Genomic DNA, 288,358 nt, shown 5'->3' with positions numbered 1-288,358 from the left:
TTGTGGTATAAAGAGAGCTATAAAGACAAAGTAAAATGACAGGGAGAAGAGTTAGCAGAATGTTTCTACTCAACAGAATCAGTTCAGGTCTCAACCTGAATCATGATTCCAGTTGGTTCTTATTTATTATGAATCAGTCATATTGCATGTTATACATAAGGGATGTATTTTGTAATCAGGTCCAAAAAAACCAAATACTTAGTTTTTCCCTCCTCTCCCTCAGTGCTAAAATGCTTGGACAGTATACTAGATAGGCATGTGCATGGCTCTGACTCTCTGGGTTTGGACAGAATTCCTTTTTGGTTCCAGGTCACTGCACTGTATTGTGAGATGAATGTTTCTCTGAATACACAAACATCACCACAGTTTGGGAAAAGGGTGTCAAGCTGGCAACTACATTACACATTCCGGGTGGGCCAGTACAACTAGGTTTGGACCTCATCAAGCACCTCAAATTATGTTTCAAATATTTTTGGTTCGGCAAAATTTTGACTGCATTTGGCCCAACATTTTTCCCTAGTTTTTTAAAACCCCTGTGTATTTTGAGGGAAATGTAATCCATATGTTTCTGATTCATTTACACTTAACTCATCAAAATATTGTTTTATGAAAGTTACTTGATGTCCAGGCCTCCTTAGAATCTTCTTAATGAGTCTTTTAAAACCTTTTTCTGAGAAATAGGAAATCATTTTTCCTTCAAAGAACTTAAATTACAAAATATCTGAAATCTGTCTAGAATACCAATCCCATCAGTGAGTGTCTAGGAGATTCTAAATTTGGCAAAACTCCCATGCTTCATATGCAAAGGATTCATAAAATAGATTTGACTATTAGTCAGAAATATCTAAATGCACAACACAATTTTACAAGCTACCAGGTATAAAGTGTTTACAGCAAGCATCTAGTGACAACCTCTCTATACAAAAAAAGAAATAGTAAAGTAGTAGTAGTAATCAAGTGCAATCAAGGTCTTTCTGTTCAAACATAGTAATTGGTAGAACTCAGGCCAGCTGACTTCAGAGCTAGTACTCTCCAGAACTAGTACCATATTTCTCTAAAATGAGGGAAAGAATAAGAAGACTTAATTGTGAGAAATGTATTTTAAAAATCTGAAAAAAACCTATTTTACATATTTAATTCTACAACCACTAAAATGTAATATGCAAGTTTGTATGCTGTTCTTTTCTCCTATTCAAGGGTAGGACAGGACTATGTAATTTAGACTCCAAAGAAATAAGAACTTTAATCCCTGTATCTCTCCAAATCTCCAATTGGACTGAATTTTCCCTCAAATGCCAAAGAGAATTTTGATAGTAATAATACATATCAGTTAGACTCTATACTTCTCACTTTATGGTTTATTAGACACCATCCTCAAAGAAATATCCTGATATAAACAATGCAAGAATTACCCCCATTTTAGAGATGAGAAAACAGATACAGCTGACTTGTTCATCATCACAAGCTGGAAATTCAACAACAATTCAATGCAGAGAACATCTATTATTTACTGTATATAAGACACTTTGCTGGCACTGGAAATAAAGACAAAAATACAATGAATTCTCACCCCAAGCAGCTTATAATTCTTATATGCAGCTTATAAGTGGAGGCAGCAGGTATATACAGGTAGTCATGTCAAAGGCAGAGTTCAAACTTGATTACTAATATGTTCTTCATGCCATACTACTTACCACTAAGCACTAGATATTCACATACTTCTATTTGGAATAAGACCTGGAAAGTATTTCCAAAAGGAGCTGAAAAAATCCTATGAGTTCTACCTACCCTGGATTGTCTAAGAGACATTCTCAATCCTCTTCTAAACTGTTTTGGAACACACAAACTTTCAAAAGGTCACTTGATCACAGTGCAACTTGTATGTAGTTGCAAAGTATAATATAAATTCTTTGAAAAAAGGCTTATTTCATTTTTTTCTTTATGTCTTTGATACCTCAAAAGTTTCTTATAAATAAAGGGTTCTTGATAAATGTTGGTTGTATTATACCCTGTATTCTGTTCTTGTTCATCTTATTCTTGTCCCAACCATATAGGGCATACATGGAAATGCATAGTCCAATTAAGAGTCTCATTTTTTCAATATATCCAGCTGTTCAATGCAAGACTACTCTGAAGGACTTATGATAAAAAAATGCTATCCACAGCCAGAGAAAAAACTAATTATGTCTGAATATATTTTGAAGCATGTTGTTTTAAACTTGATTTTTCTTGAGGGCTTTTTGTGGGGGGAGAGAGATCTATTTTCTTTTGCAATATGATTTTATGGAACTGTTTTGCATAACTTCTCAATCTGCCTTCTCAATGGGAAAGGGGAAGGGAGGAAGGAAGAATATCTAGAACTCAAAGTTTTTTTTTAATGTAAGAAATTGTTTTACATGTGACTGGAGAAAAGAAAAATTTTAAATAAAACAATAGTTTTTCAGCATATATAAATATATATGTTGAATAGTGATAGTATCATTCTTCCATATGCCAGAGAAATTTAGCATCCCTCATCATTGATGGATTATATGACTTGTGTCATATTCATAAATATGTTTTCAATAAGTGTAAGTTCTGATTATTAATTTTATCATTCGTAACAGCTTAAGCATAATTTTATAATAATTTATGTTCATCTATATCCATATGCACACAATCCCAGTTGAATTGGTTGTAGCAGGTAATAGCCAGAATGCCATAGTTCAGGATGACAAGAAGATCCCTATTTAGAACTGAATTGCACTGGCCGAAGTAAGATATGTGAGATATGCCCCTACACCCAGCTCAGTAGAATACTGAAGTTTCTTTTCTTTTTTCTTCAAGGTATATGTATAATGATGTGGAAAAATGAACTTTCTCTCTTTCCACCTGGGGTTAAAGAAGGTAAAAAGAAAACTCATGGCAGTCCACAGAGGTCCTGTGCAGAAGGCTTGAAAAATGAGGAAATATATCTGTTTTGGTACAAGATGCTATCTGTTGGCCTCGAGGGCTCACTTCTGATTTATAAACAGGAATAAAAGAAATTTCATTCTGTTTTCTCTAAGCATATCTTACCTTATTTGGTATTCACTTTTGTTTTGTTTGGGGAAGGGTAGTATTTATTTCTTCTTTTTTTCTCCTCTTCCTCCCCCTCCCTTTCCTCCTCCTCTTCTTTCTTTCCTCCTCCTTCTCCTTCTTTATCTTCATCTTCTTCATCTTTTTCTTCTTCATCTTTCTTTTTACTTTTAGACCACCTAGCATGAAAACCTATCTTAGAGAAAACTGTTCTCTGGTAAAAAGCAAAGCTCAGATATTTGCAAAGCAATAATGCCCTCTAATGGAACTACAAAAGACATCATAGCAGTTTGTAAATTCTACTTATCTGATTTCTTTTCAGAGTTGCTTGTTTTAATCTAATTTATTACAATAGTATATAGGATAGAAGTTTTAGAAACCAGCATCAAAGTTAACATTAATAGCATATTTTGGTATAAAAGACCAATTCATTGAAATCATCATGACTACCTGTGTTGATCTTGTTGAAGTAAGAAGAGTCCCTGATTGAATTCATTCTCAGATCCATTTCAACCTCAGGGTCCATCAGATCTGTCAAAATGAATTAAGAATTCCTTCAGTTTACATTGTATAATACTTTGGGGTAAAGCACTTTCTTGGTAACATCCTTTAATATCATTTCTTATTTTACAGATGAGGAAATTGGCTCAATTAAAAGATGACTTAACATATAACTTTAAAAGTTTACCTTAATTTATAAGAACATGAGGCTGGGAAGTAGCAAAGTGGTGATTTAAGAAATGTTTCCCTACCTCCTACCCCCTACTCTCAATGTCTCAGTTGTGATATTGTTTTTTAAACATCTTTTATTACATCTTTCTTTCTCCCTTCCTTCTCTATGTTTCTACTAGAGCTTCAACTATTTGGTAGTTTTTTAGTTGACTTAATTTCTTCTGAAGGCCCACTTTTAGTTGACTTAATTTCTTCTGAAGGCCCACCATAGCACCTTGTGATGACTGACTATAATGGATATAAATCCAAATGAAGCAGTGTCAAATGGAAAAAAAATCTTTGTGAAGACATACTGATTGAAAGTATTCAGAGAAACCCTCATATACATTCTATTGCAGAAAGATCAGTGATTAGCTTAAATTAAACTTCAAATAAGGCTAAGCTGTTTGAGTATTAAGTTACCTTTTTTCTCTTATTGGTTGATTAGGTAATTAATAGCAATCAATAAAGTGGGTAGTGAAAAGTAATGTTCTTAGAATTCATGCTTATACCCTTTCCTCTCCCCACTTCATCTACTTACCAACTTCTAGAGCATTGTGCAGCAGCTAAACCTTGAGTAGAGTTGGATTTGTTCTGCCTAGTAGAGCAGATAAAATCCCATTTTGAAAAGACACTTGATAAAAGGAATGACTACCAGTTTTCTGTACACTTGTAAAGACTGAACTTCAGGAACTGATGATATTCTGTATGGTAGCAATAGATTGGGAATCCTTTGGAAAATCATTATGATTCTCCAAAGGATTCCCAATGGCTCATATCCAGAGTCATTGATTTTGTAAAACATTTCCATAATTTCCCTAGTACCCCTCTTCTTTTTTCTTTCCTGTCATATTATAAAACCATTTTAAGTAAAAAATCAGAATAATTGATAAATACATTGAAAAAGTCTAAAACACATATAATATTCATTCAAAGATCTTCCACCTCTATAAAGGTATAAAATGGGAAGATTTCTCATATAATTCCTTTCAAGCTTGTACTTTATAATGCTATAGTAGTGTATATTGGTTCTACTTACATCATCTACATAAGTTCATGTAAATAATTCCATACTTCTCTATATTGAACATATTTATTATTTCTTACAGTACAGTAATACTCTACTACATCCATATAGTACAATTTGGTGAGTCATTTCACAAAAGATGGATATCTACTTTGTTTATAATTCTTTGCTGTCACAAAAGTTGCTGCCATATAAAAATTGGGGGGCATATGGTGATTTTTTTCTTATCAATGGACTCCTTACAATTCTTGAAAACTGATGATAAGCTCTCAGATCAATGATATTTATCTGATTTCTTTCCAAGATCATCTAATGTTAGATCTAATTATCATCCCTGCTCAGAATTTTGTTATTCAACTTTGAAGCTTGATTTTTGACTGACTTTCTGAAATGGAACCAAATCTACAGGAGATGGATAAAGTCATTAGATTAAGAGTTTAGAGCTGAAATGAGGTGTAGAAATGTAGATTGGTATTGAAGCTATTTTCTCTTCAGGTCAGGGAAAAATTCAGAATAGCTAAATTTAGTATCTTGAAAATTGAAAAAGATTGTAGTATAAGTTGAGGATGCTGAAACAAAAGAACTAGGCAAGAAGTTTAACTTTGTTGTTTAGTCATTCAGTCATGTTTGATTCTTCATGACTCAATGCACCACGGCATGCCAGGCCTTCCTATCTCCCACTATCTCTCAAAATTTAGTCAAGTTCATGTTCATTATTTTCATAACACTAGATATTTCATCATCTGCTGTCCCTTTTTTTTTGCCTTTAATATTTCCCAACATCATGGTCTTTTCTAATGAATTCCACTTTTCTCTTTATATGCCCAAAGCATTTAATCTTTAGCTTCAATATTGATGTTTAGTGTAGAAGTAGAACAAACAATGACAGTTATTCAGTGGTGATGAAGAGAGGGAAAAAGAGGGGGAGAGACAGAGACAAAGAGACAGAGAGAGACAAGAAGAGAAATAGAGAGAGATAGAAAGAGAAAGGAAAAAGAATCAAAGAGAAAAAGAGAGATGGGGGAGGGAGGAAGGAAGAAGGAGAGAGAGCTGCAGAGAGAGAGAGAGAGAGAGAGAGAGAGAGTACATTTTCCAATATGAATTAGGAAACTAAAATCTTAGTATCATGAGCTTAACTCCACTCATTAGGGGAGAAAAGTGTGATGGGTGTAACCATAATGGACTAACTTGTCTAGAAGTTGTCCCTTCTTGAGATCAGAAAAAAAAAATTAAGATTTAATTATTTTGCCTTCTTTTAAATTTATGATCAGCTGTCATTTCTTACACAAATAATTTATTTAAGCTGCTTCTATACTGGTTAGAAATTACGATTTTGTAACACATAAAAGTAAAATTAGTCATAAAATATCTGTGACTTATGCCATTTTATTGAAGACAGGGAGTGCAATGTAGGAAAAGTAAATATCTGAGACAATACAAAAGTAAATAATACAGTAACATAGCTTTGGTCTGGTTCAAGAATTCTGAGCTGTGATAATAAGAATTCTCATGGTTTTGGTCTTTGTTGTGGTTATTATTTACTTTTATAAACTTCTATATACAGAGCTACGACCCACATGGTTATGGAGTCTTGATTCAAGTCCCTAAATTTCTGAAAGTAGGAGATAGAGGAGTGAATTCTTCAAACTCTGAGTCATAGTGCCATCTTCTGGTTGAAAATATAATATTTAGAGCAGGAAGGAACATTAAAAATCAACTAATTCAATCTCCACTTTCTTTTTACATATTGGAAAACAGTTTTAGGAGCATTAAGTGACTCACCTACTATTATACAGATGATCATATCAAATTGGGACTCCAATCTGGGTCTGGAGCTCTGTTAACATCATGCTGTCTTCTTTAATAGCCAGGACTTCTGTGTTCTTACTTAATATGAATGAGAAGGAAAAGAAATTAGACAATCTTGCTTCCAGAAATTATAAGAACTATGAAAAATGCTTAATTACTTATGTAGAGTGTAAAAAGGTGCCTTTCTTCTGGTCAAAGTACAAGCTAGATTTATTAAAAAGGAAGATAAAGGGTCTCAAAGGATGTTGCCCTATCAACTATATCAATGGTTAACAAATCTTTTTTGATTATACATTCCACAAATAATATATGGGAGCATTAATTTCTAAGATATTTTCATATTTTGTTTATGTATTATTCATAAATTATATTCACATGCTATTATATACATTATAAAACAAAATTTTGAAATATTATAAAGATTAAATAAATATTTTAATTTCTCAATAATAAAAAATAAACTAGCTAAAGCACTTGTTTTCAGGAGACTTTTTAATAAATTTAAGTAAAAGCAATTATATGATTGAATATACTTCATTGCTTTTAAAAATAAAATCTCTATGTATTTCTAGGTATAGGTATCTTGTAAATAATAACTATTGCTATAAATTATTCATTTCATTTGACTGATATGCTTTGTTAAAGCAAGTAATTAGTTTATATATTTTAATTGAAAAATACACAATACAACCTTAAATAGCTTATAGCAGTGGAATTTTAAAAATCACTTTTTAAAGAAGCCATATTTCTCTAAGTGTAAATATTTACTATATACCACTTAAAAACAAGCAAAAATAAATTGGCTGGTTACAACTTAGCAAAAAAAAAGTTTTATATAAATCAATTCTCTTTTTTCACAAAGTTCTAATTAATAAGTGATAGCATACACTAATTTCCTATTCATGGTTATATATTTTAGTTGTATTTTTCAAGAGTATAAAAAATGGCAAACAGGCCAATTTGGCTGGACAATAAAGTGCAGCAAAGAGAGTAATCTATAACAAAACTGAAAGGGTAGCTTTGAACTTAATTGTGAAGGAATTTAGAAACCAAATAAAATAGTTTACAACTGATCATGAGGTCATGTATGATACATGTTATAAAGATAGAAGGGACAGGATTTAGTAATTACTTAGATGGAGGGTTAGGGAGTTTAACTGAAAGTGGAGAGTTGAAAATAATACCCAAGTTGCAAATCTAGGTAACTGAAAGGATAGTGGCACTTTGATAGAATGGAGATGACTTTTCAGTAAAGATAATGTATATTTACCTACTGCATGTATGAAATAATGTAGGTATCAGAGATGGATATGATGTAGAAGGAGCCAGAGAATTTTTCCAAAGGAACAACTACTTCTGTGGATATCCAGGTTGAATTTAGGTTATAACAGTCCTGAAGAATGATTAGGAGGTTAAAAGATATTTCGTTTTCTTTTTTTAATTATTATTTTCTTTTTTTATTTTGTAATTATAACTTTTTTTGACAGTATATATGCATGGGTAATTTTTTACAACATTATCCCTTGCACTCACTTCTGTTCCAATTTTTCCCTTCCTTCCCTCTACCCCTTGCCCTAAATGGCAGGCAGGCTTATAATTGTTAAATATGTTATAGTTTAACCTAGATGCAATATATGTGTGCAGAACCGAATTTCTTATTGTACAGGAAGAATTGGATTCAGAAGGTAAAAATAACCTGGGCAGAAAAACAAAAATGCAGTTTACACTCATTTCCCACTGTTCCTTCTCTGGGTGCAGCTGATTCTGTCCATCATTGATCAATTGAAACTGCATTGAATCTTCTCTTTGTCGAAGATATCCATTTCCATCAGAATACATCCTCATACATTATCATTGTTGAAGTGTATAGTGATCTCCTGGTTCTGCTCATTTCACTCAGCATCAGTTCATATAAGTCTCTCCAAGCCTCTCTGTATTCATCCTGCTGGTTATTTCTTACAGTACAATAATATTCCATAACATTCATATAGCACTATTTAACCAACCATTCTCCAATTGATGGACATCCATTCATTTTCCAGTTTCTAGCCACTATAAAAAAGGCTGCCACAAACATTTTGGAACATATCCTTTATTTAGTATTTCTTTAGGATATAAGCAGTAGCACTGCTGGATCAAAGAGTATGAAGACTTTGATAACTTTTTGAGCATAATTCCAGATTGCTCTCCAGAATGATTGGATTCATTCACTACATACATACATACACCGATTTTCCCACATCCCCTCCAACATTCATCATTATTTTTTCCTGTCCATCTTAGCCAATCTGACAGATGTGTAGTGGTATCTCAGAGTTGTCTTAATTTGCATTTCTCTGATGAATAGTTATTTGGAACACTCTTTCATATGAGTGGAAATAGTTTCCATCTCATCATCCGAAAATCATCTGACCATTTATCAATTGGAGAATGGCTTGATTTCTTATAAATTAGAGTCAGTTCTCTACATATTTTGGAAATGAAGCCTTTATCAGAACCTTTAACTATAAAAATATTTTCCCAGTTTGTTGCTTCCCTTCTAATTTTGTTTGCATTAGTTTTGTTTGTACAAAGGCTTTTTAATTGGATGTAATCAAAATTTTCTATTTTGTGATCAATACTAATTTCTAGTTCTTCTTTGGTCAAAAATTCCTTCCTGCTCAAAAAGTCTGAGAGGTAAACTATCCTATGTTCCTCTAATTTATTTATGATCTCATTCTTTATGCCTAAATCATGGACCCATTTTCATCTTATCTTGGTATATGGTGTTAACTGTGGGTCCATGTCTAAATTCTGCCATACTAATTTCCAGTTTTCCCAGCAGTTTTTCTCAGATAATGAATTCTTATCCCAAAACTTGGGATCTTTGGGTTTGTCAAACACTAGATTGCTATAGTTAATGACTATTTTGTCTTGTGAACCTAACCAATTCCACTGATGAACAAGTATATTTCTTAGCCAATACCAAATGGTTTTGGTAACTGCTGCTTTATGATTTAGTTTTAGATCAGATACAGCGAGGCCACCTTCATTTAATATTTTTCATTAATTCCCTTGAAATTCTTGACCTTTTGTCCTTCCATATGAATTTTGTTGTTATTTTTTTCTAGGTGATTAAAATAGTTTCTTGGGAGTCTGACTGGTATAGCACTAAATAAATAGATTAATTTAGGAAGTATTGTCATCTTTATTATATTCACTTGGCCTATCCAAGAGCACTTAATATTTTTCCAATTATTTAAATCTGACTTTATTTGTGTGGAAGTGTTTTGTAATTTTGCTCATGTAATTGATGACTTTCATTTGGTAGATAGATTCCCAAATATTTTATGCTATCTATAGTTATTGAATGTTATATAGTTATGAATGGAAGTTCTCTTTGTATCACTTTCTGTTGGATTTTGTTGGTGCTGTATAAAAATACTGAGAATTTATGTGGATTTATTTTGTATCCTGTACTTTGCTAAAGTTCTGAATTATTTCTAATAGCTTTTTAATAGAATTTCTGGGGTTCTCTAAGTATATCATCATATCATCTGCAAAGAGTGATAGTTAGGTTTCCTCATTACCTACTCTAATTCCTTTAATCTTTTTCTCAACTCTTATTGCCAAGGCTAGCATTTCTAATACAATATTGTATAGTAATGGTAATAGTGGGCAAGCTTGTTTCACTCCTGATCTTACTAGGAAAAGTTCCAGTTTTTCCCCATTAAATAGATGCTCCTGACTATTTTAAGGAAAAGTCCATTTATTCCCATACTCTCAATTGTTTTTATTAGGAATGGATGTTGGAATTTGTCAAATGCTTTTTCTGAATCTATTGAGATGATCATATGTTTTTTGTTAATTTGGTTATTGATATAGTCAATTATGCTAATAGTTTTTCTAATATTGAACCAGCCCTGCATTCCTGGTATAAATCCTACTTAGTCACACATAGTGTATTATCCTGGAGATGATTTTCTGTAATCTTTTTGCTATTATTTTATTTAAGGTTTTAGCACCCATATTCATTAGGGAGATTGGTCTATAATTTTCTTTCTCTGTTCTCAACCTACCTGGTTTACGTATCAATACCATGTCTGTGTCATAAAAGGAATTTGGTAGGACTCCTTCAATCCCTATTTTTTCAAATAGTTTATATAACATTGAAGTTAATTGCTCTTTAAATGTTTTGTAGAATTCACATGTAAATCCATCTAGTCCTGGGGATTTTTTCTTAGGGAGTTGGCTAATAGCTTATTCTATTTCTTTTTCTAAGATGGGACTGTTTAACCAATTTACTTCTTCCTCTGTTAATCTGGGCAAGCTATATTTTTGAAGTTGTTCTTCCATTTCATTTAAGTTATCAAATTTATTGGCATAAAATTGGGTGAAGTAACTCCTAATTATTGCTCTAATTTCCTCTTCATTAGTGGTGAGTTCTCCCTTTTCATTTTTAAGACTAACAATTTGATTTTCCTCTTTCCTTTTTTTAATCAGATTTACTAAGTGTTTGTCTATTTTGTTTGTTTTTTCATAGAACCAACTCTTAGTTTTATTAATTAATTCAATAGTTTTTTGTTTTTACTTTAATTTTATTGATCTCTCCTTTTATTTTTAGAATTTCAATTTTCTTGTTTTTCTGGGGGGTTTTAATTTCTTCCTTTTCTAGCATTTTTAGTTGTAAGCCCAATTCATTTTTCTATTTTATGCAAGCAGGCCTCTTAAAGATATGAAATTTCCCCTCATTACCGCTTTGGCTGCATCCCACATATTTTGGTATGATGTCTCATTATTGTCATTTTCTTGGGTGAAGTTATTAATTATGTCTATGTTTTGCTGTTTCACCCAATCATTCTTTAGTATGAGATTATTTAGTTTCCAGTTATTTTTTGGTCTATTTTCTCCTGGCTTTTTATTGCATGTAATTTTCATTGCATCATTGTCTGGAAAGGATGCATTTACTATTTCTGCCTTACTGCATTTTAGTTTGAGGTTTTTATGTTCTAATATGTGGTCAATTTTTGTATAGGTTCCATGAACTACTGAGAATAAAGTGTACTCCTTTCGAACTAGAGATCATTATTGATCACAAAATAGAAGATTTTAATTACATCAAAGTAAAAAGCTTTTGCACAAACAAAACTAATGCAAACAAAATTAGAAAGGAAGTAATATTCTGGAGAGCAATCTGGAATTAAGCCCAGAAATTTATCAATGTCTTCATACCCTTTGATTCAGCAGTGCTACTACTGGGCTTATATCCCAAGGAAATACTAAAGGAGGGAAAGGGACCCGTATGTGCCAAAATGTTTGTGGCAGCCCTTTTTATAGTGGCTAGAAATCGGAAAATGAATGGATGCCCATCAATTGGAGAATGGTTGGGTAAATTATGGTATATGAATGTTATGGAATATTATTATTCTGTAAGAAATGACCAGCATGATGAATACAGAAAGGCTTGGAGAGACATCAACTGATGCTGAGTGAAATAAGCAGAGGAGATCATTATACACTTCAACAACAATACTATATGAGGATGTATTCTGATAGAAGTGGATATCTTCAACAAAAAGAAGATCTAGTTCAGTTCCAATTGATCCATGATGGACGGAATCATCTACATCCAGAGAAGGAACACTGGAAAATGAATGTGGACTACTTGCATTTTTGTTTTTCTGCCCAGGTTATTTTTACCTTCTGAATCCAATTCTCTACCACTATTTAATTAGACTATTTTAAAGACTGATAGATCCATCTAGAAAGCCAATGGTAAAAGATTTCTTTCAACCATATGGCAGGTCAATGCAGAATGTTCATACATGCTCTGGTCTTCCAGTCTCCCAGGAGCAGGTCTCTAGTTTTCTATGTATACTGTGATTTCTTAGGTGGCCTAGTCATACCTGAAAATACATTGCACATAGTGGTTGAACTCAGCATTTTCTCTTTATATCAAGAATCCTATCTTCCTGCAATACATAGCTACATACAAAATACCACAGATTTGGGAAAAGACTGGTTTATATACCAAACGCCTGCTCAGAGTGCAAAGAATTTTTGCAAAAATAAAGAATAAACCCTAGCAAAATCCTTCTATGAAACAAATGAGCAGTAACCATTTCTACTAGGGAAGACAGAGAGAAACAGACAGCGACCAAGAGACCAAAAGAAAGAGCAAGACCAAGAGACGAGAAAGAAACCAAGACAAAACAAAGCAAATAGATCAACAGAGAGACAGAGAAACCTTTAAGGATTTTTACAGAATCATCTCAAAACTCCAAGCCCTTAATTCTGAACTAGAACACCCATGGACAAAGAGCAGTGGCTCAGGGTCCCACAGGTGGAGAGAGTAAAGGGAAAGTGTAAAATCATCTATTTATTCAACATTAGGTCAGATATGTGACACAGCAGGTAGAGGACTGGACCTGGAATCAGGAAAACAAATTCAATTTCAGAATTAGATATTTGCTATCTCTGTGACCCTGAGCAAATTGTTTAACCTTCTGTTTTCATTTTCTCATCTGTGGAGATGATGGGAATAATAAAAACAATACCTCTTAGAAATGTTCTGAGGATAAAAGTTATAAAGCAATTTGCAAACTTTTAAAAATCAAAATATAAATGTTAGCTCTTATTATTAAACTTGCAATGTTTACTTTACAATGTTGTTAGGTCAAAAGTACATCATAGATATTAAAGTATTATTTAGTGTTTTTATTATTAATTGTTATTGTTAATTGAATTCAGTGGAATTGATACAGAGATATTAGGACAAAAAGGATTAAGATTCGGGTGGGGGGAAGAGTACCTATCCTTCTCAGTGATGTTTTAGAGAATAATTTTAGAAGAGCAATGAGGAAGGCACATGCAAATACATATGATAAAGAAATGGATGGTGTAAATATATATTATTCTTTCTGGAAGTTTTCCAATAAAAGGGAGCAAAAAGAGAAAAAAGGACAGGAGGATCAAGAGAAGTTTTTTGGTTTGTTTGTTTGTTTTTTGTTTTGTTTTTTAATGATAGAAGAAATCTGGGCAGAGACAGAGTGGAAGGACCCAATAGTGGATAGAGAGAAGTATAGAGACCCCTGGGGCTAATGTTATAGAAGAGATGGAAAAGGATGAAATGAAAGCCACATATAAAGGTATTTTTTTTTATAAAAAATAAGAAATATCTCATCCTGTGAAAATTGAAGGAAGAATAAGTTAGGTATGGTTCAATAGGTGACATCTCTTTATCCATTTTTTTTTTTTTTAGAGAGCTGATTTCTTTTTCCAGCTCTCTAATCCTGTTTTCCTTGGAGTTGTTTACCTTTTCCAGCTCACTAATCTTGTTTCTCAATGATTTGATTTCTATATCCACTTTGAATGCATGGGATGACTTCTCCAGGCTCTCTTGCCAAGCTTCCCTTTCCTTTTCCCATTTCTCTTCCAGCTCTCTTGTGAGAGCCTTTTTGATTTCCTCTATGAGGTTCTTTTGTATTGAGGAGCAGCTTATATCCCTCCCAGGGGATACATCTGGGGACAGTCTGTTCCTAGTCTCCTCAGCATTTGAAGTCTGCTCCCTCTCCACACAGAAGCTGTCAATGGTTAGAGCCCTTTTGAATTTTTTGTTCATTTTGTCAGAGTAGGAATCAAAGAAAACAAACTGACAAGAGAAACAATTGGTCTGTTTTGCGGGGGATGGGGCTGGATGGTATTAATGGGCTTCCTCTACAGATTGGGGGTAGGGCAGCAGAGAGCCACTAACAGAACAGCAATGACTGTACTGAGTCTGCGCTCTGAGGCTCTGAGAACGCACCGAGTCAGTCCAGGTGGGGGTTGGGGGTGGCCGGGCTCTGAGAGACGCTGGCTTTCCGGGGTTTTAATCTTCACCTCCGGTGTTTACACCCTCTCCGCTGCTCCTGGCTTGCTGCCAAGACGGAGCATCCACACTGGGGCAAAAGCCCTTTCACAGAAACGGCAGAGATCACACCCCTCCCCCTCTGGTCTGAGCTGTGTGAGCTGCCTGTCTTGCTCTGGCTGTCTGCCCTCAGTCTGTGCCCAGTCTGATTGACCCTCCCCCGAACAAACACAGACCTTTTCTGGCGACTTTCAAGGATGTCTTCTCTTGGTGATAATTTGTGGATTTCTTTCTGGGTCAAGCATTAAGTCAGAGGCTTGTCATGAAGTAAGTTCTGAGAGAAAACGAGGAGCTCAAGCAGCTGTCTGCCTCCACGCCGCCATCTTCAATAGGTGACATCTCTTGATGAGTGTGAGAGTGACAAGGGAAAAGTTGCACTAATTAACTTGGACTCCTTAAAGATAACTTTTCTATAATTTTTCATGGCAATCATCCAGTTCTAAATTGTCATTTTAAACCTCTCCATTTACAAAACAGATCCACATGACTCAGCCATTTTTGATGCTTCTTTATTGACATTGATTTATTGATTTGGTGAAGATCTGATATGTGCTTATTTCAATAATATTTTAACCTAGTTATTACAAGCTTTAACAGCCCTTTTTGTAGTGGCAAGGAAGTGGAAACTGAGTGGATTCTCATTAATTGGGGAATGGATGAATAAGTTATGATATATGAATGTTATAGAATATTATTGTTCTATAAGAAATGATCAGCAGGATGATTTCAGAAAGGCCTGGAGAGACTTACATGAACTGATGCTAAGTGAAGTGATAGAATCAAGAGAACATTGTACACAGCAACAAGATTATATGATGATCAACTCTGGATCTTTTCAACCTTGAGGTGATTCAGGCCAGTTCCAATAGACTTGTGATGGAGAGAGTCATTCTATATCCAGAATGCATACTGAGGTAAATGAATATGGATCACAATATAGTATTTTCATCTTTTTGTTGTTTCCTTTCCTTTTTTCTTGCCCATTTTTTCATTTTTGATCTGATTTTTATTGTACAGCATGATAAATGTGGAAATATGTATAGAAGAATTGCACATGTTTAACATACATTGGCTTACTTACTGTCTAAGGGATGGAAGGGAGGAGAAAGGAGGGGAAAAAACTGGAAAACAAGGTTTTGCAAGGGTGAATGTTGATAACTATTGGTGAAAGTTGAAAACTATCTTTGCATGTATTTTGAAAACAAAAAACTATTATTATTGTAGGTTATAATAATGTCTATTAATATTCTTCCTTATTTTTGGCAAGAAAATATTAATGTTGATATAATTGCCCTATTGATGAACCTTGCATTTTACTAATATTTTAACAGTTTTCTTATAATATTTTCCATATATGGCATGTTTTTATAGTTATAAAAGAATACATTAAGATTGGTATTGTGTAAATGTTCATTACTTTAGAGATATCCTTCTCTTGTCAATATAGGATGGCTAGTTAGTCAGTAAAAATTCATTTTGGGGAAGGGGACAGAGCCAAAATGGAGGAGAGTAGACATATGTTTATCTGAGCTCTTTATGGTGTCCCTTATATCAACACCAGATCAAGATTCTAAAATGGTTTTGAAGTGACAGAGTATAACAAATTTCCAGTAGAATATATTTTGGAAGAATTTCAGAAACTATCTATTTCAATTGGGCACAGGGGAGGGGGGGAGTGAGGTGTGCAAGCACAGGAGCAGTGCAAGGTTCCAAGATGTCATGGGATCTTCACATTGAAGAATCTACCAGGAGGGTATTAACCAAAATACAGCAGAATTCGCTATTTTCCCGAATTCAGAAGCCAATGGATCAACAGATTAGATGTGAGACATCCAAGGCAAGTACATAAGGCAAATAGCAAGCCTAAAATAACATGGGACTTGGCTACACCCATACAGCATAGGAAAGAAATCAACAACACCAGGCCAGGGCAACTGCTGTCGCCAGTAAAGGAAGGTTGGGACACTCTCTTCTTTGTCCGAAGAGCAGGCCTCTACCTTTTTTTTAAATGAACAAAAAAAGGAAAAAGAATTCTGATCTAAGATAGCCTTTATGGAAGCATAGAATAGACCTAAAACCCTGAGGATACTAAAGGCAAATCATCTCTAGATGCAGCCCCAAATGGTGACATGAGTAAGTTCCCCTCTCACAAGGCTCTCTTGGAAGAATTCAAAAAGGTTTTTAAAAGAGAATTAGAAGAAAAATTGGGAAAGGAAATGAGAATTTTGAAATAGAGTATGGAATAGGAATCATAGAAATTATCTGAAGAAAACTCCTTTAAAAATAAATTTAGTGAAAAGTTATTAGAAATAATTCATAACTTTAGCAAAGTTGCAGGATAAAAAGTAAATCCACAAAAATCCTCAGCATTTTTATACATCACCAACAAAATCCAACAGCAAGAGATACAAAGAGAAATTCCATTCAAAATAACTATCGATAGCATAAATTATTTGAGAATCTATCTACCAAAGGAAAGTCAGGAATTATATAAGCAAAATTACAAAATATTTTCCACACAAATAAAGTCAGATTTAAATAATTGGAAAAATATTAAGTGCTCTTGGATAGGCCAAGCAAATATAATAAAGATGACAATACTCCCTAAACTAATCTATGTATTTAGTGCCATACCAATCAGACTCCCAATAAAAATAAAAAAAAAATAGAAAAAATAAAAAAAATTCATATGGAAGAACAAAAGGTCAAGAAGTTCAAGGGAATTAATGAAAAACAAATCAAATGAAGGTGGCCTAGCTGTACCTGAACTAAAACTATATTATAAAGCAGCAGTTACCAAAACCATTTGGTATTGGCTAAGAAATAGATTAATTGATCAATGGAATAGGTTTCTTCATGATTTTCATCTTCATGATTTTATCTCTCCTGTTGTTTTCCCAAGTAGGTATTTAACATTTTTTTCTTTTATTTTCCTTTTTTTGTTTGTTTTTTATTTTGTTGTTGTTTTTTGTTGTTGTTGCTTGTTTTGCTTGACTAATTCTTTATGTCTCCTCGAGTGATGCATTTCCATTTATTCAGTTCTGATTTTTAAGGGTTATTTTCTTCATTAACTTTTTTATTTCTTTTTGTATTTGTCCAATTGAGTTTTTAAATGAGTTGCTTTGTTTTACGGAGTTGTTTCCATTTCACCAATTTTTCTTTTAAGGAGTTAATTTTCTTTTTCCTATTTGCAAATTATATTTTTAATGAGTTGTTTTCTTTTTCCATCTTATCTTTTAATGAGTTATATGCCTTATCCAGGCTCTCTTGCCAAGTTTTTCTTTCCTTTCCCCAATCTTCTTCTAGCTCTCTTTAACATCTTTTTAAATTTCTTCTATGGGAGCCTTGGATGGTGGGGACCAGATCATATCTGGTTGGGGTTTCATCTAGAGACAATCTGTTTTTAATCTCCTCAGTGTTTTAAATCTGCTCTTTTTCAGTATAGAAACTATCTATACTTAGAGTCTGCTTTGCCTTTTTACTCACTTAAAAAAAAAAGATGCTGCAGTGTGCTTCTGGGGCAATAAGGGCTTTCTAAGCTTCCTCTACAGACAACAGGAAGTGGCAGTGAAGCAGCAGTGAGATAGCACTGGATGTGCTGGGATTAGCTGTGTTGAAATCAGCAGTGGAAAGGCAGTAGCTGCTCTGAGAACAGCACCTGCAACTAAGCTTGGATCACTCTGAGTCACTCCGGGTTTTTGGTGGGTGTGGCCAGGTCTCACAAGACTCTGGGGTTCACTCTTTTTTATATAGGAAGTTTTATAACTTCTCTGCTAATCTACTGACTTGCTGCCAGGGCAGAGATACTGAGGTAGAGTCTTCCCTGCAGGTTTTCCACCTTCGATACCACACCCCACCCTAGTCTGCTCAGTATGAGCTGATCTTCATGCTCTGCCTCCTTGCCTACCTGAGTTTGTGCTTGGCCTGTCCTCCTCCCATGCTTGGGCACAACCAAAACACACCTTTTCTCGCAATCTTTGTAATTATCTTCTGTTGGTAATGTGTTGTACTTCCAATACTTGTGGGTTCTGACAGTCTAGCACTAAATCAGAGTCTGAATTTCATAAATAGTTTGAGTATAGCAGGAGAGCTCAAAATGAAGTGTTTGTCTTCTCTGTCATCTTGAATCTGCACCCATGGGTACTGAACTTCTAAAGACACTCTAAGTGTAATATCAGCTGCCATCATGCCCTAAATATTGTTTGCCTGGGGTCCTGGAGCTTTCCCTTTTCCTTTCCCCTTTCCTCTCCCCTTCCCTTTCCCCTTTCCTTTCCCCTTCCCTTTCCCCTTCCCTTTCCCCTTTCCTTTCCCCTTCCCTTTCCCCTTTCCTTTCCCTTTCTTTTCCCCTTCCCTTTCCCCTTTCTCCTTTCCTTTCCCCTTCCCTTTCCCCTTCCTTTTCCCCTTCCCTTTCCCCTTTCCTTTCTCCTTTGCCCTTTGTTAATGTGTCATAGGGGGTGGGCAGAGCTTCTGTATGGGCGATGGTGATAGTGTCACTGCCCTTCCCACTCCTCCTCTTCCCTCTACCCTTGAAGGCAAAATTTATGGGGGTGAGTCAAGAGCCTGCTTGGATATAGGTAGAGGTGAAACTGAGTGGTGAAAGTGATAAGGCTCAGTTTGGTAAAACTAGTTATGCCCTCCAGCTTTGTTGTCAGTACTTCTTTGTCTTTCTCCTCACACTTCCTTGTCTGACTGTGCTTTTCATAATGTTTCTCAGAATCCAAATTTCCATGCTTTTCAGCTGCTTTTTCCTTATTCTAAAACTTATGTAATTCCTTAAAACCAATTTTATTATATTGTATATATAGAATGTTTCATTGAACATTTTCATTGTAATATTCAATTAGATGCTTTCACACTAATGAGTTATATGTCTTCTTCAGACCCTCTTGTAAGGTTTTCCTTTCTTCTCCCCATTCTTTGTCTAGCTCCCTTTTAATTTCCTCTATGAGAGCCTTGTGTGGTGGGGACCAGGTCATATCACCCTTTGGGCTTTCATTTAGAGACAATCTGTTTTAGTGTCCTTAGAGCTCAAAATCAGCTCTCTTTCATTATAAAATCTATCTATGGTTAGAGCCTGCTTTGCCTTTTTTCCCATTTTAACAAAAAAGAAAGGAAAGGAAAGGAAGGGGAGGAGAGAGGAGAGGAGAGGGGAGGGAGGGGGAGGGAAAGGAAAGGGCAAAGGGAAGGAGGAAGGGAAAGGGGAAAGGGAAGGGGAAAGGGAAGGGAAAAGGGAAGGGAAAGGAAAGGGGAAAGGAAAGAGGAAAGGGAAGAGGAAAGGAAAGGGAAAGGAAAAGGGAAAGGGAAGGGGAAAGGAAAGAAAAGGTGGTGGTCTGCTTTTGGGGCAATGCTTCCAAGCTTCCTCAATAGACAACAGGGAGTGGCAGAAAAGCAGCAGGGGAAAGGCAGCAGCTCTGCTGAGATTAGTGGCTATATTGGGATTAGGCTGAGTTTTGAGTGGGTTTGGCCAGGTCCTGTGAGACTCTGGTATTTGGGATACACACTTTACCCTATGTGCTTGTGTTGGAAATTTTATAACTTCTCTAATGATCTGCTGGCTTGCTGCCAGGGCAAAATAGCCGACACTATGGTAGTGACCTCCCCTATAGATTTTCTGGCCACAGAAACCACACCCTGCCCCTGGTCTGCTCAGTATGAACTGTCCTCCATGCTCTGCCTGCTTCCCTACCTGTACCTGTGCCTGGCCTCCTCCCATGCCCACACCCAATCAAAACAGACCTTTTCTGGTAATTTTTGAGATTATGTTTTGTTGGTAATTTGTTGTATTCCCAATATTCATGGATTCAGAGGCTAAATTTCCTAAGTAGTTTGAGGGTAGTTGAGGACCTCGGAATGAAGCATGTGTTCTCTCTGCCATCTTGGCTCCACCCCCTAACATAGTTATTATGCCACAACTTGTTCAGCATTCCTCAATAGATGGGCATCCAATTCCAGTTTAAAAGAATTTCTAATTCTTTGCTACCCTCAAAAGAGCTGATATAATCATTTTTGTGCATACAAATTATTTTCTTTTCCTTATCTTTTAAATCACTTTGGAATACAAACCCAGTAGTGTTAATTGTTGGATCAAAGAATATGAATAGTTTTATAAACTTTTAGGCATAGTTCCAAATTGCTTCTCAAAATGATTGGATAAGTTCACAATTCCACAATTTTCTACAATGTCCCAATTTTCCTAAGTAATCTCCAACATTTCTCATTTTTCTTTTTTTCTTTTCTATTATGTTATTCAGTCTTTCAGCTATTTCAGAATTATTTCAATTTGCATTTCTTGAATCAATAATGATTTAGGCATTTTTTATTTGATTATAGACAACTTTGATTTTTTTTTTTGTCTGAAAACTGCCTGTTCATATCCTTTGAGAATTTGCCATTTAGGGAATGATTTGTATTCTTATAAATTTGTTCACTTTTCTTTATATTTTGAAAATGTGGTGTTTAATATAGAAAATTATACATTATTATACATTTCATTTTCTTTCTCATCTACATTCTTCATTGGTTTTATTTGTGTAAAATGTTTTACATTAATGTAAACTTCCTTGATATTCTTGAAATTTTGTCCTTCCAGATAAATTTTGTTATTTTGTTTTTTAATTCTATAAAATAATTTTAGTGGTTTTATTGATTTCACATTCAATAAGTAAATTAATTTATGTAGAATTGTCATTTTTATTATATTGACTATATACCCACAAACAATTAATATTATTTCAATTATTTAGATCTGACTTTGTGTGAAAAGTATTTTGCAATTCTGTTCACATAGTTCCTGAGTTTGTCTTGGCTGGTAGATTCCCAAACATTTTATACTGCCTGTGGTTATTTTAAATAAAGTTTCCCTTTCTACCTCTTCCTGCTGGGTTTTGTTGGTAATATATATAGAAATGATGATGATGTGGCTTTAATATGATATTGTGCAAATTTGCTAAAATTTTAAAATATTTCAATTAGTTCTTTAATAGGTTTTCTAAGATTTTCCAAGCATATCATCTGCAAAGAGTGATAGTTTTGTTTTCTCATTGCCTATCTTCAATGTTTTTTCTTGTCTTATTAGCATTTCTAGTACAGTATTGAATAATAGTGGTGATAATGGACATCCTTGATTCTTCCTTACCATATGTGTAATATATACATGATCTTTCAAGGTGAAAAATGAAATGGAGGACTTTCATTAGTGATGAACATTCCTTCAAGGCTTCTAAACATGTCTATTACAGAGAATGTTTGTTGATGGTTTTAGATAGAAAAGTCCATTTATTCCTATATTTTTCTATAGTTTATAATGGGATTTTCTTTAAAGTTTTTCTGCATCTATTGATGTATGATTTTTGTTGTTTTTATTATTGATATGATCAATTATGCTGATAGTTTTCTTAACATTGAACCAATCCTATCAATTTCTGATATAAATCCCATCTGGTCATAGGATATGATTTTTCTGATACATTACTATAAACTCTTTGATAGTATTTTATTTTAAAAAATTGCATCACTGTTTATAAGGGAAATTTGTCTATAGTTTTCTTTCTGTGTTTCTACTCTTCTTCACTTAGGTATCAGCACCATATTTGTGTCATAAGAAGAATTTGGTAGGGCTCCTTTTTTGCCTATTTTTCTAAAATATTTATATAGTATTAGAATTAATTGTTTTTTAAACACTGGAGTAAATTTACTTGTGAATCTTTCTGATCCTGGTGATTTTTTTTTCTAAGGAGTTCATTGAGTTCAGTTTCTTTTTTCTGTTAGATGTTTTAAGTATTCCAGATACTGTTTTATAGGTGAGTTCATCTCATCCACACTCGCAGTTATGATTACTAATTATATATATTTCCTCTATCCTGATTTTTCACATTTATCCTTCTCTTGACTTTGACCCTGTCCCTCCTCAAAAATGTTTTGTTTTTCACTGCTATTTTCATCAATACATCTTCCCTTTTATCCTACTTCCCTGTAAGGTAAGATAGATTCCTATACCCAACTCAAGTATATGTATGTTTGTATGTTTGAGCCAATCCAATGAGAGAAATTGACCATCATTTCTCTCCCGTATATGACTCTATTGTTAAAGCTGTTTTGCACCTCTTTTGTGTGAGATACTTGACCCCATTCTACCTCTCTTTTAAACTTTTTTTAGGTACATCCCTCTTTCTCATCCCTTAATTTTTTGTTTTTTTGTTTTTAATAAAAAATTTTTACAAATTTTTGATGTAATCAAATGACTGATGACTTATTCTGTCTATTGTGTATTTTCTTAACTGCCATAATAATGATAAAGTTCTTCTTAGTATAAGCATCATCATGACATAAAGAAATGTAAACAGTTTGTTTAACCTTATGGGATTCTTTGTTTTTTTTTTTCCTTTTTATTTGTTTATGTTTTATATTTGAAAAACATTTTCCATTCAGCTCTGGTATGTTCATCACTAATGAAAATCATCCATTTCATTTTTCACCTTGAAAAACATGTGTGTATATACACACACATGGTTTAGAATAGGTATCTTTATTCCCAAACAGAAAGTGTAATGTTAATAAAAAGCCACAGAATTATTATATTCCATTGAGTAACTAATATTCAAAGTTCAGCAGACATTTGAAAATAGCTTCTTTTTGAGAGTTCTTTATTAGCTATTTTAAATTTCATTGCTGATAATGACAGCAGAACCAACAACAAAAGAGCATTACTCCATGCCTCTGAGCCTCAGTTTCCTTAAGTGTAGAAGGGGGACAATAATACCTATAATATACACCACTTAAAACTGTTGTGACTCTCAGAGGAAATAATTTTGCTTTCAAAATTCTAAAGCATTGCAAAAACAGCAGATTAAAGAAATGCATAAAGAGTATCTAACATATGCTAGTGCTTACATTGTACATAATTTATGTATATAGACTATTTAATCTAATCCCACCTTTACAGAAGAGGAGAAAACATGGAGATTTAGATCTGACTTTGTGTGAAAAGTATTTTGCAGTTCTGTTCATGTAGTTCCTAAGTTTGTATGGGTTTATATGTTTGGGTAAATAATGAATGTCTTCTAATTTTACAAAGAATTAATTTGAAAGGCCATATATGTGCTCCAGTTTTATTCATATAGAATTTTCCTTCCATCTCTCTCAAAGAAAAAATAGTTGATAATTTTACTATTTTAAATAATATTAAATTGGCAGAAACTAGACATGGACCCACATTTAACACCACATACTAAGATAAGATCAAAATGGGTCCAAGATTTAGGCATAAAGAACGAGATCATAAATAAATTAGAGGATAGTTTACCTCTCAGACTTGTGGAGGAGGAAGGAATTTGTGTCCAAAGGAGAACTACAGATCATTATTGATCACAAAATAGAAAATTTTGATTACATCAAATTAAAAAGGTTTTCCACAAACAAAACTAATGCAAACAAGATTAGAAGGGAAGTGAAAAATTGGGAAAACATTTTTACAGTTAAAGGTTCTGATAAAGTCCTCATCTCCAAAATATACAGAGAATTGACTTTAATTTATAAGAAATCAAGCCATTCTCCAATTGAAAAATGGAAAGGATATGAACAGACAATTTTCAGACGATGAACTTAAATCTATTTCCACTCATATGAAAGAGTGTTCCAAATCACTATTGATCAGAGAAATGCAAATTAAGACAACTCTGAGATACCACTACACACCTGTCAGATTGGCTAAGATGACAGGAACAAATAATGATGAATGTTGGAGGGGCTGTGGGAAAACTGGAACACTGATGCATTGTTGGTGGAGTTGTGAAAGAATCCAACCATTCTGGAGAGCAATCTGGAATTATGCCCAAAAAGTTATCAAACTGTGCATACCCTTTGACCCAGCAGTGCTACTACTGGGCTTATATCCCAAGGAAATACTAAAGAAGGGAAAGGGACCTCTATGTGCCAAAATGTTTGTGGAAGCCCTTTTTGTAGTGGCTAGAAACTAGAAAATGAATGGATGTCCATCAATTGGAGAATGGTTGGGTAAATTATGGTATATGAATGTTAATAGAATATTATTGTTCTGTAAGAAATGACCAGCAGGAGGAATACAGAGAATTTTGGAGAGACTTACTTGAGTGAAGTACTTGCTGAGTGAAATGAGCAGAACCAGAAGATCACTATATACTTCAACAATGATACTGTATGAGGATGTATTCTGATGGAAGTGGATATCTTCAATATAGAGAAGAGCTAATCCAATTCCAATTGATCAATGATGGACAGAATCAGCTACACCCAGAAAAGGAACACTGGGAAAATGAGTTTAAACTGTGAGCATTTTTGTTTGTTTGTTTGTTTTTCTTCCCAGATTATTTTTACCTTCTGAATACAATTCTTCCTTTGCAACAACAACAACAACAAAATTCGGTTCTGCACATATATATTGTACCAAGCATATACTAGATATTTAATATGTATTGGAATGCCTGCCATGTAGGGGAGGGGGTGGAGAGAAGGAGGGGAAAAATTCACAACAGAAGGGAGTACAAGGGATAATGTTGTAAAAAAAATTACCTATGCATATGTACTGTCAAAAAATGTTATAATTATAAAATTTTTTAAAATTTTTTTTAAAATAAAAATATTAAATTATGGGACTGTAAACCATAATATTATTGGTATGTGACATAAAAAGTAACTTAAAATTGAATTCAACAAGCATATATTAAGCATCTCTTATCTTGTGTCAACCACAATCTTAGGAGTTAGGGATAGCAAGCAAAAGCAAATTTCTGCTTGCAAAATGCTTACATCTCTAATTTTGAGCACCAATCTCAAAAGAAATACTGCAATTCTGCTTGTTCTGTGGAGCACAGTACCTTTTCTGATCTTCTCTGATGAGGATAGCCCATGGTAGGTAGTCCTATGCCAGCATCTCCCATGTTATACAAACAATTCTAAAATTCTTAAGAGTGTCCTTGTATTACTTTTTCTGATCACCATGTGAGTGCTTACCCTGTGTGAATTCTTCATAAAATAATCTTTTTGGCAAGTGTGTTCATGGCGTTTGAATAATGTAACCAGCCGAATGGAGTTGCACTCTTTCTAGTAGAGTTTGAATGTTTGATAGTTTAGTGCAAAAAAGTACCTCAATGCCTTATCTTGCCAGGTGATCTTCAGAATCTTCCTAAGCTAATGCAAATAAAAGCTTTTCAATTTCCTGGAATGGCATTGGTATAGTATCCAGGTTTCACAGGCATACAACCATGAGGTTATCATAGTGGATCTTCAGACCTTCAGTTTGGTAATCAATCTAATAATACCTTTTCTCTCCCACACTTTCTTTCCAAACCTTCCAAACACTGAGCTAGCTCTAGCACTGTGTGTGTCAATCTCACTATCAATGTATACAACCTGGAAAGTATATCACTAAAATAGTGAACTTATCTACAGCATTTAAAACTTTTCCATTTGTTTTGACTGATGGTTTTACACATAGACAATGTGGTATTGACTAATGGAGAACTTGCTTTTTCTTTATATTGTTAGCTCAACATTAGCAAAAGCAGCAAGATTCAATTCACATTCTGTTGTATCTTAGCTTCAGAGGCTTCATTGAATGCACAATTACCTGAAATAAAAAATCATTCACCAACATTCCCTCCACTTTAGTTTTGTCTTGTAGCTTTTTTAAATTGGAGAATTTGTCATCTGTGTAGTAGCTGACTTTGATGCCATGTTCATCCTCACTGAAGGCTTAAACAACATGGCTAAAAATATCATGCTAAAAATATCAGTGGCCTTGTTTCACTCTGTTGGTGACTAGGAAAACATGAGAATATAGGCCATTATCCAGAACCCGGGCAAGTATGCCATCATGAAATTGTCGTACAACCAAATTTTGGCATACCTGTCCACAGGCTCTTGCAAAGACTTGTAGAAAATTATGCCCTTGGTCAGATCGACAAACATTGTATACAGACTTCGTTTCTGTTCCTGGAATTTCTCCTAGACTTTTCAGGCAGCAAACACCATACTGAATGTTCCTTGGCCCATTCTGAAGCCACATTGGCTCTCAGGTAGATAACCATTTTCTAAGTGATGGATCAGCTAATAGGAGTACTCTGGCAAGGATCTTGCCAGCAATGGTGAAGAAAGAGATTCCCCCCTTCCCCTTTCCCCTCCTCCACTGTGGTTGTCATGGGACAAACTGCTTTTTTTACCTTTATAGAGATTGAGGCATCCTTGAACTCTGGATAACCACCTCTTGCCATATAGCCCCAAAAATTTCATTCAGTTTTTGTGTAAGCCATGGCCCTCCCCCACACCTCAGAAATCTCATCTGGACTAGAATTAGCACAATTGCCACATGTAAGGAAACTAATGGCATTCAGTAACTCTTCCTCAGTTGAAACTTTAGCTAGGGAAAGATTGACTTCAATCAGAAGTAAATAGTCAATGGCTTTAGCATTTGATGATAGTCTATAAAGAACACTATGGAAATCTTGTTTAGTCCATTTCTCTAGCATCATGTTCTTATCACTAATCAATGTGATTCTATTAGTACTGAGTGGGTGATATTCACCATAGGTCTTTGGCCCATAAACCTTCAAGGAATCATAAAAGCCCTTTGGATTTTTACTATCAGCATAAAAGTGAATTTTATTTGCCTCCATACAGAGCCAAAAATCCTGCATCCTTCCAAGCTCCTCATGCACCTTATTTTTGATGCACTTACATACTCCCTGCTTTACCTGTGGTTTTTTCATTTAGCAGATCCTGAATTTCCCCATTTTTTTCATCAAACTATTCTTGATGTTTGCAGTTGTTCTGATTGAGGTGAACAAATGCAGTGCTGTGCATCAGATCTCTGAAAACTACTCCACTGCTGCCAACTGGTGTTGGCTCAACTTTCCCTCCAAGCTAACAACAAACTGTTCCAGCTCCGAGAAGCACTCCAATCTGCTGACATTAATTCTTTTGGCATTGTTTTTGCCTTAGGACTGGGACTTTAGTTGAATATGAATATTTAGCTTGGAGATGATAAATCTATTATAAGCACAACACTCTGTGCCACACTGACTTTATCATCCTCACATGCTGTCTGTTTCTTCTTTGTACTATCATATACTCTATTAAATGTCAATGTTTGCAGTAAGGATGTGTCTATGAATTTTTATTGAATTTAGGTAAACAGAAGACAATGTTGGTGATGAGAAGATCATGAGATGTACAAGTCTTCATTAGTAAATGACCATTGATGTTGCTGTTTCCAAGTTCATTCCTCCTAAGAACTCCTTATCATATCTAAAAATCTATGTGTACTTTGGCCTAAAAGTCTCCTAGAAATAAAAATGTGTTCTCTTTTGGTGCATTGATTTTGAGTGTCTACAGGTTTTAATAAAAACTTTCTTTCACCTTATCAAGGTTAACTATAGTGGGAGCATAGGCATTGATAATGGTGGTGGTGTATTTTCTTCCAATTGGCAATCATGTTGTCATGAGTCTATCATTCATTCCTTTTGGTAGGCATACAAGATTGTTGACTACATTAGTTTTTATTGCAAAACCTATGCAAGTTTTATAGTGCTCTACTTAACAGCAATCACTTCAGAAAAACATGTATCCAATTCTGACTTTGCTAAGATAGCCTTCATTTGCTAGCCCTGTTTTGCTCAGGGCTTCGATTTGCATGTGGTACCTGCTGAGTTCTCTTGCAGCAAAATTTCTACATCTTTCAGGTCTACTGGATTTTGTGTTGTCTGTAAGTGTGCACACATTTCACATACCAATGATGAGTGGAATAATCTTACCAGAAGTTTTTGTACATTTGTGTGTGTGTGTGTATGTGTGTGTGTATGTGTGTGTGTGTGTGTGTGTGTTTAAATCGTAGGATAGCTCCTGACCTGCAGAGATAATCAGGCCAGGATTTGGTACTCAGACAATTTTAAGGGTAACTTTTCAAGCTTCATCCTCTCAAAGGTGACCAGTATAATCCTTAAAAGGCTGCTCAGTCACCAAAGAGACTGTGAAATTCCACTGTTGCTTTCAATGAGAGAAACCTATAGCCTAGGCTGCCTCTATGCAAAGTTGTGACTACAGCTTCCAGTTTATTTGCACCTGCTTCTTCGTTACTTGCCTTTCACTACTGAAATTTGACATAGGTAAAATGGTCTGAGTGATGTCTTTTAATTTGTGCACAAATAGAATTTAAGAGAAGTAGAGTCGCACAAAGTCATCTGCCTAACTCTCTTCCAGAGTCATTGAAGTCCAGGGGTAAGACAGGATGATTGGTGATAACCCAGGATGCAGGAGATAACCTTGACATCTTCAATGTCTAACCAGGCTCTAAGCACTCCACAGCACCTGCTTCAGCTACTTTCACAACCACTGGGAAAAAATTGTTCTTATCCACCCATTCCACCATGGGAAATCTTCATATGCTTGGTATAGACATCCCCTAACTCACCAATGGGTTTGAAACCCCTTAGTTACTCTCAAATTGGTTTAGTTATCTGCCTAAATACTTAACTGGGATGTGGCTACTGTGCATGTTACTGCTTCTTGGAGCCACAGTTGAGTCAATCCTAAAAAGGACTCAGCAGCTCTCACACTAGGCATAGAAATCTTCCCTGAACACACCTTACACCCTATTCCCATAGCAATTTACGTTTAATATGAGAACAAAATGAGTCACATAGATCATTCAACAATTAACAAAACGTTTTACTTGGCCATAGCTGCAGAAGGATATTCAACAAAGACAGATATTGAGATTGTTGAGTTTGTGAGGGATGTAGAAGGGCCTTACCCAAAATGATTACTCAGAGATCATTCAATAGAAAGCAGAAAAGTTTTTGATTAAAACCTCCGAAGGATAGGCCATCCTATCATGAGATAAGAAAGAGAAAGCTTGTGGTAGGAGGGCTAAAGAAGTAGTAAAGATATATATATATATATATATATATACATATATATATATATATAAAGCTTTTATATAAGAGATTACATCACAGGGAAGCGAGCATTGAGAAGGAGAGGAGGAGGCATCTAATTGGGTGTTGTTATTCAGAGAGATTGGAATGAAAGATTTCTGTTTCCTTGAAATCACCTGATTTCTAGGAAACAGAAGATTAGGCCTTTAGGTTTAATCAAGCAGATAGTGGTCAAGCTAATAGACTAAATATTAATAAATGTCAAATACTGATAAATGTCATCAGCTCAGGTTAAGTAAATGTGTTTATAGCTGGCCAAGGCTCAAGTAAATATGGGCCTGCACATATTATACAGGTAATAGGGGAAACACAAAAATAATGAAAATAAAATACAGAAAAATAATTCACACATTCCTGTAAGTTCTTCACCTTATCTCTCTATTCCATACAAGTTGATTCAGATGAATGAAATTCCCTTGCATGAGAAATACTTGATCTGCCAGCAAAGCATCAGAGAACCCCTGGAACAACTTGTGCCTACTTTATAATCAGGTGACCAGGAAATAATGTCAATGGCTTGAACATTTAGACACCTGAAATATCCAAAGCTTGAGTTTTTTTAGTCTTTAAAAGATAAAAACCTTAAAATTGACCCAATTTCCATTGTAAATTTATCCCATCATAATCATATAAGTTCCTAGTTCATCTAGACTATAAAATATTTAATTTAGTCCCTTAATTTAACTCTTTATGAATCCTTATGTTTCATATGTGTTTCTTATAAACAACATATTTGTGAAATATTAGATTGTTTTCTAATCTATTATGCTCTGTTTTGTCAGTCAGTCAACTAATATTTATCAAGTATTAGGCACATTGCTAAGTTCTGAGAATACAAAGAAAGGCAAAACACAGTCCCTGAAAACATGCAAATATATACACATAAGATGTACACAGCATAAATTGGGAATAATTTTAGAAGAAAGATATGGAAATTAAAAATGACTAGGAAATATTTCTTGTAAAAAGAGAGCTTTAAACCAGAACTTGAAGGAAATCAGGGAAACCAGGAGGTAGAGATGAAAAGGGAAAGCATTCTAGTCATGAAGGACAGTCAAATCAGACATAAAATGCTTAGAATTGTAGTCTCTTGTTTGAGAAGCAGTAAGGAGGTTAATTCATGGGATTATAGATTATGTAAAGAGTTGAAAAGTACATTAAGAAGATGGAAAGGGAAGAGAGATTAGGAAGGACTTTGAAAACCAAATGGAATTTTGTGTTTAATCCTGTAGGTAATAGGAAGCCAACAGAATGGGGAAGAGGGATGTGGTAGTATGGTTTTCTGAATAAATTCATCTCATTCAGTTATTGATTATTAATGGGTTATTTGCCTCCATCTTATTTTCTCTCTCAGTCCCCTTTACAAAGTGTATGAATATTTACTTAGTGCTATAATCTTCATCCATTCCCTTGCCTTTATCATCCTCTTAAAATCCAAATTATAAATCTTACCATTTTCCCCTTTCTTTGAAACTGTTCTTCACAGTCTACACTTTGAGGTTGCAAATTGTTTTGTTTGTGATGCCTCCTTAATTTACTTACCCTTTTCCTACTTTTCCATTCCCACTATTCCCTCTTCTTTCCCTGTTGAATTGAATATATTTCTACATCAGACTCTATAACTTGGTCAGTATGTTTTATCCCTTCATCTTACTAGTTCAGATGAAAAATCTCTTATTTCTCTCTCAATTTAGAATACTTTTATACCTTATTGTTCTCTCTTTAACCCATCCCTAGTGAGAGTTGAATTTCAGAACTACCAATCCTCATCCCCCATTTAATTTCAATGAATTAGTTCTCCCTTTGGCACTTCATTTTAATAAGATAATTACTCTTTTTTTTTTTACTTTTTCCTATATGGTTTTGCTTTTTAGAATCACATCATACTAAATTCTGTTATAATCTTTCTTTTGAACTATTTAGTTACTAATGACAATCTTAGGTTTATGTTTCTATAAAGCACAGTTTGTCCTTATTGAGTCTCTTGTAATTAGTTTTTGATGTTTACCTAATGTTTTCCTTGGATTTTACATGTCAAAATTTCCATTAAGCTAAGGTGTTTTGCAACAAAATCCTGAATATCTGGTAATTCATTGAATGTATGTATGTAAAAAATGGGTATTACTTATAAAATTTGTTCAGGATTATGCTTAACTTTGCTGGCATGATATTTGCAGCCACAACTCAAGTTCTTTTGCTCTTTCATACATAATGTTATGATCTGGGGTCTTTTAATATGGCTGTTGTTAAGTTTTGTGTGATTCTAATTGTGACTGCCATATTTGAATCATTTTTTTGTTGTTGTTGATTGTAATATTTTCTTCTTGACTGGGGGTTTTGAAATTTGGCTATGATATTCCTGTATGTTTTCCTTATAGGGTCTCTTTCAGGTGGTGTTTATTATGTATACCACAGTTCTTTTTTATTGTCCTAACTCAATTTCCCTAATTATCCTAAGCCCAGTCGTGCCTCAGTTTCCCTGGCATTACATTTTGGAGGCTTCCCACCGAGATATTTGAAGATAAGCAAGATTAGAGATAAGAGACTTTTGGGTCTCCCCCTTGGGCCTCAGGGTGCCTGGGAATCTGGGTTCTTTGCGTGGATTTTTTTCCAGAGCCTCCCAGAAAGAGCAGTTTCCAGCCACAATTATGCCTGAAGCCTGATGGTGGTCACTCCATTTTGGCCACAGAAGAGTAAGTCTGTATGTCTTAAGAACTGTTCTGTTCTGTCTGTCTGTGCTAGCATCTGGATTGCCAGAATAATGAAATGCTGAAGGGCATAAATTCTGGGAGTAGGATCCTCTGAACGCAGGGAGCACTACCTAGTGTCTAAGACATATCTTGTTCTGTGTGCCAGTTGGCAAAACTCTGGGAAATCCAGAGTATAAATCTAGGTGTCTTTTATTTAAGACACCATCTGGCCAAAAAAAAAAAAAAAAAAAGCTCCATTTGCATTTTGGGAGAGAAGATTCTGGAGCTGACAACTTCCCTAAGGGCTATTCTAAAATTTCCATATAGTTTCCATATAGCCCCTGGTCTGTGTATTACATGTTTTTGACTGTGTAGTCAGATCCATGTGTTTTGTGTCACTTGTTTGTCTGTGTCACTTGTTTGTGATTTGTTTGGTTCAGAGCTCTGCTAAATTAAGAAATTTGAGAATTGGTTGTGACTTTAAACTTTTTAACCTGTTATACTAATTTGTGAGTAAAAGGAACAAAAAGGCAGGTGGTTTTTCCTTGAAGCAGATTTTCAGAACCTGCTAGAGTAAAGGGTAATAAAACCTGATTAAAACTCAAGCTGGAGAAAACATCTGATTAGAAATTTTAGAATGATTTTAAATTTGTGGGAAATAATTTACTATTGCCTTTGAATGCCAGATTTGTTCTGAGTATTCTTTTGGGCAGTTTTAAATTGTGGGAAATAATTTTACTGTTACCTATGCAGGCTAGATTTAGTTATCTTTGAATGTAAGGTCTTAAGAACTTGTTGGAGTGAACTTCTGTTAACTTACCTGAAAGAAGTCACATGCCTCTAAATAGGTAAAGACAGGTCAGACTTTTCTAAAGGCTCCAACTGTGGCCAAAGTTGGAGCTTAGGAAAAGTACATTGGGAATGTGGCACATGAAATCTTCCCCCACCCCCATACCACTACTTTCTGCTGCTTTAAAGGAGTAGGGATCTTTTGTCTTCAAAGATGAAGATTAAACACACCCCCACTGTTCTTTGCTTCTTCAGCTACAAGCACCTAGTTAGCCTGGGGTGAAGGCCTTCCCTCTCCCCTGCCTCTTTGGAGGTGAAGTGGGGGGAAGAGCAGCCACATGGAATTTATCCCTCTCACCTCACACTAAGTGCGTACTAGCCTCTTTTTGTAGAGGCTTGGCTTTGGCAGAAGATTTCAAGAGATAGGCCCGATTTTAAGTTATTTTATTGATGTATAATTTGATAAGGCTATTTCTAAATATTTTAAGAATATTTCAGATTCTTTTCTATAGAATTGGGTATTCTGTATAAGTTTAATTGATTGTATCCTGAAGTTATGTCCATCATTTAAAGGGCTTCTGAAAATAATTGTTTTTTCCTTGTCCTTTTGAAAATGTTTTTGTTAAAGGGTACATCTATAGCAATCTAATCTTTGACAAACCCAAAGATACCAACATTAGGGACAAAAATTCATTATTTGGAAAAAACTGTTGGGAAAAATGGAAATTAATATGGCAGAAATTAGATATGGATCCACACTTAACACCATATACCAAGATAAGATCAAAATGGATCCATGATTTGGGCATAAAGAATGAGATCATAAATAGATTAGAGGAACAGAGAATAGTCTACCTCTCAGACCTGTGGAGGAGGAAGGAATTTATGACCAGAGGAGAACTAGAGATCATTATTGATCACAAAATAGAAGATTTTGATTACACCAAACTAAAAAGTTTCTGTACAAACAATACTAATGCAAACAAGATTAGAAGGGAAGTAACAAATTGGGAAAATATTTTTACAGTTAAAGGTTTTGATAAAGGCCTCATTTCCAAAATATATAGAGAACTGACCCTAATTTATAAGAAATCAAACCATTCTCCAATTGATAAATGGTCAAAGTATATGAACAGACAATTCTCAGATGATGAAATTGAAACTATTTCCACTCATATGAAAGAGTGTTCCAAATCACTACTGATCAGAGAAATGAAAATTAAGACAACTCTGAGATACCACTACACACCTGTCAGATTGGCTAAGATGACAGGAACAAATAATGATGAATGTTGGAGGAGATGTGGGAAAACTGGGACACTGATACATTGTTGGTGGAGTTGTGAAAGAATCCAGCCATTCTGGAGAGCAATTTGGAACTATGCCCAAAAAGTTATCAAACTGTGCATACCCTTCGACCCAGCATTGCTGCTATTGGGATTATATCCCAAAGAAATACTAAAGAGCGGAAAGGGACCTGTATGTGCCAGAATGTTTGTGGCAGCTCTTTTTGTTGTAGCTAGAATGGATTCCATCAGTTGGAGAATGGTTGGGTAAATTATGGTATATGAAGGTTATGGAATGTTATTGCTCTGTGGAAAATGACCAGCAGGAGGAATACAGAGGGGCTTGGAGAGACTTGCATTAACTGATGCTGAGTGAAATGAACAGAACCAGAAGATCGCTGTACACTTCAATGCTGTATGAAGAGGTATTCTGATGGAAGTGGATATCTTCAACATAAAGAAGATCCAACTCACTTCCAGTTGATCAATGATGGACAGAAATAACTACACCCAGAGAAGGAACACTGGGAAGTGAATGTAAATTGTTAGCACTACTGTCTATCTACCCAGGTTACTTATACCTTCGGAATCTAATACTTAATGTGCAACAAGAAAATGGTATTTACACACATATATTGTATCTAGGTTATATTGTAACACATGTAAAATGTATGGGATTGCCTGTCATCGGGGGGAGGGAGGGGGGATAATTTGGAAAAATGAATACAAGGGATAATATTATAAAAAATTACTCATGCATATATACTGTGGGAAAAATTTCTAAATAAATAAAAAAATAAAAAATAAAATGTTTTTGTTAAATATTAAAGATAACTTGTGAACTTTCTGAAACAAATTTATTACTATTATCAATATGCAGTGATGGTATTTCTAAAAGTTTAATATTTTTAAGAACCTCTTGGATTATTTTGGTAGTAGTAGGATATTCTGTATGGGATATTCTAAGTTTTAATTGATTGTATTGGGTCATCCTAAGGTCATTTAAAGAACCTCTGAAAATAATATTTTTGTTCTTTTGAAAATGTTTCTGTTATGGACAATATGTAATTTGGAATATTTATCTATGTACTGGGTATTTTTAAAAGCAAACTGATTTGTATGTATAATGTTCACTTATGGAAACATCTACTTAGATATGAAAGAAGTGAACATACTGAGACAAATTCTTACTGTTATAAATATAAGGTTATGGTAAAGATCTGCTTAGGATTTGTCTGAAACTTTGGTTAATAGAATATGTTTTTAGAAATAAAATTCTTTGGGCTTATAATTAATGCTATTTGGGAGTTTTAAAGTGCCATAGTTAGTAGGACAATTAACTGGAGTAAAAATGAATTAAAGTTATTTTATCTTGTTTTGCTGAAAGTTAAGTTTTAACTGCTTGTGTTATGGTTTTGTCCCTGCATTTTTTTTCTCCTGTAACTAATTTCTACGATCAGAGCAATGGTCAATAAACTGTTAATGCAATTCAATTATGTCATATCTTGCTATTTCCAATCTGGTTATATGCTATACCTTAATGCTTCTAGCCTGGTTATATGTAATCATTATATCCTAAATACTTGGGCAAATAAGTATTTGGTCTGATCATTTACCTGTTACTAAGTATTTGGTCTGATCATTTACCTGTTACTGAATATTTGTGTCTGTGTATATTCAGGTTTTTAAAGGTTTCCAAATAAGAGAGGACAGTATAGTGAGAAGCTCCAATAGGCAGAGCCAAGATGGTAGAGAATAAAGAGAATAGACAATCTGAGTTGTTCCTAGTACCACTGAATTGATTTGAATTGATTTTGGAGTGACAAAACCCACAAATATTTGGAATTTAACAAATTTCCAACAGAAGATATTTTGGAAGAACTTCAGAAAACATATCTTTCCATTGGGTGGAGAGAGTAGGAAGGGGAAGGTGTCCAAGGGCAGGCACAGCCCAAGGATCCAAGGTTGTGTGACATTTATATACTAAGGAATCTATTGGGAGACTGTTAGACAAAATACAGCAGCATTGTCAACATTCAATGCAAATACAAAGGGAAATAGTGAGGATCTGAACTCTAGAATAAACATCTAATTGGAAAAACAACTGATCTGGAAAACTGATTCAGAAGAAACAATTTAAGAATTATTGGGCAACCCGAAAACCACAATGAAAAAAGAGCCTAGATATCATCTTTCAGGAAATCATCAAGGAAAACTGTCCTGATGATTAAAATAGTTATTGAGGTAAATCTGATCAGAAAAAAGAAAGAGGAAAATCAAATTGTTAGTCCTACAAATGAAAAGGGGGATCTTTCCACCAATGAAGAGGAAATTAGAGAAATAATAAGGAGTTACTTTGCCCAACTTTATGCCAATAAATTTGATAACTTAAGTGAAATGGATGACTTCCTCCAAAAATATAGGCTCCCTAGATTAACAGAGGAGGAAATAAATTGATTAAATAGTCCCATTTCAGAAAAAGAAATACAACAAGCTATTAATCAACTCCCCAGGAAAAAATCCCCAGGACCAGATGGATTCACATGTGAATTCTACCAAACATTTAAAGAACAATTAGCCCCAATGTTATATAAATTATTTGAAAAAATAGGGGATAAAGGAGTCCTACCAAACTCCTTTTATGACACGGACATGGTACTGATACCTAAACCAGGTAGAGCAAAAACTGAGAAAGAAAATTATAGACCAATTTCCTTAATGAATATTGATGCTAAAATCTTAAATAAAATATTAGCAAAAAGACTTCAGAAAATCATCTCCAGGATAATACACTATGATCAAGTAGAATTTATTCCAGGAATGCATGGCTGGTTTAATATTAGGAAAACTATTAATATAATTGACCATATTAATAATCAAATTAATAAGAACCATATGATCATCTCAATAGATGCAGAAAAAGCATTTGACAAAATCCAACATCCATTCCTACTAAAAATTCTTGAGAGTATAGGAATAAATGGACTATTCCTTAGAATAATCAGGAGCAATATTTAAGACCGTCAGTAAGCATAATATGCAATAGAAATAAACTACAACCTTTCCCAGTAAGATCAGGAGTGAAACAAGGTTGCCCACTATCACTATTACTATTCAATATAGTACTAGAAAAGATAGCCTCGGCAATAAGAGCCGAGAAAGAGGTTCAAGGAATTAAAGTAGGAAATGAGGAAATCAAACTATCACTCTTTGCAGATGACATGATGGTATACTTAGAGAACCCCAAAGACTCTGCTAAAAAGCTACTAGAAATAACTCAAAATTTCAGCAAAGTTGCATGATACAAAATAAATCCACATAAATCCTCAGCATTTTTATACATTACCAACACAACCCAACAGCAAGAGATACAAAGAGAAATTCCATTCAAAATAACGGTCGATAGTATAAAATATTTGGGAATATATCTACCAAAGGAAAGTCAGGAATTATATGAGAAAAATTACAAAACACTTGCCACAAAAATAAAGTCAGATTTAAATAATTGGAAAGACATTCAGTGCTCTTGGATAGGCCGAGCGAATATAATAAAGATGACAATACTCCCCAAACTAATCTATTTATTTAGTGCTATACCAATCAGACTCCCAAGAAACTATTTCAATGACCTAGAAAAAATAACAACAAAATTCATATGGAAGAATAAAAGGTCGAGAATTGCAAGGGATCTAATGAAAAAAAACTCAGAGGGAGGTGGTCTAAGTGTACCTGATCTAAAGCTATATTATATAGCAGCAGTCACCAAAACCATTTGGTATTGGCTAAGAAATAGACCGGTAGATCAGTGGAACAGATTAGATACAAAGGACAAAAAAGGGTACATCTATAGCAATCTAATCTTTGACAAACCCAAAGATACCAACATTAGGGATAAAAATTCATTATTTGGAAAAAACTGTTGGGAAAACTGGAAATTAATATGGCAGAAATTAGATATGGATCCACACTTAACACCATATACCAAGATAAGATCAAAATGGGTCCATCATTTAGGCATAAATAATGAGATCATAAATAGATTAGAGGAACAGAGGATAGTCTACTTCTCAGACCTGTGGAAGAGGAAGGAATTTATGACCAGAGGAGAACTAGAGATCATTATTGATCACAAAATAGAAGATTTCGATTACATCAAACTAAAAAGTTTCTGTACAAATAATACTAATGCAAACAAGATTAGAAGGGAAGTAACAAATTGGGAAAATATTTTTACAGTTAAAGGTTTTGATAAAGGCCTCATTTCCAAAATATATAGAGAACTGACCCTAATTTATAAGAAACCAAACCATTCTCCAATTGATAAATGGTCAAAGGATATGAACAGACAATTCTCAGATGAAGAAATTGAAACTATATCCACTCACATGAAAGAGTGTTCCAAATCACTACTGATTAGAGAAATGCAAATTAAGACAACTCTGAGATATCATTACACACCTGTCAGATTGGCTAAGATGACAGGAACAAATAATGATGAATGTTGGAGAGGATGTGGGAAAACTGGGACACTGATACATTGTTGGTGGAGTTGTGAAAGAATCCAGCCATTCTGGAGAGCAATTTGGAACTATGCCCAAAAAGTTATCAAACTGTGCATACCCTTTGACCCAGCAGTGCTACTACTGGGCTTATATCCCAAAGAAATACTAAAGAGCGGAAAGAGACATATATGTGCCAAAATGTTTGTGGCAGCTCTTTTTGTTGTAGCTAGAAACTGGAAGATGAATGGATGTCCATCAATTGGAGAATGGTTGGGTAAATTATGGTATATGAAGGTTATGGAATATTATTGCTCTGTAAGAAATGACCAGCAGGAGGAATACAGAGAGACTTGGAGAGACTTACATCAAATGATGCTGAGTGAAATGAGCAGAACCAGAAGATCACTGTACACTTCAACAACAACACTGTATGAGGATGTATTCTGATGGAAGTGGAAATCTTCAACATAAAGAAGAGCCAACTCACTTCCAGTTGATCAATGATGGACATAGGTAGCTACACCCAGAGAAGAAACACTGGGAAATGAATGTAAATTGTTAGCACTAATATCTGTCTGCCCAGGTTACATGTACCTTCGGAATCTAATGCTTATTGTGCAACAAGAAAATGGTATTTACACACATGTATTGTATCTAGGTTATATTGTAACACAAGTAAAATGTATGGGATTGCCTGTCATCGGGGGGAGGGAGTAGAGGGAGGGGGGGATAATTTGGAAAAATGAATACAAGGGATAATATTATAAAAAATATATAATAAAAATTATTTAAAAAATAGTTATTGAAAGAATTCACTGATCACCTCCTGAAAGACACCCCAAAATGAAGACACCAAGGAGTACCATAGCTAAATTTTAGAATTGTCAGATCAAAGAGAAAATATTGCAAGCAGCCAGAAATAAATAATTCAAATTTGGAAGAGCCACAATCAGGATTACCCAGAATATAGCAGATTTAAAGGATCAAAGGGTCTGGAATCTTATATTATGAAAGGCAAAGTTACTTGGATTGCAGCCAAGAATCAATTACCCAGCAAAATTAAGCATTATTTTGCAGGGGAAAAGACAGGCCTTCAATGAAACAGGTGATTTTCATTTATTTCTGATGAAAAGACCATTTGATCTTCAAATACAGAATTCAAGAGAAGCATAAACAGGTAAGAAGGGAAAAAATAACTTTCTTTTAAAAGTTAAAAAGTTTACATCCCTATGTGAGAAGATGATATGTTTAACTCTTGAAATCTGTATCTCTCTTCTAGGTATACTTAGAGGGTGCAGGTAAAATTCGATTTTAATGTGATGATATAAAAAAGAAACTAGAGGTAGAAAGGGGATTGTACTGGAAGAAGAGAAAAATGGAGTTAAAATGGGGTAAATTACATCTCATGAAGAGGCAAAAAAGACCTATTACAATTTAGAGAAAGAAATATGTGAATCTTACTCTCATAAGATTTTGCTTAAAGAGATAATATCAGAATATCATACATATTTAGCCTCACAAACTAACATATCTAACCCAATAGGGAAGTAGGAGAGAAACAGGGGAAAGAAAAAGGGAGGTAATAGAAGGGAGAACAAAAGTATAAGGAGCAAGGAATAAGAGAGGGGAAATATAAAGGGCTAGAACTGAACAAATGCACTTGGATAATGGAGCGCATGAGACTAATTGCCAATTGGACGGTTCTCTATTAACTTGTTTGAAGGTTGACCCTCCCCAGCTGTTCTGTGATGACTTGATTGGTGGGACAAAGAGGGGGAAGTGACGTGTGTGGGGGGAGTAGGGGGAGGAAGAGGAAATTGGGAATTCTCTCTTGGGGCGTTTGAGGGAGGAAGGTGTGTGTGGAGATTGCTAGATCCCCTGACCTTGACCGTAAAAGATCAAGAATAAAGGCATTTGGTGATCCTGACTCCGGCTGATTCCTGGGAAGACAGAGTTCCAGCAGGGAAAGGGGCTGTAAAAGAAGAGTTCTGTTTGAGGGAGGTGGTGGTCAGAAGCAAAACACTGGTGAGAAGGGAAAGGGGGAAAGGAAAGAGAAAAGCATAACTTGGAGAAAACAAGATGATAGAAATACAAAGATAGTAACTAACTATAAATGTGAATGGAAAAACTCTCCCATAAAATGGAAGCAGATAGCAGACTGGATTAAAAGGCAAAATCATACAAAATATTGTTTACAAGAAACACATTTAAAGCAGAGAGATACATACAAAGTAAAGGTAAAAGACTGAAACAGAATCTATTACACTTCAGCTGAAGTAAAAAAAAAAAAAAAAAGCAGTAGGACTGATCCTGATCTCAGATCAAGCAAAAGCAAAAACTAGATTTAATTAAAAGAGATAAAGAAACTACATCTTGTTACAGGGTATCATAGATAATTAAGTAATATGAATACTAAACATATATGCACAAAGCGGTATAGAATCCAAATTTCTAGAAGAGAAGTTGAGAGCTGCAAGAAGATTTAGATAGCAAAACTATACTAGTGAGGGATCTCAACCTTGCTCTCTCAGAATTAGGTAAATTCTAGTTCTAATTTCTAAGAACTAGATAAGTTGAACCACAAAATTGAATGGAGACAGAAAGGAATATACAAAAATTTATCATGTATTAAGGCATAAAAACCTCAAAATCAAATGCAAAAAGGCAGAAAGTAAATAGATTTTTTTCAGATCATGATGCAATAAAATACCAGGGGAAAATAGACCAAAAATTAATTGGAAACTAAACAATCTAATCCTAAAAATGAGTGAGTGAAACAACAAATCATAGGCACAACTGATAATTTCATCCAAGACAATGACAATAATTAGACAACATACCAAATTTATTGGATGCACCCGAAGTAATTCTTAGGGGAAGTTTTATACATTTAGATTCTGACTTGCATAAAATAGAGAAAGAGAAGTTCAAAGAATTGAGAATGCAATTAAAAAAGCTAGAAAAAGAACAAATTAAAAGCCCCCAATTAAATACTAAATTTGAAATTCTGAAAATTAAAGGGGAGATTAACAACATTGAAAGAAAACTATTGAATTAATAAACAAAACTAAGAGCTGGTTTTATGAAAAAATACCAACAAAGTAGATAAAACCTTTAGTTAATTTGATTAGAAAAAGGAAAGAAGAAAATTAAATTCTTAGTATCCAAAATGAAAAGGGAGAACTTTCTACTAATGAAGAGGAAATTAGAGCAATAATTAGGAATTATTTTTCCCAACTATATGTCAAATCTAATCTGAGCAAAACAGCTGAATACTTAGAAAAATATAGATTGCCCAGATTAACGGAAGAAAAATTAAATCATTTAAATAGCGCCATTTTAGAAAAAGAAATTTAAGAAGCTATTAAAGAACTCCCTAAGAAAACTATCCAGGGCCAGATGGGTTCCAATACTATGCAAACTATTTGGAAAAATAGGGGGAAAAGGAGTCCTGCCAAATTTCTTTTGTGACAGAGGTATGGTGCTGATACCTAAACTAGATGGGGTCAAAACAGAGAATGAAAATTATGGATTAATACCCCTAATGAATATTGATGCAAAAATCTTAAGGACAATATTAACAGAGATTCAGCAAGTAATCCCCAGCAAATAGGATTTATACTAAGAATGCAGGGCTATTTCAATATTAGGAATACTATTAGCATAATTGAATATATCAATAAGTAAACTAACAAAAATCATATGATTATCTCAGCAGATGCAGAAAAAGCATTTGACAAAGTCTAATACCCATTCCTATTAAAAATACTAGAGAATATAGGAATAAAGGGACTTTTCCTTACATTGATCAATAGCATCTATTTAAAACCATCAGCAAGCATCAGGTAATGAGGAAAAGCTGGAACCATTCACAGTAAGATGACAGGTGAAAAGAAGCAGCCCACTATCACCATTACTATTCAATATTGTATTAGATATGTTAGCCTTGGCAATAAAAGAAAAGAAAAAGAAATTAAAGGAATTAAAGTAGGTAATGAGGAAACCAGATTATCACTCTTTGCAGATGATACAGAATACTAGAGAATCAACTAAAAAACTACTAGGAACACAACTTTAGCAAAGTTTCAAGATACAAAATAAATCCACAGAAATCATCAGCATTTTCATATATCACTAAGAAAGTTCAGCAGCAAGAGATGCAAAGAGAAATTTCATTTAAAATAACTGTTGATAGTATAAAATATTTGGGAACCTATTTGCTAAGGGAAAGTCAAGAACTATATGAGCAAAACTACAAACCACTTTCCACAAAAAGTCAGATCTAATCAACTGAAGAAATATCAAGTGCTTATGGGTAGGCTGAGCTAATATAATAAAAATGACAATACTACCTAAATTAATCTACCTGTTCAGTGCCATAACAACAAACTCCCAAAAATTATTTTACACAGCTAGAAAAAATAATAACAAAATTGATATGGAAGAACAAAAAGTCAAGAAATTCAAAGGAATTAATGGAAAAATACAAATGAAGGTAGCCTGGCTGTACCAGACCTAAAATTGTATTATAAAGTAGAGGTCATCAAAATCATTTGCTACTGGCTAAGAAACAGAGCAAGTGATCAGTGGAATATATTAAGTTCATAAGACACAAGTCAATGATTTTAGTAATGTAGTGTTTGATAAATCCAAAGATCCCAGCTTCTGTGATAAGAACTCACTATTTGACAAAAATTTCTGGGAAAAGTGGAAACTAGTATGGCCAAAACTAGGCATTGGCCAACACCTAACATTCTATATCAAGATAAGGTCAAAATGGGTTCATGTTTTAGATATAAAGAATGATATTATAAACAAATTAGAAGAACAAAGGATAGTTTAACTTTCAGATCTGTGCAGAAGGAATTTGTGACCAAAAAAGAAACAGAGAATATTATTTCATACAAAATGCATAATTTTTATTATATTAAGTTAAATTTTTTGTACAAACAAAACCAATGCAGACAAGACTAGAAGGGAAGCAATAAATTGGGAAAATTTTTACACTTAATGATTCTGATAAAGGCCTCATTTCTTAAAACTATAGATAATTGACTTAAATTTATAAGAATTCAACCCATTCTCCAATTGATAAATGGTCAAATGATATGAACAGACAAATTTCAGATGAAGAAATTGAAACCATTCAGATGAAGAAATAGTCATATGAAAACGTGCACTATATCACTAATTGTCAGTAGATGTGATTCCAAGATGTGTGGCCTTCTATTGTATCTGTTCATAAGTCTTGTACAATTCTAATTGTAGGTCCAGTGCATTTTAATTGTTTATTACCTTGTTTCTTGCAAAAATTTGCACAAAGGATCTCTTTGAGGTGGTGATCAGTGGATATTTTCTATTTCTATGTTTCCCTCATGTTCTATCACTCCAAGACAATTTTCTTGGATTATTTCCTGCATTCTTGTGTCAAGGTTCTCTTTTTGGTAACAACTTTTAAGTAGTCCAATTATTCTTATATTTTCTCTTCTTGATCTATTCTCTAGATCTGTCATTTTTCTTATAAGATGTTTAAGATTCTGTCTTATTTTTTTCATTCTTTATAATGTTTTGTTATTTCTTGGTCTCTCATGGCTTCACTGGAAGCTTGACTTCCCCATGCCCAATTCTAATTTTCTTTCTTATTTTTTATTAAAATTTTTCATTTACAAAACATATTCATGGGTAATTTTTCAACCACAATTCTAATTTTCAAAGAACTATTTTCATCCCTGAGACTGTGTACCTTCTTTTCTAGTTGGTTTATTATTTTTTTATTTCTATGGTAGGGTTCTTTTTTTGCCAGTTCATTTTTAAAAAATAAGAGATATTGGTGTAAATACCATTTTGTGGGGTGGGGGAATGGTGCCTCCAATTTCTTTTCACCTCTCCCTTCTGACCAGGAATCCCAAACCAAGAGCTCCACACTTTTGCAAGTGGCCACAGTCAGCAGCCTTACTGTTTTTGTACTCATTGGGTGCTGGTTCTTTCTTACCCAGGGTCGCAATTTAGCAGCACAGATAGGCCTGGTATTCCTAATCAGCAAGGTTTACTAGGTCTTCCTGGACTCAGATGATGAGTCCACAGTCTGAGAGGTAAAAATCTCTTTGGTTCCTCCTGAGGCTCCACTAATAACTAGCTAGCCCAAGGGGTCCCCACTTGGTATTTCAGCAAGTTAATTGAGAGGTGTTTGCACTTCACACAGGTTATTTAGATCTCATTGGGTTGTATCAGGAGCATCCTTGTTCTGCCCCAAATCTTCTTGACTTTTCACCAGTGTATGTTTGCCCTGAGGCATAAATTTGTTCAGTTTCTACATGGAATCTGGAGAGCTTGAAATTTACCAACCTACACTGCCATCTTCTCAGAATCCTCCCTGAGACTTCTTTCTAAATGTACACAATTCAGAAATGTGAATTAATGTTTTCATGTTTTATGATGGCACTGCATTACAACATAGGAAGTTACATAAAAGGAGTGTGTGTGTGTGTGTGTGTGTGTGTGTGTGTGTGTGTGTGTGTGTGTGTGTGTGTGTTACAAGAAGATAGAGAGGAGTGTTTTATGTTCTAGGGTTAAATCAAGGGCTAGCAATATCTCTTTGATCTGAAAAATGGAAGAGCCTCAAGGGGAGGGGTGAGGACAAGGATTGAAAAGGGCAAAAAAGGAAGAAGGCATTGCTTTGGTGGGAAAGGTGTTCCACTGATGAGTAAGTGAAGGGAGATGGAGATTGGATATAAGGCACTTGCTGTTTGAGAAGTTATTTGTATTATATAAGGAGAAGTTGAATTAGAATCCCTGAGGATAACTGAATTAGAATCACCTGGGGGTGGGGGAGGGAGAATATAGAATCAGGGAGGAGGTTTTCAAAGAAAATATGGAAACAAAGAAAACAAAGATTAAAAAATATAGAAACAAAGAGTGGGTATTGTCAAGTCCTGAAATAGATCAAAGGCATGAGTTGAGGAATGAAGCCTCTTTAATTAAAATAACAGGTTAGCAAAACTGCTTTCTTGGGGGATTGTCCCAGAGCACAATGGATTTTCCAACTCTTAAGACTCAAGCAAAAGCTTCTTATATTTTTAGGAGGAGAGGGGGAGGAGACAGTTTGAAACAGCAAAGTCTAGTCCTGTAACCTCAATGGCCCTTGGTGATCCTTATAAGGAAAGCCATTTTCTGACTGTTTTGTCCTTTATACCATGAATCTCAACAGAAGGCAAGTACATTAGAAGCTGAGATCCATCTTGAGCTGTGTTCTTTTATAAGGTAACACTGGGAGATAAAAAGGTGGAGGGGAATTGGGGGAGAACTTACAGTGTGGTTCACCTCAACCTAATCAAAAATAAATATATTAAGAGAGGAATGTAAGGACATTACTGAAATTCTGACATTACAAGGATCATTTAATGGAGTGGAGAGTAACATTTGGTATTAATAATTTTCTGCCATATTAACAAGTATATTAATAATTTTCTGGCAATTTAAATCAGTAATGGACTGCATAATCTGATATGTTATAGGAAAGGGGTCCTCTCAAGGGGCAATGTCAACAACACCACAAATAATGCTGTTCTGTGAATAAGGCACAATGGAAAAGGGGAATTCATGGAACAAGCTCCCCCAGGCAGAGAAGAGATCCTAGAATGGATACCTTAAAAGCTTTGATTTCATGAGGAATATAAGGAAAAGAAAGAGACCAGATAATTGATGCATCTTGACTCAGAGAATGAGAGTGAGTCTAGAATAAACAAAATTATTATTTAAATAGAGGTATACTAAAGAGAGTAAGAGAAGTACTTTTTGGAAAGGTGCACAAAAGAGAATTTTTTTTAAATTACCACACCAATGAACAAGTCTAGCTGAAGAGGGAAAAAAGGGGAATCTTCATGACTAACTGAAAGAAAAGTGTGTGTGTGTGTGTGTGTGTGTGTGTACATACACACATGTGTTTATATAAATTTTATAACCAGATAAAAGGAAAGAAAAATGAACTAGTAAGCAAAACACCAAAGGGAGTAATAAATGAGAGAACAAGATTAAGGGTAAGGGGGAAAGAGCCAATGGGAACAGCTGCCTTAAAAATATTAAAATAAAATAATTAAAGAAATAAAATCTAGTGTTTACCACACAGAAGAGAAAAATCATAACTGGAAAACAACAATGTTAAGTAGATGAAAGAAAGTAACTTTAAACTAAAGTAACTCTAAACCTAACTCATGCTTTAAATATGAACTGAACAATCTAAAAAACCAAAACAAAATAATCTATTGCTTACAAGTAAGATATTTAAAAAACAAAGAAAGTGCAAAATTTAATTATAGGGATGAAAAAAATTACTATCCAAAAGTCAATTCAAAAAAGCAAGAATTACAATCATATTATCTGGCAAAACAAAACAAAATCAAAAAAATCAAGAGATTAAATTAAACAAGAAAATTATACTATAGTAGTTATAGGAACTATAAGTAGCAAAAAATATCAATAAAAAACTTGTATGTTCCAAATGCTTTAGCATCCATTACATGAGCTACAAGTAGACATAGTAGTACAATAATTAGAGGAGACTTCAATATTCCTCATTCAATTTTGGATAAATCCAGCAGAAATTGAAAGAAAAGAGAAAATTTCAAATTGAACAAGTTTATGAGAAAATGACTTAAAATGTTTATGGTATTTTCTAAAAGGGACAGTAAAAGACTGCAAAGTTATTAACACCACAAATCTTCTGCAAAAAAAATGACTATATTTTATATAAGCACAGAGATATTGCAAAAAATATAAACAGGTAGACCCTTTACAAACTATAGCTCAACTAAAATAGTTTTTGGTTCTGAGGCCACAAACATCAATGGAATATGGATATGGGATATGGACATCAATGGAAACTTCGCAATGAAATTTTAAGTAATGAATGGGTCAAAGAAGATATTGAAAAACAGTTAAAGCAATGTGAAAAAAAATTAAAGTGGTAAAACTACATAAAATTTATGGGATATAATTAAAGCAGAAACATGTCCTTATAAAGTATATATTAACAAATTATAAAAAGAAAGTTAATAAATTAAATAGAATTGTGATTTTAATTATAATGTATTAAAACAAAATAAACATTAAATAAAAGATATTAAAATTAGGATGGAAATAGATTAAAACAAAAACACATGGAAATGATAAATTAAACTAAAAACTGATCCTTTGAAAAGACTAGTAAAATTGATCAACTTAACTAATTTAATTAAAAAGAAGAGATACACAAATCAATAAAATAGCAAGTAAGCAAGGTGAAGTCACAGCAAAACAGAAATAAAAAATCAAAAGAATAATCGAGGTTCTGGGAGCAGAACCAAAAGAACACAGTGAAGCTGATGGGGGTTGAGCTCCCTTTAAGATTCCTCTCTGACTGCCCAACCCCCATGGCTGACCTTGATTCACAAATCCTGGTCAAAAGCACCCTTTTCGAATATCTGGGCCCAGCCTCCACCATCAGCTCAGCTTCCCCCAGCCCTCACTGGATCTGAGCTATCTGAAAAGCCAGCCAAGAACTTGGGGTTACCTCCCACAATCCCCTTGTAGGTATAAAAGAGCTGAGCCGGAGCTCTCTCTTTGCAGGAGCCCTTCCCCCAACACATGGTATCCTTCTGGCCATGTAAGGGTTCCTGCCCGCCCAGTGGCCACCTCTGGCCCTGGCATTTTTCTAACTGAGCTTCCAAATTTCTACAATAAACCTTATATTTATCAATCTAGGTTTTGGGGCCTGTAAATTAATTTATAGGGGAAACTGCGCCTCATGGGATTATTTTACTATCTACATCCCCCTTTCCTTTCCCTCATTATTTGGTGGCCCAACTGGAGACCACGAAAATCGTTACCGCGAAAACTAACCTTAATATTGTCAGATCTCTCAGAACCAATCTTCATCCTTAGCAGTTCAAGCAGCATCCGGGAAGAATATCTGTGTTCCTATCTTTGTCTCACTCTATCTCTAAAACATAGGGCACCCAGACCAAGTTTGGGCTGCAAGCAAAAGTCTCCCGTGGAGACTACTTGCTTTTCAGGCAAAAAAAAAAAAAAAAAAAGTCCTCTTTTTGTCTTAGCCTCTGTCTCTAAAGGCCACTTCCAGAAATAAAAGACCTTCTTTTCCAAGGCACTTCTAATCCCTTTATCTGGCCAGAAAAGGCTGCCCACAAGCTGGAGACACATGGAAGAGTGTCTCTTCTTCACTCCTCCCCCCACCACGTGGCCATCCCTCTTGGGTTGCAGGCCAGCAGTCTCCTTGACCTATTCTCCCTGAGTCCCTCTCGAACTCCACTGTAGTGGTCAAGCTATAGCCACGAGGAAGAAAACTTTGAATTGGGGCGAACTTGAACTTGGAGATGTGGGACTCTACCCAACCCAGTGAGCCTTCACCTTCACCACCTGGAGAAGCACTGGTAAGATAACATCTCTCCCTTCCCCCATCCTCTCTTTTTTCCAATTTTTCTCATGTGGCTTGGCAATCTGCCATTTAAATGCTCCCATCCTGTCCCATTCTTGGGGTACAGTGGGAAGATTTGGGGACTCTTCAAGATCTCTAGAAAAGTCTATTCACATGATTAGAACCAGAAGATCGCTGTACACTTCAATGCTGTATGAAGATATATTATGATGGAAGTGGATATCTTCAACATAAAGAAGATCCAACTCACTTCCAGTTGATCAATGATGGACAGAAATAACTACACCCAGAGATGGAACACTGGGAAGTGAATGTAAATTGTTAGCACTGCTGTCTATCTACCCAGGTTGCTTATACCTTCGGAATCTAATGCTTGATGTGCAACAAGAAAATGGTATTTGCACACATATGTTGTATCTAGGTTTTACTGTAACACATGTAAAATGTATGGGATTGCCTGTCATCGGGGGGAGAGAGTGGAGGGAGGGGGGATAATTTGGAAAAATGAATACAAGGGATAATATTATTTTTAAAAATTACTCATGCATATATACTGTGAAAAAAAATTCCAAATTAAAAAAAAAAGTTAAAAAAAAGAAAAGTCTATTCACTTTTTAAAATTAATTTTATAATTATAAAAATTTTTTGACACTACATATGCATGAGTAATTCTTTTTTATAACATTATCCCTTGTATTCATTTTTCCAAATTTTCCCTCTCTCACTTTATTCCCTTCCCTAGATGACAGGCAATCCCATACATTTTACATGTGTTACAGTATAACCAAGATACAATATGTGTGTAAATCCAATTTTCTTGTTCCATGTTAAGAATTGGGTTCCGAAGGAATAAGTAGCCTGGGTAGAAAGACAGTAGTGCTAACAGTTTACATTCAATTCCTAGTGTTCCTTCTCTGGGTGTAGTTGTTTCTGTCCATCAATGATCAACTGGAAATGAATTGGATCTTCCTTATGTTGAAGATAACCACTTCCATCAGAATATATCTTCATACAGTATTTTTGTTGAAGTGTATAGTGATCTCCTGCTTTTGCTCATTTCACTCAGCATCAATTCATGTAAGTCTCTCCAAACCTCTCTGTATTCATCCTGCTGGTCATTTTTTACAGAGCAATAATATTCCATAACCTTCATATACCATAATTTACCCAACCATTCTCCAATTGGTGAACATCCATTCATTTTCCAGTTTCTAGCCACTACAAAAAGAGCTGCCACAAACATTTTGGCACATACACGTCCCTTTCCCCTCTTTAGTATTTCTTTGGGATATAAGCCCAGTAATAGCACTGCTGGATCAAAGAGTATGAACAGTTTGATAACTTTTTGGGCATAGTTCCAAATTGCTCTCCAGAATGGCCGGATTCTTTCACAACTCCACCAAGAATGCATTAGTGTCCCAGTTTTCCCACATCCTCTCCAACATTCATCATTATTTGTTCCTGTCATCTTAGCCAATCTGACAGGTGTGTAATGGTATCTCAGAGTTGTCTTAATTTACATTTCTCTGATCAGTAGTGATTTGGAACACTCTTTCATATGAGTAGAAATAGTTTCAATTTCATCATCTAAGAATTGTCTGTTCATATCCTTTGACCATTTATCAATTGGAGAATGGTTTGATTTCTTATAAATTAGGGTCAGTTGTCTATATATTTTGGAAATGAGGCCTTTATCAAAATCTTTAACTGTAAAAATATTGTTACTTCACTTCTAATCTTGTTTGCATTGCTTTTGTTTGTACAGAAACCTTTTAGTTTGATGTAATCGAAATCTTCTATTTTGTGATCAATAATGATCTCAAGTTCTCCTCTGGTCATAAATTCCTTCCTCCTCCACAGGTCTGGGAGGTAGACTATCCTCTGTTCCTCTAATCGATTTATGGTCTCATTCTTTATGCCAAAATCATGGATTCATTTTGATCTTATCTTGGTATATGGTGTCAAATGTGGACCCATATCTAATTTCTGCCATACTAATTTCTAGTTTTCCCAATAGTTTTTTTCAAATCATGAATTTTTATCCCTAATGTTGGTATCTTTGGGTTTGTCAAACACTACATTACTATAGTTGTACCCTTTTTTGTCCTGTGTACCTAATCTGTTCCACTGATCGACCGGTCTATTTCTTAGCCAATACCAAATGGTTTTGGTGACTGCTGCTATATAATATAGCTTTAGATCAGATATACCTAGACCACCTTCATCATTTTTTTATTAATTCTCTTGAAATTCTCGTCCTTTTATTCTTCCATATGAATTTTGTTGTTATTTTTCTAGTTCATTAAAATAGTTTCTTGGGAGTCTGATTGGGAGCACTAATTTTTATTTGGGGATTAATTTGGGGAGTATTGTCATCTTTATTATATTCGCTCGGCCTATCCAAGAGCACTGAATGTCTTTCCAATTATTTAAATCTGACTTTATTTTTGTGGCAAGTGTTTTGTAATTTTGCTCATATAATTCCTGACTTTTCTTTGGTAGATGAATTCCCAAACAATTTTTACTCTCGACATCTGTTTTGAATGAAATTTCTCTTTGTATCTCTTGCTGTTGCATTTTGTTGGTGACGTATAAAAATGCTTAGGATTTATGTGGATTTATTTTGTATCCATCAACTTTGCTAAAGTTGTGAATTATTTCTAATAATTTTTATTAGAATCTCTGAGGTTTTCTAAGTATACCATCATGTCATCTGCAGAGAGTGACAGTTTGAGTTCCTCATTACCTACTCTTATTCCTTTAATCTCTTTCTCAACTCTTGTTGCTGAGGCTGGCATTTCTAATACAAAATACAATACTGAAAAGTAGTGGTGATAGTGGGCAACCTTGATTCACTCCTGATCTTACTGGGAAAGGTTCTAGTTTATCTCCATTACATATTATGCTTACTGACGGTCTTAAATATATGCTCTTGACTATTTTAAGGAATAGTCCATTTATTCCTATACTCTCAAGTGTTTTTAGTAGGAATGAATGTTGTATTTTATCAAATGCTTTTTCTGCATCTATTGAGATGATCATATGGTTTTTATTAATTTGATTATTAATATGGTCAATTATACTAATAGTTTTACTAATATTAAATCAGCCCTGCATTCCTGGTATAAATCCTACTTGATCATAGTGTATTATTCTGGGGATGATTTTCTGAAGTCTTTTTGCTAATATCTTATTTAAGATTTTAGCATCAATATTCATTAAGGAAATTGGTCTATAGTTTTCTTTCTCAGTTTTCGATCTACCTATTTTAGGTATCAGTATCATGTCTGTGTCATAAAAGGAGTTTGGTAGGACTCCTTCATCCCCTATTTTTTCAAATAGTTTATATAGCATTGGGGCTAATTGTTCTTTAAATGTTTGGTAGAATTCACATGTAAATCCATCTGGTCCTGGGGAGTTGATTACTAGCTTGTTCTATTTCTTTTTCTGAAATGGGACTATTTAAGCAATTTATCTCCTCTGTTAATCTAGGAAGCCTATATTTTTGGAGGAAGTCATCCATTTCACTTAAGTTATCAAATTTATTGGCATAAAGTTGGGCAAAGTAACTCCTTATTATTTCTCTAATTTCCTCTTCATTGGTGGAAAGATCCCCCTTTTCATTTGTAAGACTAACAATTTGATTTTCCTCTTTCCTTTTTTCTGATCAGATTTACCAAAGGCTTATCTATTTTATTGGCTTTTTTATAAAACCAACTCTTGGTTTTATTTATTAATTCAATAGTTGTTTGTTTGTTTTTTCCTTTCAATTTTATTGATTTCTCCTTTTAATTTCAGTATTTCAAGTTTAGTTTTTGGTTGGGGATTTTAAATTTGGTCTTTTTCTAGCTTTTTAAGTTGCAGGCCCAATTCATTAATCTTCTCTTTCTTTATTTTATTCAGATAAGCCTCTAAAGATATAAAATTTCCCCTTATTACCACTTTAGCTGCATCCCATAAATTTTGGTATGATGTCTCATCATTGTCATTATCTTGGGTGAAATTATTGTTTCTATAATTTGCTGTTTCACCCAGTTATCTACAATAGAGATAAAGTTCTCAAGAATTCTTTTTCCCTTTTTTTTGCTTCTCTTCAGTCTTGTGGATGTAGATCAAATTTTTTGTTTTAGTCTGGTTTTTTTCTTAGAAACAAATGGAATTCCTCTGTTTCATTAAATGACCATCTTCATCCATGGAAGAAAATGCTAAACTTAGCTGGGTAGTTTATTCTTGGTTGCAATCCTTGTTCATTTGCCTTTCAGAATATCAGAATATCAGGCCCTTCGATCCTTTAATGTGAAGGCAGCCAGATCCTGTGTGACCCTTATTGTGGCACCTTGATGTTTGAATTGCTTTTTCCTAGTTGCTTGCAATATTTTTTTCTCAGTTTGGTAGTTCTGCAGCTTAACCACAAGGAATTCTTTTTTTAGGGTCTTTTTCAGAAGGTGTTCGATTAATTCTTTCAACTCCTATTTATTTTCCCTTCTGTTTCTAATATCTTTGGACAGTTCTCTTTAATGATTTCCTGCAAAATAGAATCTAGCCTCTGTTTTTGATCATAGTTTTCGGGAAGTCCAATGATCCTCAAATTATCTCTCCTAGATCTATTTTCCAGGTCTATAGATTTTCCCAGTAAGTATTTGACATTATTCTCCAGCTTTTTTTTTGTTTTTTTTTGTTTTGTTTTGTTTTGTTTTGTTTTGTTTGACTGATTCTTGGGTTCTTAATGAATCATTCATTTCTATTTGTTCAGTCCTGATTTTTAATGTTATTTTCTTCATTCACATTTTTAGTTCTTTTTGTATATGCCCAATTGAGTTTTTAAATGAATTATTTTGCTCTGTTGAATTTTTTTTCCATTTCACTAATTTTTTAGTGATTTATTTTCTTTTTCCAATTCAGAAATCCTACTTTCCTGTGATTTTTTAACTTTTTCTAATTCACAAATTTTGTTTCCCTGCATCTCCTGTGAATTCTTTATTTTTTCCAACTCAAATTTCAGGACGTTGTTATTCTCTATCATAGCTTCTCTTTCCTTTCCTCATTTTTCTTCAAACTCTCTTAACTTTTTAATAGTCTCTTCTAGGAGAGTTATGTGGTGGGGGGCAGGTATCATTCCCCTTTAGGTTGTTATCTGGAGACTGTCTGGTGTTGGCTTCCACAGGGTTGGATACCCGCTCTTTCTCTGTGTAGAAGGTGTCAATTGTTCTCTTCAGCTTCTTACTCATTGTTAAAAATCTGTTGAGGTTTTCCCTTGGGGAAAGAAGTTTATTTATTTATTTACCAGCTTCCTCCCAGACCAGATGGGTGCAGCAGTCCTTTGCCTGAGCTAAGAGAGAGCTCTGGGAGAGAGTTTCTTTCCTGCCTCCCCAGAAATGACCCAGCGGTGGTTAACACTGCTGCAGCTTCAAGGAGTGCCCAGTGAAGGCCCCGGCTGTGTGGCCTAGCGACTGCCCTGAGGTTTAAGGCTGAACAGTGAAAGCGTCACAAAGCCCAGCCTATATAGTCCCATGGAGCATGGATGTCAGCAGCTGACGTGAAAAGCCCCTGCTTTTAAACCAGAAGTGTCTGCCCAGAAACCGCGTCCCTACTTCAAAGGTTCAGCTTCTCTGGTAATTCCACTGCTACTAGAATTCCACTGCCTCAAGCTGAGCCCCACATTATGTGGATTAGAGGCTGCCTCAGGCTGTGTCCCCTCTGTTCAGGCTCTCAGCTACCCCAAGGAGAAGCCCCAGGCAGCAGAAGGCCGTGCTGAGATCTGTTAGGTCAACTCCAGATTGGGGTGGATTTAGGATCTGGCTTTATATTTTAAAGTGGCTTGATTTCCCTTCTGAACTGCTGTTTTATAAGCAGAGAAGAGCTAACAGCTTGTGTCAGATTCCTCTATCTCAGTGGCTTCTCTGATCCCAGAGTTCTCCCAGTGTGCTAGCACCTAACCTTGTCTGTGCTGGTCTTTTTTTTCCTCCCCTCGGAATCAACCTTTTCTGTTGAAATTCCAGATTCTCTTCAGTTGTGCTTCTAATCCCTGTGGTTTTTATCAGACTAGAGTTATTTTTGAGGCTGATTTAACTTATTAATATCGAGGGAAGAAGGGAGCTTACAAATTTGCATGTATCTTCTCCGCCATCTTGGCTCCACCCCCCTCTCCTATTCACTTTTAAAAGGTGCTCTGCTGCAACTCTGAATGCCCCTCTCATAGCTTCTACCTGGCTCTTAAAAGAGTCGAGCTTCCAGCCCTGTCAGAGAAATAGCTTGTCCCAAACATTTTAAAACGGGACTCGGTTTCCTGATTTAGTCATCCTGCATTAGACCATGCTCTCTAGGCTGGATATAGGATTTTAAAATTGCCCATTTTTTTTCTAAGCCTCAGGACATACTTACCTGCTCTCTAAAGCCTAGACAGAGAATTTAAACTGCTCAAGCCTTTCTATGTCTCAGTTGCTCCTAGTGCACTCTCTTATTTCTCTCAATTGGCATTCTATGCCCCTGCTAATAATTAAAAGATGCCCTTTTTAGTTCTAGACCTGGCCAGCCTAGGACTTCAGAAAGGAGATCTTTGTAAATTTTGGCTGGGGAACAAAATTCCGAATCCATGTAAATTAATTGTTAAGAGAGTGAGAATAGTCACTGCTTTAAACTCACCAGACCAGCTTACAAAAAGAAGCTCAAGAGGATTGAGAGAAGTTAAACTTGCAGGGATCATTGGATTCCCTAACACATAAAGTAATGGACAATAGATTGGTCTTGGACTGTTTCTAGGACTTATGAACATGTATAATTCCTCATGTTGATTCATGCTGTTTGTCACATCACTACTAGCCTGTGTTATATTACTCTGTGCTTGTGTATTATCTCCCATGTTGATGGATTTATGTATACCTGTTTCAGAAACCCGCTAACAAAATCTGGTTTGATTCCCCATTTCCCTTTGGTGCTTTCACCTCACTTCCTGAGATGCCAGGGAGGGTATGATCACCTCTTTTTTGGTGTTTCCATCCCAATTACTGAGAAGTTAGTGAGGGCATTATCACCTCCTTTTGGGGGTTCTCACCTCTCTGCAATGTCAGGGAGGGCATAACCACCTATGTTCTAAAACAAAATCCCTGGAAGGTATAATTTGCATTGAATATGCAATCATCTGCAAATAAGAAAATCATCTGCACACCAACTCTCCTTTCACTTTAGTCTTGGCTTATGGTCTTTCCCAGTTAACTAATTTGTTATAAGTGAAGAAACTGATTTTGATTACAGTTTTATTCTCATTGAAGTATACAACCACTGAAAATACCACAGCCAACATGAAAGCATCATCCATTATCCAGAACCTGTAAAAGCCATCGTGAAGCTGTTAAACAACACTGATGAACTTCTCCAGACAATCAAATTTTGGCATGATCTTCCACAAGCCTTCCCAATTGAAATATCAAATGTCTCTGTTTTGCTCCTAACATTTCCCGTGGAGTTGTCAGGAAGCAAAAATAATATCAACCATTCCTTGGTCTTTTCTGAAATAATGTTTGCTCTTGGGGAGATGACCATCTTTCAGATTGAATAAGAAATTAAAATTTCATATTAGAATTGTAAGCTCACTCAAATCTAACAGGCCTGAGCTTCTAAATTATGGGAATTTGACCATTCCATGAATTCTATATGTCCTTGACAATAGATACCAGGAACTCGCTATCCCTGGGAATGTCTATGCTTAGGGCTGAGTGGCTTCCTCCCTGAGCATATACAATTGATAAGGAAATACGTCAAGGTATAGACAATATAGAATGGGTCAAAACACCAGATGGTCACTTATTTTTATATATGTCAAGATAATATATGGAGTAAGTCAAAACACTAGAAGGTCACGTATTTCTATACATGTATAGCCAGACTTCTTGGCTGAAAGCCCTCTTTGTTTAAGAGAGGTATATAAGATTGAGAATCTTACATCTCCACTGAGTCTCATCCGTGGGGAGGACGCGCTCCCCGGAAAAATCTTTACACAATTCAAGTTGATTGAGGCTGAAATGGGACTCCCAGCCATTTGAGTTTTTGAGGTCCCCTTGAATTGGTGATGTATTCTCTTCCTCTATCTGCTATAATTGTCATGTTGTCAATTGTTCTTATTTCTATTTGTTTGTTTGTGTAAATCTAAATTGTCTGTACCTTGTCTTGTTTGAGTAAAACTTTTTACTTTTACTTTTTAATTGAGTTTGAGAGCATCATTTATAGGAGCAAATCAGAACTTTTCTTTAATATCATAATACACAGATGAAAGATGAAAGATCAGCCAATTAAAGAGGATTCTGGTAAAAATATTTCCAGCAATGACTAATTGAGAGACCCTTCCTGTGATTGTCACAGAAAAAACTAATTCCTTTCCTTTTATGGAGATGTTCAATGGAAGTATCCTTGAATTCCTGGAGAGGTAACCTCTTGCCATATAACTTGGAAGATTTCAATCAGCTTTTGAATGAGCCATGGACTTCCAACTCTGGAATAAATAAAGCTCAAATAAATAAATAAAGCTCAACTGGAATAGAATCAACACTAGGCACTTGCCACATAAGAGGAACCTAATGGCATTAAAAATCTCTCTTCAGTTGAAATTACAGCAAGATATGTTGACTTTAAACTAACGCATATAGTTAATGGCTTCAACATGGTTTGTTGAGAGTACTATGTTATATTTTACAAGTGTAAAAATGATTTGGGGATAAGAATTTATTATTCTGTTTAAAAAATTGTGGAGAAAACTGGAAAGCAGCCTGACAGAAAATGAACATAGACCAATATCTTTTTTTAAAATTATTTTTTATAATTATAACATTTTTTGACAGTACATATGCATAGGTATTTTTTTTTACAATATTATCCCTTGTACCCCTTCTGTTCCGAATTTTTCCCCTCCTTCCCTCCACCCCCTCCCCTAGATGGCAGGCATTCCTATACATATTAAATATCTTATAGTATATCCTAGGTACAATATATATGTGCAGAACCAAATTTTGTTGTTTTTGTTGCAAAGGAAGGATTTTATTCGGAAGGTAAAAATAATCTGGGAAGAAAAACAAAAGAAAACAAAAATAAAAACAATGCTCACAGTTTACACTCGTTTCCCAGTGTTTCTTTTCTGGGTGTAGCTGATTCTATCCATCATTGATCAATTGGAATTGGATTAGCTCTTCTCTATATTGAAGATATCCACTTCCATCAGAATATATCCTCATACAGTATCATTGTTGACGTGTATAATGATCTCCTGATTCTGCTCGTTTCACTTAGCATCAGTTGATGTTAGTCTCTCCAAAACTCTCTGTATTCCTCCTGTTGGTCATTTCTTACAGAACAATAATATTCCATAACATTTGTATACCATAATTTACCCAACCATTCTCCAATTGATGGACATCCAATCATTTTCCAGTTTCTAACTATGAAAAGGGCTGCCACAAACATTTTAGCACATACAGGTTCCTTTCCCTTTTTTAGTATTTCCTTAGGATATAAGCCCAGTAGTAGCACTGCAGGGTCAAAGGGTTCGCACATTTTGATAACTTTTTGGGCATAATTCCAGATTGCTCTCCAGAATGGTTGGATTCTTTCACAACTCCACCAACAATGCATCAGTGTCCCAGTTTTCCCACAGCCCCTCCAACATTCATCGTTATTTGTTCCTGTCATCTTAGCCAATTTGAAAGATGTGTAATGATATTTCAGAGTTGCATAGACCAATATCTTAATCCATATTCCAAGATAAGGTCAAAATAGATACAGAACCTAGATATAAAGAGAGATATTAAAAGAAAATTAAAAGAACATGGATTGACAGACAGTTTATGAATAAATAAGAAATGGAGAGCAGAATGAAGTGTAAAATGGATAATTGAAATTACAAATAAATTTAAAGGGATTTGCACAAATAAAACAAATGTAGCCATGATCAAAAGAAAAGCAGAAAATTCGGGGTGAGAAATTTATAAACAGTTTCTCAGATACAGGTTTCATATATCAAATATATAAAGACCTTTGTAAAATCTATAAGAATATGCATTATTTTACAATATACAAAGTCTTTTTTTTAGTTTTTAGATAAAGAAGTCAAAATAATTTATAGTCCATATGAAATGCTCTGAATCATTATTGATTTAAAATTTAAAACCATTTTACACTTGTCAAATTGGCTAAAATGATTGAAGGGAAAAGTGATGAATGTAGAATAACTTGGACACTAATTCATTGTTGATGAAATTGTGAATTGATATAATTTTGAAGAGAAATTTAGAATTATACCCAAAGAATTTTTAAACTGTCTATACCCTTTAACCTAGCAATACTACTACTACTACTCTGTTAGCAAAAATGATTAGGGAAAAAGGGAAGGAACCCATATGTCCTAAAATATTTGTAGAAGTTCTTTTTGAAGAGGGATGCTCATTAATTGGAAAATGGCTGAATAAGTTATGATATGTGATTGTGATGTAATATCTCCAATGTGCTCTAAGAAATGATGAGCTCAATGATCTTAGGAAAACATGGCTAGACTTATACAAAATAATGAAGAGTGAAATTAGGAGAACCAAGAGTAAATTGTATGCAGTAATAGCAATCTTGTTTTAAGAATAATTTTGAGGAAATAAAATTACTTTGACTATAATAAATACCCAAATTAACTACAAAAGACATATGAAGGAATATACTTTGCATCCAGAGGAAAAAAAATGATAAATAGAACTATATAAAGAATGATTATATATATATGTGTGTGTGTGTGTGTGTGTGTATGTGTGTGTGTGTGAGTGTGTGTGTGTGTGTGATATATATAGTGGAAATTCTTGTTTTATTCCATAAAATTTTAAAATAAAAAACACTGTGGATATATTCCACCCATCTCTCTAGGATCATGTTCTTATCATTGATTTGTATGGCTCCATTAGTGGGGAATAGTTGAGATACAACAAAGGTCCTTTAGCCTACAAATAATCATTCCTTATCACAGTAACCAATGGCGAAAAATATGTTTTGACTTTCATAAACTAGCCTTCATTTGCCAGTTTTGTTTCATTCAGACCTGCTATTTGGCTAATCTGGCTTTCATGTTGTCCATAAATAGTCATGTACCAATGGTGAGTAGAATCATCTTCACAGAAATTGTTGTGCAATTTTTATGTCTCAATCAACAGGTAGGTTCTCTTGTCTGCCTTAGTAAACAGGTTAAGGTTTGATTGGGTGAAACAGACAATTTAAAAAATGGAATATTATTGTTTATTATTACAGTTTTTTTATTGACAAAACATATGTATGGGAAATTTTTCAACATTGACCCTCACAAAAACTTCTGTTCCTACATTCCCCCTCCTTCCATCCACCCCTCCCCTAGATGGCAGGCAGTCCCATACATGTTAAACATGTTAAAGTATGTGTTAAATACAATATATGTATACATATTTGTACAATAAATACAATATGTTAAACACAATATATGTATACATATTTATATATTTATTTTGTTGCACAAGAAAATTCGGATTTAGAAGGAAGGTAAAAATAACCTGGGAAGAAAAACAAAAGTGCAAGCAAACAACAACAGAAAGAGTGCAAATGCTATGTTGTAGTCCACACTCATTTCCTAGTGTTCTTTCACTGGGTGTAACTGGTTCTGTTCATCACTGATCAGTTGGAACTGATTTGGATCCTCTCATTGACCAAGATAGCCATTTCCATCAGAATTGATCCTCATATAGTATTGTTGTTGAAGTGTGTAATGATCTCCTAGTTCTGCTCATTTGATTTAGCATTAGTTCAGAAATAGACAATTTTTACTACACTTTTTCCAGCACCTTCTTCATGCCAGGAAGTGAGTTGTGTAGTCCTTAAAAAATAAAAAAATAAAAAAAAACTGCTCAGACTTACCCAAGGTGCTGCCAAATCCCACTGTTGTTTTCAGTCCATTGAGAAGATAACCTTATGTTCTGGACCACCTCTGACCAAAGTTGTGACTACAACTCTCATAGGATTTGTACCTAATGCTTCATTACTTGCCTATTGTCACAAAACTTCAAGGTAGGTAAAAATGGTAAAATAGTATGGGTGATGTCTTTTGATTCTATTAAGTTGGATTTAACTGAGGTAAAGTTGTATGAATCCTCAGTTTCACTCTCTCTTCAAGAGTTATCATAGTCCACTGGCAAGACAAAAGTGAAGAGGACTAATGATGGCTCAGGATTCAGTGGATGAATTAGACATTTTTATGTCTAATTAAGGCTAACTAGGTGCTAACTCGGTTGTCTAATTTAGCATAGTACTTAACAATTCTCTAGCTCAGAATTCACACCTTTAGTTTTCACCTTTAAAAGGAGTTTACACCTTTAGTCTTCTGAAAGGAGTTTATACCTTTAAAGGAGTTTATACCTTTGGAATACCCACAAGCCTATTCTCTGGGAGGATAAAAGGAGCCAGGATTCAGGAAGATTTGAGATTCTACCTTCTCTCTGGCTGGAGGTTCCAGAAGCCTCCCAAGAAACCTGCTCACAGAGAAAAGGATTTACAGAAAAGAAACCTCCTCCCAGAGAAGGATTACAATTGAGAGACAACAGGACACTACAGTAGCCTTCCCTCAATACCCAATGATGATCAGAATGGTTGCAGAAAAACCTGGAAATATATATATATATATGAAATATATATATATATATACATATATATATATGTATATATGTATAAACCTGATGCAGAACAAGATATGCAGAATCAAAAGAACATTTTACATAACAGCTTCAATTTTATATGATGAGCAACCATTAGTAACTTGACTTTTATTGCCAATGCATTGACATACAGTACATAGATTATTATGCTAGTAGTTGAGGGGGAACAAAGATTAGGTAAGACATAGACCCTGTCTTCATGGAGCTGACTAGAGAGATATAACACACAGAAAATTAAAGTGTTATGAGACATAATAACCATATTAGAAAGGAAAAAGCAGAATATTAGAAGAGTTCCTAAGAAAGAAAGATCATTGGTGGCAAGAAAGTCTTTGTAGAAGGAAGAATTACATTAAAATTTTCAAACACTAAATTAGGTGTTTGAAGGATGGACAGTCTTTCAACAATCTTAGGCTGGGAGTGGGACATCCAGACATAGAGAATATCATGAGCTAAAATCATGGAGATAAAAAAGTAGTCTGTGTCTAAGAAAAAATGAAAAGTACAGTTTGACTAAAATATGGAGTATAAAGAAGAGAGTAAAGTTAGATGAACATGGGAAAAATTGACACTATATTATAGAGAGCTTTTGATACTAAACAAAAAGTGAAAATTTTATTCAGTAGACAAGAAATCATGAAAGAATTATGGGGAAGATGGTGGCGTGGAAGCAGCAGCTGCTTGAGCTCCAAGTTTTCTCTCAGGACTTACTTCATGACAAGCCTTGGAATTAATGCTTGACTGGAAAATAATCACCAACAGGAGACATCCTTGAAATTCTCCAGAGAAGGTCTGTGTTTGCTCGGGGGAGGGAACGAACAGACTGGGCGAAGACTGAGGGCAGGTAGCAAGAGAGCAAGGCAGGCAGGTCACACAGCTCATACCGGAGGGGGGAGGGGGATATGATTTATTCCTCAATACATAAGACTCTCATAGAGGAAATCAAAAAGGCTCTCACAAGAGAGCTAGAAGAGAAATGGGAAAAGGAAAGGGAAGCTTGGCAAGAGAGTCTGGAGAAGTCAACCCATGCATTTAAAGAGAGAGTGGATAAAGAAATCAAATCATTGAAAAACAAAATTAGTGAATTAGAAAAGGCAAACAACTCCAAGGAAAACAGGATTAGTGAGCTGGAAAAAGTAAACAGCTCTCTAAAAAATAAAATGGATGAAATGGAAAAAAATTCCATAGAAGAAAAAAACTCAATTAAAAACTCAATTGGACAATTACAAAAAGATATAAAAAAGTGAGTGAAGAAAATACATCATTGAAAATTAGAGTCAAACAAGTAGAAAGGAATGACTCAAGGAGAAACCAAGAAGTAGTCAAGCAAATCCAGAAAAACGAAACAATTGAAAAGAATGTCAAGTACCTTATTGGAAAGACAACAGACCTGGAAAACAGATCCAGGAGAGACAATTTGAGAATAATCAGACTCCCTGAAAAATGTGAGGAAAAAGAGAGGCTGGACACTATTTTCCAGGAAATTATCAAAGAGAACTGCCCAGACGTTTTGGAAAGAGAGGGTAAAATAGACATTGAAAAAATTCATCCATCACCTACTGAAAGGGACCCTAAAATCAAAACTCCAAGAAATATAGTGGCCAAGTTCAAGAACCATCAGATGAAGGAAAAAATATTGGAAGCTGCTAGAAAAAAGCAATTCAGATATGAAGTAGCCACAATAAGGATAACCCAGGATCTAGCAGCGTCCACATTTAAAGAATGAAGGTCCTGGAATATGATATTCCAAAAGGCTAAGGAACTTGGTATGCATCCAAGAATAACTTACCCAGCAAAAATGAGCATCTTTTTCCAGGGAAGAAGATGGATATTTAATGAAATAAATTAATTCCATCTATTATTGCTGAAAAAAAACAGATCTACACAAAATGTTTGATCTTCAAATACAGAACTCAAGAGATTTCTTAAAAGGTAAAAAGAAATCTTGAAAAATATATTTCTGCCATAAAGATATGTAAAGAACACATGTATAATTTATCCTAGAAACTATAGGTGTAAAGGAAATTATATCATACAAAAGGGTAAAGTGGTGATACTACATCTCATGAAGAGGCAAAGGTAACCTATTATATCGGAGAGAAAGAAAGGAGGGGGATGAACATAGTGTGTATCAATAGACATATTCAATTTATGGTGAAACTTCTTCCACTTCATTGAAAAGTGAGAGGGAAGGAGTAAGCTAAGGGGAAGGGAATACAGAAATTGTGAGAAAAAGGGGCAAAATAGGAAGAGGAACTTTAAGGTGGAGGAGGGATATTAAAAAGGGACGGCTGTGAAAAGCAAGTGGTGTTCACAAGTTTAATACTGAGGAGGGGGGGTAAGAGGGAAGGAAAAGAGAAAAGCATAAGCAGGGGTTAACAGGATGGCAAGCAATATAGAATTAGTCATTCTAACCATAAATGTGAATGGGGTAAACTCCCTCATAAAGAGGAAGCAGTTAGCAGACTGGATTAAAAGGCAGAATCCTACTATATGTTGTTTACAGGAAATATACCTGAAACAGGGTGATACATTCAAAATAAAAAATAAAAGGGTGGAGAAGAATCTACTATGCTTCAGGTGAAGCCAAAAAAGCAGGGGTAACCAGCCTCATCTCAGATTAAGCAAAAACAAAAATTGATCTAATTAAAAGAGATAAGGAACGACATTATATCCTGCTAAACGGTAGCATAGATAAGGAAGCAGTATCAATATTAAACATATACACACCAAGTGGTGTAGCATCTAAATTCTTAAAAGAGAAATTAAGAGAGCTGCAATAGTGAGAGATCTCAACCTTGCACTCTCAGAATTAGATAAATCAAACCATAAAAAAAAAAAAAAGAAGTCAAAGAGGTAAATAGAATACTAGAAAAGTTTAATATGATAGATCTTTGGCGAAAGTTAAATGGAGACAGAAAGGAGTAAACTTTCTTCTCAGCAGTTCATGGAACCTATACAAAAATTGATCATATACTAGGACATAAAAACCTCAAAATCAAATGCAGTATGGCAGAGATAGTAAATGCATCCTTTTCAGACCACAATGCACTGAAAATTACATTCAATAAAAAGCCCGGGAAAAATAGACCAAAAAATAATTGGAAACTAGATAATCTTATACTAAAGAATGATTGGGTAAAACAGCAAATCATAGACATAATTAATAACTTCACCCAAGAAAATGACAATAATGAGACATCATACCAAAATGTGTGGGATACAGCCAAAGCAGTAATAAGGGGAAGTTTTATATCACTAGAGGCCTACTTACATAAAATAGAGAAAGAGGTCAACTAATTGGGCTTACAAATAAAAATGCTAGAAAAGGAACAAATTAAAAACCCTCAGACAAACACGAACTTGAAATTCTAAAAATAAAAGGTGAGATTAATAAAATTGAAACTAAAAAAAAAACTATTGAATTAATTAATAAAACTAAGAGTTGGTTCTTTGAAAAAACCAAAAAAATAGACAAACCCTTAGTAAATCTGATTCAAAAAAGGAAAGAGGAAAAGCAAATTGTTAGTCCTAAAAATGAAAAGGGAGAACTCACCACTAATGAAGAGGAAATTAGGAGCTACTTTGCTCAACTTTATGCCAATAAATTCGATAAATGAAATGGAAGAATACTTTCAAAAATATAGCTTGCCCAGATTAACAGAGGAAGAAGTAAATAGTCTAAATAGTCCCATTTCAGAAAAAAAGAAATAGAATAAGTTATTAACCCAACTCCCTAAGAAAAAATCCCCAGGACCAGATGGATTTACATGTGAATTCTACCAAACATTTAAAGAACAACTAACTCCAATGCTATAATCTATTTGAAAAAATAGGGATTAAAGGAGTCCTACCAATTCCTTTTATGAAACACACATGGTATTGATACTTAAACCAGGTAGGTTGAAAATAGAGAAAGAAAATTATAGACCAATTTCCCTAATGAATATTGAAGCTAAAATCTTAAATAAAATATTAGCAAAAAAAATGACAGAAAATCATCCCCAGGATAATACACTATGACCAAGTAGGATTTATACCAAGAATGCAGGGTTGGTTCAATATTAGGAAAACTATTAGCATAATCGACTATATCAATAACCAAATTAACAAGAACCATATGGTCATCTCAATAGATGCAGAAAAAGCATTTGATAAAATCCAACATCCATTCCTACTAAAAACACTTGAGAGTATAGGAATAAATGGACTATTCCTTGAAATAATAAGGAGCACATGTTTAAAACCATCAGTAAACATCATATGTAATGGTGATAAACTGGAACCTTTCCCAGTAAGATGAGGAGTGAAACATGCTTGCCCACTATCACTATTACTATTCAATATTGTACTAGAAACGCTAGCCTCGGCAATAAGAGCCGAGAAAGAGTTTTAAGGAATTAGAGTAGGTAATGAGGAAATCAAACTATCACTCTTTGCAGAAGACTCTGCTCAAAAGCTATTAGAAATAATTCAGAACTTTAGCAAAGTTGCAGGATACAAAATAAATCAACATAAATCTTCAGCATTTTTATACATTACTAACACAGTCCAACAGCAAGAGATACAAAGAGAAATTCCATTCAAAATAACTGTCAATAGCATAAAATATTTGGGAATATATCTACCAAAGGAAAGTCAGGAATTATATGAGCAAAATTACAAAACTCTTGCCACAAAAATAAAGTCAGATTTAAATAATTGGAAAGACATTAAGTGCTTTTGGATAGGCAGAGAGAATATAATCAAGATGACAATACTCCCTAAACTAATCTATTTATTTAGTGCTATACCAATCAGACTCCCAAGAAACTATTTTATGACCTAGAAAAAATAACAACAAAATTCATATGGAAGAACAAAAGGTCGAGAATTTCAAGGGAACTAATGAAAAAAAAATCAAATAAAGGTGGCCTCGCTGTACCTGATCTAGAACTAATTATAAAGCAGCACTCACCAAAACCATTTGGTATTGGCTAAGAAACAGACTAGTTGATAAATGGAATAGGTTAGGTTCACAGGGCAAGATAGTGGATAAAAATAGCAGTCTAGTGTTTGACAAACCCAAAGAGCCCAGCTTTTGGGATAAGAATTCATTATTTGACAAAAACTGCTGGGAAAACTGGAAATTAATATGGCAGGAACCACATTTAACACCACATACTAAAATAAAATCAAAATGGATCCATGATTGAATGAGATCATTCATAAAGAATGAGATCACAAATAAATTATAGGAACATAGGATAGTTTACCTCTCATACTTATGGAGGAGGAAGGAATTTGTGACCAAAGGAGAATTAGAGATCATTATTGATCACAAAATAGAAAATTTAGATTACATCAAATTAAAAAGCTTTTGTACAAACAAAACTAATGCAAACAAGATTAGAAGGGAAGTAACAAATTGGGAAAACATTTTTACAGTTAAAGTTTCTGATAAAGGCCTCGTCTCCAAAATATACAGAGAATTGACTTTAATTTATAAGAAATCAAACCATTCTCCAATTGATAAATGGTCAAATAATATGAACAGACAATTTTCAAATGATGAAATTGAAACTATTTCCACTCATATGAAAGTGTGTTCCAAATCACTATTGATCAAAGAAGTGGAAATTAAGACAACTCTGAGATACACTACACACCTGTCAGATTGGCTAAGATGACAGGAACAAATAATGATGAATGTTGGAGGGGATGTGGGAAAACTGGGACACTGATGCATTGTTGGTGGAGTTGTGAAAGAATCCAGCCATTCTGGAGAGCAATCTGGAATTATGCCCAAAAAGTTATCAAAGTCTTCATACCCTTTGATCCAGCAGTGCTACTACTGGGCTCATATCCCAAGGAAATTCTAAAGAAGGGAAAGGGAAAATATGTGCCAAAATGTTTGTGGCAGCCCTTTTTGTAGTGGCTAGATACTGGAAAATGAACAGATACCCATCAATTGGAGAATGGTTGGGTAAATTATGGTATATGAATGTTATGGAATGTTATTGTTCTGTAAGAAATGACCAACAGGATGAATACAGAGAGGCTTGGAGAAACTTACATCAACTGATGCTGAGTGAAACGATCAGAACTAGGAGATCATTATACACTTCAACAATGATACTGTATGAGGATGTATTCTGATGGAAGTGGATATCTTCAACATAGAGAAGAGCTAATCCAATTCCAATTGATCAATGATGGACAGAATCAGCTACACTCAGAAAAGGAACACTGGGAAATGAGTGTAAACTTTTAGCACTTTTTGTTTTTCTCCCCAGATTATTTTTACCTTTCAAATCCAATTCTTCCTTTGCAACAACAACAACAACAACAAAATTCAGTTCTACATATATATATTGTACTTAGGATATACAATAAGATATTTAATATGTATGGGAAGGCGTGCCATCTACGGGAGGGGGTGGGGGTAGCAGGGGGAAAATTCGGAACAGTAGGGAGTACAAGGGATAATGTTGTAAAAAATTGCCTATGTATATGTACTGTCAAAAATTGTTATAATTATAAAATTAATTTAAAAAAGAATTATGGGACCAGAACTATGAGAAAGTTGCATGAAAGATGAGGGAAGAAAGTTGAGATAAAAACAAGTTAGGAGACAATTGTTTTATCAGACAAGTGATAATGGTGGCTTATGCTATGATGAATTCTGTGGGATTGGAGAGGAAATTAAAGCTATTGAGATAGAATTGGCAAAAATTGGTAAATAATGAGGCATGGAAAGAGAGGGAAAGGAAGAATCAATCAGAAATATCATTATAAGTGGTAATGCCATTCATAGAAATGATGGAAGCAGAAAAGTAAATTTACAGAGAGAAACAAAAATCAGGTGTGATTTTGTTCTTGATGATTTTGAGATGTTAAGCAGGACATCCAGTGAATGTTATCTGGTAGATAGTTGAAAGTGTAGATTTAGAGTCGAAAAGGAAGGAAGGAAGGAAAGAAGGAAGGAAGGAAGGAAGGAAGGAAGGAAGGAAGGAAGGAAGGAAGGAAGGAAGGAAGGAAGGAAGGAAGGAAGGAAGGAAGGAAAGGAAGGAAGGAAGGGAAGGAGGGAGAAAGGAAAGGAAGGAGAAAGGAAGGAAATGCTTAAGTAATTACTGTGTTCCAGGGACCATGCTAAATACATTACAAATATTAACTCACTTGATCTTCACAATATCCTTGAGAGCTAGATGCTATTTATCCCCAATTTGTGTTTGTGAAAATTGAATCAGACAGAGGTTAAGTGACTTGACCAAAGTCATCCAACTAGATTTTTGACTCAGGTCTTTCTGGATTCATGTGCAATACTCTATCAACTATGCCACCTAGATGCTTCTAAGATGACAAGGATGAAAACATATTGAGGAATCATCTGCATATGGCAAAAGTCTTGGGTGTTAATATTATTTAAAAAATAGAAACAAGAAAGAAAGTAAAGCCAGTAATAGTACCTAATAAGATCATCAAAGAAATAAAGTATGAGCCATGAAAATAAGTGAGAACATAGTAATTGGGAAGCTTGTAGCTTCCAAGAGTAGTAAATATTCAACTGTGTCAGTTGAGATAAAGGAGGAGAAATCCTGAGAAAGCAGCTTCAGTATCTATACACAACTCATAATTAGCTCTTTTGGATTCAGTAATGAGGACGTGACCTTTGGGAGGACAGACTACAAAGAGTTGATAAAATGGTGTGTGAGAACGAACTGGAATCAGATACCTAAGTAGTTTACCTGAGGTTATCCAGCTGGTAACTGACAGAGCTGGACTCAAAGCCAGATCTTAGACCAAATCCAGCATTCTTTTTATCACTCCAACTTCTTTTTAGTATGAAGGAGACTTTCAGTGAGTGTGAGAAAATCAACACTAAGTCCTCTGGTTTATGTGGTAATAGGTCATGAAATGAATCTTTGGCAATTAACTAAATCAATACCTTTTGCAAGGCAACATTTAAAAGTAATATTGGGAAATAGGTTCTGGAAAGGCTGAACAAGCTTGCCAAACTGAATGTACCTTAGGCTAAAAGCTTGAGAACTAATGCTCCAGTTTAGGTAGACTTCGAGCCATTTGGCTTGTCAAACCCAGAAAATAAATGACCAAAGAGCAATAGGAGTTATGAAACACCTGTTACCTCCAAAAATACAAAGGAGTTCACAGAAGTTATAGGCAAAAAGCCTTCTCTATTTCATTAGAGGAGGGAAACTACATAAATCTGCTAAGGTCTTTTCCGGGAGATTAAGCCTTGATACATACAGTAATGAGTAGACAAAGATGCATGCTTTGCAGTGAGCTATAGCCATGGAAATGAGGAGTAACAACAAGAAAGCAAATTTGATTCACAGCAAGGCCTCCATAACTAAAACACAGTTCCTGCAAGTTTGGAAACTCCTTGAGGTTGAAACAATTCAACCAATTTTGTTGAAGCAGAGTTCATCCAAGAAATTATTGTTATGCCAAGCTCAAGGTGCAATTTGCTTGCTTGTTCTTAGCTCTGGAAAACAGGGTGTCTTCTAATAATAAAAAGAGAAGGGTGATTTTGGCATGAAAATCTTAACAGGCTCTTGGTTCTATAAGGAAAGGAGGAGGTCAATAGCAAGAAGCTAAGAAAGAACTGAACATAGCTTCCCTAATAATTTGACAGCTTATATTTTTAAGACTTATGTGCCATACAAAATGATGTTCCAAATCAATAATAATAATAAAATGTTGTAAATCAAAACAATTCATACCTCACAATTGATAAAGAAGACAAAAAAGTGAGAAAAATTGGTATGGGGGGGGGAAAGATGCACAATTGGTAGAGTTATGAATTGACCCAACTATTATGGGACATAATTTGAAATTTGGCTGACAAACCCAAGGATAATGCTCATTACAAAGACCTAAGAATCTGACATTTGGGCACTTATTTTGGTACTATAGTTGTCCTGTCCAAAGACAAAGCAAGTAAAATACTAACATTAATTTGCAGGTAAATTTTGTAACCTTCTACCTCCTGGGAAACTACTTTTGGCATATGGGCAATACCTTTTCCAACATATCTTTAATGTAATTTTCTCTTTGTGAAACTACGAGTCTCAATTGTTGGTCAGCTGATCTTTGTTAAGACAGCTGGTTGGCACAGTGGAGGAATTGGCCTCAGGAAGCTCTAAGTTCAAGTTTTGCTTTAGGTACTTATAACTGTGTGACCTTGGGCAATTCATTAAATCTCTTTCTGCATTAGATTCTTCAATGGGTATAATTATAGCATCTACTTCATGGTGTTAATGTGGGAGTCAAATGAGATAACATACTAAAGTACTTTGCAATTTTTTAAAGTGCTACATAAATACTAGTTATTAATAGTTAGCAAACCACTGCAACATTTCAACAAAGGGCTTTAATATTTTAATATTTTTCTAGCTAAATAGATTGAGAACTGAAATTTCTCTCATTTCCCAGTTGAAGAAACTGAGTCTCAGAGAAGCAAGTTATTAATATCACAGGTACTAGTTGGCAGAACCAGAACTTAAGCCCAAGTGTCTTAATACAGTGCAACAGAAAGCTTAGACCCACTGCAGGAATTCCAGGATTAGGCAGAGATTCTAGAGTTTCTCCCAGAGAAGATCAGAATGTTAGGAAAAATAATTACCTATACATTGATTCCATAAATGATAGAAAGTACAAAACCTAGGTAATCTGTTCAAATAAATAGAAATAATAATGTGCTATATACTTAATAAATATTCTTTCCTCCTTAGTTTAAAAAATTATCATTTTGATATTAAGGTCTGTCAGGTTTTGGTTTGCATTTTAATTTGCACATGGAGAAAATTAATAATAATATATTTATAAAGTGCAAAAGTTTATTAAATTTATTGTTATATATTTATCAAATACTTTCTTCTAGAGAAAAAGATAGCAAACTATTCCATTATCTTTGCCAAGAAAATCACATAAGCAATGCTAAAAGATATGATAAAAGAAGTGACATGGGAAGATGAGCCCCTCAAATTGGAAAGTGTCTAATACACTACTGCAAAAAGGTGAAGGACAACAAGTAGGTCTAATGATGAACTGGCTGGAACAAAGCCAAAAGGAAGCTTAGCTGCAGATGCAGATATCTGGCAACAATAGGAAAGTTTAATTCTATAAATCAATATCGCATAGTAACCTGGAATAGGAGATCTATTAACCAAGATAAGTTAATGTGGTAAAACAGAAGACTGAATGCTTAAATTGACATTTTGGGTGTCAATAAACCTAAATAGACAGGAATAAGTGAATTTAACTCAGATGATCACTACATATACTACTGAGAGCAAGAATCCCTTAGAAGAAATAAAAAGATGAGAAAAACAGTATTGGGATGTAATCTCAGAAATGATCATATCTGTATAAATCCAAAGCAAATTATTCAATCACTACTCAACATCAGAATGATACAAATCTCTGTTCCACCTACTACTGCCAAAGAGAACAAAGTTGATCAGTTCTATGAATACCTACATCATTTTCTAGGAATAACACCAAAAAAAAAAAAAAGATGTCACATTTATCTTATGGAATTGGAATACGAAAGTAGGAAATCAAAAAATTATTGGAATAACAGGCAAGTTTGCTTTTAGGGTAAGAAGTAAACAGACTAGTCAAGTTTTGTCTACCAGAAGATTAGGCAAAGATCAGTAAAGTTTTGTTAAGATAATTTCCTGATCATAACATACATTTTTCAACAGCCCAAAAGATCACTACCTGTGGACATCATAAGATCGCCAACATGAAAATCAGATTGATTATATATCTTGCAGTCAAAGATGTGGAAGCTCTATATAGTCAACTAAAAAAAAAGATCTGCAGCTAATTGTGGCTCAGATCATGAGATTCTTTTTATTTTTATTAAAGCTTTTTATTTTTCAAAACATATGCATAGATAATTTTTCAACATTAGCCCTTGCAAAACCTTGCATTCCAATTTTCCCCCCTTCCCTCACACCCTTCCCTAGATGGCAAATAGTCCCATATATGTTAAACATGATAGAAATGTACGTTAAGTCCAATATATGCATACATATTTATGCAATTATCATGCTGCACAAAAAAATCAAATCAAACCAATAAAAAAAAGAAGAAAGAAAGAAAGAAAAAAGAAAAAGAGAAGCAAAATAAAATGAAAGCAAAAAACAACAAAAAGAGTGAAAATGTTACATTGTGAATCACATTCAGTTCCCACTGTCCTCTCTCTAGATGTAGATGGCTCTTTTCATCATTGAACAATTGGAACTGGTCATTGTTGAAGAGAGCTATGTCCATCAGAATTGATCACCGTACAATCTTCTTGTTGCCACGTATATTGATCTACTCATTTCACTTAGAATCAATTCATGTAAGTCTCTCCAGGACTCTCTGAAATCATCCTGCTGGTCATTTCTTACAGAACAATAATATTACATAACACTCAGATACCACAATTGATTTAGCCATTCTCCAATTCAGGGTCATCCCATCAGTTTCCAGTTTCTTGCCACTATAGAGTACTACCACAAACAATTTTGCATATGTGGGTCCCTTTCCATCCTTTAAGATCTCTTTAGGATTTCCAGCCAAGATGGTGGAGAGGACACACACAATCTACTTCAGCTCCATCTTTGCTCTCAGAATTTATTTCATGACAAGCCTTGGAATTAGTGCTTGACTGAAAAAACAAACAAACAAACAAACAAAAAAAAACCACAAATAATTACCAACAGAAGACATCCTCAAAATTCTCCAGAAAAGATCTGTTTTTGCTCGACAAGTGGGGACAGATAGATCATGCACAGGCTGAGGGCAGGCAACAGCAGCGAGAGGACCACAGGCAGCTCACACTGAGCAGACCAGAATGGGGTGAGGTGTAACCTCAGCTATTTCTACGGAAAGAACTTTACCATAGTGTGGCTATTTTGCCTTGGCAGCAAGAGACCAGTAGAGAAGATGTAAACACAGGAAGCAAAAACTAACCCCAAAAAGCTAGGGTCTCTCAGGACCTGGCCACACCCACCCAGAGTGACTCAGCATACTCTCAGAGCCTTAGAGACTCAGAGAGCAGAGGCAGCAGAGGTATTGCTGTCCCATTAGTGTCTCACTGCTGCCCCCCCCAATCTGTAGAGGAAGCTCAGTAATACCATCCAGGCCCCACCCTCCAAAAAAAGCAGACTGCATCGCATATTTTTGTTAATTTTCTTTGATTCTTCTCTGACAAAATGAGCAAAAAATTTAGATGGCCTCTATTGATAGCTTCTATATGGATAGAGAGCAGACTTTAAACTCTGAGGAGACTAAAAACAGATTGTCTCTAGATGAATCCCCAAAAGGGGATATGATCTGGTCCTCAACACACAACATTCTCATAGAAGAAATTAAAAAGGCTTTCACAAGAGAGCTAGAAGAAAAATGGAAAAAGGAAAGGAAGCTTGGCGAGAGAGTCTGGATAAATAATCCTACTCATTTAAAGATAGAGTGGATAAAGAAAACAAATCCTTGAAAAACAGAATTAGTGAATTAGAAAAAGAAAATAGCTCTCTAAAAATGAAATTGGAAAAATGGAAAAAAATTCTATAAAACAAAATAACTCACTTAAAACTCAATTGGACAATTAGAAAAAGATATTTAAAAAGTAAGTGAAGACAATGCTTCATTGAAAATCAGAATCAAACAAATGGAAATGAATGATGTGAGGAAACACCATAAATCAGTCAAGCGAAACAAACAAACAATGGGAAAAAATGTCAAATACATTCTTGGGAAAACAACACACCTGGAAAATAGATCTAGGAGAGACAATTTAAGAATTATTGGACTCCCTGAAAAATATGATGAAAAAAAGAGTCTGGACACTATTTTTTAGGAAATTATCAAAGAGAGAACTGCCCAGAACTTATAGAAACAGAAGGTAAAATAGAAATTGAAAGAATTCATCTATCACCCACTGAAAGGGACAATAAAATCAAAACTCCAAGAAATCTAGTGGCCAAATCCAGAACTATCAGAAGGAAAAAATACTGCAAGCTACTAGGAAAATCAATTCAAATATAGAGGAACCACAATAAAGATTATTCAAAATCTAGCAGCATCCACATTAAAGGACGAAAGGGCCTGGAATCTGATATTCTGAAAGGCTAAAGAACTTGGTATGCAGTCAAAAATAACTTACCCAGCCAAAATGAGCATCTTTTTCCAAAGAAGAAGATGGACATTCAACAAAATAAGTGAATTTCATCTATTTTTGATGAAAAAACCAGAACTAAACAAAAAATTTGATCTACAAATATAGAACTCAAGAGAAACCTAAAAAAGGTAAAAAGAAATCTTGGAAACTATATTTCTGCTATAAGATATATAAAGAAAACATGTATACTTTGTCCTGGAAACTAGAGGTGGAAAGGAAATTGTACCCAGAAAAGGGTAAAGTGAAGAGACTACATCTCACAAAGAGGCAAAGGAAACCTATTATATCTGAGAGAAAGAATGGAGGGGGATAAACATAGTGTGTATCTTACTGCCATCAGAATTGGCTTAAAGAGAAAAATATTAGACATATTCGATTTATGGTGAAACTTCTCCCACCTCATTGAAAAATGGGAGGGGAAAAGTGAAAAGGGAAAGAGTAAGCTAAGCAGAAGGGAATGCTTGTGAGGAAAGGGGGTAAGATAGAGGAAGGAACTCTAAAGTGAGGGGAGTGGTAATAAAAGGGAGGACTATGAGAAGTAAGTGGTGTTCACAACTTTAATACTGGGGAGGGGGGTTAGAAGGAAGGAAAGAAGAAAAGCATAAACAGGGGTTAACAAGATGGCAAGTAATACAGAATTGGTAATTTTAACCATAAATGTGAATGGGGTAAACTCCCCCATAAAGAGGAAGTGGTTAGCAGACTGGATTAAAAGCCAGAATCCTACAATATGTTGCTTACAGGAAACACACCTGAAGCAGGGTGATAAATACAGAATAAAGGTAAAAAGCTGGAGCAGACTCTCTATGCTTCAGGTGAAGTCAAAAAAGCAGGAATAGCCATCCTGATCAAGCAAAAGCAAAAATTGCTCTAATTAAAAGAGATAAGGAAGGGCACTATATCTTGCTAAAAGGTAGCATAAATAATGAAGCAATATCAATATTAAACATATGCACCAAGTGGTATAGCATCTAAATTTTTAAAAGAGAAATTAAGAGAGCTGCAAGAAGAAATAAACAGCAAAATTATAACAGTGGGAGATTTCAACCTTGAATTCTCAGAATTAGATAAATCAAACCACAAAATAAATAACAAAGAAGTCAAAGAGGTAAATAGAATACTAAATAAGTTAGATATGATAGTTCTTTGGAGAAAACTAAATGAAAACAGAAAGGAGTACACTTTTTTCTCAGCAGTTCATGGAACCTACACAAAATATGACCATATAGTAGGACATAAAAACCTCAACCTCAAATGCAGTAACACAGAAATAGTAAATGCATCCTTTTCAGACCACAATGCACTGAAAATTATATTCAATAAAAAGCCAGGGGAAAATAGACCAAAAATAATTGGAAACTAAAAAATCTCATACTAAAGAATGATTGGGTGAAACAGCAAATCATAGACATAATTAATAACTTTACCCAAGAAAATGACAATAATGAGACATTGTATACTAAAATGTGTGGGATGCAACCAAAGGGGTAATAAGAGGAAATTTCATATCTCTAGAGGCCTACTTGCATAAAATAGAGAAAGAGAAGGTCAATGAATTGGGCTTACAACTAAAAATGCTAGAAAAGGAACAAATTAAAACCCCCAGTCAAACACTAAACTTGAAATTCTAAAAATAAAAGGAGAGATCAACAAAAGTGAAAGTAAAAAATCTATTGAATTAATAAAACTAAGAGTTTGTTCTATGAAAAAAAAACAGACAAACCCTTAGTAAATCTGATTATAAACAGGAAAGAGGAAAATCAAATTGTTAATCTTAAAAATGAAAAGGGAGAACTTGTCATCAATGAAGAGGAAATTAGAGCAATAATTAGGAGTTACATTGCTCAACTTTATGCCAATAAATTCGATAACTTAAATGAAATGTAAGAATACCTTAAAAAATATAGCTTGCCCAGATTAACAGAGGAAGAAGTAAACAGTCCCATTTTAGAAAAAGAAATAGAACAAGCTATTAACCAACTCTCTAAGAAAAAATCCCCAGGACCAGATGGATTTATATGAGAATTCTACCAAACATTTAAAGAACAATTAACTCCAGTGTTATATAAACTATTTCAAAAAATAGGGATTGAAGAATTCCTACCAAATTCCTCTTATGACACAGACATGGTACTGATACCTAAACTAGATAGGTTGAAAACAGAGAAAGAAAATTATAGACCAATCTCACTAATGAATATTGATGCTAAAATACTAAATAAAATATCAGAAAAAAGATGACAGAAAATCATCCCCAGAATAATACACTATGTATGACCAAGTAGGATTTATACCAGGAATGCAGGTCTGGTTCAATATTAGAAAAACTATTAGCATAATTGACTATATCAATAGCCAAATAAACAAAAACCATATGATCATCTCAATAGATGCAGAAAAAGCATTTCATAAAATCCAACATCCATTCCTTATAAAAACACTAGAGAGGAAAGGAATAAATGGACTTTTCCTCAAAATAGTCAGGAACATCTATTTAAAACCGTCAGTAAACATCATATGTAATGAGGAAAAACTGGAACCTTTCCCAGTAAGATCCAGAGTAAAACAAGGTTGCCCACTATCACCATTATTATTCAAGATTGTATTAGAAACGCTAGCCTCAGCAATAAGAGTCGAGAACTAGATTAAAAGAATTAGAGTAGGTAATGAGGAAACCAAATTATCACTCTTTGCAGATGATATGATGGTATATTAGAGAACTCCAGAGATTCTACTAAAAAGCTATTAGAAATAATTTACAACTTTAGCAAAGTTGCAGGATACAAAGTAAATCCACATAAATCCTCAACATTTTTATACATCACCAACAAAATCCAATAGCAAGAGATATAAAGAGAAATTCCATTCAAAATAACTGTCAATAGCATAAAATATTTGGAAATCTATCTACCAAAGGAAAGACAGGAATTATATGAGCAAAATTACAAAACACTTGCCACACAAATAAAATCAGATTTAAATAATTGGAAAAATATTAAGTGCTCTTGGATAAGCTGAGCAAATATAATAAAGATGACAATACTCCCTAAACTAATCTATTTATTTAGTGCTATACCAATCAGACTCCCAAGAAACTATTTTAATGACCTAGAAAAAATAATAAGAAAATTCATATGGAAGAACTAAAGGTCAAGAATTTCAAGGGAATTAATGAAAAACCAAATGAAGGTGGCCTAGCTGTACCTGATCTAAAACTATTTTATAAAGCAGCAGTCACCAAAACCATTTGATATTGGCTAAGAAATTGATTAGTTGATCAGTGGAATAGGTTAGGTTCCATCCAGAAAAGGAACACTGGGAAATAAGTATAAACTGCATTTTTCCCCCCAGGTTGTTTTTACTTTCTGAATCCAATTCTTCCTGTGCAACAAGAGAACTGTTCAGTTCTGCACACATACATTGCATCTAGAATATACTATAACATATTTAACACATATAAGACTGCTTGCCATCTAGGGGAGGAGGTTGGAGGGGGGAAGGGAAAAATTGGAACAGAAGTGAGTGCAAGGGATAATGTTGTAAAAAAAATTTATCCATGCTTATGTACTGTCAACAAAAAGTTACAATTATTTTTTAAAAGATCTCTTTGGGATATAAGCCTAGTAGAAAAACTGCTAGATCAAAGGTTATGCACAGTTTGATAACTTTTTGAGCATTGTTCCAAATTGGTCCCCAGAATGGTTGGATATGTTCACTGTTCCACTGAGAATGTATTAATGTCCCAGTTTTTCCATATCCCCTTCAATATTATCTTTTCCTATCATCTTAGCCAATCTGAGAGGTATGTAATGATATTTCAGAGTTGTCTTAATTTGCATTTCACTGATCAATAGTGATTTAAAGCACCTTTTCATATGATTAGAAATAGTTCATGAGCGTCTTTAAAAAATATTTGTATAATATTTTCTTTTTTCCTCCATTACCTGGTAAAACAATTCTTTACATTTAGGTTTTTGTTAAATCTTGAGTTCCACTTCCTCTCTTCTTTTCTCTCTCCCTGAAACAGTAAGCAAATAGATAGAGATAGCTATGCTTGTGCAATCATGTAAAATATTTCTACATTAGTAATTTTGTACAGAAAGACTAAAATAATTTTTAAAAAAAGAATGAAAGTGGAAAATAGCTTGATTCATTCTTCATTTAAACAATATCTATTCTTTCTCTGGAGGCAGATAATTTGCTTCTTCATTATTCCTCTGGGATTGTCTCAAATCATTGTACTGCTGAGAATAACTAAGTCATTCACACTTTATCATACAAAATTCTCTTACTATATACGACATTCTCATGGTTCTTCTCTCTTCACTTTATTTAACTCTCTCCAGGTTTTTCTTTCCTTTTGTTTTCAGTAGAGTTGCAGGAGGCAAAATGTATTTACAAAAATAATAGTATTTTCAGATAGTAATGACACAATCCAAAAGGAAATAAATCCCAGGTTATCCTGGAAACCATCCTACTTGTTATTTCTACTTGTTATAATAGTCTACCACAATTATATACCACAGTTTGTTTAATCATTCCTCAACTGATGGGCATCCCCTTGATTTCCAATTCTTAGGCACCACAAAAAGAGCGGCTGTAAATATTTGTGAACAAATAATTTTTTTTTCTTTTTTTAATGTCTTTTAGGTATAGACTTAGTAATGATATGCATATATATATCAATATAATATCTTATAGCATTTTGGGCATAATTCCAATTTTCTCTACAAAATAGTGGATATCATGAGCTTCTTATTGAAATATTCAAATTTGAATTATAGAAAATAGGGAAAACAATACAAAGTAAAGGTAGCAAATTTAAATAGATCTAATTTTAAAAGATTTAACAAATCTTGTGAATAGAGTACCTGAAGAACTACAGACAGAGGTTTACAATATTGTAGAGGAGAGAGCAATGAAAAAGTACCAAAGAACAAGAAGAGAAAAAAAGAAAAAATGACTATCAGATGAAGCTTTATATATAGCTGTACAGGTTAAAAGAAAAGAAAAACAGAAAGATATATCCAAATGAAGTCAGAATTCCAGAGAAGAGCAGATTTTAAATGAGTAGTTCAAAGAAAGAGAAGAAGATAAGAGTGGTTAAAATAAGAGATTTCTTCAAGAAAATTCAAACTATCAAGGAAATATTTCACGCAAAACTTAGCATGATAAAAGACAAAAAAAGGTAGGGATTTAACAGAAGTAGAAGAGACTAAAGAGAAGTTACTAGAATGCGCAAAAGAACTATACAAGAAATATTTTAGCATCACCAATAATCACAATGATATGATTACTGATCTGGAGACAGACATCCTAGAGAATGAAATCAACTGGGCCTTAGAAAACATCACTATAGATTAGGCTAGTAGAAGTGATAGAACTGAACCATGTAAAACCCTAAAATGTAGAGGGCCAATATCGAATAAGTCCATGTACAAGAATAGTCCAGTTCAGGTATTACTTGAGACCTGCTCTCTGTAAGGGTGAACAGTTCAAAACATTGGTTCACCTCCTCCCTTAACAAAGAATGAAAGACATACTCAAGATAAATATAGGATAATCTTGACGGAGAATGCATGTGACAGGAACAAGACAGCACAACTATGATATTTATAACTGTTTTGACAAATACCTTGTTATTAATAGTTACTGTTATTTACTATTGTGATTATTATTACTATTATTATTACTTGTTATTGCTGGTTAAGGTCAAATTGAAATGTGGAAATATGGTCAATATATTAACCCTGGAATGTACGTAGTGCCACCTGGAAGTATCTGGTGTTAATGCAACACTAGTTGAAATATAAACTCTGGCTCTCAGATTAATACATTAAATTTATGAGTAATTTTTTCTGCTCTTGGAATATTCAATTTACATGCTTGATATTCACTGAAGCTAGACTAAAAGATGATTCTATTAAAGTGTCAATATGCCAGCAAACTTGGAAAACTTAATAGTACTCATGGTTTAGAAAAGATCAATTTAAATCCCAAACCTAAAGAAGAGCAATGCCAAGAAATGTTAAAATTACCAAACAATTATGCTTGTTTCATACAACAGCAAGGTTATGCTTAAGATTCTGCAAGCTAGGCTTCAACAATATGTGAACCAAGAATTACCAAAAGAGAAGAGTTGTTTTTCAGAGACAGAGAAACTAGAGACAAAATTGTCAACATTCATTGGATTTTGAAGAAAACAGGAAAGTACCAGAAAAATATCCACTTCTGCTTCACTGACAACACAAAAGTCATTTAACAGTCTGCTTTAATCACCAAAAAAAATGTCATGTGCCAAGTCATCAAAGACATGGGAGCGCCAGATCGTTTTACTCATCTCCTGAGGAGCCTGTATATGGGCAAAAAAGCAACACTGAGAACCAAACATGAAACAACTGCTTGGTTCAAGATTGAAAAAGGAGTATGACAAAGTTACCTTATTTGTTTAACATGGATGCAGAATACATCATGCAAAATGACAGTCTGGAAAAACCAAAAGCTGGAATTAAGATTGTGGGGGGAAATAATCAACAATCTCAGATATAGAGACATACTATTCTGATGGCAGAAAATGAAGAGGAAGTAAAAAGCTTCTTAATGAAGGTAAAAAGGGAAGTATAAAAACTAGCTTGAAACTTAACATTAAAAAAAAAACTAACATCTTGGCAACTGGTAACATTACTTTCTGGCAAATAGAGTTGGAAAAAATGGAAGCAGTGTTAAATTTTATATTCCTGAGCTCAAAAATCACTGCAGATGGTGAGTACAAGTATAAAATTAAAAGATATATGTTACTTGGAAAGAAAGCTATGGCAAGTCTTGACAGCATTCTAAAAGGCAAAGATATCACCTTGCCAATAAAGGTCAAATAGTCAAAACTATGTTTGTTTGTTTGTTTGTTTTTCAGTAGCAAAGTATGGCTATGAGAGTTGGATGGAAGCTAAACATATTATCCACATTTTCTCATTATGGTGCTGAAGATTTTTGAGAGTCCTTTGGGCAGCAAGTAGATCAAATAAATCAAAATTTAAAGAAATCAATCTATTCACTGATAGGACAAATACTGAAGCTGAAGTTTAAATTCTTTGGCCACATAATGAGAAGATGAGACTCATTGGGAAAAGACTGACGTTAGGAGAAATTGAAGGCCAATGGAAAAAGGGATTACAGAAACAATAAACATTAATTGAATAAATTCCAAAAGATAATAGAGGATAGAAGGGTGTGACATGCTATGGTGATAGACATGACTGAACAACTGAACAACAACAATTTTTTTTTTAAAGTACTTTCTCACAATTTTTAAGTAGACAATGATGAAAGTATCATTATTACTATTTTATGGATGAGAAAATGGGCTCAGTAAAAGAACTTTCTCAGAGCCAATTCAAAGTTGGTTCTCTGAAGTGCTCTTTCCATTACATAACAAAAGCAGATGCTGACCAATAGCTAAAAATGGATAGTTTTTCCAAAGTCAAAGAAAATGCACTAATTAAAAAGCATTTAAGTATCTATCATGCACCAGAAAATGGGAACAAACATGCAAAAGTGAGACAATCACTGCTTTCAAAGGATTTCCTGGAAGTAGGAAGAGGGCAGAGTGAGTTGGTGAAGAAAAGGAAAAGTACAGAACCACCTCAGTGTCACTAATGGTGCCTCTATTTTCATAGAAAAGCCTGATGTTCAGAGTATGTGATGTGGCTGAAGTCTGAACAAGTATAATTGGAATGTGTCAAAACTGCAAAGTCATTTCCAGTCCACAACTGAAAGATTCTTATAGATTACTTCATTTGACAAACTAAAGAAGATAGAACAATAAGTCATAGGAGTAAAGTACTTAATTCACTTTAGGTCAATAAAAATACCAGAGGGGCATATTTGATTTCTGTAACAGTTGAAACCTCTATGTCTATGTTAATATTCCAAAAGAGTTATTAGATTAAGACCTTTGCCCATTGAAGCACATAGATAATTTTTCTGTGTACCTGGGACCTCTGAGGCAATCCGAAGACTCTATAAATGTATAAAATAAATTACAACATCATAGGGAATGGGGATATAGTAAGAATGAAAATTCAATCAGTGATGGAAAGGGAAACCAAAGTTTTCATGTGATAAGGAGAAAGTCATGTTTCAATAATTGTAAAATGAAAAGAGTGAGAAAAAAAAACAAGATTAAAAAGGAAAATATGATTATTATCCATAAAGCAAGCATTCCAGAGAGCATTGTGCAATTGAGTAGGAAAGGGTGGGGAAGTGTCAAGTTGAAAAGGAAAGGAACAATAGATAGAAAACATAAAGGAACACTTTGGTTTTCAGATTCACTGGAATGGTCAGGATATGATTGAATGGGAAAAGGATAATCATTAAGGAATGAGTTGAGGAAGGCTATCCTGATCCCAAGGGGACAGGCAGCTGGTTTGAAGGTGAACTTAGCTAGAGAGCCTTCCAAAGGTATTGAGGTTTTATGTACAAATTCATGAATCATTAAATTGATTGTCGATATTTTCCCAGAATCCAGGGAGTGGTGTACAACTGGAAGATAGAAAAGAGGAATAAAGGAGAAGTGGTGGTGCAGCAATCTAGGGAAAGGCTGATGAAATAGTTGATACCTGAAGACAAGCAAGTAGTCTAAAGTTGCAGGAGAACAACTGTGTTAATTTATACTCATGATTTTCTGCAAATACATTGTTGATTTCCTCCCTGTGTTTAAATTCTTAGCTACTAGATGGTGTTTATCATGGTTTTAGAATGTGTTTGTTTTGAATTAGCTAAAGAAAAATTCCTACATTTCCAAATCAATTTACTGACTAGTCATTTGATATCGATCACTGTAAGAACCTATAGGACTGACTGTTCAAACTTCACATACAAACCTTTCTCTGATAGTAAACTTTTACAAGCTACTTTACATGAACCATTTTATGTCCATATGACTTCTCCTTCTATTAAAGTAACTATTTTTCTTATATCTTAACTTTTTGGGGGAGGAGGAATTCTATCAACCAGGGAAGCATTTTTTTTTAGTCTTTTAGACTGAGAATTTGTCTTTATTGCATATAAGCAATAAAAATCCAAGTCAAAAGAAAATTTAAAATATATATATATATATGTAGTTTTCCTGGTCACATGTGTTGAATGTTATTTTATTTTCAAAGGATCTATTTTATGCAAAGATGAAATACTTAAACATAGAACCATGCATTGAGTACTCAGAGTACCAACAATCCTCTCATATTTTTATTAACATCTGTAGATGAGCAGTTGTTTCCAATCATATCTCCTTCCTCCTATTTCCTCAAAAACAAACTAAAACTAGTTTCTCACTAAAGGAGTGAGAAATGTTTCTTTTGCTGCAGCCAGTGCAAGTTCTCTACAAAATTACAAAGGAAGTGAAATTTGTCTTTAGTACCTCATTCTATTTCCTTCATATTTTCAGAGCCCATCCAAGCCTAGGAAATGAAAGTCCACAATAAGGCTTTTCCCTATAAGGACATCCCAAATTGGAGAGACACAAGATTTGCATACATGTTTCATTATGGGTAGGGAAATGAAAATATAAATATGCATTTCTATAAAAATGCACATTTCTCTTTCCTTAAACTATTTCCTTCTCCCTTTTGTGGCCAATGTTTAATCCTTCCAGAATATGGGATTTGCCTTCATTTCAGAGAAAGGGACTACTCATTTGATTTTATAGAAGGGAGTAAATAACAAAATATTATGTCCTATTTGCCCCATGGGATACTGGGTCAGTAAAGGGGGAAAAAAAAGAAGATAGTTTTACCCAATAAATAGTTTCAATGGCACAAAAAGGACAAAAATATCAGTATGGGCACCAAGAAAGCTAACCACAATAGGAATCTCATCCTGAGATCAAAAATAGACATGTTCTGGAGTCAAATCTTGGGGTGAAGGGCAACTGAATGTTCAGCGCCTATAACATTGGGGTAGGAATATTCCATAGGGACCAGAGGATTGAATGGATTTTGTTTTTTCAGGTTCCAAAATTAGATTTTAGTTATACTACAAGGAATTGTTTAGAAGGAGGAACTAAGTGACTCAGTGAATGAGTTCTAGGCCTGGAATCATAAAGACTCACCTTCCTGAGTTTAAATGTGGCTTCAGACACTTACTAGCCATGAAATCCTGGCTTAGTCAATTAACCCTCAGTTTGTCTTATCTGAAAAATAAACTAGCGAAGGAAGCAGCAAAGCTCTCCAGTAACTTTGCCAAGAAAACCTCAGATGGAGTCATGAAGAGTTGAATGTGACTGCAAAACAACTAAAGCACAATAAATTGTTTAGAAATCTTTATACATATATTTGTATAAAAATTTCTTTTAAATTAATTTCTACAAATACTCAATGTATAATATATTTATAGAATTAAGCTTTTTGTGAGGGGTCTGTTTATTTTGTTCTTGTGCACATCTTCATTAAAAAGCAAAGTGTTGCATTGCCAGAATGAAGCCTGGACCTGAGGATAGACGTGACAGCTTATGGCATGGAAAGCAGTCAGCTACTATAGCTTTTCTGTTATGGGCCAGAACTTGAAACAAGGTGCTAAGTCAGAGAACTGATAGAGACAATGGTTAATTAGCATGGTGCTTAACAGTTCTGTAGTTCAGTACATGTACTTAGTACTTACTATAGTTCTACAAGATTCACACCTTTGAGAAGAGACCATATAAGCTTGGAAAAACTCAGCCAGAATCAGAATTAGGGAAAATAGAGAAGTGGTGGCAGGCTCTCCTCCTTCACTTCTCCACTGAAACCAAGCTCCAGAAGACCTCCACAAAGCTGCCCAGCCCCAGGAAGAAGATAATAAAGGATCTGGACCATAAGAAAGCTAACCAGGCTCCAGGAAAGGAAACAAGACTTTGAAAGAGACAATAAAGAATTTGGACCTTAATCCATGTCTGCACTTGTGGTGCTTATTGAACTGAAAGGAAGGCTGCTCCAGAGACTCCCAAAGAAACAGAAACAGAGAACATTACATTTTAGAGAATATTACATTGAAGTTAACTACATTATAAAATGACAGGTTTACCATGGAAAGCTAGAGTTTTTTGGTTTGAGGTTTGGTTTTTTGTGTGTTTGTTTCATTTTATTTTCTTTATCTGAAGTGCTATTGCAAGATAATTCTAAGGTTTTGTTAGGATTAATTTTTAACCCCATACTTGAAGTGTGACTTTTCTAAACCAAAAAGACTTTCTCTGGATTTCTTTCTAACCTTTGAGCTCTCAAAAAACATGCTTTCCAAATTCAAGACCCCAAATTGCTTCAAAAGGAAAGGATGAATGACTGGCAGAATAGGATCCAGAAAATAGCCTAAGTAAAATTGCACATAACTCTGCAGATTATTGGTGCAAAAGCATGCACAACGGATCTCAATGATGGTGGTGAATTCCCTGCTTTCCCTAATCACTAAAAAGAAGAATTAGGGGCAGCTAGGTGGTGCAGTGGATAGAGCACCAACCTTGAATTCAGGAGGACAGGAGTTCAAATCTGGTCTCAGACACTTAACACTTCCTAGCTGTGTGACCCTGGGCAAGTCACTTAACCCCAGCCTCAGAAAAAAAAAAAAAAAAAAAAAAAAAAGAGAGAGAGGAATTAACCAGGACTGTGAAATAAGGGTGGAATGGTTTGAAAAAAGCTCCCAGACAAATTTTATTTGTGCAAAATGAAGTATTGTTCTAACTTTTGCAAACAGTTGGCCCTGTTTTCAGGGTGAGCAATAAATTGAACAATTATAGGTTTCATTGGGATCAGAGTATAACAAGCCATTTACTATAGCTTTAATGCTTTTGTAGCTTTTTTTCTCTTTAGCTCTTTAGTAAGAAGGAATGAAATATTCACTCAAGATTTCCATAAGCTCTCTAGGCAATTCTCACTGAAGTCAGCAACAGTAACATATTTTCATTGAAGGTAGTCTAAAGACACCTTCTATCTGCAAATTTGATTGCAGTTCAAATCTAGGGAAGAAATATATTGTATTTGTGGATACAATTTAAAAATAAATCTTGTGTTGGAAAGGTAGGCTATAATCACACTGGAGAATGATTTGATGGGTAGTTAAAACCCAAAGAGTTTGGTATTCTGGCACTTTGAAAAGTAGCAAGCACATACTATGTACCTGGCACTGTGCTATTCTACAAATATTATTTAATGCTCACTAAAAAAATCAAGATTTTTGTTATGCTAATTTAATTACCATGGTCTAGGGAAAGAAGAAATGGATCATGGAGAGTTATGAGTCTCACAGAAGAGAGAATTTCTTGAAAAAAACAAACAAAAAAGTCACAAAAGGACAACTAGATTAGAATCAGAGACCTGGTTTCAAATACACTCTCTGCTACTTTCTGTTTATTAGACTGGGGCAAGCCACTTAATTTCTCCAGGTCTCAGTTTCCTGTAAGATGACTATGTTAAAATATATTTTTTCTTTTTAAAATTTGATTAATTTAGAAATTAAGTACAAAATAGAAAAAAAATTATCATTTGCATAGCAGAACATGAGAGGATTCAATATATGAGAAAATAAATTTCCATTTCAAGAAAGCCTATATAATAAATATTACACATTATGTTCAAAGTCATTCATCTTTTCTTTGTTTTATTATAGGTTTGCTTTTGTTTTGTGCTGTGTACTTTTTATTTTATTATTTTTTCCCCTTTCTTTCCCCCTTCATCTCCTCCAAGAAGGTTCACAAGGCTTTCGTAGAAGATAATACATTATGACCAAGTAGGATTTATACCAAGAATGCAGGGCTAATTCAATATCAGAAAAAAACTATTAGCATATTTGACTATATCAATAACCAAACTAATAAAAATCATATGATTATCTCAAAAAAAATTCAGAAAAAGAATTAGATAAAAATCCAACACCCATTCCTACTAAAAACACTAGAGAATATGGGAATAAAGGGAACTTTTCCTTGAACAATTATAGGTTTCATTGGGATCAGAGTATAACAAGCCATTTACTATAGCTTTAATGCTATCTATTTAAAACCTCAGCAAGCATCACATGTAATAGGGATAAACTAGAACTATTTCCAATAAGGTCAGGGGTGAAACAAGGTTGCCCAATATCACCATTACTATTCAATATCATATTAGAAATATTATTTTTGGCAATAAGAGAATAAAAAGAACTCAAAGTAATTGGAATAGGTAATGAGGAAACCAAATTATCACTTTGCAGATGATATGATGGTATTCTTAGAGAATCCTAGAGAATCAACTAAAAAACTACTAGAAACAATTCACAACTTTAGCAAAGCTGCAAGATACAAAATAAATCTACCTAAATCACCAGCATTTTTATATATTACCAATCAAGTCCAGCCATTGTATCCAAGAGATACAAAGAGAAATTTCATTCAAAATAATTGTTGATAGCATAAAATATTTGGGAAACTATCTGCCAAGACAAAGTCAGGAACTATATAAAAACAACTACAAAACACTTTCCACACAAAAAAAGTCAGATATAATCAGTTGGAAAAACATTCATGGTGTAGGTCAAGCAAATATAATAAAAATTACAATTCTACCCAAATTAATGTATTTATTTAGTGCCATGTCAATCAAGCCCCCAAGAAATTATTTTACAGACCTGGAAAAAATAATAACAAAGTTCATCTGAAAGAACAAAAGGTCAAGAATTTCAAGGGAATTAATGATTTTTTAAAAATTCCAATGAAGGTGGCCTAGCTGTGCCATTCCTAAAATTGTATTATAAAAGCAGTTGTCATCAAAACCATTTGGTACCAGCTAAGAAACAGAGTAGCTGATCACTAGTCTAGATTAGGTTCGCAGCACAAAATAATCAATAACTAGAGCAATCTAGTGTTTGATACCCCAAAGACCCCAGCTTTTGGGATAAGAACTCACTATTTAAAAAAAAAAACTGCTGGGAAAATTGGAAACTAGTATGAAAGAAACTAGACAATGACCCACACCTAACACCATATACCAAGATAAGGTTAAAATGGGTTCATGATTTAGACATAAAGAGAATATTATAACCAAATTAGCAGAATATAGGATAGTTTAACTCTCAGACCTGTGGAGGAGGAAGGAATTGTGACCAAAGAAAAACAGGAACTCATAATTAAACAGCAAATATATAATTTTGATTATATTAAGTTAAAAAGTTTTTGTACAAACAAAACTAATGCAGACAAGATTAGAAGGGAGGAAACAAATTGGGAAAACATTTTTAAATTTAAGGGATCTGATAAAGACATCATTTCTAAAATATGTAGAAAATTGACTCAAATTTATAAGAATTCAAGCCATTCTCCAACTGATAAATGAACAAAGGATATGAACAGACAATTTTCAGAGGAAGAAATTGAAACTATTTTCAGTCATATGAAAAGGTGCTCCAAGACAACTCTGAGATACCACTATATCTCTCTCAGATTGGTTTAGATGACAGAATAAGATGATGACGAATATTAAAGGGGATATGAGAAAACTGGGACACTAATACATTGTTGGTGGAACTGTGAACAGATCCAACCATTCTGAAGAGCAATTTGGAGCTATGTTCAAAAAGTTACCAAACTGTGCATACCCTTTGATCCAGCAATGATTCTACTGGGTTTATATCCCAAAGTGATCTTAAAGGATGGACCCACGTGTGCAAAAATGTTTGTGGCAGCCCTCTTTGTAGTGGCAAGAAACTGGAAACTGAGTGGACGCACATCAGTTGGAGAATGGCTGAATAAGGTATTGATGAGAGATAGGAAAGGGGGAACCCCGTTTTGGTCGGCGCAAAGATAGTCCCATTACGGCGCAGTGTCCCCTGTAAATGAATTTACAGGCCCAAAAACCTAGATTGATAAAAGGTTTATTGTAGAAATTTGGAAGTAAAGTTGAAGGTAGAAAGATGCCAGGGCCAAAGGTGGTCACTGGGTGGGCAGGAATCCTTACATGGCCGGAAGGATACCATGTTTGGAGGGAAGGGCTCCTGCAAAGAGAGAGCTCCAGTTTGGCTCTTTTTATACCTAAAGGGGGCTTGTGGGTGATGTCCCAAATTCCTGGTGGATTTTCAGTTAGCTCAGATCTGGTGGGGGCTGGGAAAACCCAAGCCAGCTCAGATCCAGTGGGGGGGCTGGCCCCGGATATCATTGAAATTCAAAAGGGTGCTTTTTTGACCAGGATTTGTGAATCAAAAGTCAACCATGGAGGTTGGGGAATCACCTTAAAGGGACCTCAGCCCCCATCAGTATGGTATATGAATGAATATTATGGAATATTATTGTTCTATAAGAAACGATCAGCAGGACGATTTTAGAGAAGCCTGGAAAGACTTACATGAACTGATGCTAAGTGAAATAAGCAGAAGCAGGAAATCATTATGCATGGTAACAACAAGATTATACAATGATCAATTTGATGGACTCTTTCCAACAATGAGATGACTGAGGCCAGTTCCAATGATCTTGTGATAAAGAGAACCATCTACACCCAGAGAGAAGACTGTGGGAACTGAGTGTGGACCACAACATAGCATTTTTTTATTGTTGTCTGCTTGTACTTTGTTTTCTTTCTCATTTTTTTTTCTTTTTTGATTTTGATTTGGAATACAAGGTTTTGCAAGGGTCAATATTAAAAGATTATCCATGCATATGTATTGGAAATAAAAGGCTTTAATAAAAAAATAAGAAATAAAGGAAGAAGCCCATCTGGATTCAGATATAACTAATTCCCAGACTATCCAATTTGTATAAAGTGATTGTGAGGATAGAACTCTTTATCAACCTCCATTGACTGTCCCTCAACTTCTTTGTATCTTTAAACAACTTTTGAGATATTGATTAGCATATCTTTAGATCTATCTGGGGCCTGGTCTGCCAGATGCATTCCATCTGACTCCTTGATCCCTCCCTCTGAGTTTCTGCTTTTATTTCCCTGGTTTCTATGAGAAACTCTAAAGCTATATTTTCCCTATAAAAAATCTGCTTGTGAAAATCTTTGTTAAATTCTTTCTCTCTCTCTCTCCCTCCTCATAATGTCTTCCATTAAAGAATGGTGCCTTTCTCCTAATAGCTAACTCTGGTTTGTTTGTTAAACTCTTCCATGTATCTAACCTGCCAGGCAATGGCTTACTCCCACTTTATGAAGTATTTCCTTTCTCCTAGTTAATTGTGAGTTCCCCTGGTGTAAGAAAAAACATATCTTAACCAATAACTCCACTAACTCATTGATGAATGCAGGAAAGATTTATTTTACATTCTTTCAAGAATGGGTGCCTAAGTGAGTAGACATGGGTTTGAAACTTCAAAGGGAGCATTTTGTTTCCTATCCTGAAGCAAAAATCCCTCCTCTGCTTCCCCATTAATTGGATGTTACAGAAGTTACAGGACTTGAATATTCATCCCTCATTACATAGCCAGTTCCTGCCCCCCAAAAAGCTTCCATTCTAGAAGGGGAAATGGTAACAGAAAAGAGATAATGGCAGAGAACAAAAGATTCTTTTCAATCTCAAGCCACCGGGTCATCCTGATTACAAAAGTCACTCTGTGCCCCCAAAGAGCTTATATTCTTCAGGAGAAGATAAACTCCACCTTTAATTATTCCTTGATGTCCTTGTAGGTTTCAGTTTTCTAAGTTAAATTTAATTTCTCCAATTTAATTTTCATAAATATGGTAAACAAATGTCCATCTATTTCTCACATATGGGGAACTTGTATTTTATATAGTTTTATATGTGCCACACCTGATATCTATTTTACATCTTTTTTCATGTGTAAATAAAGCTAACTTTTGGGAAAGAGAATGGCAGTTGTGAATTGGGCACATATTTGTTTCAAAATAAGAATTGCTACCCTCCCCTCATTATAAACATATACACGGGACCAAGTAAAGATTTCTCAAAAAGTCTGTGAAGATGTAGTGGATCAGATCTTAGGCCTGCAAGCCTATCACATGATTCTCAGGAATCTGTAGGGCAGGAAAGATCAGATCCAAGTCTAAGCTTCAGCAAGTGACAGGAAGTGATGTGACCCACAGGAAGGAGACATTATTGCCGACTATTGGTCAATAATGGTTATTTTCTTTTCAGTCCATCCAATGAAAAGACTTGGATCTTTTGCTATTTAACCAGATTCACTATTTGCAGTTTGCTAGTGTGTGGGACAGGTTGGGTGCCAGGTACAAAGAGAAAGCATTTATTTAATCCCTTCAGGGAGAGGCCCAGACACACCTGGGAGCCATCCCAACTCCCATCATGTGCGCCTGGAACCTAGCCAGATTCTGGCTTGTCCAGGTTTTAAAAGCAAAAGCCTCGAGCCTTCTCAGTGGATACACTAAAAAGAAATAACCATCCTTGACCAATGATCACCAATGATGGCAGCCTCCCACAGGTCACATCACGTCCTGCAATTTCCTGTATCTCCAGGTTCAAAGTTCATTCCTTCAGAGATCAAATGACCTCTCCAGGGTCCCAGTTCTGGGAATAGGGATCAGTACTGAGAAATACTTGATCCAATCAGTCCCATTCACTAGGTATTAGGTTAAGATTTATGATTTGCTCCTACAGAATGATTCACTCCTACAATAAGACCTAATATACTAGGTTATATGAAAATGTTTAATAACAATGAAATATGAAGAGAAAAATAAGAATTGACAGTGCACTTCTTATAGCAAAAGCACTTAATGCATCCTATGATTAATATAACTAGTACAATACAAAAAGATAAGACTAGAGGAGGATAGAATTCACCAATTCGGGGAAGCACCAACATTGCATACTTCTGGCTGGGAAATCCCAGATCACAGCTTTGCAAGTCCCAAACAAGAGGGTCCCAGACAGAGCATCCCCTCCATGGATGAGATTCCCATATGGGTATTGATCTATCATGACTTAAATAGCCCAGGGAACTAAATGCCAGCAATACTGACTTCCCTTTCTTAAGTGAATCCAGAAGGGGGACCAGTCTTGTCAGTCTGTCAAGAGTGAAGCTTTATTCCTGGAGTGGCTAGTTATAGTATATAGATGTTTATAGTATATGGATATATGCTATATATATATAAAACATGTCTTTAGTAGATTTGGCCAGAATCAACCCAGGACAGTGTTCTTTTAACTATATATGTTCCCAGGGTTATTCAGCAGCAACAAAACAGGTGTGAATAGTAGTTCACTGTACTGTAATTACCCCATGGACATGAAGGAAAATTGAAGACTGAGGCCTATAGAATCTTATCCTTATACCTATATCTTTCATTAGGCCAGGCACATGATGGGAGATGGGAGCTGAGAGACTCTATTGTCTGCTCTTGGGCTTCTCCTTGCAAGAACTGAATAAAAGCTTTTATTCTTTGTATCTGAAGATGTCTCAGATTAGTCATTTTGAGTAAGGAAATCTAACACCTGTCCCACACAGTTTATCGGGGCTTGTTCTGGGATCTGTGACTTCCCAGAGAGATGGCTGGAGTTTTGATTTAAGGTAAGTACCAGGTTGCATTTTCTCTGACTAGCCTTGAAATCAGTCATCTTCAGCCTCCCTCTCTGTGAAGTATAGGCCTAAATCAAAGGATTCCAAATTCAAACAGGAGCACAAGTCTCTGAAAATGAAGAAGCCTGAGGGCAAGTGGTCAGGCAGGTAATTTATGCATGCATAATCCAGGGATAGAGAGAAAGGAGCAGCCTAGATTGGAGATGCTCTCCCCAAGGCATTGCCTTTGTCCTTGGTCTGTCCTTAATAAACTGAAGGGGACCCTGGGATCATCAAGGCTTGGTGATCCAGCATTAAGGGGTGCCACCTAAGCCAGAAGGAAGTCCTGATAGAGCAGGGGTGCTCTGGATGACTTCTGGATTGGGGACAACCCCTTCCTGGCTTGAAGATTCTAGTTGAGAGGTTGGCTCTGTGTATTACAAGATCTCAAGCCATGAGGTTGGAGCTTCTCTCCTCAGAAAAAGAGGGGAAAGCAGTTCAAATCAAGTCTCCAGAGCAAAAGTGCACTTAATGAAATATTTCTGTTGTATGTGAGGAAGGGATGGTCTTCTTCCATGTAATTTTTGTCTGTGTTTGTGTCTTTGCACAGAATGTCTGTGTCATGTCTGTTCTGTGAGCTGGATTTTGTTAAAAAGAGAAAAAGGCCTGACTTTTTCCTGTAAACTTCAGCTCTGGCCAAGCTAGAGAGCCTGCAGAAAAGAGCCAATTTTTGAGAGCAATGACTTCTTTACTTCATTTAATTGTTTCATACTTGGTAACTTTATATGGATTTTAAGATGAGACCAACATATAATACCAATGTTGAAATAAATTAATTTTGTATGTGTATAAGGTAATTTGGAAACAAATTCAACTAAATTAAGACCTCCATGAGGGGAAGAGTGTATAGAGTAAAAAGAGTCTTTTTCTTCTTCTTTCCTCCATTCCCTGACTGCAGTAGGGACACATGGACAAAGGGGGTGAGAGGGAGAGAAAGAAACTGCTCAATCAGTTCAGTGAAATTTGTTGAGATATGGTAATAAAAGCAGTTTTACATAAATTGTAATCCTTTTGCACTGACATTGGAAAAAATTTTATTGAATCTCTTACAATTATATGAGACAATCACTATTAAATGCTATGTGTTAGAATTGTGAATTGGTTTACTTTAAGCACAAGAGCTTAGAAATTTGTGTGCAAATGATGAAACATTACTACTGGAAGTTTAAAGTTGTATTTTATTTGATTTCAAGTTAAAATATAGATTATTAAAACAAAGTTCTGGTAGCTTACCTGGGGGGGAAGGTCACATGTTTGTATCCCCTAATTAGATGAAGCATGTTGCTTTCTAAAATGTATATTGCATAATTTATAAAAATTGTGAGCTATGCTTTAAAATTTTGTCAGCTCTGCTGGAAACATGTATAAGTTTTATGAAATTTGGTTCAAAGTAATTTAAATGTTAGCTATATTGTGTAATCTTAAAGTTTTAAAAAGGTGATTTTAAAGACAAGGGCAAGAAAGATTGATTTACAAAAGCAATTGATAGTTTAAATGGAACATCTAGTTAGACTATGAGAAAATAAAGTATTGATTTTTAAAATAGCCTTTTAATTGTTGTGTATGTCAAAATTGAAAACAACTGTAAATTACATGAAATTTCTACCCAGTTTTGTGATAGGCTATGTTATGTTTATTTGGCTATCAATTCTGAAAATTGTGAAATTGCTAATTACATTATTTGGGGTTATTGTAGTAATACTGAAACCTAAAACACCTTTCCATGTAGGGACTTTATTAAGATTTCCCCTTTTCTGTTATTTGAAAGTTCAACTTTCAATTGAAAGTTTCAAAGTTCAAATTTTCAAAATTTCAGAAAGTTCAGTTCAGGTCTTTCCATCAAGAATGCTTAAAAGTTTCCTATTTCACTAAATATTAAATTTTCCTCTGAAGGATTATACTCAGCTTTGGTGATTCTTCATTATAATCCTAAACCCTTTGTTCTCTAAAATATCAAGGCACAGACCCTATAATCCAAGAAGGTGTAAAATCTTGTGTTATCCTGATTGTGGCTTCATAATACTTGAATTGTTTCTTTCTGGATGCTTGCAATATTTTTTCCTTGATCTAGGAGCTCTGGAATTTGGCTATAATGTTCCTGGGAGTTTTCATTTGGGGATCTTTTTTCATAAGCTGATCAGTGAGTTTTTTTCCAATTTCTATTTTATCCTCTAGTTCTAGAATATCAAGGAAGTTTTCTTTGATAATTCCTTGAAAGATGATGTCTAGGCGCTTTTATGGATCATGATTTGAGGCAGTCCAAGAATTTTTAAATTATCTCTTTTAGAGGAATTTTCCATGTCAATTGTTTTTCCAGCAAAATAGTTCCTATTATCTTCTATTTTTTTATTCATTTGGGTTTTGTTTCTTGATTTATCATAGTCATTAGCTTTCACTTGCTCAGTTCTCATTTCTTTTTTTTTTATTTCTTTTTATTTTTTTTTATTTTTTTATTCATTTTTCCAAATTATCCCCTCCCTCCCTCCACTCCCTCCCCCCCATGGCAGGTAATCCCATACATTTTACATGTATTACAATATAACCTAGATACAATATATGTGTATAAATACCATTTTCTTGTTGCACATTAATTATTAGCTTCCGAAGGTATAAGTAACCTGGGTAGATAGACAGTAGTGCTAACAATTTACATTCGCTTCCCAGTGTTCCTTCTCTGGATATAGTTATTTCTGTCCATCATTGATCAACTGGAAGTGAGTTGGATCTTCTTTATGTTGAAGATTTCCTCAGTTCTCATTTCTAAGGAACTGTTTTCTTAACTGAGCCTCCTTTTCCATTTGGTTAACTCCACTTTTTATTATAGTTTTTTTTATTATTAACAAAACATATGAATGGGTAATTTTTCAACATTGAGCCTTGCAAAAATTTCTGTTCCAAATTTTCTTCTTCCCCCTACCTCTTCCCCTAGATGGCAGGTAACTATACATGTTAAATGTGTTAAAATATATGTCAAATACAATATATGTATACATGTTTATACAGTTATCTTGCTGCCCAAGAAAAATCGGATTTAGAAAGAAGGTAAAAATAACGTGAGAAGAAAAGCAAAAATTCAAGCAAATAGTAACAGAAAGAGTGGAAATGCTATATTTTGGTCCACACTCATTTCCCAGTGTTCCTTCACTGGGTTAGCTGGTACTGTTCATTACAGATCAATTGGACCTAATTTGGATCCTCTTTCATTGTTAAAGATAACCACTTCCATCAGAATTGATCCTCATATAGTATTGTTGTTGAAGTGTATAATGATCTCCTGGTTCTGCTCATTTCACTTAGTATCAGTTCATATAAGTCTCTCCAAGCCTCTCTGTATTCATCCTGCTGGTTATTTCTTACAGAATAATAATATTCCATAATATTCATATACCACAATTTACTCAGCCATTCTCCAATTGGTGGGCATCCATTCAATTTCTAGTTTCTAGCCACTAGGAAAAGGGCTGCCACAAACATTTTTTTCATATACAGGTCCCTTTCCCTTCTTTACTATCTTTTGGGGATATAAGCCTAGTAGCAACACTGATGGATCAAAGGATATGCACAGTTTGATAACTTTTTGAGCATAGTTCCCAACTGCTCTCCAGACTGGCTGGATATATTCACAATTCCACCAACAATGTATTAGTGTCCCAGTTTTCCCACATCCCCTCCAACATTCATCATTATCTTTTCCTGTCATCTTAGCCAATCTGGCAAGTGTGGTACCTCAGAGTTGTCTTTTGCTCATATAGTTCCTGACTTTCCTTTGGCAGTGAGATTCCCAAATATTTTATACAATGGATAATTATTTTAAATGGAATTCCTCTTTGTATCTCTTGCTGTTGGATTTTGTTAGGGATGTATAAAAATGCTGATGATTTATGTGGATTTTTTTGTATCCTGCAACTTTGCTAAAGATGTGGATTATTTCTAATAGTAGAATCTCTGGGGTTCTCTAAGTATACCATGATATCATCTGCAAAGAGTAATAATTTGGTTTCCTCATGAGCTACTCTAATTCTTTTAATCTCTTTTTTCATCTCTTATTGCCAAAGCTAGCATTTCTAATACAATATTGAACAGTAATAGTAATGGTAAAACAACTTTGTTTTACTCCTGATTTTATTGGGAATGGTTTCATTTTATCACCATTACATATGATGCTTACTGATGGTTTTAAGTAGATGCTAATAACTTTTTTAAGGGAAACGTCCATTTATTCCTATACTCTCTAGTGTTTTTAATAGAAATGGATGTTGGATTTTATCAAATGCTTTTTCTGCATCTATTGAGATGATCATATGATTTGTGTTATTTCCTTATTGATATAGTCAATTATGTTAATAGTGTTCCTAATATTGAACCAGCCCTACATTCCTAGTATAAATCCTACTTGGTCATGGTGTAATCCTGGAGGTGATTTTCTGTAATCTCTTTGCTAATATTTTATTTAAGATTTTTGCATCTATGTTCATTAGGGAGATTGGTCTATAATTTTCTTTCTCTGTTTTCATCCTATCTAGTGACACCATGTCTGTGTCATAAAAGGAATTTGGTAGGACTCCTATTTTTTCGAATAGTTTATATAGTATTGGTGTTAATTGTTCTTTAAATGTTTGGTAGAATTCACATGTAAATCCATCTAGTCCTGGGGATTTTTTCTTAGGGAGCTGATTAATAGCGTGTTCTATTTCTTTTTCAAAAATGGGGCTAATTAACCAATTTACTTCTTCCTCTGTTAATCTGGGCAAGCTATATTTTTGAAGGTATTCATCCATTTCATTTAAGTTATCAAATTTATTGGCATAAAGTTGAGCAAAATAACTCCTAATTATTGCTCTAATTTCCTCTTCATTAGTGGAAAGTTCTTCCTTTTCATTTTTAAGACTAACAATTTGGTTTTCCTCTTTTTTTCTAACCAAATTTGCCAAGTGTTTAGATATCTATTGTGTTGGTTTTTTCATAGAACCAACTCTTAGTTTTATTTATTAATTCAACAGGTTTTTTTTTTACTTTCAATTTTATTTTTAGAATTTCAAGTTTTGTGTTTTATTGGGGTTTTTAATTTGCTCTTTTTTTTAGCTTCTTTAGTTGCAAGCTTAATTCATTGATTTTCTCTTTATTCTATGCAAGTAGATTTCTAAAGATATAAACCCCTTATTACCACTTTGGCTACAGCCCACATTTTGGTATGATGTCTCATTATTGTCATTCAATTACTTTTTAGTCTATTTTCTCCTGGCTTTTTACTGAATGTAATTTTTATTGTATCGTGATCTGAAAAGGATGCATTTACTATTTCTGCCATTCTGCATTTGAATTTGAAGTCTTTATGTCCTAATATATGGCTAATTTTTATATAGGTTCCATGAACTGCCGAGAAAAAAGTGTACTCCTTTCTGTCTCTATTTAGTTTTCTCCAAAGTTCTATCATACTTAACTTTTCTAGTGTTCTATTTACCTCTTTAACTTTTTTCTTATTTATTTTGTGGTTTGATTTATCTAATTCTGAGATTGCAAGGTTGAGATCTCCCACTATTATAGTTTTGCTGTCTATTTCTTCTTGCAGCTCTCTTAATTTCTCTTTTAAGATTTTAGATGGTACTCCACTTGGTGCATGTATGGTGCAATATTAATATTGTTTCATTATCTATGCTATCTCCTTATCTCTTTTAATTAGATCAACTTTTGCTTTTGTTTGATCTGAGATAAGGATGGCTACTCCTGCTTTTTTTTTTTTTTACTTCACCTGAAACATAGTAGATTCTGCTCCAACCTTTTACCTTTACTCTGTATGTATTGCCCTGCTTCAAGTATATTTCCTGTAAACAACATAATGTAGAATTCTGGCTTTTAATCCAGTCTGCTATCTGCCCTTGCTTTATGGGGGAGCTTAACCCCATTCCCTTTATGGTTAAAACTACTAATTCTGCCATCTTGTTATCCCCAGATTATGCTTTTCTTTTCCCCTGATTTTTAGGGAGTCCAATAATCCTTAGATTATCTCTCCTAGATCTATTTTCCAGGTCTGTTATTTTCCCAAGTAACATTTTTTTCTATTTTTCATTTTTTGGGTTTTGCTTGACTGATTCATGGTGTCTCTTCTAGTCATTCATTTCCATTTGTTCAATTCTGATTTTTAATGAATTGTTTTCTTCATTTACATTTTTTATTTCTTTTTGTATTTGTCCAATTGAGTTTTTAAATAAGTTCTTTTGTTGTATGGAATTGTTTTTCACTTCGCCAATTTTATTTTTAAGGAGTTATTTTGTTTTTCCAATTCACAAATTCTGTTTTTCAGGGAGTTGTTTTCTTTTTTCACTCTATCTTTTAATGAGTTATATGCCTTATCCAGACCCTTTTGCAAAACTTTTCTTTTCTTTCCTCATTTTTTCTTCTAGCTCTCTTTTAAGATCCTTTTTTAATTTCTTCTGAGAGCCTTATGTGGTGGGAACAAGTTCATATCCACTTTTAAGTTTTCATCTAGAAACAAACTGTTTTTAGTCTCCTAAGAGTTTGAAATTTGCTCTCTTTCAATATAGACGCTAGTTATAATTGAAGCCCACTTTGCCTTTTTACTCATTTAAAAAACAAAACAAAACAAAACAAAAAAAACAGTCTGCCTTTGGAGTAGTGAGAAATTTCCAAGCTGCCTCTACAGACAAGAGGAACTATCAGTGAAGCAGCAGTGGGACAGCACTGGGATTAGCAGTTGTGTGCCTAGAGTATGACGAGTCCCTCCCAGGGTTGGTGGGTGTGGCCAGGTCCCAAGAGACTCTAGCATTTTGGAGTTATAGTCTTTACCTTCTGGGTTTATAGCTTCTCTGCTGATCTTTTGACATGTTGCCAGGGCAGAGTAGCCAACTCTGTGGTAGATTTCTCCCCGCAGATTTTCCTCAGGTGGAGAACACTCCCCATCCTCCTCCAGTCTGCTCATTGTGAGCTGTTCTCTATGCTCTCCATTGCCTATCTGCCTGAGTCTGCACCTGGCCTAGCCTTGTTCTGACCCCATGCATGAGCAAAAACAGACCTTTTCTGGTGAATTTTGAGAGTATCTTCTATTGGTAATGTGTTGTACTCCCAAAATTCGTGGGTTCTGATAGTCAAGCATGAATTCAGAGGATGAGTTTCTTAAAATAGTTTGAGGATAGAGGAGAGCTCAGAAAGATGTGTATGTGTCCTCTTCACCATCTTGACTTCAGCAGTTAACTCCACTTTTTAAGGAGTTCTTTTCTTTAGTGAATGTGTGTGTGTGTGTGTGTGTGTGTGTGTGTGTGTGTGTGTGTATTTCCATTTGGTCAATTCTTCTTTTCAAAGCATCCTTCTCATTAGATTTTTGTACCTCTTTTACCTCTTTTCCAAGATATCTTCTTCAGTATTTTTGTACTTCCTTTACCTTTTTTCATGATTTTCTTGCTTCACTTTCATTTTTCTTCCCAATTTTTTCCTATCTCTCTTACTTTGATTTTGAAATCATTGTTGAGCTCTGAATCTCCACCACTCTATTTCTTAGTTTTGATAATTAATGCTTTATAATATGGTTTGAGGTCTAATTTTGCTAGGCCACCTTCCTTTGCATTTTTCCTGTTAATTCCCTTGATATTCTTGACATTTTGTTCTTACAAATGAATTTTGTTATTTTTAGCTCTACCAAACAATTTCTGTAGTTTGATTGATATGGCACTGAATTAATAAACTAGAATCATCATTTCTATTATAGTGGTTCAGTCCACCACATGACTATAATATACACTCATATATAATATTTAATATAATATTCCCAATTTTTCTTCTACAACTCTTATTTGATTTTTAAGCTCCATTTTGAGCTCTTCCATGACTTCTTCTGAGCTTAAGACTAATTCCCATTTTTCTGTACCTCAGCACATGGACAGATGTCAGCTCTTGGACCTTGTCTCAGGACAGTTTCTGGGGATGGGCTGACACCAATGCTGGGATTTCCCATGTGCCTTGGCTTATGCCAGGTAAGTGAAACCTATGACCCCTCGAAGCACCAGCAACCCCACCTTCTTCTTCAGCATGGCACCAGATAAGAGGGTATCTTGTAGATCTCAGGACAGCATCACTGCAGCATTAAACAGCTAGAAACTTGGGACAGTGCCCCTTCACTGTAGGAGTAGAGCTCAACTTTAAAAGGGAAAAGTCTAGAAAAGATGAACAAAAAATAACAAAAGAGAACAAAAATTAATAAGATCAAAGAAAAATATTATGGTGACAGGGCACAAGACACAATACACAAATTCAGAAGAGGACAACAATGTCAAAACACCTATGAGCAAAACTTTTTTTAAAAAATCCTATAAAAAGCATATGATAAGAGTTATTATTCAGGACTGAGATTTAGAAAGTTGAGAAGGGTAAAATTCAAATGTAAAAGGAAATGAACTAGAATATGCAATATTAACAATAAATACAAGGAAGAATTTTCTAAAATTTAGAAAGATTAAGCATGTGATTGTAGGCACAACTATTATAAAATCTCATTTTTTGAAAGTTTTTTTGGAAAAGAAAACTCTATCCTTCCCATGCAAAGATTCTGTTGAGTTCATGAACACAGTGTTCAGACACAAACAGTTCAGACACAGTGCTTGACTTTCCTTTCCATAGATTACTCATTGCATGCCAGTGAAGGAAAAAAAAAATTCAAATTGTCTTCCATTGTGTAAATCACCAGATTAAAGTACACAGAATTCCAAATGTCTTAAAGCAGTTTCAAGCTATTAAAGCTTAAAACGCCCAGTACTTCAAGCATGGGTGACCACAATGTGGAAGACAATTTGAAGCTTTTCTCTTTGAGCGTTAATAGCTTGAAACTGCACTAAAACTTTTGGAACATTTTGTATAGGAAAATCTATTGTCCACTATGAAATGCTAGAAGGACTTTAATGTAAACCTGGTCGTTAGTATCACAAGTGAAGTTCTGGTGTTACTGTTAGAGAAACTAAGTATCAATTGCATATTTGTGAAAATCCAGACAAGAGAATATCCAAGAGGAGAAGATGATCAATTGCTAAATACTACAGCTAAGTCAAGAAGGATAAGGATAGAATAACACTCCAAAGATCACTAGTGACTTTAGAGAAAACCATTTCAAATGATTTGTTTTCTTAAACATTATTTTAAGATTTCTTAAGATTACATTTTTAAGATATCTTTTATTTCCTTAAAAACGATGTTCAAAAATCTTACACATCTGGGAGAAATTATAGGCAGTACAGTGAACCTGAATACAAGAAGACTAAAGTAGTTTTTTCAAAAGAGCACAATTGACTACCTCTTTTCTTCTGGACCTTGAAGGCCATACTATCAAAGATTAAAATAGTAATATCTTTTTCTCTAAATTCTTCTTTTCTTACTGCTTATTTTCTATACTACTGTACACTCTAGTGGTGTTTCATGTTAGGCCTTTGGTTTTCACTTGCATGAGTTAAAACATACCATAATAAAACTCCAGTGCTTAATGCATTTTATTATTTTATGAAAATAAGTAAAGCATTTTATTATTTTATGAAAATAAGTGTTTGAAGTTAAAGAATAATCCTATGACAAGTTAAAAGTTGATTTAAAATTTGATGTTTACCATATATGAAAACTGGAAAACTATTGAACTTGGATAGTACAAAACTCATTTTAATGAACACATTTAGATAATTGTCAGAAGGAATCTAAGTTTATATGGCACCTACCATTCAAGAAGAATAAAACTAATTTAGGAAATGCTTCTCTAACCTGATGAGAATTTTATTTCTGTTCAGGGTGGTATCATTAGAATCAGGCATACGTCCTTCAGGAAGCTGGGAATATCAAGAAGTTGTTTTTTTAAATATCCATGTAATTATATCTTTCTATGTAGCAACAAAAAGAATACATTGTGATTTGAAATGTTCTTTCTTGCTTAATCTGACATCTAGGAGGACCCCAGCACTAATTCACAGAGGATGTGCTTCTTAGTTAACATCAATTATAACAACAAGAAGTGTACAATAGCAATTTACTTTTAAATGTGAATTGATAAAATAATTATGATACATTAAATACAAACTTAATAATGACGGGTTTACATTAATAGCTCTTTTCAACTTTAAAATGTGCTTTTATATAAAATTCCATTTATGTCTTATCCCCTGTAAAATCAAAATAATTTTCTCTCTTCTGTTAAAAACAAAACAAAACAAAAAAAAAAAAAGTCTCAAAGGAACTGAAATAAATTGCCCAAGCTCACATGACTAATAAGTAGGAGAGCTTGATTTAGAATCTCAAGCTTTCTAATTTAGGAATCAGTATTTCAACTATATCACACTTCAAACTTAAGCTACTTTATATGCTTTTTAAGTGTGCTTCATTTTACACATTTTACTTTAGTACCATTTACCTCTCTTCAAAAGACTAATCAGGACACATTTCTTCTTTACTAAAGATTTATTGTCTGGAAGATTTTTCTTAACCACTGATAAGTCCTGGTTCTTACTATAATGCCACTATGTTTCAGGAAAATGAAGAGTGAATCAGCATTATTTCCCTCAAACTACTTTTCTACTTGCAGAGCTTTTTGCCCTACTCTGTCTAGATGCAGGAATGTGGCAATTTTTCATTTGTTAGAATTGAGCCTTTTCTTGGACATACAACTAATACATTTCAGAGGCTCTTTATTAATGTTGAGGTAGCAGGTGCATTTGTGATTTCAAAATAAGAGATGATACTGTTACTCGTTCCACATAAATAAATTATTTTGATATGAGGATCATAGAATAACAGTAATATTCCATTACTGGTATCTTTTTCATGAAGAGCAATAGGTTCCAATGGTTTTTATTCCAGATGTTTTATTCACTCATGTGACTGAAACTAATTGTGAAATCAATGCTCTTTACTAAAATGATACATATTATCATTTATAAGGTTTGAACTTTTTCATGTTTTTTTTTTATTTCTCTTAAACAATCTCTTACTTCCTGGGATGAATTACTCTTACTTTTCTTTTATCTTTTATAAAGCTTGTTTGAATGCATGTTACAGAGCTTCCCTGTAATGTTCTTTTCTAAAATATAAAATTCTCTGGGAACAGATTTCTTGGAGAGCTTCTGGAGGCAGCCTTAGTTTCAATTCGGTTTAATAATCACCCCAAATGCAGCCAGAACTTCAAGTCTAAATCCTTTATTGTCTCCTTCAAAATAGCCTAGTTAGCTTTCTTAGAAGCCTATCTCTCTCCTTGGTTCCGAGAATTCTTGCGGCTAGTCCTGTGTCTCTTCTAGCTTCAGCCTCTCTTCCTCCCAATCCAAAGCCTCCAGCCAGCACAAAGGTGGAAAATGGAATGAATCTGACTCCACACAGGCATTTTCATGATACCAATGTGAGCCAGATACTATAGTAAAACACTTTACAAATATTGTCTCATTTGATCCTCACAACAAACCTGTATGCTATTATTATCTTCATCTTAAAGTTGAGGAAACTGAGGTAAACAAAGATAAAGTTAATTGTTCAGAGCTACAAGCCTGCAAAGCTCAGACCAGGTAGGGAAGTAAATAGATTTTGCCCTGCCTCACGCCACTTGGGAACAGTGGAAGTTTTCTGGTCCCTAGACTGTTCCTTAGATCCTAGAATAACATAACACTCCCAAGAAAAAGAGCATAGGACTAGGCAAGACCTCTCCAGGAATGTGGCAGGGTCCAACCCTAAAATCAAGTTTGAAATCAGAAAGTAGGCAAGAAGAACATGCAACCAAACAAAGAACCCCACTGAGAGAGTCCAAATAGATAAATCCTGAGTGATTCTTGTAGCTCTTGAGGCTCTCAATAAAAAATGGAAAAAGAAGATAAGAGGAACACACAGACTTTGGCGGGGAATGGGATCGTGGGAAGGGGGAAGGGGAAAAATTAGAGAATACTATCTCAATATAACCAATATGCCCCTGTAGATATCTATACAAACAAAGAGGAGGTGGTGGAAGGAAGCAGCTGACACTTTCACCTCACTCTGATCTGAACTGATCTGAAATAGGAGGGAAAGGAGGGAAGGGGAAGTGGAATTAGACAAACTCTAAGGCTATGTGTTAGGATTACTAGGTGAGAACTCAGGTTGTCTGGACAATTACAAGGTGAGAACTCAGGTTGACTTGACAGTTCTCTGGCTCAGACCTGTAAAGGGAGTTTACACCTTAGGAATCTTAGAAGGAGCAAGCTCATTGGTTGAAGTGGTTCTTCCAGAAGCCTTCTCTGGGAGGATAAAAAGAGGCAACATTGAGCTTGGAAAGCAGTCTGGACTGGGGAAGGACGAGGGCTGGAGGACAGCACTTCAGGAAGAGGAGAAGTCTCTGCATTACATCAGGCCTGACGGGGCTCTCTGCAGGAAGGGAAGTCACTTCTCTGGACAAGAGTTAACAGCAACTGCCTGGAGACAACGGTTCTCTACAGGAAGAAGAATCTGTCTGAGAGATTTGAGTAGACACAGCAGATCTCTTCCCAGAGAGCGATCCGGCAGCTTCTGGAGACAACAGCTCGCTATAGCTATGCAAAAAATATTTATAACCTTTTTTGAAGAGACAAAGGAAGAAAATCTGAGAGAATGTTCATAAGTTCAGGAATAGATGAACAAATTTGGTATGTGAATGTAATCGAATACTATGGTACTGAACTCTTATTAATGTAACAACTAACAAAGATTCCAAAGGACCAATCATGAAACATGCTCTCCACCACCTGATAGAAAAGTGGAAGAAATAGAATAAAGAAAATTTGTTTAAAATATGGCCAATGTGGAAACATAATTTGTAATATAAATGTAATGTAATATAATTTTGTTTGTCTTATATTCTCAAATGGTGAGGGGGAATAGGAAGATGAGAAGACAGATCTTGGCTGATTAAAATAAAATATTTTAAGAAGTTGATTATATACCTTTGCTTTGACCTATATTTCCTATCTGTAATTATCTTCTGAAAACTTATAAGGCAAACTTGAGTGCAAGGCTAAAAAAACTCTTAGTGATGAAATGTTTTACTTGCTCAGTACTATCAGTATTCTAATAGTATGAACACAAAGAATTGCTCAAAAGCAGCAAAGGGTAAATGATTCGCCTCAAGGATTTGGGTCTATATTTTCATTTTGCAGTACTATAGTAAAAGACAGTTTCTTATAATCCAATTTGAAAATTTACACAAATCAAGATATAAGCAAAGAAGAAAAGTTGGAATTTTATTTGTTTTTGAGAATGAGATTAATCTTTTTCAAAAGTTTAAAACTTCTGTTGAATGATGTATGTGGCAAAGATTGTGGGATTTGCCAGCCTTCCTTAGAAATTACCCCTCTGGGGCTTAGCCAAAATGGTGGAGAAGGCACACATGACTTTCTGAGCTTCTCTCATACCCTCACTATGAATTATTAAATTCAGCTGCAAAAATAGCACTTGAATGGTAAAATTTATGAAGATTGGAAGTGTAACAATTTACCAGCTGAAGATAATCAGGAAGATCACCAGAAAAGGTTTGTCTTGAGTGGTGGGAGCAGACCAGCACAAGCAGGACTAGAACCAGAAGCTAGCATATTGAGCAGACTGGAAGGGAGTGGTCTCCATGGTTGGAAAATTTGCAGAGAGGACTCTACCATAGGTTGGCAGTTCTGCTTTGGCTGCAAAGCAGTAGACCAGCAGAGAAATTAAAGCCAAAAATGGAGGGTGCTCTAAAAAAAATGCCAGAATCTAACAGGATCTGGCTATACCCACCCAAAACTAGAAATGAGTGAATCAGCACAGACCACAGCAAGCTGTGCAGCCGCATTCTGCAGCGTGGGGCTTGCTCTGGGCAGTCACAAATCTGCACAGCAGAGGGGTGCAGGTCCAGACAGCCTCTAATCTACACAGTGGGGGGCTGGGCCTGGGGCCCAGAACTTCCACAGCACAAATGCTCCCCTGGGAAAAGACACTTCTGATGCTGTGTGGAGCTGAGCAATTGCTAAAACCCACAGTGGGCTTTTGCTTGGGACACTTTTGCTACTAAGCCTCTAGCCCCAGGGCAATTGCTAATCAACACAGCAGGATTCTTAGCAGGGTACTTTCATAGTTCAACCTGTGCTACCCAGGTCTGAGTCACTTCTGGTGTGGAGCTTTTCCCAGAGCACTTCTGCAGCTCAGCTACTTTTTGCAGCCCATTGGCAGGATAGCTACTGTCCATATATCTATCCCTGCATTGCAGAGGAAGCTAGTAACCTCCTTGCCCTGAAGGCAGACCCTAAAGGCTTTTTTAAAAATGAGTAAAAAAAAATCAAAAGGATCATCTATAGCTTCTATACAGAAAGAGAGCAGGTTTTCAACTCCAAGGAAACTAATAGCAGACAATGTCCAGACAAAAAAAGTAAAGGGGGATGTAACCTGGTCCCCCTCACACAAGGCTCTCCTAGAAGAAACTATAAAAAATCTTAAAAGAGAGCTAGAAAAAAAATGGGGAAAGGAAAGAGAAGCTATGCAAGAGAGTAATAACTTCCTGAAATGTGAATTGGAAAAGGTAAAGAACTCCCAGGAAAGTAGGATTTGTAAATTGGAAAAAGAAAACAATTCAGTAAAAAAATTTTTAAATATTAGTGAAATGGAAAAAAAAAACTTCCATAAAGCAAAACAACTCATTTAAAAACTCAATTGGACATATACAAAAAGAAGTAAAAAAGGCTAATGAAGAAAATAGCTCATTAAAAATCAGTACTGAACAAATAGAAATGAATGATTCATTGAGACATCAAGAATCAGTCAAGCAAAACCAAAAAAAAAAAAATGAAAAATTAGAAAAAAATGGAAAAACAACAGACCCAGAAAATAAATCTAGGAGAAATAATCTGAGGATTATTGCACTTCCTGAAAATTACGATGAAAAGATCGAAGGATCTGGAACCTGATATTCTGAAAGGCAAAAGAACTTGGAATGCAGCCAAGAATAAACTACCCAGCTAAGCTGAACTTTTTCTTTCAGGGAAGACATTTAATGAAATGGATGAATTCCATTTGTTTCTAAGGAAAAAAACAGAACTAAACAAACAAGCAAAAAAAAAATGATCTCCAACCATAGAATTCAAGAGAAACAAAAAAAAATTAAAAAAAAACTTTTGAGAACTGTATTTCTGTTGTGGATATACATAAAGAGTACATGTATAATTTGATTTTACTGATATAACATAAAAAAGAGAACTAGGAATGGAAAGGGGATAGTGTCAGAAAATGGGAAAAGGGGAGATAAAAAGAGGAAAACTACATCCCACGAAGAGGCAAAAGAAACCTATCATATCTGAGGGAATTTAGAGAAGGGAAGAAATATTGTGTGAATCTTACTCTCATCAGAGTTGGCTCAAAGAGAAAATAATTGACATATTTGGTTTACAGAGAAACTGCTCTCACCTCATTAAAAAGTGGGAGAGGAAAAGGGAAAAGGAAAAGAGAATAAGGGAAAAGTATTAGAAAAGGGACGGGATACAAAGGGGCTGGGAGAGATCCTAAAGAGGGAGAGCTATGTGACACAAGTGGTGCCCATAAGTTTAATACTGGAAAAAGGCGATAAAGAGGGGCAAGAAAAAGAAAAGCATAATCTAGGGATAATAAGGTGGCAGAAAATACAGAATTAGTCATTTTAACCATAAATGTGAATGGGATGAACTCTCCCACAAAGAGGAGGCGGATAGCAGACTGGATCAAAAGTCAGAACCCTACAATGTGTTGTTTACAGGAAACACATTTAAAGCAGAGAGATACATATAGAGTAAAGGCAAAAGGCTGCAGCAGAATGTATTATGCTTCAGGTGAAATAAAAAAAATCAGGGGTAGCCATCCTTATCTCAGATCAAGCAAAAGCAATAATTGATCTAATTAAAAGAGATAAGGAAACTATATCTTGCTAAAGGATAGCATAGACAGTGAAGCCATATCAATACTAAACATATATGCACCAAGTGGTATAGCATCTAACTTCCTAAAGGAGAAGTTAAGAGAGTTGCAAGAAGAAATAGATAGTAAAACTATAATAGTGGGAGATCTCAAGCTTGCACTCTCAGAATTACATAAATCAAAGCACAAAACATATATGAAAGAAATTAAAGAGGTAGATGGAATATTAGAAAAATTAGGAATGATAGATCTTTGGAGAAAACTGAATGATGACAGAAAGGAGTATACTTTCTGCTCAGCAGTCCATGAAATCTATACAAAAACTGACCATATATTAGGACATAAAGACCTCAAAATTAAATGCAGGAAGGCAGAAATAGTGAATGCTTTCTTTTCAAATCATGATGCAATAAAAACTACATCTAACAAAAAGTGAGGGGTAAATAGACTAAAAAGTAATTGGAAACTAAACAATCTCATCTTAAAGAATGATTGGGTGAAACAGCAAATTATAAACACAATAATTTCACTCAAGATAATGACAACGATGAGACATCATACCAAAATTTGTGGGATGCAGCCAAAGCGGTAATAAATGGAAATTTTATATCTTTAGAGTCTTACTTGAATAAAATAGAGAAAGAGAGGATCAATGAATTGGGCTCACAACTTAAAAAGCTAGAAAAGGACCAAATTAAAACCCACCAATCAAATACTAAACTTGAAATTCTAAAATTAAAAAAAGAAATTAATAATATTAAAAGTAAAAAACTATCGAATTAGTAAATTAAACTAAGAGTTGGCTTTATAAAAAAAAAACAATAAAATAGGTAAACCTTTGGTAAATCTGATTAGAAAAAGGAAAGGGAAAAATCAAATTGTTAGTCTTAAAAATGAAAAGGGAGAACTCACCACTAATAAAGAGGAAATTAGAGCAATAATAAAGAGTTACTTTGCCCAACTTTATGCCAATAAATTTGATAACCTAAGTGAAATAGATGACTACCTCCAAAAATATAGGCTTCCCAGATTAACAGAGGAGGAAGTAAATTGCTTAAATAGTCCCATTTTAGAAAAAGAAATAGAACAAGCTATTAATCAACTCTCTAGGAAAAAATCCCCAGGCCCAAATGGATTTCCATGTGAATTCTACCAAACATTTAAAGAACAATTAGCCCCAGTGCTAAATAAACTATTTGAAAAAATAGGGAATGAAGGAGTCCTACCAAATTTTTTTTATGACACAAACATGGTACTGCTACCTAAACCAGGTAGGTTGAAAAAAGAAAAAGAAAATTATAGGCCAATCTCCCTAATGAATATTGATGCTAAAATCTTAAATAAGATATTAACAAAAAGACTACAGAAAATCATTCCCACAATAATACACCATGACCAAGTAGGATTTATACCAGGAATGTAGGGCTGGTTCAATATTAGGAAAACTATTAGCATAATTGACCATATTAATAACCAAATTAACAAAAAACATGATCATCTCAATAGATGCAGAAAAAGCATTTGATAAAATCCAACATCCATTCCTATTAAAAACACTTGAGAATACAGAAATAAATAGACTTTTCCTTAAAACAATCAGTAGCATCTGTTTAAAACAATCAGTAAGCATCATATGTAATGGGTATAAATTGGAACACTTCCTAATAAGATCAGGTGAGAAACAAGGTTGCCCACTGTCACCATTACTATTCAATATTGTATTAGAAAAGCTAGCTTTGTCAATAAGAGTTGAGAAAGAGAGTAAATGAATTAGAATAGATAATGAGGACACCAAATTATCACTCTTTGCAAATGATATGATGGTATACTTAGAGAACCCAAGAGATTCTACTAAAAAGCTATTAGAAATAATTCACACCTTTAGCAAAGTTGCAGAATACAAAATAAACCCATATAAGTTCATCAGCATAACAGTGGTATTTAGTTCATACCACTAAGAAAATCCAACAGTTACAAAGAGTTATGAAGAGAAATTCCATTTAAAGTAACTACCGACACTATAAAATATTTGGGAATCTATCTGCCAAGGGAAAGTCAGGAACTATATGAGTAAAACTACAAAACGCTTTCCACACAAATAAAGTCAGATCCAACTACTTGGAAAAATATTAAGTGCTCTTGGATAAGGCAGACAAATATAATAAAGATGACAATAGTACCTAAACTATAATATTTAGCACTATTCCAATCAGACTCCCCAAAAAACTATTTTAATTACCTACAAAAAATACCAACAAAATTCATCTGGAAGAAGAAAAGGTCAAGAATTTCAAGGGACTAATAAAAAAAATCAAATGAAGGTGGCCTAGCTGTATCAGATCTAAAATTATATTATAAAGCAGCAGTTAGCAAAACCATTTGGTATTGGCTAAGAAATAGACTAGTTGACCAGTGGAATAGGTTAGGTTCAAAAGACAAAATGGTCAATAACTTTAATAATCTAATATTTGACAAACCTAAATACCCCACTTTTAGGATAAGAACTCACTGTTTGACAAAAACTGCTGGGAAAATTGGAAATTACCATGGCAGAAACTAGGTATTAACCCACACTTAACACCATACACCAAGATAAGGTCAAAATGGGTTCATGATCTAGGCATAGAGAATGAGATTATAAATAAATTACAAGAAAAAAGGATAGTTTACCTCTCAGACCTATGGAAAAGGAAGGAATTTATGACCAAAGAAGAACTAGAGATCATTATTGATCACAAAATAGAAAATTTTGATTACATCAAATTGAAAAGTTTTTATACAAACAAAACTAATGCAGACAAGATTATAAGGGAAAAATTAAACTGGGAAAACATTTTTACAGTCAAAGATTCTGATAAAGGCCTCATTTCCAAAATATATAGAGAATTGACTCTAATTTATAAGAAATCAAGCCATTCTCCAATTGATAAAAGGTCAAAAGATATAAACAGACAATTTGCAGATTAAGAAATTGAAACTATATCTAGCCATATGAAAAGATGTTCCAAGCCATTTTTAATCAGAGAAATACAAATTAAGACAACTCTGAAATACCACTACATACCTGCCAGATTGGCTAGAATGACAGGAAAAGATTATGCAGAATTCTGGAGGAGATATGGGAAAACTGGGACACTGATATATTGTTGGTGGAATTGTGACTACATCCAGCCATTCTGGCGAGAGATTTGTAACTATGCTCAAAAAGTTACCAAACTGTGGATACCCTTTGATCCAACAGTGTTACTACTGGGCTTATATCTCAAAGAGATTTTTAAAGAAGGGAAAGGGACCTGTATGTGCAAGAATGTTTGTGGCAGCCCTCTTTATGGTGACCAGAAACTGGAAACTGAGTGGATGGCCATCAATTGGAGAATGGCTTAAAAATTGTGATATATGAATATTATGGAATATTATTGTTCTGTGAGATATGACCAGCAGGATGATTTCAGAAAGGCCTGGAAAGATTTACATGAACTGATGCTGAGTGAAATGAGTAGGAACAGGAGATCATTATATACTTCAACAATAATACTATATAATGATCAATTCTTATGGACGTGGCCCTCTTCAACAATGAGATGAACCAAATCAGTTCCAATAGAGCAGTAATGAACTGAACTAGCTACACCCAGCAAAAGAACTCCGGGAGCTGACTATGAACCACTACATAGAATTCCCAATCCTTCTATTTTTGTCTGCCTGAATTTTTTATTGTCTTCACAAGTTAATGGTACACTATTTCAAAGTCCAATTCTTTTTGTACAGCAAAATAACTATCTATCTATCTATCTATCTATGTATATATATATATATATATGTATATATATACATATATATATATATATATATAAAATATTTCACATATTTAACATGTATTGGTCAACCTGCCATGGCAGAGAGGGAAGGAAGGGAAAAATTGGAACAAAAAGTTTCAATACTGAAAAATTATCCATGCATATATTTTGTAAATAAAAATCTATAATAAAAAGTTACCCTTCAATGTGCTCCTTAACTTGTTCACAAACTGTTGAATATTTCTTCAGTTAAGTTAAGAAAAAACCCTGCCCTCAACTCATCAAGTATTACTTATACTTTCCTAATAGGTTTTTATCTCTATATATATTAAATCCCTTGTTTTCCTAGGAGTAAGTAATTATTTTAAAATAATGAACATGTAAAATATTAACAAATAAATCAACAAAGTACATAGATGATTATTTACAATATTTTTACTGTGAGAATTACCTTAATTAAATCATCTCAGATCATCACTATTGACAGGTAAATTCTCTGTACTTCTGAAAAAATAATCCTATATAATTTAATTTTCTTAATCTTTTTCACAAGATAAAGTTTAAAAACAGTTCTAGCAAAAAAAAAAAAAAAAAAAAAAAAAAAAAAGCTCTCCATTTTCTTTTTCCTTGTCTTCTCCAGCTTCTCTCCAGCCATGATGAAGGAAAAAATAGTATCTACTTTTCAAAGATACAGTAGCTTCTCTCAAACTTTCAGTATAAACCATTCACAATTAAAACATATTTCCACAATGTTCCATTTGACTCTTGAAAGTACAGTGACAATAACCCCACTCTTTGTAAGGGAAACTTTTCAAATTTTTTTAAGTTGTCTGATTTATAAATGGCCTTTGGGAAAAACTGTTAAAATGTTCGTGTAACACTTACTTGTATTACATGTATTAAGTATTAAGCATATCTATTCTATACATAAAAAATATTTGCTATTTGATTGACTGAAGGTTTTATATGGAAGGAGGCTGACAACCATTTGTGGATGATATAATTATTTCAACTTTTTAAACATTTAAAATAATGAAAGTATATTGTTTTTTAAAGGCATTTCTGTTTGGGAGTATTAGATGTTCTATTTATAAAGAATTAAAGTCAAGAAAATAACTGAAGTATAATATCCTTTTGGAGATGTGTTGAAGTGCTAGAAGATAAAGAAAATGTAAAAGTTAACATGGAGGATTAAACCTAGCTTGACTTGAAATCTCCAAAGGCAAATAATTAAAGGTGAAATACATTTTTAATCCAACCCCCAAGAAAGAATTCTAGATCTTGTCCAACTCCAATACATTTCACATATATTAATAACTCATTTATGGAAGCTTTGGATAAATAATGTTTTGTCTTTTTAAATTGTTCCTGACTTGTTCTAGACATACCTATGGAAGGATCATAAGAATAAACACACACTTAATTATGTATGTCATTGACAATTCTGGCAAACACTTGTTTGACAATGTTAAGGAAAGATGAAAAAATTATAGAGATGTATAGGTGAGAGAAGGACCATCTTGAGTTTGTCTAAATCATTAAAAAATTCCACTCCAGCTCTGCATTTTAATTCTATGTTGGCCTATATATTTAAAGTAGAGTTCCTATAAACAACATATTACTGGATTCTATTTTCTAATCCATACTACAATTTTCCATCATGGATAAATTTATCCAATTCATATTCATGGTTATGACTATTAATTGTGTATTTCTTTATATCTTATTTTCATTTTTCCCTGCTCCTCACTCTTATAGGTAAGAAAGAGATGGTAAAAAAGAAAGAATATGAACAAAAAGCTATTTGATAGCATTCCACTGTTGTTAATTTCTTCTTATTCAGACCCCAATTGTTGGTTGTAATTCTTTCCTTTACACTTCATCCTAAAAATTTGAATTTTATTTCATTTGTGAATGTTCTCTCCCCAATTCTTCGTTTCTTCCTAAACCCATTCCCTCTTACCATATCATTGCCTGTTTCCTTGATAAATATTTAATTTTAAGATTAATTAATATTTAAGATTATTCCATGAAACTCTTTGTGTATATATGTTCAGCCTTCCTTTGTCCAATTCAGATGAATTAGGATTATGCATTTGTTCCTTTTATCCTTTGTTAATTTTACTTAATTCTTCCTCTCATACCCCAATTATGATAAATAGGTTTTTTAAATTTTTCTTTCTTTTCTGATCATAACAAATTCTTTTCCAATCCTTACATTATTTTTATTTAACTCACTATGAAAACTTCAAGTTGTTAGGATCCTAAAGGAACATGTGTCTCTTTTATACATATTAAAATAGAAGTACTTCAACATCTTTTAGCCCTTTGCAATTGTTTTTATTTTTTCTTTCTACATATTTATCTTTCTATGGTTTGCTTCACTCCTGTAGTGGCCTTTATTTTTAGTATATCAGCATGAAACTTTAAAAGCTGATTTGCTGACCTATTTCTTTCTCACCTCCTTTATCTTCTCTTTCATGAATTTCCAAAAATACTTCAGTGACTATCTTTTTCCTCTACCCCCTTTGACAAGGCAACCCTATCATGTTGAAGTTTCTACTTAGCTCTGGTCTTTTCATCAAAAGTCTTTTCTTCTATTAAAAGATGCATTTTTGTAAAGTCAGATCTAATCAATTGGGAAAATATCTACTTCTCATGGGTAGGCAGAGCAAATATAATAAAAATGACAATACTACCTAAATTGATCTACTTATTCAGTGCCATGCCAATCAAACTCTCAAAAAATATTTTCCTGATCTAGAAAAAAATAATAACAAAGTTCATCTGGAAGAATAAAAATTTCAAATTCAAGAATTTCAAGGTAATTAATGAAAAAAATGGAAATGAAAGTGGCCTAATTGTGCCAGACCTAAAATTATATAATAAAACATCAGTCATCAAAACTATTTGGTACTGGATAAAAAATAGTCAATCTTTGGAATAAGTTTAGTTCACAGGACAAAATACTCAATGACAATAGTTATCTAGTATTTGATAAACCCAAAGCCCCAGTTTTGGGGACAAGAGCTCACTATTTGACAAAAACTGGGAAAATGGGAAAATAGGATGGCAAAAACTAGGCATTGACATACACCTAACACAGTATGCCAAGATAAGGTCAAAATGGGTTCATGATCTGGATATAAAGAGAGATGTTATAAGCAAATTAGAAGAACAAATGATAGTTTCCTCTCAGATCCGTGGAGAAGGAAGGAATTTGTGGTCAAAGAAGAACTGGAGTTCATTATTGAACACAAAATAGATAATTTTGATTCTATTAAGTTAAAAAGGTTTTGTACAAACAAAACAAATGCATACAATGGAGCAACTAGGTGGCCTTGAAGTCAGGAGGACCTGAGTTCAAATTTGACCTCAGACACTTAACACTGATACTTAAAACTTCCTAGCTGTATGACCCTGGGCAAATCACTTAATCCCAATTGTCTCAGCAAAATAAATAAATAAATTAATTAATTAATTAATGAAACTAATGCAGACAAGATTAGAAGGGAGGCAAACAACTGGGAAAACATTTTTACATTCAAAGGTTCTGATAGAGTCCTCATTTCTAAAATCTATAGAGAATTGAATCAAATTTATGAGAATTCAAGTCATTCTCCAATTGATAACCGGTCAAAGGATATGAACAGACAATTTTCAGATGAAGATATTGAAACTATTGATCAGAGAAATGCAAATTAAGACAACTCAGAGGTACACTACATACTTCTCAAACTGACTAATAGGAAAAAAGTAATGATGAATGTTGGAGGAGATGTGGAAAAACTGGGACACTAATACATTGTCGGTGGAGTTGTGAACTGATCCAACCATTCTGGAGAGCAATTTGGAACCATACCCAAAGTGATATCAAAATATCAAAATCCTTTTGATCCAGAAGTGTTTCTTCTGGGCTTAGGTCCCAAAGAGATCTTAAAGGAGGAAAAAAGACCCACATATATAAAAATGCCTAGGGCAGCACTTTTTGTCATGGCAGGAAACTGGAAACTGATTGGATGCTCATCAATTGGAGAATGGCTAAATAAGTTATGGCATATGAATGCTATGGAATATTATTGTTCTATAAAAAACAATCAACATGATTATTTCAGAGAGGCCTGGAGAGACTTAACATGAACTCATGCTAAATGAAAGGAGCAAAACCAGGAGATCATTGTACAAAACAATGAGATGATTCAGGACACTTCCAATGATCTCATGATAAAGAGAGCTATCTACACTCTAAGAGAGGACTGTGGAAATTGAATGTGGATCACAATATAGCATTTTCATTTCTTTTCTTGTTGTTTACTTGTATTTTCTCTTTTGATCTGATTTTTCTTGTATAGCAAGATAATTGTATAAATTATGCAAATATTTTCATTATTTCTTCTAATTAATATTATTATATTTTAATATATATATCATACATATTATAATAGTTATATATTATATATTAAATATATAAATATTATAATGTATGTTTAATGTCATGTGTATTATTATATAGATATAATTGTATAATATATAATAACATTATAATTTATATTATGTTATATTAGAATATATTTTATAACTTCTAATATATAATAAAATATAAAATAATATATTTTAATAATATTAATATTATTATTATATTTAACATATGTTGTATTGCTTACCATCTAGAGGTGGGTTGAGGGGGAAAAGGGGAAAATTGGAGCAAAACGTTTTGTAAGATTCAATATTTTTTTGAAAATAAAAAGCTTTAATAAAAAAAGATCCATGTATATATTCACTCTTACAGTATATTATTAATGTCTTCAAGTCTGTATGTTTTGCTTTTGGAATACGATATTCTATTTTCCCTAGTAGCTGTCTTGTGTGATCCTACTTACAATTTTGTTGTTTTTTCTTTGATCTGAAAGCTCTGAATATTGACTATTGCTTTTTCATGGGATTTTTTTAAAAGTCTCTTTCAGCAAGTGACAATGGATTCTTTTTCTTTTTACTTCACCATCTTGTTCTTATAGCTCTGGGAAGTTTTCATTTATTATTTCTTGAACTATGGCATGACCAAATTTCATTTTTGGTGATTGTTTTCAGGAAGTCTTTGATGTTTCGTTTTCCCAGCACGTAAGATTTTTTGTGATCCCTTTTAGGGTTTTCTTGGCAAAGATACTAGAGGAATTTGCCATTTCTTTTTCCAGCTCATTTTATGGATGAGGAAATTAAGGCAAACAGAATAAGCAACTTGCTGAGGGTCATACAACTAGTGAACAACATATGAAGCCAGCTTTGAACTCGAGATGAGTATTTTTGACTCCCAGGTCCAGTACTCCAGTTGCACCTCAGGAAATTTAATGATTTTAAAATTATTCTCCTTGAATAGTTTTATGGGTCAGCCAGATACTCAATTCCCCCCCTAGCTTGTCAACCTTTTATGTTTTTCTAATAAGTTTTGTTGAAACAATCTGTTATACTGGGCAGTAAGTGAATCTTGAAAACTGGAAGACCGAGGTTCTAATTCAGACTCTTATTTATATTGACTTTATGATTCTGGATAAATCAATTTACTTTTCAGTATTCTAGGTAACTAAGATTTTAAATTAGAGGTGGATTAGAGGTTTGATTATACTCTTGAAATGTGTGGTTCACAGGAACAAGCCTTGGGAAGCAATTTAAAAACACTAATATTTGAACTTGTAGGAAGAATTGAGTAACTCCTCAGAATCATTAGAGACACAGTCTGAAAGAGACAGCCTGAAAAGACCTATATTGTTGAGCAATATCAGCAATGTGATCAATCTCCCTAATCCTGTCCAAAAAATCACCAGAGCCTGAAGGGGCAATCAATGAGCAAAAGAAGAAACTGAAAAGCCTGAGCTGTGGCAGAGAAAAGAGTGTTTAAAGAGTTCCATCACCCCTTACATGAATCTCAGAGCAGAAGACCTAGTCTGCAGTCATTGACTATATCTACTTACTCAAGGACTTAGGGAAGTTCTAAGAAAAAATCAGGTTCTTCCCCAATTTCCTCTATATATACCCTTCAAATGAAAGTCATATCTATTGGAAGCTTATTCTGGCATGCTATTTAAGATATGGCTTTATACACAATTTTTGTTAGATTTCCTAAGTTTTTGTTAAATAGTGAATTCCTACCCAAGGAGCTGGGTTCTTTGAATTTATTAAAAACTAGGCTAATGTGCTTGTTAGCTTCTATATCTAATCTAATCTATAATACAATATATCTATATCTAATCTATCTATTTCTTAAGCAATAAAATTGTTTTGATAAATTCTACTTTATGCTACACTCTAAGATCTGGCCTGCTAACATTCCTTTCTTTTCTTTCCTTTTTTCCCCTTACTTTAAGATTCTTGGTTTTTGGCTGAATTTTAGTATATAAATATAAAGAAATTCTTTGGTAATTTGATGGATATGACACTGAATAAGTAAATTAATTTAGGTAGTATAGGTATTTTTATTATACTGGCTTAGTCTACCAATCAGCAATCAACATTTCTTCAATTATTAAGATAATTTCATTTGTATAAGGAATATTTTGCACCTGTATTCACATAGTTCATGTGGATGTTAGCAGGTAGATTCCCATGTCTTTTATACTTTCATACTACATATTTATACTTTTCAAATGAAATTTCTCTTCTATCTTTTCCTTTTGGGTTTTGTTGGTAATATCCTGCAACCTTATAGAAGTCAAGAATTAACTCAATTAATTTTTTACTTCTCACTTCATTTTGAGATGGTATTCCAAAATGCTAGAGGGATTTGGGTTGTTTTATCCTACAGATAGATATTCACTTTCCAAATTGTATCTATGGAATTTTAACTATATGACAAAGAGATCATTGATAAAATATCCATATTTTTATAATATCAAATATGGAAATTGCTATAAAATACTTATGTGGTCATTTTTAGTATGAATTTTTTCTCTATTTTGCTTAAAAATTCTGATGTATCCAGTCTTACCTGGGATGCTCTGTGAAATAAATTTCACATTCCAAAGAGTTTTGTTGGCCTAATAATTTTGAAAAAATACTGGTTTATCCATTTTCTGCTTTGATGATATTTTTAGTTCTCAAAAAGTAGCATCTTGGACAGTAAGAATCAATTTCACTGTTTGTGGCAGCCCTCTTTGTAGTGGCCAGAAACTGGAAACTAAGTGGATGCCCATCAATTGGAGAATGACTGAATAAATTGTGGTATATCACTATTATGGAATATTATTGTTCTGTAAGAAATGACCAACAGGATGATTTCAGAAAGACCTGGAGAGACTTGAATGAACTGATATTGAGTGAAATGAACGGGACCGAGAGATCATTATATATTTCAATAACAATACAATATTGGTAGGTTCTTACTAGGTGCTAAGTCAGTACTTAACAATTCTCTAGCTCAGAGTTCACACCTTTAGTTAATACCTTTAAAAGGAGTTTATACCTTTGGACTTCTGTAAAGGAGTTTACACCTTTAAAGGAGCAAGTTCATTGGTTATAAGTAGTTCCCAGAAGCCCCTGGAGTACCCAAAAGCCCATTCTCTGGGAGGATAAAAGGAGAAGGCAGTCTGGAAAGAACAGTCTGGATTGGGTCAACAAGACTTCCCAGGAGAACTTCAGGGAAGCTGGACGAGATTCAGAGCCAGGATTCAGGAAGAAGAGGAGTCAAGATTCTACCTTCGCTCTGGCTGAAGGCTCCAGAAGCCTCCCAAGAAACCTGCACTAGGGTAAGAACCGTACACCACCTTGCTGGTCACTCTGAATTCTTAAAGGAATAATTGCAGTACAAGGATTTATAAAAAAGAAACCTCCCAGAGAAGGATTATAATTGAGAGACAACAGAACATTACACTATATGATGATTAATTCTGATGGATGTGGCCATCTTCAACAATGAGATGAAGCATATCAATTCCAATAGAGCAGTAATAAACTGAACCAGCTATACCTAGCGAAAGAACTCTGGGAGATGACTATGAACCACTACATAGAATTCCCATTTTTGTCTATTTTTGTCTGCCTGCATTTTTTATTTCCTTCACAGGCTAATTGTATACTATTTCAAAGTCCGATTCTTTTTGTACAGCAAAACAACTGTTTGGATATTTATATATATATTGTATTTAATTTATACTTTAACATATTTAACATGGATTGGTCAACCTGCCCTGTGGGAGGGGGGAAGGAAGGGAAAAATTGGAACAAAAGGTTTGGCAATTGTCAATGCTGTAAAATTATCCATGCATATATCTGGTAAATAAAAACTATAATTAATGAAAAAAAGAATCAATTTCACAAATTAGGTCTCTAAGAAGTTTTTGTTGAATTGAAATGAACTAAATATGTTCATATAAAAGAATGTAAGTGTAACATCTGAGGTATCTAATTGCCAACACACAGTTCAAATTCCCAGAAAATAACTATTTTTGGATTAAAGGTATTCTAAGAGTACACATCCTTATAAAGCTGTAGCTCACAAGCCCCCACCAGTGCACTTTCTTTTGTCAGCAAGTTGACATAATTAACTAAAAATAAAAGCATTTGTTAAATTGCTTCATGAACAGTAGTAACAAAATATTCTTCCCATAAACCTGTGGCACATGCTCCCACAAATATATATACATATATATATATATATTTATTATATATGGTATTAGGAGAAGACCTCCAAAGTATTCACAAATCGGTGGACAAACTTAGGAAACATACATGGCCAAAGTCACTTTTGGCATTGCAAGTAACTACTATCTTTTTGTATGGTATCTTCATGCTATTCCACTTGATGCAGCACCAGTGTTCGTCATGCCATTTTTCTGTGGATTCCATAGGCCTGCTTCTTTCTAAATGAATACTGAATACCTTAATTCTTTCAGCCTCTTCACTGACAGGTCTGACATTTCCTACAGAATGAGTTGTTCCTCTGCTATCCTTGATAGAAGGGAGGGGAGAAAAATTCTCTCTCCATACTACAATCTGACTAAAGTTCAAATGAAAAATCAAAGAGCAACTCTCTCTCAAGACTAGTTTTCTTTAGAGAGGTTTGAAACTGGGATTTGTTTGGTAGGATTTGGTCATACATAGTTTTCTTAACCACGATTAATCTATTGACTGATTCCCTACAGAGCCAGCCACTCTGAACCAGCCTAATTTCATAGAACAACTGATTAAAGAACCTCTCCATTGCAATAAAGGACTAATGAAATGTAAACATCTCTTTAAGTTTTCTTCAGCAAGTTAAAAATGGGCCATTGCCAGTTTATATTTTGCAAGTTTAGCTACTGATAAGGGAAAAACACTTCTCAGAAGGAAATATTCTAAACACTTGTTATCTGATTTTATATTTTGTAATTTAGTCAGGCAAATTGAGGGAACTCAACTGACCAAGTTTTGCCTATTCAATCCTGGATCATACAGAAAGATGGGTTTAAAAACTACAAATGGGTAGAATGGCTGGAGCCTATAGTCAAATGAGATTTGGCTACAGGAAAGAATTGAGTTTTACTTCTGAATCCCACTTAATGATTAATCCTAGACAAGACACTAAATCTCTCTGAGACTTTCTATACAATAGGGAATACAACAAACATATTGTTGTAAGGAAATTAGTTATTTTTATATTGTTCCTATTTCCCTGAATGCCAAACTTAATCAACAACTATGAAAAAAAGTTCAAATTAGTTAAAAGGAACTCCTCTTCTCCTTGTTTGCTATAGTAGGCTTATTTCAGTTTATTTTCTGCCTAGTAAAAAGCAGATGCTCTTTTTTTCAGCTTCCGTTATCTCCCAGATGATGAAAGCCTGCCCACCCCACAAAATGTTTTCTTTAGCTTTTTGTCAGCTATAGCTATCCTCTTTTCAAACGAAAAAATCTCAAGAAAGCTATAAGAAAAAGAAATGAAATATTATGAAATATTTTCAAAAATCAAGGAGAGAAAATTCTAGGTGGGCATCCCACCAGCCTCTAGCTCCACACCAGTCATCTCCAGGCGTCATTCCTTTGCCCCATCCAGTCTAGCCCCGGATTTAGGAGCCACATGCACTAGGGTAAGGCCGTACACAGCCTTGCTGGTCGATCTGAATTCTTAAAGGAATAATTGCAGTACAACGAACTCTCTGAAAAGAAATCTCTTCCCAACCCCCTACCCACCCCTACCCACCACTACCGCGAGCTCCACCATGCACGCCAGAGATGCTTGAGTATTGGAGAAACCGCTAAACTCTGATTTCGGGCAGTCTCACAAGGGCATTCAGACTTAAAAGCTTTTGACAGCTGCCTTTTCTTCACCCCACCCCCATCCACCAGAAATCGAGTTCCCTCCTCCTCACCCCGAGTCCCACTAAAAAAAAAAAGAAAGCACAACTCCGTCCTCCCCTCAGCCGGGCTAAAGACCTTTTCCTGGTAGACTTTCCTCACAGTCACTCCTTCCTCCTCCTCTTCTCTTCCTTCTCCCCCCCCCAAAAAAAAGGGGGGGGGGGTTCAGAAGAGATAGCAGATCTGAAAGCATAATACGGAATGAATGGGAAGCTGTTGCCCAGAATAAAGTCCTTGGCAATAGAAACTGGGTGCTACAGTTGCGCTTGCCTACCTAAAATGTTCTCACAAGGGAGAACCAGGGGGCTTGAAGCCCGGAGGAGAGCAGCGTGGTCTGGTAGCCCTTTCTCTCTGCGTCCTCCAGCTCCATGAACTAAGGTTGAAGCCGCCTTTGAGCTAAAAGGGAGGCAGGCGGCAGCAGCAGCAAAGGGGAAGGTAGGAGTAACTTCCTCCCGCTCCACACCCAGGCTCCGAGCCGGATATTATAGTCATTGGTTGTAAGAGGAAGACCAGAGAGCTGTGTCCACGCGGCCGGAGTTGGGTTAATTTGGTGTCTTTCCCTATCCTACTCGGGAAAGGACAGAAATAAAGGTAACGCTAGCTGCAGCTTTTCCCCCTAACTAGTCCCCTTTTTTGTATGCAAAGACAAGGCAATCATGGAAGTGCAGAAGAGATAGCTTTTGGAGGGCCCCGCCTCTGGGGGAACTCAGAAGGGAATGTGTCGGAGAAGTCGGGAGAGAAAGGAGGCATTTGGGCTCCAAAACTAGCATATACACGAATCTGTCAGCCACAAGGCAAAATTTGGGAAATTGAAAAGTGAAGCTTGTGTCAGGCTTGGAGAAAAGAGTGTTTTAGAAGCTCTGGCTCGGGAAGATTCACTGGTATCCGGTTATCTTTTGGGGGGTGGGAGCTAGGAAAAGGACTGGGGTTCACCCTGACTAGGAAGAGAAGATGAAGCACGCCAGGGTGCGGTCTTCCTAGAACTGCATTGGTTCCCTCGGGATATTCCTAGATAGATTGGCGGAAAGGATGCAGGCCTTGAAGTGAGCTATGGAAGAGATTTGCTCACACACTCTTTGACTCAAGTTCAGTTGAGGATGGTGTACCTTGGATATACTCTCAGTCATTTTTACCTAAATCCCATCTTTTAAAATTCGCGTCCCATCTGCCCGTACTCCCTTATGGTTCAGGCAGTTCCATAGAGCAGGTGAAGCAGATTAGCAGTAAAAAGGCAGCTGGAATTCGTTAAGATATGACCTGCCCCAGACGGAAGTTTCAAACCTACCTCCCTCCCCACCTTCTTTCTGCCTCCGCATCTTGAAGCGGGGCTGGCAAGAATCCAGTTAACTCTTCAGACGTATGCTAGTAGTATTCTGCCCGCTGCTCCTAAATTTTAGGAAATCCCCGAGCCTCAGAAAATAAATTTGTTAGGTATAGGTTTTTTAGGAAGCTTCTGGGTTAATCTGCTCCACTTTGGGACAGTTAGGGTTTGAATGATTGTCATGAAAGGCTATTCATCGCACAATTCCTGCTAAAGTCTTAGCCTAGAACTGCAGGAATAGTGCCAAATTCTTTTCGAAGTTCTCTATTAACTTTGCTGGTCACTGGGGGCTTGGGAACAGTTTATAAGGTTGGGATAAAACTATTGCTTTGCTAAAGCTTTGTGAGGTGATTAAGATAAGGTTTTCCTTTCCAAGGTTCCCTCTGATGGGTATTTTGTGGATATTTTGAGCTACTGGTGGTAGTTTTTTGTTTATTTTGAGAGTTGATTGAGTCATCCATAAACTGCTAGTTATGTACAGTTCAAGAATTGGTCATTCAGGATATTACCTTTGCCTCTTCAGGAATCTACTCTCATTAAAACCTCCTACAGGAGCTGGACCTAAATAGGAAAATTCAAATGATTTTTTAAAATTAATTTGACTATTTCTTGAAATTTAGAAATTGTGGTAGGAGGTTTGACAGGGAAGGCAACTAAAGCAATTGTGAATCTGTGGAAATTTTTAGTTTATTTGGTAGGTTTTAGTCATCCACATTTTTTGCCTTTCACTTGGCTTTGATGTTGATGTGCCCCATGAATTCAAATATATTAGGGGTGAAACATTTTAAAATAAATCCTGCACACCAGACAGTACTTGCAAATGAGTAAATTTAGGCATATGTGTTTTCTAGGGAACACAGAGTTCTATAAGTTGAACTTTCTATAAAAGTGGAATAAAGATTTTGAAGACCCTGTTTTCATGGTGGTTTCTTGGCCCTTCCATTTTGTTTATAAATTTAAAAATTCATACTTATATATAGTTTTACTGATGCCTATAACTTATTCAGTAAAAGTGATTCCTTTTTTAATGGACATGATTTATTATAACATACTAATTATATTCCACTTGATTATACATTAATTCATAATATCCTAAACATAAAATGTTTATCTGAGGTGACTCACTAACAAGAATCCTGAAGGAGAGGTGGGTCCTGGTAAAACATGCCCTACAATATATGAAAATTAGGAGTCCATAGGACATTTCATCAAGTACAGCCATATGAGCATTGCCTGCCCTGCAGATGAGTTCTGGAAACCTTCTGAGTTTATGAAAAAATTCAAGCAATTTTGACAGTCAATGGTGAGGACTCTGACCCAGTCCTCTGAAGGTCTCTCCTCTTTGGAATACTAGAATAAGTGGGGCTGAAGAGCAGCTTCTAGTGCATTTGCTTTTTCTGTTCAGGTCACTTTGCAGAGGTCTCCTTTTCTGTTAAAAATTTCTGACAACATAGATTTAAATACAATTCTAGTTTTCTATTATAATAACTAGGTCAAGAATTGAGAGACAGTTCAAATCTTAATAACACTAATATGAACATATCATTTACCTAATAAGATTCTTTGATGATCAATCCTGGCATCAGACTCAGAATAATATGTTACAGTCACATGAGTTCTTACAGCAAGTATAGCTTCATAACTTTAGGTGGATTCAATGACTAAGGATCACATCCTTGATGTAGTTGAAAATGGTAAGGTATTTCAGTTTTTATTTCTAAAACAAGCCATGTTTGTAGATAAACGCTAAAGAGGCATTTTCTCTCTAATATTTGTGTCTCGGGTCCAAACTCAAATACAAAATACACTTATAATACAGAATACAATACAAAATAGAGCCTTAAGAACAATTAGTATATTGAAAATACAAAATTCATCTAAATTTGGAGAATTTTAATTGTTACATGGTAAATGCCTGAATTGGAAAATTAATCTTTATCTCAATGTCATTAGATAGATGGTTCAAACAATATTTTACATGCAAAATTCTTAATCTAATTTTAGCAATTGTGACCTTTTTTTTTTACTGTGATATCCCCCTCAATTATATTATCATAGAGAAAGATTGATATAGGATGATTTCTTAAAAACTAAATAATCCATCAATTGTAAGACTTCATGATCTCTATTATTTGTGATTCAAATGACAATTCAGAATGATTCCTCAAATATACTAATCATCAATAGGGTTCATTGCTCTCTTTTTTATATACTTTTCCAATGAGATTTGCTATGTGAGGAGAAAGGCAGGGACATAGCAATATTATTTCTGTTTGATTTCAATTTTAAGTCATAAGCAGTCAGATTTGGAATTAGCCAGATAGAAAAATTTCTTATTCACCAAGATGGGGATAGGTCAAGAGAACCCTATCTTCACCTTCACATAAGGTCATTCTCTCAATTTTCCCAGAGATGATTATCCACCTGTGGCAGTCCTCAGACTGTAAGGGCATATGGCATTTCCTTTGAATGATGAACCAGCAGCCTTATGCCGGGTCAAGAAACTTATACCTGAATTCAAGACAAAGGGGACAAATTCAAGACAAAACAGCTTGTGACTGTTTTGAGGCTTAATTTAAACTCAGTCACTCCTGACTCTATTCCCAGGTCTCTCTCCACTACATTACCAGTTGCCCTAAACTTCTAGATAATGAAAACTATGCAATGATTCCATCTTTCTAGAAAAGTCATTTCTTAATTAAGGGTAGAGGGTAAAAGAATCCTCTTATCCAGATTTCACTCTCTCCTAACAAAGAAAAACAATCAAAAGAAATTTTTTTAAAAAGCCATTCACTGGAATATCTGTCAATGTATCCGACATCCTATTTAGTCCAATTGTTAAGGACTCCTTATTTTTATGAAGTTCTTACCTAGCTAAGCTTCTAATCTCTTGGTTTCTATATTTTCAAATAGAAGCAAATTATATTCTTCCTATTCTTTAAATCCCAAATTTCCTATAAAGATGAATCTCTGTAAGAAATACAATCAGATACTAACTTTCCCTGTGTAGGCAGAGTCACATTTGTTCCAAATCAAGAAAGAGCCTCTAAAAACTGGTGTATAACTTTCCCAAGAAATCATAAAAAATGCATTTTGAAAAAGGAGACTCTATTTTGTCTCAATTCTCAATTTTATCAGTTGTCTTCATCAAATTTGATTTATCTGATATTTTTGTAATTACTGATATGTATATGTAACTACTAAGAGTATGAAAACAATCCATCTATCTAAGAACCAATTAGTATCTGAGTCTAAAAGTGAAAGAAAAACTTCCTGTTTACCCTAAACGATATGAAAAGTGGGGCAAAGGCCTTACCAATTCTCTTTTACATCCTACCATCCTCCGAAGTTTCAGGTATCACAAATTTCTAGATAATCTGAAAGGAAGGTATGGCATCCAATGAGAAAAAATAAGTAGCCTATTTTTTCTGACCTAGACTTTTTTTAGACTTTTTTTTCTTGGATTTTATCCTGAATATAATTTGGAACAGTGCCTGCCATATAGTGATACTTAATAAAAGATTTTAGAGTGGAAAAGTGACATGAAGGAAGATTAATCTGACATCAGTGTTCAATATGGATTGAAGAGGAAATGTGAAAAGATCACAGTTTTAGAGATAAAAAAGGGATCTTAAAGATCATCTAGTCTGGCTACCTCATTTTACAGATGAGAATACTGAAGCCAAAATAAGTTAAAAGACTTGTCAAAGGTCATACAACCAAAAGAGGCAGAGCCAAGATCTAAACCTAGGTTTTCTCCAAACTACTACTCTTTACATTACCACATGTCACTTGAAATTAAAGATAAGGAAGCTATATACAAGACTGTTACCAGAATCCAGGCATGAAGTAGTAGAAGAGACTGACACACACAAAAAAAGTTTGTAAGACATTGCCTAACTGTCTTTCTCTCATTTTATATCCTCCTGTAGCAGGCAAATAGACATGGTAATCATTATTATATAACTTTATCCTCTGAAACATTTGCTTTCACAAATAGCCAACAATCTGAAGCTCTTCTTCATGTGAATTATCCTTTGTCATATCACTATTCTATATTTTATAAGTTGATTTTTTAAAGTATAGAACTTTACATTTTATTTACTTGCAGCTAATTAATTTTTGCAGCTAGATTCAGCTACTTATTCTGCCAATTTTTTCATATCCAATTTTGTTACTAGAGTGGGAGGTCAAATTCTGAATTAGAGATGAGTGGCTAGAAAATAAGAACATGGAAGTTTGAAAATTCTCAGGAGATAACAAAAATTGGATAACTCCAGAAGACAATTATGAAATTGTCTATTTGCCAAAAGTTACCTTTCAGCTTTTTTCATCTCATTCAAATGGTATATTAAGATAGTTCATCTCCAGAGATGACCAGACCATATCTGAAGACAGTTTCTTGTTTTATTATTATTATAGTTTTTTATTGACAGAACATGTGTATGGGTAATTTTTCAAAATTGTCCTTTGCAATCACTTCTGTTCCAACTTTTCCCTTCCTTCCTTCCACTCCTTCCCCTAGATGGCAGACAGTCTCATACATGTTAAACGTGTTAAAGTACATAATACATATAAAAATGTGTACATATTTATACAGTTCTCTTATTGCACAAGAAAAATCAGATTTAGAAAGGTAAAAAAAGTGGGAAGAAAAATAAAAATGCAAACAATCAACACTCCTTTCCCAGTGTTCTTTTGCTGGGTATAGCTGGTTCTTTGTAGCTGGATCAACTAATCTATTTTTATCACTGATCAATTGGAACTGAATTGGATCTTCTCATTGCTGAAGATAGCCAAATCCATCAGAATTGGTACTCATATAGTACTGTTATTGAAATGTATAATGATCTCCTGATTCTACTCATTTCACTTAGTATCAGTTCATGTAACTCTCTCCAACATCTCTCCAAGCCTCTCTGTATTCATCCTGCTGGTCATTTCTTACAGAATAATAATATTCCATAACATTCATATACCACAATTTACTCAGCCATTCTCCAATTGGTGGGCATCCATTCAATTTCTAGTTTCCACTAGGAAAAGGGCTGCCACAAATATTTTTGCATATACAAGTCCCTTTCCCTTAAATATCTCTTTGGAATATAAGCCTAGTAGTAACACTGCTGGATCAAAGGGTATGCACAGTTTGATAACTTTTTGAGCATAGTTCCAAATTGCTCTCCAGATTGGCTGGATATATTCACAATTCTACTAATAATGTATCAGTGTCTCAGTTTTCCCACATCCCTTCCAACATTTGTCATTATCTTTTCCTGTCATCTTAGCCAATCTAACAGGTGTATAGTGGTATCTCAGAGTTGTCTTAATTTGCATTTCTCTGATCAATAATGATTTGGAACACTTTCATATGAGAAATAGTTTCAATTTTATCATCCAAATTGAACATTGTTCATATTCTTTGATCATTTATCAATTGGAGAATGGCTTGATTTCTTATAAATTAAATTCTCTATTTATTTTGGAAATGAGGCCTTTATCAGAACCTTTAAAGTAAAAATATTTTCAGTTTATTGCTTCCCTTCTAATCTTGTCTGCATTCGTTTTGTTTGTAAAAAAAAAAAAAAAAAAAAAGCTTTTTAACTTGATATAATCAAAATTTTCTGTTTTGTGATCAATAATGATCTCTAGTTCTTTGGTCACAAATTCCTTCCTCTTCCACAAATTTGAGAGGTAAACTATCCTATGTTCTTCTAATTTATTTATAATCTCATTTTTTATGCCTAGGTCATGAACCCATTTTGTCCTTATCTTGGTGTGCAGTGTTAAGTGTGGGTCCATGCCTAGTTTCTGCCATACTAATTTCCAATTTTCACAGTACTTTTTGCCAAATAGTGAATTCTTATCCAAAAGTTGGGGTCTTTGGATTTATTAAACATTAGATTGCTATAGTTATTGACTATTTTTCCTGTGAACCTAACCTATTCCACTGATCAACTAGTCTATTTCTTGGCCAATACCAAATGGTTTTGTTAACCACTGCTTTATAATATAGTTTTAGACCAGTTATAGCTAGACCACCTTCATTTGATTTTTTTTTTCATTAGTTCCCTTGAAATTCTTGACCTTTTGGTCTTCCAGATAAATTATGTTGTTATTTTTTCTCGGTCATTAAAATAGTTTCTTGGGAGTCTATTGGTATAGCACTAAATAAATAGATTGGTTTAGGGAGTATTGTCATCTTTATTATATTTTCTCACCTTATCCAAGAGCACTTAATATTTTTTTTTCCAATTTGTTTGTGTGGAAAGTGTTTTATAGTTTTGCTCATATAGTTCCTGACTTTTCTTTGGCAGATAGATTCCCAAATATTTTATACTATCGGTAGTTATTTTAAATGGAATTTCTCTTTGTATCTCTTGCTGTTGGATTTTGTTAGTGGTGTACAGAAACCGACACTGTGGTAAAGTTCTCCCTGCAAATTTTCCACTGGCTGAAACCACCCCCCATCCTCCTCCAGTTTGCTCAGCATGAGCTGCCTTCCATGCTCTCACTGACAACTTGCCTAATACTGTGCCTGGCCTAGCCAGATCTTTTCTGGTGAATTTCAAGATCATCTTCTGTTGGTAATGTGTTGTATTTCCAATATTTATGGGTTTTAACAGTCAAGCACTAATTCCGAGGCTGTTTTGTAAAAAAAGTAGTCTAATAGTAAGGGAGAGCTTAGATATACGCATGTGTCCTCTCCACCATCTTGGCTCCACCCTGTTTATGTCCAAATTCAAATTCTCCTGACTTCAGGACCAGCATTCTATCCACTTCACTTAGCAATATTCCCAACAAATGGTGATTCAATCTCCACCTTAAGGTTCAGTGATAAGGTACTCAGTACCTGTTGACAAAGCCCATTCCATTTCTATATGGTTCTAATCCTTAGGAAATATCCTTATATCAAAACAAAGTCTCTAGCTGTCACTTCCATTTAGTTCTGTATTTTAAGGCAAGGAAAACAAGTGTAATCCTTCTTTGTGATGGCTATGAGGGTAGCTATTATGACAGCCCACAAGAGAACTTTGTCTTCTTTGTTCTGGAACTCTGTTCTATTAATTCAGCCTAAGAAATTAGCTTTTAGAAAGTTGTATTTATATAATTTATACAATTGAATTTGCAGTTTTCTCAAAATTTGCAGGTCTTTTTCACATGAACTTTTTCTAATTACATCACCAGTCTGTATTTTATACAGTTGACTTTTTTTTAAGTCAAGTATTCAAATTTACATTATTCGTATAACATTTCATCTTCTTTGAGGATAGATTCAACCCTTTATTCTGCCAACTTTTTTACTATATGGTTCTATTATCTTATACGTTAGATATCCCTTTTAGTCTATGTCATTTGCAAATTTTGTAGGCCTACCATTTACATCCTCATCTAACTCAGAATATTAAAATGGTACTAGTCTAAGAATAGATTCTAGGGATAGTCTAGAAAGGTGATTCATTAGTATGCTGTGAACTTAAACCTGCATTTACAAGTCTGCCTTTCACATATTGTATGGAAGTTACATTTGTAATCATAGACATATGAATTTTTCTACTCTATTGTAGTGGTGCCAATTTAAATGTTCAGTGATTCTTCATGGCAAAGTATATTGCATCATAACCCCCGCAAAAATTTGAAAATCATTGCATAAACAATCTCCCTCTATGTCAGAGTTTCACAATCTTTTTCTTCTGTTATGGACTCACTCCATTAGCAATCTGGTGAAGACTGTGGATCCCGACTTAGAATGTTTTCATTTAATTGAAGGAAATGCTAAATTTCAGTTAGAGGCTCATGGAAATAAAAATGTAATTTTTTCCTACATAAGTTGACAAACTCCTTGAAATCAATGTGGTCTATGGGTCCCTGGTTAAGAATACTTGTTCTAGATTATGATTTTTCTGGGTTGATCACGGCTCAGGCCTATCACCTGGTTGTTTAAATACATTAAGGGAAGGAAATGGAATGAATGAATAGATCATTTAACAATTAAGAAAAGAAGATTTACTTAACCACAATAGGGAAAAGATTTTGATAAAGACAGAGATGTGAAGAATGCCACAAGTTGATTCAACTTAGTAAAGTTCCCCTACATCTGACTTAGTTGTCCACTAAGTATCAGTACTTAGAGTTTCTTAAAGGTATTTTATTCTCAGTACATGAGAAAGTGATGTCAAAAGCCCTTTAGTTTCCTGAATCAACTAAGTCTCAAGAGATGATTTCAGTTGTAAGGAAAAACTACCTAACTTGCTTGAGAAGGATCAGGAGTCAAAATATTGCTTCTTCCAAAGACATTAATTGATAATAACTATTTGATTCTGGTCATCAAATTACTTAGCCATACCACCTTACAGCCTATAAGAATATCATGAGATATTTTGTTAAATGGCTTGAAGACATCTAAGATACTCATTCTTCTTATCTACTAATTTAACATTTATGTCAAAAAAAAAAGATTGAATTTAGAATAACATTTTGATTTTAAATTTTCTTTGTTTTAAACTTAATAGCATTTCAACATACAAAAAAGAAAAAAAAAGACTGCATATGAAACTTTAGACTTCTATTATCTAGTTTTTTAAAGTGTATATTAAATTTAATTGGAACAGCTAGGTGATACAGCATTTAGAGTGCTGGGATTGGGATCAGAAAGATTCATCTTCCAGAGTTCAAATCTAGCCTCAGACTCTTATTAAGCAGAATGACATTTAGGGTTTCTTTGCCTCAGTTTCTTTACCTATTAAATCAGTAAGTGAAGGAAAAAAGAAAACATTCCAGTATCTTTGCCAAGAAAACCCCAAATGGATCATGAGGAGTTTAGACACAACTGAAAAATGACTTGAACAACAATAAAATCTAATGCAACAGTATTAAATTTGTCATGTCAAATGTCTCCTTCTGAATTTCTTTTGGTTTGCTTCTGAACACTACTAAAATGATTATTGATATTCTTTGAGGGGGATGTATCTCTATTCCTACCCAATAATTAATTTCATAATATCTCCTCAAAAAGAAGTTCTCCCTTTTATTAAATAATAAGGGATATTTATACCACCATATTATTATAGTACAGTGAGAAGTACACGTGATTTGGAGTTTAAAGGATATTGATTTGATTCCTGACTTTGCTACTTGTCACCTGAAGAATGTTGGGCAAGTTATTTTAATTTCTTTCAAAAATTGGAGGATTGAGCTATATGACTTCTGAAGTCTTCTCTACCTCTAAAACTATTCCTTATGGTTCCTACTTTATAATTATGAGAAGTCTGTCACATCTAATTTTTCTAAAATTCCTCCTTGTTTATCCTTTTAGATAGCTATAACTAATTAGATAAATCTAGTTCTGAAAGTGGCATATTGAAATCCCCATCAACTGTTCCTTTGTAATTATGTCTCCTTGTAGTTTGATTAGCATTTCCTTTTGAGGCAGTTGATGGCATAGTAGATATATTGCTGAACCTAGGCCTGAATTCAGATTTGACCTCAGATACTTAATATATGTCTGACCCTGGACAAGCCACTTAACCTGTTTAACTGTTTCCTCAATTGTAAAGGGGATTAATAATAGCCCCTGAAAATTTCTGGTAGGGTACAGATTTCACAGTGTTGCACTGAGAATCAAATGAAGTAATATTTGTAAAAAAGTGTTCACTGTAAGCCTGACACATTTAAATGCTTTTAATTATTATAGTTTATATAATAATTGTACATAAAATAATTAAATTTGTTGACATAAACTTTCCTGCAAAGTGTGTTTTTGCTAAATCACTTTTTTAATATGATTTGGTATTGAGTTCACAAAATTCTGAAATATCCCTTAATTCTTCATCATAAAGCCATTCATTTTATCACACTAGATATTAAGTATATCTTCAAGAAATAATCCATTTTTCCAAATCTAACTATGTTTATTGCCCTTTTTTGTTTTGTTTTTTAATGGTGGTTTAAATCAGGTGAGTTCCCAAGCCATGGAAATATGTCTCTCTCATATCTTAGACAAAAATTCTTATTCTTTTCTTAATGTCTTTGTACTAGGACATATGCATACTCATTTAATTAAAAATATAATTTTAAATATCAAATTATTTATAAAATTGAAAACTTAATTTATTTTCAGTACCATTGTCATAGAATCCCTAGAATTTCAGAATTAGAATGAACTTCAATAACAATCTAGTCCAAGCAATGCCAGACCTTGGGTTCTCTTAAAAAATATTCCCAACACGTGTAAATCTAATCTCTCTTTAAAGATTCTAAAGAGGAAGCTCCCATTTCCCCTGAAGGAGGCCATTCTACTTTCAGTCAATTCTTCCTTTCAGTAAGTTTTTCTTTTTATATAGCTCAAATCTGCTTCAAATATGTTTACTTTTCAATCTGGAAATAAGCAAAGTCTAATGTCTTTTTTTTAAATCATTGTGAGCTACTTAAAGATGGTTGTCATATTCTTCCCAAGTTTTATTTTTCTAGACTAAATATTCTCTATCCTTTCAACTAACACTTCTTTTGAGCAATGAATTTAGGAGGTTTGGAGAGTTGGTAAAGTCATTTGGCTCTCCTATGCACATTTCTTATTTTAGTAGTAAATGCTTTCTAAATGAGCTATTTTTATGATAAGCCAGCAGCCACAATAGAGAACTAAGACTGTTTATACACATACAACTTATGTGTGTTAAACAAAATTTATAGGGAAGATATTTGACAGCAAATTCTTATCATTAGTCTTATAGCAATTTATGGGAAAATTATTTCTGGTAAGGTGTAGGTTTCCTTAAGACAAATGCATTTCTGGCTTTTTGCCTGTTGCTATTCCCTACATTATAAGCAACAATAACTAGAAAATCAAGCCAATGAAATTTTCTGACTCCCTTTCTTAAACAAAACAAAACAAAACAAACTCTACTTCCCATGAGTGCTATGATAATCCTATCAGTTTTTCCAGCTTCTAAAATCTATATCATATTGAGGCAAGGTACTCAAAGACTTGCCCTGAATTTAGTTCCATAGTAGCTATTTATTTTCAGAAACCCATAGTTTTGAGTTGTTGAAGAAACAGTATCTACTTACAATCCCAGAATAGTAGAATGGACCCATATTTTTTGTGAATAGTCTTAAGCATTCCTTACTCTCAGAAATGCAAGGTTAATTAAAAAAAAAAAAAAACAGTAGACCACTAGGTAATTTTATAAATTAATATACAAATATAGAATACAAAGAAAGATATAGATATAGCATGTGTAGCCATGTATGTGTTTTCTTGCTTTAATACAAATTATTTCCTAAGTAAATTCATATAGGCAAACAGAATATACAGGCAAACAGAATTCATGGAACTTTGCAAGAAATCAGTTTGTCTGTTTTAAGTGTTGCAGGCAGTATCACTGTCAATTAATTGCAACAAAAAAAAAAAAAACCTCTTTTTTTTTTTACTGTGCATTTTCTCAAGTCATTATCTGAAGGAAAAAGAAAAGATAACTGGGAATTGATAAGCAAAGGAATATTGATCTCCTAGAATACTTATCTAGTTTTATTTTTATGGTCTTCATCAATATTCAAGTCCTTTCAAAATCATCAAAATGTGAGGTTAAGACAGATATGGATTGTAAAAGAAAGTATTTGAAGAGAAAGTTGGGAAGGGGAGTAGAAATCCATTCTAGCTTATAGTTTGAAAAGATCAGTAATCCGAGAGGAAAAAAATAGAACCTTTATTTCCTGATTACTTCATGATAGCTCAGGAATCTGAACATTCAACTTTCTTCAGCTTTGTGCTTTGATGTTAAAATCAACTAGGAACAAAGTTAAGATAATTAAATTTATTGAGATACTATAAAAGTCTTATAATATTTTACATCTTTAAAAACTTTAATGTGTAATATGTCCTCCATTCTTCATTGTGAAACCATGTGAGTTATCAAGAATAAGAGGAATTGGGTGAATATCAGATTTTATCACATTGTATATTAAGCATACCTTTGACGAAGTCCTTTTCTCCAAGTCTGGCATTGATTGTAGCTCATCATTTTCTTTTTTTTTTTTATTATAACTTTTTATTTACAAGATACATGCATGGGTAATTTTTAAGCCCTGGCAATTACAAAACCTTTTTTTCCAATTTTTCCCCTCCTTTCCCCCACCCCTCCCCCAGATGGCAGGTAGGCCAATACATGTTAAATATGTTAAAGTACACGTTAAATACAATAAATGTATACATATCCATACAGTTATTTTGCTGCACAAGAAGAATTGGACTTTGAAATATTGTACAATTAACCTGTGAAGGAAATTGAAAATGCAGGCGGACAAAAATAGAGGGATTGGGAATTCTATTTAGTGGTTCACACTCATTTTCCAGAGTTCTTTCCCTGGATGTAGCTGGCTCTATTCATTATTGAAAAAATGGAGCTGATTTGGTTCATCTCATTGTTGAAGAGAGACACATCCATCAGAATTGATCATCATATAGTATTGTTGTTGAAGTATATAATGATCTCCTGGTTCTGCTCATTTCACTCAACATCAGTTCATGTAAGTCTCTCCAGGCCTTTCTGAAATCATCCTGCTGGTCATTTCTTACAAAACAATAATATTCCATAACATTCATATATCAAAATTTATTCATTCTCCAATTGATGGGCATCCTCAGTTTCCAGTTTCTGGCTATCACAAAGAGTACTACCCCAAACATTCTTGCACATACAGGTCCCTTTCCCCTCTTTAAGATATCTTTGGGGCCTCACTTCCAAAATATATAGAGAACTGATTCTAATTATTTATATGAAATCAAGCCATTCTCCAATTGAGAAATGGTCAAAGGGATAGGAACAGACAATTTTCAGATGATGAAATTGAAGCTATTTCCGCTCATATGAAAGAGTGTTTCAAATCACTATTGATCAGAGAAGTGGAAATTAAGACAACTCTGAGATACCACTACACACCTGTCAGATTAGCTAAGATGACAGGAAAAAATAATGATGAATGTTGGAGGGAATGTGGGAAAACTGGGACATTGATGCATTGTTGGTGGAGTTGTGAACAAATCCAACCATTCTGGAGAGCAATCTGGAATTATGCCCAAAAAGTTATCAAACTGTGCATACCCCTTGATCCAACAGTGCTACTACTGGGTTTATATCCCAAGGAAATATTAAAGAAGGGAAAGGGACCTGTATGTACCAAAATGTTTGTGGCAGCCCTTTTTGTAGTGGCTAGAAACTGGAAAATGAATGGATGCCCATCAATTGGGGAATGGCTGGGTAAATTGTTGTATATGAATGTTATGGAATATTATTGTTCTATAAGAAATGACCAACAACCTGCCATTTTGGGGAGGAAGGAGGAGAAAAATTGGAACAAAAGGTTTGGCAATTGTCAATGCTGTAAAATTACCCATACGTATATCTGGTAAATAAAAACTACAATTAAAACAATTTAAAAAAAGAAATGACCAGCAGGATGAATACAGAGAGACTTACATGAACTGAAGCTGAGTGAAATGAGCAGAACCAGGGGATCATTATACACTTCAATAACAATACTGTATGAGGATGTTTTCTGATGGAAGTGGATATCTTCAATAAAGAGTAGATCTAATTCAGTTCCAATTGATCAATGATGGACAAAATCAGCCACATCCAAAGAAAGAACACTGGGAAATGAGTGTAAACTGTTTGCATCTTTGTTTTTCTTCCCAGATTATTTTTACCTTCTGAATCTAATTCTTCCTGTGCAACAAGAAATTCAATTCGGCACACATATATTGTATCTAGGATATACTATAACATATTTAACATGTATAAGACTGCCTGCCATCTAGGACAAGGGGTGAAGGGAAGGAAGGGGAAAATCGGAACAGAAGTGAATGCAAGGGATAATGTTGTAAAAAAAAAAAAAATTACCCATGATTATGTACTGTCAAAAAAAAAGTTATAATTATAAAATAAAAAAAAATTTTAATTAAAAAAAATTGAGCCAGTAAAAAAAAAAAATCTCTTTGGGATATAAGCCCAGTATTATCTTTGCTGGATCAAAGGGTATGCACACTTTGATAACTTTTTGAGCATAGTTCCAAATCTCTCTCCAGAATGGCTGGATGCATTCACAATTCCACCAACAATGTAGCAGTGTCCCAGTTTTCCCACATCCCCTCCAACATTCCGCATTATCTTTCCCTGTCATTGTAGCCAATCTGACAGGTGTGTAGTGGTATCTCAGAGTTGTCTTAATTTGCATTTCTCTGATTAATAATGACTTGGTGCATCTTTTCATATGGCTCGGAATAGTTTCAATTTCTTCATCTGAAAAGTGTCTGTTCATATCCTTTGACCATTTATCAATTGAAGAATGGCTTGCTTTCTTATAAATTAGAATCAATTCTCTATGTATTTTGGAAATGAGGCCTTTATCAGAACCTTTGACTGCAAAAATGGTTTCCCAGTTTATTGCTTCCCTTCTAATCTTGTCTAATCTATTCATTTTATTTCTAGAAAAGCTTTTTTATTTGATATCATCAAAATTTTCTGTTTTGTGATTAATAACAATCTCTAGTTCTTCTTTGGTCACAAATTTCTTCTTATTCCACAGATCTGAGAGGTAAACTATCCTATGTTCTTTAATTTATTTATAATGTGATTCTTTATGCCTAGATCATGAACCCATTTTGACCTTATCTTGGTGTACAATGTTAAGTGTGGATCAATGCCTAGCTTCTGCCATACTAATTTGCAACTTTCCCAGCACTTTTTGTCAAACAGTGAATTCTTATCCAAAAAGCTGGGATCTTTGGGTTTTTTAAATACTAGATTATTGAAGTTATTGACTATTTTGTCCTTTGAACCTAACCTATTCCACTGATCAACTAGTCTATTTCTTAGCCAATACCAAATGGTTTTGCTAACTGCTGCTTTATAATATAATTTTAGATCTGATACAGCTAGGCCACCTTCATTTGATTTTTTTCCATTAGGTCCCTTGAAAGTCTTGACCTTTTCTTCTTCCAGATGAATTTTGTTGGTATTTTTTCTCGGTCATTAAAATAGTTTTTTGGGAGTCTGATTGGTATAGCACTAAATAAATAGATTAGTTTAGGTACTATTGTCATTTTTATTATATTTGTCTGCCTTATCCAAGAACACTTAATATTTTTCCAATTAGTCAGATCTAACTTTATTTTGTGGAAAGTGTTTTGTAATTTTGCTCATATAGTTCCTGATTTTCCCTTGGCAGATAGATTCCCAAATATTTTTATACTGTCAGTAGTTACTTTAAATGGAATTTCTCTTTGTAACTTTTTGTAACTGTTGGATTTTGTTAGTGGTATATAAAAATGCTGACGAACTTATGTGGGTTTATTTTGTATCCTGAAACTTTGCTAAAGGTGCGGATTATTTCTAATAGCTTTTTAGTATAATCTCTGGGGTTCTCTAAGTATACCATCATATCATCTGCAAAAAGCGATAATTTGATTTCCTCATTACCTTCTCTAATTCCTTTAATTTCTTTCTCAACTTTTATTGCCAAAGCTAGCATTTCTAATATAATATTGAATAGTAATGGTGATAGTAGGCAACCTTTTTTCACTCCTGATCTTATTGGAAATGGTTCCAATTTATCCCCATTACATATGATGCTTACTGATGGTTTTAAATATATACTCCTGATTATTTTAAGGAATAGTCCATTTATTCCTATACTCTCAAGTGTTTTTATTAGGAATTGATGTTGGGTTTTATCAGATGCTTTTCTGAATCTATTGAGATGATCATATTGTTTTTGTTAATTTGTAAATGGTTTTGTCAATAAGGAAATTGATATAGTCAATTATGCTAATACCTTTCCTAATATTGAACCAGCCCTGCATTCCTGGGATAAATCCTAGGTATAGTATATTATCCTGGGGATGACTTTCTGTAGTCTTTTTGCTAATGTCTTATTTAATATTTTAGCATCAATATTCATTAGGGAGATTGGTCAATAATTTTCTTTCTCTATATCTATATCTATATCTATATCTATATCTATATCTATATCTATATCTATATCTATATCTATATCTATATCTATATCTATATCCATGTCTGTGTCATAAAAGGAATTGGGTAGGAGTCCTTCATTCCCTATTTTTTCAAATAATTCATATAGCATTGGAGTTAATTGTTCTTTAAATGTTTGGTAGAATTCATTTGTAAATCCATCTGGTCCTGGGGATTTTTTCTTAGGGAGTTGATTAATAGCTTGTTCTATTTCTTTTTTCCAAAATGGGACTATTTAAACAATTTATTTCCTTCTCTGTTAATCTGGGAAGCCTATATTTTTGAAGATAGTCATCCATTTCACTTAGGGTATAAAATTTATTGGCATAAAGTTAGGCAAAGTAAGTCCTTATTATTGCTCTAATTTCCTCTTCATTGGTGGAAAGTTTTCCCTTTTCATTTTTAAGACTAACAATTTGATTTTCCGCTTTCCTTTTTCTAATCAGATTTACCAAAGATTTATCTATTTTATTAATTTTTTTCATAAAACCAATTCTTAGTTGTATTTATTAATTCAATAGGTTCTTTACTTTCAATTTCATTAATTTTTCCTTTTAATTTTATAATTTCAAGTTTAATATTTGATTGGAGGCTTTTTATTTGGTCTTTTTCTAGCTTTTTAAGTTGTAAGCCCATTTCATTGATCTTCTCTTTCTCTATTTAATTCAAATAAGTTTCTAAAGATATAAAATTTTCCCTTATTACAGCTTTGGCTGCATCCCACAAATATTGTTATTATGTCTCATTGTTATCATTTTCTAGCCCATCATTTTCAGAGGAATTTAAATCAGATGAGTTCTCAAACTATAGAAAAATATTTATCTTGTATGAATATCTTAATATTTTGTGATATGTGATTATCATACAAGGCTATATTATCAATATATTTTTCAGAGTTCATCCTTCTCTTAATGGGGACAAAAATTCAATATGTTATGGGAGTAAAACAGTCTATAAAATGTTTTTTAATGGGCTTTTTGTAGTCTAGTGAAAATGTCTAGATCTGGGCTTGTTCTGACAAAGGTTTTGGCACAGCTTTGGATGAAAAAGTAAATTTAATCAGTAAAAATCCACTCTCAACATCTATATCTAATCTGTAGTCAAGATCTGTTAATTCCCTTCTCTCCTTTGCACTACCACCTTGATGCAGACTTTTATTACCACATATTACAATAGACTGCCGGTAGCTCTGCCTCGTACAAATTTCTCCCTGCTCTTTTGTTTAGCCATCAGAGTGAATTCCAGTGACTTTCTATTACCTCTAGGATCAAATATAGTTTTTTCTATTTAGCATTTAAAACCCTTCATAGCCTGTCCCCCCACTACCACCATTACCAGTATTCTTTTTTTTTGTCCTTTTTCTTTTCTCTTTCCTTCCTTCTTTTTTTCCTTTCTTTCTTATTTCTTTTGTTTCCTTCTAACATACATTGCTTTATGAATTATGTTTGGAGATTAAAAATCAGAGCAAAAAGAGAAAAACTATGGGAAAGATACACATTCAGTCTCCTTAATTTCTTTTCTGGATGCAGGTGGCATTTTCTTTCCAAAGTCTATTGGGATTGCTTTGAATCATTGAACCACTGAGAAGAACCAAGTCTTTCATAGTTGATCATGACACATACTTGCTGTTATTGTGTACAATTATTCCTGCTTCTACTTGTTTTGGTCAACATGAGTTTATGTGAGTCCTTCCTAAAATTAGCTTGTTTGTCATTTTTTATAGAACAATAATATTCCATTACTTTCATATACCATAATTTGTTCAGCCATTCCCCAATTGATGGGCATCTACTACTTTTTCCATTCTTTACTATTACAAAAAGAGCTGCTACAAACATTTTTGCACATGTGGCTCATTTTCTCTTCTTTGTGATTTCCTTGGAATACAGGTCCAATAATGGCACTGCTACGTCAAAGGCTTTCCAGTATTCTTAACAGCTTATACCTCATCTCTTCTTATAGCTCCCCAAACTAATCTTCAATCAGTGACACTGATCTTGCTATTTCATACACAAAACAATTTATCTCAAGGCTAGGAAATTTCACTGGCTGTCTCTCATGCCAGACTGTTCTTCCTCTTCATCTCTTCCATTATTTTGTTCAAGTTGTTTGCATGCTATAATCTCTTCCTTTAGATTCTGAATTCCTTGACAGCTGAGACTTTTGAGCATTTGGCTTAAGAAAGGACCTTAATGTCTGCTACATTATCTTAATCAAAGGATCTTCAGACTCTTCCTAAGATAATTTAAATGAAATTGATTCAGTTTCCTTGGCATGTTGCTGGTAGATTGTCTAGGTTTCATAGGCATACCATAATGAGTTCAGCACAACACTTATAGTCCTTGAGTTTAATGGGTAGCCTTATACCTCTTCTCTCCCACACTTTCCTTTGGAATCTCTTACACATTGAGTTAGCTCTAGCATTGCATTGTAAAACTCATCATCTATGTGTACATCCCTGGAAAGTAAACTTACCTACAGTTTTCAAAATTTTTCCATTTGTTGTGATGATGGTTCTCCATGTAGATGTTATGGTGCCAGATATAGAGAGCCCATGTTTTCTTAGTTTTAATTGTTAAGGCAAAATTAGCACAAGCAACAATCAATATATATTTTGTAACATCTCCACTTCACATGTTTCATGGGGTACACAATCATCTGCAAACAAAACAAAAAATATACCAACTCTCCCTTTACTTTAGTCTTGGTTGTAGCCTTTTCAAGAAAAATAATTTATCATCAGTATCTGACCTTGACACCATTTTTGTCCTAATTGAAGGCTTCTGACAATATGATGAAAAAGTTAAAAAGCATGGGAACAAACAGAGCCTTGCTTTTCTTCATTAGTGACTGGGAAAGCATGAGAGTATTTTTATGATCCAGAATATGGGCAAACATCCTGATAAACTTCTCTACATAACCAAATTTTATTGTATCATGAACTGAAAAAGAAGCATTTACTATTTCTGCCTTTCTGCATTTTATTTTGAGGATTTTGTGCCCTAATTCATGGCCAACTTTTGGATAGGTTCCATGTGTCACTGAGAAAAAAAGTATATTTCTTTCTGTCTCCATTCAGTTTTCTCCAAAGGTTTATTATACCTAACTTTTCTAAAATTTTATTTACCTCCTTAACTTCTTTATTTTGAGGTTTGATTTATTTAGTTGTGATACGGCAAGATTAAGATCACTCACTAGGGCAGTCTTCTTTCAGCTCTGTTTACTTTTCCTCTAGGAATTTGGATGCTATACCACTTGGTGTGTATATGTTTAGTATTAATATTACTTAAACTATGTTACCCTTTAGCAAAATGTAGTTTCCTTCCTTATCTTTTTAAATAAGATCTATTTTTGCTTTTGCTTGGTCTGAGATCAGGATCACTATCCCTTCTTTTTATTTCAGCTAAAGCATAATAGATTCTGCTCCAGTCTTTTACCTTTCCTCTTTATATAATTTACTCTTTATAAAACTTTATGTGTCACTTTGCTTTAAATGTATTTCTTGTACGCAACATATTATAGGATTCTGGCTTTTAATCCAGTCTGTTATCTGCTTCCATTTTATGGGAGAATTGATTCCATTCACAAGGAAAGAGAAAAACATAACTTGGGGAAAATAAGATGGTGGGAACAGAGTTAATAATTTATTAACTCTGTTCCCACCATCTTATCTTTTTCTCTTTCCTTTCCCCTTTTCCTTTTTCCCCAATGTTTTGCTTCTGATCACTACCTTCCTCAAACAGACTTCCCCTTTTATAACCCCTTTCCCCTCTCGTATTCCTCTCCCCTTCTACTTTTGTTCTCCCTTTTATTAGCCTCCCCTTTTCTTTCCTCTTTTCCTCTCCTACTTCCCTATAAGGTGAGACAAATTTCTCTATCAAACTAAACATGTCTGATATTTTTTTCTTTGAGCCACATCTGATGGGACCAAGGTTCATACATTTCTCATCCCTCTTTTCTCTTTCTTTTAATTGTAATGTCTTTTTTGTCTCTTCTTGAGATATAATTTACTCCATTTTACCTCCCCTTTCTTTTTCTTCCAATATAGTCATCTTTTCACCTCTAGTTTCTTTTTTATATAATCATAACAAAATAAAATTACGCCTGCACCATCTAAGTATACTTCTAACAGAGATGCAGTTCTCAAAAGTTAAACGTATCATCTTCCCATATAGGAATGTAAACTTTTTAACTTTTAAAAGAAAAATAGTTTTTTTTCCTTTTAACCTTTTTATGCTGCTCTTGAGTTCTGTATTTGAAGATCAAGTTTTCTTTTCAGATCTGGTCTTTTCATCAGAAATAAATGAAATTCAGCTACTTCATTGAATATCCGTCATTTTCCCTGAAAGATAATGGATAATGAATTTTACTGGATAGTTGTTTTTGCCTGCAATCCAAGATCCTTTGCCCTTTAGAGTATCATATTCTAGGCCCTTTGATCCTTTAAAGTAGAAGCTGCTAGGTCCTGAGTAATCCTGATGGTGGCTCTTTGACATTTAGATTGTTTCTGGTTGCTTGCAATATTTTCTTCTTAATATGATAATTCTAAGATTTAACTACAATATTCCTTGCAGTTTTCAGTTTGGAGTCTCTTTCATGAGATGATCAGTGAATGGCTATTTTACTCTCTGATTCTAGGATGTTAGGAAATTTTCCTTGATAATTTCTTGAAAGATGTTGTCTAGGCTCTTTTTTATCATGGTTTCCAGGTAGTCCAATACTTTTTAGACTGTCTCTCCTGGATCTATTTTCCAGTTCAATTGTTTTTCCAATGACATATTATACATGTTCTTCTATTTTTTAATTTGTTGTTGTTTTGTTTGATTCCTGATAGCTCATTGGCTTGTTCGCTGAACTTTCTTCAATTCTAATTTTTAATGAATTATTTTCTTCAGTTAGTTTTTTTTTATCTCTTTTTGCCAATTGAACTTTTAAATGAATTGTTTTGTTCTTTGGATTTTTTTTTCCATTTCACAAATTTTGTTTTTCAAGTTGTTGTTTTCTTTTTCCATTTGGTCAAATCCATTTTGTAAGAAGTTATATGCTTTGCCCATTTTTCTAAATCTATTTTTTAAGAAATTTTCTTCAGATAATTTCTTTTTCCTTTTCTAAACTCTTTTCCAAAGTTTTCATTTCCTTTCCCCATTTTTCTTCTCTCTTTTAACATTCCTTTTGAATTCTTCCAAGAGAGCCTTGTAAGATGGCTCATATCACCCTTTGGGACTTCATCTGGAGGCTTTTTGCCTTTAGTGTCTTCAGGGTTTGAGATCTGATCTTCCCTGTTTTCATAAAAGCTATCTATCATCATAGCTCTTTTTTCTTTTTTGATCATTTTTAAAGGTTGAGGACTGCTCTTGGGGCAAAGGGGAGATTGTCCCAAGCTTCCTCTACTAGCAACAGCAGCTTCACTCTACCCTGGAGGCAGTGCTTCTGCCTTCCTTCCCATGATAGGTGAGTGTGGCCAAGTCCCACATTGTTTTGGGGTTCAGAGGCTCATTATTTGCCATTTGTATTGGATGTCCACAGCTAGTCTGTTGATCCACTGTTTTGAATAAGGACAGAGTAGCCAGCACTGTTGTATTTTGGCTAAATGCCTCTTGGAAGATTCCCTCATATGGATGCCACTCCACCCTGCATCACTGTGTCTGCTCTCGGGCCATCTCGATTTCTGAAGTTCTTCCAAAATATCATCTGCTGGAAATTTGATACACTTGAAATATGTAAGGGTATTGTCACTCTAAAACCAGTTCAGAGGCTTGATCTGATGTTGATCTGAGGGAAGCCAGAAAGAACCCAGACAAAGACTTGTCTACTCTTCACTATCTTGGCGTCATCCCATCAAACAATCAAATTTTGACATAATTTTCCAGAAGTTTATCAAAGGCCTTGGTTAGAATCCATGAAGATTGTATACAGACCTTTATTCTGCTCCTGGTATTTTTGCTGGAGTTAATAGGAAGTACACACTATATTTACTATTCTTCAATGGCTCTTAGGGAGATGACCATCTTCCAGATGAAGGATCATTCTATTATTTTCAGAGGACTCTGAAAAGAATCTTGTGAGCAATGACTAAGAGAAAGAAACACTACCTATCCCTATGATTGTTACAGGACAATCTATTTCTTTTCCTTTTATAGAGATAGATAATGGAGGGATTCTTAAACTACTAGGGGATAACTTCCTCTTGTCTAATAATCTATAAGATTTAGTCAGTTTTTTGTATGAGCCCATTGTCTTGTAAATCTTATCTAGAAGATAATTGGCACCAGGAATTTTGCTACATGAGAGAAGTGTGATGGAACCTCTTCAGTTGTAAAATCAGCTAGAGAGAAGTTGATTTCAACCTGAAGTATAGAGTCAATGTTGTTGGCATTGATTGATGGTGATCTCCACAAACATGTCCCTATCACTAATTAATATGGCTCCATTAGCATTGAATAGTTAAGATGCAAAGGTCTTTAACCCATATAGTTTTTGGGCATTATAAAAGCCCAAAATTTTTATTGGATTTTTATTGTCATGTAAAACTGCATTTTATCAGCCTTCTTATTGAGCCAAGAATCCTGTATCTCTTTAATCCCAATTGAAATCCTCACCTTTACGGGAAGTTAAATGCTGCCTTCTTAGAAGAAGATGAAGTCTAACATCCAAGGAACAGTAAGGTCAATATTGCTGAATTATAGAGTATATGGAGGAGAGTAAAATGTAAAGTAGAAAAAGTATGCAAAAGACTGGGTTGTGAAGGTCTTTAAAAGCCAAATAGAGGAATTTATATTTGATGCAGGTGATAATAAGGAACTAGTGTGATTTGTTGTGTAAAGAAGTGATTGATCATATCTATCCCTGGAAAAAAAATCAGTTTGTCAGCTGAATGGAGGATAGAGTAGTGTAAGGAGACTAGTTTGATGCTAAGAGACCAATTAGAAATTTATTGTAATAGGCCAAGCATGAGGTTATGAAGGCCTGAATCACCACATGAAAGTGATAATGGCAAAGAAGAAAAGTATATGTTATGAGATTAGAGTTGACAGAACTTGTCAATAAGGATCAGGTTTGATACCCTAGGCTGGAAACCTAGGATATATGGAAGATGTGGTACTCTTGACAGTAATAAGAAAGTTTGAAAGAGGGAAGGGTGTGAGAAGATATTGAGTTCAGTTTTAGAAGTGTTGAGTTTAAAATTTCTATATGACATCTAGCTCAAAATTTACAAAAGAGAATTAGAGATTAATTCTCTATTTTGTGAGGTAGAGAAGCCTACCTCGCAAAAAAAGTTTAAGGTAAGAGAAATGGATCGTTAGATTGAGCAATCATCTTAGGTGAATAATCATCTGTCAATGATCAATCAATCAAAGAGAGGATTGAATCCATAGAGGGTAATGCTCTCGCCTGTGAAAATTAGAGGAAGAAGAGATGAAAACACAGGACACAACCTTTAGGGACATTCATAACTGATAGGCTGGATTAATATCCAGCAAAGGAGGATAAAAAGGTCATACAGAAAAACCAGGAGAGAGAAGTGTCATGAAAAATCTAGAAAGAAAAAATAACAAGGAGAAGAGGATGATCAATAATGTCAAAAAGTTCAAGAGTAAATATTGAGTAAGGGCCATTATATCTGGCATTTATGAAATCATCAATAACTTTGGATTGAGTAGTTACAGTTGAATGATGAGGTTGGAAACCAGATTTCAGAAAATTTGAAGAGAATGAGGAAAAAAGGAAATAGTTTATTAAAGAATTTAATTATAAAATGGACAATAGATATAGGATGATAGCGAGAATCAATCAATAAACATTTATTAAGCAACTACTATATGCCAGACACTTATAATAGTTAACATTTTTATAGTACTTGCTTTGTGACAGACACTGTGCTAAGTTCTTTATGATTAATGGATAGATATTATATACTATTACCACCACCAGTCACATATTGTGTGAGCTAATAACACTGGCCTCTTTGCTATTCTTCAAATGAGATTCTCTGTTCTACTGACTGGGCATTTTCACTGGCTATGGCCTATATCCAAAATGATCTCCTTTCTCATCTTTACCTCCTTGGAGTCTAATCCCAACTGAAATCCTCACCTTTACGGGAAATTTTTCTAATCCCTCTTTATGATTTTTTCAATAGTATGTTATTTTTCCAAATACATGTAAATATAGTTTTCAACATTGATTTTTGTAAAATTTTGTGTTTCACATCTCTCTCTCTCTCTCTCTCTCTCTCTCTCTCTCTCTCTCTCTCTCTCTCTCACCTTTCACCTCCCCAAGACAGCAAGCAAGCTGATATATTTTATTTTTTATTATTATTTTTATTTAGAATTTTTTCCACAGTATATATGCATGACCAATTTTTAAAATAACATTATCCCTTGTATTCATTTTTCCAAATTATCCCCCCTCCCTCCACTCTCTCCCCCCGATGACAGGCAATCCCATACATTTTACATGTGTTACAATATAACCTAGATACAATATATGTGTGTAAATACCATTTTCTTGTTGCACATTAAGTATTAGATTCCAAAGGTGTAAGTAACCTGGGTAGATAGACAGTAGTGCTAACAATTTACATTCACTTCCCAGTGTTCCTTCTCTTGGTGTAGTTATTTCTGTCCATCATTGATCAACTGGAAGTGAGTTGGATCTTCTTTATGTTGAAGATATCCACTTCCATCATAATATATCTTCATACAGCATTGAAGTGTACAGCGATCTTCTGGTGCTATTCATTTCACTCAGCATCAGTTGAAATAAGTCTCTCCAAGCCTCTCTGTATTCCTCCTGCTGGTCATTTCTTACAGAGCAATAATATTCCATAACCTTCATATACCATAATTTACCCAACCATTCTCCAATTGATGGACATCCACTCATCTTCCAGTTTCTAGCTAAAACAAAAAGAGCTGCCACAAACATTTTGGCACATACTGGTCCCTTTCCCCTCTTTAGTATTTCTTTGGGATATAAGCCCAGTAGTAGCACTGCTGGATCAAAGGGTATGCACAGTTTGATAACTTTTTGGGCATAGTTCCAAATTGCTCTCCAGAATGGCTGGATTCTTTCACAACTCCACCAACAATGTATTAGTGTCCCAGTTTTCCCACATCCCCTCCAACATTCATCATTATTTGTTCCTGTCATCTTAGCCAATCTGACAGGTGTGTAGTGGTATCTCAGAGTTGTCTTAATTTGCATTTCTCTGATCAATAGTGATTTGGAACACTCTTTCATGTGAGTGGATATAGTTTCAATTTCATCATCTGAGAATTGTCTGTTCATATCCTTTGACCATTTATCAATTGGAGAATGGTTTGATTTCTTATAAATTAGGGTCAGTTCTCTATATATTTTGGAAATGAGACCTTTTTCAGAACCTTTAACTATAAAAATATTTTCCCAAATTGTAACTTCCCTTCTAATCTTGTTTGCATTAGTTTTGTTTGTACAGAAACTTTTTAGTTTGATGTAATCAAAATCTTCTATTTTGTGATCAATAATGATCTCTAGTTCTCCTTTGGTCATAAATTCCTTCCTCCTCCACAGGTCTGAGAGGTAGACTATTTTCTGTTTCTCTAATCTATTTATTATCTAATTCTTTATGCCTAAATCATGGACCCATTTTGATCTTATCTTGTTATATGGTGTTAAGTGTGGATCCATATCTAATTTCTGCCATACTAATTTCCAGTTTTCCCAACAGTTTTTTCCAAATAATGAATTTTTATCCCTAATGTTGGTATCTTTGGGTTTGTCAAAGATTAGATTGCTATAGCTGTACCCTTTTTTGTCCTTTGTATCTAATCTGTTCCACTGATCTACCGGTCTATTTCTTAGCCAATACCAAATGGTTTTGGTGACTGCTGCTATATAATATACAAGCTGATATATTTTAAACATGCAATTTAAAAAAATATTTCTATCTTATGTTGTGCAAGAAAAATCAGATCAAAAAGGTGGGGGGGGGGGAGTCATGAGAGAAAAAAATCAAAAAGGTAAAAACAGGATGCTTCCATCCAGATTCAGTCTCCATAGTTCTCTCTCTGCATATGGATGGCATTTTCTATTCCAAGTCTGTTAGAATTGCCTTGAATCACCGCATTGTTGAGAAGAGTCAAGTTTCTCACTATTGATCATCATATGATCTTGTGTTACTATGTACAATGTTCCCCTAGTTCTGCTCACTTCACTCAGCATCAGTTCATGTAAGTCTTTCCAGGCTTTTCTGAAATCAGCCTGCTCATCATTTCTTATAAATTAATATTATTTCATTACCTTCATAAACCATCTTATTCAGCCATTTCCCAACTAATGAGAATCTACTCAATTTCCAATTCCTTGCTACTACAAAAAGTTGCTACTTATATATTTTTTGCATATATGGGGTCCTTCTCCTTTTTTTATTATCTCTCTGGGATCCTAATAATGACACTGCTGGATCAAAGGGTATGCACAGTTTTTTAGCCCTTTGGGCATAGTTCCAAATTGCTCTCCAGAAAGTTGGATCATTTTACAATTCCACAACAATAAACTACATTCCTTCCAATATTTATCACTTCCTTTTCCTGTCATCTTAGACAATCTGAAAAGTATGAGGTGTTACCTCAGAGTTGTCTTAATTTGCATTTCTGTAATTGGTAGTGATTTAAAATATTTTTTCATATTAGTAGAAATGACTTAATTTTCTTCATCTGAAAATTATCTGTTCATATTATTTGACCATTTATCATTTGCCAATCCATATTCTCTGATTATTTCTAATTTATCTTCTATACAGTTTGTTTGTTCATAGTTATTTTCATGTTATTTTCCCCATTAAACCATAAGCTTCCTAAGAGCTTTGCTTTTTTTTTTTTTTGTATCCCAAGTACTTAACAAAGTGCCTGGCACATAGGAGACACTTAATAAATTTTTACATATTATCACAGGTCTTTCAAGTCCAGCATTCTTCCCCAGTATACCACACTGCCTTCCAGATAAGATTTTGATCTAAACCTAATTTCTACCAAATTTTTAATTTTCAAAGCATTTCTTGTCAAATAAGAAAATCTTCCCCAAGTCAAAGCATCATAATAGATTAGAGTTAGGAATTCCTGCAACAAATATTAGACTGTTCCATCATCAACTTAAGAGTCTATTTTTTACTGTTAATGCTGAATAATATTGATATCTAGATAACAATCCATTATAGAGAATAAAACTGGAACTTGATGTTTGTGTCTATTTAAATGTTTAAATTCTTAAACTTCATTTTTAGGAATAAGTTTATTTTAGGCTTACAAGGAGATTGCTTTATACTTAAGAATTCCAGGATATTTACAAAGAAGGAAGTTCAAAATGAAAAATTAAGCTACTTGTTATGAAGTTGGTGGCACAATGGATAGAGAATTGGGTCTGGAATCAGGAAAACCAGCAAGTCATTAATTTCTTTTTACCTCAGTTTCCTCTATTGTAAATGGGAATAATAATACCTTCCTAGGGTTTTCATAAGAACCGAAAGAAATTGTATTTGCAAGAAACAAAACAAAACAAAAAAAAACCCTTAGCACAGTAGGTATTATGTAAATGTTTATTCCCTTCCTTTCTCTTTCCCTCCCCACAAAAGGAATAAATTTAATTTCCTTCAAAAGCTCATATTGCATCATTGATACATTTTATGGATATTAGTTCAGAATACTGTTTGGGTTCTGACCAATGCAATTCATCTGGAGTGGCAAATACTGTATTCTTGTCATGTATTTAGTTACTTAATTGTATCAATTGAATAAAGCTGAACTTCATTTTAACAGATAAATTTCCTTTTGGTTTCAAATAAACAATTCAATTCATTTATTAAGAACAAAGCATTGTAAAAAAAAAAAAAGGAAAGTTAAATCAATTTAACAAGCATTTATTAAATATTTGTTAAGTGTCTGACACTGTGCTAAGTGTTGGGCATAGAAAGGAAAACAAAAACCAGAGCCTGCTCTCAAGGAGGCAACAATCTAATGATGGAGGCAACATGCAAACAATAAAGCTATTTAGAGGATAATTGATTTTAAAAGAAAAGCACTAGGAAAAGATCCTAAAAGTCCTACCAAAGGTAGGGTTTTATTTGGAACCTAAAGGGAAAGAGGAAAACCAGAAGATGAAGAGGAGAAGGGAGAAAATTCCAGATATAGGGCATATAATATGAAAATTCATGGAGTCAGGAAATAGAAGCAGCAAGATTAAAAACACATAAGTGAAAACGTCTTTGCTTTCAAGTTTACGCTGTGGTGAGAAAGGTAGGGAGAAAGGATGCAGCAGAGATTGTTGTCCACTTATTTAAGCTATTTCTGACTCTTCAAGACCTCGGTTGGGGTTTTCTTAGCAAAGATACTGGAATGTTTTGCCATTGCTTTCTCCAGATCATTTTACAAATGAGGGAACTGAAGCAAACAGATTTAAAAGACTTTCCCAAGATCACACAGCTAGTAAATCTGAGGCCAGATTTGAACTTATAAATGAATCCTCCTTACTCCACACTCAAAATCTTATCCACTATGCTACCTAGCCACTCAATAACAGATAACAATAATTCATAATAAATACAAAGAATTACAGATGTAGCAAACCCCGTGGGAATAATTCCCTAGTTTGAAGCTTGTACTTGTGAATTGATTTCTCTAAGGTAGTTGAGAACAACTCTGTGAATATGAACTTTGAATACTATATTTGGTATGGTCATTAATATATTAATTAATTAGCCTTTAGCAAAAGGATATAGTAACATCATAAAGTGAGAACAGTTTGTATAAGCATTCTTTCACAAAAGTGAGGGTACACTCTTACAAATATACACAGCCCCATGAAAAAAGTAGGCAAATTTAGAGTATAGAGGTAATTAGGCACATGTGTAAAATACATGTATAACAGAAGGTAACTTACAACTTCTGGTAGTCATTTATTTCTCTACCTACTGGTAGTCATTTATTTCTCTACCTACTTGTCTATCCATTAATTCTTCCTTCCTTCCATCCATTCATTCATTGATTTATTTAGAAAGAATTCTTACAAAGCTCTTCTTTAATGCAGCATCTTTTCTGGATGGGATGTTCACCTGGGCCTCTAGCTATGATGAGCATTCTGGCTGCAAAAGATTATATTCCTAGAACATAAATTAGCCCTTAGGTGATTGTTTTTCTGTATTTGTATCTGTCCTCAAATGTGTGTGTCTCTGCCCCCAGATGTATGCATTATCTCCTACTTGCTTAGTAGGAGATTGCTTAGTAATACTAATTGTGATGGGGGAAAGTCTTCTTTTCTTCCTTAATGCCCCCATCCACACTCTGCAGCTACATCCTTGATATAGTGAAAGTAATCTCCCCCACAATGTATTCTAGATCTTAGACTTTTCTCTTCTTCTTTCTCTCAAATTGGGAAGTCTTAGACTGCTAAAATTCATCCAGTTATTTAAAGTCTTCAGAGTAGTTAGGTGGCTAATTTGATTATTCAATCAATTATGTTGATCCCTTCTTGTCACAAAGAGGATCAAACTTCATTATTAAAGTCATAAGACATAAACATATTTTGTTTATATATTAACTATCAGATAGTTACATGTGACTATATTCTGATATATCATCTGAAATCCCCATCCCCATAGATATTTCAAGAGAGTGTTTAAAAAAAACCCAGATGATCAAAAAAAAAAAAAAAAAGCCTTATATGGTAGGTAGAACATGAGCTGTGATTTGAGCTTAAACTAGGAATTCTAGAGAAGAGAAAGCTTATTATGAACAGTGGACCTTTATGTAAAGGGAGAAAGGTAGGAATGGAAGGTCATATATGGAGGAATCTGGCAGGAATCTGGGAGGAAGGACTTACTAGAAGATATATGAAAGGAAGTAATATGAAAGAAAAGCTTCATGATATAATGATAGAGGGCTAGACTTGAAATGAGGAAGACCTAGGTTCAAATCCTGTATGACACTGGGCAAGTAAATTAGCCTTTCTGTGCCTCCATTTCCTATATCTATAAAATTATAGGGTTGGACTTCAGCTCTAAATATACAGCCCTATGAAAAAAAAGATAGGAAAAAATGTGTGGTAGCCTGATTATTAAGGACTTTAATTTTAAAATTGAGGGATAATAGGCAGTCACAGTAAATATAATCAAATTTATGTTCTAGAAAGATGAATTTCAATGTGTCTGCATAAGATGAAATTGCCTCTTAGTAAAATAGAAGATAATGGAACTTGTCAATAGGACTACTTAGGAAGTTATTGCAATAATCTAGGACAGGGCTTCTTAAGGAGGAATTCATGAACTTTAAACAAATAACTTTGATAACTATATTTCAATATAATCTGTTTTCTTAGTAATCCTACATAGCTTTATATTTCAATCCTTATATTTTCAACATAAATAATTTTTTCTTTAATTTTGTGTATTTTGGTTGATGCATTTAAAAACATTCTGAGAAATCAGATTGCCAAAGGGATCCATCACACAGGTCCTGCTATGTAGAGAAAATGATGACACCTATCATAATGGATGAAGAAAAGAATGGATGAAGAAACTGTTGTCCAAGAAACAGCTAAATGTGTTTAGCTAACATCCTCTCAAACTTTCTATAGTACCATCATGTTATATATTTTATTTAATACATCTTATTTTTAAAAAATTTATTAAAGCTTTTTATTTACAAAGTATATACATGGGTAATTTTTCACTATTGACCCTCGCAAAACTTTCTATTCCAAATTTTTTCCTGCTTCCCCCTGCCCCCTCCCTTAGATGGCAGGTAGTCCAATACATGTTAAATATATTAAAATATATATTAAATCCAATATATGTATACATATTTATCCAGTTCTCTTGCTGCACAAGAAAAATCAGATCTAGAAAGAAAAAAACCTGAGAAGGAAAACAAAATGCAAGCAAATATCAACAGAAAGCATGAAAATGCAATATGTGCTCCACACTCAGTTCCCACAGGCCTCTCTGTGGGTGAATATGACTTTCTTCATCACTGAACAATTGGAATTGGTTTGAATCATTTCATTGTGGAAAAAAACCATGTTCATCAGAATTGATTATCATATAGTCTTGAGGTTGCAGGATATAATGATCTCATGTTCTGCTCATTTTACTTAGCATCAGTTTATGTAAATCTCTCCAGGCCTCTCTGAAATCATCCTGGTGGTCATTTCTTTTTTTTTTTTTAAGTAAGAAATATTTTTTTATATTTTAATAGTTTTTATTTACCAGATATATGCATGGGTAATTTTACAACGTTGACAATTGCCAAACCTTTTGTTCCAATTTCTCCTCCCCTTCCCTCCCCCCTAGATGGCAGGTTGACCAATACATGTCAAATATGTCAAAGCATAAATTAAATACAATATATGTATACATGTCCAAACAGTTGTTTTGCTGTACAAAAAGAATCGGACTTTGAAATAGTGCACAACTAGCCTATGAAAGAAATCCAAAATGCAGGCAGACAAAACCAGAGGGACTGGGAATTCTATGTAGTGATTCACAATCATCTCCCAGAGTTCCTTTGTTGGGTGTAGCTGGTTCAGTTCACCACTGCTCCATTGGAACTGATTTGGTTCATCTCATTGTTGAAAATGGCCACATCCATTAGAAGTGATCATCATATAGTATTATTGTTGAAGTATACAATGATCTCCTGGTCCTGCTCATTTCATTCAGCATCAGTTCCTCTAAGTCTCTCTAGGCCTTTCTGAAATCATTCTGTTGGTCATTTCTTACAGAACAATAATATTCCATAATATTCATATATCATAATTTATTCAGCCATTCTCCAATTGATGGGCATCCATTCAGTTTCCAGTTTCTAACCACTACAAAGAGGGCTGCCACAAACATTTTTGCACATATGGGTCCCTTTCCCTCCTTTAAGATCTCTTTGGGATATAAGCCAAGTAGAAACGCTACTGGATCAAAAAGTATGTATAGTTTGATAACTTTTTGAGCATAGTTTCAAATTGTTCTTCAGAATGGTTGGATCCATTCACAGTTCCACCAACAATGTATCAGTGCCCCAGTTTTCACACATTCCCTCTGACATTCATCATTATCATTTCTTGTCATGTTAGCCAATCTGACAGGTGTGTATTGGTATCTCAGAGTTGTCTTAATTTGCATTTCTCTGATCAATAGTGATTTGGAGCATCTTTTCATACCGTGTTTCCCCGATAATAAGACCTATCCTGAAAATAAGACACCCACATACTCTTTAATATTCCGCTAAAATAAGCCCTCCCCTGAAAATAAGCCCTATCGAACTTACTATGAAAACGGTCATCATGGTGATCCCCTGCGCTATATGCTGCGTAGCGGTACCTTCAGTAAGCAGCGCCGCCCTCCCCTCCCGGGTGAAACGCACGTCGCGCTCCGAGCTGCATCCAATCAGAGCTGCAGCAGTGAGCGCGTCATCCTCTTCTTCCCTGGTGATTTGCTTGCTGGCGCTACTGAGAGCAGCGCCGCGGAGTAGAGCTGAGACAGGACCATCTAAAAACTCGGTAAGTTCAGTAAGCGATGGAGAATAAAATAAGCACTCAGGGGGCATGATGGAGGCTAAAAGGGGCATGATGGAGGCTAAAATGGGCATGATGGAGGATAAAAGGGGCATGATGGAGGCTAAAATGGGCATGATGGAGGATAAAAGGGGCATGATGGAGGATAAAATAAGCCCTCCCCTGAAAATAAGCCCTCTGGTGTTTTTTAGTCCCAAAAAAATAATAAGACAGTGTCTTATTATCGGGGAAACACGGTATGACTAGAAATATTTTCAGTAAATTCAAATGAAAATTGTTTATCCATATCCTTTGACCATTTATCAATTGGAGAATGGCTTGAATTCTTATAAATTTGAGTTAATTCTCTATATATTTTAGAAATGAGAATATTTAGAAAATTTAGAAAAATATTTTACATTTTGAATGTAAAAATGTTTTCTCAATTTATTCCTTTCCTTCTAATCTTGTCTGCATTACTTTTGTTTGCACAAAAACTTTTTAACTTAATATAATCAAAATGATCTATTTTGTGATCACCAATGATCTCCAGTTCTTCTTTGGTCACAAATTTTTTCCTCCTCCACAGATCTGAGAGGTAAACTATTCTATGTTCTTCTAATTTGTCTATAATAGCATTCTTTATGTCTAGATCATGAACCCATTTCAATTTTATCTTGGTATTTGGTGTTAGATATGGGTCAGTGTCTAGTTTCTGCCAATACTAGTTTCTCCTTTTCCCAGAAGTTTTTGTCAAATAGTGAGTTCTTATCCCAAAGCTGGAGTCTTTGGATTTGTCAAACACTAGATTACTATAATCATTGGCTATATTCTCCTGTGAATCTGACCTATTTCACTGATGAACTACTCTGTTTGTTAGCCAGTACCAAATGGTTTTGATGAACACTGCTTTATAATATAGTTTTAGATCTGGTACAGCTAGGCCATTTTCATTTGCTTTTTTTTTTTTTTTTCATTAGTTCCCTTGAAATTCTTGATCTTTTGTTTGTTCAGATAAATGTTGTTGCTATTTTTTTCTAGGTCAGTAAAATAGTTTCTTGAGAGTTTGATTTGTATAACACTAAATAAATAGAATAGTTTAGGGAGTATTGTCACCTTTATTATATTCGCTCGACCTATCCAAGAGCACTTGATATTTTTCCAATTGTTTAAATATAATTATATTTGTGTAAAAATGTTTTGTAGTTTTGCTTATATGATTCCTTACTTTCCCTTGGCAGATAGATTCCCAAATATTTTATATTATCAACAGTTATTTTAAATGGAATTTCTCTTTGTATTGCTTGCTGTTGGATTTTGTTAATGATGTATAGAAATGCCGATGATTTATGTGGATTTATTTTTTATCCTTCAACTTTGCTAAAGTTGTAGATTATTTCTAATATATTTTAGTTGATTCTCTGGGGTTCTCTAAGTATACCATCATATCGTCTGCAAAGACTGATAAGTTGGTTTCCTCATTACCTACTCTAATTCCTTTAATCTCTTTTTCTTCTCTTGTTGCCAAAGCTAGCATTTCTAAAACACTATTGAATAGTATTGGTGATAGTGGGCAACCTTGTTTCATCCCTGATCTTATTGGAAATGGTTCCACTTTATCACCATTATTATATGATACTTGCTGATGGTTTTAAATAGATGCTACTGACTATTTTAAGGAAAAGTCCATTTATTTCTATAGTGTCTACTGTTTTTAATGGGAATGCATGTTGGATTTTATCAAATGCTTTTTCTGCATCTATTGAGATGATCATGTTTTTTGTTAATTTGGTTATTTATTAATATGGTCAATTATGCTAATAGTTTTCCTAATATTGAACCAGTCCTGCATTCCTGGTATAAATCCTACTTGGTGATGGTGTATTATTCTGGGAATGATTTTCTGTAGTCTTTTTGTTAATATCTTATTTAAGATTTTAGCATCAATATTCATTAGGGAGATTGGTCTATAATTTTCTTTTTCTTTTTTCAACCTACCTGGTTTAGGTAACAGTACCATGTTTGTGTCATAAAAGGAATTTGGTAGGACTCCTTCATTCCCTATTTTTTCAAATAGTTTATTTAGCACTGGGGCTAATTATTCTTTAAATGTCTGGTAGAATTCACATGGAAATCCATCTGGTCCTGGGGATTTTTTCTTAGGGAGTTGGTTAATAGCTTGTTCTATTTCTTTTTCTGAAATGGGACTATTTAGACTACTTACTTCTTCCTCTGTTAATCTAGGCAAGCTATATTTTTGAAGGTATTCTTCCATTTTATTTAAGTTATCGAATTTATTGGCATAAAGTTGTGGGCAAAGTAACTCCTAATTATTGCTCTATTTTCCTCTTTGTTGGTGAAAAGTTTTCCCTTTTCATTTTTGAGACTAATAATTTAATTTTCCTCTTTTCTTTTTTTCTAATCAAATTAACTAAAGATTTACCTATTTTGTTTTTTCATGCAATCAACTTTTAATTTTATTTATTAATTCAATAGTTTTGTTACTTTTAATTTTATTAATATCACCTTTTATTTTTAGAAGTTCAAATTTGGTAATGATTAGGGGTTTTTAATTTGTTCTTTTTCTAGCTTTTTTTAATTGCAAGTCCAATTCATTGATTTTCTCTTTCTCTGTTTTACTCAAGTAAGCATCTAGAGATATAAAATTTCCCCTTATTACCACTTGGGATGTATCCCACAAATTTTGGTATGCTATCTCATTACTGTCATTCTCTTTGATGATATTGATTGTTTCTATGATTTTCTATTTCATCCATTCCTTCTTAAGGATGAGATTATTTAGTTTCCAACTACTCTCTGGAATATGTTCCCCTGACCTTTTATTGAATGTAATTTTTATTGCATCATGATCTTTAAAAAAAATGCACTTACTATTTCTGCCTTTCTGCATTTGATTTTGAGGGTTTTATGGCCTAAAACATGATCAGTTTTTTGTAAAAGTTCCATGAATCACTGAAAAAAAGTAAACTCCTGTCTCCATTTAATTTTCTCCAAAGATCTATCATACCTAACTTTTCTATCATTCTGTTTACCTCCTTAACTTCTTTTTTATTTATTTTGTGGTTCAATTTATCTAGCTCTGAGACAGCAAGGTTGAGATTCCCCACTAGTATAGTTTTGCTAACTATTTCTTCTGCATCTCTCAACTTCTCCTCTAGGAATTTCCATTCTATACCACTTGGTGCATATATGTTTATTATTGATATTGCTTAGTTATCTATGATACCTTTTAGTAGGATATAGTTTCCTTTTTTTATCTCGTTTAATTAAATCTATCTTTGCTTTTACTTGATCTAAGATCAGGATTGCTAGCCGTGCTTTTTTTACTCCCTCACCTGAAGCATAGTATATTCTGCTCCAGCCCTTTACCTTCACTCTGTATATATCACTGTTGTGTCCTGCTTTCTAGAGCCTCCAAGCTGGGGTGACAAAATGTATCTTTGCTTTCTAGAGCCCTCACTCTGGGGTGATTAAGATATACCTTTCTAGTGGAGAAGTGATGAGGTGGGACTCTGGAGTCCACAGACTCCAGGGGGTTTTGTCACCCCAACTTGGGGCTCTCTAGAAACAGGACAGAACATGGCACCTGAACATGGGGCATAAGAAACACAAGCATTATAAGATAAAGCAGCAGCATCTGAGAGGTGTTTGTGAGTAAGATCCTCCCAGAGGTAACCCACAGAGAAGGAAAGGGTAAAGAAACCTGGTAAGACTTTTTTAGTTGGGGCAATTAAATAGGCCAACACATCAAAGGGCTGAGCCAGGAGACTGATTAGAGACTTAAATGCCTGTTCTAACTATAGTCCTCTTTTTTGTTTGAAAGTTTGTCTCTATGACATCTCACAAGATCAACACCTGCTATAATATTTTACCCTACTATCCAGAGGCATAGTGCTGCTTACATTCCTCAGTGTGCAGACTCAGATAACAATAAATGCACAAACTTACTGACCATGCTGGGGGAAACAGGGAGAGATATCCATAAAACAAAAAATGGAATTGTTAAGGACCATGCCTGGGTGAAGGTGCAGGTCAATTCTCTGAGAGCCTCCACAGCTGTGAATCATAACATTTGAAGGAGTTGCAAAGCAGCCTTTATTGACACAGGTGTTGTTTGTGGACTGGGAATGAAATAAATTGGAGGCAGAGGGAAGAGGACAGAGGTCAGATAATGCAACTGCCTCTCAGTAGAGAGGTCAGAGAACAGCAACTGCCTCTCAGTCAGAGATCCATTCTACAGGTCTCAGACCTCCAGCAGCCACTAACAGGTGGTTTCTGTATCACAACATATCACTATGATTTAAATGTATTTCTTGTAAACAACATATTGTGGGATTCTGGCTTTTAATCTAGTCTGCTATTGGCTTCTGTTTTATGGGGAGAGTTCATCCCATTCACATTCACAGTTAAAATAACTAATTCTGTATTTTCTGCCATCTTATTTACCCTAAGTTATGCTTTTCTCTTTCCTATCTCCCTTCCCACCTCCCCAGTATTTTGTTTTTCATGACCACCTCCCTCAGTCTTCCCCCTTTAGAGCCCCTCCCCCCCTTTATACCTTTCCCCTAATTCTACTGTTTTCCCTTCTAATAGTTTTTCCCTTTCTTTTCCCCCTTTCCCTCCTACTTCCTTATAAGGTGAGACAAGTTTCCTTGTGATGCCAAAGATGTCTGATATTCTCTCTTAGAGCCAAATCTGATGAGAGTAAGATTTACACAATGTTCATTCCCCTCCCTTTTTCCCTTAATTATTATAGGTTTTCTTTGCCTCTTTGTGAAATGTAATTTCCTTTATTTTACCTCCTTTTTCCTCTTCTTTCAGTATGATCTCCTTTCCACCTCTAGTTTCTTTTTCACATTATCATAATAAAATCATATTATATCAGCATTCTCTAAAGATACCCATAACAGAAATATAGTTCTAAAGAGTTCTTTCCTTTTTACTTTTTTATGCTTCTCTTGAGTTCTGTTTTTAGAGATTAAATTTTTTGTTCAATTCTGGTCTTTTCATTAAAATTAGGGGAAATTTACCTATATCATTGAATATCCATCTTCTTCCCTGAAAGATAATGCTCATTTTAGCTGGATAGCTTGTCTTTGGCTGTAATCCTAGTCACTTTGCTTTTTGGAATATGAGAATACAGACCCTTCGATCCTTTAAGGTGGAAGCTGCTAGGTCCTGACTAATCCTCATTGTGGCTCCTCAGTATTTAAATTGTTTCTTTCTGGCTACTCGCAAGATCTTTTCCTTAGTACAATAGTTCTGAAATTTAGCTATGATATTCTTGGGGATTTAATTTTGGGGACTCTTTCAGAAAGTGATCAATGGATTCTTTTCATGGCTATTTTTACCTTCTGATTTTAAAATATCAGGGCAGTTTTCTTTTATGATTTCCTGTAAGATAATGTCTAGGTTCTTTTTTTCATCATGGCTTTCAGGAAGCCCAATAATCCTTAGATTGTCTCTCCCAGATCCATTTTCCAAGTCAGTTGTTTTTGCTAGGAGATAGTTCATATTTTCTTCTATTTTTAAATTTTTTTTTGTTTTTCTTTGACTGATTCTTGAGTTCTCATTGAGTCATTCACTTCCATTTGTTCATTTCTAATTTTTAGTGAATTATTTTCTTCAGTTACCTTTTTTAGCTCCTTTTGCAATTGGCCAATTAAATTTTTTTGTTTATAGCATTTTTTCCCATTTTTTCCATTCCTTCTTACAATGATCTCATTTTATTTCTCCATTTTTCTTCTAACTCTCTTCAAAGAAAGCCTTGTGCAATGGGAATCAGTTCATGTCCCTTTTAGGGGCTTCTTTTGGAGTTGCTTTGCCTTTAGGAACCTCAGAACTTCAGGTCTGTTCTCTCTCCATAAAAACTATCTATGGTGAGAGTTATTTTTGTTTTTTTATTCACTTTTTTAAGGCTTGGTGTCTGCTCAATGCAAAGGAGCAACCGCTGCTTTAATTTGCCCTGGGGCAGTTCTGTTGATTGATTTCCAGTGCTGGATAATGGTGGCTAGGCGGTTCTTCCAGGGCTCAGTGGTTTACAATTTGCCAAATTTGGCAAATCTACCAAATCACCTTTTTACAACCAGGACAAAGTGGCCTAAAAGGCTCACAGAAGTACAGGTATGTGGAAGCTACAGCACTCTCACTGCCCAATCCAACTTCTTGCCCCAGTATCCCTATGCTGTGGTCTGGGTTTGGTGCTGCTGATTGACTTCTGGTGCTGGGTAGGTGTGGCCAGATCCCAACTTCTTCTGGGGTTCAGAGGCTCATTATTTGCCTTTTGTATTTGCTTTGGATGTCTCACAGCTAATCTATTGATCCACTGGCTTGTAATCAGGACAGAGTATCCTAAGAGCCTCCCAGTAGATTTTTTCATGTGGGAGGCTGCAATGCCCTGGCTCCCTGAACTGCATCTGGACTCTGCTACCTCCCTCCTGCCCAATTGAAACAGACCTTTTCTAAAGTTTTTTCCAAAGTATCTTCTTCTAGGACTTTGTTACACTTCAAATATTTGTGGATTCTGTCACTCCAATACCAGTTCAGAGGCTTGATCCATGTTGATATGAGGGGACACTAGGAGGAACTCAAGTAAACACGTCTACTATCCACCATCTTGGCTTCACACCCCCCTCAATTTTGGCTCTGTCCCATCCCCCCAATAAATTTAGGAGCTTAAAAATTAATAAGTGGAATGAAACTGCTTGAGGGGGAAAATAAAAAGGAATGAAAGCTATGGATGAAAGAATTGGAAAGAGAATTAATTTATTGCCACAAAAAGTATAAAATCTTTGCCTAAGTAACAATTCCCTGAAAGTTCAAATGGAAAAAATTGAAAACCAAAGATTTCATAAGACAACAAGAAATATTAAAACAAAATCAAAAGGCTAAAAAAAGAAGAAAATTAAATATATCTTATGGCAAAAATAACTTACCCAGAAAACAGATGGAAAAGAAATAGTACATTGGAATGAGAAAATTTCTGCCATTCAGATCTGGGAAAAGAGATAGTTCAGAGTGGTGAATTTTGTTGCAAGCTCCTACATCAATTTAGCTCTGCTTCTGGGACCATGATGGATGTTAGAGGAGAGGGTATTGAGTGCATAAATTTGGGATTTAGCTTTCTCTTCTGTGTGGAATTTTTTGTCCTACTTCATAGAAACATCTAAAATTTCTTTAAAACTGGTACATAATTATTATTTTGGGGGAAGTTTTAGAGTTTGTGAGGAGAAAGGAAACTTTATCTTATTGGTCACATGACCTAGAAGTCCAAATTGGATAAAACAATAGAAAAATTGGTATTAGTGGAAAGAAGCATTAAAGAAGAAGCATTTACATTTTCTTTGCTGTTGTGCCCTGGAACTTTTCCAATTGACATGTCCCTGAAACTTTCCATAGGTGTTATCTCCTCTGTTAGAATGTGAATTACTTTATAATGTCTCTATCTTCCTTTTTAATTTTTATATTTGTATCTAGCTATGAGCACAGTGTAACTCTTAATAAATGATTAATTCATTTTATCATTTATTCTTAGAATTTTATAATTATAAGCATCATCCTTTGTGAAAGGAAAAAGGATTAATGATGCTAGCTTAGAGCTTTTATATCAACATTCCAATCTGGATGAAAATTTCAAGAATCATAGAATCCCATTAGCTTTCTGAAGGCCTTGATTGACTATACAAATTTTTCTTTTATCTGTTTTGGACATGTAAGTTATATATATGGCCTTCCTCCTTTTTCTTCACTAAGTGATATCTAAGTTTAGCTATACTGGTGAGTAAATGTATAATCCATCAATAAACCGACCCTCAAAGCCTTTCTAGGTTGGTAAGATTTGGTGGAGTTTATGTTTAATTGCCACAGCTTTTGAGAATCCAGAATTACTTCCATTCTAAGAGCTATCAGAATAGCTATCATTCTTATTCTTCATGAATATTACTTCTTTAATAGTCCTTCATTGTCACACTTATGAGCTATAGAAAAACAACCTGAAAGTCACAGCAGCTATGGTATCTTTCTTTGATGGTTTAACAAAGAACTAGATAATAAAAAATGTTATCAAAAACTCCATAAACTCTGCACTCAATACCAGCTTCATCTAAGTCCTCTAAGTTTATAAGTGTCTGAGTCGTTGAAAATTAATTATTCATATAGCTCTTGCCTGCATTCCAGACATGGGGAATGGCCTGTTCCCAAGTATAGGTAAGAGATGTCATTTTGATGACTCTATTGGGGAATCAATAGGAAAGGAGAGAGACTTAAGACAGAGAGACTAAGGAAGTTTTATTCCCAATGAGAGACAATAAGGGGCTGTATTTAGATTATGAATTAAGGTGAAAGATATTGTTGAGGTAGAAATGACAAGATTTAGCAACTATTCATATAAATACCTTGAGTGAGTGGAGCAATTGAATTGAATAAATGTAAGAATAGTGCCTTTGCCAGTGATAAGAAGCTCGGAAGGGGATGGATTAGAACATGTATTTTGAACATGTTGAGATGGAGATGCTCACAGAACCACTAGTTCAAAATGTTCAATAGTAAATTGTGGTGTACAACGGGAAACCAAAAGAGAGATTGGGGTCGGATCTATAGATGTGGTGACAATTATTCAATAAGAACAGTGCTTGTCAAAATAAGAATTGCAAAATATTCACACTATGAAAAAGTATATAAATCATTAATAATAAGAGAAATTCAGATCAAAGCAATTCAGAAGTTTCACCTCACACCTTGAAAATTAGCAAAAATGACAAAATGGTAACAATGTTGGAGGAATTTTGGTAAACTAGGAACATTGATACATTATTGGTGAACTATGAAATTGTATGACTATTTTGAAAAACAATTTAAGCATTTAATTTGCATTTGTTATTTGTGATTTGGAGTGTCATATGGTTGTTAATGGCTTGCAATTTTTCCTTCAATTACTATTTGTTTATATCTTTTGATTACTTGTCATATAGAGAATGGCTCTGCATGTGTCATATATACTTCTGATATTCCTCTTGGATATCTTGAATAATAATCTTGATGCAAAGATTTCTTCCTCTTAATTTATGGTTCCTTTTATTTTCAAGCTGCTTTGATTTTTTATTTTTGAGGCAATTGGGGTTGTGACTTGCCCAAGGTCAGACAGCTAGGAAGTGCTAAGTGTCTGAGTCCAGATTTGTGCTTTGATTTTCTTAATGTAAAAGCATTTTTGAAAGTACCTATCCATGGCTGGTTAAGGATTCTTCTCCTAGCTAAAAATATGAAAAGTACCTAATCAAATCTCTTATTTGCATATTTGTCCCTAAGTATTGCAACTTTTAATGCTCATCATGCAGCTGTTTTGAGCTAATTAATTGTGATACATGTTACAATATGTTGGTATAATTTTTTTCTTGCTAAATTGTTTTCCAGTTTTCCCAGCAATTCTTGTCTAATAGGAAATCTTTACTTGAATAATTTATGCTCTTAAATTTGTTGAATACTGGGATATTGAATATGATTGTTCTTATCTAGTCTGTACAAAATTGGTTTACTTTTCTATTTTATAACCAGTACCAAATAATTTTGAGGACTACTGCTTTCTAATATAATCTGAGGTCTCTAAGTCTTTTCTATCTTTAGTCTTATGTTTCCTGATTATTTCCACATCTTAATTTTTAAATTATTTTGTCAAGTTCTAGAAAATAAACTCCCTTGGAGGCTTGATTAGTATAGTGCTAAATTTATAAATTAATTTAGGCAATAACATTTTTATTATGTGAGCAATGAATAAACTTTCAATTACTTAAATGATTTTTAGATAGTAAACATTTATATAATGTCTTTAGTGAATCAAGAAGTATTCATTAAGCAGTTATACTAGTAATCTGAAAAGAGAAGGCAAAGGCAATTCCCTAGTTGGGAAAAAACCTCTTGCAAAAGGTAGAATGTGATATGAACTAAATTTTGAAGGAATTCAAAGGAGAGAGAATTTCAGGAATGTAGACAAAGGCACACAGAGAGATAAAATGTCATTTTTGAGGGAATTGTAAGTAGGCTTAGATTCTGGAATCATAGTATACTTGAAGGAAAGTGAGTGTAAAAGTGAAAAGGGAGCAAGGGCTTAGGAGCTTTAAATACCAAAGCAGAGGAGTTTTTCTGATCCTAGAAGGAGTATCCACCAAAACTCATTGAGCAAGGGAGTATTTTGATCAGGCCTGGGCTTCAGAAATATCATCTTGCTGGTTGAGTGTATAGATTGGAGTGGAGAAAGACTTAAAACTGGAAGACAAATTATAGAAGACTGAAAGTACAAAAGAAGGTTGTGAAGGTCTGACCTAGGTTTGTAACCCTATGACTCAAGAAAATGGGATATATAACTCAAGAAAAATCAAGAGATGCTACAGAGGAAGAAACCACAATATTTGGCAACAGATTGAATATATGGGATAAAGACTGATGAGTTGAAGCTTACACTGAACTTGTAAGCCTGAGTAACTAGAAGGATAGTGGTACCCTCGATGGATAGAAGGAAGTATGGAAGTAGGAAAGATTGGTGAGTGATGGATATTTAGTTCTGTTTTAGATGTGTTGAATTTGAGATACCTAAGGGACTTTCAGTTTGAGATGTTTAAAAGATAGTGATGTTTGACTGTAGCTCAGAAGAGTAACTAAGAGCTGTGAAATAGGAGAAATAGGAATAGAACCAGGAGGGAGCAGTGTCTCAGAGAGGAGTGTATCCAAGAAGATCCTCACAGTCAATCAATCAAATACTACAGAGAAGTCAAGAAGGGTCTGGATTGAGAAAGGCCCATTTAGGGGCAGCTAGGTGGCACAGTGGATAGAGCACCAGCCCTGAATGCAGGAGGACCCGAGTTCAATTCTGATCTCAGACACTTAACACTTCCTAACTGTGTGACCCTGGGTAAGTCACTTAACCCCAGCCTCAGGGGGGGAAAAAAAGAGAGAGAGAGAGAGAGAGAGAGAGAGAGAGAGAGAGAGAGAGAGAGAGAGAGAGAGAGAGAGAGAGAGAGAGAGAGAAGAGAGAGAGAGAGAGAGAGAGAGAGAGAGAGAGAGAGAGAGAGAGAGAGAGAGAGAGAGAGAGAGAAAGGCCTTTTGATTTAGCAGTTAAGAGATCACTGTTTACTTTGGAAACCAGATTCAGTAGAATAGTGTCAGAAGCCATATCACATAGTATTTAGAAAAGGAAAGGCACTGAAAAAGTAGAAGCAGTGAATGTAGATGGCTTTCTCAAGGAATTTAAGGTCAAAGACGAAGAGAGACATGAGACAATAGCTTCTAGGAGTAGTGGGAAGAATGAGTTTTTTTCTTAATAATGAAAACATGAATATGTTTTAAGAGGTAGAAGAGGAGACAGTGGAAAAGAATATGAAGAAAAATTAAAGTGGGGATGAAACTGTGAGCAATTTTCTGGATAAGTTGAAAGGACATTGGATTAACAGTGCAAGTAAAAAGATTTCACTGAAAGATATCAATGTTTAAACTTTCCTTCTATTTGACCACATCCAGCTTACCTTACTTCATAGATCCTACACATTCCAATTTTTTATACAATATTTATCTTCACAGCATTGGACTTTTCTTCATCACCACATACATCTAGTCTTCCTTTCAGCTTTGACCCAATCACTTCATCTTTTTGGAAACTACTTGTATTTTTTCTCTGATCTTTCCCAATAACATGTCAGACATCTTGTGATCTGAGGGGCTCACTTTCCAATGTTATTATCATTTTTATACTGTTCATGGGATTTTCTTGGCAAAGATAATCAAGTGGTTTGCTGTGACTGATCAGACCAATGCAAGCTCAGAATGCTCTACCATAGGTTGGGCACAAATAATCCATATGAATATTTGAAATGGATTTCTAATCTTGTGTACTTTTTGTTTCTTTTTGAGCTATTATAATTATGCTTTGCCCATAGAGCACACTGCCTTCTCCGATAAGAACAGCCATGCTAGATAATCTTGATCCAGTGTCTCTCATGCCATGAAATTAATAGCATTCTTAAGAGAGATTTTGAGTATCTTTTTATTGTTTTTTTTATCAACACATGCCTTGTGTGAGTTTTCCATAAAACAGTTTTTTTTTAATTAAAGGAATACATTTAGCATTCAGACAATGTAGCCAGTCCAATGACAGCACTCTCTCAAATAGAACTTTAATGCTTGGCAGTTTAGTTCAATAAAGAACCTCAGTATTTGGTATCTCATGCAGCCAGGTATGTGCAAGTTTGTGACTACAGTTCCCAGTATATCTGCATTTGCTGCTTTGTCACTTGTCTGTTACCACAAGACTTTGGAATACATAGAAATGATAATATTTTTGATAGAGGTGATATCTTTTAATTAATGCATAAATTTAAGTGAGGCAGAGTTGCATAAGTTGGCCTCACTCTTCTGGAGTCATCATGATCAAGTGTCAATTGGTAATGGCTCAAAATGAAGTGGATGGCTTTGGTGTCTTCCATGTCTAACCAGGCTCTAAGTGTTCCACAGCATCTGTTTCAGCTGCTTTTGTGGCTGTTGAAACACATTGTTCTCATCAACACATTCCATATTGACAATAAGCAAAAGAGTGAGGAGGATGGAAAGAATAATCCATCGGAGAAGATGGGATGGAATGGAATTACTTGTGTATGTAAAGTAATTTGCCTTGGTAAGGAGTAGGTCCACTTCATTTTGTGATATAGGAATAAAACGGATTAGTGGCAGAAGCATAATTCATTATGGCAGCTAGGTGGCACAGTGGATAGAACACTAGCCTTGGAGTCAGGAGAACCTGAGTTCAAATATGCCGTCAAACATTTAACACTTTCTAGCTGGGGGACCCTGGGCAAGTTACTTAACTCTAATTGCTTTGCAAACAAAATGAAAAAGAAAGTGAATATCAAGGAGGAGAGGGTGATCAATAATATTGTTGTTGTTTGTCTTTCATTCTTGAAGAGAATCAGACATCAGGTTGATGATGCCATGACATGAAAATGAATTGGTTTTAAGTGAGGAAGAGTTGTGCAAGGTCATATGTTTCATTTTCCCCTCCAGAACTCTCTGGATCCAGTGGCAACACTATTAGAGGCTACAGAAAGGTCAAGAGAAATTAGGATTGAGAGAAGCCATTACATTCGACAATTAAAGTAATTGTTATTAGTAATCTTAGAGAGAATCTGTCAGAAGTGGTAGGTCCTTAATAAATACTTGTTTGGTTTAATTGGATTGATAACTTTTTCAGAAACCATTTCCACAAGTTCCAAATTAGTCAGCTAGCATTATTTTGTACCTACTGTGTGCCTACTTATAGTCTTAAAAGATTGCCCAGGACACTGACTTGCTCAGGGCCAGACACTATGTTAGGGTCTAAGAAATACAAAGACAAAAACAAAATAGTCTGAGTTCTAATGGAGCTTATATTCTATCAAGGGGAATACCATGTAAATGATTACAAAATTGATAGAAACCAAACACAGGGCATTTTTAGGAGAGGTATGACCTGCATTATAAAAACATGTTTCTCTTAACATCCTGCTTCTGGTGATGTTAAGGTTATTGTTGGCAAACTAATGATATTAGCTGATGTTTAGTACTTTAAGTTTTGCAAAGTGCCTTTTGCATACTTAATTTTCAAAAAACAAAACCAAACCATAACTCCATGGAGTAGGTAGTGAATTTCCATTTTAGAGATAAGAAAAATGAAGTCGAGATTAAATTACTTTCCCAATTTCACAATGGAATGCATTCAAGTTAGGAATTTAACTCATGTCTTCTTGTCTGTAATTTGAAGCATTATCTTATGGCCATTTAACTTTTCTTTGTCTCAGTTTACTTAACAAATGTCTCTTTGAATCCTTAAGCTATGATTCTTTTAGGTTTTTTTTTTATTCTTAGAAAAGCTTACAAATGACTGATGGGGTTGTTAATAATTTATTGAGAACAAAAGAAACATTTGTACTTTCATGGTGATTTGTTTGATTCTGTCATGATAGAAATTAAATTCAATATTATAATCTGATTTCTTCTTGAAATAAATTTAGGGTGAAAGTAGTTACAGATAAAAGAGAAAGTAACAGAAGAAGTATCTGAAGTCAAATCTGGGAGAATTGAGTGCTCAAGAATGAAAGTCTTAATTTCAAAATTAGAGTCATCCCATTCACAATTATAGTTAAAACTATTCATTCTGTATTTCCTGCAATCTTTTTATCCCCAGATTATACTTTTTCTCTTTTATTTCCCTCTTATCCCCCTCCCCAGTATTAATCTTATGAGCACCACTTGCCTAATATAGCTTTCCCTCTTTATAATCCTTCCCCTCCCCCTTAGAGTCCCTCCCCCTTTCTTTTAGCTTTCTCCTACTAGTTCTGGATTCCCTTCTATTTAGTCTACCCCTTCCCTTTTCTGCTTTTCCCTCCTCCCACTTTTCAATGAGGTGAGACAAGTTTCTTTGTAAACCAAATATGTCTAATATTTTCTCTTTGAGCCAAATCTGATGAAAGTAAGATTCACACAATGTTCCTCCCCCTCCCTTCCATTGCCTCAGATACAATGGGTTCCCTTTCCCTCTTTGTGAGATGCAATTTCCCTCTTTTTACCTCCACTTTTCCCTTTTTCTGATACAACCCCCTTTCCTCTTCTCATTCCTTTTTTATATTATAACAATAAAATCCAATTATACATGTGTTCTCTATGTATGCCCATAATACAGTTCTCAGGAGTTCTTTTTACCTTTTTATGCTTCTCTTGAGTCCTGTATTTGGAGGTTAAATGTTTGTTTAGCTTTGATTTTTTTCATCAGAAATAAATGGAATTCACCTGTTTTATTGAATGTCCATCTTCTTCCCTGGAAGAAAATGCTCAGCTTAGCTGGGTAGTTTATTCTTGGCTGCATTCCAAGTTTCTTTGCCTTTCAGAATATCAGATTCCAGGCCCTTCAGTCCTTTAATGTGGAAGCTAATAGATCCTGAGTGATCCTTATTGTAGCTCCTCAGTATTTGAATTTTTTTCCTGGCTGCTTGTAATATTTTCCTTAGTCTGATAATTCTTAAATTTAGCCACAATATTCCTTGGAGTTTTAATTTTGGGGTCTCTTTCAGGAGGTGTTTGATGAATTCTTTCAATGGCTATTTTACCTTCTGATTCTATGACATCTGGGCAGTTCTCTTTGATAACTTTGATAACTTCCTGAAAAATGTTGTCTAGGTTCTTTTTTTAATCATGATTTTCAGGGATTCCAATAATCTCTAGATTATCTCTCCTAAATCTATTTTCTAGGAGTTTGTTGTTTTTCCTAGTAGATATTTAACTTTTTTTCTATTTTTTCATTTTTTTTTTGTTTTGCTTAACTGATTCTTCATGTCTCAGTGAATCTTCATTTCCATTTGTTCAGTTCTGATTTTTAATTAGTTATTTTCTTCATTCACTTTTTTACTTCTTTTTGTATATATCCAATTGAGTTTTTAAATGAGTTGTTTTGTTCTATGGAATTTTTTTCCATTTCAAAAAAATTTTAAGGAGTTATTTTCTTTTTCCAGTTCACAAACTCTGCTTTCCTAGGAGTTCTTTATCTTTTCCAATTCACAAATTCTGTTTCCCTGGGAGTTCTTTACCTTCTCCACTTCACATTTCAGGGAGTTGTTTTCCTTTTCAAATCTTTCTTTTAACAAGTTATATGCCTTTTCCATACTCTCTTGCAAAGCTTTTCTTTCCTTTATCCATTCTTCTTGTAGCTCTCTTTTAAGATCCTTTTAAATTTCTTCTAGGAGAGTTTTGTGTGATGGGGACCAGGTTATATCCCCCTTTGGGTCTTTGTCTGGAGACTATCTGCTATTAGTTTCCTCAGGGTTGGAAATATGTTCTCATTCACTATAGAAGCTGTCTATAGTTAGAGCCTGATTTGCTTTTTTACTAATTTTTTTTTAAGTTGGGATCTGCCTTTAGGGCAAGGAGGTTTTAAGCTTCCTCTACAGACCAGGGATGGACAGTGGTTGTGCTGCAAATAGGTTATGAAGAATTGCTGTGCTGCAAAGATCAGCTGCGCTGTGATTGTACTGAGTCACTCCCAATGCTGGGTGGGTGTAGCCAGGTACAGTGTGATTGCTGTTTTGGGTACACTTTACCTTTTGCATTTATATAACTTCTCTGCTGATCTACTGTTTTGAAACCAAAACAGATTAGCATAAACTGCTGTAGAGTTCTCCCCACAAATTCTCCGTCCTATAGAGACTTCATCTCACCAGTCCACTCAGCCTGCGCTGGCCTCTGTATTCTGTATCCCTGCCTGCACTAGCCTCCTCCCATGACTGATCAAGACAGATCTTTTCTGCCAATCTTCGAAATTATCTTCTGCTGGTAATTTGTTATACTCCCAATATTCATCGATTCTACCAGACAAGCACTATTTCAGAGGCTGAATTTTGTAATCAGTAGTGAGAGTAGTAGAGAAGCTCAGAATGAAGCATGTGTCTTCTCCACCATCCTGGCTCCACCCCAATTTTGTAAAATTTGAAGAAAGACTAGATCCAGATTCTGGTACAAATTATATTTTAGGGTTATAAGAGAATAAAATCAAGAAAAGTTAATAATAATAACAACTATTAAGATTATTACAGCTAGCATTCATGTCATGCTTTAAGATTTGCAAAGCATTTTGTCATTTGAGCTTCCAGCAATCCTACAAAATATATGATACATATAACTTGTATATAACAATGTGCATATACATATGCATATATATAAAACTTATATTTAAGGTAGAATTTGAACTCAGATATTGATGAGGTTAATGGCAGTCAGAGTGTTGTTAAAATCCCTTTATGATCAGCGCAAATGAAAGAATTCATGAAACCAAAATTATTATTAATTGGCAAAAATGAAAGTTTATTGTTGGATAGAAACCAGTTTGCTAAGAGATTGACTTCTATAGTGGCAAAGTCCCATTAGGGAAATGGAGTCTAGCACTGAGAAGAGAAAGCCTTCTTAGTGGGCAGAATCCTAGCAAGTTGCTTGGGCCTCTGTAATGAGTGAGTTTAACGAAACTTGTTATATGTGTACCTCTTGGTGGGAGGCTAGGACAGCCTCAGCTGATTAGACCAGGATTTTTCAATTGAATAAGAATTTAGGATTTCAAAAAGATCAATGGGAATAGTGTTGCTTCTCTAATCCTGGGAGGATGGGCTCTCTCTCTAGACTCCTTGAAGCCTGGGAGATCCTGATCTCTTGGATCAAAAAAGGGACACAATTTAATTTTAATGGGAACAGTTTCTCTCCCCCTTCAATCTTGCTTTTGCCTCATCTAGCATCCACTACACCATTTAAAAGGTAGACTTTGAAAGGACTAAAAAGTAGAACCTGAAGAGTTAAATTCAAGGAGAATAAGAAGATAAATTGGCAAGTGATACAAACCAAGTGGAACAAATATTGGATTAAGCAAATTAACACATTTTTTTATTTTTAAAGTCTAATTGTATTAGCATCCTTTAATACATGTTATATTTGGGCCTAAAGAGAAAGCTCCTTGCTCCCCACTGTTTCTTAAAGACTTTCATCTCTCTTCATTGCTATACTGATAATAATGATGGGGAAAGTTGAAAGGGAGGGCTAGCTTCAGTCAGCTAGGGCATTAAAAAGACACATGTCCACCAGAAGATGGCAATTAAATATTATGTTGAACTTAGTATAGAATTTTTTATTAAAGCTTTTTATTTACAAAACATATACATAGGTAATTTTCAACATTGACCCTTGCAATTTTTCAACATTGACCCCTGTTCCAAATTTTCCCCTCCTTCCCCCTACCCCATTCCCTAAATGTCAGGTAGTGCAATACAAGTTAAATATTTTAAAATATATGTTAAATCCAATATATGTATATTATCTCTATATAGTTATTAGGATAGAATTTGAATCCTCTTAATCCTCCTGGCAATGGACCCTCTGTCTAGTCTTCTCCCTCCTCCCCTCACCCACTTCTAGCATGAGTTGATGTAAATAGAGCAATTTATTTATAAAAGTTTTCACTTTTTAAAATTAATATTTGGCTGCAAAGAGTTTAAGTGAAGTTATTAGAATTGAAATATAAATGCCCATAAGTAGTTGCAAGAAGCAAACTGAAAATTTCAACCATTCTAGACAGAGTAGAATTATACAATGACTTGCCACAAATGTGCAACATTTCTATTTTTGCCACAATCAAATAACTTATCCATATTACAAGTATAAATTTATTTCTCTCCTAGAGAAGGTAAAAATAATAATAGATAAGAAAAAACTATCACTTGAGGAGATTCCTTAAGGAAGGAGAAATAAGGCTTATATAGATAAAACATTTCTGAGGTGGAAGAAGGAAGACTTTACCCTTTTTAGAATGTTAGAGAAAGGAAAAACATTACCCAGGATAAAGGAACAAAAATGAATACCAGTATAATTAGAATTTAAAAACAAATTTAATATTTTTCCTAAACTTGAGGAAGTAGCTGGAGATTCTGAGAAGGAAGAAGCTATTTGTCTTCTTATGAGTGATGTAGAAGAACCATAGAACAAACAGAATTCCAGAAGCTAACAGGTGAGACCCAGGAAGAGGCAGAGGCAAAAGAGAAAAGTCAAAGTAGTTGCTGGTGCTCATCCCAGGGTTATGAAGACAGCTATTTGTCATATGATAATGACAAAAGAGAGGTCTAATGTTTTCCTAGGATATATGTCCAAGACATAATAAACAAACAATCTCACAAGACATATCAAAATGAATGGCAATACCCCAAAATAAGCTATATGTATAAAAACATTTATAGCACACATTTTCATCGTAGCCAAAAATTGGAAATAAAAGGATTGTTATTTTATTTGGCTATGCAAATAATGGTAAATGAATATAACAGAATACTATCGTATTATAAGAAATGATGAAATGGACACTTCCAGAGAAAACTGGGATAACTGCTATGAACTGATGGAAAGTAGAGTTTGCAGAAGTTGGAGGAAAATGATGCAATAATAAAAATATAAGGAAAAATGATTTTAAGGGCTTTAGAACTCTGATCTATCAATGATAAACCATGAGTCAAAAAGAATGAAGATGAAATATGCCATTCACCTTCTGATAAAGAACTTCTACATCACTCATAAGAAGACAAAAAAAAAACCCAACCCTGAACTTAATAGAAAATTTGACATACAAGAAATATAAATTTAACATCAAAAACAAATTTCAAGGGGCTCAATAAAAACAAACTGTTTTATACATGGAAATGTAAACCATATCTCTAAGACTGTCATTACTAATTAGGCAGTTCAAAGATCAGAGTAGAGCTGAGTATGATGTGACTCTAAATAGCAAAACTATGTAGGAAAAGTTAAAACATTATCATACAAATGAGGAACCAGAACAAGAATTGACACAGTAATTAGATGGGGGAAGGGATCTGGTAATGCTGGAATCCTACTCACATTGGGGAGGGGTTAAAAAGGAACAATACATAATATATCTTCATAAAACTCTTCAAAATTTTTAAAGAAATAAGAAGGTGTTGGAATAGGATAATATTGAATATAGAAGGATATGTAGATTAGCAGGGATGGGATAAGTATGTAGATTAATGAGAGTGGCATAAAGAGGGAAGGAAAGGGTAAAATGAGAAGGTAAGGAAGGGCTCATTGGGCAAGGGTAAAGGGAGAAAGGAGATTAAGTTACACTAAGACAAACTAGCAAATAAAAGTAATGTTTAAAAAGAAAGCCAGCAGGGATAGGAAACAAGAGATGCACACAAACAATAATCAAAAAAGAAAAATATGGAAACTACATTACATGTCAGCTATAATAATACTGTTTTAGACTATTAAATAACTAGATAGTATAAGGTTGGGGGATATTGGTGTGGCATAGTAAATTATGAGTTGATGAATTTAGAAAAATATGGAAAGACTTGGACTTAAGAAAGATGATGTTATCCACATCCAGAGAAATAGAACAAACAAGCATAGTACAACCTCACACAAATACATATGAATGTATATGTATGTGATTATAAATCTTTCTCTCTCTCTCTATGTATATATATATATATATATATATATATATATATATATATATATATATATATATATATGCATATAAATACATACATATATATGTGTGTGTGCATATATCCATGTTTAACTCTAGCTTGCTTGGAGGAAGAAGAGGCAAGAAGGAAAGAAAAAAAACCAAACATTGTATATTAGGATTAACATTACATATTAAGAAAATATTCTTATATGACATGAAATCAGGAGCTCAAAGAGAAGCATGAAAGTGAGTATTGCATTAAAGACCAAAGGAGACAAAAATAGATGTGACTTTGTCATTGTAATAGGTCTGTAATAGTCTGGATAAAAAGAGGACATAGATGAGGAATTTAGGAAACATAAATCTGGCATGAGGTACAATAAGTAATAATGGGAATTTCATTTATCTAAGTGTTTGCTGGATCAAGTCGAATACTGAGCAACTAATGACATTTTTAAAAAATTTTATTTGTGTATTCTGAAGTTAAAAATAAAAAATTAACATTTCTGGGACAGCTAGGTGGCACAGTGGATAGAACACCAGCCCTGAAGTCAGGAGGACCTGAGTTCTGAGTTCAAATGTGACCTCAGACACTTAATACTTCCTCGCTGTTTGACCCTAAGGGCAAGTCACTTAACCTCAATTGCCTCAAGAAAAGAAAAGGACATTGACATATAATAGAAAACTAAAAAAAAAATTCTATGAAACTGAGTCTCTATTTCATATTGTCTTCTTTTTAAAAGGTATACTAATAAATTCTACATACTACTTTCAAAACTTGTCCTGCTTTTGTTTGCTTGCATCAGAACTCCCTCCTGTTTTCTTCTGTTTATTTAAAAATGTTTCAATGGTCTTTTTGGGCAAAATTATTGCTAACCTTCCTTTACTGCTCAAAAACACCATCTCCTATTTCATTAAAAAAAAAACTTTGTAACAAGTAAAAGTAGTTAATCAAAATGTATGCACATATATTGAACATGTTCAGAAATACGACTTTGCACTTTGAGTTTATCATCTTTCCATCAGGAAGTTATATGCTTCATCATTGTATTTTATAACAGGAATTCCTTTTGGTAGCTTGAGCTAGCTGTGGTCTGAGGTCTCTTCCAGCTCTCAAATTCAATGATTCTGTGATTCTTGAGTCATCTGAAATTTAAAGGAGGGAAAAACATAAAGTGTGAAATGCTGGCAGATAAATCATTGACTTTGGAGTCAGATAGTGCAAGGTCAAATCTTCCCTTAAATACTTTTTCTAGCTATGTGACACAATTTCAATTTCCTCATTTGTTAAATGAGGGGTTTGGATTAGACTTCTGAAGTTCCTTCCTGCTCTAAAACTATATTCACATGAATTTATCTTAGTAATTTCAATATCTAAAGAGGAGAAATATACTGCCCATAGTTTTAGAAATTACATCCCTACACATTTACTGTGTTGTAGAATATGTCAGAGTGCACAATGTAAAGCATGGTTTGTGGATACTATCCTTCACATAAAATATAGTATTTTGTAATAGCAAGCGATAATGAGATTGCACTACCAAGAATACCAAGAATTCTTGGGAGAGTTTCCCAAGACTATATAGGAAATATCACCAGAGCATTTAATAGTAGTAACCACGATATTCAATTGAGCCAGACTGAATTTCTTCATTCCCCAAGTCCTCTAATTTTTTGCCATGACTTTTTGCATCTTGACTTTAATATTTTTCCATTGTTGCAACAGAATTAATAAGGTAATATGTAACTTGGGCAATCTAGTTAACATATTCAAAAACGATTATAGTTTATCTGACCTATACCTTTGGTTCTTCAGTTCTACATGAGATTGAGAAACTTTTCTCAACATTTCCCAAGTCCTAGTTTGCTTGCCATGCTCAACCTAGGATGTAACTTGACATAAAGTTCCTTTTGGGGTGCTTTAAGTAAAGCCTTCATTTCATTATTTGGAACAGATTGATTTCTCTGACACTGCCAGTTAATCATTAGATATTTATTGAGTATCTTCTCACTGGAGGGAGGATGGAATACAAAAAAAAAAACTAATTGTCCTGCCCTTAATGAATTTAGGAAGGACATATAAATAAGTGTCAAATTGATTAATAGCATAAAACTAACACAAGAGCATAGTTTGGGATTTAAATAGCCCTATGAAGTCATCTAATCCAGCACCCTTATTTTATATATGAAGAAACTGAGTATCATCACTGCATAATTGATATCATATTGCTTACCTTCTCAATTGGTAGGGGAGAAGGTGTGAGAGGAGACCATTTGGGATTCAATTTTTTAAAAGAATATTAAAAATAAATAAATAAATAAATAAAAATCAAGGCCAAAAATTAAAGAATATTTCAGAGAAATTGTTACTTATTCAGTCATATAAGTTATAAATGACAGATTCAGCATTTGAGCCCAGGTCTTCTAACTCTATATGTAGTTCTTTGTCCATTGCTAGACAGCATAATACATTAGAATGGATTTTTAAATGAGTGCCATAGACCCTAAGTCTCACAAGTTCAAAGAAGGGAATTATTGCTGAGGATTTCAAGATTTTATGGAGAAAGTTGGACTTAACCTGGACCTGTAGAGATAGGTAGGATTTATATAAATAGAAAAGAGTCATAGCTTTCAAAGTCATGCAGTAATCAGGGGATACAGTGGTGATCTTTGAGAGAACAATCTTAGAAGAGCAGTGGAAATGGACAACAAATTGCAAAAGAATGAGAAGTGAGTGAATGGTGAAGAAGTGATGACAAAGATGGTATTTCCATAACTTTGCAATAAAAGAAAGGGCATAGAGGGAAAATAGTTTTCTTTTTGTTTTGTTTTAGCACTGAGTAGAATTAAATCTCTTTTAGGCAAAATAAAGGAAAGAGTAGAAATAAAGAAATTAAAGAAAATAGATGCATGATTGAAAAAGTCCTGGAGAACACAGGAAGATATCAAAGGATATTGAGAGCATGGATAGAAGTAATGAAAAGGAATATCTTTTCCTCTGAGACAAGAGAAAGGGGAAGTAGTTGAATGAGGCAATAAAGGACTTTACAGTTATTGAGGAGGAGTAGCTTCTATCTGTCCAGTAAAGAAAGAAGTGAAGTCTTCTACTGAGAACAAGAGGTAAAAGGATAGGGTTAGATGTTTGAGAAGTGACAGTTCTCTCATCTGCTGTGAGATTCTATTTTGGTAATATGTCTAAGAATTACTTTTCTCAACACTAAATATGCTATTCCAGCATTACTTTTTGTCTTTGTCTACAGTTTTCTTCAACTTCCTTATCAAATGAATGTTTTCTTTCAAATGTGGAAAAATTAAGTTGCATTTCTCTATTTTTCTTTGTGACTGAACCTCACTCAGTAACCATTTAATAAACATACACTACATATCAGGCACTATACTAAACATTGGGACTACAAAAAATAGTGAAACAATATCTACTTTCAAAGAGCTCACAATCCTTATAAGGAAGGAGGCAACATACATACAAGCAATATATAGGACAAATCAGATATAATCAATAGAGGGAAGACACTAGCCTAAAAGGAGATCAGGAAAGCGTTCTTACAGAAGATAGGATGTTGGTTTGGGAATTGAAGTGACTCAGGGAAACCAAGAAATAAAGATAAAATGAAGATTATCCCAGATATAAGGGATAGCCAGGAAAAATGCCCAGAATCTGGATGTAAAGTGTTTTGTTTGAGGAATTCCAAGAAGACCTTGGTCAGTGAATTGCAGAATATATTGTGGGGCATAAAATATAGAAATATAGAAAGTTTGAAAAGGTGCAGAGAAGTTATAGAGGACTTTGAATGTCAGAGAATTTTACATCTGATTCTGTGAGTGATAAGGAACCATTAGAATTAATGGCATGGTCAGACTGACATTTAGGAAGATTACTTTGACAAATGAGTTGAGGATATATTGTAGTGGGGAGAAACTTGTGGTCCTGAGACCAATCAGCAGGCCTAATCCAGACATAAAGTGATAAGATTGTGCATCAGGATAATGATAATAACAGGAGCTTATTCAAGAGATGTTATAAAGAAAAAAAAATCAATTGCACTTGGCAACAGTTCTATTAGATATAGGGTAGATACTAATAACATATAAGGAGTAGAGGATTGTAGTTGTTGCTATGACACCTAAGTGGCAAGTCTGGGTAACTAGGACATATGGGGTACCCTCAATGGAAATAGGGAAGTTACTAAAAGGGGGGCAAGGAAAGATAAAAATTTCTGGACATATTGAGTTGAAGCTATCTATAAGATATCCAGTTTCAGATTACAAAAGGCATTTGGAGATATGAGACTGGAATTTTTGAAGAAGTTTCAGGCTAGATAAATAGATTAGAGAATCATCAGCACAGAGATGATTCAATGAATAGGAGGGAATAAGATAAGAAAGTGGTATATAGTATAGAGGGAAGGAGGCCAGCACAGAGTCTTAGGGGATATTCATGATTAACAGACTTGACCTGGATAAAAATCTCATGAAGGAGCCTTGAAGAGTTGTCAGGTAGAAGGAAAATTAATACAGAGCAGTATTATGACAATCTACAGGGATAGGAATATTCAGGAAAAAGAAGGCGATCTACAGGGTCAAAATCTGCAGAGAAATGAAAAAGAATGAAGATTTAAAAAAAACATTTGATTTGATAATTAAAAAGTCACTAGACTGAAAAGATTAAGGAAGAAGAGCATGAGAGGAAAGAAGTTTGAGGTATCTTTTATAGACAGCCTTTTCAATAGAATGATAGCTAGCAGGGATGGATTGATCAAATGGTGGATTTTTTGAGGATGGGAAGATATGAGCATGTTTTTAGTCTGTAGGGAAGAAGTAAGTAAACTGAGATTGACAATAAATGAAAGAGTGGGTATGATGGAGAGGACCATTCATTTCTGCAGGTAGAATAGTTTGCCTTGGTAAGCAGTAGGCTTACTTTGTGAGATAGGAATGAAGAAAATTAGTGTGAGAAGCAACATTCATTGTGGCAGCTAGATGATACAATGATAGAGCACTGGCCCTGAAGACAGAAGAACCTGAATTCAAATCTGGCCTCAAACACTTAAACTTACTAGCTGTGTGATTCTGGGCAAGTCACTTAAACCCAATTGTGAAGAACAATAACAATAATAACAAGAACTCATACTGAATGATGAGGAGGTTTGGAGAAGAGGGAAGTCTCAGTGAGTGTTCTAAAAGTTTGCAGTAAAATATAAGGCAAAACATATATGAGAGTTATAGAAGAGAGAAAAAGATTTGTAAAGGAGAAGGAACTGTGAGTTTATTAGGGAAGGTATAAAAAGATTGCTCAGAAGCAATTAGGACCCAGTTCAAATTATATAACATGAATGTATAATTGACCCAGTAAGCATGTTTTCATTATTTTCTCTATCTTCATTCAGTAGTCCCTATGGGGGAATAAAGATAGCACATGCTAGAAGTGATCCATGGCTAAGAATTGGCAGGGCAAATTTGGCAATAAGGACTTAAGGACTCAGAGAAGAGAACAGTATAGAGTAAAGAAGTCAAAGTACAGAAGAGAAGATATTATAACCAATTCAGGGGTGATGGCCTAGGAAAGAATTGAGGGGTGGAGAAAATGAAGATAGTTTATGGATGAAGAACAGAGTTTAGGGTCACAAGACAGAGGGAGAGATGGAATTATAATAGATTGTGATCAAATAAGAGAATTTCAAAGTTCATGAATATTAGGTGTACATTAGTAGAGGATTCAGTGGACATAATGGCAAACCCCCATTTTGTGTGGTTAAGGAGGGTAAGTTCTATAAAATAAGTAAGCTAAGGATGTGTGAGAGGGTAGGGCATTTGAACTAGTAGTTATATGCATGTTTGAGATCCCTTGTGTTAGGCAAGGGTTTGAGAAAAAGAAAGATGTGAACCAGGCACTGAACTTATTGATGAAAGAAGTGGCATGTTCTGAAGGCTGGTAAACAACAACTAAGAGAATTGTGATTAGGCATTTCATATGGATTGAATGTTTCACAAGAGAGAAGTTATTAAGTAATGGTGGAGAGAAAATTTGAAAATGGCAGTGGGGAGCAAGGAATATTCCAATTCACCCATCTAAACCAGTGAATAAAGGGAGTAAGTGAAAATACAGTCAGTGCTGGTAAGGGAGGAAAGCAAGGCTATGTCATAAGAGATCCAGGTCTCTCTGAGAACCAGAAGAAAGAAGTAATAAAGGAAATTACTTTTTTTGGTTTTATATAGGGAGGGGAATTTGTGGGGGGTTTGTTTTTTGGTTTGTATTTTGGTTTTGTTTTGTTTTGTTTTTCGTCAATGGAGGAAGCATTCTAGAGAAAATAGAGTAATAAGTCAATAGCTTTTGAGTGTAAGATTGGGATGGTTGGGTTGAGGAAAATGGGGATAAAGGATTGGGCATTGAGAAATGGAGAATTGGGTTTGAATAATGACAACCAAGGGTTCAGAATCAATGGTTTGGCAAGGGTCTGACCATGGAAGAGTTTGTTAATCATTGAGAAGTTATGTATGTTTTGATTGTCCACAGAAGTTTGGTCTACTAAGCATTGTCATTTTCATGCTTTTAACTTTATCTTACGGAGGCCCTGAAGATTTGTAGAATAGGTAAATGCTTCTTTACCCACCTTTAAGATACCTTTTGGGACAATTGATTGTCTTTAGCCATCATGATATACTATATAACCCTCTGTTATTAGCTGATATATGTAAGATAATTCAGGGTGTGGGATGTAATAAAATCAGGCTCAAAGACTTTCTTGATGTCTTGATATTGCACCCTGGTTGACAAGATTGATAAATCTTACCGCTAGCAACTGTAAGCATAAAGTTCTTTTTTGGGGAATGGCAAGAATAAGATAAAATCTTATTGTATTAGGTAATTTATCCTATTAAGAAAGTTCCCTTTAGTTTTTCTTTTTAATGGGAGGACTAATAAAGGAAAGAAGATATGTCAAGTTCTCTTATTTCCTATCAAAAAAAATTTTTCTAAGGGATGCCTTTTCCAAACTAGGTTCTCATTATGTTGAAAAGAGGATCATTAGGCTACTAAAAATTCCCAGGCACTGAGGCCTATATTACTGAAGAGCTCTTCAGAAATATCTTTCAACTTTCCCTAAATTAACTAGGAACACTATGCTTTTGAACAAGAGCTTTATTTGGGTAATGGTGGTTGATTAGCCAATTCTAAGGAAATAAAAATGACCCTAAAAGATGGATCTGTGGTTCATGTTTCACGGCCTAAAGATGTTTGAATATTTTTTACAATTTTGAAACTCTTTGGTTTCATCTCAAGATCAATGTCAAAAATGGCAGGTTATTATCCTAAACATTCCGATTTTATCTGTTGTTTCTTTGTTATTGTATCATTATTCATAAAGGTACACAAATGCAGTAATGACTTTGAACTCCATATTAAGGATGAAAATTTCTAACAACATGTAGAATTTCACATATAGCCTATGGTTTCTTCAAGCTTCTATTTGTTTCTCTGTGTTATATTTGATTTATGATCTCAGCCATAACAAAAGTTTCTCCAAGATATATTCAAGGATATTTGAGAATGATACTCAGTTCAAACTTATAGCAACAAATAAAGAAGACAATACCTACCTGATGAGATAACCAGGAAAGATGAGTTGTTTCCATTTCACTAATTAAAAAACAAGGAGATTATTTTATTGAAGTTGAAATATTTGTATAAATACATAAATGCAAGGTAATTTGTGGAAAAAACTTCATGTAGAAAGTGATACATGCTGATATTTGAGAGAAAATAGGGATCTCAGAAGTGTAGAAGAGGAAGCTGTGAATCCGAGACATGAAAAACAGCTATGCAAAGGTCAGAAAATAAGAAATGAAGTTCTATTAGTAATGACCAGAGAGAAGGCCATTTCCTCAAATTATAAAGGGGAATAATATATGGGGGTCTCCCAAAAGTCTTAATGTAGTTTTAAATTATTCAAGCTCAAACTTTTGACATATCCTATTATCATACCCCAACAGAGGACTCTGTTCTATGTTCCCACAGTTACTTTTTAATACAGCCCAGATTTGAAAGTTTTTCTTACTATGCCTTTACTCTGTGCATTAGATTTGCCTATAGATGGTTGGTATAAATCTGGTTTAAGAGTACAATTCCTTTTTATGGGAATACTGTTGATGATCGGAACTAGTTTCTTCCTATGAATTAGATACTATAGGAATCCTATAAGTCAAATCTTTTTTGTATAGAATACATATTTTTAAATTGCAATAATCCCAAAGGCAGATAATGACTCTCCAAAATCATTAGTTGAACTTCTATATCAGTTTAATGTGATAAAAATTTACTTTATTGTGGTAATTGCTATAATTGCAGAAAAGAAGTGAAGAAAGTGCAATAGAATGTTCCCTTCAAGGAAATAATGATTTCCCCCAAATGATGTAATAGGAAGTCATGTATTATTACAAATATTAATTATTATTATAAATATTGGATCATACTTTTAATCTATTTTCCAAACAGCTATTTTGTTCTGCACCACCACTATCCCAATATTGGATTTTCCAAAAACAGATTCGAAACATATTTTAAAACAATTTTAGGGGCAGCTAGGTGGCGCAGTGGATAAAGCACCATACCTGAAGTCAGGAGGACCTGAGTTCAAATGTGGCCTCAGATATGTAATACTTCCTAGCTGTGTGACCCTAGGCAAGTCACTTATAACCCCGATTGCCTTAACAAAAAACAAAAAACAATTTTAAAGCATATGTATATTTTTAGATCTGAGATGATGGACCTTAAAAGGCACTACACCAGTACATGCCTTTTCTAATCTTCAAGTGTACTTAACCTAAAAATTCCTCCATTTTGAAAATTCAGTCTATTTAACTTATTTTCATGGGAATAAGTACATTAGCAGCATAACCAACTCCATGTTGTTGTAAGCCTCCATTTTGAAATGGAAATATTTTGAGTTGTTTTCCTACTCAGTTATTTTTCTATAAGTTTCCAATAATTAGACAAACATTTATGTGGTATAGTTTGGTAAACAACATGTTTGTCTTTCTATACAACTGATAAATTTATGTAAACCAAAGACAGATAGATAATCAATGAAAAAAATAGAGTATTGTAAATAACTTAATCAATTGTTGTATATTTACCCACCAAACAAATTATATAGTAAATGAAATAGGCAATTTGATTGCCTATTTGATAAGACTTTTATTGTAACCAGCTAATGCCCCCATTATAATGGCATTTATAAATCCAATAGGAGGCACTAGTTATTAGGCTGCTCCTGGTTCTCCTGAGACTAGAATATATTCCTATATTTCTAAACATATGACCTAAACACATCCTGTTCACTGAGGATAATGCTAATTAATGGACTTGCCAGATGACCACATCAGACAGAGACAGTCATAAGATCCTTGAGCTGTGAGGGAGCCTTTCCATGAAATATGCACATTATTAAATGTGCATATTAGGACTTCTAGGAATCAAGTTGGTATTTTATTCTTAGAGGGACTGATATTTCTTTTGTTAACTAGGTAATTGTTCTCTGTAGATAATTAATTACATTTTTATTTCATTTTTAAAGGATATAAGTTTGATTTAGTAGTTTCCATTGCACTAGTCAACATACATAATGCCATAATTTGGTATGTGTACTATATATTATGTTTGATGATAAGGATGGGCTAAAGATTAGAATAAAAAATTTTAAGAGAAACAGAGACCAGCCAGAAGTTGATTTCCATACCTCCTCTTTAACTTTCTAAGCTATTAACCAGGGCTGGGACCAGGTCTCTTGGAAGTTATTCCTTCTGCAAATGGTGCAAAGTTAATACTGTAAATAGCTCCTGTCCCTAAAGAAAACAATGATTCTTCAGTTCTAGATCCATAAACTGTTAACCAGAGCTGGGAATAGGTTTCTTGGCAGTTGTACCTTCACACATAGAGAAAGATTACTCTCCTGGCTTTTCCTATCTTCTTTAATGCTTACTCTTATGTTGTTGCATTGTTTTCATCTTCTTGTTGTTCTTGTTCTTATTCTTCTTCTCCTTCTTCTTCTCCTTTTTTTCCTTCTCCTTCTTCTCTGCCTTCTTTCTTCCTCTCTCTTCTTCCTCCCTCATCCCTCACTTTCTGCCTGTATCCATCCCCCTTTCTCTCTTCCCCAATACATACTGAGTCAGATTAATACTGTCAAATATTAAGAGAAGTTTTTTTTTTTTAAAGAAAGTATATTACAAGTCCTGTTTTTTTTTTCCTAGTCCCTTAGAGATAAGATGGAATCTCTTAAGCCCTGCAGCAGTATTACAGATCTATTACATATCTGGGACGTATTCCAAGAACTATAGATAGCCAAGATAAGGATACTAAGACAGTGGTCAGAGGCCATATGATTTGGTTAAAGCCAGAACTGTCAATGCTAAATTTCAAAAATATACCATTTTTTTAAAAAGTGAATTTTTAGTTTTAAAAATAAGAGAAAGGAACAAACTTTAGTTTTCCATGAGAAAGTGTATCCCTCCTATTAAAGTTAGAAAATAAGCTAAGAAGCTATAGAAATAACAAGCAGATGATCTGCAATTGTTTTGGAGGTACAAAATGCCTTTAAATATAGGGACATGAGAGCCAGCTAAGAAGAAATAGTGACTTGACCCATCTTTTGACAATGAGTGAGGTGATTCAGGAAAATATGTGCCAGGAAAATATGAGGACATGGCTGAGTACTGGTGGGTTTCATATCCTCCAACAAATCATAAAATATTTAAAGAAGAGTAAATTTTATCAGCACAGAAACTAGAAAATAACTTGATCAGGTTTATAAAGTTTGTTCAAAATCCAAAAGAAACAGATGTCATCTAGTTACTAAGAGTTAGGTGGTAAGTTCATTAAGCTAGACTGGTGAAAAGTTTAAATACAATTAGAAAAGATAAAAGATCGGTCTAAACTATTAAATTTCTAGCAGCAAAAATTAGAAAGTTAATGAAAGATACTCACCTACATTGGATTTTGTGTGCTTAAAGGAAAAGCTGGTCCACCTATTATACCAATAAAGGCATAGTTAAACCTTAGAGGCAATATCTGAAGCAATTTACTTAAAAAGGCCTTCACAGAATAGGCATATCCAAATTTAAATAAAAATGTAAGCCAGGATTGATAAATTATACTGAGTATATGAAAAGAATATTAACTAAAGTAAATTCCAATAGCAATAAAATTAACAAAATAAAACTTAATTTCACTATAAGGATTTAGTGATCTTGTTGAGATCCAAATAGAGGACAATCACACCTTTCTGGAACTTGTCATTCTACACAATAATGATTGATGTTATTTCATGTTGGCTCCATTAAACACTCTGGTTCTCAAGGAACTATAAAAACTAGACAGTAAGAAAAAATTAGAAAAAACTCAGGAATTAGACTTGAATAGTTTTGGAGATACTGAAACCCTAGGTTGGGAAATATATAGAAAATGAAGAATTACAGATTAGCTCAAAGAAGTTTAAAGAGTAATTGGTATAAAATAAATAAAAGAATGATTGGAATGGATATGTGAGGTAAAAATGTTGCACTATGGCAAAAAAAAAAAAAAAAAAAAGTTATTTTCAAGTTACTAAAAGGAAATGCCTTGTAGAACCTAATAGTCTTCTCTGCCTCAAGTCAAGTAATAAAAACATTTCTCAAAGTAGAATCAAAAGAGGAGATTAAGAAATTGTCACTTTCCTAAAGGATCTGTAACAGAAAAGTGTAATTTTAAAAACAATTAGCCCTTGCAAGTTTCCAGTCTGGACAGTGAAGAAGACTAGGCAGTGGAGATTCATAGTGAATTATAGAAAACTAGATGTTAAAAATAAACTCAATCATGTAAGCCTTCCCTAACATTTTAGAAATGGTTGATAAGAAAGGACATGATGGACCTTGGTTTACTTATTGTTCTAAATAATATGTTCTTGTTGTCTCAGGGGCTAAAGAAAGTCAAGGGAAATTGGCCTTTATAGGCAAGAGTAGATTACTGCAAAGATATGTTATTAGCCCAGTGTTATGCCATAATTTATGCAAACTATGACTTAGATAACATTAAATCAGGCAAACCTGTCCAGAATTATTTAGGAAGCAAAAAAAAAAAAAAAAAATTAGAAAAATCAGTGATAGGCTTATTGAAGGTCTGGATAATAAACATAGGCAATTACCTTGTAAAAAGTACAGAGAGAGCCATGAGTTAAATTTCCTGAAGATGACTTGAAGTTCAGAAGGAATTTTTATTTCTTAATCAGTAGTAAAGATCTTTATTTTACCAGGGGAAGGCAAAGGGAACAAGCATTTATCATGTACCTATATGTGCTAAGCAATTTACAATTATTACATTATTTGATTTTCACAATCCTGTTGCGAAGGTAAATCTTATTATTTCTACCATTTTATAACTTGAGGAAACAGACAGGAGTTAAATGACTGGCCTATCTGATAAGGATCTAAGTTTGAATTTGAACTCAGACATTATCATTTGGTTCTAATTATGGACTAAGGAGAAGAATGAGAAGGTTTACATACCAGTTATTCTTTGGACTTTAAGTCCAATGATTGGTCCTCAGACTGCATATCCTATTATGAAAAAATATATTCCTGTGAATATTATGGAAACCAAAGACTTGACCCAAGGTGTGCCTTTGATGCAATCCCTATATAAGAATGAACTAAAATCACCTCTGACAAACATGTTAGAACAACCATCACCACACAATCAGTGCTTGGGTGAGAATGGCTTGAAACCAACAGACCCAGTACAGGAGAAACAAAAACAAGTCATATCTTCATGAGGAAATAGTTTCCCATACTATTGACATACCAACTAAGCTCCCATAAAGGGATGTCACAACAGTAAACAAACCCCTTCCTGAGGGCTCTCTGACCTATCAAAAATTGAAAGACAAAAGCAATGCATGGTTCATGAATGAAAATATTATTCTCCAGCTTTGGTTAAAAGCATCTGCCTTCAGCCCATACACTAGGGAATAAATGGTTAAAGAATGAGATAGAAATTCAACATGACATATTGAAATGAGGGTGATGTGGTTAGTTGTCATCAAAGACACTAGAAAAAACTTCAATAATATAATAGAGGCTTTAAACAAAATGGAGTTGGTTATACTAAATAGTCTTACTATACAAAGATACTTCTATTTTCTAGTTCTTCCTTAGAATCCAGTTTTCCTGATAAGTTCTATGACTAAGTTGAAATGATACTGATATAAATCCGATTTGATACTCTAGTGATTCCTGTGATTGATTGTAAATGAGTTTGCCCCCGTGTCAATCAAAAGAGAATTTCTAAAGAAAAAAGTTCTTTGGAAATCTTTCCTCTAAAATGGAAATACTGAAGATTGCTGCAAAAGAATATTCACACATTTTGATATTTGCTTTCATAATCTGATATTTTCACTTTTCCTCATAGGATTTCATTGACCAAGCACAATCTAGATGAATTGCCTTTTCATAAACCATTTCAGTCTGTCAAAATTTGTCCTTCATCCTTATTATAAAGAAATTACAAAAAAAAATAAAATAAAATTTCAAATGACTAAAATTATAATTCTGAAAGAATAAAATTTACTGTTTTGTTATTATCAAGACTACAATTGAATCCAACATTGTTTCAAGTAGGTTTAAAATATTTTTCTAATGTTTCAGATTTTATTTATAAAGCTTGCCATTGATGACATTCCTATTTCCTATTCAGTATAGCACCAATCAATTAAAAACAAGTACTAAATACCTACTATATTCTAGGCACTGTTCTAGATGCTATAAATATAAATACAAAACAAGATTGATCTTGCCCTCATAAAGCTTACATTCTATAAGTGGCATACAGCATGTTAATAGAGACATAAATACAGAGTGTACAAAATAAATACACAGTAAGGAAAAAAGAGAAAATAAGCAGGAGAATCAAAAAAGACATCTTGAAGTAGAGAGAACTAAAGGTTGCCATTGAAGAATTAGGGGTTCCAAGAGGAGGAAGTGAATAAGAAGAAAATTCTAGTCACGGGGGACTCTTCCCAGAAGTAGGAAATGGAAAGCTATGTGCAAGGAATGCAGGTCAATTTGACTGAAATGTAAAGTATGTAAAGTCAGTGGGATAGGGGGAATAATGTGTCATCAGCCTGTAAAGATAAGTACCACATTGTAAAGATTTTTAAATGCCAAACTAGCAACAGGGAATCATTGAAGTTTCTTTAGAAGAAACATGATACGTTCATGTCTGTGCCTTAGAAAAACCATTTTGGCAGCTGTGCAAAAGACATATTGGAAAAAGAGAGATCAATTTGGAGACTACTGCAAGAAGTGATGAAGTCTAGGACTAGGTGGTTGTGCTGTAGAGAGGAGAGAATATTTGTGAAAGATATTGAGGAATCAATAATTGACAACTGATTGCATATAGGAAGGAACGAGAATGAAAAGTCAAGAGCAAATTCTAGATTGTAAAGACAAGAACAGTGGTATTCTTGACCAAAATAGGGAAGTTAGGAAAAAGAAGGGATTCAGGAGAAAATATAATAGATTTTATTTTAGACATGTTGAGTTTGAGATGATAATGGATATTTTAGCTTGAATTGTTAGGTGGACAGTTTGTGCTGCATTTGTGGAACCAAAAAAATAAGAATTAAAAGATACAAGCGCTAGATATATAGATTTGAGTGAGAGTCAAAGAAATTATAGTTGAATCCATGGAAACTAATTTGATCACCAAGTGAGAGGATAGCAAGAAAAGCCATAAAATACATTCCTGTGTAGAATTCCAGGTTTAGGAGACCTTAGAAATCACCTAGTCCAACTATCTCCTTTTACAAATAAAGTAAATGAAGTCCATATGAAATGACTTTTGTAAAGTCACTCTGTGTAAGGTAAAGAGGAGGCATGAGGATCAAGAAACAGAGTAAGGAATAAAACTAGATCTTCTGACTCCTAATATAGTAGTCTTGACAGGATATTCTTTTAACAGATATTGAGAAGTACTTCAACTCCTATAAAATTCATTTCCCCCTGCCCTTCCCAAAATATACTCTTTATTATTAAGAAATATTACAAATTCAACATTAAATAAAATGTTTAATTACTTTTTAGAATATAATCCTTTTCATAGTTCTTCATTACACAATCTGTTTGGTGCTTATTTGCTAAAGTGATTTTTTAAAAAAGCATAGTATCTCACAAACTTTGGCCTATTAAAGGCTCCATTGGCCTTTTTTTTTTTAAAGAACCAAAGGGCTTTACCTATGTTGCACAATACAAAGTTGCAATTATCTGTGGGAGGTCCAGCCCACAAACTACAAATCTTGAGATATAAGAGCATCCTATGTTGTAGGTTCTTTTCTCTTGGTGGTCCAACTCCGCCAATGATAGACAAGTTCCTGTGAACAACCCGTGAACAAGGATCAACCTGTGAACCTTGTTCATATCCTGTGAACAAGAAGAATTCTTGGGGCTACATTTAGGTTCTTCTGTTATATGCCATATGTAGCTCTCTTATACATTTTAGTCCTAAAGAAAACTGAAGTCAAAGAAGCAAGTCAGGAAGGTAAGGAGAAAACAACAACAAATTAAGGTTATATTTCTTTGAAAATCAGAGGAACAAGAGACTGCCAATTTGAAACAATCTTAAAACAAACAAAAAAAAAGTCTTTCCTTGTTCAAGAATCTCTATTCAGCAAGGTCCTGAATCTCTGTAGAAATGCAAATTATATTGGTGGCTGCATTTCTTTATTGTCAAATAAAGAAATTTGGCAGTTTCCCAATGGGATGACAAGAGATTCTTGACTCATTTTCCATCAAAAAATACAAGCCAAATGATTTTGGCTTGGTGCTTAAATAAAGAGGATTTTAATATTACATATGCATAGTATGGAATGCTAAATCATTTTCTAGGGGAATGTTTATTATGACTCACCTTAGAAATTTGTTTGTGTATTGAGTATGTATTATAACCAAAAGTTGCTATTGCAGGTGTATCATCAGAAGTTTACATATAATGCAAATTTGTTGTTAAAACCAAACTTATGAAGGACCATATTCCACTTCAGAATGTATTTCAAATATATCTATTACGTTTGATAGCTTAGATTAATAAGATTTATTGGAAAGAAGAGTTTGTTTTTTTTTCCTACATCCAATTCAAAAGATGTATAGTATACTCATTTTTAGCAAGAATATATTTCTTCATCAAAGTTAACAGCCCAAAAGGAAAAAAAAAAATCAATTCTGTCACTTCAGGAGGGAAATTGAGCACTGGATATTCTAACTAAGCATTTCTTCCCTTTGTGAATCAACTTCTTATCTATATGAAAGATATAATATTAACCTGCCAAAGTGACATATTGCTTAGATCATAGACTTGAAGAGGACTAGCCTAACCCTCATATAGATGAAGAAGCTGAAGTTCAGAAAGTTTTATTAACTCATTCAGGGCTATACAAGTACCTCACAATGGTGTTTAAAAATATCTTGAGTCTTCATTTTGCTCTTTACAATTCAGATCAGTATTAATAAAATAATGCAAAGACTTTTATTATTAAACAACTTAATTGAAGATATTAGTATATAAATGAAGAATGTTTATTTTACAATAAAGAAGCCAATTTGTGACATTTATATAGTAGATTAGAGAATAACAAAGTACCATAGGAAGGTGCCAGTATTTTTATAATGGGATGCCAGACAAAGAGGTTTTAGACAGTACATTTGATTTCATGTTCTATAGGGATATATGAATGGAACATTAATCATGCCACTCCAGTCTCTGATGAAAATGTGGCCCCTTCTCCTTGCAAAGATTTTAATATTAATATTAATCCCCTCATAATCCTTTTTTCTTTGGCAAATTTCCCCTGTCACAGTCCTCTCCTCCCCCCCCTCTATCCACTAGCTCCTTCCCTAATGCTCACAACATGCTTAGCCACTGAGTCCTTAAAACCAACCCTTGTTATTCCATATAGCTTTTTCCTTTTACAAACTCCATGAGAAAACTTTATAATCCTTGCATATACTTCTCTCTTGTTTCTCCACCAATATAATTTCCAACCTCAGTACTCAACAAAAATTGCTCTTTCCAAATTTACCATGATATTTTAACTGCCAAATTCAGTCATTTTCTGCATCTCATGCTTCATGACTTCTCTGCAGCATTTTATACTTTATTATCTTCTATTCTTGTATTCTTTGGATTTTCATGACACTCTTCTCTCTTGGTTTTCCTCCTGTCTGTCTGGCTGTTCCTTCTCTCAGTCTCCTTTGCCAGGTGATTATCCAAATGTCACCAATATCATCCGACTCCTTCCCCCATCACAATTTCTGATTATAGTTTTCCTGTGTTTTGTCATAGGATATCTGTTTTTTCTCTTTATATCCCATTTGTTTGTTATTCCATCAATTCCCAAGGTTGCAATTATCAGCTCTGTATTGAAGACTTCTAGATCTCTACATCCAGACCTAATATCTACTCTGAACTTCAGTCCTACATCAGCAATTGCCTTTGGACATTTTAGCTATCTTCTTGTCCTGTAGTTATCTCAAACTCAATAGATCCAAAACAAATTATATTGCCTTTTCCCCCAATCTTACCCCTATTTCTGTCCAGAATGATATCAGTTACCCAAGTTCACAACACCTACATTCTTCCCTCACTTCTACATCTTGTAAAGTATCAATTTTTGATCTTGTCAATTCTACCTCTGTAACATGACTTATTTTCCTTCTCTCCAATCACATGGCCACAATCCTTTGTCACTTGCCTCTTGAACTATTACTGTAGCCTCTTGATTTTCTCTAACGCAAACCTCTCCCTTTTCTATTTTATACTTCAAATGTGTTATTCCTGAAGCACAAATTAATATTATTCCCCATTCCAAAAGCTCCAATGATTTCCCATTATCACAGGATATGATATATATTCCTCTGTTTGGCACTGAAAGCCTGCTACAATATGACTTCTAAATAATATGGATAGGTAGTACAGTGGATAGAGCAGAGGGTTAGAAATCAAAAAGACTCATTTATATAAGTCTTTTGAAATATAAATATAAGATTTGAAATCCAGCCTCAGACTGTGTAGCTCTGGGCAAGTCATTTAACTCTATTTGCCTTATCTGAAGAAAATGGCAAAATATTCCGGTATCTTTGTTAAGAAACCCCAAATGAGAACACAAAGAGTTGCATACAACTGAACAACAACAAAAACAATGTGGCTTCAGCCAACTTATTGAGACTGGATGTACATCACTCTCATTCACATTTTTTGTTCCAACCACATTGACCTGCCCTTTGGAACAGGATTTCCTCTTTGTCAGAAATATATTGCTTGGAGCAGCTAGGGGTCGCAGTGGATAGAGCACCAGTACTGAATGCAGGAGAACCTGAGTTCAAATTTGGTCTCAGACACTTAACACTTCCTAGCTGTGTGGCCCTGGGCAAGTCACTTAACCCCAGCCTCAGGAAAAAAAAAAGAAAGAAAGAAATATATTTCTTGGGGCAGCTAGATAGCTAGATGGAACAATGGATAGAGCACTGGCCTTGGAATCAGGAGGAATATGTTGCTTTCTTGACTCTAGCTCCCTAGCTGTCTTCAGAGTCAATTCAACTTCAAACCTACAATAGGCCTCTCCTAATGCCCCACCCAAGTTCTCTCATCCTCTCTGTAATATACATGTATATACATATTCCTATATAGATGTATTTTAAGGGACAGCTAGTGATACATTGTAGTAGAGTAGTCTTCCTTAGTTCAAATATGGCCTGACACTTAATAGCTGTATAACTATGGGCAAGTACTTAACTCTATATGCTTCAGTTCCACATCTGTAAAATAATCTAGAAAAGGAAATGTCAAGCTATTCTACTATCTTTGTCAAGAAAACCCCAAATGGGATCAGGAAGAGTTGGACACGAGTAAAGCAAATAAACAACAACATATTTTATATGTATGTATGTATTAATTATTTATGCATATGTATATATATATATGTGTGTGTGTGTAAATATATATATGTAGTATTTATATATATATGCATATATAAAATACTACATAATATAAGGGCAATCTGACAAAGAAAAAATATTTCCCTGTTTTATCAAGGATTTTTTTCCTTTTACTGACTCACCCTATCATCATTCTCTTATTTTCCTACCTTAATTTGACTATATGTTTTTCCCTTCCTTAAGAGAAAGAACTATTTCTTTGTATATTTCCAACACCCAAAAGAGTGACAATGAACATTTAATCAATGCTTATTGAGTGACTGATATCAATTTCAGTCATGATTTCATTTCAGTAGGACACTGAGCACCTATGGAAGCTTCTAAAAGAACCCTGAGTGGGAGGTCAAGAAGAGCATTTTTTTTCCCCATAAGGCAGAGTTGACAAAGTTTTATGAAACAGTAAGTCCCTTTGGTATATGCCTCCAGGCACCCAGAGGCCACACCTGGCTCCCTCTTGTAAAACTGATTCCAGCTTTTTTAATTTCCAAATAAAAGAGGTATCAGATTGAGGTGAAAGTGCAGGTTAGTCATGCTATTCAACTTTGAAAGTCTTTCTAATTTTCTTTAGAATATTTTATTTTTGTACTTGTGAGGTTTAGTATGAAAATTTACATGGTTTTCTCTCTTTCTCTTTCTTTTTTTTTTTTTACTACTCCACTTTTCTACTCCAGGTTAAATTTGAACCACACAAAAGTTGGAGGTATTTGGGCTACAGAAGGGAGTTGGTTGAAAAGGAGAGAAGGGGAAATGATACTAATTTATAAGGTGATTTCTCTTCCCAACTTTCTTACAGTAGGAGTTTAGCCAAGATTAGATAGGGATCCCACCCAAAATTATATACATCCATTAACTTTAAGTAGAAAGGGAAAAGTCCTCCATAAAATACTGCTCAATTTCTCTTCTCCTCAGCAATATCAAGCTGATTGGATATCTTATGTCTGTTATGCTTTTGCTGGATTTACGATCAGTCTCTTAAATTTTAGGGTCATAATCAAAATGGTAGGAAGAGGTTAGTTAACTTTTATACTTTTTGTATCCTTTTAAACTGTGTTCTTTTAATTCTCAAGTACTAGTAGCAGCTCAGCATAAGAGAAAGAGAACTGGCCTCAAAACCAAAAAAGAGTTGGGTTCAACTCTTGACACCTCCTGGCAAGTCTTTTTATCTCTCTATGCTGCAAACAACTTTCTAAAACTGTAAGACATTGAGAAGGTACTAACTTGCATTGGTAGAGGGAATTTTCACAGTTGGGAGTTATTTATAACAATTAAATCACACTTCCAGTTCCTATCCCTATTCCTATCTGTAAAGGGATTACATAGCTTGACAAGAGTAACCAGCAGACAGAAAGATAGAAATATAAACAGAACCTCAAGGAACTTAAATTCTAATGGGCAAATCAAAATCAAAATAAAGGGGGATGTAGTAAAGGGGTAGGGGAATGAGGGGCAGAATCAGACAAAGAGAATAAAGAGAGCAGGATGGCTGGGGAGCCCCAGATAGTAATCCCCATCAGAGATTCACCCATCAGAAGAGCAGATTTCAAGTCATAACCATCAAGATATAGGCAAGCTGGTGGGTACCAGTAAAACAAACAGGAGATAGAATTGAGCTAGAAGGGACTTGTAGCTGAATTCTGTAGTTCACTTCCTGAGTTTTAAATATCAACTTCTAATTAATAATTAGAAAAGTAGTATCACCAACATAAAGAATACAAACAAATGATCATATTGCTGTATTAGATAATTAACTGAAAAGGTGATTTGTTAAAAAATCAGGCTTTCAAGTCATAGAATTGTTTAATGGATTTGTTAATTGCCCAGGTGAAGATATCAGTATTAAGGAAAGCAGAAAATAGGTTACATGATGAAACCATACTCTCTGACCCAGAGGTTTCTCTGGAGAATGCCTCAGCAGCTGGATAGTGCAGTGGGAAATTAAGTGCTCAGCCTCAAGTCGGGAAGCCTAAATTCAAATCCTATCTCAGCCCCCTGGCAAGTCACTTAAGCTCTAGCTGCCTCAACTATAATAGTTTCATCAACTATAAAATGTGAATAATAATGATGCCATCCTTCCAGGTTATTGTAAGGATCAAATGATTTATAATATTTTTAAAACACTACATATCCTGGCACATGGTAGGTGCTGTCCTGTACAATCACTCCTAAGTACAAATACCTTCCACAGTCTACACTGAGGTACCAACAGTAGAACTGCCAACTGGCACCTGTTCACATTCTTTGTATAATAGCAGGACTCTCTGTTCTAGATATGGAATGTCTTTTTGCCTTAGAGCACAATTACAGGTCCTAGTTCAGTCTGTTGCAGTAGAAGGCTTTGTCCATCATCTTTGTGGTTACACACTTTTTCCTATGTCTGCAGAGCTTTGTCTCCCTAGTTTGATTTTACCTCAGGTTTCCCAATCGGAACTCAATCTAGCATTTTTCTAGGTTCTTACAGAGTTTTTGTGGGGAAAGGGAGGGATGGTCCTACTCTATCATGTTGGCTGGTTTTCCCTAAGCTCTTTTAGCTAATATGAACCTTACACCTAAAAATTGGAAATTGAAGGGATGTCCATTAGTTGGCTGAACAAATTGTGCTATATGATGGAATACTATTTTGGTATAAAAAATTACAAGCAGAAGATTTCAGAAAAACCTAGGAAGACTTATGTGAAGTGAATAGAACCAGGAAAAATATTGTACATAGTAATAGCAATATCATGTGGTGATATGTGAATGACAGCTATTCTGATCAATACAATGGTCCAAGAAAATTCCAAAGTACTTATGATGAAAAAAATGCTATCTGCCTTCAGAGAAAGAGCTGATGAAATCTGAATGCAGATTGAAGCATGTTTTTCATTTTCTTAAAAAAAAAAAAAAAAAAAAAAGCCTTAAGCTTTCCAGGTTTGCTTCCTTGACTACAATTGTTTATTCAAAAAAGAAGCAGAATCCTATTTCCTTATACAACCTTACCTTGTAATAATCCTATATGCCTTGTGGATAGTACTTGATAATTATCAGTAGATTATTAGGATTTGAATAAAGTTGTTATGCCAAATACTTTTTTATTTCTGACCTTTTCAGTAGAGTGGACCAGGTAGCAAAAGAACAAGAAAGATCAACTTGACTTAACTCAATGGTAGTTATTTAGAGAATGTTGGGATGATTACTGTGAAAAAGCTTTCAAGATTTGGTTAAATATTTTAGGTATGCATTAGTGTTGGCCTGTAAACCCTTTATTCTAAATACCATGACTATCTTAGAAGGTTTGGGAGCAATTTCATACCAAGGGAGTAATCTTCATCATTCAGCAGCAGAAGACTTACTAATAGATTCAATATCCTATATACAATTAAAATTCTCGGCTCTGAAGTAGGCTATCAGTAAGAAATTCAATGACTATGTATATGGATTTATAGATTCTATCCAATGTCAAGTTAGGTGCTATTTGCCAAAGAAACACTGTAAATCAGAAAAACAGAAGCAGATATATTAACTGAAATTGAGAGAGTGTTTCAGTACATTGTTTCTCACAGCTCTTTTGAAAATAACTTTTTTTTTTGGACTTTGGAGCTAATTTCTGGGGAACTATAAATCAAAGATTTCTTGGGGACTATAAAAGAGTTTTATATGATTATTTATATAATTATCAGAAATGTGAAATTGGAGTTTTTCAACCTAAGATATAGATATTGACTACTAATAAAGAGACTTTGGTACTAGAAGGTATTAGAAACTAAATCAGAAACTAGAAGAAAAGTCAGTTTCAGAAAATATTGAAAAATGACTACATGTTGACTTAGAAAATCACAAATTATATTTGTGTTTTTATATAATATCTAATATAATTACATATATATAATATAAGTATAATAAACTATATTATATTGTGTTTTTATTTATTTTGTTAAACATTTCTCAATTACGTTTTAATCTGATTCTTATATATCTGTAAGTTTGACACCCACCCCCCACTCCCCATCCCCATATTCCCCCCCAGATTGATACTAAGTAGCTTGTAGCAGAGCCAAATAGACAATGTGTATTAGAGGTAGGACTTGGACTCCTGGCAGGATCTCTCCATAACCTGAACAGCCTTTAATTATATGTAATTATTTGAAAACTTATATTAGTTTTGTTACTGCTGTTTCTGTATTTAAATACATTCCTTTATAAACAATTAAATGCTAACTAAATATTCATTGATTAATTACTAACTCAAGGGTTACAAGAATTCTCCCTGGACTTTGAATTACTAGTATTTCTGTCCAGACTCTCTCCTGCATCAAACTTTTCTAAGATATGTGGTCTAACATTTTTGAGACATAATGGCCCTAGAGATGCACCTCTAAGTCTAGGTCTGCTCCCTAAATAGGATAAAATGGAAAGCAAAGTTCCTGTTTTCTAAATGTTGTTATAATAGTAAAAGGCAAAGGCACTGTTCACTATTTTGAGTTTCATGGATGGGGAGAAATCCATAATGTAATGTTTAATTTGGATCCAGTTTTCAAAATCTAGAAAGGATACTCAATGATTAGCAATGTTGAAAGAATAAAAGGTTTCAATAAATCTAATGGACTCATTTTAGAATCCCGAAAGACCTTTAATATTCATTTAGAATCCCAAAAGACCTTTAATATTCATTTAGACTACATTTCTATTATAATGAAACTATGTCCCATATTTAGTAACACATTTTCATGAGACAAATTCCCTTATACGTTTTAATGTTACTTATTCTGAATAAGACCATGAATTGCTTTTAGAAATAAAATTCTACCCTCTAGTGACCAATGTTTGTTATGACAACACAAGACAAAAAGGTTAACAAAAGTGGAAAAGTGGGACAAAGGTGAGAAAGTAAAGTGAGTCTAACTGTGCTAGTGGATTTTTTCTTATGGAACAGAATATTGTGTGAATTTTTCAGAGGACTGAATTCTTCTAAGAAAGAAATCTGGACAGAAACAACCAGAGCCTAGGAAGAGAATGTTTTGGGTTTTTTGTTTGTTTTTTTTTCACATGTAGGAGATCACAAAGCTGCAATAGATTATGTGTAAACTATGGACAATTATCATTTCTAGAATGTTAGTATCAAAATAATTCTTTGTTTTGGGAACTTCAGAATAAAAAGTACGAATACATATTGTGGGTTCCCATATAAAAAGCATGAAAATTGTGTGCTTTTTTTCCTGTTTTGTTATAATCCATAAATGTATTTTAATTATATCCCTCATAATATCAAAGTCTATTTTAAAGTGTATAAAGACGTATGAAATAGTGAAAACTAAACAGAAGGCATTGAAAGAAGTGGAAACCACAGGGATGAGGGAAAGAGAAGAGAGAATATGGCATTTTCAAGGTGGGTTCCTGGTTAATGTTCATCCAATTATGTTTATATTTGGAAAGGGGTTTCAACTCCCTTCTTTGTCCTTTTGGAGAATTTAATTTAGTCAGTGGAGCTTGTTCACCAAGAAGGAAAAAGTCATGTGGCTGTCTGAATAGAGATGGTCATCTGGTGGTTAAAAGTGTGAGATTTGGGGGTAGCTAGGTGGCGCAGTGGATAGAGCACCAGCCCTGAATTCAGGAGGACCCGAGTTCAAATGTGATCTCAGACATTTAACACTTCCTAGCTGTGTGACCCTGGGCAAATCACTTAACCCCAGCTTCAGGGGAAAAAAAAAAGTGTGGGATTTTGTTTTGTTTTGTTTTTGTTTTTAGATTTTGTTTTGTTGTTTTATTTTATTTTTTTGCAGAGAGAATTACAGATAGTGGTGCCACAATAAAAAGGTGTATGGAGGACACTAAAACAGTTTCCCTCCCCCATTGCCCCCAAAAAACAAAATCCCAGAAACACACATACACACACACACACACATACACACACACACACTTCCCAATTACACAAAAAGTCTCACTCTGGAAACACAAAGATATTGTCATCAAAAAACTTGGTTTCCCAGTTAAGTCTTTTGCTGGCAGCATCTGGGTCTCTGGCAAGCACTGCCAGGTGTTTGTAGAATTAGGAATTACAAAGCCATATTCAAAGAACTACTCTTCTAGAAACTGCCCCTTAAAATAAACTTTTTGTTCCAAAGGATAGATCAAGATTGGACATACTCTGTCTGCCTCCAGGTTCTAAACTTACTCATAATTGAATATTAGGTTCCTTCTAATGTTATCGGCTCCCTCCAGATGAAGGGAAAGCAGGAAAACAGTAATCATTTTTGATGTAGCATCTACTGTGTTCGAGTAACTATGCTGAGCACTTGAGTTTTTATTTTTCTCATTTTACATTTGAGAAAACTGAGGCAAAGGTTAAGTACCTTGCCCAGGGTCACAGAGCTAGGAAGTGGCTAAGGCTGGATTTGAATTTCAATTCCCAATGCTTATTGCCTTCATTTAATTTGCCAGTGTTAGTTGGCATCTCTCTAATATTGTTTAACCAGTTGATGTCTTTTCAATTAGTTTTTCTTTTGAAATTTTAACTTCAATTAGCGTTTACAAAAAAGATGTATTAATATACATAATTGTGTGCTTGAAGAACCAAATTATGAAACCCTCTTTCCTCTATACCTCAATTCTTAAGGAAAGTAAATTCAAACTTAAAGTGGTAGTTACAAATGGTCTATCCACCACCAGATTTGCTCCAGAGAGCAGTATTTCTACAGAAAGGATCATTCCTGCTCCAAGGTAGATTCACTATGGGTCAGGGTAGTTTCTTGGAATTTCCTGTTTTCTCATATCCAGACCCTTCCCTCAATTCATACAGCCTGCCTCCAATTTAAGACCTCCAGTAAGGTAAGAATCTCCTTGGCAAGATATTTTGCTTAGGGAAAAATCTAATTCTTTGAAAGTTCTTTGTTGTCCAGAATTGAATTGAGCTTCTTCCTGAATTGGCAATTTCAACCCTATCATTCATCAGTGTACATACTCTAGGATCAGTCACTGAACTGGGCATTAGTGATACAAATACATAGAATAAAATAATACTTGCTTTCAGAAAGCTTACAATCTGAGGAGATGTACATATATAAGTGTGTCCAGAGTAAACATAAAGAAAATAAATACAAATTAGTTAAATTAAGAACAGCAAGGTAATATATTCAATTGAGCATCAGGCCTGAAGTCAAGAAAGACCTGGGTTCAAATTCATCCTTTGTTATGTTCTGTTTCTCTAGACTGTAATCGTTCTCTGGGAGCAGATCCCTTGGGGAGCTTCTGGGAGCAGCCTTGTTCCAGTTCAGTTCAATAATCCCAAAATACAGCCAGGAGTTAAAGTCCAAATCCTTTATTGTGTCCTTCAAAATCCTGAATTTTTTTCCTGGGCCTGGTTTACTTTAGTAAGAGGCCTATTTCTCTTCTTGGCTCCCAAGAACTTTTGTCCGAATGTCTCCAAATCCAAAGGTTTGTCCTTCAGCTTCCAGCCTCTCATCCTCCCAATGTCTCCAGCCAGCATAAATGTGGAAGTTGGAATGAATCTTGATTCTTCCTCCCAGAGAGTGGGATTTCTGGTTTCCTAGAAGTCAATCCTAGTTGTGAATCTCCTCCCAGAGAATGGGCTTGTCCTTTTATATGTTCTCTTAAAGGTGTGAAAGATGTGAACTCTGAACTAGAAAATTATTGAATACCATGCAAAATTAGACAACCAACTTAGTATCTTTAACATTTATTAGTTGTGTAACCCTGGGTAAGTCACTGTATTGCTGATTTTTTTCAGCTCAAGTCACAATTTTAACTCTTCAGGGAACATTTTATCCCATGGTTCATACCTATATAATCTCACAAGAAAATCTGGAGGTTAAGGATGGACTTTTGCAGAAAAAAGCTGCAATCACTGAAAGTGTTAATTTATAAATTATGTTTTATATTTTTTAATGTTATTCATTAAAATGATCTCTTTGAAGACAAGAACTCTTTCATCTATTTATTTTGTATTTTCATCACAGTATTTTGCATATGGGTATTTAATACTTGCTGAGTTGAATGAAATCACTAATTTTAACATTAGATGTAATTTTTAAAAGATATAATATTGAGTATTATTTGAAGAAATATAAACATAATTTACACATTTTCCAGATTAAACTTTTAACTATTACTAGCCATTGCTAAATAATTAATTAGACCTTAGTTTCTTTATTTTCCTTTTTTTAGTGTTTTATTTTCCCCCTTAACAAGTTAAAAACATTTTAAATATTAACTTTTAAACTTTAAGTTCCAAATTCCCTCCCAACTCTCCTCAATGAGAAGACAATTTGGTATGCATTACACACATGTAGTCATGCAAAACATTTCCATAATAGTCATATTGTGAAAGAAAATATAGACAAAAAGAACTAAAAAAAAAAAAAAAAAAAAAAAGTAAAAAGTATGTTTTGTTCTGTATTCAGATGCCATCAGTTCTTTCTCTGGGAATGTATAGAATTTTTTATCATGTCCTTCAGAGTTGTCTTAGATCATTGTATTGCTGAGAATAACTAAATTATTCAATTTGTCATCTTACAATATTGCTGTTGATGAGATTCAACTCCCCTTGATTCCTGGTCAGGGAGCCATCAACACAGGGCAGGGAGTTGTGGGAAACCCCTTCTGGTTGGTGCAGGTCCTTCGTAAATGAATTTACAAACCCGAAAAGTTAAACTGGCAAAAGAAGTTTATTATTAGAACTGAGAAGTCAGCTTTTGCAGGCTGACTTCCTTAGTGGCAGGGTCCTGGTAGAGAAGTAAAGATCTAGCAGAGAAATTTGGTTGGAGAGGTAAATAGGGTCCTGTAAATAGGGAAGGGTTGCAGCTATGCCAAGGAGAGAGAGAAGTTCCTTGCCATAATTCCTGCTTTTGGGTCTTCTGCAAGGGATTGAACTGAAGCAAGCTCTTGGTGGGGGTTGGGAACAGTTTGAGTTGGAATCAGAATAGAGATTCTTCTAATTGAATGTGTCCCTGGACTAATCTCCAACTCAATAGAGTTGGATATAAATCTTGATCTCTAGCTCCCCCTAAGTAGGAGTGGTTCTCCATTCAACTAGTCCTACCCAGATAACAGAATGAAACCACTTTATCTTGATCCCCTGAGGTAGGTCTCTCAGGGGAGAGCTTCTCTGAGAGACTTTCCCAAGTTTTCCCTCCAAAGTCTGAGAAAAAGAGAAAGAAAGAAAGAGAGAGAGAGAGAGAGAGAGAGAGAGAGAGAGAGAGAGAGAGAGAGAGAGAGAGAGAGAGTGTGTGTGTGTGTACGTGTGTGTGTGTTTCAGGGCTCCCCTCATCACTGTTATTTTATACATATTTATATGTTACTTTGTATCACCTTCTATAAATCTTTCCAGATTTTTCTGATAATATCTTGTTCATCATATCTTATAATAATATAATGATATATAATATCTTATTATAATATTCCTTCACAATTATATACCACAATTTGTTCAGCTATTCCCCAATGGCTGGATATCCCAATTTCCAATTCTTTATCCCCAAAAAAGAACTGTTAAAAATATTTTGGAGGGAGCAGCTAGGTGGTGCAGTGGATAGAGCACCAGCCTTGAATTCAGGACCGAGTTCAAATCTGGTCTCAGACACTTAAGACTTCCTAGCTGTATGACCCTGGGCAAGTCACTTAACAGGGGGGGGGAAGGGGGGATGAATTTTGGTATGTATAGATTTTATTATTTTTTTCTCTCTTTTGGTATACAAACCTACATAGTTCCAAATTGTTCCACAAAATCATGTCATGATTCTACCAACAGTGTATTAATGAATTGTTTTCCCAAATTCCTTCTACTATTTGTCATTTTCCTTTTCTGTCAGAACTGTTTTAATTTACATTTCTTCAGTCATTAGCAAGAGCATTTTTTCATATAGTAACACACAGCAATGATTACTTCATCTGAAAAACTACTCATATATTTTGATAACTTATCAATAAGGGAATATATATAAATTTAATACACACATACACATATTTGACTCAGTTGTCTATATGTTGGAGAATTGAGGCCTTTATCAGAAAATCTTCCTTCAAAATTTTTTTTCAGTTACATTTGCTAATTGTATTTCACTGTATTCTATTTCCCCCTCAGTTTATTCTGTATTCTCTCTCCTTTCATCTCCCCTTCTCAAAAGTGTTTTGCTTCTGATTAACCCCTCCCCCAATTTGCCTTCCCTTCTGTGCCACACTTCACTTCTCTTATCCCTTTCCCCTCCTACTTTCCTGTAAGGTAAGATAGATTTTTATACCCAAATAAATGTGTATATTATTCCGTCTTTGAGCCCTTTCTGATGAGAGTAAGATTCACTCACTCCTCTTATCTCCCCCTCTTTCCCTCTACTTTTATAACTTGCTTCTTTTATGTGAGCTAATTTACTCCATCCTACCTCTCCCTTTCAATTTCTCCCAGTACATTTCCCTCTTACCCCTTAATTTTTTTTAAAGATATCATTCCTTCGTATTCAACCCACACCTGTGCTCTTTTTATAAATACTTCTAACTGTTCTAATGAAAAAGTTCTTATGATTTACAAATATCATCTCTTCATGTAGGAATGTAAACATTTTAACCTTATTAAGTTTCTTAGGAGTTCTCTTTCCTGTTTACTTTTTTGTGCTTCTCTTGAGCTTTGTATTTAAAAATCAAATTTTCTATCCAGCTCTGGTCTTTTCATAAAGAATGCTTAAAAGTCCTATATTTTATTGAATATCTAGTTTTTCCCCAAAAGGATTATATTCCGTTTTGCTAGGTTGGTGATTCTTGGTTGTAATCCTAGCTCCTTTGTCCTCCAAGCCTTCCAAACTTTTGATATAGAAGCTCCTAAATCTTGTGGAGCTCCACAATACTTGGTTTCTTTCTGGCTGCTTTAATATTTTCTCTTTAATCTGGGAGCTCTGGAATTTAGCTATAATATTTGTGAGTTTTCATTTTGGGATCTCTTTCACAAGTTGGTTGGTGGATCCTTTCAATTTATCTTTTACATTCTGGTTCTCGAATATCAGAACAGTTTTCCTTGATAATTTCTTGGAAGATGATGTCTAGTGTGTTTTTTCCACAGTTTGTTGAGTCTGCTTCATTTGGGGCTTAAGATTAATTTATCATCAAAAATCTTTAAGTGATATTTTTTTCTTACTAGAGAAAAGATTTTAAATATTTGTTTCACAAACCTTTTACACTCTCTGAAGACTTCCTCTATTCACCCTAAGAGGAGTCTTTTCTTAGCCATTTATGTGCCTTTTGAGTTTCAGCTGTCCAGAGAGCAATTGCCACCCATCTGCATACCCATAATCAAGAAACTAAATGACTCTCTCTGGTCCATGATAATCTCTTTCCCATCTGGAAATAGATTCTCTGGCAGTTTTGCTTGATTCCTTTTTCCCCTTGTGAGGGATAGAAAATCCTATCCAAAAATGACTACTCAGAGATCACTCATAGAAAAGCAGAATGATTTATTAGAATCTCGAGAAGCGGGTCCCATCCTGGTCTGTGAGCCAGATTCACAGCAGGAGAGAGCCACTCTCTTGAGGATGTTTACAATTTTTATACATTTCAGACAAAGAACCTCCAAAATCCCACCCTCCATAGGTTGTGATTGGTCATACAATTCTGCACTCCCCCCATTTTGGTCAGTGGAAGGCAGTCGACAGGTGATTTACAACATTTGGTCACTTCATGCTATATTTGGACAATGGAATGCAGCCTAGACCTTCACATGACTGGGGCTTAGTGACCCTGGTTTACGTTAGCTAGCAGTTTCTGATCAATATGTGCTTAATCTGTAAATTCTTCACCATGTCTTACTCCACACAGCTCCCCACTCCTAATATGTAAGTGATTTTTATCACATGCTCTATGAAGAATTTACACATTGCTCAAAATCAGTTAACAAGCTTACACATTGTTTATCAAGTTCGCTATCAGAATTATCCCCTTCCAACACCCTCCGGCCTCTTTTCTGGAGAATCATCATTTTAACAGCATCCTCTGGATGCAATAATTTTGAAAGGGATCGTTGGACTATTTTGGTTATTAGTGTAATCATACAGGGTAAACATAATGGTAACAGTATAATACCACTGATAGCCCATATCATAAAAGTTGTTTCTACCAGCTACCATCAAACCAAGACACCAGCTATTAGAAAAAAGGGATTTACACACCTGTACAGGCACATGAACTATTCTGCGAATGCCTTTTGTAATTTCTTTTACCACTTGTCCATTGTCATCAATTTGCATGTAACAAGTAGACAAGTTTAATTTCCCATAGAACCTCCTTCCTCTGCTAGCAAATAATCTAAAATTAATCTATGTTATAAAACAGCTTCCCTTGTTTAGGTGGCCTGATTGACTAATAGATCAAGGGCCTGAGCAGTTTGGTTAATTATTACCTTAAGGACTGCCTGTAGCCTAATCAACCAATTTAACACATATGTTAGTGTTCAATACTCCCCCAACTACCATCCTGGGCCCATGTTTCCAGTCTGTATTCTTTTATAATTCTCTCTGGAGGCCAGGCATCTCCCCACCCATTGGCATCATTTGTTTGGGTCAAAGAAGAATCAATGCAGGTTAGGGAGCTGTCTACACTTCTTGTTTCCCTTCCCACATCTTTGTATAACCGTATCCCCAATTACCTGCCAATGCTTGATGAGAGAAAGAAAAATTTAGGTCTAATTATACCTATATAACAAACCCCAGTCCCATTTTGGGGTAAATGTGTATAAGTTGTCTGACCACAGATCAATAATGTCCCTTCAGGGCAGGATTATTTTCATACTAAAATATGAAGGGTCCACTTGAAGGTGGAAAATACCTCACATCCCAGGGACCTAAGGGTCCTCCCCCCCCCCATATTAGAATTACATCTCCAAAGATGACTTTCAACTACCCTTTGGCAGAGGCAACCATTTTCCCCAGTTAGATCCTGATGGCTCCAGAAACTATTAAACATTTTCCTAACAGTGCCGTCTCTATTCTCCCACTTCCATTCCATTGAAATATAAGTTGAACCTGGTGCTATGCTATTCAAGGTTATTATACATGTTCATATCTGGGGTCCCTCTGGATCAGGGATTAAAAAGGCAGGTGGCATTTTCCTCACACACCCCTCACTACTATCAGAACGTTGGATATAGCAAACTACTGATCCATCATAACAAGTTATACTGGTTTGATTCCATCTATTCACATTCCTACTGCAGTCTATAATAGCTCCCTTCTCTGACCTGCAAGTAAATGTCCATGTACATTCACTTTCTCCCATCCATGGCCCTGTACCAGTCTGATGTAGGCAATATCTCCCTAAAACTGGTCAGGGTCCAGTGATGCTTTTCTTCTGCTGACTAGAAACCTGTTCCATTGTGTACTACTGACTTGTTGCTCAAGCTCCAGGCCAGAGACAGAGGAACAGGAATCCAGGGCCACTGTGTAAATTGATCAGGTCCCCCACATATCCAACAGTCAGTCAATTTAAAGCTAATGGCTATTGTTTGGATCAGGGTTTGAAAGGTATTTTCATACCCCATTGCTCTCGAGGTACCAGTACAAAGGGTGTACTCACATAAAACATACATGCATATACAAGGCACAATCTCCAACCCTTTAGGTTTGGTTCACACCCCATTCTCCTTACTAGTATATAATACCCCTAATTCCTAACAATACAGTTCAACAAATTGTAATATCTAGTACAAACAACAAAAATTCCAAAACAGTTCCCCAAATGAGATAAGTCAAAAAGATTATACATGCGCAATTCATCAGTCTTTGCTCAGCCACACTTTCAATGTTCCTGGATCAGTCTCTACTGCCCACTTGTTTGGCACATCCACAGGACCTTTGACTCGAGTGTGATGTGTCCAACCTTTCTTTTTGGTGCATATTGCCATATCTATAGTCAACAGGATCTGGAACGATCCTTTCCAGCTCAGGGTCAGCTTGTCCTCCTTCCATGGCCCAACCAGGACCCCATCTCCAAGCTAGAACTTATGCACTGTGAATCCTAAGGGAGGAGTCTGAATAATAAGCCCTTTTAGTTGTAAAGTTTTCAGATGTTGCAATAAAGACATGACATATTTTCCTAAAAATAAATCCTTGGTCTCAAACATTGGATCCAAGGAGGAATTTTGAATCCCTTTTAGATAAGAGCAACCATACAATAATTCATAAGGTGATAATCCCACATCCCTTCGGGGTTTTGTTCTAATTCTTAATAAGGCAAGGGGAAGGCAAGGTCCAGGGCAATTGTGTCTCTAACTCCAATTTAGTCAGTTGCTGTTTAATTTCCTTATCCATCCTTTCCACTTTACCTGATGAGGGCAGATGCCATGGAATATATAAGTCCCATGATATTTTTAGAGCTTGGGCCACAGATTAGAGGATGTTAGCCATGAAACGGGTGCCTTGGTCTGAATCTATCTGCTCTACCATCCCATACCCCGAAATGATATGCTCAAGGAGTATTTTTACAACTGCTGAGGCAGTTGCCCAGGCAAGGGGAAAGGCCTCCACCCATGAGGTCAGATGGTCCAGTACAACCAGCAGATATTTGAGACACTGCACTGATGGCAGCTTGGTAAAGTCCACCTGTATGCTTTGGAACGGCCTGATACCAGGGGGCCTTCCTCCTTTTTGGACTTGTCATTGGGCCGCCCTATTCATCCTCTGACAAACAGGACACCCGCTGACCAGTTGCCTGCTATTGTGTACAAGCCAGTGCCACAGATTTAGCACCACATCACACAGGCCTTGGACACCCCAATGACTGCCCTAATGTAAATATTGGAGTACATGTCTCATACCTGCTGTGGTCAGTACCTCTCTGCCATCAGGAAAGAGCCAGTGCCCTCTTTATCCTCCTGAGCGCCAAGGCTTTGAGTTTCCTGCTTCTCTTCTGGGGTAAGGGAAGGTGGAGGCATTGGAGGCAGAAATGCCAGAATTAGCACCATCATCTCCTTTGTATTTACAGATTCCTCTTCTCCAGGCTGTCTGCAAAGCAGTTTCTCCTTATCTCAAATGAATCTCCTCTTTGGTGTCCCTGCACATGAATCACTGCAATATTCTTAGGCAACATAAGATTAGTTAAAATTTCAGTGACCAATGCCCTGTGTGCCAATCCCTTTCCTTTGCTATTTACCATTGCCCTTTATTCCCATATTTTCCCAAATATATGAACAATTCCCCAAGCATATTTTGAATCCATATATACAGTTCCATTCTTTCCTTCAAGCAATTTTAGGGCTTGATTTACTGCATATAATTCACAAATTTTGAGCTGACCACTCTTTTGGCAAGAATCCAGCTTGAACCAGAGTCAAATCTTCCCCATTATCAATAGCATATTCATTTTTCCTTTTCCCATTAACTGTTCGTGAGGAACCATCTATGAACTTTCAACAAAGGACCTCCTACAAATCTTCCCTAATCTTAGTTTGGTAATCAATCACATTTGGACAATCATGTTCAAGGGACACATGTTCCCCAGGGGAAGCAGATAAGAACATGGCTGGATTAAAGTTATGGTCTGGTGAGAGTGCCAAATCATCTCTTTCCAATAATATTGCTTCATATTTTAAAATCCTTGAATCAGTTAGCCACCTCTCGGCCCCTTTGATTCAGAATTGATCGAACCTGGTGCAGGACACTCACTATTAAACTACCCCCAAAGGTTAATTTCTGACTTTTCTTCTACCAAAAGTGTTGTGGCTGCCCTCCCCTTAATTGTGCTAATACTTCTAAAGCCACCCTGTTTACTGTATTTACATATAAATGAAAAGCCTTTTCCAATGATGGCAAAAGTAATACAGGGGCTGGCATTTCAAAACTTTGTTCCCCTTTTGAATCCCATTGAGCTATATCAGGCTTCCCTTCCAACAATGAGTTAATAAATGCTTAGTTAATAATGCATATTCATCAATCCAGGTTCTACAATACCCCACCAATCCTAGAAATCTCTGGAGACTCTTTTTTGTCCTAGGCTTAGTAATTTGAAGAATCCCCTTCACCCGTACAGGGTCTAATTTCTTTTTCCCTAAGCTTATAAAATGGCCTAAATATTTTTCCTCACATTTCACAAATTGCCATTTGTCTTGGGCAACTCTTAATCCCTGTGCCCCAAGATTACTTAACAGACTGATAGTAACTTGGGCAAGGTTTTTCCTCCCTGCCACAAGAGGATCATCTACATACCGTAAGACTTTTAGCAGTAAGAAATCTATCCCAGAATGTTCACACAATTCTTACATACCCAAGTAGATGTTTCATAAGTTGAACATTATACCAATCATTTTGCTTTTAAAATACCCAATACACAGAAAAATCCCAAACTACATATTGCCATAACAAAAACATTTTCAAAGGGACAAAGGCAAAAACTATTATACTTGGAATCCCTTTAAATAATTGGCATCAATATAATTAATCAGAACTTCCTATTTTCACATAAAAGAACCTGAAAAGTTCTTAAAAACATCACATTTCTGATCATATTCTTTAACCAAAAAAAAAAAAAAAACCAAAAAACCATTATGTTTCAAAGAAACAAATATTCAGTCAATTAACATCTTGTGAGAGCAGCCTATCCCCCCCTCCCCAACTTCAGCAGTTTGGCGGGAACCAGGAACAAAGAAGGCAATTTTCCACTGCTGCCCTTCCCCCCACTCAATTTCCTACACAGGAATTCTTCTCAAGATTTAGGCAATCAGTTAATTTCCTTTCTTTTTCCAACTGATTCCTTCTTGACATCATTCAAGTTTCCAATTTACTCCTATAAATCAACCCTTTATAAATCTCCTGCATTCTCTTCTCTAGTTCCCTTCAGAACTTTTTAAGATTCATGATACAGTGAATAGCTAGATGACCCCATAAAGCATAACTTACAATATTAACAAATTACCCAACATGTTTCAGAAGGTAACATACTGAATCAAACTAATATAGCTGCTTTTAAAAGTTTTCTTTCTTTTTGTCTGAGTGTTCTTCTAAGGGTATTAGCAGCTCTTTCTCATGGGTCCAGGCAGCTTTTATGACCTCTTCTGCCTGCGTTTCGATCAGATAAGGCAAGTCTAGCAGGCTCTGAAAACTGCTTTAAGGGAAAAACTTTCCCATCTGTTTAAAATAGCCAAGTTCCATTTACTTACAAATTAGTACATCAGGTTAAAAAGATTTAAAATCACGAGCAAATTTTCAAATAACCAATTCCCAAATTTCTTAATCATTGTTCTTACAACTTAACAGGGCTTTTAAATCAGCAAAACATACTAGGGGCTTTTCCCAGGATCCCTGCCCCTGGAGAGAATGTTTCACCTTGAACATTCTTCCTTCTCAGAATCCAAACGGAGTTTCTCTAAACTTCCAAGCCCATTCTCTCTGCCTTCCCAGAGAATGCCTAGATATTCCATGATTTAAGACCAATGCATTCTGAGCCACTCTGAAAGAATTACTCCTCTGATTGAATCCCAACTCCCAGCAATTCAGCCTGATATTTTTCATAGCCTTCAACACAGAGGCTGAACTCTATCTCTTACGAACTTGCTAATTTTTAACACAGGACAAAAACAATACAAAGCAGACAAACATACATACACAGACATAAGTAGAGCTCTTATTTTCACCTTTTACATTTCTTTTTATACCTAGCTACTGTCCTGACAAATTCTTTGGACTGTTTCTATCCCATTTTTACAACTTGGTCTCAAACCAAATTGTCAGTGGAGGCCATTCGTTACTTCCTGCCATGTAGCTAACACGAAAGAATCTCTTAGAGTGTCCTTCCATTGAAATCAATAGCAAGCAGTCCCACACAACATTTTTTGAGGGCTAATCCCTCTGGTCTCCCTTGACCCAGCCAATAGATCTCCAGACTTCCAAGCTCACCTCGAGAAATATGTGTTTTTCCTTTCAGACTACAGCTGCCGGCCCATCAGGACTCTATTTCTCCTTTTTGTCTTCAATTCTGCTTTACACTGAGTATCTCTGCCTCGGGTCTTTTGTCAGAGAGGGAAGGAGGCTACACACTCAGAGCCAGAGAACACAGAAAAAAAACTAGCTGTGGCCGCGCCTATCCCCTTTCGGGATGTGCAGCCATCTCTCCCAAAGACTCATCCCGGACCAAGCCCCCAAAACTGTGAGGGATAGAAAATCCTATCCAAAAATGACTACTCAGAGATCACTCATAGAAAAGCAGAATTATTTATTAGAATCTCAAGAAGCGGGTCCCATCCTGGTCTGTGAGCCAGATTCACAGCAGGAGAGAGCCACTCCCTTGAAAATGTTCACAGCTTTTATACATTTCAGACAAAGAACCTCCAAAATCCCACCCTCCATAGGTTGTGATTGGTCATACAATTCTGCACTCCCTCCATTTTGGTCAGTGGAAGGCAGTTGACAGGTGATTTACAACATTTGGTCACTTCATGCTATATTTGGCAATGGAATGCAGCCTAGGCCTTCACATGATGGGGCCTATAGGTCTGGTTTATGTTAGCTAGAAGTCTCTGATCAATATGTGCTTAGTCTATAAGTTCTTCACCATGTCTTACTCCACACACCCTTCTGCCCTTTAAAGATGGCTTTGGTTTAAAGTGTTTAAACCCAATAGCTTCAAAAGTATTCTAACCCTGCTTCTTAAAGTTTTATTTTTGTTGTTATTGTTGTTTTACTATCTGAACATATTAAAGTACATTTTGACAAAACAATGTATCTAGTGATTTCCTCAGGAATGATCATTTGATCATTTGAGAGAACACAATCTGATTTAGGAAAGATTAAGTGGAATCATAGAAACTATAAAACACTAACTTTTTTTTAGTTTCTATGATCTTTAAGTCCCTATAACATTTCCTCATTTCATTATCTTCAGGTCCTATTAGTGGTATAGCAGAATAGGACAGGACAGGACAGGATAGGACAGGATAGGATAGGATAGGATAGGATACGATAGCTAGGTGGCACAATAGATAAAGTCTAGGCCTAGAATCAAGATTAATCTTCCTGAGTTCAAATCTGTCCTCCAGTACTTACTGATCCTGGTCAAGTCACTTAACTCTATCTCAGTTTCCTCATCTGTAAAATAAACTGGAGAAGAAAATGACAAAATGCTCTAGTATCTTTGCCAAGAAAATCCCAAATGGGGTCAGAAAGATTCTGAAAGAAATAAGCAATAACAACAGTATAATATAGTATTGACTTTGACTATAATATTACTATATTTTAACATTTGAAATCAGGAGAAGAGTGGGTACATATACCACTTCCAATCCTCATTAGCTATATAATTCTAACCACTAAACCTGTCTTTTTTTAATCAGTAAAATGGAGATAATCATTCCTGCAGGATTTACCTCACAGTGATTTTTGTGAGCAAATGAGATCATATAAAAGTTAGTTCTTATTATTCTTTAGAAAGGCAGGCATTTGATAGCAAATTCTTTTAGAAGTTGGCAAGGATTTAAAATTGTTTACCTTTGATGGGGCTTTGATGAAATGCTTAATATAGGATTTAGTAATAGCCAATAATTGTAATTCTCCCTACAAAATCAGAAGTGATTAGAGTGTTACTTTATTTTATGAAAAACCATATGGCAAAACATTAAATTGCATGGTTCAAAGTAATAAAAGCTAATAAAAGTAAAACTAATAAAAGGTAATAAAGGTAATTAAAATAATAGCTCAAGATAATAAAAGTTCTTTTGAAGTTGTTTGTCAAGGTAATAAAAGCTCTGGGACTTTATGGTGCCCCTAAGCAGAGTCATGTCCATCTCTCCATTTCAGCCACTTTGTGTCTCTAGCCACCTCTCCATTAGATTATGATCTCCTTGAAGGCAGGGATTGTCTTTTGTCTTTTTTAGTCTCCCCAGTACTTTGCATAGTGCCTCATGCATAGTAATTTATTAACTATGACTCTTGAATACAACTTTTGACTATGAGTCTACCACAATTAATAATGGGGAAAAAAAACTCTATTGTACAGGATAGAGTACTGGTCTTGGACTCTGAAAGATCTGGCTTTAAATTCTGCCTCTAACATACCTAGACCATGGACAAGTTAACTGTCTACTAATTTATGTTATTGATGAATTATATTTTTTTTCAGCATTAGAGGAACTTCCTCATGCTGATTAAATCATCCTTAATACCCAAATGGTTGATGATAAAACATTAAGGAGTTGCCACAAAAGCAAAAATATGTTGTCTGCTAAATTAGCATTGTTATTGAATATGACTATAGAAGTATGAAAAAGTGTGCAAGTAGTTTGATCTGCCTGGTATGATGATATTCTTTCACTATATTCCAATAGGTACCTTAGGGTGAAGTACAGGCTAGTTCCTCAGAAGGGCCTCGGGGTCAGCCAGAGTCAGGTTAAAGGGAAAAGTGAAAGAAGCAGGCAAACTGCCACAAGTCTCACCAATGATGTATCCTAGATTTTCGAGTCCAAAGTCACCAACTTCTCTCCTTCGTGTCCTGCTGCAAAGTGACTCTGGCCTCTGTCCCCCTGCCTACAATTATCTTAACACCAAACATTCACAGAGCATCAATGGTGAGAAAAGCCATTTATCCAAACATAAGCCAATAGAGTCATTATCTCATAAGGAATAGGTAATTAGCTTTAAGTACACCTTTTTTGTCTGATTCTAGTACACCTATTCAAAGTTTCAAAATTCTACACCTTAGAATCCACAAAGCATTCCTGAGATAAAGAGAATTCAAAAAATAGTCAAGATCAAAGCCATATCCCACTCTTCACCTCCTTTGGACTAAATAAACACTATGTAGCACTCCACCCAAAGAAAATTGAAAAAGAATAAAAAATTTGCAGAAGGAAAACTACATGAAAGGCTAAAGGAAAGACTAAGTATCAGAAAGAAAATTTATAATGATGACGTTTACTTCACTCTGATATATTCATTAAAAAACAATATTGAAGTTGGAATAATAGAGTTTAGAATAGGAAGGGACCAGAATTCATCATCTCTTCTCACTTTTTGTCCCCAGCAGCTGAAAATTTTGTATCTTAGGAATATATTTAGAACTGAAAATCTAGTTTTAGATCCTTTCAGCACTCCCACTCATAACCAGAGGCCCCCTTCTCTTTCTTCTGGGACAAATTTCAAACTAGTTGTTGTTATGTACTGAAAAACAAACTGATCTTCAAACTCCTTTGACTACTGTGGGAGTGGGAGTTGGGAGGGAAGAAGAGGGGATTGTAACAGAGTTGTTTTCTTGGAACAACTTTTAACTATATTTCATTTTAAACAAATTCCATATTCGTTTAGAGATGGACTTTTGTTTTATATCATTCTAGATAGGTAGTCATCACAGAGTATAGACTGCTGGGGCTGGAGTCAGGAATACCTGAGTACAAATTTGGCCTCAAATGCTTATTAGCTGTGTGATCCTGAGCAAGTCCTTTAACCACTGTCTGACTGTTTGCTCAAATGTAAAATGAGGATAATAACAACACCTACCTCTTATTGTTGTTGAGAGGATTAAATAATAATAATAAAAGTACTTAGTGCAGGGACTGGAACACAGTAGATGTTTAATAAATAGTTTTTCCCCTTCATATTTTATTTTTTACTTGAAATAGCTTACATTTAAACATTATTTATTTTTCTTATTGCATTCTCCAAATAATCTTTGAATATAAAATATTATTTTCAAAACTTTGTCATTTTTCTTCAATTTGTAAAAATAAATGACCTCAATGTGGATATTTATTTTTCCTTAACCATTTTTTCTGATAAATCTATTTTCAATGGTATCTAACATATTTATGTCCAATTATAAGAGAAAATTATTTTCCTTTTCTGATTATATTTTTGATGATAGTATTTTGGTATCAAATCATCTGTGAATAAGAATTAAGACCATGCTTATTTTCCTTGAGAAAAGGAGTGTCTTGTCAGAAGAATGTCAAAGAAGCCAAAAAATTATCACTGGATTAAAGAGAACATGACAATTTTTTTGTTTGCTTTTTCTTTCACAAAATGACTGATATGGAAATATGTTTAAAATTATTGTACATGTATAACCTATATGTATAACCTACATGTATAACATTGCTTATTGTCTTGGGAAAGAGGAAGATAAGGAAGGGAAAGAGAAAAAAAATTGGAATTCAAAGTCTTACAAAAATAAATATTAAAAACTATTTTTACACATAATTGGAAAAACAAAATACTATTGAATTTTTAAAAAAAGAACCCATAGCAAGAAATAAGGTGTAATAAGATTGGAAATATAGGAAGAAACTAGATTATGAAGAACTTTGAATTCCAAGCCAAAGGATTTAGCACTTGATCAGAGAGGCAATAAAGAACCATTGGAATTTCTTGAATAGGAATGGGAATAGTAGTGATAGGGTGATATAGAAGGACCTTCATACTAGAAAACTCAGTTTAGAGGCTGAATGGAAGGTGGATTAGAGTGAGGAGAGACTTGAGTCAGACAAATGCAACAGCAGGCTATGATTGCAATAATAATGATAAGGGCCTTCACTATATGGTGGCATATTCACTAATATGGTGAAAGAAAAGTACATATTTGAGATATGTTGCAAAAGTTAAATAGACAAGCTGTGGCAAGAGATTAAATATGGGACAGGGAAGATAGTTAGGAGTTGGCCTCAGGAAATCCATTGTTAGGAATTAGGAGGATATGTATCCCAAACATATGAAGCCTTCCCCATGAGAATGGGTAGATGATAACAAGACCTACTTAAAGTTTGGTCAAACTTCAAAGATGTTAAAGTCATCCATTGCATCCCAGGCCCATCACAAGTCGTCCTGATTCTTGACTCTGAACTTCAGTGATTCTGGAAGACAGAGGGAGGCTGACAACTTTGTGTAACTCTGACCCATTTAAAACCAATTTGTAAGAAAGTCAAGACATCGGTCATGTCACTGGTCTTTGAAAATGAAAGACAAACAACAATGGAGTGGAACTCACTTCAAAATAATTTACAATTTTTAATAACTAATGACAATTTGGCATCATTTATTTAAAATCAAGATTAATGAAATATATTTATATGTCTCCTAGATATATGCCATACCTGTACACATTTGTTACAGTCTAATCTCCTCTTTCCTCTCAAATATTATTGTTCCTCTTTATATCAATCTTTGCAGATGATTGTCCACCCGTTACAAATGAAAAAAAAAAAAAAGTCTTTTTCTCTTTTACTAAATGATAGGTTGAATGAACTTAGCATATGTTGGCTGTAGGGCATTGCCACTGCTAAATGGCATTTCTAGACTCTTAGCATCTTTGCTAGGTGATTTTAAGCAAATCAATAATGATTTATTCAACACTTTCTATGACTCTCACTATGCTAAAATGAGGGGATACAAATAAAAGCAAAAAGAAAGGCACACCTTGTCCTCAAGGAAGTAGCATTCCTGTGGGAGAATATAATACATAAAGGGGAGCTGAAAGGGAAGAGAAAATGTTCTCACCAGAGGGATGATGTTGAAGTCCAGAGAGTCAGTAGCTGAGTCAGGAGAATGAGAGATAACTGGTTTGGGTCCCTTTATTCATTATAGAAGTAATTCCTTAGTAGCTTCCAACGGTCTTCAGTATAAAATCCAAATTCTTTAGCTTGTCATTCAAAACTTTCGATGGAGAAATTATTCTTAAATAAGCTATTAACAGTAATGACAACAAACAGATCCATACCTCAGATTCCCTGGTTCATGACACAACTCAAAGCAAATCCAAATTTTATCCATTTTTCAAGATCTAATTCAATCTCTACTATATGCACATATTTTTTACTCCAAATCATGTCTTTCCTATGAAATTCTTATAATGAATTTATTATTTATTTTAATAGTATTATTTATTATTTAAATAAATTTATTCTGTTCTTTTTAAAATTTGAGTTCCTAATTCTCTCCCTCTCTTTTACCATTTTATCACTCACTGAGATAGTAAAAAATATTAATTATACAAGTGAAATCATGAAAAACATATTTCTTTATTAGTCATATTCCAAAAGTGCAAATATATTTTTCTGAAATTATCTCCCTTATAATTTTGTAGCATATAATAATATAATAGATAGATATATACTCTTTCAAAATCATCTACCACAACTTGTTCAGCCATTCCCCAATTTATGAGCATTCCCTCAATTTCCAATTCTTTGCTGCCATAGAAGAGCTGCTATAAATATTTTTATACATAATGGTCCTTTTTCTTTTTCTTTGATTTCTTTGGGGTAAGACCTAGAAGTGATAATGCTGGATCAAAAGATATGTAGTTTCATAGCCCTTTGAGTATAATTTTAAATAGTTCTCCAGGATAGTTGAACTAGTTTACAACTCCAACAATTTTTTTTCCCTCCTCATGTCCAGCATTTGTCATTTCTGATAGGTGTAAGGTGATTCCTCAAAGTTGTTTGAATTTGCATTTCTTCAATCAACAGCAATTTACAGCATTTTTATGACTTTTTCTAAAAATTATTTGTATCCTTTGACCATTTATCAATTGTGAAACAGCTTTTATTTTTAAAATTTAACTCAGTTCCCTAAAGAGTTGAGAAATGAGGCCTCAATTTGTGATAATTTTTTTTTTTGATATTGCTTCATTTTCTATGGTACTTTTTTTTCTTTTACACAAACAAAAGTATTATAGCTTTTTATTTACAAGATATATGCATGGGTAATTTTACAGCACTGACAATTGCCAAGCCTTTTGTTCCAACTTTTCCCCTCCTTTCCCCCCCTTCCTCCAGATGGCAGGTTGACCATTACATGTTACATATGTTAAAGTATAAATCAAATACAATATATGTATACATGTCTAAACGAATTGGACTTTGAAATAGTATACAATTAACCTGTGAAGGAAATCCAAAATGCAGGGGGACAAAAAATAGGGGTATTGGGAATTCTATGTAATGGTTCATAGTCATCTCCCAGAGTTCTTTCACTGGGTGTAGCTGGTTCAGTTCATTACTGCTCTATTGGAACTGATTTGGTTCATCTCATTGTTGAAGATGGCCACATCCATCAGAACTGATCCTCATACAGTATTGTTGTTGAAGTATACAATGATCTCTTGGTCCTGCTCATTTCACTCAGCATCAGTTCATGTAAGTCACTCCAGGCCTTTCTGAAATCATCCCACTGGTCATTTCTTACAGAACAATAATATTCCATAATATTCATATACCACAATTTATTCAACCATTCTTCAATTGATGGGCATCCACTCAGTTTCCAGTTTCTCACCACTACAAAGAGGGCAACCACAAACATTCTTGCACATATAGATCCTTTTCCCTTCTTTAAGATCTCTTTGGGATATAAGCACAGTAGTAACACTGCTGGATCAAAGGTATGCACAATTTGATAACTTTTTGAGCATAGTTCCAAATCATTCTCCAGAATGGCTGGATGTATTCACAATTCCACCAACAATGTATCAGTGTCCCTGTTTTCCCACATCCCCTCCAACATTCTGCATTCTATGGTACTTTTTAGCAAAATAAAGTGTCCCTGATTGTCTCATTTAATTGGGCCTCATTTTGTATTTGCTTTTGCTTTCGTTTTGTCTGTTACCTACCCCTGCTTTTTTTTACCTCACATGCCCACATACACACACACACACACACACACACACACACACACACACAGAGTGAGAAATACTTCATTCTATATTCAGACTCTATCACTTCTTTCTCTGGAAAAAGATAGCATTTTGCATCTTGAGTTCTTTGTGCTTATCTTAGATCATTGTATTGCTGAAAAGAGTTAAATCAGACATAATCTTCATAATACAATATTACTGTTACTATTTACATTGTTCTCTTATGTCTGCTCACTTCACTTTGCATCAATTCATGTCATTCTAGGTTTTTCTGAAATCTTCTTGCTTGTCATTCTATTTGCTTGTCATTCTTGCTTTTTTTCTATTTGACTTTTTTATTTTCCCCCAGTTATATGTAAAAACAATTTTTAACGGTAGCTTTTCAACCTTTGAATTTCATCCTACTCCCCTCCTATTGAGAAGATAAACAATTTAATACAGATTACATGTGTGTAGTTATTCAAAACATTTCCTACTTTTTATTTTACTTTATTTTTCTTGAGAAATTTTTTTTGGGGAGTGGGGAAATCTTATGTTTTCTTTCACAATGTTATGGAAATGTTTTGCATAACTTCACATGTGCCTTTTCAATGGTGAGTACAGATGTAATGCTGGAGAAACTGAGGCAAGATAGAGATTAGAGAGTATTTAATAATTTATTTTAAGGGAGAGATTTACTGGGACCAAATGAATCCATGGTTTGGTCCCAGGGCTGAATGAGACTATTGTCTCCAAGAATCTAGCAAACAATGTGAGTTCTCAATGACCTATATACACATGACTCAGACCCAGGGAACAGCCTGAGGCAGGAGTGGAGTCAGAGTGCTGAGAGCACTCTGACAGGGTGGGGTGAGCCACCAGAGATGGGATGACATAATAAGGGGATGACACCCCTGACCTGGGGAGAGGCATCTTGATAAAATGGTATCCGATATTCTGATAGCTTAGGATGGGGAGAGGCATTCTGATATTCTAAAACAGAAGATCTTTTATCAAATATTCTGATTAAGAAGGAGGGGTGGTTTCACCTGACTGAGCAGATAATTATAAACTGAAGCAGAATGATTAGGGAAACTGAGGCAGGACTGGGTCAGGATAATTAGGGAAATTGAGTCAGGACAATAAAAGAGAACTGTGGCATAGCACAGAGAAAGGAAGGGAGAGAGAATCCAGAAGTCAAAATTTCAAAAAGAAATGTAAAAAATTGTTTTACATGTTACTGGGGGAAAATAAACTATTAAATAAACAAAACATTTCCATAACAGTTATGTTGTAAAAGAAACCATAGGCCAGAAAAATAAACCTCTCAAAAAAATAAAGTTTAAAAAGATGCTTCAATCTGTATTGAGAAACCATCACTTCTTTCTCGGGAGAGGGATAGCATTTTTCATCATAATAAGATAGAAATGGATGAGATAAATAAATAAGTTAGCAATATACATACATTCATATATACACATATAAATACACATATGTATTATGTATATGTATACATATATTTGAAAAAAGGAGGAAGAAACAAAATAAGAAGAAAAAAGGGAGAGAAAAGGAAAAGTAAAGAAAAGTTCATCCTTTTTAATGCAAAGAAGAAAGTCAGAAAGAAATGTAAATAAGCAAGAGAGCTTTGAAGGTTAAGGACTGAATTTATTACTTTTTAAAAAGCAAGTTATATATAATAGATATCCACAGTTACACCTATGACCCTTTTTTTGTGTTCTGTGCATCTGTGTATATGCGAATGACAATTTTTTAGTGTTAATTTCAGAATAAAAATAAAATTTTGTAATAATTTTAAAAATGTATTTTCTTATAATTTGGTTATTTTTTTAAAAGCATATCCACTACTAAGGTAGGGATCATAGGTGAAAAAGCCAGACATACAGAGGAATACCCGTAAAGAGATAAACAATCTCTGACATATGTTTTTAGGAGTATTCCCATGTACCTCACAATAAAACTTTTGAAGATATATAGGAAGATAATGTCAACATCTAGGTCCCCAGTTGAAAATTTGACCACATATATTACTGAATTAAAGGCAACAAAAAAAAGGCACATGTGAAGTTATGTAAAACATTTCCATAAAAGTAACATTATGAAAGAAAACATATGATTCCCCCCCCAAAATAAAACCTCTCAAGAAAAATAAAGTAAAATAAAAAGTAAGAAATGTTTTGAATAACTACACATAGTACCATGACATAATTCAAAACCAATTTTCACTCAGTCCAGTTCCTTCCTATATACCAAGCTGCTTCCATACTTATAGGTTTTGTGGATAGTGCATATTATATGATTATAATGATTATACTGATGCAGATATGCATTTCATAATCTATTTCCAGACAGTTTGGGTAAAATATAAACTTAAACTAAGCCCAAAAATGGAGTATTCAAGATGAAATACAAGCCAACCCTTTGAGACTTTAAACTGATAATCTAGAAATCTGTTTTCCTAAGATCATGCCCAAGTTGCACATATTCTGCTTTTTTCCAAAAGTGTCCTGTGTTTGCAAAATAATTTTAATTAAATAATAAAGAAATAGTATTTATAATCTTCAGAGTAATTGAAATTTTTTGTTTATTTAGATGGCCTCTAGAGCCTAATGCCATCATACCTAAGTACTTCATCTTCATTGCAAAAAAGAGGAAAGTGCTTGAAAGTACAGATGATGCTAGTGAAGAAAGTGGAGTGATCAGAAAGCAAATACTTCTATGAATTTTTTTCCACTTTTCAGTGCCAGAATTTCAGTACCTATTATTTTATATACATATTTTTTCCAGCCAGCAATGCTAGAGTTTTGATTCAGAATTAGAGTAGGTTTAAGGTATCTATCATTCTAAAGACTAATTTTAATATTTTTGTCTTCAACCTTTAGCTTATAGTTCTACAAATAACTTTTCTTATCTATCTACAAATATAAATATAGTTCCACAGATCAAACTCTTGAGACAATAGTGAATAAAACACTTCTCAGTTAATTGCTGACTATCAGATAGTTAATCTGTAGGTCAGTGATAAAGACCACTCTTCTGGGCCATTGAACTAGCATGTCAATGATGTAAAACTATGTAGGAGAATCATAAAAGTGATTATGAAGTTGTTTAGAGGCTTGAAAATTACCAGCCTAATTAATGTATAGAGAATTTTAGAACCTATTTTACTCTAGAGTCATCCCATCTGTGTGCCAGTATATTATTTTATATATTATATATGTGTAATATAATATAATATATTATTTGACATGATAGAAAAGTGGTAATAAATTGGCACCAGGAGTGGTAAATAGATTTGGGAGAACATAATTGTACAAAAACATTATAAAAAAGTATAATAGGGATTCAATTCATGGCATAACAAACTTATGCCACAGACATCCATCACATTCACCAGAAACTCTGAGGGTCTTCCCCTTCCAGACTGATTTTTTTTAAGACTAGTTAAAAAAGATTATTCTTTGCCTCAATTTTTACCCAGTCTTAATCACTGATTGGGCATTGCTTCAGTCAAACTGATTCTTGTTAAAGACTAGCTTTAAAAAGCTATAATCTACCACTGCATCCAGGTCTATTTCCAGTCATCCCAATCTATATCTTGCTACTGGAACTAGATGGGACTGCAAGAGAAAGTGAGGCTGGCTTGTAATTTTGCACAGCCCTCCCTCATTTAAATCCAGTTCACTTGTATGTCATGGCATCACTTTCCTGATGTCATGGTCCAATTTGAGAATGAAAGACAAACAACTTTTTTGTGCCTTTTTCCCATTACTCCTATTCAGCCTTCTGGTTCCATGTAGAAGTCTAATCCTCTTTCATACAATTATCATGTCTTTTCAAGTCTCTTTTTCAATCAGATTTCCTCATTCTCTTTAATCAGTTCTTACAGTGTAATGATGGAAAACATTTCACCATACTCTTTCCCCTATGTGAAATAGAATATATGTGTATTTATACATGCATTTATACACATATTGTTGAGGTTGGGGAGGAGACCCCAAAAGTTTGGGATCACAGACTGGTGGCACAAAGTGTCTCAAAAGAATTTGCAGGGTTGAACCCATTCTATGTCAAGGAGCAAAGTTTTATTGTAATTGTAATGCCATTACAAGTGGGCTAAGTTCCAAAAAAATTAGCAAGGAAACAGAAATATTTATGCAGCTTTCTATCATTGACATGCTAGTTCAATGGCCCAGAAGAGTGGTCTTTATCACTGACCTACAGATTAACTATCTGATAGTCAGCAATTAACTGAGAAGTGTTTTATTCACTATTGTCTCAAGAGTTTGATCTGTGGAACTATATTTATATTTGTAGATAGATAAGAAAAGTTATTTGTAGAACTATAAGCTAAAGGTTGAAGACAAAAATATCTTAGTTTTTAAAAAAGAACTTATACCAAGATACTAAATAAATTTGTGAAGGATTATGTTCCTGTAATTTATCATGATAGGGAATAAGAAAATGAAAAGCATTGGCTATTTAAGAATTTCATTCTTCACAAAGACATAAAATTATTATCTTTACCTGCATTAATTCAAAACTATTCCTTCTCTTCTAAGAGTATTCTATCAGTTTCTTGCTCCAAACCATCATCAGGTCACTTCCTTTAAGAAATAAAGGTTTTAATAAATGCTTTCAACAGCATGTCCTCTGAGGTCTCTGAGGGCAGCTTCTTTCTTTTATCATTTCTAAGGCAGCTGTATTTAGACTGAGAACCTTAACCAACAATAGTGTATTTTTAAGGGAATATAATCCTCTTGCCTGAGGCCAAAAGCTTCTTTGATGAAACAAAGGTAAAATTCTTATTATATTGACAGAACTCAGGTGTCAGAAAGACAACTTCAAATCCTCAGTTTCTACAAAGTTTTCACTGAACTTATCTATCTTTTTAAGATGAAGCTGCAGAAGTTGGAAAGGGGACCCCAAAAATTTGGGATCACAGACTGGTGTTCCGAGGTGTCTCAAAAGAATTTGCAGGCTTGAACCCATTTCCTAGTGAAGGGGCAAAGTTTATTAGAATTGTAATGCCAATTGAAAGGCTAAATTCCATAAGAGATTATTAGCAAAGTGCTAAAAGAGAGGAAACACTTTTGTGCAGCTTTCTATAATTGACATGCTAATTTCATGGCTCAGAGGTAGGATGAGGAGTGGTTGTCAGCAGAATTTGGTTCTCACTGACCAACAGACTATCACTATTGTCTCAAGAATTTGGTCCCTGGGACTATCCTGAGACCAGAATCTATCTGACAGTCAGCAATGAATTGAGGAGTGATCTATTCAGAATCAGACAAATTGTTGCTTTTGAATTGGAGGTGGAAAATCCCTGAGGCAGACTCCAAAACCAGAAGATTTAGAATTACTGATTTATTGTTAGAACAGAAGTCCCTCTAAGATCAGGGGACCTCAAAATCATTGCTGTCTCCATTAAATCTTTCAAAAAAAATTTTATTAATTTTTTTATTATTTAAACTTAAATGTAGAAGTAAAAAGAAAGAAAACATCATGTGCACAACAGAACATAAGAAATTATTCAAAATATGAAAAATAAATTTCCATTTCAAGAAAGCATTTATAATAAATATTATACATTGTATTCAGAATTGTTCATCTTTGCTTTCTTATTGGTTCCTTTGTTCTCTGCTGTGAGGTTTAAAAACCTCAATAAATAAACCTCAAAAAAATAAAATTTTATTCTTTTCCCCACTTTGCCTTCCATTCCCCCAAGCAGGCTACAATTAAGCATGGAGATACACACACACACTTACATGCATATATATGTATCTAGATAAATAGATATACATACACACACACATATATATACATATGCATATACATATACTTAGATATCTATAATACACATATATATTTTTATTACATATGTTTTATATATATAGATAGATAGTATGTGTGTGTGTGTGTGTATGTGTGTGTAGGGTTGTACTATGCCTGTTTGTTTTCTGTTACTCTGAAGGTGGATAGCACCCTTTTTAGGATCCAAGTCTTCCCGTATTTTTTTTTAATCCAACAACTCATCATTTTCTATACCACAGCAATATACCAAATTTACACTATCTAGTTGTTTTAGTCACTTTTTTCTAATAAATTCTAATAAATTCTACTTCCAAGCAATATTATGTTTGTGTGTATCTCTTGTTTCCTAGCACTGCTTGATGAGATCTAGATAAGGTATACCTAAATAAAATTAGGGTTAATTGAGGTCTGATGGCAGGTTCAGGATACAGGGAGTCAAATGGAGCTCTCCTGCAACCCCTCTGTATTCGGCACAAGGATACAGAGTTAAATGAGGTCTAGTGGCAGCGCAGAGTTTCCTGTAAAGGAATTTACAGGCCCAAAAATCTAGATTGATTAAAAAAAAAAAAAAAAAAAAAGATGTTAGAGAAAGAAATATACCATAAGTGGCGGACAGAAAGTCTGTGATGCAAAGCATGTTGCTTGCATGTTTCAACCCTCTGCAAAGAGAGATTCCAGCTTGACTCTTTTATTTATTTTATTTAAATTTATTTTATTTATTTATTTTATTTAAAGGGGCCTATGGGTGGAGTCCCAAATTGGTTGCTTGATAAACCCAGGGAGGCCATAACCCACCAAATTGGGGTTGGGAAACCTGAGCAGATAATTAGTTAGCTCAGATTGGGATATCTCCCTTTGGAATACAAAAGGGTGCTTTTGACCAGGGCTTATAAATCAAAGGTCAGCCATGGGGGTTGGGGATCATAAAGGAATCTTAAAGGGGATGGGAATTGAGAATCAGAAAGGAATCTTAAAGAGGCCACCGCCCATATCATGCTGACTCATCTACTTTACTTTTATCCCCTATCTTTCCTTGCTATTACTTAACTTATTAACCTCCCCTCCAAGGATCTCTTCCTTATCTTCTTCCCCTACCCCTTTTTAACCTCTTTACGTCATTCCGTGAGTGGCTTACATATCTTGTCCTCTCCCTATTAATCTATACTTCCTTCTATAATGCCCCTTTATTTTATTCCCTCCCCTTCTTAATTCATAATGAATTTAGAGGACTTTTTTATCCTTCTAGATTTATATTTATTGTTCCCTCTTTAACCTATTCTCAATGTGAGGAGGATTGCAGAATTATCAGTCTTCCCTCCCCCATCTAATTCCTCTGTATCAATTTTTGCTCTTACACATAACCTAATTATTTTTTTTTACCTTTTCCTATATGATTTTGCTTTTTTAGAATCACATCATATTCAGCTTTACCCCAATCTTTCATCTTAGACGTATGGTTTACATTTCCACATAACAAAGCATTAACAATTTGTATTTATTGACTCCATTGAAATTAACCTTTGATGCTTATCTGATATTTTTCTTAGATCTTATATGTTAAATTTTCTATTATGTTAGGTCCTTTTACATTAAAGTCCTGAAAATCTGACAAGTCATTGAATGTCTATTTTTTTCCATTCAGGATTATGTTTAATTTTGCTGGGTATAATATTTTCAGCCATAATCCTAATTCTTTCTGTTCTTCAATACATAATGTTCCAAGACCTGTGGTCTTTTAATATAGCCACTGCTAGGTCTTGTGTGATTCTAAACATAGCTTTGTCATATTTTTTTTTCTTCTTGTTTGTAGCTATTTTTTTCTTGATCTGGGATTTTCAGAATTTAGCTATGTGTTCCTGTAGGATTTCCTCATGTGATCTCATTCAAATAAATGATAATTGGTAGATTTTTTACCCCTATTTTCTATTTTCTCCTCTTAGTCTAATGCTTTGGGACAATTTTCTTTATTTCTTGAAGTGTCATATGAAGATTCCTTTTTTAGTTACAGATTTCAGGTAATCCAATTATTCTTATGGTTTCTCTTCTTGATCTGTTCTCTAGATATGTTTTCTCATGAAATATCTCACATTCTCTTCTATTTTTAAATTTTTTTTATATTGTTTTATTATTTCTTGGTCTCATAACTTTGCTGGCTTCCCTTTCCCCAGTTCTAATTTTCAAGGAGTCATTTTCTTCCTTAGTTTTCTGGGTATGCTTTTCTAGTTGATTGACTTTCTTTTCATAATCTTATTTTTATTTTTATTTTTCTTCCTCAATCTCTCTCATTTGATTTTTTTTTTAGTTTCTTCTATGAATTCTTTTTGGGCAGGTGACCATTTGATGTTACTCTTTGGGATAGGAGAAGCTTTTTTTTTTTTTTTTTAATTTTAGTAGCCTCCTCTGAAGATGAACTCTGGTTATTCCCATAGTAACTTTTTATAGTTGAGTTCTTTCTCCTTTGCCTTTGTAACAAATTACTGGTATAACCTCTCAGTCCTAGTATGGGGGATGGTGCCTCTGACTTCGTCTCAGTTTTCCCCCTGGCCTAGAACCCAAAACCAAGAACTCTGCCCTCTTGTAAGTACCTGCAGCTAGTAGCATCTCTGCCCCACTGCTTCTACACTCATCAGGCATGTGCTAGTTTCTTCTCATCCAGAGTCAAGTCTCAGCAGCATAGCTAGGTCTGATATTTCTTTTCAGCAGAAGTTCCCTCAATTTTCTCTGACTCAGAAACTTTATTTCCCCTAGTTCATGTGGCTAGTACCTGTCCTCCCACAGTTAATCCTGGTCTGTTTCAACAGAACTAGCCTAGAGGTGTTTGCACTTCACAGAGGCCAAACCTCTTTCCTGGTATTTTTCTTTGGATCTTCTCCAATAATGTCAAAAGAATTACTGCTTTACCTCAACTTTTATTTGTTTTTAATAGGTCTACTTTACCCTGAGGTATAATTTTGTCTTGTTTGTGGGGAAAGCTTGGAATTTTCTGACCTACTCCATCATTTCCCAGAATCCTCTCCCAATCAGTCTTAAGAGAAGCAATAGTATTTGCTAGGAATTATTATTACTGCTGTTCTTTTGGATTCGTTTTAACTCTTTCATTCAGATCCTTTGTGACCCATTTGAGATTTTCTTGGAAAAGATATCAAGTTGATTTGCCATTTCCTTCTCCAACTCATTTTACTGATGAGGAAACTAAGACAAACAGGATTAAGGCTTGCCCAAGATCATATAGCTAGTAAGTATGTGTCTAAGACCAGATTTTAACTCAGGAAGATGTTTTATTCTAGGAACCATCACTTGACCTACCAAGCCCTTGTAGCTATCTCTACAAAAACATGCAGGATTTTTGTGGTGTAATATTTCATCAAGTTGAATTTTTGCAGGATTATATATTTCTGAATTATTAAATTTAACATTAATTGAAATATTTAAATTGAATGATTACTTTTATTTTCTTTAAAAAGATATACCTTTTAAAATCTTTTAAAAGGCTTAAATTTTTTATTTATTTATTTTTACAAAAATTTTATGCATAGGTGATTTTTCAGCATTGACAATTGCAAAACCCTTTGTTCCAACTTTTTCCCTCCTTACTCCCATCCCTTCCCCCAGATGGCAGGTTGACCAATACATGTTGAATATGTTAAAATATAAGTTAAATACAATGCATGTATACATGTCCAAACAGTTATTTTGCTGTACAAAAAGAATTGGACTTTGAAACAGTGTACAATTAGCCTGTGAAGGCAATCAAAAATGTATGCAGACAAAAATAGAGGGATTGGGAATTCTATGTAGTGGTTCATAGTCAACTCCCAGAGTTCTTTTGCTGAGTGTAGCTGGTTCAGTTTATTACTGCTCTATTGGAATTGATTTGGTTCATCTCTGTTAAAGAGGGCCACATCCATCAGAATTGATAATCATATAGTATTGTTGAAGTATATAATGATCTTCTGGTCCTGCTCACTTCACTCAGCATCAGTTCATGGAAGTCTCTCCAGAAAGGCATAAAATTTTAAAAACCTTTTTAAAAAGGCATACTCTTAAAAATATCTTTTAAAAGATATTTTTAAAAATAAGTTTTTCATGAGCATATAATAAAACTACATTCTACATTCTTCCACAAAAGCCCACCTTTAATTCATCATAACATGGATGTGATCCAGTGTTCTTGAAAGTGCCAATGAAGTGCCAGACTATTAGAGATCACACTTAAATGGAAAGGTTTCAATTGCAAACCTGGTAAAAGACCAGAATGAGTTACCCATGCAAAAGCCAACATAGTTAAGTTCATAAAGGCTCATCCACAGGGGGATGACAAATTATTTTGAGCCGAATAACTCATAGAAACTATCTACAAAGATGTGCACCTTCTGATCATGAGATTTGGAGTTATAATGGATCTTAATGGATGTTCTAGGCCAAACCTCATTTTATAGAGTGAGAAATAGGCTCAGAAATAACATTTGAACACAGATATTAAGTAGTGATACCAGGAATTGAACCCAGGTCTTACAATTTCAGATATAGCATTTTTTCCTCGATATCACAGTTGTGTAATATAGGATGCTACAAGGATAATCCATTATAATAAGGTGTTATTATTCTACTAAGTCACTTATATGGCTATATTATATATCAAATCATTATTCTCCAGTATTTACAATTTATCTTAGTGTCACATGGAAATTTGTTTTTATTGGCATCTTTATTATGCTGTCTTTTTCTGCCCACAAGAGGAATTCTTGCATTATAGGGACTTTCTGTTTCAGCAAAGTGAAAATCATGCTTTTTTTTTTGTTTATGGTTAAAAAATCACCTTCCTGGGTTATTGCAATAATCTCCTAATAGATTCTTCCTGCTTCTACTTTATTCAGTACTTCAATTCATGGTTTACTCTGCTGCCAGAATGTTTTTTATTTAAAATAGATTTAAACATTTTATTCTTCTACTCAGAAATCTTCAATGACTCTTTTTTGTCTACTGTTGAGAGATTTCCTCAATCAGGAAAGTGTTGGCCTCCTGGGAGTATTTCACCCACTAGTGGGACTGTAAGACTAGATATCATATCAGATCCCTGATCAAATTGTTATTTTACCAGATATTTCACTTATAATCTGAATTAATGAAAGGCAATATCAGTATGCATAGTGGATAAAGAACTTGCCTTTAAGGAATATTTGGGACCATCTCCTGCCTCTGATACTGTCTTGGTAAAACAAGCAACTCTCTTTACCTCTCAGCACTCTAAGCAAGATTCTAAAACTTTAATTTGCCAAACAGAGGCTAACCTGAATTAGCAGAGTGAGTATCCTCTCTTGGAGTTTCCCTTAATTGATAAAAATCACAAGTCTTGTTTAAAAAAACAAAACAAAACAAAACAAAACAAAACAAAACAAAACAAACAACAAAAAAAACTGATGCAAAATTTTGTGCCAAATATGAAAAACTAAGAAATTATTTAATAAATTAATTAATAATTTAATAATATTCTCTTTAGAGCTGCAATAACCAGAATTTATAGTCTCCATATACCATTTAGAGTATATTGACTTTTCTTTGAGTGTTTCATAGTTGTGAAATAATGAACTTGAACTGTGCCTTGCTCCCCACCCCCATGAGATTTCTATTTTCTGGAGAATTGTTAAAGGATCCAATATATATGAAGTATCCAGGCTCACTAGTTTTTGCTATCGTATATTTGTTTAAAGCATATTGAAACTGCAAAGATGTTTTCTTTCCCAACTTGGAACTGATTTCAACCTTGAATACCAAATATAATACCTTGATGAATCAATAGTAACCTACAAAGTACTTGAAGTACTAAACTGAGAAGCTGAAATACTTTCCTAAGAAAATTTTGAATAATAAAAGTTCATATAGAGAGTATTTTAAAATTGTAAATATGTTGATAACAAGGAAAGAAATCAACTTAATAAAAGAATGAATAAATGCTTAATTTCAAATTTGGAGTTTTATGTTTTAGTGACATGGTTATATTTTTCATATATCATTTACTTATACCTACACATTTACATATTTGTACAACTTATTTGAAAGTCAAGAGCATGTATCCTGCATTTGTGAAATAGATGTGGTTTGTTTCAAAAGTAATTAGACAAAAGTCCTTTTCTTCATTATTAGTGTCTCTGCAGTACCTAAAATAGATTTGTACTTTTCATTCTAGTATTACTAGCCCAAAAATGTGAAGACAGTTTTAAGTAGTATTAGAATGACATTTAATCATGATTGGTATTTCTCTCTCATTTTATGAATGCCATTCCATTTTATGTTTTAATCTTTCTTTGATATAATATGCATATGTTTGATATTTGGGGGGTATCTTAAGCTTTTTTTTGTAAGGCAATTGGGGTTAAGTGACTTGCCATGGGTCACATAACCAATAAGTATAAAATGTCAGGGCCAGGGCCATCTAGCTGCCAGAGCATATCTAAAACTAAATTGGTTTGTTGCAAACTGGATCTAACAATTAATCTCTAAAACACAGGATTACCTTTTAAAATTATATTAACATGAACCCATAATTCTCTAAGGATTAAGTTTTTATTTTTCTCTTAGATCTAGAGCAAGAATGGAATTTAGAGGAATTGAATCCAATCCCAAAATTTAGAAATTGTGGCCCAGGAAGATGAAATGATACCCGTGGTTACACTTCTGATGTAAATGTAAGCATCAGAAGCACAATTTGAACTCAAGTCATTTGACTCCAGAACTAGTGTTCTTACCACAGTACCCTTTGGTCCATGGTAAATGACTATAAATAGAAAGATATAGGAGCAAAGTGGTAATTCTCCTCACTTCCAGTTTAAATGCTTTAATTGCCTTCTAAGATTCATTTTGAAGTGATAAAGTATAAATACTAAGAAATCAACAAAGTATTTAATTTTCTATTATTTCTTTTGTTTTTAAAGGCAATTGGTATTAAGTGACCTGCCCTAGACAAGCAGCTAGGAAGTATTAGTGTCCGAGGTCAAATTTAAACTCCAGTCCTTCTGATTTTCAGGGCGAGTGTTATCTACTGCACCCAGACAGCTAACTAGTTCATTGATTCTTGAGCATAAAGTATCTTTCTCTTTAGATTTTTCTTCTATTTAGTGAATGTGCCCATGCGTAATGACAAAATGGTAGACTTTCTGTAGTTTAATAAAATATGATTGTTTGCCAGTTAAAGGTTCACAGTGTTGGGCTTGTTTTCAAAAACATCATTTAATAAAACTCATAATCTATCAAGTACTTAACTGAAGGTTGGTAGGGACAATGAATTTGCCTCCTTGGAGTCACTCCCTAGTGTTATTCATAAGGAGTCTTGTGCCCTTTTTTTGAATATTCATTTATAAAGACTCCAGAGAGACAGTTTAAAAATGAGGGAACCAACTCTAGGGAAAAGATTTGAAGAGAGAAAACTTGACCCCTGGAGCTAGAATCCTGCCTACATGAACTGCTAGATCTCCAAAGTAAAACTAAGGGGGCTTTCTTTTGGTGCTTGCAGAGCCAATGATTTTGACTCTTTTTGAGAATCTAACAGTGCCCAAGCCAAAATTTTTAGCTTAGTCAGATACTAAAGGCAGTGCTATTTAATAATATAATAAGATTATTAATTTACTACTAGCCCAAGGGACTAGCACTCAATAAGAAAAATGTTAATCCTTTCCAAAAGAGAAACTCATCTACCAAATGATGTGTGTCAACTTCCAGACTTTGAACAAGATAAATTCAATAAACCAGTATATCGTGCTGAGTTCAAGATGTTCTAGACTATTTGGTAGGTAATCAATCATTTTTAGTACAAAAAATAAGGAATTTTTAAGGATCATGCCTAGGTGAAGGTGCAGGTCAATTCTCTGAGAGCCTCCACAGCTGTGAATCATAACACTTGAAGGAGTTGCAAAACAGCCTTCACACATGTTCCCTGTGAATTGGGAACGAAATAAATTGGAGGCAAGAAGGAAGAGGAGAGAGGTCAGACAATGCAATTGTCTCTCAGTCAGGAGGTTAGAGAACAGCAACTTCCTATCAGTCTCCTTGTATCATCATCATCCCCTTACATGAAGAGATCTATTCTACAAGTGTGAGTTAGGCCTCTAGCAGCCACTTGCAGGTGGTTCCTGTACTGCAACACTCAATCTCACTTGGGCAAATATGATCGGTAATAACTGAAAGTTATCTAAACCTGGAAGGTTTAGAAGTGGTTCGGTACAGTCACCAGAAAAACATTGCATTTGTCAGTGATATTTATTAGCCAGTACACAAGCTGGAGTTCTAAGCTCTGAAATAGGTTATCACCAGTAAATTCAAATACCATATTTATGACAACAACAATATGTATACATTCATATTTTAAAATCTTGTTAATCAAAAAAAATTATTATCTCTGGTAGGACTTCAGAGACTTTAATTAGGAAACAGAGGAAAAATATTTATTGATTTTCTTGGGCTTTTACAACTCTTTTTGAGAGAGAGATAAAAAGAAAAAGAAGGGCAGAGAAAGGAGACAGAGAGACAGAGACAGAGGGGAAGAAGAAGGGAGGGAGGGAAGGAGAGAATATACTCTGCCATGTTGCCATCCAAATTGTTCTTTCTACATGAAAAAAGATTTGAAAATGCACCTTAACTTCAATCATTAACCTAATTCCAAGCCATTTGAAGAGGACCAAAGAGTTTATATAAATGACTTTAATTTATTAGTACCTTGGAACTTGTTTCCAGAATTTCTAAATTATTCCTACTTAATACTGAATACTCTGGCCCTAACTACCTAGAAAACTAGGAATATTAGATTATACCTCTTCCTCAAGATTCTCCAAAACTCTTAAAGGGGTTAATTGTGTTTAGTTTCTTTGCAAATAACTCCAAAGCCTCTTAATGGTATTCTTCTAAATATAAGGTATACTTTCTTGTACCTCAGTTCTGTTTACCTACCTGTGAATTGGGAATTAATTTTTACAAAGGAACATTTATTTTTAAAAGGTATAACCTATAAATATTAAAATGTACCCTTCTTCTCTAATACTTAGATTCATAATCCTTCTCTTTCTTTCCAGTACCATTGAATCTCTAAGGAAGGGAAGAGAAATGGGTTTATAGTTTATATCAGTTCCAGTCCTAGTTCCAAATCAAAGTCTCATTTTGTGCTCAAGTCCTAGGACCTCTGATTTCTTTGGACTTCCCTGCCAGATTGACTGATTGTACTATCCCACCTGTGATCTTGGCTCTGGGCTCTGTCACCATGGCTCCCAGTGGGGAATTCATTCCTGTACCTGAAATGGAGAAACACAAATTTCACAAAATAGAACAATACCAAAAAAAGAACAAAAGAGAAACAAAAGACTCTAGGTTCATTTCTCTCAGTCTAAGTAAAGGAGATCCTTACTCTCTTACCCATTCAACTTCCTACTGCTTACACAATTAACTATGATCTTCGACCTTTGGATACAATAGAAAGAAGCCCAAGCCAGAAAGAGAGTCTCAATGTTAGGCAATCTATGCTAAAAGGCCCCTCATACTTATGTTGCGTATATACCAATAAAACAGAAGCGTAAAACTTTTACCTACTTCCAGGGTTAGATTTTCACATAAGATACGATAGATTTAATAGTATTGGGAGTGTTAGGGTCCATGGAAACAGTTGTTATGGAGTCTAAATTCTAAAACAGTAAGTTGAAAGAGAAGTTTCATTTGAGGAAAACTTCTTAAAAACTACTATGAGAAATCTTGAGTTATTTTTAATACATACAAATATGTTTGGATAAATATATCCTAATGGTATTAAGTTATTTGATTTAATAATGACAACAACTATAGCTAATATTTAAATAGCATTGTAAGATGTACAAAGCACTTCACATATTATTATCTCATTTGATCCTCACAAATCCTATAAGGTCAATGCTATCATTATATCCATTTTACAGATGAGGAAACTGAGGCTAAGGATAAATGACATGCCACAAGTTATAAAGCCAGTAAGATTCTGAGAGAGGAATCCTGACTCCAAGTTCCACCTATATGCCTCAATTTAAAGTTTGCTACTTATATTTTTAAGACATGTTAGTATGATCAGTTCATTAAATCAATGTTTAAAAAAACAAAAAACTTCTGGATGACTCGAACCTTACTTTATAAAAATAAACTTGAGCCTTGACTTTTTATTTTTGGAAGTACTGTGTAGTAATCAATTTTCAAAACAAAATATTATAAGAAATGCTTAATTAGTAGTACTGTAAATTAAAGTCTTTCATCTTCTTTTTCTTTTCTAAAAATAACAAAAACTGAAGACATTAATATAAAATCAAATATCTAAGTGTCTTGATCCTTAACTTTTAAGGAAATCTTCTAACCTAATTTCACATAATCCTCTTTCACAAATAATTATGTTGCAGCCAAAACAAACCATTATTTCTGATCTCGTCTTCCATAGTCTCCCACCATGTCACAGTCTTGCAGCCTGTCTCTAGTACAAATGCATTTTTCTATATCTCTGTTGAAAACCTCCTTTCCTTAAAAGCTAAAGTCCATTTTATCTCCTTTAGAGGAACAATCTTTGATTCTCTCCAACTGAAAATTATTTTTCTCTTCTCAATTTTCTTAGAACACTTTATTTGGTTTGCTTTTTTGTATATGCTTTATACTCTACACACATCATCCTCCATCTAATTAAATAGAAATTCCTAAAGGGTGAGGACTATGTAATTTTTCATCTCGATACCCACATTGCCTAGCAGTCTTTTGCACATAGTTGGCTCCTATTAGATAACTGTGAATTTATCTAACTGAACCTATAAAATGAAGGGATCTTTTAGTGTGATAATTCCATGATCCTAGGATCATTGCTTAACATAATATTAAAGCTGTTTATCTAATAGAATGGTTTTTCTTGTTAAGAAGGAGAAAATATAAGTAAGTTTGGTTATAATCGATAGAACATAGAATATATATAATATATAATCTATAGGATCTCTATATATATAAACTTGAAAATAAAATGAGGGAACTAAGCAAATGATACTTTGACCTTTGTGGTATCTCTGATATGTTCCCTGATCCCTTATATTAGGTCAAAAACCTGAATATTCCATTAAATCTCAGAACTAAAATCTGGTTTTTAAAACTTGTTCTTGTCATAGAAACATTTTTCTGAATTTCTCTGCTCTACCAGAAACTTTTTCAGGAATCTCATATCCTGGAAATTCCAGTGTCATCTTTGGATCTTTTCATTATCCTTTCAGCTATTTCAATCGTGAAGCCAACAAGAAGAAAGTAAGAGATCACCATGTCTGTAATTGCAGCTTTCTATGGTGGCAAGTCAATACTCATTACTGGAGCCACAGGCTTCATGGGCAAAGTTCTAGTAGAAAAACTATTTCGTACCAGCCCAGACTTGAAAGTCATTTATATCCTTGTGAGGCCCAAAGCTGGACAGTCTCTGCAGCAAAGGGTTTTCCAGATGATGAACTGTAAGGTAGGTATCCAAATCATTTGGATCATTTCACCTTTCTGGATTTCATTTTCTCTAAATGTAAAATATAATATAAACAGGATTAGACTAGATCACCTCTAAAATTTCCTATATTAGAATCCATTATTTCAAGTATGACTGGCTATGTTGCATCCTTGAACTGAAATAGAAATCACTGATTTCTGAATGGGACTGATGGGAAGGACAAAATGGAAATTTAACAATCTTAATTGAAGAAATCTGTGTGACTAGCTCAAAAAAAAAAAAGCTAAAAGAAAAGCAAATTGTTAAAAAAAATAAAATAAAAGTGTGCTATAGAAACTGCCATACTTTGTTCTATGGAAATCATTAACTTATACTGTTCACAAAGAATTAATCTTAAATTTAGATAAACTATGTTAGAGCTTCTCCAAACAGATTTTAAGAATTTTTTAAGCCTGGAAATGCATTTATTCTTGACTACTTGATATTCAATTCTATAAACATTTATTAAGCATCTACTACATGCAATACACTGTACTAGGTACTAATAATGTAAAGACAAACAAGAGTCCCAGCTCTCAGAGGTGAAACAAATAAATAAATACAATGTATAAACAAAGTCACAATCAGATTGAATTGTAGAAAGGAAGTACTCACTGAGTGATTAAAACTGAGTTAAATTTTATTCTTTAGAAAAAAACCAAATAACTGGCATTTCTGAGAATTGAGTGAAATGTTATTCTGACAGGAACTGTCAGCCTACCTTCCCTATGGTAATTGATTGGCAGTTAGTAGAGATGTTTGATGACCTTCTTCCCTGGATAAGAGTTGTTTCTCTGGATAATGACTGTGAAGGCTGATTTGAAATTAGGATGTTGTTCTGGGGAGCACTGGCACTGGTTGATCTAAATATTCTCTAAGGACCTTTTCAAATTCTGCAAATAAGAAAATTATTTTAAAACATAGCTTTATGGAACTAATCCATAAGGAGGAAGTTATTGTCAACATTTCAGCATAAACCTCGAGGGATCATGCAAAATGAAGTGCTATGAAATACGTCTTTGGCTATTTTTGTCTTCAGTGATAATTTATTACAGATGATAAAATTGAGAGAATCTTCATTAAGACTAATGGCAAAACCAAACTGGAGGAATGAAAACTAATATGATAGAAAGATTTCTACTAATAAGCTAGAAAAGCTAAAAAATGAGTAAACAAAATTAAATTCAATAAATAAAGTGAAAATTGGCATCAAAAATGACTAAAGTATTCATACCATTGATGCAATGATTCAGCTTCTTGAGCTTATACTACAAAAAAAGTCAAAGATAGAAGCAAAAATCCAATATATGCCAAAATATCCACAATAACTGATGCTGAACCATTTGACAAGTCTAAGGACTTTGATGATGAAAGTTTTCTGGGTTTTCACAGAAATGACTATAGTACCTACAGTTGCAGTTGCCAGACTATATGTCCTTAGGTATTATTTCCCAATAAGCTATGGAAAAGCCATTAAAAGCATTGCTATACAAAAGGCTCTGATTATCACAAAGTAACAAATTCATAAAAATGTGGAAAGTGTTTTATAATTGATAAAGTCCAAAATAAGAAGTACCAAGAGAACAATATTCACAGTAACTTTACCAAGATAAATTAAAAGATCCATGAAAGGAATTTAAACTCAAGTAACTGAAAGCCATTGAAGGTCATGGAGAATAGATAATGAAATAAATATTGTACATATTTTCAGATATGATCTCTATATCAATTATGTCTGCTTAATTATTTTTTTTTTAGTCACAGAGGACTATTTACTATGGGGAGGGAGACGAAAATCATTAAGATATAAAGCAAGTACATTTATATGGCAATGAAACTTTGACTGGAAAAAGACATTGGCTACATCATACAAGCATTACTGTGTAGAAAAAAATCTACATAGGAAACAAGAAATTGGTCAGCATTTTCGTCAGCCCTTACGATGTGGTAATCTACTGAGAACTTTACCAAGGGCATTAAATTATTTTTTAAAAATGCTTTGTCATCAGAATTGCTAGTTTTTATATGAGTAACCTATTAAGTATCTAGCAGAAGAAGCAGATACAGTTTCCTGAAAGAAACCAGTTTTCTTATTCTTCTGGATTAATTTAATTGTTGGCTTAGAAAAGTTTCTGCCTTGCCTATGGACTGCAATAATGTTGTTATAAATAGAATGATTGAATCATCATGTTCAAAAACAAAATTAAAGAAAAAAATTGGCCCTATGGTATAGTTTACTTATGTTCTCTAAAAGAGCTTTTTGAAAATGTTGCTATGTCAAAACTGAAGCTTCCAGTGTTATCATTTCAGATGCAAATTCTGGATTTTGTCACTCTAAGGAGATATATCTCTTCACACAAAATTTAGCTACAAATTAGAAATTATACTTTTTTTGACCTGTTCTTTTCCCTCTAGATAAATATTTTTACTAACATAAAATTTCTCATGAAAGATTTTTATTACATTACCAATAGTTGTTCTTTATATTTTCAGGGTATATCTTTTGCCAGAAATTCTATCTCACTAGCAGAAACCCTAAATCAGATTGAGAACATTCATCTATCACTTAGTTTTGAATCTAGATATTTGTCTGAGTTTTTCCTGTAGAATTTACACAATGTTGAATATAATTTACTTCAATGGAGTTTTAGTTATATTATTTTCCCTTTCCGGACCTACATGTGCAAAAATATTTGTGGCAGCTCTTTTTGTAGTGGCTGGAACTGGAAACAGAGCGGATGCCCATCAATTGGAGAATGGCTGAGTAAATTATGGTATATGAATGTTATGGAATATTATTGTTCTGTAAAAAATGACGAGCAGGATGATTTCAGAGAGACCTGGAAAGACTTACATTAACTGAGACTAAGTGAAATGAGCAGAACTATAATTTTAATAACTATATATATTATATTTATATAACTATAAAATCTATAATTTTTTAAAAATTATTTATCTAGTTTAGAACATAGACTACATGGAAAATTGGTATACAATAAACAGGGTTTTGTAAATGATAATGCTAGTTTTCTTTATTATTTTTATCAGAAAAGCTAGCCAATTTTCAAGAATAAATTTAGTAAATGTCAAAAGGAATAATTAGGTAAAGATAAGGTATATATTGACATACATCAATGTTGCAGCTTTTTGAAAAGGCCAAAGAAATTTGTCCAAATATCTTTGAGAAGATCAGACCTATTTATTCAGATCTCACAAAGCCAGATTTGGGCATCAGCAAAGAAGATTTAGAGGAGCTCCTGACTCATACCAATGTCATCTTCCACTGTGCAGCAACAGTTCGATTTGATGATCCACTAAGGTATGTTCCCATTTTTTTTCTTTTTAGCAACTAGCAATTCAGAATAGAATATCAAGACCAATAAACTCTGGAGACAATCCATCTAATTCAAAGCAATCTGATATGATGGGACAATCAAGCCTTGAACCATGCTTTTTAAAAATTAAAATCAAAACAAACAAACCAACAGAAAAACATTAATTTAGTAAGTATCAGTAAAACATCACTTTTAATTTTGTTTCACAACCGAATTAACCAAAATACCAGTCCTGTAGTATAGTGGCTATCTCGGGCTTCCATAAGTTTTCACTTGTAGTTAAAAGCATCCTTTTTTAATTGCAAATCAAGGTCACAAATTAGAATGTTTCTTTTCCCTTAAGATCAGAAATTGAAGAAAGATTGAAGTTGGGAAAGGAGGTGATAATGGAAGCAATATTCCATTGAAGTAGAAAGGGATAGAATCAAAGATTCATTTAAAGTAGTTTTCAGAAGGAAAAAGGGCATCTTTTCATCCAAACCTGTGTGAAGGAAACATATGAGGGGTAGGAGCAGAGAAAGAGCAGGAGTAGGGGAATGTTTGAAAACAGGTAAGCTTTTGGTGAATGGTTTCAATATTTTAAATGAAGTATGAAGCAAGATCTGAGGATGAGAAGGTAGGACTTGGAATACTACACAAAGGCTTGAGAAGAGATAAAAAAAAGTTTGGAACAGCTCCTCTAGTGAATGGGATAATAAATTATTTGAAAGAAATAGAGTATTATATGATAATAAAAGTTATATGCACTATATTACGAAAGCAAGGAAAGTACGAATTTCACTACATGATGGAAACATTGTGGACAAGTGATCACTACATTGGACTAGGTAACCTATAAGCTTCTTTCCAAATTTAAGGATCTTTAATTCTAGATTCTAAGCTTCTGCTAACATATTCAATCTATAATGCCATTTACACAAACCGGCTATATTTCCTGTGCCTGTATTCTATTTTCATGCTGGCTTCATAGGTCTTTGCTGATTTGCTCAATATTTTACATAAATAAATAAATAAATATATATGTATATATATATATATATATATATATATATATATATATATATACATATACATATATATATATATATATTTATAGTCATCATTATACAAGTATTGTATACTGTATTTTTTCAAGTATGATCTAAATTATGAAAGGCAATGTGGCGTAATGGATATAGATCTGCCTTTGAAGGAGCCTAGAAAAACTTGTGTTCAAGTCCTCCTTTTAACAATTTCTTGTCAGCAAGTCACTTAAACTCTCAGCCCTCTAGGTAAGTCTTTAGTACGAGTAGCAGAGAAGGCACTAAATGTATTTGTAGAGGAAGTTTTTTCATCTAGAAGTTCTCTCTACAAAATCAAAGGTTTAGACCTTATCAGTATCATTATGATTGATTTTAGTATTTAATTGATACAGTCAATATAAGCCTTTATAAAATTTGATTATTGCCGTAGCCACCATTACAGAACTACAAAATCACAAAATGAACCCCTATGGTTTTCTTTCTGTCTAATGTCCTATAGACATGCTTTGCAACTCAACGTCATTGCTACCCAGCAGCTTCTGTTCATGGCCAGCCAGATGTCAAAGCTTGAAGTCTTCATCCATTTCTCCACTGCCTATTCCAACTGTAACTTGAAGCACATTGATGAAGTTATCTACCCGTGTTCTGTGGAACCCAAGAAATTGATTGACTCAGTGGAGTAAGTTGTAACCAATATGATTTTTCCTATTCCATCCCCACTTGTGTGAGTTTTCTGTAGAAATCATCCCCCGCTCACCAGCCTCCAAGGCTATGAAGTTAGTTTTTCATGTAAGATTCCCTTTAATGATGCTGGAAAACATCTACCTTGCCATTGACCCTAGCTGCTACTAGTTCAGTGCAGGAAAGATAATTTTGGATATGTGTATGTAGTGTTCTTTTTTGGTTTTCTGGAGTTCTTGGGAACAGCCTTCTTTTCAGTTCAGTAATCACCACAAGAATAGTTGAGTGTTAAAGTCCAAATCCTTTATTATCTCCTTCGCAATATAATTTTTTTTTTGCCTGGGGCCCGGGACAGCTTTCTGGAGAGCCTTTTAGGGGCCAGCTTTCTGTCTTTCAGACCAGCCTTCGTTTCAGTGGGGAAAGTGAAGGAGGCCAGCCACCAGGAGCCTGACTGAAGCTGGAATTGACTCTGGCTGAGTTTGTCCCAGATTATATGCTCTATTTTAATTACATCATTGTAGATGTGAATCTTGTAGAATTATATTTAGTACTAAGTACATGTACTGAACTAGAGAAGTGTTAATCACCATGTTAAACTAGATAGCATTGTCTTTATCAATTCCATTGAGTTAGCACCTTGTAAGAATCCTTGTTTTAAGTACAGAGTTCTGGCCCATAAATATGTGGACATAATGAAAGGGAGATGGAAAAAAGTTAGCAAAATCCCCAAAGAAAGGCTCAAGCTTCCAAAGATCACTTGAAGCACTTTGAGAATATCAGAAAAGGCAAAATTCCACATTTTCTAATGAAAACATATACCCAAAAAGGTAAGATAAGATTGCTTAATCACTATTAATGAAAAAAAAAACTGATAAGAAAAATAGTACTTATTAGCTAGAATCAGGACAATTTCTCCTAAAAAGAACAGGAATTTCCTTATTTTTTGTTATAAGCTATTTTCCTATTTTAAGATAATGAGCAAAAACTATCAAGCTCCTTGACCTATCCAAGTGGAGTAATCCATGCTTTCTCTTTAACCATTCAGCAAAAATAGTTCTCTATTTCTATTATCTTCTCCAAGAATCACTTTCTTTTAAAGACATTGGCCTACTCTCAGAAACACTTAGTGTTTCCACATTCTCCTTTTTCTTCTACACTATCTATGCTTCTATAATAAGTTTATTTTATTTTTAACTATTCCTAGAGAATATTAAAAGAAGTCATAAGCATGAATAATTGGCCACTTCAACATGAGATTGTTTTAAATAGCAGTTTCATTCATTATTGTTCCCAAACATGCAAACTGAATTCAGGTGAAATAATTCAGTTCATGCCCAAAAAGTTATCAAACTGTGCATATCCTTTGATCCAGCATTGCTAATATTGGGCTTATATCCCAAAGAAATACTAAAGAGCGGAAAGGGACCTGTATGTGTCAAAATGTTTGTGGCAACGCTTTTCGTAGTGGCTAGAAACTGGAAACTGAATGGATGTCCATCAATTGGAGAATGGTTGGGTAAATTATGGTATATGAAGGTTATGGGATATTACTACTCTGTAAGAAATGACCAACAGGAGGAATACAGAGAGGTTTGGAGAGACTTACATGAACTGATGCTGACTGAAATGAACAGAACCAGAAGATCGCTGTACACTTCAACAACAATGCTGTATGAAGATGTATTCTGATGGAAGTGGATATCTTCAACATAGAGAAGATCCAACTCCCTTCCAGTGGATCAATGATGGACAGAAATAACTACACCCAGAGATAGAACACTGGGAAGTGAATGTAAATTGTTAGCACTACTGTCTATCTATCCAGGTTGCTTATACCTTCGGAATCTAATACTTAACTTGTCCTGTTTAACCACATGAGTATATGAGTATGCAGAGGAATAGCTTCTCCGTGGTATGATCTTATGTAAGTCTTACTACATAGAGAAAGAGAAATATCAATTACAATACTATATTTTTTTCCTTCCATGGTTCAGTCTAAATTGAATATTGATAACGGTTAAGAATTAATTGCCCTTAAATCTACATAATTTAACTTTTCTACATCTTAAATATAAGTCCTAGTAGAATCAAATTATGTAGAATAGAACAGGAAAAAAATTCATAGGTGCCAAAAGAGACATAAATTCATTGGGCCTGTACTTCCAGTCTAACAAAGAAAATCTTTCTAGAACTTGTGTTTATTGGCATAACACAAGAACATAGTTTCACTTCCATGCTATGATAAGGTACAGGAAAGGCATTATAAAGGTTAAAATGTAAGAAACATAGGAATCTTTTTTTAACCCATATATTTCAACTATATTGAGGTATTTTGTTGGGACTGTATGAATATCAGTTATAATCATTATCATCATGAATATCATTATCTTTTCATTCTTATTTTATTCAATGGGGTTCAGAGAAAAATATCCCTGGAACAAGTTACTATTCAGTTATTTATTTTATGTTTATAAGTCATTACATAGGATAAAAATAATTTAATTTTTATAGGTGAATGAAATATTAAAGGCAAGTTTAACTTCTGTAGGGTGACTATCAAATCCTCAGTATGACAATAGCTATAGGCAAGATGATGAATGAAAAATAATTCATCCTATTCCTGCAAAAGTTTTATTACTATAAGATTATTCAATAAAGTACTAGAAAGCATCTCTACAAAGACATACTCACTATCCTTTATAAATTAACAAGTTATTATTAAAGCAATATTATTGTTAGATTCTTACTAGGTGCTAAGTCGGTACTTAACAATTCTCTAGCTCAAGATTCACATCTTTAGTTCACACCTTTAAAAGGAGTTTACACACCTTTAAAAGGAGCAAGTTCATTGGTTGTAAGTAGTTCCCACAAGCCCCTGGAGTACCCACAAGCCCATTCTCTGGGAGGATAAAAGGAGGCAACATTGAGCCTGGAGAATAGTCTGGAGTGGGTCAAGGACAAGACTTCCCAGGAGAACTTCAGGGAAGCTGGAGGAGATTCAGAGCCAGAATTCAAGAAGAAGAAGAAGAAGATTCGAGATTCTACCTTCTCTCTGACTGGAGGCTCCAGAACCTCCCAAGAAACCTGCTCACAGAGAAAAGGATTATACAGAAAAGAAACCTCCTCCCAGAGATGGATTATAATTGAGAGACAACAGAACATTTACAATTATTATCTATTTGTAATGTAGTCCAGAGTAAAACCATTCTAGGAGGAATTACTTTCCTATTTTTTATATTTAACATTTTAAAAATTATTTTTAAAATGGATAAACTAGTGTTTTTAATTGAAGTTTTTTTTTTCAAAATATGTGTTCTCATTTTCGCCTTTATCCCCTTCCCCCTTCCCTAGATGGCATGTAATCCAATATATGTTAAGCATGGTAAAATATATGTTAAATCCAATATAGGCATATATATTTATACAATTATCTTGCTGTACAAGAAAAATCAGATCAAAAAGTTAAAAAAAATGAGAAAGAAAATAAAATTCAAGCAAACCACAACAAAAAGAGTGAAAATGCTATGTTGTGATCCACCCTCAGCTCCCACAGTCCTCTCTGCGGGTGTAGATGGCTCTCTCCATCACAAGTCCATTGGAACTTGCTTGAATCATGTCATTGTTGAAAAGAACTACAACCATCAGAATTTATCCTCGTATAATCTTGTTGCTGCAGTGCATAATAGTCTCCTGGTTCTGATCACTTCACTTAGCATCAGTTCATGAGATGTACTCTCCAGGCTTATTAGAAATCATACTGCTGATTGTTTCTTATAGAACAATAATATTTAATACATTCATAAATCATAACTTATTCAGCCATTCTCCAACTGATGCAGTTTCCAGTTTTCTGTCACTACAAAGAGGGCTGCCACAAACATTTTGGAATATGTGGGTCCCTTTTTCACCTTTAAGATCTCTTTGGGATATAAACCCAATAGAAACAATGCTAGATCAAAAAAGTACGCACAGTTTGATAACCCTTTGAGCATAGTTCCAAATTGAAACCTAGTAGTTTTTTATGCTTAAATAAATCTTAGAATGTAAATATCCTCTATAGGTTCACCAAAAATTACTTTAGTACATCTCCAGTTACTCCAGGCAACAAAGCTACTATGTACCTCATCCCATTCTCATAGGATTGTTATCTCCCCTTTATCTTTTTAAATCTTTTGGTCCTATGTAGCTTGAATTGACCATTTAGTATGCCAACATTTATTAAAGATTTTATCAAAGATTTATTTAGATTTTATGTAGTTTCTGTAAAATGGGAATAATAGCAACTACCTCATAGAGTTGTTGTAAATACTTGTAGTGTAATATGTAATGTAATGTAATTCAATATTTGTAATGATCTTCATCTCCTCTGAGAGGCATATAGTTTATATGGAATACTGTAGAATAACCAGTACCCAGTTCAATGAATTTGGACCTTATAAATTCATGAAGAAGATGCCAAAACTGGGGGAAGGGGAGGAGAGAAATGAAACACACGGGCACGCGCGTGCACACACACACACACACACACACATGTCACTGTTCAGTTTCTTGTACTCATGGAAGGAATACATCAGAATAGACAGCTGAGAATTTGCAGTCCAGTTCCAGGCTCACCTAGGCAAACACATGGTCTCATAATGTGCTCATAGGCTCTCTACCTGCTCCTAGGAAAACAGGATCACACTGGCAAATCGAAGGGAGAGTTTAACAAGAGACAAAAGCATATTTTGTTTATTGAAGGGGATCAAGAAAGAGACCCATTATTATGATTGTTCTGTGGGATGGTCTCCCTTCTACACAGGAGACAGAAATAGATGGTATGATAGTAGTTAATAGTAGTAATAATAATAATAGCTAACATTTATATGATACTTAATGTGTGACAGGCACTATAATAAGCATTTTACAATAATTTCATTTTATCCTCACAACAACCCTAGGATATATTTTATAAATAAAAAAACTGAGGTAAACAGAGGTAAAATGACTTGTCCAGATCACATAATAAGTGCTGAGGCCAGATTTGAATTTAAGTCTACTTGACTCTGGATCACGTGTTCTATATAATGGTAAGAATATCAAAATTGAAAATAAGGAATCTTGGGTTCAGATGGTAGCTCTATTGTTTACTGAGAGTGCAAACTGCAACAAATCATAACCATTTTGTGCCTCATTTTCTTCATTTTAAAAAAATGAAAGCATTAAACTAGATGATTTCTAAGGCCTCCCTCATAGTCAAATCCTGTAAATTACAAGATAACATAAGTAAATAATTATAATTGATAAATTATAGTTATTAGTTGCCCTTTTCTTTTCAAATGAAGTAGACAAATGCATAATTTTGCACTTGACCTTACAAGACAGATTTTTTTTTGGCACATAGAGATATTAAATAGCCAAGAGGAAAATGAGAGTTACTTTGAAAGTAAATATTGCCTACTTGGTTTTAAGATTTCATGAAACTAGAATCCTCTGAATCAGGTTTCAGGTTATAAGCAGGCAAGAGGCCATGAAAATTATTTCACACCATATAAACAATCGTGAACACAAGCAATATGAAGTATAACAATGTAGAGAGCTTTAATCTGATTTTTATTAAAATTATTTGTTAACCTATTGGTTTGTATGGTAAGGCATAAAAATCTGAATGAGGAATGACTTATATTCTTAGAAATGTAACTCAGTTGTCCATAAATTTAAGAATAAGGCCTTTATTAGAGAAATTTTCTGTAAAATTTTCTTCCTATTCTTCAGATTTCTTACTCATCTTGGCTGTTTTGGCTTTGTTTGTGCAAAAACTTTTTTATTTGGTATGATCAAAATTATTCATTTTATATTTATTTATTATAGGAATATAATGCTATTTCTTGTTTGGTCATAAATTCTTCTCTTATCAATAGATCTGATATGTAAACTATTCAGTGCTCCTCTAATTTGGGTTATGATATCACCTTTTATGTCTAAAACATATACCCATTTTGACCTTATCTTGGTATATGGTATGATTTATATCTAGTTTCTGTCAAATTGTTTTCCAGTTTTCCCAGCAATTTTTGTCAAATAATGAATTATTGTCCCAAAAGCTTAGGTCTTTATGTTTTGATGGTTACTACTTTATAATACAACTTGAGATCTAGTACTGCTAGACTATCTTCCTTCACATTTCTTTTTATTAATTCCCTTGATATTCTTTGCTTTTTGTTCTTCTAGATAAATTTACTTATAATTTTCTGACTCTATAAAATTTTTAATGGGTGGTTTGGCACTAAGGAAATTAATTTAGGTAGAGTTGTCACTTTTATATTGTTTTGGCCTACTACAAATTTATGTAGATTATGTTTTATAAAAGCTACTTTTACTGTGTCATTTGTGTGAATGCTCTTCCTAAGAACCAATTGTATCTACAGGCTCATTGTAAATGGAAAACCCAGCAGCAAGAGCTCCCACTCAAGTGGGAGTAGCCATGCACAGGGTTATCCTGAGAATTCAAGTAACCCTTCTTGAAATCCAATTTGTAAACTGATTTGTGGGTGTTAGATTCAACAATTTTATGATCTTTAGTGAATTGTTAAGGGGCATAAAGGTAGAGTCATTTGAAATGTATGCAATCTCTAGTATTCTATTGTTCTGTTTTATGTCTGTGAATCTTGAGTCTTTTCTCTTCAATATGACCCTATTTTTCTATGTCAGATCTACTATGCTGCCTAATTAACATTTTAAATTCATGAGAAAATTAGGGTTCAACCTTGAAATACAGTGGTAATAAAGCTCACATGGAGGATATGTGTTTGGCAACAACAACTCATAGAACCTGAAATTTCTCTGTTAAGGAGTTCTGTATGGTTTCTCTTAGAAACAATGTCTCTGTTGAGAGGATAGTTTACTCAGCTAGATTCTTAGCTCTCTGGTCCTCCCCCCCAACCCAAATATTGACAGCTACCACCTTGCAATCATCCTTTTGGTGATTTTCTTTATCAGTGTCTGCCTGGAATGTGTCTTTATTCCCTAATGGTATTCTAGTGTTTCTCTGTTGGTCAAAGAGCTCTGATTCAAAGTGACAATGGCATATGCAAATATATTGATATATGCATATATTTGATTTAACTTCATGTGATTGTATCCTGTGTCTTCTGTAACTACATCTCCTGAATCAATTATCAAAATTTACTGTGTTTATTATATGCCAGGTGCTGTGCCAAGTGCTGGATATACAAAAGCAAAAAGAGTTCCTGCTCTCATGAAACTCACATTCTAATGAAGTAAATGATATGCAAATAATTATGTACAACAGGATATATATAGGATAAAAATATGTGTACACACATATACATATGTATGTAGATATATAGATTATATATATCTACATATACACACACATACACACACACACATATATGGCATGAAAATTAAAGGGAACTGAAAAAGGCTTCTTACATAGATGTGGCTTTAGTTGAGATTTTTTTGTTATATCTTTTTAAGCTATTAATAGAAAATAGAAATACAAAAAATAAAAATAAAACAAAACATAACATTGTCATGTGCCCAGCAGAATATCTGGGAGCATTCAAAAACATAACATGAATTTCTAGTTCAAGAAAGGAAATATAATAGTAAAAGAAATTATATTCATGAGTGTCCATCTTTTCTTTACTTCCTTGTAAATTGTTCTTTTATTCTCTGCTGTGTGCTTTTTTTTACTTTGTTCTTTTTTCTCCTTTCATCCCCCCTCCTCCCCAAGCAAGTTATAGTTAAGCACAGCTGTAAAGTCCAAACTAGCTCCCTGGAGGCCTCAGGATCAGCCAGAATCAGGATAAGCAAAAGTTCTTGGTCTTTAGGGGGAGAAATGAAGGTGACGGACAAAACTGCCAGGAATTTTGACAAGGATCCCACCTTGATTCTAGAGTCCAGAATCTCCACACTTTTCTTCTCCTTGTCCTGCAGCCAAGTGCAGTTCTCTAGCCTCTTTCACCCCACCCCTTAATCTTTACCTACAATTCTCTTAATCCCAAATATTGAGCCAGTATTAACTGTGAGAAGAGCAATTCCAAACATATGCTAATAGTCATCTTCGGAATAGATTGTCTGATTCAAGTGCACCTATTCAAAGTTTCAGCACTTCACACACAGCTATATTTAATAGATGCATACACAGGCACACATACACACACACATGCATACACCCTCACACATATAGACACACGTGTTATACATATGCAGTCACACCCATCCACAGACCCACACACATATACATATATCTATAAAAACCTACATTGAGCAACTTTCATGCATATCTACATATACCCAAACACACACATACATACACACACACACATCCATATGCAAACATGCATCTAAAACAAAATTAGTATGGTTGACATATAATGTAAAATTCTCTTCTAGTTGAATCTTCAAACTTGACTTTCTCTAAGATCAGTGACTACTAGCGATACTTTTTTTTCCTAATAAATTCAACTCCTGCTCTATGTTGTGTTCTTTATGCACATCTCTTCTTTCCTATCTTTGCTAAGTCTTCTACTTTAATTCTGCTCTTTAACCTGTCTTGCTATTACTTAACTTCCACCCATCCATGAATTCCTCCCTTCTCTTCTTCCTCCTTCCTTTAGCATCTCCCTCCACTTTTCCCTCCCCCAAATTTCTTTATAAATTTTGGAGAGTGCTATACTCTTTTTTTTTTTTCTTTTTAAAAATTAATTAATTAATTTTTACAAAAATTTTATGCATAGGTAATTTTCCAGCATTGACAATTGCAAAACCTTTTGTTCCAACTTTTCTCCTCCTTCCCCCAGATGGCAGGTTGACCGATACATGTTAAATATGTTAAAGTATAAGTTAAATACAATGCAGGTATACATGTCCAAACAGTTATTTTGCTGTACAAAAAGAATCGGACTTTGAAACAGTGTACAATTAGCCTGTGAAGGAAATCAAAAATGTAGGCAGACAAAAATATAGGGATTGGGAATTCTATGTAGTGGTTCATAGTCATCTCCCACAGTTCTTTCCCTGAGTGTAGCTGGTTCAGTTCATTACTGCTCTGTTGGAACTGATTTGGTTCATCTCATTGTTGGAGAGGATCTTGTCCATCAGAATTGATCATCATATAGTATTGTTATTGAAGCATATAATGATCTCCTGGTCCTGCTCATTTCATTCAGCATCAGTTCATGTAAGTCTCTCCAGGCCTTTCTGAAATCATCCTGTTGGTCATTTCTTACAGAACAATAATATTCCATAATATTCATATACCACAATTTATTCAGCCATTCTTCAATTGATGGACATCCACTCAGTTTCCAGTTTCTAGCCACTACAAAGAGGGCTGCCACAGCCATTGTTGCACATACAGGTCCCTTTCCATTCTTTAAAATTTCTTTGGATATAAGCCCAGTAGTAACACTGCTGGATCAAAGGATATGCACAGTTTGATAACTTTTGAGCATAGTTCCAAATCATTCTCCAGAATGGCTGGATGTATTCAGAATTCCACCAACAATGTATTAGTTAGTGTCCCAAATTTCTCACATCCCCTCCAACATTGCACATTATCTTTCCCTGTCATTTTAGCCAATCTGACAGGTGTGTAGTGGTATCTCAGAGTTGTCTTAAGTTGCATTTCTCTGATTAATAATGACTTGGAGCATCTTCGTCTGAGAATTGTCTATTCATATCCTTTGACCATTTATCAAATGGAGAATGGCTTGATTTCTTATAAATTAGAGTCAATTCTCTATACATTTTGGAAATGAGGCCTTTATCAGAACCTTTGCCTGGAAAAAATGTTTTCCCAGTTTATTACTTCCATTCTAATCTTCTTTACATTAGTTTTGTTTGTACAAAAACTTTTTAATTTGATATAATCAAATTTTTCTATTTTGTGATCAATGATGACCTTTAGTTCTTCTTTGGTCATAAATTTCTTCCATTTCCACAGGTCTGAAAGGAAAACTAGCCTATGCTCTTCTAATTTATTTATAATCTCATTCTTTATGCCTAGATCATGAACCCATTTTGACCTGATCTTGGTGTATGGTGTTAAGTGGGGTCAATGCCTAGTTTCTGCCATACTGATTTCCAATTTTCCCAGCAATTTTTATCAAACACTGAGTTCTTATCCCAAAAGCTGGGGTCTTTGGGTTTGTCAAACACAAGATTACTGAAGTTATTGGCTGTTTTTTTCCTTTGCACCTAACCTATTCCATTGATCAACTAGTATATTTCTTAGCCAATACCAAATGTTTTTGGTAACTGCTGCTTTATAATATAATTTTAGATCTGGTACAGCTAGGCTACCTTCATTTGATTTTTTTCCATTAATTCCCTTGAAATTCTTGACCTTTTGTTTTTCCATATGAACTTTGTTGTTATTTTTTCTAGGTCATTAAAATAGTTTTTTGGGGAGTCTGATTGGTATAGTGCTAAATAAATAGATTAGTTTAGGTAGTATTGTCATCTTTATTATATTTGCTTGCCCTATCTGAGAGCATTTAATATTTTTCCAATTGGTTAGATCTGATTTTATTTGTATGGAAAGTGTTTTGTAGTTTTACTCATATAGTTTCTGATTTTCCCTTGGCAGATAGATTCCTAAATATTTTATACTATCAGTAGCTATTTTAAATGGAATTTCTCTTTGTAGCTCTAACTGTTGGATTTTGTTAGTGATAATTAAGAATGCTGATGATTTATGTGGGTTTATTTTGTATTCTGCAACTTTGCTAAAGGTGTGGATTATTTCTAATAGCTTTTTAGTAGAATCATTTCATCTGCAAAAAGTGATAGTTTCTTTTCCTCATTACCTATTCTAATTCCTTTAATTTCTTTCTTAACTCTTATTGCCAAAGCTAGCATTTCTAATACAATTTTGAATAGTAATGGTGATAATGGGCAACCTTGTTTCACACCTGATCTTATTGGGAATGGTTCCAGTTTATTCCCATTACATATGATGCTTACTGATGGTTTTAAATAGATGCTACTGATTATTTTAAGGAAATGTACATTTATTCCTATACTCTCAAGTGTTTTTAATAGGAATGGATGTTGGATTTTATCAAATGCTTTTTCAGCATCTATTGAGATGGAGTACTGTACTCTTCATGGTGTATATGTAATGTTGCTTATTTAACCCATTCCCAATGTGAGTGGGTTTTCAGAACTACAAGCTCTCCTCCCCTCCCTAATGCCTCTCTTTCAATTCTTCCTGTGCCTCTCATTTGTATAAATCAATCTTTTGAGCTAGCCAGTTCCTGATGTAAATCATAGACATATGTGTACATAAACAATTTGACCACAATATATTCTTTGAATTAATCTTTTTTTTTTTTTTTTTTTTTTTTTTTTTTTTTTTTTTTTTGTAAGGCAATTGGGGTTAAATGACTTGCCCAGAGTCGCACAGCTAGGAAGTGTTAAAATCTGAGGACAGATTAAAACTAAGGTTTTTTTAAATTCAGAGCTGGTACACACTGTACCAACTAGCTGCCCCTTGAATTAATCTTTAATAATAGTTCTTATATGTTAAATTTTCTATTGAGTTCTGATTTGGTTGATAGAAAGTCATGAAAATCTATAAATTCATTGAATGACCATTTTTCCCATTGAATATTGGGTATTGAATATTTCATTGAATATTATAGATATTGAATATTATGCTGGATATATTTTTGGCCACAAGCCTAATTCTTTTGATTGTTGATATATATTATTCTAGGACCTGCAGTCTTTTATTGTGGCTGCTGTTAAGTCCTGTACAATTCTAATTATAGCTCCAGGATATTTGAAATTTTTTTCTTGTTTATTGAAAAATTTTCTTTTTGATCTTGGGGTTTTGAAATTTGGCAATAATATTCCGATGTGCTTTCCACAAAGGATCTCTTTGAGGTGATGCTCAGTGGAGCATTTTTCTATTTCTACATTTCCTTCATGATCCAGGACAATTTTCATGGATTATTTCTTGTACTATTGTTTCAAGCTTTCAGGTAATTCAATTATTCTTATATTTTCTCTTTTGATCCTTTCTCCAGATATCCTTTCATATGCTATTCTGCTCTATTTTTTCTATATTTATATTCCTAGATGAAAATGCAGAGTCAAGAGATGGAGTGTCTTAATTGGCAAAAAACCCGATGTTGCTGAATAACAAGATTATGTAGAGATGAGTTATAAAAATACTGGAAAGGTGGGAAGGAGCTGAATTATATACCCATACTTGATCCTTTTATGAGACATAAACACTTTTCTGAGTCAAGAGGGTAACAATATGAGAAGCAGATTGGCTATAATCATGATGCTTTAGATAGCTAAGCCTTGAAGAATTCAAAAGAGTCAAAGCTTGGAACATTTATGGAGTGAGATTCTGGGGTGGTATTGGTGAGAGAGTATAAGTAAAAGAAATTTCTTTTTCCTCTTCTACCTTCCCACATTGGTTATGACAAATAGTAGCAGAGTGGGACATACTAACAACATCCAACAGTTCGAGAATAGTCTAGGAAACTACTTATGGAAGAGACTTCTATAAGAGGGAAGGAGGGAATTTATTTTTCCTGTCCTTGGCCCTTGTATCAGCCATGTCACTTTGAATCAGAGCTCTTTGAAGAGCCTAAAAACCAGAGGGATCAGGAAAGGCCTCATTCAAGAGGGGATATAAACTGAGTCATAAAGGGAACTAGTAATTACAAGAGAGGAGGCTGAGGAGGAAGGTTATTCCAAACAAAAGAGACTATCAGTGTAGGGCATGGAGAGAAGATATAGAATCTCATTTCTGTAGAACATCAAATACATCAATTCACTAGTGTATAGACTGCATGGGGTCATGTGAAGTTATTCTAGAAATTAGATTTGTCGGAACCAGATCCTGAAGGCAATTTAAAGCTCCTGGAGCTGAGGAGTGTCATAGTCCAACCTGTTTTAGCAATTTTGTGGCCCAGAGAGAATTACTTTCTCAATATCACACATCTCACACTGAGGGCTTCTGGAATTGCAGCATGATAAAGTGAGCAGAAGAATGTTCACCTTGGAATAACAAAGACTTAAATTCAAATCCAACTTCTGATATCAATTAGTTTTGGGTTCATGGGCAAGTTACTTAACTTCTTCATCTATTAAAGTTTATCTACAATTTATTATGAAGCTAAAATAAGATTTTATATATATAAAACTCCTTGCAAACTTTTAAATAACATAGATCTTTTTAAAAATGCCTTTTTATTGCACTATGTTTGTTCCTTCTGGAGTTCAGTACCCTCATTTGTAAAATGACAAGATTAGACTAAGTTAGACTTCTGAGACCTTTCAGTCTTAAATCTGTTTTTTGTTAGCCTAAGAAAATGTACAATGTGTATTTAACTGAATTCTCTCAATCAAAATATATATTATTAGGCATGTTATGAGGCTGAATGGACAACTTGGAAGTCAGAAATTGAGTTCAAATCTAGACCTCAGTCACTTACTATTGATCCTGGGCAAATCATTTGATTTCCATATGCCTCAGTTTCCTCATCTGTTAAATAAGGAAAATAAAAGTACCTACTATGCAGTTATTATGAGGCTCAAGTGGATTAATATACATAAAGTACTTTTCAAAGTGCTATATAAATGCTAGTTATTATTATTACTATTGTTATTGTTATGTTATAGGCAATAAAACTATGGAGAAAGTGAAGAGAGATAAATATCAGCTGGATTTATCTCAGCCAGCTTCCAAAAGGAGCAAGGACTGGGAGAGCTTATTAGATGGGAGCAACAGTATAAAGAAAGGCATCATGTTAGGTTCTTACTAAGTGCTAAGTCGGTACTTAACAATTCTCTAGTTCCAGCCTTTACTGGGAGTTTAACCCCTGTGAATTCTTGGGGAGGAGCTTGCATGCTGAGAAGCAAGTTCATTGGTTGAAGTAATTTTTCCCAGAAACCCCACGCCCATTCTCTGGCAGGATAAAAGAGGGCAGCATTCAAGAGAAAGAGAGTCTTGTCTATACCAGACTTGAAGCAGCTCTCTGGAGGTTGAGAAAGAGTCTCTACACGAGGTCAGAATTGGCAGCAGTTAATGACAGCAGATTTCCTCCCAGAAAGCAATAGGCAGTCTCTGGAGACAACAGCACATTACAGCATCACAAAAAAGTTTAATAATTCTACTCTCTATTATACAAAGCTGGCATACCAAAACTCTGAATCTTACAACTCAGTGAGATGGTACAAAGGATATCACAGGACCAGAAGTCAGAAGGAACTAAATTCAAATCCAGCCTTAGACATTTATGATCTATATGAAGGCTTGCTGAACTCTTTTGGGGCTATTTATTCATTTTTGGTATTCACCTGGAACTCCGCTTTCACTTGTGGCTCCAAGAAGGTACAGTAGTCACACTCCAGTAAAACTATCTCAGCAGATGGGCTAAACCAGGTTGAGAGTAATGAACAGGCTTCAATGTATACCCCACGCATGTGAAGACTTAACCCTGGTGGAACAGGTAGCTAAAAACAATTTATTCCAACAACTATGAAGGCAACTGAAGGAAGTGTTGTAGAGTGCTTATATCCTTGATCATACATCAAAGATGGCAAGGTCATTTACTACATCCCAGATCATTACTAGTTGTCCTGATGTTTGTCTTGCCACTGGATTTTGATGATTCTGTAAGAGAAATTGAAGCTGGCAATTTTGTGTAGCTCTGCCTCACATAAATCTAATTCACACAAAAGACATCACCCCTGTATATGGTCCTCTTTGAAAATGAACAGTGAGTGTGGAAAAATGTTTGTATCAGCTTTTTTGTAGTGGCAAGGAATCAGAAATTGAGTGAATACTCATCAGTTGAGGAATGGCTAAGCAACTTATGGTATATAAATGTAATATAATATTGCAATATTATTTTTCTATATGAAATGAACAGGCTGATTTCAGAAAAGTCTGGAAAGACATGAACTGAAACTAAGTGAAATGAGCAGAAGCAAGAGAATATCATACACAATAATGGCAAAGTTATATGATAACTAACTATGATGGACTTAGCAATTCTTAGGCAATGAGGTGATCTAAGTCAATTTCAATAGACTTGGGATGGAAAATGCCATCTACATTCAGAGGGAGAACTATGGAAACTGAATGTGGATCAAAGCGTACAATTTCTACCTTTTTTTTGTTTGGTTTTTCTTTCTCATGTTTTTTTTTTGTTTGTTTGTTTTTTTTCCCTTTTGTTCTGATGACAACTATGGAGATATATTTTAAATGATTGTAAATTTTTAACTTTGATCAGATTGCTATTGTCTTGAGGAGGGGAGAGGTGAGAGAAGCAAGGAAAAAAATTGGAACTCAAAATCTTACAATAATGAATATTGAAAACTATCTTTACATGTAAAGAAAAAAATCAAATACTATTGATAAAAATGGGAAAAAAAGATAATGAACAATGAACAACAATGTGAACCTAGACAAGTCACTTAATTTCTGTTTCCTCATCTATAAAATATAGATAATAATAGCATGTACTTCCTAAGGCTATCATGAGAATAAAATTAGATAATATCTGTAAAGTGTTTCACTAACCTTAAAGCATTATGTAAATTCTAGCTGCTGATTTTCTGTATGAACCTTCTGGTTTTTTCCTTGATCTGTTGTTTTTTTATTTGTTTGTTTGTTTTTAACTTTCCCTGCCCTCCAGGTGGTTAGATGATTCAATCATTGAAGAAATCACACCTAAATTGATCGAAAATCGACCCAACACTTATACATATACCAAGGCCTTGGGAGAGATGGTGGTGCATCAAGAACGTGGGAACCTAAATGTTGCTATCATAAGACCATCTATCGTTGGAGCTAGCTGGCAGGAACCTTTTCCAGTAAGCCTAGCTACTCTAGAAGTTTTCTGGTTTTGCTTCCTGATACTTTCAGACTTTGACAGCCTTGTTTCCTGCTTAGGGTTTAAGAGATATCCCAAGGAACTTAATGAGATAGGCTTATGATATTCTGAACACTGATCCAGTTCAAGCAAAATTTCAATGGATAAATTTAGGAGTTCTTGCCTGGGGATCCAGGCACTCCCAATACTGACAAGTGTCTTAGGTCCTCCTGACTTCAGGCTGGCATATTCTATCTGGTCCTACCCCTAGAAATAGTTTTAAGTGAAAGGAGTTTGATATAATTTACTTTTTTTGAGTTTCTTTCTTTCTTTGGAAATTAGGGTTAACTAATTTGCCCAAGGTGAGGTCAAATTTGAACTCAGGTCCTCCTGAATTCAGAAGCCCTATATTCTATCTACTGCACCATCTAGACTTGCCTTTAGTCTCAAAAGAAAGTTTCCATGATCTCCAGGGGTAAGCTTTATATAATGTGAGTGTGTGTGTATACATAAAAGAGAAAGTGAATTAACTTGAAGAATTCTATTGATCTAAAGACTAAAAATAATTGAGTTATATCATATGGCATTTAACTTAGGTGAATTTAAATATATGGGCTGGAAGTAAAAAAGAGAGAAAATTTCTCTTGCCATTATCCTCAATGAGTATAAGCTCTAAAGTGAGCTGGAGAAAAGAGAATTGTCTCCTACTCCTTGAGTTGGTCTTAGTTCTTCCACAACTTCCACAATGCAAAGCATCTTGCAGGACCAAGTGTGACTCTAGATTCTCCTATTCATAGTATCTGTGGGGTTTTGTTGTTTTATTTTGATTTGGTTTAGCTTAAATTGATAAAGATAACAAGAAGTAAATTCTTAAATGGTCTTTCAAGCTTTCCAAGATCAGCTAAAAGTTGTCCAAGGTGTTTCCCTTTGACTTTCTGTGTTTTCTTGCTTGACTAGAATGAAGCAGAAAGAAGAAAATTTTTATGTCATGGGGTATTCAGTCCTTAGTATGAGAATACTTGTGTGTAAATAGCCTTTGATAGTATTTTTTCCCAATCATAAGCTTACCTGCCAACCAAGTAATTACCTTTTTTCGTTTTCTCCCTTTTGATTTGAAGTCCTAGTTTAGCCCTTTCCCCTGATAAATCATTTAGCTGGATGTAAATAAAATTTGTAATCATTTGTTTTTATAATAATTATCCTGGATCCAACTATGATGCAGAAGAACTCTGCATCTAAAATCTACCTTATACCCTTTCTAATTATAGTTATGGGCAATTTAATGGTTTATGAAGGCTAATTTTGAATTAAAAAGCCTTTAATGCTACTTAATACTAAATCCCCATAAAATGCCTCTATACAATTTTTTTTTCTCTACTGTTCCCAAATTAAAATTCAACTTTTGCGATTCAGTTCTATAGAACTTTTATACTCCCTGGCTTGGCAGGAACTGAACAAAAGCTAGTAAATTTCTTGAAAGTGCTTACATTTTCAGAAAAAGAAAAACCTCATAGATCATGCTCTGTGTAAAATGTAGAATTTTCTTTTTCAGGGTTGGGTTGATAACTTAAATGGACCAAGTGGACTCATTATTGCGGTATGTATAATGGTGAAACAATAATTTGTTTCTCTAGGATTTAAGCAGCAATAAGTAATAGTTTATACATATATACATACATATACATATACACACACTATATCTATATATGCATATATACACATTATATATAGTGTAAGTATACACATGTACAATACACATATAAATAAAGTACTACGTAGTATAAATGTGTATATATGTGTATATATATATATACTACATTTAGTATGTTTATATAGAAAGATTACATATAAATCTAGGTGGTCTCAAAGCTTTCAAATACTTTTATTTTATTGTACTTTGTCTCTGTCCCCGAGATTGTCACAAAAAAAAAAAAAAAAAAAAGATACCACAACCAAATCTAGTAGCCTCTGAAGTGGTATTTTTCCAGATTCAGATCTTCATATTTTTGTTCTCATTTCTGATTTTTAACTTTTCAGAGAGTAACTATTTTATCCAGAAGTGTGTGGGATTGCTAAAAATACTATGTGATTCCTATTATTTTTACCATTCTTAAAAAAAACAATTTATTGTTTGAAATAAAGAGGCAATATGACCTATTTTTACTATTCCTTATTTGAAAACAATTTATTTTAGGAAGAGGCAATATTGGATATTGATTCTGCCTAGTCAAAGAAGATGTTTTTCTGAAGTTTTAAATACTTTAAATTCAAGAAGTTTTCACCAAATAAATTCAGCTGGGTATAAAGTTCCAAAAACCTAAAAGCAAAAGTAAAAATGAAGAAAATATAGTTCTATCATCTCCTACGCTCCCTTCTGAACAAATCATTGGATAGTTATATATCTAGGAGTCTGAAAATGAATATTTTTCATTCTCATCATTTCTAAAAGCACTTTCAGTAGTCTTCTTGCTCAGTTGCTATTCCCTTTATATATGTACAAAAGTTATCATCTAAATTTCTTTTTTTCCCCTTTCTTTTCCTTCCTTGCCTCTTCTACCCATTAGCAATAAGTAGCAATATCTATCATTTAGGTTCCAATTTATTTCAGTTTAAATTCAATTCAAATTTAATAAACATTTACAAGTACTACAATAATTAAAATAACTTTTATCTGTCTAACACTCTTAAGTTTTATAGTTTTCCTCATCAACCTTATGAAATAGTATAATTATTAATAACTCCATTTTATAGAAGAGAAAACTGAAGCTTATAGTAGTTGTTCCTTGTGAGTAATCATGTAATTAGTGAATATGTGAGCAGTTAGGTGGCATTGCAGACATCACTGGGCCTGGAATTCAATTTTAGCCTCAGACACTTAGCTGTGTGACCCTAAAGAAGTCACTTAACCCTGCCTACCTCAGTTCCTTATCTATAAAATGAGCTAGAGAAAAAGTATTCCAGTACCTTTGCCAATAAAATCCCAAAAAGAATCACAAAGAATTGGATACAAGTGAAAAATGACTAACAAGTGAATAAGTATATGAGCCAAAGTTGAACCCAGGTGTTCCTACTCTCAATCCAACTCTTCTCTAGTATACCACATTGCTTTTCATGCAAAGTGATCAACGCTGCAGAAATGTAAAACATGGTTCCTGTCTTCATAGAACTTAAAATCTCTTTGAGAAAAAAACAGGTTACAGAATAATATAAGATAAAATTAAGCAACAACCATTTATTAAACATCATGCATTAGGGCAGTGCATTAGGAACAAGTGAATTTTTTTTTTTTATTTACAATAAAAGAGAAGACAACAAACACATATATAAGCATATCCAAAATAAATATAAAAAAATAAATACAAGTAAGTACAGGATAACTACAAAGCATTTTGGGAAGGAGAAAATTAGCATCTGAAGAGACCAGGAAAGACATAAGGTGGTAACTTGTTTTAACTTGAAGGAAGAAAAGGATTCTAAGGCGGGAGGGGGGGGCAGGGCGGGGCGGGGAGGGAATGTCTCCCAGGCACATGGGACAGGCAGTGCAAAGGCACAGAGATAGGAAGAATATTATGTCTGAGGAATGGAGAGAAGACCAGTTTAGCTGGTCCCACAGAGTGTAAGAGTACAATGAACCTAAAAAAGAGAGTTTGGAATCAGGTTATGCAAGCTCTTTAGCTTTAAATGAAAAATTTAGGAATTTATATTTTCTCCTGGATACAATAGAAAACCACTAGAGTTAATTAAGTACAGAAGTAACATGTCAGTTTGAAAGCACTGTGTAAAATGGACCAGGATGAGGAGACAAGAGGCAGAGAGACCAAACAGAAAGCAAAAAGTCATGGGGTGGTAACTGTATACATAAAAAAATAGATCAGATGCCAAAGATGTAATAAAGGTGGAAACAGCAAGATTTAGCAACTAATTGGGTTGAGAGAGGAGTCGAGGATAATATTAAGATTATAGACTTTAGGGGGCAGCTAGGTGGTGCAGTGGATAGAGCACCAGCCTTGAATTCAGGAGGACCTGAGTTCAAATCTGGTTTCAGATACTTAACACTTCCTAGCTGTGTGACCCTGGGCAAGTCACTTAACCCCAGCCTCAGGAAAAAAAAAAAAAAAAAAAAAAGATTATAGACTTTGGAGATTGGAAGAATTGTGGTGCCTCTGGAAGAAATATCCAAGAATGGAAGAGGGGGAAATTTAGGGGAGGGGAGATAATGAGTTAAGTTTTGGATATGCTGAGTTTGAGACATCCCTAGTGCACAGAAATTTGACAATAAAATCTATGGGAAGAAGAGAGACCAATGGACAAGGTGAGCCTTAATATAGATTGAAAGATAGATAGAATTTAGAGAACTTTGGATGTGAGGAAGGGGATTTCAAGTAAGGAGAAATACATGAATAAACATTTTAAAAACCTTTTATAAACCTTTATTATATATATTTATAAACCTTATATATTTATATATTTATACAAATATATTTATATATTATAAACCTTATTTTATAAACCTTTAGAAAAGAGTTTATATCAGATAGCAATAGAAGACAGGGTTGGATAGGATGGGTTTTTAATTTTGTTTGTTTGTTTGTTTTTCAATTGGATTTCTGATTTTACCAGCATATGGAATTTCCTGAGAGAAACTATCCTCTATCAAGACAACAGAGTTGTACCTGTTTTACAGATTAAAGACTTAGGGAGTTAATCTAAGGCAAAGAGCCAGTGTGTGTCAGAAGTAGGATTTGAACCCTGATGTTCTAGACACTACATTGCTTCTTAACCATGGATCTTATTGTCCCCATTTTATAGATGGGGAAATTGATATTGTCCATAGTACAGCTAATAAGTGTCAAGGCCAGTATTTGAAACCCACTCAAACCCATTCCATACTGGATGAGAAGTTTAGATCTGATCTGATGGGCAAAGGGAAGCCATTATACTCAGCAAACAGGAGTAAAAAAGAAAAGTTTAAAAAGTTTAAAAAAAATTAAAAAAGTAAAAAAGTGAGATTTCAAAAGTTGAATGTATAAGCTACTTGAGTTACACACTGCCCAAAAGTCTGATTTTAATTATGTTCTTGTCCATTGTGCAGGCTGGGAAAGGGTTTCTACGTTCCATAAAGGCCACTCCAAAAGCTGTGGCAGATGTAGTCCCAGTGGATCTAGTCATTAACCTCACTCTGGCTGTAGGGTGGCACACTGCAGTTCACAGGTATGGATTTCTGGTAATACTGATGATAAGGAAGATTAATGTATTGGGTGCATTTTAAAACAAAAGAGATTTCAAGTTTGAGAAAAGGTATTTATTAAATCTATCTTTTTTAAAGGAGCTGAGTGGGGAGAGACCCAAGGAAGGGAGACCCATCAGTAGGCTTTTACAATAATCCAAGCATGAGGTGATGAAAGCCTGCATTAAAGTGGTGTCAGAGTCAGAAGACAGAAGGGGAAATATTTAAAAATATAAAACAGGTGAAATTGATTAGCAGTAGCTTGGATATGGGGATGGTGGAAGATGGAGAGGAATCCAGATGACTCCTATTCTATAAGCTTGAGGGACTGGAAGAAAGGTGTTGCCACTACAGCCATATGAAGTGTGGAGGAAGCAGACTGGAATTTAGAAGGAAAGATAGTAGGTTTATAGTAGTAAGTAAAATGTCATTTACCATATGAAAAGTCAAATATTTAGAAGTTTTCTAATTCAGCATCCCTTAATTACATTCAGGAAAAACACTGCCTAATTTACAAATATGCCTTCCAAGGGTTACCTGTAGCCAGAGTTTGCAGCTCTATGGTATATCTTGCATCATCATAAACGTAACATGAATAAATATTGCCCATCTATTTGACCTAAAACATCACTTCTTATCCTACCTCAGTTTCATTTTGCTAAATCATTTAGCAAAATAAATCTCAAAGTAGGAGGAGAAAATGAGAATGATCCTAGCTTGTATATGAAACCCCAAGACACTAAAAACCATTGCCTACCATTAAACAATCATTTTCCTCTAAAGACAATTTTATTTTCTCTTTTACAATGCTGTACTTATCTAATTTCTATTTTATTTTTCAGACCAAAATCCATTTTAATCTATCACTGCACAAGTGGAAGTCTCAATCCTTGCTTGTGGACAGACTTGGGTAAGTTTTCTAGCAAGTAGGTATGTGAATTACTTGGGACAAGCAGTAATTCCATTACTGTCAAAGCAGTGATGTCTGTACTTCTATTGATACTAGACTAACTTAAAACTCTTGACTCTAACCAGATGAGCTGGTTTTCCCTGTTTTTTCAATTAGTTGAGTGTGATAGTTTGCATTAAATGCACATGTTTCATTACTCTTTTTTGAGGGGAAATTTTGAGGTCATTTTAAGAATGGATATTAATTCCAAAAAAATGTACAAAAAGTATAAATTTAAAGAGCACAATTTAATGACAGGTAAGGAGGTACTGCAAGATCAGAGCTTAGGAGTGACCATGGCTGGAGCTTATGAAGTCAACAAGAGAGGAGAAAAGAGAGCTAAGGACAGAATTTTTAGGGTACAATAAAGGACATGATAAGAATAGTGATCCATACAAGGAAACTGAAGATCAATGAGACAGTCAGACAAGACTCATGTTCTAATGAGAACAGAGAGTATTGTCATAAAAACTCTCAAAAGAAAGAATATTCAAGAAGAGAGAGAGGTCAATAGTATCAAATTCTGTGAAGGTCAAAAAGGATAAAAATTTAGAAAAATTAAGTATAAAAAAAAACAAGTCTGCTTCATTCAGTTTTTTCTCTGGTTATATCTAGCATTTTTCATCATATATCCTTCAGAGTTGTTTTGGATCATTATATTGCTAAGAATGACTCAATCGTTCACAGCTGATCATCTTACAATATTGCTGTTACTTTGTACATAATACATTTTACTTTGCATCAGCTCATGGAAAACTTTCCAGATTTTTCTGAGAATATCCTGCTCATCATTTCTATCTGATAATCAAGAGAAAAACACTTTGGAATATTTGTTTTTAAAACATTTTTTCTCCCTTTCTACCACACCTCCATTGAAAAGGCAAAGTATTTCCATATTAATCATATTGTGAAAAAAATATATATATATAAAAATGACAAAAAACCATCAAGAAAAATAAAGTTTAAAAAAGTAAGCTTCAATCTGTATTCAAACACCACCAGTTCTTTCTCTAGGTATGTCTAGCATTTTTCATAACTCAATCATTCACAGCTGATCATCTTACAATATTGCTGTTACTTTGTACATATTGCTGTCACTTTGCCTCAGCTCATGGAAGACTTTTCAGGTTCTTTCTTTTTGAACTGCATTTATTTATTTAAAACTTAAATGCAAAATAAGAAAAAAACAAAGAGAAAATGAAAGAATTGTCATGTGTACAGCAGAACATAAGATAGAATTCAAAAATATGCAACATTAAAATTCCATTTCAAGAAAGCATATATAATAATAGAAGATGTCGGCATTTATAGCTGTCCATCTTTGGCTTCCTTGCAAATTTCTTTTGTTCTCTGCTGTGCACTTTTTACTTTATTCTTTTCCCCTCTTCTTCCCTCCAATTTTCCCCAAGTTAACTTTCTACAGCTAAACATGTGTATATTTAGGTATACATATGTCTGTATGTATACATATACATCTATATACACATGCTTAGTACATATATGTATATATATATACACACATAAACACATATACACATACATCTAAACAATATTAATGTGCCTGATATAAATATATAGATTTCTTTCTTGATTGAATCTTTTTTGTTTTACTTTGTCTGAGGTCAATGATTATTACCCCCTTTTTTTTTTCCTAATAAATTTTACTCCTGATCATTGTTACTGTATTTGTGTACATTTCTTATTTCCTATCCCTGCTGATTCTTCTCCTTTACTGCACTCACCAAGCCTGTACTGGTTCTGAACTATCATTCAGACCAGAGATTGCCTGAATCTTTCTGAACTCAGATCCCCAACTTCCCATATTGTCCAGGAAGTAAACATTCCTGTGGTTCAGGCTGAGGCTACCTCTGAACCTAATTAGCCACAGGGCTCCCTGCTTGCTGTTTCAGTGAAACTAATCTGGAAATATTTCTTTTTTACATTAGCCAAAGTTTTGTCCTGGAGCCTCCTGTTGTCACAGAAGGACCCCTGTTTTGCCCCAAACCTAATTTATTTTTCATTGGTCCACTTTGGCAATTTCATTTTGTCTGTGGAGGAAATCTAGAGAGTTTGGAATTTTCTAATCTACTCTGCCATTATCCCAGAATTCTTTTCCTTGCTCATTATCTCTTATAGTAGTACAATAGTATTCCATCATAATCACATACCAGAATTTTTTCAGTCATTCTCCAGTTAATGGGCATCCCCTCAATTTACAATTCTTTACCACCAGAAGAGGGCTGCTTTATTAAATATATTTTTAAATTATATTTTTGCCCATAACCATGTCCAAGTCACATTTTCTATTCAGTTCTGATCTTTTCATCAAGAATGTTTGAAAGTCTCTTCTACTTCATTGAATATTCATTTTCCCCTGAAGTGTTGCTAGGTAAGTAATTCTTGATTGTAATCCTCTTTTGCCATCCAGAATATCCAAGAATATTCAGAATCAAATCCAGAATATGCCAAGCTTTCCAATAATTTAAGGTAGAAGCTTCTAAATTTTGTGTGATTCTGACTGTGGCTCCAGGATACTTGAATTGCTTTTTTTTTAGCTGCTTGGAATATTTGCTCCTAGACCTGGGAGCTCTGGAATTTGGCTATAATATTCCTGAGAGTTTTCATTTTGCAATTTCTTTTATACAGTGATTGGTGAATTCTTTCAATCTTTATTTTACCCTTTGGTTCTAGAATATCAGAACAGTTTTCCTTGATAAGTTCTTGAAAGATAATGTGTATTTTCTTTTTCTTAATCATGGCTTTCAGGTAATCCAGTAATTTTTGAATTATTCTTTCCTGGATCTATTTTCCAAGTCAGTTATTTTTCTAAAGAGCTATTTCACATTGCCTTCCAATCTTTTCCCATTCATTTGGGGTTTTTTAATTGTTTCTTGATTTCTCATCAAGTCATTAGATTTCATTTGTTCAATTCTAATTTGTAAAGGACTATTTTTTCAGTGAGCTTTTATATCTTTTTTCCATTTAGCCAATTCTGCTTTTTAAGGCATTGTCTTCTTAATTGTCTTTTAAAAAAATATACTTTTACCATTTGGTTTAACTCTTTTTTTAAGGTGCCTTCTTCAGTATTTTTTTGTGTCTCCATTACCAAGTTGTTGATTTATTTTTCATTTTTTTTTGCATCATTCTCATTTCTCTCCCCAATTTTTTACTTCCATTACTTAATTTTTAAAATCCTTCTTGAGCTCTTCCATTTTTCTTGGAGGCTTTAAATGTAAGAGTTTGGCTTTGTTATCTTCTTCTGAGTACATGTTTTGATTTTCCTTGTCATTATAGCAACTTTCTATGGTCAGAATATTTTTTTGTTGTTTCCTTGTTTTTCCAGTCTTTTTCTTAACTTTGTATATGTGTGCATACAATCAGGATTAAGTGACTTAGCTGTCACACAGCTAGTGTCAAGTCTCAGATCTTCCAGACTCTATCCATGTATTCTATCCATGAATTTTTTGACTTTTAACTCTTTGTTAAAGTAAGACTGTTTCCAGGATGGAGAGTGCCATGTTGCAAGAGTTTTGTGTCTCTGTTTTCAGAGATACTTCTAGGGACCTCTAAGTTTTCTGTTTTTCCAAGGTATAATCTAAGTTGTACTCTGGTCTATGAGTGACTGCAAGCACTCTTTTCTGCACTGGCATTGTGATGAGAATTCATGCTCCATTGCTTCTGTAAGTTCTGGTGTGCTAGTGCTTCTCTTTGCCTTGGGCCAGTCATCCAGAACTATGACCTGGATCTGAATATGGGAAAAGCAATAAAATCCTGCCTCAGTGATAGCAAGGAGATCCTTATAATATCCTTCTGACCATTTGATTTAACCTCCTATCATCTGTGGACTGTGAGCTCTAGAAGCAACTGCCCTTGGTAATTCAGTGACTGCCAAAACCTATACCTGTTTGCTGAGCCTGCACTGGTCTCTGCTCCACTCTCACCTGGGTGCTATAGATCTTTCCTTCTGACCTTCTAAATTGCCTTTGGTTGGAAAATTATTTCAATCCATCCTTTTATAGATTATGCTGCTCCAGGAATTGTCTTTTGGCATTATTTAAAAGTGTTTGGAGGGATTTGGGGGAGAGAACAGGCAAATTGATGCCTTTTCTCTACCATCCTAGCTCCACTATCAATTCTAAATATTTTTTGGCAAAGATATGGAAGAAGTTTGCCATTTTATTCTCCTGTGTGTCCCCATTTTACATATGAGGAAATGAGGCAAATAGTAACTTGCCAGATTTGTCTGAAGTCACATTTGAACTCAGATCTTCATGATGCCAGAACCAATATTTAACTACTGTATCACCTCGCTTCCCCTATTCTTCTATTCACTAGAACTGGGAGTAAATGAGGAAACAATAAAAAGTGATCTTAAGGGCTTTTGAGACGTAGCCAATAGTCTTAACTAAATAAACCAAATAAATTTTAAAATGGATGGATAGATGGCTGAATGAATGAATGAGAGAGAAAGCACATGGCAAATGGCCCTTTTCTAAGTAAAGGATAGAGTGAGGTCCTTTTCTGAGAAGGTAGAGAAAAGGATAGTGTGAGAAGTTTGAAGAGAAAGTATTTGGAACACTTCCTTTGGGTAATGTGATAGAAAATGAATTAGAGAGACAGCTAGTTGGTACAGTGGATAGAGCACCAGCACTGAAGTCAGGAGGACCTGAGTGAGTTCAAATCTTACTTCAGACACTTCACACTTCCTAGCTGTGTGACCTTGGGCAAGTCACTTAACCCCAGTTGCCTCAACCAAAAAAAAAAAAAAAAAAAGAAAAGAAAATGAATTAGAGAGAAGTAATGTGGTATCTATCCTATTATCTCAATGTAAAAAGTTTGATTCTTTGACTCACTTTCCTTCACATGTTTTTGATTGATTTGTGAGGAATCCCCAGGGAATTCTTAGTTTGTTTTGGACTTTCTGTGATTCCTTAACATTTAAAACATTCCAGTTTAATAAAATGGCAGAAAAGTAGATTTATGCTTTGGTGTCAACACCTAATAATTTAAACTTTTTATCCATAATTTATAAATTCATACATGCAGTATATGTACTGCATGTGTACATACCACCTAACATATTCCATATACTTTATATTCTCCTGTAGAATATACACTTGTAATATTGAAATCCAAAATACTCCTAGAAAGTTTATTTAATCATTTTTAAATTTTTTATGTGCTGAACAAAAATACACACTAAATCAACATTTCTATATATAAACAAAACACAAAAAAGATTGCATATGAAACCACAAATCTCTACTTATACCACGTGCTTTTAAAAAAATGTAACACATTCTCTAATTACTTTCAAAACTGTTCTAATTATCTTATTTACTTTTGTTCCTTTCATGCTTTTTTTTAAAAGATAGAATAACCATTTTTTGACATCGCTATAGCTACACTTTCTTTTCTCCTCCAAACTTTTCTCCCATTAAAAACTGAAAGATGAAACGCCACCCTTTGTAACAAATAAGTATAGTCAAGCAAAACAAATGCCTATCATTACCATGTCCAAAAAAAAAGTGTTGTTTATTAACTCTATCAAGAGATAGGTAACATGTTTCATCATAAGTATTCTGGTCATTTATGAATGTGTGGGTGTGTATGTGTATTTATAAGTACATATAAGTGACCAACTTTGAATGCATAGGGACAGTAATACATGATCAGTATTCCTACTCACACTATATACATATAATGAGTATGTCACTTCATCTGAAATTGCAGCCAATATTTGAAAACTGAAGCCACCTGTAACTCCACAGGCTACCTACAGGCTTGAAGGAAATCTCAAATTCAATAGAAATGTCAAAAGAATAAATCTACAACTTTCAAATCAATTACATATAAATAGTACATATATATATATATGTAATGATATATTTTTAAAGTTCAGACTTTATTAACAATGTAAGATCAAATATATATGAACAACTATTGACCAATATGCTTATTTTTCCATCTACACAAAATTTTTATTGAAATAATCATCTAATTCCATTCATTCTCCAAAAGAGTTTAGTATGGGGAAAAATGAGCTTTCAAGAAATAATCTATAACAAATCTCATCTTTATCATTTTACAATTGGTAATATAGAGGATATACAATTCCCTTGTGTTCATGACATTTATAAAAAAGCTATTGAGTATGTAGTATGTGTTCAACCTTCTTTTTCTTCATTCAGATAACAGGTTCATGAGATTCTTTCTTTGCCTCTATGCTTGTATGCTTTTCTTTTTTCCCCTAATTCAATAGTATTTTATTTTTCCAATTACATATAAAAATAGTTTTTAACATTTAACATTAACATGTAAGATATTAAGTTTCTAATTTTTCTCCCCTCCTCATTTCTGCCTCTTAGCATCTTTAAAGATTCAGTCAAGAGCCCTTCTACAAGATTATCTTATTTTATCCTGTATATCTTGTTTGTATATCTTATACACACACACACACACACACACACACACACACACACACACACACACATACACACACATGAAAACAGAACTAACGTTTCCTCCATTAACTGGTGAGTTCCTTGACAATAGAGAATGTTTTTGCCTTTCTTTGTATCCCTATTACTTAGCATAGTGCCTGAACATTGTAAGCACTCAACAAATGCTTATTGACCAACTAAACACTAACCTAAGATTCTGTCATTGAGTCTCTAAATAAAATTGAAGGATAAAACAAAACCTATTGAATTAAATAAAGCTAGGAGCTGTTTTCTCAAGACAAAATAGACAAACCATTAATTTATTTGATTTAAAAGAAAAGGCAACCCAATTTTTAAAAAATGAAAAAAGGTAATTCACAACCAAAGATGGATCATTTATTAAGAAATTACTATTTGCTAGTTAAATTCTGAAAAGCGCTTGAGCTTACATTCTAATGGGGGAAGATCACAAATAAAGGGAAGATGGAAAGTAGAGAAAGATGTATGTGGAAAAGTATTCAAGTGCAGGCAAGGTGGAGACAAGAAAGTAGAGAAATTCATTGAGTGAGTTGAATCAGGAATCAAGTGAGTGAGCACTGCTGGAGCTCATTTTAAATGATAATCTAGGAAACAGAATCCTTCAGGAGAACAGAGCCTCAGGGGAAAAAGTAAAGAGAAAACAGACAATTATTACAAACTATTTTATCAATTATATTTCAATAAAACTGAAAATTTAAATGAAACTGATAATTGGAAAAATATATTAAAATACTTAATTTAACAGAATAAGGCACAGAAATTTTAGATAACATTATGAATTAGGCAATAACAGTCAAATGCATTTAGAATTGACTGAATAACTGGACTGAAAAGAGTTGTCACATTAGCAGATCTATCTAACCCTAAATTCTCCTTAATTCTAGTCTCACACCTCCATTTGCCTATTAAAACGCCTTAAACTAATGTCTAATAGATGTTATACTCAATAAAACCAAAACACCTCAATGTCTTTCTTTTCCAAATTTTACTCTATAACTTCTCACTTATTGTCCTAATCACTCAGAATCCTTACTTTCTCACCCTTCCATATTTTCATATTTAATAAGTTGCCAAATTGTGTTGATTATACCTTCCTATTGTCTCTCACATATATCCCCTTCTCTTTTTTGACAGTCCATCACTTTGTTGTAAGGCCTTATCACTGCATGCCTGAACTACTGCAGTATTCTGATTGGTCTCTCTGTCTTTTCTCTCTCTACTTGAGTTCACTCTACTACTGCTATCAAAATGATCTTCCTTTAGTGTATTTAGTTTTTAAATCCTTTATAAGTTAGCTCCTTCCTATCTTTGCAGTCTTCTTATACCTTATTATCCTTTTCAGTTATTCTGTGACTCAGTGATACTGTTCTCTTTCTTATACTGATTCCAATGCATTTTCATTCTTTCCTTTTTTACCCTGTCTCCTAACTTCTCTGGCTTCTTTAAAGTCTCAGTTAAAAAATCACAGTTTCTACAAGAAAACCTTTCCCAATCCCTTAATGCCTTCTGAGATCATCTCAATTTTATTTTGTACATATTCATGTACAAAAATGTTTGAATGTTGCTTTTAAATGCTTGTTAGCCTGCCTTGATTTAGGTTAGTCAAATTGGAAAGTTTCTGATAGAATATCCAGAGGTTTTATGTTTGGCCCTATACTATTTAACATTTTTTAATCAGTGAAACAGATGACTTTGCTTATCAAATCTGCAAATGATACAATATACTTTAACATGTTAGAAGATGATTGGCAGTGAGAATGGATGGATGGGGAGGAAATCTAGACCCTAATTTCATTGGTGTAGTGAATGTCCAGTGTGGAGATACCTTCAATTCATTTGGTAATCTGTTCATAACTTGGTAGTCTTTGTGAATTACCTGAAGCACAGAAATGTTAAATGATTTAAATGAGGGGGTGACAATAAGGAAAAGATGCATTCTAGGCTTCATAAATACTCTATGCTCATGAACAAGGATGGAAGATGTAATGTCAAGTTTGACAAGTAATAAACCAATTTGTGAAGGAAAACTGAGAAAAGATAGATTAAAACTAATTAATGATTATGAGTAAAATAGTTATTATTTTTATTATTGTATCTATTTTATTATTATCACTTAAGACAACCTTCATTGATTGTCAAGATATTTCCATGTTTATCCTATAGGCAAGTAGGGATCACTAAAGATTTTTGAGTGGCTATGTGACATGCATGGACCTGTATTTAGTAATATTATTATGGTGACTTTATATGAATAGAAATAAGGAAAGCACTGGAAAGCATAGAATTAAATGGAACTTTTCTTAATATAAACAGTATCCATCTAAAACTAAAACCTAGCATTATCTGTAATAGGGATAAACTAGAGGCTTTTCTAATAGGATAAGAATAAAACAAAGATGTCTATTATTATTAATATTCAATATGCAGATATGATTATATTTGCAAAGATATATGAAGATACTTAGAAAATCACAGAGTCAATTAAAAAACTAATTGAAACGATGACTTTACCAGTTTCTTAGGATATTTAAAAAACTCATAAATCATTACCTATGTAGTACAACAAAATCCAACAGAGAGAGAAAAAGTAATTGCATTTAAATTACAGATAGTTTGGAACTTGACAAGAAACATACAGGAACTTAATATAAGCACAATTATAAAAACATTTTTATATAACTATGGATCTAAATAATTGGAGAAAAAAAATTGTTCATGGGTAAGCCATAAAAATGACAAAACTACTTACATTAACTAACATATTCATTGCCAAACGAATTGAACTAGGATTACTTTATAGAGCTAAAAAAAATTGCAAAATTTATCTAAAGGAAGAAAAATTCAAAATATCAAGGGAAATAAAAAATGGGATGGAAGGGAGCATAGCAGCATCAGATCTCAAACCATACTACAAAGTTGTGGTCATCAGAGGAATGTGGCACTGATTAAGAAGAATTGAGGTTGATTGATCAAATATATTTAGTATTCCATATAGAAAAACAGAAAACAGAATAAACTAGTATAAAATACTAAATCTAAAAGATCTCAGCTATTGGGGCAAAAATTCACAATGCAACAAAACTTGTTGGAAAAACTGGAAAGGAGTAAGGCAGAAACTAAATATAGACCAACATCTTATACTACCCACCAAGAACAAGCTGCAAGTAGATAGCTGATTTGGACATAAAAGGTGCCAAATTTGATCATGAAAGACCTGTCATGATCTGTGGCTAAAAAGAAAAGTTCATGACCAAAATGATTTAGAGAAGTTCACAGGAAGTAAAACAGACAATTTGGAATTATATAAAATTTTCTAAAAATGTGCATAAACAAAACCACTTCAACTAAAATTAGAAGAGCAAAAAAATGGGGGATGGGGATTCTGTGTAGTGAGATATCATTTCTAAGATATATAAGGAACTGACTCAAAAGTACAAGAACAAGAGCCATTCCCCAATTGATAAATATGAAATAAACACAGGCAGTTTTCAAATAAAAGATCTGTTATCTAAAATAATATGAAAATGCTGTAAATAATGAGATAAATGCAAATTTAAAACAATTTTGACCCAACAACATTACTGCTAAGTCTATATCCTAAAGAGAACAAAGAAAGAAGAAATGGATCCATATGTACAAAATTTTTGAAGCAACTCTTTTTGTGACAGCAAAGAACTGGAAACCAAATGGGTATCCTTTAACGGGAGAATGGTCCAATTCTTTGAAACAGTGATATTAGCCTTTTGGCTGCTTTCCAAACAAGACACTCCATTTCCCAATTCTGAACATTTTATCTGCTGTCCCCCATGGCTATGATGCTCCTTTCGTCATGTCTTGTGCATTCCTTCAAATCTCAACTAGTATCCCACTTTCAACAGGAATCTTCTCCTTTAATTCTAGCATCTTCCTTCTGTCAATTGTTTTCTATTCATTCATTCAGTTTATTTCTACATATTGTCTGTATGTAGTCTGTTTCATTCGATTGTGAAATCATCTAGGGATCATGATTTTTTTTTTTTGCTCTTTTTTGTATCCAAGTGCTTAATATAAATGACATTCAGTAAGTCCTTAATGATTAATATCTAACTGAATAGTAATCTAAAATTCTGTCATTGGGACTCAAGTAATAGATTAAAATTATTGGTCTATAAGGAATTGATAAGACAGCTCAAATTGTGTTGATTTGGACAACTTAACACTTCCCCCCAAATGTGTTTTAAAGTTAAAATTTATCAGAAGGGACTATATTCTAAATATTTAGAAAGAATACTTATGTATTTGTAGGTGCTGCTTGACTTTGTGCTTAGTAACAGTGACAAGTTGATCTAGGAATAAAGAATGCTCTTTAAAATCAGCATATAAATTAAATTTCTCAAGTGAAAATGATGAGAATGACCCAATTTTATCTTTAAAAAGGATTGGGAAGTTGATATCAGCACATTTTGATTGATTTTTTTTTTGCTATTTACTAGGAAAAATTCTGTTTTCTGATAGGTGAACCTCATTATTTAAAAGTGCAATAAATATTTTCTTTCACTTATGTGATGTTTCATGTATTCCAACAAACTTATATTATAGTACATAATAGAACTTATTTTATACCTCTCTGTCTACTATTTTCCAGGATTTCAAGTCTTAGCCACTTTTGAAAAAGCTCCCCTTGAGAAAGCATTTAGAAGGCCAAATGCTGACTTCACAACCAACAACTTCTCAACTTACCTTTGGAATACTATTAGTCACATGGCTCCTGCAGTGATGTATGACTTTTATCTTCGCCTTACAGGAAGAAAGCCCAGGTGAGAAGATAAACTAATATGAAAATTGTCATTGATTGGTGGAATTGGAAACTCACACTCATGCTGAATGAATTTAGAACACATTCAAAGAGTAATCACCCTTCAGATATGAATAAAGAAATCAGATAATATGATATGATGAAAAGAGTACTAAATTTGGAGCTAGTAGACTTGGGTTTGACTATTGACAAAATTATTTTGCAATGACAAGCAAGTCATTCTAACTTTTTTAGTTTCAGTCTTCTCATTTTTCTTTTCTTTCTTTTTTTTTTTTAAATGCTAAGACAATTGAGTTAAGTGACTTACCCAGAGTCACACAACTAGGAAGTGTTAAGTGTCCGAATCCAGATTTGAACTCAGGTCCTCCTGACTTCAATTAGTTAGTACTCTAGCACTTAGAATCTGTACCACCTAGCTGCTCCTAGTCTCATTTCTAATGGGGATTATGCCATCTGCCCTACCTATGTCGTAGGCTGTGAAGATCCTTTGTAATATATGCATACAACTGGTTTAGAAAACTACAAAATTTGTTTAGAGTTGCTTTTATTTTTTTTAAGTTTTCAACATTTACTTTTATAACATTTTGATTTCCATTTTTATTCTACTTCTCTTCCTCTCCTCCCCCTGCTCAAGATAGCATGCAATTTGATATGGGTTACAATAGGTACAATCATATTAAGCATATTTCCACAGTAGTTTTATTGTGAAAAAAAGAATCAGAGAAAAAGGGGAATTCCAATCATGAAAGAGAAAAAACAAAAGTGAAAATAGTAAAATAGATGTAATGAAAAATAAATCTCCATTCAGACTCCAAGTTCAAATCAATATATCTCACTCCTGATGTCATTGGTTCTCTGACCAAAGGTTGAACAACAATCCAGCTACTACATAGTTCACTTCCTGGTATACAACATTTAATTTGCCATCTCCATGACTTTTCATGGAGTTATTCTGAAAGTTATTCTGCCCGATCTCTCCTTCCTGGCTTTCTTTTAGAATCAGGCCAAAGTCTACATTCCGTAAGAAGTCTCTCCTGGTGTTTCCCTTTTGCTAGATTAAAAAAGTACATCACAAAATAAGGTGTAAGAAGACTAGAAAATGGTAAAGAGAAAGGAGCTAGATTATGAAAGGCATTGAATGCCAGAGCACTTTGTATCTGATTTCAGAGTCAATAGGGAGCTACTGGAGTTTATTAATAGGAATATGACCAAGTCAGATCTGTGCTCTAGGAAAATCACTTTCATGTCTGACTAGAGGATGCATTGGAGTGGGAGAGCCTTTAGACAGGTTGAGCCACCAACAAGATATTGTAATAGTACACGTTGGGTGTTATAAATGCCTGTACCCAAATGGTGTCAATATTAAAGAAGGAAAGAGATATTGCAAAGCTGAAATTGACAGGTTTTAGTAGATGGAGAATGTAAAGTAAAAACAGCCAGGAATCAAGAATGATACCAGTCTATGAGCCCAAGAGACTAGGAGAATGGTTTAGGTTTAGGGGGAAAGATAATGAATTGAATTTTACACATGTTGAGTTTAGGATGCCAACTGGACATCCAGGTCAAGATATCTGAAAGGCTGTTTGAAATGAAAGTTTGAGAATTATCAAAATAAAGATTGTAATTAAACCCAATGAGATCATTTGGACCCAGGACAGAGTCCTGTGGGACACCTACAGTGGGCATGATCTAGATGAGAATATATCAAAATAAACTGAGTGTTCTGACAGGTAGAAAGAGAACTAAGAGAGAGTGCTATCCAAAAACCAAGAGTAGATTCAAGAAGAGTAATCATTAGTTCCAGAGGCTGCAGAAAGTTCAAGAAAAGTGAGGACTTAGAAAAGGTCACTGGATTTCATAATCAAGAGAAATCTCTAAGAATTTAGGAGGAAAATTTTAGAGGAATGATAAAGTTATAAGTCAGATTGTAAGGGGTTAAGAATAAAAGGAAAGAAAGTGGAGGTACTTATAGTACAAAGAGTTTGGCTACAAAAGCAGAAGAAATAAAAGATAATTAGCACAGATGAAAGAATTAAGTGAGGGTTTTTTAATGGCTTGGATATATTTGTAGGCAGTAGGAAATGAACCAGGAGATCAGAAGTGATTGCAGATAAGTGATAGAGAAGGGTGACAGAGAGGGACAATCTGTAGATCCAATTAGAAGTTATGTGATTTTTTTTTCCACCTGTTAAGCAAAAATTTTATTGAAGTAAAAGTGGTATATACTAAAAGTTATCATTCAAGATTTAGGTTTGGCAGGGAACAATTGATAATCTGATAAAAGGACCAGGAACTCAAGAGAACAGTACAAGACTGTACCAGTTTATCAAGAGGGCAAGATAGGGGGAAAGGGTGAGACTTCCCAGTGCAGAGGGAAGGGCTGGGAGAGAATTGAAGAGTTGAGGTTCTGATTCAGTGTGAGTTGCAAGTGCTTTCCCTCTAAAATTATCTTCCATACATATACTGTATATGTCCACACAATTTCTTATATGCCATCTCCCCCATTAGAATGTGAATTTCCTGTAAGAAGAAAGTGTATTTTTGCCTTTCTTCATAGTTTCATTGCTTAACAATGCTGGCATACATTAAGTGCTTTAAAAATTCTCACTGACTGATAATGGGATTTATCTGTAAATAAATTTTACTATAATTAAAATTGTCCTGAAAGAAAATGTTATTTTGAATTCTCATAACAGCCAAATGAAAATACCTGTGCCTCATATGCTTATTACTACACATGTAGTATAGCAAAGATGGTCTGATTGGTAAAGGAATAGAAAAAGACCAATTTAATGCCATATTACAAAAGCTGGTTTACTTAGGCTCCATGAATACTAAATGAAGTTGTGACCCCTACAATGAGTAATTATACCCATATTGGCCTATATAGCCCCATAGGTCCTATCCCTTTTTTAATGTCTAGCATTATGTAATGTTATAAGAAGAGATGAGATTGTTCCCTGGTAAACCAGAGGGTGTGTGTGTGTGTGTGTGTGTGTGTATGTGTGTATTTAGTAAAGGTAAAAAGGTTTTCACATAAATTCATATTGAGAATAGCAGTTGATAATTTTAATGTTTTCTTAAAAATAATTTGTTTTCCACAGTGTGGGTTACCAAACAGACATGCTGACAACTATATAAAGTACACTTTAAATTTATTTCTGTCCTTTCTCTGCTTTAGAATGGCAAAATTGATGAATCGCATGTTGAAAACCATTTCCATGTTGGACTATTTCATCAATCGCAGTTGGGAATGGAGTACATGCAATACAGAAATGTTAATGTCTCAGCTAAGTAATGAGGACCAGAAAGTAAGTATTGTGTTGAATTTAATACTTCACAATTTGGACATTGATAATTTAGAAACCATGAAGAACTGACTAGAACAGGCTGATGAGGATAGAAAGGTTTTGCAAAGCAAATAATTATTAAAAAATTGCAGACTACTTGAGAAATGAAGCAAACATAATTATGTGGAAGAGTATATTTAAGGAATAATTAATGGAAAAATAATCAGAGTTTTAGCTGACAGTAAGTTTGATGAGTCAATAATATATGATATCCCCCAAAGCTATTGTGTTCTTAAGCTCCATTAATACTATATAGAATACAGGCAGGAAAAGTAATAGTTTTACTGAGCCCTCTGCTATATAAACATTCAAGTACTATGTTCACTTCTGGATATCATTTTTAAGAAGGATATTGAAAGTGGTATATTAACAAACTTATAAATAAGAAGAGTAGCGTAACATAAAACTATGTCATATCTAAAACTGCAAAAAAAAAAAAAAAATACTTTGGGCAGAGTTCCGACTTTTTAAGGTTTTTGGTTTTGTTTTGTAATTCTCTTGCATCACTTATTTCTCCCACAATCTTTCTTTTACCTCTTGTATAATATGATTTTTAAGGTATAAGTTTTTCTGGGCTTAAGACCACTTCTCATTTTTTCTTTGGGGTTTTGACATTGTTATCCTCTTCTTAGTTTGTGTCTCAATCTTCTTTGTCACTAAAATAGTTTTCTATGGTCAGATTCTATTTTTGCCCTATTCCTCTTTTAAATTTGAGCTCTGCTCCCCAGATGGAAAGAGTACTGTCTTAAGTTTCTTGTGCCAGTGGCTCAAGTTCTGGCTGTTTATGTAGTGATGCTCTGATGTTGCCCTGAGGTTCATGGGTAGCCTCTCCTCACCCCCTCAGTCTGGTGGTGGCTGTGGGGGTAAGGTGAGGAACGGCTGATGCTGTTGAAGGTTGTAGAAAACTGACAGCTTACCTAGTGCTGAGCTGGGGTTCTTAATAGTGTGCTGAGCATGTCTGAGGTCACGTGGGGTGTTTCTGTTTCCCTGGGGCTACACTGAGATACTTGGACGTATAGCTAGCTATTGGAAGATGCCTAATTGTCTGGAGCTATGCTGGAGCTGGAATCAGTTGTTTTGCCAAAGTATGTGAGGTGTCCTGACGTTGAAATTCCACCATCCTGGGACTCAGGATCTCCTGCTGGATTTGCTGAAATGGGGCTTGCTGCTGGCTCTTTGGGGAGCTTCCTATCTTAGACTGCTGCCTTTAACCAAGTGAAAAGGACCCCCTCTGCAAATCCTTCAAGTTACCTGGAGTGGATATAGTTTCACCCTAACTGGCTTCTATTCTGAGACTTGGCTTGGACTATTTTATGATTGTCTAGAGATGAACATGGGAGAATTACAAAGATTCACCGCCAATTCCACCATCTTGGTTCCCAGAAGCCTTAACATTCATTTTTTTAAAAATGAGTTTCGAATCTTCTCCCCTCACTCCCAATTTGATAAAGATATTTGCAATCATGTAAAAATATTTCCATATTAAGTTGTGAAAGAAGAAACAGGCCAAAGCAAAAAAGCCACGATAAAAATAAAGTGAAAAATCATATGCTTCAGTCTGCATTCAGATTCTTATTAGTCCCTTCTCTGGATTAGGACAACATTTTCCATTATGAGTCCTTTGGAATGGTCTTGGAAGTCTTTCAAATTCTTAAAGATGGCTGTAACAAAATTGCATAATTAAAAATTGGAAGCCATCTAGTTCAATTTATACCCAAAAGGAAATCTCACTCTAACATACCTGACAGTCATCCAGCCTCTCCCCAATATATCTCAAAAGAAATATATTCTTCCTTGCAAGGAAATCAGTTCCACTTTTTTTTTTTTAATAGCTCTTGTTAGGAATTTTCTTCCTAACAAAAACTATTTCATTTAACTTTATAACTTTCGTTATAACTTTTCCTATTTACCTCTCTTTAGCCTTTGACATTTTCTCAGACAGGTTTTAGGAAGTGTTTATATAACAATTCGTTAATGTAAAGCCATCCATGTCCTCATCTTCTGGATTACAGCCTTCCACCATTACCTTAATTTGGCAATCTCATTATGCATAAATTTCTCAGCTCTGCATTGTTACATTACTGCCCCCAACTGTTCAATCTAAGCAATTAAACCACTGTTATTTCCTTTCAGTTATTCAATTTTGATGTGCGCCACCTGAATTGGTTGGAGTACACTGAAAACTATTGCTTGGGAATTAAGAAATACCTACTGAAAGAAGATATGGCTGGGATTCCTGCAGCAAAGAGACATTTAAGAATGTAAGTGTTAACAGTCAATTAACAATAGTTGTTGATTTCTTATAATTACCCACAAAACTCAAAAGAGACAAAGAAACAAAACAGACACATGAACTATTTGTTAAACAATAAAATAGTATCTGAAAAATTAAAAATGAGACATTTAGTCAGTATCAAAGACTTCAAAATAGGAAGAAAATAATATAAGAAATATGTATGCAATGCAACAAATATAATGAAAATCATATAAGAAAAAAATGTAAAGACAGGATTTGGGGGAAGGCCTTAACAATCCTGCCTGTATATTTCTGGCTGAGAAAGCAAAAGGAGCAAAGGCATGGTCATAATGCTATGCAAAGCTTTTGTGATCAAATTAGGCTGGTAGAAGCAAGGAATAGAATGGGATAAAATGGAAAATATAGTTATAAAAGTAAGTTACAGTCAAATTGTGAAGGACTTTGAATGCTGGGACCTAGTTTGGATTTTATTGCTTAAACATTAAGAAGCTTCCAAGAGTATATCTGGCAGTTATGCTGAGTTTTTGCTTTTTGAAAAGAAGCAACAGACCTTTATAAAAGTTGTTTCTAATAGAACTTTTAGTAGAGTATGAGAGCAGGGAGTCTGCATTTTACCAGTGGAATTGACAGCTTATTCCAAATTCTGTTAAAGTAGATTGCAGAGAAGACATTTTCCACAAGAGTATTACTCCAACTCTGTCCTAAGGACAAAAGTCTACAGGACTATAACATTTGGGTCAACTAAAGGACAACTATTTAGGAACTACTAAACCCCAGCTTAAAATGTCTTCCTTCATTGTTTTCTAAATAATGAGGAAGACAGTAAGTGGCAGTCTGAGGATTTGATACATAGTAGTGAGTGCTTGCTAAATGTCAGGCAATGCAAATATATCCACAGAAGCTCAAGTGTTCGCAAAGCAACTTCACATTTTCCGACTGGGAACATAGGACTTATTTTCAGCTAGTAGAGTAAGAGCAAAAGAGAAAGCTTCTTTGAACATTCCTGTCACTGATTGTCTGAGTGTCAGCTGATTTCAGTTCAGCCAGCACATGTTTAACAACCAAAGCCAACTAGCCTACTGTTGATTTGAAGACTCAGTCAATACTGGTGAAAAGGAGTAGTCTCCTCCAAAATATGATTAAAAAAATAAGTCTCTCTTCCTCACACATTATTTACTACATGCTACTATAATATACTGAGTCATGAGATACTCTGAGGGAGGGATGGTACAGGGAGGGGTGGAACCTGGTCTTTTTAATTGACTTGTGCTCATATGAAAGTAAGCCCAAAGTTAGTTAAGTGAAATGGTGTAATCAGAGTTCCGAAGACCTGCCAAATTTCAAGTGATTTACTAAATGGCTGAAAGTGAGACTGGGATTACAATCCATACCAAAGAATTTTAGTTATAGTCACTAGTTAGGCCAAATACAAATTGTTGAGGGAAAAAACGGGAGGAAGGGAAGGGAAGAGAAGAGAATGTTTATTCTCTAGTACTTTGAGTAGTAAAGAAAATCATATAGGATCAATGTGGTCTCTAATAATGTTAACAATGTAGGATAGTTTAGAAAATTTAGAAACCACTAGATGATAGAGGATGATATCCTCTGATAATTAGCTATGACTAAATTCAGTAAAGCTCCACCAGCCTACACAAAAAAAATCTCATTCATAACTGTTAGAGGTGCCAGTGGTATCAAAACTATAATCACTTGATAGCATGTTAATTTAATTTTACAAACCAGACACATGGATCTTATGTATAAATAAACTAATTCCAGCATGCTGTGCATTTTAGAGAGACTACTTTGCTTTTATTACAACTTTTACTTAAAAATTTCCTAATCCTGTGTCTTTGGGACACATTCTTTGAAATATAATCCCATCTAATCTGTGGATGCTGTTAGGTTTAGTTTCTTTTTAAAATCACACATGTATCTTTCTGTTCCTCAGGCTCAGAAACATTCACTACCTCTTTAACACAGTCCTTTTCCTCATCATCTGGCGCTTTTTCATTGCAAGATCTCAGATGGCTCGGAATGTCTGGTACTTCGTGGTGAGCCTCTGCTATAAATTCCTTTCCTACTTCAGGGCATCCAGCACCTTCAGGCATTGAGAACAATCAAAGTTTATCCATCTTCTGTTCAGCTCATTGAACACAACAAACTGTGGCTATCAAGCATTGGAAACCATGCAGGAATTTGTCCTAGAGTTGAAAATGTGAATTTTTAAGAGCAAGATTACACTGTGATTGTAGCACCCCTCTGGGGATTAAATTTGAAAATTACAATTTAAAATCGGCATTAGAAAGCATATTCTCAACTCACTAATAAGTGCTATAGGTGAAACTGCTATCTTTTAACTTTTTACCATTTCCTCTCAATGTAACTAATATTTTCAAATCTCTGTAGAAAAGAGTTTTCAAACTAAGAAATTAACATTATTAAGAAAAAACATAAACTGTTCAAAATCTTTGCATTAGAACAGGGTTTTTAACCAAGACTTTGACTTTATGTAATTTGGAATTATAAACTAGTATTCAAATTTCTTTTAATCACTATTCCTCTAGCAGTTTATTACTTTCTTCAAAAGCTCATTTTTCCTGCCCTCTCCTATTATTATGTAACTTATAACTACTTTCTTTATAAATTCTCTATATTTAAGTTCTGTTCAGCTGTTACTTCAATGAGGGCAAATGGTGGAGGTAGTTTTCAAAAATATATCTTTAAAACATTTCCCAACTGAAAATTATGAAATATTATAAAAGTATTAAGTAAAGCAGGATTTGAAACCAAATATTTAGTCATAATTCCTAGGCAAGGGAAAAGAGTAGAGGGAGCAGGCACTTTTTCCACATCTGCTAATTCAAAATATTGTTCTATTTATGAGTAACCTGATAGGTCTAGCTGACTCAGTATTAGGTATGCTATGTACAGAGGAAAAAGTTAAGTCTTCAGTAATAAAGGTCACTAAGCCACCTTTTGGGTATACTGATAGGATTTTTAAAGTTTATTGTATTTTTAGGGAGCAATGGGAACAAGCTAATTTGATCAGGTTAATAATATCGAAACAACTAAAATTGTTTTTCAAAATGCTGCTTTGAGAGCATTTACTTTTCTGTCCTAATAAACAGTACTTGCTAGATTATATTAAGCCACTCACTCCAAAAATATCGACTAACTATATAGATCATAGATCATAGTTGAACAGGAAGAAACCTTAAGTTATCTCATTCTATCCTCCCATTTTAAAGATGAGAAAATTGAGGTCCAGATAGAGTAAGTGACTTGCATGAATTTGAAATTCATGCCAAAGTCCTCTGACTCCAAACACTCTCTGGGGTAAGGATAAATGAATAAAATAATTTATTAAGGGCTTACTACATACAAAGTCCTGTTCTAAGCACTGGGGATACAAACAGAAAAGACCATTCCTTGTTTTCAAGGAGCTCACATTCTGTTAGGGGAGATACATGTAGAAATTTCTAATGCAAGTCAGATGAAATGTCTCATTGTCCCGAGGGTACAACGGCAAAGCAGATTTCTTTAATGAAGAAAAATTATTCCACTGAAAAAAAGTATTCCACTTTCTAGATATTGAATTCATTTGGTAGTGCTAAGGACTTTGATGGCAAGAACTTTCTTTTCAACAACTAGAAAAGCAAAAGTTAACAATGCCAATAGCTAAAAATAATGACAACAATAATAAGCAAAATATAGTAATAAAAGCAGCTTCTTGTTTATATTCCAATAATGGAAAAATATGAAACAAGAGTAGAGATCTTCTCTGCAGGCCCCAACAAGTAGCATGAAATAATAAATAGCCTATTTCAGAGTTAAGACCTAGCTAGGTTCAAGCCTCACCTCTTTACCATGACCCTGCTTGAGTTTCTCGGGTACTAGCTACAGAAGTAGAAAATACAAACCAGAGATACAAAAGATTTTAAAAAATCAAAATGTTTTACTGTGATGGTGACAAAAATGTTAAGAAATTACTGGCTATGCCTTTTGATTACTATGTTCTGCAATTTCAATAATCAATCACATTTTTACTTTTTTGATCAAGAAAAAATTAAATAAAAATAAGTATTTCCTTCCTTATTCCAATGATGTGTCTTTATTTGTGTTTTTAAATTTGTACAGATTTTACAGGGGAATTTCAAAATCTACTCAAAAAAAAACCCACCAAACATTTTTGGCTTTGAATCTCCATGATAGTTTTGAAAATTTTATTTATCATTAATTTATTTATTATTTATTAAATATTATTATGTATTTATCATTAATTTCCACTAATATGGGTTTCCATTTCTAATCTACTAAATTACAAATTCCTTCAAGGTACAAACACCTAGACAAAACTCTATCTTTGTTCTGGCTCTCATTACCTCTCACCTGAATTATGAATGCCTTCTAGGCATATCTCCCATCTTTTATTTCTCTCCTTTACAATCCATCCTTCATTTAGTGTTCCAAAATAATTGTGCTAACAATTCTCTCCATGGACACAAAACTTTAGTTTTCCATTTAATACAAACTTCCTAGCCTTGTATGAATACCTCATTCTGGAATTCAAGGCACTCAAATATCTGGTTTCAACTTGCCTTTTCATCCTTATTTTATCCTAAACTTATTCCACTCACAATCCCTTTTTATTTAAGATATGTGACCCTGGCTATAAAGGTATATAAAATGGATACATAAATCAAACATTTACTGATAATAAATCAATTTTGCAACCCCACAGTCAGTTATACAACTGCATATGGAGTCATGATCCAGTTTTAAGCTTTGCTCTAGTTTGCTGTCTTATCCTTTAGTCCACTTCCATCAAGTTTTCCTTCCTTTGCTCTGCTAAAAACTGATCCTTCTAAAATCTATCCAATTGCTCTTTTACATCCTTAATTGTATTCTAATTTACCTCAGTTATTCCTATATTTCTTTCTGAATAGTCAGATGAACCTAATGTTATCACTCTCCCTGAACTAATTTGTCACACAAGACTTAAAGTTTAATTGAA

The 288,358-nt window shown here is 34.2% G+C and overlaps 1 protein-coding gene and 1 long non-coding RNA gene across 3 annotated transcripts; one reads left to right on the top strand and one right to left on the bottom strand.

Moving 5' to 3' along the window:
* The first annotated feature begins 123,863 nt into the window (after window positions 1–123,863).
* FAR2 (fatty acyl-CoA reductase 2) lies at window positions 123,864–287,442 on the top strand. Of its 2 annotated transcripts, none has more exons than XM_074270650.1 (12): window positions 123,864–123,986; window positions 239,139–239,371; window positions 242,536–242,711; window positions 244,249–244,428; window positions 260,105–260,282; window positions 261,834–261,878; window positions 265,374–265,492; window positions 266,351–266,418; window positions 277,564–277,735; window positions 280,916–281,045; window positions 283,218–283,345; window positions 285,293–287,442. In XM_074270650.1, exons 2-12 carry the CDS (start codon window positions 239,183–239,185, stop codon window positions 285,453–285,455), a joined length of 1,548 nt encoding a protein of 515 aa, XP_074126751.1. In that variant the 5' UTR covers window positions 123,864–123,986; window positions 239,139–239,182; the 3' UTR covers window positions 285,456–287,442. The 2 variants fall into 2 exon arrangements, with proteins under 2 accessions (XP_074126751.1, XP_074126750.1); XM_074270649.1 differs by lacking the exon at window positions 123,864–123,986 and adding an exon at window positions 124,008–124,142.
* Window positions 178,504–214,477, bottom strand: LOC141544451 (uncharacterized). The gene is made up of 5 exons (XR_012482606.1): window positions 214,362–214,477; window positions 190,027–190,077; window positions 188,471–188,511; window positions 185,089–185,128; window positions 178,504–178,620 (listed from the first exon to the last, which is right to left on the bottom strand). It is a non-coding gene; the product is annotated as an uncharacterized LOC141544451 (long non-coding RNA).
* Window positions 287,443–288,358: the final 916 nt, after the last annotated feature.

The sequence above is a fragment of the Sminthopsis crassicaudata genome, chromosome 5, assembly GCF_048593235.1.
Source record: "Sminthopsis crassicaudata isolate SCR6 chromosome 5, ASM4859323v1, whole genome shotgun sequence".
Classification (NCBI taxonomy): Eukaryota; Metazoa; Chordata; class Mammalia; order Dasyuromorphia; family Dasyuridae; genus Sminthopsis; species Sminthopsis crassicaudata.
The sequence above is the reverse complement of the archived record's forward strand: the minus strand, read 5'-3'. Positions and strand labels throughout refer to the sequence as shown.

Excerpts from the sequence above, each read along its gene's own strand:
- FAR2 (XM_074270650.1), top strand. The coding sequence starts at position 239,183 with ATGTCTGTAATTGCAGCTTTCTATGGTGGCAAGTCAATACTCATTACT. Across the intron at positions 239,372-242,535 it reads TCCAGATGATGAACTGTAAG|CTTTTTGAAAAGGCCAAAGA; the intron begins GTAGGTATCCAA and ends TCAATGTTGCAG. Across the intron at positions 283,346-285,292 it reads GCAAAGAGACATTTAAGAAT|GCTCAGAAACATTCACTACC; the intron begins GTAAGTGTTAAC and ends TCTGTTCCTCAG.